General features: G+C 36.2%; 3 protein-coding genes across 7 annotated transcripts in view; 2 read left to right on the top strand and 1 right to left on the bottom strand.

Moving 5' to 3' along the window:
• Positions 1-76,669, bottom strand: part of DTWD2 (DTW motif tRNA-uridine aminocarboxypropyltransferase 2) — a 95,329-nt gene extending 18,660 nt beyond the window's left edge. Inside the window, exons 1-4 of the mRNA XM_024743380.1 lie at positions 76,368-76,669; positions 51,153-51,243; positions 46,180-46,274; positions 43,228-43,420 (exon numbers count right to left, since the gene is read on the bottom strand). Coding sequence (XP_024599148.1) covers positions 43,228-43,420; positions 46,180-46,274; positions 51,153-51,243; positions 76,368-76,585 — 597 coding nt within the window. The 5' untranslated portion in view covers positions 76,586-76,669. The remainder of the gene's footprint in view (positions 1-43,227; positions 43,421-46,179; positions 46,275-51,152; positions 51,244-76,367) is intronic.
• A 58,763-nt stretch (positions 76,670-135,432) lies between these two features.
• DMXL1 (Dmx like 1) lies at positions 135,433-263,004 on the top strand. 5 transcript variants are annotated; one of them, XM_024743337.1, is made up of 45 exons: positions 135,433-135,566; positions 148,757-148,882; positions 151,965-152,036; positions 154,857-154,935; positions 159,476-159,608; positions 164,329-164,395; positions 165,660-165,838; positions 169,977-170,166; positions 171,466-171,634; positions 174,822-175,034; positions 176,905-177,158; positions 177,266-177,950; positions 178,041-178,162; positions 180,866-180,955; positions 181,036-181,138; positions 181,279-181,398; positions 181,688-181,909; positions 184,053-185,738; positions 186,959-187,066; positions 188,189-188,358; positions 188,865-188,962; positions 189,947-190,112; positions 190,906-191,167; positions 192,299-193,392; positions 193,846-194,037; positions 196,506-196,582; positions 198,802-198,929; positions 199,447-199,695; positions 204,768-204,946; positions 209,113-209,243; positions 214,029-214,114; positions 215,520-215,721; positions 216,984-217,101; positions 220,338-220,400; positions 235,149-235,235; positions 237,793-237,914; positions 238,282-238,423; positions 241,633-241,683; positions 241,942-242,002; positions 246,074-246,201; positions 250,082-250,174; positions 252,547-252,638; positions 257,794-257,846; positions 260,187-260,404; positions 262,097-263,004. In XM_024743337.1, exons 1-45 carry the CDS (start codon positions 135,480-135,482, stop codon positions 262,319-262,321), a joined length of 9,192 nt encoding a protein of 3,063 aa, XP_024599105.1. In that variant the 5' UTR covers positions 135,433-135,479; the 3' UTR covers positions 262,322-263,004. The 5 variants fall into 5 exon arrangements, with proteins under 5 accessions (XP_024599105.1, XP_024599107.1, XP_024599106.1 ...); XM_024743339.1 differs by lacking the exon at positions 220,338-220,400; XM_024743338.1 differs by lacking the exon at positions 241,633-241,683 and having other exon boundaries at positions 262,097-262,321.
• Positions 263,005-273,219: 10,215 nt separating this feature from the next.
• The window catches only part of TNFAIP8 (TNF alpha induced protein 8), a 121,827-nt gene continuing 106,688 nt past the window's right edge, over positions 273,220-288,358 (top strand). The window contains exon 1 of the mRNA XM_024743409.1: positions 273,220-273,382. Within this exon, the coding sequence (XP_024599177.1) occupies position 273,382 (1 nt within the window). The 5' untranslated portion in view covers positions 273,220-273,381. The remainder of the gene's footprint in view (positions 273,383-288,358) is intronic.

Here is a 288,358-nt window from a genome sequence, read left to right as displayed (position 1 = left end):
ATCAAAGAGGAAATCAAAAAGTACCTAGAAACAAATGACAAGGAAAACATGATGACCAAAACCTATGGGATGCAGCAAAAGCAGATCCAAGAGGGAAGTTTATAGAAATACAATCCTAACTTAAGAAACAAGAAACATGTCAAATAAACAACCCTAACACCTAAAACAATTAGAGAAAGAACAAAAAAACCCCAAAGTTAGCAGAAGGGGAGAAATCATAAAGATCAGATCAGAAATAAATGAAAAAGAAACGAAAGAAATGACTGCTTATTGAAGCAAAGATCAATAAAACTAAAAGCTGGTTCTTTGAGAAGATAAACAAAATAGATAAACCATTAGCCAGACTTATCAAGAAAAAAAGGGAGAAAACTCAAACCAATAGAATTAGAAATGAAAAAGAAGTAACAAGTGACACTGCAGAAATAGAAAGGATCATGAGAGATTATTAGAAGCAACTATATGCCAATTAAATGGACAACTTGGAAGAAATCGACAAATTCTTAGAAATGCACAAGCTTCTGAGACTGAACCAAGAAGAAACAGAAAATATAAACAGACCAATCACAAGCAGAGAAATTGAAACTGTGATTAAAAGTCTTCCAACAAACAAAAGCCCAGGACCAGATGGCTTCACAGAATTCTATCCAACATTTAGAAAAGAGGTTAACACCCATCCTCCTCAAACTCTTCCAAAGTATAGCAGAGGGAGGAACACTCCCAAACTCATTCTATGAGGCCACCATCACCCCGATACCAAAACCAAAGATGCCACAAAGAAAGAAAACTACAGGCCAATATCACTGATAAACATAGAAGCAAAAATCCTCAACAAAATACTAGCAAACAGAATCCAACAGCACATTAAAGGATCATACACCATGATCAAGTGGGGTTTATCCCAGGAATGCAAGGATTCTTCAATATACGCAAATCAATGTGATACACCCAATTAACAAACTGAAGGGTAAAAACCATATGATAATCTCAATAAATGCAGAAAAAGCTTTTGAGAAAACTCAACACCCATTTATGATAAAAACCCTCCCAAAAGTAGGCACAGAGGGAACTTACTTCAATATAATAAAGGCCATATATGGCAAACCCCCAGTCAACACCGTCCTCAATGGTGAAAAACTGAAACCATTTTCACTAAGATCAGGAACAAGACAAGGTTGCCCACTCTCACCACTCTTATTCAACATAGTTTTGGAAGTGTTAGCCACAGCAGTCAGAGACAAAAAAGAAATAAAAGAAACCCAAATAGGAAAACAAGTAAAGCTGTCACTGTTTGCAGATGACATGATACTATATATAGAGAATCCTAAAGATGCTACCAGAAAACTACTAGAGCTAATCAATGAATTTGGTAAAGTAGCAGGATACAAAATTAATGCACAGAAATCTCTTGCATTCCCATACACTAATGATGAAAAATCTAAAAGGGAAATTTAGGAAACACTCCCATTTACCACTGCAATGCAAAGAATAAAATACCTAGGAATAAACCTTCGTAAGGAGACAAAAGACCTGTATGCAGAAAACTATAAGACGCTGATGAAAGAAATCAAAGATGATACAAACAGATGGAGAAATATCCCATGTTCTTACAATAGAAGATTAAACACTGTGAAAATGACTCTACTACCCAAAGCAATCTACAGATTCAATGCAATCCCTATCAAACTACCAATAGCATTTTTCACAGAACTAGAACAAAAAATTTCACAATTTGTATGGAAACACAAAAGACCCCGAATAGCCAAAGCAATCTTGAGGAAGAAAAATGGAGCTGGAGGAATCAGGATCCCTGACTTCAGACTATACTACAAAGCTACGGTAATCAAGACAGTATGTGGCACAAAAACAGAAATATAGATCAATGGAACAGGATAGAAAGCCCAGGTGTAAACCCATGCACATACAGTCACCTTATCTTTGACAAAAGAGGCAAGAATATACAATGGAGAAGAGACAGCCTCTTCAATAAGTGGTGCTGGGAAAACTAGACAGCTACATGTAAAAGAATGAAATTAGAACATTTCGTAACACCATACAGAAAAATAAATTCAAAATGGATTAAAGACCTAAATGTAAGGCCAGACACTATAAAACTCTTAGAGGAAGACATAGGCAGAACACTCTATGACATAAATAACAGCAAGATCCTTTTTGACCCACCTCCTAGAGATATAGAAATAAAAACAAAAGTAAACAAATGGGACCTAATGAAACTTAAAAGCTTTTGCACAACAAAGGAAACCATAAACAAGACGAAAAGACAACCTCAGAATGGGAGAAAATATTTGCAAATGAAGCAACTGACAAAGGATTAATCTCCAAAATATACAAGCAGCTCATATCAAAAAAACAAACAACCCAATCCAAAAATGGGCAGAAGACCTAAAGAGACATTTCTCCAAGAAGATATACAAATTGCCAACAAACACATGAAAGGATGCTCAACATCACTAATCATTAGAGAAATGCAAATCCAAACTACAATGAGGTATCACCTCACACCAGTCAGAATGGCCATTATCAAAAAATCTACAAACAATAAATGCTGGAGAGGGCATGGAGAAAAGGGAACCCTCTTGCACTTTGGTGTAAAGTGATACAGCCACTATGGAGAACAGTATGGAGGTTCCTTAAAAAACTAAAAGTAGAACTACCATATGACCCAGCAATCCCACTACTGGGCACATACCCTGAGAAAACTGTAATTCAAAAGAGTCATGTACCAAAATGTTCATTGCAGCTCTATTTACAATACCCCAGAGATGGAAACAACCCAAGTGTCCATCATTGGATGAATGGATAAAGAAGATGTGGCACATATATACTATGGAATATTACTCAGCCATAAAAAAACGAAATTGAGCTATTTGTAATGAGGTGGATAGATCTAGAGTCTATCATACAGAATGAAGTAAGTCAGAAAGACAAAGACAAATACTGTATGCCCTAACACATATATATGGAATCTAAAAAATAGGTTCTGAAGAACCTAGAGGCAGGACGGGAATAAAGAGGCAGATGTAGAGAATGGATTTGAGGACACGGGGAGAGGGAAGGGTAAGCTGGAACGAAGTGAGAGAGTGGCATGGACATATATACACTACCAAATGTAAAACAGATAGCTAGTGGGAAGCAGCCACGTGGCACAGGGATATCAGCTCGGTGCTTTGTGTCCACCTAGAGGGGTGCGATAGGGAGGGTGGGAAGGAAACGCAAGAGGGAGGAGAAATGGGGATGTATGTATATATATAGCTGATTCGCTTTGTTATACAGCAGAAACTAACACACCATTGTAAAGCAATTATACTCCAATAAAGATGTATTAAAAAAAAAATTCAGGGCTTCCCTGGTGGCACAGTGGTTGGGAGTCCGCCTGCTAATGCAGGAGACACGGGTTCGTGCCCCGGTCCGGGAAGATCCCACATGCCGCAGAGCGGCTGGGCCCGTGAGCCATGGCTGCCGAGCCTGCGTGTCTGGAGCCTGTGCTCCGCAACGGGAGAGACCACAACAGTGAGAGGCCCGCGTACCACAAAAAAAAAAAAAAAATTCAACACCTCTGTACATTTTTAAAAGTTTAAAAATAAATAAATAAAAGATCATCCTCATAAATAAATAAATAAACAGATAAAACATTGGCATGTTAATCCCACGCTTCTTATGGAAAGCATTAATTACAACAAAAGTATCACTATGATGATATACAATATTTAACAAATTGTGGTTTACTGTTATGTTGCTTTTCACCATCTGCTTAATGAAAGGTTCTGTACTTTAGCTTACTATTATTTTATTAAGATTCCCATCAATTCCTTAATCCATATAAAAGCTATTTGCATGTATTTAATTTATTGGCAGTATCTACAGTCTAATTCCATCTATCTGTATTAATTAGTTCTTTTTCTACTAGACAAGGTTAGCAGTCTCAGCAAGAGACACAAACACATAAGTCTTTGTAACTATTAGCATGACTTTTATTTTTTAATAACATTCTTTCCAACAACAATACTCAATTCCAAGTCAATATCCTTTCTAGACTGAATCTCTGCAAATGCCTATCTGGACATCTTGCTTCCACTTCAATCTTCTTATAAATCCTTCTATATGTATCAGCCAAGTGAATTTCTAAAAAACAAACTGATCACATTATTACTCATATTAAAATCCTTAGCTTGCCACTAGGCAAAATCCTTACCATGGTCTATAAACTACCCATTTAATGAAGAACACTCTTTCCCCACCTCCCTCACTACATAGCCAGACTAAGTACAAAAAAGTATTTACCTTTTCTTTGCCTGGCTAACTATTACTATCCTTCAGTTCTCAAATGCTAAAGAGTTCTTCATGAATTCCCAACTTCAATCAAATTGCCATTTTAAAGCACCCCCTATATGCTATTCACAGAATTTAATTTGTAATTATATACTGACCTAAGTGGCTATTTCCACACAAAGTAAGCTCCATTAAGGCATGGATTATTTTACTTACAACTTACTGTATTCTAGTGTCAATAACAGTGCCCCATAGTGGCTGGTATTCAATAAATACTGGTTGAATGAATGAACGCTGATGATAATCATTAGAAAAGAAAAAACTATAGCTATGAATTCAAACCCAGCAGTTAAATACTTAAATTTATGGTTTTCTGGTAACTTTACTGGGCAAGGAGACGTGGAAATGAGAGGTGGGGAAAGGATTTGTATAAAGACATTAGGGTTCTCTGTCTGAATTTAAACTTATGAAGTTGAGGGAATTCCCCGGGCGGTCCAGTGGTCAAGATTTGGCGTTTTCACTGCCAGGGCCTGCGTTTGATCCCTGGTCGAGGAACTAAAAACCTGCAAGCTGCGTAGCATAGGCCAAAAAAATAAATAATTAAAATAAACTTACAAAGTTGATAAACTGCTTTAGTCAATTATTAAATTTTATATAGAAAAGCTGGAAATGGGAAACAAATATTATTAGTCATAATTTACCTCTTTTGAGGGACTTCAGTAAGTTGTGTTTTATTTTTTTGTTTTTTAGGTAAGACATGGATTTATTTAGAAACACACATTCCATAGACAGAATGCAGTCCGTCTCAAAAGGCAAGAGTGGCCCCAGGGCATGGGGTCATCTCAGAAAGTGAGAGGAGCCAAGGGAGAAACACCCTCCACAGAGTTCGGGCCATCTCAGAAGGTGAGAGGCCTAGTAAGTTTATTAAGCAGGGAGAGCCCACTGACATCACACAAATCCTTTAAGAACTAGAAATTTAGCCAGTTGTTCATATTATGGGAAAAGAAATGCAATTCCTTTTAAGCTGAGAAATTTGTAAATAAATAAATAAATAAATAAAATAAAAAATTGGACTTTGTGAAGCAAATATGACCTGTTTAATGAAAATATATATATATATATGTATATATATAAGGTGCATATCAAATCCTCTTCTAGGAATTTTAAAGGGATTACCTTCTTTTATTCTATGCAATTCTAACATTGTTTTCTATAATGCAAAATCTGAAAACCTTACATCTAAATATTTTCAGCAATTTCTTTTGAGATACTGGAAAAATTCAACCAGAGCAAAACTCAGCATGTTATTGAAATCTACATCAAGAACATAAATAAGTTATCTTTTCCAAACACTATGCTTTAATTCAAAGTGACATTTTTAGAGCACCTATTTGGAGAAAAAATTCTAAAGAGAATAAATGTCATGCAATTTTTTAAATTATAAAATCATATAAGGAAAGTAAGTCACAAAAACCTTTTCTATAATTATATTTGTCTGATCACATATATATGTACATAAACACATGCATAATTATTCTACCATAAAAATGGAGATACCAAAAGCTTTTAAACTGTCAACTCAAGAATATGTATAAACTTGATACCATGGGAAGCCAGTGTTTCATGGTCAATTACATTATATCATTCATATGTTTCTAAGACATTTAACATTCTGTATAAAGTTGGAATTTTTTTAAAGATTTTCAAATAATCACAGAGACTCACTTTTAGTAACCACATCATTTCTATTTTCTTCCCTTAAAATAAAAATGTTTATAATCTTTTGCCCCAACTTCTCATAATAACATATTTACATTTAGTTACAGGTGCTAAAAGAAATTATAAAAAGATGAAGTACCACGCAGAGGATATTTGTTGAAAAACTTATAAAATAAACTTTTATTTATAATGAATGGTTTTGGAATTGTTTAATAGTATTGCATACAAGTGGATACTTAAGTACTGTAACAATGTAACATATATTAGTGGTCTTTTGACCACTCAAGCATCAGCTTTAGTTTTAAATTTAGATATACTTTATATCAGTGCAGAAAACACTGACCCAAATTTGGACTTATTAAAATTCTGGTGAAAGATAAATATGCTTATCTGAAAGTCTCAAGTGAGAGTAAATGCTGGGCTTGGTGATTTTCAAAAACAAATATCCTTAGTATTAAGTCCAACATGACAGCTTTGTAGACTAGCATATAACTCAAGGTTAACATCTCATTAGCAAAATATTAGAAAAAATTTTGAATTTGTGCTTTTACTTTCAATAGTCATCTATGTCTTTTCTAGATATTAAAATTTCATGTCAATTATAAAAGACCTATAAGATTTAGAAATGCATAATATAAAAAGTGAGAGTACCCTGTAATGTCACCACCAAGAAAAAATGACTACCATACAGTATTATTTCTTCTAACACCTTAGTTTTAATACATAATTATAAAACTTTTAATATCTACAAAAGAAAATATGCAATATTTGAGTCATGAAGAATGACTAAAACTGGCATCCCTGAATCTTTTAGTAACTATTTAAGAAATACAATAGAAATAATCAAAATGATTGACACTCTCAGGATACCCTTCCCAGTATGCTCCACACACTCACAGAAATACAGAGAAACAGACAGACAGATAGATAGATAGACAGATAGATCCATCTATACATCTAATTTCATTTAAGAATGTCCTTAGTGCAGCCACTGTGGAAAATGGTATGGAGGTTCCTCAAAAAACTAAGAACAGAATTACTGTATGATCCGGCAATTCTACTCCTGGGTATACAGCCGAAGAAAACAAAAACATTAGTTCAAAAACATACATGCACTCTGATGTTTATAGCAGCACTATTTACAATAGTCTAGATATGAATGCAACCTAAGTGCCCATCAACAGGTGAATGGATAAAGAAGATGTGAGATTATATATATATTATACACACACACACACACACACACACACACACACACACACACACACACACACGGAATACTACTCAGCCATAAAAAAGAAGGAAATTTTGCCATTTGCAATAACATGGATGGACTTGGAGGGTATTATGCTTAGTGAAGTTAAGTCAAACAGAGAGAGACAAATACTGTAGGATATTACTTATATGTGGAATCTAAAAAATAAAACAAACTAGTGAATACAACGAAAAAGAAACAGACTCACAGATAAAGAGAACAAACTAGTGGTTACCAGTGGGAAGCAGGAAGGAGAGATGGACAAGATAGGGGTATGGTAAAAGATACAAACTACTATGTATAAAATAAATAAGCTACAAGGATATATTGTACAACAAAGAGAATATAGTCAATATTTTATAATAACTATATATGGAGTATGACCTTTTAAAATTGTGACTATGATATATACCTGAAATTACATAATACTGTAAATCAACTATACCTCAGTTTAAAAAACGAAACAAAAAGAATATCCTTAGTAAAACAGTGAAAGCTCTCCTAATAAACTTGACCTCCTCCAAGATAACCACTAGTCTTAATTTTTTATTATTCTCTTAGTTTTGGGTATCCTAAATAACACATTGTTCAATTTTGCCTTTTTGAACTTTATAAAAAAGGTTTATATTCTTCTGTGACTTGTCTTTTTAACAACATTATATTTCAGGATTCATCCATCCATATTTATTCCTATAGCTGCAGTTCATCCATTTTCATTTCTGTCTTACAGTATCCCTGTATGTGAATTTGCCACAATTTACATATTCACTGAAACATCTGAGCTGTTTAGAGTTGTTTGCTATTATAGGCAAACTAATAAAAATCTGTGTGTCCTAGTACAGAAGTGCAGGTGTTTCACCAGAGTACGTATCTAGGAGTAAAACTGATATCAAAGTATTGGGTTATGCTTTCCTCATGAAATAATGGCAAACTGTGTTCCAAAGTAGTAATATTTTATACACCCTTCAGCAGCGAATAAGAGTTCCACTTGTTCCATTTCATCTCCAACGTTTGATATCATCAGACATTTTTAAATGTTTGTTAATCTGATGGGAATAAAGCGTTTCTCATTGTGGATATTTTGTATTTTTCCTTTCATCTACTTACAAAAGAAGAAATGTGGATGAGTATCTTAAATGGGACATCTTTAAAAGACCCAAAAGAAATACGTGTATATAAGAAGCTTAGAGACCTCTGAAGAAAAAACAATAAACTACCCAAAAGGAAAGAAAATAGACACAAGCTTGGTCCAGAAACAGAACTTCAGAGTTGTAAGGAAGAATTAAATCTGGGTAGCTGATTACACTGTTTCCAGAGCTCACGTAGAACACCATTTGAGTATTTTCAGCAATTGCCAATGGTGGAGGATTTACTGGTGACCATGGTCAGACCCTATGAGGCAGGAGCAGGAACCAGTGAAACAAAGGTGATTGTTACTATGAATGACCTCAATTTCAACACCAGCCTAGGATTCTGGAGGAATCTTGGTTTAGTAATTTCTACTACTCACCTGTCACACCACTGAAGGTGGGCTGACTTGTATCTCGACATCCTAAGAATCTGACATTATCTTGAACATAAGAGGTTTATGAATGTTTTTGGAAAGACATCCATGTGAAGTAGAAAAGGCATTAGATTGGGCACGAGAAGGTAAGAGTTCTAACGCTAGGGTCACCAAATACATCTTTATGACTCTGGCCAAGCCACATAACTTCTGTGAGTCTTAGTTTTCTATAATATCTGTTGTGGCTTGGTACAGATATGAGAAAGATCAAATGAACATGAGTATGGTAAATCACTCTGTAAACTGTAAAATGCTTTACAAATATAGAGTTAATAACATTTTTAATGCTGATAACGTTCAAACTTGCACATCTATGCTGTGCAATTTGTAATTTCAAAAGCCAGAAGGTTGACTAAGCTACAAGTAAAACAAAAGTTTTTAAAAATTTAAGTTACCTCAATAGTAGTCTCTACTCTGACCCTAACTAGGTGAGTGACTTTTCCAATTGGTGTGTGTGTATGAGCTTTAAGTTTTTTCTTTTCACTTAAGTAAAACCTATGTGTATGTGTTGGCTCCAATTTTTATAATATTGGGTTTTCTGCCTCTTTCTTAGTGATTTGTACTATTTTTTATATTATGTATTACAAACATCTTCTAACTGTAAAGTACATTTTTAACTCTACTAATGTCTTTTAATGACTGGACGTTCTTAAAATCAATGAAATATAATTTATCAACCTTTTACTTTATGGTTATTGCTTTTCATACTATGTTTAAGGAATACTAGACACCAAAGTCGTCTAAAAAGAAAAGTGACAATGGTACCTGCAGACACACAGGGTTGGGTATGGGCCTGTTCCCACCAGCCAGACTAGAAAATCTCATGATTCATAGGTTATTGAGCAGAGTACACAGAAAGGTCTTTCCTCTATAGTGGGGAATACGCAGCCCTAGACTGAGCACTTGAAAAGTGCTCATACAATTATACTCGCTTGCTTCCTTTTACACATCTGCCATCATCATGAGAGTATGACTGGGATAACCTACAGGAGAATGAGAAGTGGAAGAGCTTAATCATGTCGGTGACCATCCAAGAGCCAGTCTACACCAGTTATAAGAGTGAGCCCAGCCAAGACCAGCAGAGCTGCCTAGCCAACACCCACCTGACTCTGTAAGCAATAAACTTACTTTATACTACTAAGATTATGTGCTACTAAAATGCTTCTGGTTGGTTGTTACACAGAATTATTGTGGCAACATGTAATGGAAACACTGTGTAAACTTTCACTTTAATCTTAAGGGAATCACAGAGCTTTGTATATTTCAAAATGAGATCTTCTTCTGCCATCTAAAATAATAAGATATGGGCTTCCCTGGTGGCGCAGTGGTTGAGAGTCTGCCTGCCGATGCAGGGGACAAGGGTTTGTGCCCCGGTCCGGGAAGATCCCAGATGCCACGGAGTGGCTGGGCCCGTGAGCCATGGCCGCTGAGCCTGTGCATCCGGAGCCTGTGCTCCGCAATGGGAAAGGCCATAACAGTGAGAGGGCCGTGTGCCACAAATAAATAAATAAATAAATAAATAAAAATAAAATAAAATTAAATAATAAGATAGTTGAACACTTGAAAATGTACACTTAAAATGGTTATAATGGTAAATATTATGTCATATGTATTTTAACACAGTAAAAAACGGAAAGGATCTTTCCATTATATAATGCCAGGCATTAATACCAAGGATGGCATTAAATACTCATCCCCAATCTAGGCCCTATCTTACTCACTTTCTTGCCCTTTTACTGCTTGCACCTTATTTTCTAAGGATCCTGATCACCCTTACATACATGATGTTTTTTCTCTTGAGACTGTGCTCCCACTTTCCCCTTTACAGAAGGGTCCTTCCTTCTCTTTCCTGCTCTCTCTGGGTGACTCAACACATTCCTTAGGTGGGTTAACACCTCTTCTACAGGAAACATTCCATAACTTCCCCTGCCAGGACACATGATATTTCTCTTCTTCCAAAATACCTACTATCAAGTTCTTGACACACTGTACTGTAATTATATTTATGTATTTATCTCCTCCAATTCGACTGTGCAACTAGAGAAAAGAAACCTTGCTTTTTCCTCATACTTGTGTTTATGGTACCTAAGAAAGGGCCTGGCACATAAGAGGTGCTGAATATAATTTTGCTTTATAAATACATATGCAAGTAAACAAGCAGACAAGCCAACCAGTCACACTCCCCTCCCAGGGCAGAAAGGAGGAGCTTTACCTTCTAATTCCTTCTATCCCTTTTTCCTCACCACTAAGGAAAGTACCCTGGAATAAGATCTCATTAACTGAAAGAAAAGTACCTAAGGTTTATGAAGAAGACAGCAAATAGAAAAGCAGCTTCTGTACTCAGATACTTAGTGATAGTTATGAAAAAAGAAAAATTTTATACAGTAGCACAGCTCTCTGTAAGTACTCTGAATCACAAAATACTGCACAGCTCCAAATATGTTTCCTGTCTCTATAACGGGAGCTACTTTTAAAAGTAAGAAAAGGATAAGGAATCTGGTCCCCTAACAACAGTTCAGTAAATATTAAAATGCAACTTCAGGAAGGAGATTCGCTTTAAAATGAGTTAGCATGACAGCAATAGAATTTTTTTAAGTAAAACTACTAAACAAGTAAAAGAAAGGACAAACCTGTTTCCCACACTGATATTCAATGATATTCCAGAGTTTATATTTCATACGCAAATTTTTATTTGCTGTTGAAAATACCACTTTAAATAAACAAAAATGTATATAAAGTAAAAAAATTAGATTTTGATTAAGAGATTGATGAATGAACTACTGTGACTTAATTAGATTTGGCTCACTTTTTAGTAAACCTTTAGCAGGAACACTATGAGATTTTCAAAACTATAGAACAATGAAGCTAAACAAAACTCCCTAGCTGAATTAGGAAATGACTTCTCATTAATTAAAAATATGAACAAACAGAACACTCTGTAACTTCATTATTCTTCTAACTTGTTTTTCTAACCCTTAGCTTTTACTAATAATATTCCCTCATTCATGATAGGCTAGCAAAGATTAAATAAGGTAAAATGAACAAATAAATAAACAGAATAGATTCCTTCATCCTTATAGTTCTATAAACCAATGAAATAATAATCTTATCTAATTATATTATTTTCCTATCTTAGAAAAAAAATTATTACAATTGGTTGTATCTGAACTTTTAAATGTATTAAAGATAATATGTATGAGAAAATAATTCCATTTTAAAGAGAACTACTCAGAAAAACAAAATGAATATCCATATTTCCTTGAAATCTTTTTTATCATGGATCTATGTTAAAATATTATTTGAAATAAAAGCTACAAAAGGTTTCTTATCCATTTATTTTTCTGCCAATATGTCAGGTTACCATACAATATATCATTATTTTATGTACCCCCATAATTTTAATAATAAATGATTAAAGGTGATACAAAGTTAATGCACAGAAATCTCTTGCATTCCTATACACTAACGATGAAAAATCTAAAAGAGAAATTAAGGAAACACTCCCACTTACAATTGCAACAAAAAGAATAAAATCCTAGGAATAAACCTACCTAAGGAGACAAAAGACCTGTATGCAGAAAACTGTAAGACACTGATGAAAGAAATTATAGATGATACAAACAGATGGAGAGATATACCATGTTCTTGGATTGGAAGAATCAACACTGTGAAAATGACTCTACTACCCAAAGCAATCTACAAATTTAATTCAATCCCTATCAAACTACCAATGGCATTTTTCACACAACTATAACAAAAAATTTCACAATTTGTATGGTGGAGCTGGAGGAATCAGGCTCCCTGACTTCAGACTATACTACAAAGCTACAGTAATCAAGACACTATGGTACTGGCACTAAAACAGAAATATAGATCAATGGAACAGGATAGAAAGCTCAGAGATAAACCCATGCACATATGTTCACCTTATCTTTGACAAAGCAGGCAAGAATATACAATGGTAAAAAGACAGCCTCTTCAATAAGCGGTGCTGGGAAAACTGGACAGCTACATGTAAAAGAGTGAAATTAGAAAACTCCCTAACACCATACTCAAAAAAAACTCAAAATGGGTTAAAGACCTAAATGTAAGGCCAGACACTATAAAGCTCTTAGAGGAAAAAATAGGCAGAACACTCTATGACATAAATTGACAAAGTGAGAGAGTGGCATGGACATATATACACTACCAAATGTAAAACAGATAGCTAGTGGGAAGCAGCCGCATAGCACAGGGAGATCAGCTCTGTGTTTTATGACCACCTAGACGGGTGGGATAGGGAGGGTGGGAGGGAGACGGAAGAGTGAGGAGATATGGGGATATATGTATATGTATGGCTGATTCACTTTGTTATACAAGAGCAACTAACACAACAATGTAAAGCAATTATATCTCAATAAAGATGTTTTAAAAATTAATTTAAAAATGATTAAAAGTGATATAAAATAATATCCCTGAAGATGATGAGAAAAAATAAAACTGACCTAAGTAACTTTGGAAAACGGTATTTTAACTTGCTACTATTGAGCTGAAGATGAAAAGAACTGTACATAAACATAGTAGTCTTGTTGGTGTGTTTTCTTATGGGGACGGAAGTTAATAACTCTGAAACTAGTTTACATGCACTGAATTCAGGTTGAACAAATAGACAAACTATAGTAATGGAAAGGAGGTTCCTCAAGGTCGGAGAACAAATTTACAAATAAGCAAGGGAGAAAGGCTGGAATGAACCCTGTGGTGCTGGATTACAGTTGGAGACACCAGTACAAACTCATTTGCTTTAATATGTATGCAGATACAGAATAGCTAGATGTGGAAATAATTAGAGATGTATGTACACATACATTTTCTAGGGTTGTCAACTGAGAGGCCCTATCAAAGTGACACCCCAGTAGCAGCAAGCATACCTATAGCCCACAGCTTAGTTTCTAAATATAATTTTTTTTTTTTTTTTTGCGGTACGCGGGCCTCTCACTGTTGTGGCCTCTCCCATTGCGGAGCACAGGCTCCGGACACGCAGGCTCAGCGGCCATGGCTCACGGGCCCAGCCGCTCCGCGGCATGTGGGATCCTCCCGGACCAGGGCACAAACCTGTGTCCCCTGCATCGGCAGGAGGACTCTCAACCACTGCGCCACCATGGAAGCCCTCTAAATATAATTTGTCAATGGAAGGAACCAGGGATCACTGGAGAAATGGCTGAGCTGGAGAAATTTTAGGACTGGGGCAGGAAAAATAGAAGATGAGCCTGGAGTACATTATAGTGACAGAAGGTAAGGAAGTACTTGAGAGAGAGGGGAAAAAAGGCTGAAGCATGTCAGAAGGACACAGGAACCAATCTGAAAGAACTCCCAATGGCCAAAGCCGATATGGCAGCTTTATAGTTTCTATCAAAATTTGAAACATGAACACTCTTTGACACAGCCATTTTAGTTCCTGTTATGCACCAGATAAATACACATGTATACACATGTATTAGGATGTTTACTGTAGCACTGCTTATATAACAGCAAAGAGCTGGACACAAACTAAATATACGGCAGTAGGGAAATGGTTAAATAAACTACAGCACATCTATTCAATGGAATGCCATGAAGTACAGTTTTTTGGTTTGGGGTTTTTTTTTTTGTATATCTTAGGTATTGACAAAGATTTCTATAGGTGAGGCACTGTATTTTAGTGGCTGAAAGAATTCTAAAGCCAGACTAGAACTCGATTCACATCTAGACTGTTAACCACTTTTTATAACTTTAGACAAGTTCTTCTACCTTGTTGTGCTTGTAAACAATAACCTTGTATTTTACTGATTCTTAGACACGCATTTTCTCTCCACATTTCAACATCTCTAAAATCAGAATATGTCTTATAATAGAATTTTAGGTTCCTAAACTTCAGAAACAAACTGTTTTAAAAGTTCATTAACTCAAAAACACTCATCATAATCAAGTGGTAACAGTTGGGATTCTCTTCTGACTTTTTAAAAATCTCTTAAAAACACACTGCCTAATTTTCAACTGGAATGGGTTTTTTCATTAGGTTCCAGACACAACTAACTTGTTATTATTTTTCCTTGTTTCTTTTTTAAAAATACATCTCAGTTTTTTTTCCATTCCCATATTATTTCAATTCTCATATATTTGTTAGGCTTTGAGACCTCTATAAACTCACACTACTGGCAAATATCAAGTACTAAAATGCATTCAAACTTATATATGAACCAAGACCTAAACTCTCTAATTTAAGTAAGTATTTTGCTTTGGGATTTTCCTTAACAACTAAGATAAGTATGCTTTTTGGTATTTTCATATGGCTTACTGAAGCACACTGAAAATCACTTCAATCACCTTAAAATTCTGATGCTATCAGCAAAACATTACATGCAAATGATCTGATCATCCTGATTAGTAACTTTGTACAACAGAATTAATCTCACAGTTTTAATGTTTTATATCAGATTTTGAATGCATTCTAATATACATCTATTTTGGAATATACATTTTATTTCTCCAACAAAACATTTAACAAGAACACTACCTTGTATTTATCATATGTTCAAATTCACACAGAAAAAGCAAACAGTGAAGGTCTAAATACCAATCTTTAACATATCTATTAAGTGACATGAATCTTACAAGAACATGATCCAAATGCTATCTTTGCTTTCTTTTTTACCAGATTCCTATGACTCTAAATACCATGATCTAAGATTTTTTTTTTAAACCTCCATTGCTTACTTGAAAAAATGAGATTTGAGATTTTGAAAGTTCATGAATCTAAGAAATAACATGGTTTATAAGAGTATTATCAATTGAAAATATCATTTCCTTCTAATGACTACCAACATTATTTGAAACTTATTTTTCTAGAACATCAACAATTCTCTCAAAAAATAGAGGAAAATCAAACACTACTCGTCTTAGAGGGTAAAATTACTTCAAAAAATAAACAGCTGGCAAAAATGACACTTGAAAATGGTGGTGCTATGAGTTCAACAAATATTTATATTTTTGTACCTAATGAGTAGAAGAGACAGAATCGTATAGTTCAAGATAGACATCAGATTTTTGTAAATTTACAAGGGTTCTTCTTCTGTAGATACAACTTTGCAGCTATCAAATGAGAAATGAACAGGCAAAGAGAAACATGGAAACTATAATGAACATTCCCCATCTCTGTTGAACCATATATAGAATATTGCTAATAAAAATTTTCCAGAAGCACTAAAATTTAAGAGATATGTACACTTCTCACTCCATGAAGAAGTTTTTGCATGGACACTGAGTTTCATTTCTCTTGCATAAATACCCAGGAGTGGAATGACTAGACCATATGTTACGTGCATGTTTAACTTTTTAAGAAACTGACAAACTATTGTCTAAAGTGGCTGCATCATTTTACATTGCCACTAGGAGTGTATGAGAGTTTCAGTTACTCTACAGCTCTGCCAATACATGGTGTGAACAGTCTTTTTTAATTTTAGCCACTTTAATAGGTGTGTAATAGTATCTCATCGTGGTTTTATTCGTATTTCTCTAATGACTAATGATATTAAGCATCTGTTCGTGTGCATATTTGCCATTCATCTATCTTCTTTGGTAAAAGTGTTCAAAACTTTAGCCCATCCATTTTTTTAATGAGATGTTTGTTTTCTTATTACTGAAAACTGAAAGTTCTTTACATATTATGAATACAAGTCTTTTCTTCAACCTATTTTTTTTTTTTTTTCAACCTATTCTTTACAAATAATTTATCTCAGTCTGTGGCTTTTCTTTTCATTCTCTTAACAGTGACTTTTGAAAAGCAGAAGTGTTTATTCTGATGAAAGTCCAAGTCAATTTGTTCTTTTACAGATGGTGCTTTGGGTGAAATCTTGAACAAACCTAAGATAACAAAGAAAACTCCTCCCGGGGCTCTGGTCCTTCTCTCACAGGTACCTCCTTGCATTAACAGGCCTCAAATAAAAATGAGTAAGCAAAAAAAGAAAAAAGAAACAAACACAGGATCCATACAAAGCTATTACCAGAAAATTAAGGAGAAAAATGAATAGGAAAAACAAATGACAAAGGAAGAATAATTTAACATCACGCAATAAATTACAGTACATCCATACATGAGATACAAGGCAGCTAAAAATGAATAAGGAACCTCTTTACATACAGATACAGACAGGTCCTAAAATAAATTGTTAAATGAAAAAGGCAAGGAACAGAGGAGCAGGTATCTACCACGTATCTAGGAAAGGGGGGATTTAACTGTATATAAATAAAATAATCTGGAAAAATACATAAGAACTTGACATATTGGTTACGTCTGGGAAGGGGAAATGGGTACATGGGGTATAGAGGCGAGAAGAAGACTTTTCACTCTATACTCTTTCATATCTTTTAAATTTTCAGCCATGTGAATATCTCACTTTTATTAAAAACTAAATTCAAAAAAACTGAATGATACTTACGGTCTTTTCAACAATTATTTAATTATTGTGATGCAAGAAAAAGATTAAGTCATTGCTTTCTGAGACTAAAATGTATCCCTTAAAAAATACAGTTTTTCAGGAAAGAATGAAGAACTTTGCTCAGTTTTCTATTGAAACTCAAGACCCTCTAGCTTCAGAAATATATACTACATTCTGTTACTATTTGGTAATATGAAGTAAAGTACAATTTATTAACTAAGAAAAAAGTAAATGAATTAGGCAAGCCTCAGTTAGCCAACGACATTATATACATTAGAAGTAAATAATACTTAGTAGGTACACACTATGAGCCAGGAGCTATGCTAAATACTTTGCCTGTATTATCACATTTGAATGTCACAATAATCTATTAAGTAAATGCTATCATTATTTCTATTTTCCAAATGAAGAATCTAAGAGCAGAGGTAACTTGCCATGTCAAACAGCAAGTAAGTTGTGGAGCCAGGTATAAAGCGAGGCAGTCTGACATCAGGGCCTGGGCTGATACTCATTAGGCCATGAGGCCTGTCCTACACATTCCATTAAATAAGGTACAATAAAGTTCTAGGCAGATAATCTTGTATATACTCTTCAGTAATTCATATTTTATAAACTCTGAAGTTCTTAGATTTTGAATTAATTCATTTAAATTTCTGTGTATCGGACTTCACTGGTGGCACAGTGGTTAAGAATCTGCCTGCCAATTCAGGGGACATGGGTTCGAGCCCTGGTCCGGGAAGATGCTGCAGAGCAACTAAGACCGTGCACCACAATTGCTGAGCCCACACGCCTAGAGCCCGAGCTCCACAACAAGAAAAGCCACCGCAATGAGAAGCCTGCACAACCCAACGAAGAGCAGCCCCCACTCGCCTCAACTAGAGAAAGCTCATGCACAGCAAAGAAGACCCACTGAAGCCAAATATAGTGGCTGTATCAATTTACATTCCCACCAACAGTGCAAGAGGGTCCCCTTTTCTCCACACCCTCTCCAGCATTTATTGTTTCTAGATGTTTTGAAGATGGCCATTCTGACCAGTGTGAGATGATATCTCATTGTAGTTTTGATTTGCATTTCTCTAATGATTAATGATGTTGAGCATCCTTTCATGTGTTTGTTGGCAATCTGTATATCTTCTTTGGAGAAATATCTAGGTCTTCTGCCCATTTTCTGATTGGGTTTTTTGGTTTTCTGATATTGAGCTGCATGAGCTGCTTGTAAATTTTGGAGATTAATCCTTTGTCAGATGCTTCATTTGCAAATATTTCATCCCATTCTGAGGGTTGTCTTTTGGTGTTGTTTAGGTTTCCTTTGCTGTGCAAAAGCTTTTAAGTTTCATTAGCTCCCATTTGCTTATTTTTGTTTTTATTTCCGTTTCTCTGGCATCTATATACCTTTGAAAACTGGTGGACCTTACTTTTTAGATAGAATGCAATCCTTAGGATATAAATTACAGCAAGTCACCAAAAGGCAAAATCCTAGTTTCTCAAGTTTTGTGCTTTAATTACATGAATTACCTTCTTTAATTCAGATGTCTAATGAAGGCAGAGGCAGAAAGTGTTTTTTAAAATGTATATAGTGCATTACTATTAATCAGGTAAAAGAACAGAACAAAAATACATGGAGGGCTAAGTGTGAAATTTTGCAGGGTGACATTCTAACATATTTATATAACAATTTTATCAAAAATGAGATTTCATTAGTAACCTCTAGATGCAATAAAAGAGATATTTTAGTATGTCTTCTTTGTTCTGACTAAATTTGGCTACATTTTTCCATTTGTATTCAGGTTGTTTCCCGAATCTATAAGAATTCTCCTGATTCTTTTTTTAAAAATTATTTTCATTATTAGTATATCAAAGTATTAGAAGGTCAAGTATTTTTTAGCCATCTGTTCCAAGTACAGCATCCACATCACTTCATAAACAGAGGCAGTTTTACCGACCATGCCCTGTAAGTGAGGCACATAATCATACCAGCTGCCCAACTAGTCCAAGCATGCCTGCTATGCAAACAGCTCTTCTTTCTCTGAAATAATTATGTCCACTGGGCCAATTTAATGCCATGCTTCTCCAGCATTCCCTCTGCCAACTGTGACAGCTGTTGCAAGAAAGTCTACAGTGCATCCACTGCCACTCACATCCCACCCTAAACTGGGTGCAAAACATCTCTGAATAATGTACTCCTCTGAAAGAATGCAGTCAATTAGAGGCTTAAACGCCGTCAGTATCATAATATGGCTCACAAGAAGTTACAGTAATTAATATATACAAACACGAATTCATTTCACATTACTACTTTCACATATCACAACCCAGTAAGATCCATTGGATCAAACCATTAATATTTAATAAATAAAATGCATTACAAACCTTATAACAGTCATTGAAGTGACCAGGATAACCAAGAAATTACTACTGATTGAATTAAGACCAAACAGCTCTTATCTTAAACTTCTCTTAACCTCAAGCATCCAGAAGACACTCACAAACTGTTATGCAAGCAAGACAATAAATAATCTAGCTCAATGTTGTCTAATAAAAATATATTGCAACATACGTATGTAATTTTAAATTTTCTAATAGCTGCACTTTTAGAACGAAAGGGAAAAGGTGAAATTAATTCTAATAATATATTTTATTTAACCAAAAAGATCAAAAATAAAATATTTTAACTATAATCACTATAAAAGTTATTAAGAGATTTTATATTCTTTTCTTAAAACCAAGTCCTTGAAATCCACTGTATATTTTATATATACATAACATCTTAATTAAGGGGCTAAATATCAAACATAAATTTTTAATCTGTATTTAGATTTCATCAGAGTTTAAAAAGTAGTTCATGTATCTAAGTTGTTTGAAATATACTTCAGTTTTCCAATAACACATTCATGTACCACATAAACACATGCCTTCAATATTTTCATACACATTGACAAAATTGGTTCATCTTTTTTTAATTTTTTATATCTTTATTGGAGTATAATTGTGTTACAATGTTGTGTTAGTTTCTGCTGTACAACAAAGTGAATCAGCTATATGTATACATATATCCCCATATCCCCTCCCTCTTGAGCCTCCCTCCTATCCTCCCTATCCCACCCCTCTAGGTCACCACGAAGCACCTAGCTGATCTCCCTGTGCTATGCAACAGCTTCACACTATCCATGCATTTTACATTTGGTAGTGTATATATATCAATGCTACTCTCTCACTTCGCCCCAGCTTCCGCTTCACCCCCGCCGTGTCCTCAAGTCCGTTTTCTATGTCTACGTCTTTATTCTGCTCCTGCCACTAGGTTCATCAGTACCGCTTTTTTAGATTCCATATATGTGCATTAGCATACGGTATTTGTGTTTCTCTTTCTGACTTACTTCACTCTGTATGACAGACTCTGGGTCCATTTACCTCCTTACAAATAACTCAGTTTTGTTCCTTTGTATTGCTGATTAATATTCCATTGTATATATGTGCCACATCTTTATTCACTCATCTGTCTATGGACATTTAGGTTGCTTCCATGTCCTGGCTATTGTAAATAGTGCTTCAATGAACGTTGTGGTAAATGTCTCTTTTTGAATTATGGTTTTCTCACGGTATATGGCCAGTAGTGGGATTGCTGGGTCATACGGTAGTTCTAATTTTAGTTTTTTTAAGGAAACTCCACATTGTTCTCCATAGTGGCTGTATTAATTTAAATTCCCACCAACAGTGCAAGAGGGTTCCCTTTTCTCCACACCCTCTCCAGTATTTACTGTTTGTAGATTTTTTCATGACGGCCATTCTGACTGGTGTGAGGTGATACCTCACTGTAGTTTTGGTTTGCATTTATCTAATGATTAGTGATGCTGAGCACCCTTTCATGCGTTTGTTGGCAATCTGTATAGTTTCTTTGGAGAAATATCTATTTATTCTTCTGCCCATTTTTGGATTGGGTTGTTTGTTTTTTTGATATTGAGCTGCATGAGCTGCTTGTATATTTTGGAGATTAATCCTTTGTCAGTTGCTTCATTTGCAAATATTTTCTCCCATTCTGAGGGCTGCTTTTCGTCTTCTATATGGTTTCCTTTCCTGTGCAAAAGCTTTTAAGTTTCATTAGGTCCCATTTGCTTATTTTTGTTTTTATTTTCATTTTTCTAGGAGGTGGGTCAAAAATGATCTTGCTATGATGTACGCCATACAGTGTTCTGCCTATGTTTTCCTCCAAGAGTTTTATAGTGTCTGGCCTTACATTTAGGTCTTTAATCCATTTGGAGTTGATTTTTGTGTATGGTGTTAAGGAGTGTTCTAATTTTATTCTTTTACATGTAGCTGTCCAGTTTTCCCAGCACCACTTATTGAAGAGGCTGTCTTTTCTCCACTGTATATTCTTGCCTCCTTTATCAAAGATAAAGTGACCATATGTGTGTGGGTTTATCTCTGGGCTTTCTATCCTGTTCCACTGATCTATATTTCTATTTTTGTGCCAGTACCATACTGTCTTGATTACTGTAGCTTTGTAGTATAGTCTGAAGTCAGGGAGCCTGATTCCTCCAGCTCCATTTTTCTTTCTCAAGATTGTTTTGGCTATTCGGGGTCTTTTGTGTCTCCATACAAATTGTGAAAATTTTTGTTCTAGTTCTGTGAAAAATGCCAGTGGTAGTTTGATAGGGATTGCACTGAATCTGTAGATTGCTTTGGGTAGTAGAGTCATTTTCACAATGTTGATTCTTCCAATCCAAGAACATGGTATATCTCTCCATCTATTTGTATAATCTTTAATTTCTTTCATCAGTGTCTTATAGATTTCTGCATACAGGTCTTTGTCTCCTTAGGTAGGCTGATTCCTAGGTATTTTATTCTTTTTGTTGCAATGGTAAATGGGAGTGTGTCCTTAATTTCTCTTTCTGATTTTTCATCATTAGCGTGTACAAATGCAAGGGATTTCTGTGCATTAATTTTGTATCCTGCTACTTTACCAGATTCATTTATTAGCTATAGTAGTTAGCTATAGTAGTTTTCTGGTAGAAAACTACTGGTTTTCTGGTAGAATCTTTAGGATCCTCTATGTATAGTATCATGTCACCTGCAAACAGTGACAGCTTCACTTCTTTTTCAATTTGGATTCCTTTTATTTCTTTTTCGTCTCTGATTGCTGTGGCTAAAACTTCCAAAACTATGTTGAATAATAGTGGTGAGAGTGGGCAACCTTGTCTTGTTCCTGATCTTAGTGGAAATGCTTCAGTATTTCACCACTGATAACGATGTTGGCTGCTACTCCAGCTTTCTTTTGGTTTCCATTTACATGGAATATCTCTTTCCATCCTCACTTTCAGTCTGTATGTGTCCCTAGGTCTGAAGTGGGTCTCTTGTAGAGAACATATATACATATCTTGTTTTTGTATCCATTCAGCCAGTCCATGTTTTTTGGTTGGAGCACTTAATCCATTTACATTTAAGGTAATCATTGATATGTATGTTCCTATTACCATTTTCTTAATTGTTTGGGGCTTTTTATTGGAGGTCTCTCCTTCCTTTGTGTTTCCTGCCTAGAGAAGTTCCGTTAGCATTTGTTGTAGAGCTTGTTTGGTGGTGCTGAATTCTCTTAGCTTTTGCTTATCTGTAAAGGTTTTAATTTCTTTGTCATATCTGAATGAGATCCTTGCTGGGTAATCTTGGTTGTAGGTTTTTCCCTTTCATAACTTTAAATATGTCCTGCCACTCCCTTCTGGCTTGCAGAGTTTCTGCTGAAAGATCAGCTGTTAACCTTATGGGGATTCCCTTGTGTGTTATTTGTTGCTTTTCCCTTGCTGCTTTTAATATTTTTTCTTTAATTTTTAATAGTTTGATTAATATGTGTCTTGGCATGTTTCTCCTTGGATTTAACCTACATGGGACTCTCTGCACTTCCTGGAATTGATTTACTATTTTTTCCCATATTAGGGAAGTTTTCAACTATAATCTCTTCAAATATTTTCTCAGTCCCTTTCTTTCTCTCTTCTTCTTCTGGGACCCCTATAGTTCCAATGTTGGTGCATTTAATATTGTCCCAGAGGTCTTGAGACTGTCCTCAGTTCTTTCCATTCTTTTTTCTTTGTTCTGCTCTGTGGTAGTTATTTCCACTATTTTATCTTCCAGGTCACTTATCCGTTCTTCCGCCTCAGTTATTCTGCTATTGATCCCTTCTAGAGAATTTTTAATTTCATTTATTGTGTTGTTCATCAGTTTGTTTGCTCTTTAGTTCTTCTAGGTCCTTTTAAATGTTTCTTGTATTTTCTCCATTCTATTTCCAATATTTTGTATCATCTTTACTATCATTATTCTGAATTATTTTTCAGGAAAATTGCCTATTTCCTCTTCATTTGTTAGGTCTGGCGGGTTTTTGCCTTACTCCTTCATCTGCTGTGTGTTTCTCTGTCTTCTCATTTTGCTTAACTTACTGTGTTTGGGGTCTCCTTTTTGCAGGCTGCAGGTTCGTAGTTCACATTACTTTTGGTGTCTGCCCCCAGTGGCTAAGGTTGGTTCAGTGGGTTGTGTAGGCTTCCTGGTGGAGGGGACTGGTGCCTGTGTTCTGGTGCGTGGGGCTGAATCTTGTCTTTCTGGTGGGCAGGGCCACGTCTGGTGGTGTGTTTTGGGGTGTCTGTAAACTTAGGTGGAGCTGGGTCTTAGTGTTGAGACAGAGATCTCTGGGAGAGCTCTCGCCAATTGATATTACATGGGGCCAGGAGGTCGCTGGTGGTCCAATGTCCTGAACTCGCCTCTCCCACCTCAGAGGCTCAAGCCTGACACCAGGCCAGAGCACCAAGAGCCTGTCATCCAAACGGCTCAGATGAAAAGGGAGAAAAGAAGAAAATAAATAAAATAAAATAAAATTTTAAAAATAATAAATTTTTTTAAAATTATTAAAATTTAAAAAAATTAATAATAAAAAAATAGGAGAGCAACCAAACCAATAAACAAATCCACCAATGATAACAGGCACTAAAAACTATACTAAGAAAAACTTCAAAATCAGAAACAAATCAGTCACAGACAACAAACCCCAAGTCTACAGTTGCTCCCAAAGTCCACTGCCTCAATTTGGGGATGATTCATTGTCTATTCAGGTATTCCACAGATGCAGGCTACATCAAGTTGACTGTGGGGATTTAATCCACTGCTCCTGAGGCTGCATGAAGCTCCTGGGCTTCAGCTTTGGTTTTGGCCCCACTGCTGGGTGTAGGTCGCCCTCAGGCATCTATTCCCACCCAGACAGGATGGGGTTAAAGCAGCGGCTGATTAGGGGGCTCTGGCTCACCTATGCCAGGGGGAGGAAGGAGTACAGGTAGCTATAATTGGATTGCAGAGTGCGTCTGTGGTGGCAGAGACCCGTGTGACATTGCAACAGCCTGAGGCACGCCGTGTGTTCTCCCGGAGAGGTTGTCCCTGGATCATGGGACCCTGGCAGTGGCTTACCCAAAGCCACCTTCTTCCTACATTTGAGCTTACCAAATTATTTTTTACCCAAAGTATTAATTGGACTGTGTCTCTTTTATCACATGACTCATATAAACTAAATAAAAGTACATGCAAGTTTTCAAATTTTGAATCAACTGATCTTTGCTATTGTGGGAAAGATCTTACATCCTATGAGCTACTATACAGTGCCTTAAGTGAAAATCTTATATTTTTTGTATTCTCCTAAGTTTTTAACAAAATTTCCACAACATAATCATCTTTTTTACCACCTCACCATCTAAAAATGACTTACATGTGATCACATAAGTTTTTAAAAACCTAAGAAATCTATTAAAAACCTACTGCCAATAATAAGCAAATTTTAAAAGGTCTCTGAAAAACAAGGTCAATATACAAAACTGAACTGTATTCCAATATATTACAACAAACAATTAGAAAATTAAATCAACAAAATACAATGTCAATATAATAGCATCAAAAAACATGAAACACTTAGAGATAGATTTAACAAAATATGTGCTAGACCTAAATGCTGAAAGCCACAAATTTGTTAAAACAAATTAAGGAAGAAAAATTAATAGAAAGATATACCATGTTCACGTTTATGGACTGACAGACTCAATTGTGTTAAGATGTCAATTTTCTCAAAACTGATCTAAAGATTTAAGGTAATCCAAATCAAAATTACAGCAGGCATTTTGGCAGAAACTGACAAGAAGATTCTAAAATTTACATGAAAATGCAAATGACTGAGAATTAGCCAAATCAATTTTTAAAAAGAACAAAATTGAATGACTTTATAATACCAGACTTCAAGGTGGTCTATAAAGAAAGCTACAGTATTCAGGACAGAGTATTATCACTATAAGGAAAGGCACAGATCAATGGAACTGAATATAGCATCCAGAAATTGATCTACTCATACATATTCAATTGATTTTTTTAAAGATATTAAAGTAATTCAATGAAAAAAAAGATAACTTTTTCAATAAATGGTGGATAGTCACTGGGAAAAAAATAAACCTCAACCCTTAAGTCACACTTACCAAAATTAACTCAAAATTGACCACCATAAAAGCAAAACTACAAATGGGGCTTCCCTAGTGGCTCAGTGGTTAAGAATCTGCCTGCCAAAGCAGGGCACACAGGTTCGAGCCCTGGTCCGGGAAGATCCCACATGCCGCAGAGCAACTAAGCCCATGCGCCACAACTACTGAGCCTGTGCTCTAGAGTTCACGAGCCACAACTGCTGAAGCCTGTGTGCCTAGAGCCCATGCTCCGCAACAAGAGAGGCCACCGCAGTTAAGAAGCCCGCACACCGCAACGAAGAGTAGCCCCTGCTCACTGCAACTAGAGAAAACCCACACACAGCAACAAAGATCCATTGCAGCCAAAAATAAAATAAATATATTTTTTAAAAAGCTACAAATGTTCTAGAAGAAAGCATAAAAGAAATAGTTGTGATTTGGAGGGAGGTAATTTCTTAGGATATGAAAAACATGAAACATAAAAGAAAAAAATTATAAGTTGGACTTCATTAAAATTATAAACTTCTGCTCTCTGAAAGGCATTATTTAGAAAATGAAGAGATAAACCACAAAGTGGAAGAAAATCCACTGCATATATCTGACAGTATACTGATATCCAGAATATTTACAACTCATTCATAAAAAGATAACTTAATAATAAGAAGATACATAAATGGTCAACAGTCAAACTAAAACCATAGTTACATACCACTAGTCATCCATTAGAGTGGCTAAAACTAAAAACACAGGCTATACCAAATGTTATAAAGGATGTGAAGCAACTGGCTCTCAAACGCTATTGGTGGGAATATAAAATGATATATATTTAGAAAACAGTTTGATAGCTTCCTATAATGTAAAACATACACTTACTGGCAATTTCACTCCCAGATATCTACCCAAGAGAAATGAAAATATATGTCCATACAAAAACCTGTATAAGAATTTTCACAGCAGTTTTATTAATAGTAAAGACTGGAAAGGACTCAAATATCTATCAATAGGTAAACAGATAAACAATTACCCATACAATGAAATACCACTGAGTAAAAAAAATGAATAAATTATGCACATGCTTACATGGATGACTCTCAAGAGCATTTTGCTAATCAAAAGACATCAGACATAAAACAGTACATACTATATGATTACATTTATTTAAAATTCCAAAAGGCAGGGGGTGGGGAATCTATTGAGACAGAAATCATATCAGTGATTGTCTGGGGCTGGGATGAAGGATGGAGAAATTGAGCACAAAAAGGACAAGGAACCTCTAAGGGATGATGGAAACATTCTACATCTTGATTGTTGTGGTGGTTACATGATTATGCATTTGTCAAAAATCATCAACTGTATATTTTAAATAAATTCATTTTACTTCCTATAAATTATACCTCAGTAAAGTTAGTTTTTTAAAACTATAATGAGATACCATTTCTCACCTATCCAATTGACAAAATTCAAAAGCCTGACAACAAATTTGTTGAAAAGGCTGTTCAGAAGCAGGCACTCTCAAACATTACTGATAGGTACGTGAAATGAGAGAAAATAGTTGGAAAGGAATTTGATAATATTTATAAAACTACATAAGTATTTACCCTCTGATCTACCAATCCCATGTTGAGGAATTTACCCCAAAGAAGCACCTACACAATCATGAAACAACATATATACAACATTATTTGTCAGAGTAAACACTGGAAATAATCTAAATGCCTTTCTATGGAAACTGGTTGAATAAAGTATAGTTCATCTATTTAAAGGATATAAGGAGTACAGGTACTATAAACAAAAGAATAAGGAAGATCTCTATAAACTGATATGGAGTGATTTCAACGATAATGGTGTTAAGTTAAAAAACATGCAAAAGAATATGTATAGTAAGAGAGTTTTGTGTAAAAAACATAGAAATGAGACTATGAATATATGTATGTATCTGCTTGCTTCTTGAAAAATGCTATAAGAATAAACAAGTTAGTAAAAGTTATTACCCATGGAGAATATGTGGAAACGAGGAAGAAGGGATATGAAAAAGAGTGAGACTTCTGAGTATAGTTTTTATACAGTTTTCATTTTTGTAGATGTAACTAAATTACAGATCTTGATATAGGAAGACTCTCTTGAATTATATGGGTGGGTCCAATCTAATCACATGAGCCTCTAAAATCAGAGAACCTTTCCCAGCTGGTCAGAGAGATAGGACTGAAGGGAAAAAAAGAAGAAGAAGAAGAAGAAAAAAAGGATGCATGAGAGGATCTCAACCTGCTATTGCTGGATTTGAACATGGATGATGAGTACCACTAACCAAGGAAGGTGGACAGCCTCCAGAAGCTAGGAACAGTGTTTGGCCAACAGCCATCAAAAAATCAGGGATCTCAGACATATAAGCACAGGAATGGAATCCTTCCAACAACCCAAAGGAGCAGGAAACAGATTTTCCCCAAGGTCCTCCAGAAAGCAACACAGGAGAAAAAAACATAGTAGATCAACACCTTGATTTTAGTCCAGGAACTGTACCAGACTTCTGATCTTCAGAACTATAAAATAATAAATTTGTGTTGTTGTAAGCCACTAAATTCATGGTAATTTGTTAGGGCAGCAAAAGAAAACTGACAGAGGTTTCAAAAGTATGTACTTGCACTAATGTCTTTCTTCTAGTCTTCACCATCTAGCACCTGGACTATAAGTCGTTCTGTCACCAATCCTACTCTCTTTTAATGCACTCCTGCACTCTGTCAGAAGAGTGACCTTTCTAAAATGTAAATCTGATTGGAAAAGGTCATTTCACTTTTTCTACCCATCCTCACTTGGGATTCAATACAATCCCACTCCCACTTATTTTATATTGGAAAATAAAAAACAGATGCTAAAAGGTATACAGAAATGCAAAGGAAATCCGAAACAATTTTCACAAAAAAAAATTTAAAAAAGGAAAAGAATAGAGTTGGTTGGCTTACATTATGTGATTTTAAGACTTACCACAAAGCTACAATAATCAAGGCAGAATGGTATTGACATTAAAGATAAACACATACATAAGTGGAACAGAAACAGAACCATAGATGGTCAAGGTATTTTCAACAAATGAATCACAGTAATTCATTAGAGGAATGACAAATCTTACCCACAAAAGGTACTGGAACAACTACATAGCCATATCTTTTTAATGAAATTTTACTTTCTTCACACCACACACAAAAAATTAACTTAAATCAAAAATATCAGCTAAAAATGTATCACTCAAATAAAAATATATGACTTCTAAAAGAAAAAGTAGGAGAAAATCTTTGTAACCTGTGGGTAGACAAATATTTCTTAGGATATAAAATATACAAACCATTTTAAAAAAAAACTGATAAACTGGACTTGATTGAAATTAAAAGCTTCTGCTCTTCAAAATCAACATTAAGAAATGCAAAGGCAAAACATAGATCAGAACAAAATATCTGCTACACATATGTCTGAGAAAGAACTATTCTGCAGAATATATTTAAAACTCCTGTAATTCAATAATAAAGCAATCAATCCCCCCAAAATAGGAAAGGACACTTCACTAAATAAAAAATATGATGATCAACTAAAAACATGCAAAGATGCTCAACATCATTAATCACCAGGAAAATGCAAATCAAAACCACAATGAGATACCACTACTCTGCCCTTAGATTAGCTAAAATTGAAAACACTAACAAGTGTTGGCAAGAATGTGGAACAACTGAAACTCTCGTACAATGCTGATGAGGAAGTAAAATGGTATAACCACTTTGGATAACTGGCCATTCCTTATAAAGTTAAACAAAAGACACAGGAATTCCACTCCTAGGTATTTACTGAAGAGAAATAAAAGCATGCAACACAAAAAGACTTGTAAAAGATCATTCAAAGCAGCTTTATGCAGCCTTTTTGCTTCCTCAGAAACATAATATACTATCAAACATCCTTTCTTTCTGTGATACACTTGACCTCTCCCTCTCAACTAAATCCTTCCCACTGTTTTTTAATTATACTTAAGTCTCCCCTACTTGAAACATATAATAAATGAAAACATCTTCCACCAACTTCACAATTCCCTTGTTTCTACCTCACTTCTCTTCTTACCAAACTACTTAAGATAGTTTTCTATACCAACTGGATCCATTTCTTCACCTCTACCTGCCACTTAAGCCTGACTGCCTGGTTTCCATCCTATCACTCCACTGTAACACTCTGACTAAAATAAACAATAACCGTCATGTCACTAAAACTAATGGATACTTCTCAGTACTCATCTTAACTGATCTCTCAGGAGCATTCAACTTTGCTAACACTCTTCTTCCTTTGTTCTCAAGACACCACATTCCTTTAGTTTTCTTTCTACCCATCTGGCTACACATTCCTTGTCTCCTTTGTGGTTTCAACCTTCTCTCCTGGTTATTAAATACTCAAGTTCCTCAAGGTCCAATCTTAAATACTTGTTTTTAACTCCATATTCTCATTCTAGATAATATCCATAACCTGGTTTCACTTGCCACCTAAGTGGAAATGACTCACAAATGTATATACCTCAGTCTTTAACCACTCCTGTAAACTTTAGATTGAAAATTATTACTTTAAAGGGATTCTAAATTCTCAAGTTCATTTTACTGGGAATAGTTCAGAAGATAGATATATATACGAAAACATGGTAAGTGCAGAGATTCAATATCTAATTAATAGTTTAGGATTATCCTAAGGAAGTAGTGTACCCTGATGGAAAAAACCTGGAAGTCTCTACTATTTCAACTTCAATATATATATGCTGGTGAGAAAAAGTAAGAAAGTAGATATGAGTGAGTCCACACTGTAGGGCTGCCCCCCCAAAGAGAGTGACCAACAGTGCAAACATCCATATCTTTAGTGACACTGAAATGGTGGTCAAATAGCCAAAAGCACTCTAACTTGTGAGTGAGACAAGGTCGGAAGAGTCAGGTGGATGGTACCACCATGATCCTATCTTTGGAACAACATTCCAGTCAGTGGGTGGAGCTTCTGTGGTCCAGTTTCTAGGAGCAAGAACTAGGGAGGTGGGGATTTAAGGCAGAGTTCAGTCCCACTGGGGGAAATGGAAGGATAAGTCAGAAACCAAGGCTGAAATTCAATCACCTAACTGAGCACTCTAAGTGCACTAAAGCAGAGGGGAGACTCACTGTGATCATGAGTGTCCCGGGTTCACCTCAGGTATTCAAATATCAATCTCAGAACAGCCCTGATGCAAGTGGACTGCATAATATCCTGCCTGCCTTGATCAACATTAACAACAACAATCATCTAAACACCGGGACTCAGGACGGTAGTGTGGTGCCCCTAAAACTGAACAGATGCCCATGAGCAGTGGGATTTGGAGTCATAAGATCTCCATTCTCTAGTTCTTCTATTTTCAAACTTAAAAAATCACTCTAAGCCTCAGGTTTCTCATCTATGAAGTGGGATAATTAACAATACTATTCAAATCCACAGGAAGATGGAGAAGAAAGGAAATGACCAAAATGCTAACTATGATTATTTATGGGTAGTAGGATTTCAAGCAATTTTTATTTTCCTCTTTGAAATTTCCTGCTCAATGTAGAAAAATTTCAAAATAAGTACAAGGAGGATAATGCAAAACCTCTTGTGTCCCTAGTACCCAGAGTTTTGAGCTTCCTTCTAAGTCTATCATTCTAATTTAGAGATCGTTTTTATTTGAATCTCAAAAACAGAAAAAAATAGTATTGTAAATAATTGGAGTAAGCTATGAAAAGAGACAACTTCTTAAAATGAGATCCACATAATATTCACAAATATGAACTATTACAATCCATGGCATATACAGAATGCCAAATTAACTGCTACTATAAAACATTATGATTCAATTTTTAAAAAATACTTACTCAAACCATCTAACAATTTGCTTAAAGAATGAAATTATATAATGCATGTTAAAATTTTCTAACATGCAATATTATCCAGAGATGTCATTTATTGTTAATACCAAAAAATAAACATGATTGTTGAATACAAATAAATTAGGATTGAATAACATTCACTCAGGAGTCCTGAAGGAACTCAAATGTGAAGTTATCAAACTATGAGCCAAAATTTGTAAAAGCCGCTGAAAGATTTCAAGAATTTTTCATGTTATTCATTTAAAAAAAGGCTCCAAGGGCTCTCAAGGAACTACAAACCAGTGAGTAAAAAATAAGTACTTCTAATCACAGGTTTGAAAATTTTCCACTTAAGTAAGAATAATCTCTAGCCATAAAAAGTAATAATATTTTCTGCAAAGGGAATTCATGCCTCCATGGTTCTTCTGGAGGAAAAAAATATATATATGGTGCATCTCAGCCTATCATATTGCATATAGGTCAGATTTTTCATTTTCAAATGAAAAAATGAACCTGGAAATGGTTAAGATAAAAATAACTAGAATAGTCACTCTCTGAAGAGGATATAATAAAAACATTCTCTTCTTAGAAATATGAAAGCCAAAAGAAGATGTTACATGTTAATAAAATCACAAAGAGTACAGATAACATGAACACAGAATTATTCAGCAGAACAAAAAGATATCCCGTAACACTCAAAGGGAAGGTAGTTTGGGGAAAACAAAAGGAATTAATAACCACACATGACAAAATATGTGGTAATACAGGGAATTCAGAACTCCAATTATTCCAGCTAAAAATAATAATATAAGCTATTATTTCAGCAGTATAAAATAAATAAATGATCAGTCTATTCAGGATAGTCTGATTCTTAATTGGCATTTTAGGGCTGTAATACAGGAGAGGCCATATGTAGGCAGTCCAGTCAACAGTCCCAGCTGAGCACAGCCTTCCATCCATCGCTGCCAAAGTGCCAGATTCATGGAGAAAGCTCTTGGACCCACCAGACCAAACCAACTATTAGATGAACATCACCAAGTGACCTCTGTCAACAAGTCAAACTGAATTCTTGACCAACAAAATCATGAGATACAATAATATGGCTGTTTTAAGATACTACGTTTTGCAGAATTTTGTTATGCAGTTTGTCATGGGTTCCCAAGACTACTCACAGGTCTAGTGATTCACTAGGACTCACAGAACTCAGCATCTAGTTCAACGTATGACTAAGACTTATTACAGCAAAAGAACACAAAGCAAAATTACCAAAGGGAAAAGACACATGTCCAAATGAAATCAGGCTCAAGCTTCCAAGAGTCCTCTCCCAGTGAGGTTGAAGAGGATGCACTTAAATCCTCCAGCATTAAACTGTGACAACCTGTGTTAAGTGCTGCCTACCAGAGAAGCTCATTAGAGACACAGGGCCCAAGGTCTTCACTGGAGATTAGTTACATAGACACCCTCTGCCTGGCACGCACCAAAATTTCAGACTCCTACAGAAAAGCAAGTATTCATTATACACCACATTGTCTGTACAACAGTGAGCCACTCATCCTTTAGGGAAAGTTTATATCTGTGCAGCAAACTGTTTACCATTCACATTCTCAGATGCCAAAGGCCATTCTTGCAAGAATGTTTCTAAGGGGCTTCCCTGGTGGCGCAGCGGTTGGGAGTCCGCCTGCCGACGCAGGGGACGCGGGTTTGTGCCCCAGTCCAGGAGGATCCCGCGTGCCGCGGAGCAGCTGGGCCCGTGAGCCATGACCGCCAAGCCTGCACGTCCGGAGCCTGTGATCCGCGGCGGGAAGGGCCACAACAGTGAGAGGCCCGTGTACCCCAAAAAAAAAAAAAGAATGTTTCTAAGGATAGCAGTCTCAAATCTGCTGTGTTAATTGCTTTCTGCACATGTAAAAATAGACAACTGGAACAACAGCCACACTTTACTATCAAAAACAATGTATTAGGCTGTACAAACCACTGACCAGACTGGCCTAAAATGTCATATCTTCTGTTCCTGTGAAAACACTAAATTAAAAGTAGTTAAAAGGAATCTGTGTAAAACAAAATGCACTAAATGATATTCTTTTAAAATATGCATCATGGCAAATAAACTCAAAGTAAAATTACTATTTGAAAACTGATTTTTAATCTTAGTCTTTTATACTGGTACATTTGAAGTCTCCTAAAAGTTGACCTTGATAAAAATTTATTCTGAAGGATACACATTACATCATTTGAAAAGTAATAATGTAAAGGTCAGTTGATACTGGGTAAAAACAATGAATTCCTGATCAGTAAAGGATCAGAAGGTAAATGATCAGCTTTATTGAGAAATAATTGACATACATCACTGTATAAGTTTAACGTACACAATATGATGATTTGATCTACATATATTGTGAAACAATTACCACAATAGGTTCAGCTAGCATCCATCTTCTTCTATACATACAATAAAAAGAAAAGGAGAAAAGAAAAAAGTAAAAGAATTTTCCCCTTGTGGTGAGAACTCTTAGGACTGACTTACTCTCTTAACAACTTTCCTGTATATCATACAGCAGTGTTAGCTATACTCATCATGTTATACATTATCTCCCTAGTACTTATATCTTATAACTGAAAGTTTGTACCTTTTGACCACCTTCCTCCCATTCCCCCTCCCCCCACCCCTTCACCTCTGGTAACCACAGTCTGATCTCTTTTTCTGAGTTTGCATGTCTGTTTGGTTTTGAAGTATAATTGACCTACAACACTATGTTAGTTCTTGTTTCACAACATAGTGATATTTTTCTATACATTTCAAAATGATCACCGTAAGTCTAGTTACAATATGTCACCATGCAAAGATATTACACAGTTATTAACTGTATTCCCCACACCATATATTTCATACCTGTGACTCATTTATTCTACAGCTGAAAGTTTGTACCTCCCTATTCTGCTATACACTTATCTCCCATAGACATTCTCTTTTCTCAGCTTCCTGTCTATTCAGACGTGGAATGTTGCCCCTCTCCTAAAATTTATCTGGGGTAGTTCACACAAAGCATTCACACACACAAAGCATTCACATACACACTTCACTCACACAAAGTATTCTTCTGTGTATAAAAGAAACTCTAAAGAATGTCTGGGTACATGAAGTTGTGGGGCAGGGGGAAGGTTGTAACAAGGTGAACTATTTAAAATTGAATCTTGAAAACACTGTTCTTTCTCCACACACTCCCAGGTCTTCTCTTTTGCCATATTCTCTCTCTCTTTCTCCCTCCCTCCCTCCCTCTCTCTTTGTCTCTCTCTCTCTCTCACTCTCTCTCACCCACCAACCACCCCTTCCCTCCTTTCCTCCCTCTCTCTCTCTCTCTCTCACTTTCGCTGCAAGTCCACTTCTTCTGTTCTCCCCTGTTTTCTTCTCTTTTGGCCCTCACGTGCCATGACTTCCAAATTCAGAAGTGATTTAGGTATGTCTTTGGTTCACTGCCTCTTTATATATCTCATTATCTCTAAGGAATTTTTCTAAACACAGATAAAAACCTTAATGTAGGCCAAATAAAAAATAAACAAGAATATTTTATTCCTACACAAATGTGTCTAAAAAATGGTGCCACACTTATATTCTGGACCTTACTTTTTTTTGTACTTGACGTAATATCGTGGATGCTTTTCTATATCAGTACAGTACGTAAGTATGATAATCCATTTAACCATTCCTTGTACTGAATATTTAGGATGTCATTCCTATATTGAACTTGTAAAGATTTTTAGATTCCTAAAAGTGAATTTGGGGTTGAAAGGTATGTACATTTTAAATCCTGAAAGAGAGGGCACAAAGCAAAAGCAAGAAGACCTACAATCCTGCAGCCTGTGGAACAAAAACCACATTCACAGAAAGATAGACAAAAAGAAAAGGCAGAGGACTATGTACCAGACAAAGGAATGAGATAAAACCCCAGAAAAACAATTAAATAGAGTGGAGATAGGAAACTTTCCAGAAAAAGAATTCAGAATAATGATAGTGAAGATGATCCAGTACCTCAGAAAAAGAATGGAGGCAAAGATGGAGAAGATGCAAGAAATGTTTAACAAACACCTAGAAGAAGTAAAGAACAAACAAACACAGATGAACAATACAATAACCGAAATGAAAAATACACTAGAAGGAATCAATAGCAGAATAACTGTGGCAGAAAAACAGGTAAGTGTCCTGGAAGACAGAAGAGTGGAATTCACTGCTGCAGAACAGAATAAAGAAAAAAGAATGAAAAGAAATGAAGACAGCCTAAGAGACCTTTGGAACAACATTAAACGCACCAACATTCACATCATAGGGGTCCCAGAAGGAGAAGAGAGAAAGGGCCCAAGAAAATATTTGAAGAGATAATAGCTGAAAATTTCACTAACATGGAAAGGAAATAGCCACCCAAGTCCAGGAAGTGCAGAGTCTCAGGTAGGATAAACCCAAGGAGACACACGCCGAGACACATAGTAATCAAACTGAAAACAATTAAACACAAAGAAAAATTATTAAAAGCAACAAGGAAAAAATGACAAATAACATACATGGGAACTCACATAAGGTTAACAGCCGATTTCTCAGCAGAAATTCTATAAGCCAAAAAGGAGTGTCATGATATGTTTAAAGTGATGAAAGGCAAGAAACTGCAACCAAGATTACTCTATCCAGCAAGGATCTCATTCAGATTCAACAGAGAAATCAAAAGCTTCACAGACAAGCAAAAGCTAAGAGAATTCACCACCACCAAACCAGTACTACAACAAATGCTAAAGGAACTTCTCTAAGTGGGAAACACAAGAGAAGAAAAAGACCTACAAAAACAAAACAATTAAGAAAATGGTAATAGGAACATACATATTGAAAATTACCTTAAATGTGAATGGATTAAATGCTGAAACCAAAAGACACAGGCTCGCTGAATGGATACAAAAACAAGACCCGGATATATGCTGTCTACAAGAGACCCACTTCAGACCTAGGGACACATACAGACTGAAAATGAACGGATGGAAATAGATATTCCATGCAAATGGAAATCGAAAGAAAGCTGGAGTAAGACCTTAAAGAATGTTACAAGAGACATGGAAGGACACTACATAATGATCAAGGGATCAATCCAAGAAGATATAACAATTCTAAACATATATGCACCCAACACAGGAGAACCTCAACACATAAGGCAAATAGCTAACAGCTATAAAAGAGGAAATCAACAGTAACACAATAAAAGTGGGGGACTTTAACACCTCACTTACAGCAATGGACAGATCATCCAGACAGAAAATTAATAAGGAAACACAAGTTTTAAAAATGACACAATAGACCAGATAGATTTACTTGATATTTATAGGACACTACATCCAAAAACAACAGATTACACTTTCTTCTCAAGTGCACAGGGAACATTCTCCACGATAAATCACATCTTGGGTCACAAATCAAGCCTCAGTAAATTAAAGAAAACTGAAATCATAACAAGCACCTTTTCCAACCACAGCGCTATAAGATTAGAAATCAATTACAGGGAAAAAAACGTAAAAAATACAAACACGTGGAGGCTAAACAATATGTTACTAAATAACTAAGAGATCACTGAAGAAATCAAAGATGAAACCAAAAAATAACTAGAGACAAATGACAACGAAAACACAATGATCCAAAACCTATGGGATGCAGCAAAAGCAGTTCTAAGAGGGAAGTTTATAGTAATACAATCCTACCTCCAGAAACAAAAAAAAATCTCAAATAAACAACCTAACCTTACACCCAAAGGAACTAGAGAAAAAGAACAAACAAAACCCAAAATCAATAGAAAGTATCATAAAGATCAGAGCAGTAATAAATGAAATAGAAACAAAGAAATCAAGAGCAAAGATCTGTAAAACTAAAAGCTGGTTATTTCAGATGATAAACAAAATTGATAAATCTTTAGCCAGACTCATCAAGAAAAAGAGGGAGATGACTCAAATCAATAAAATCAGAAATGAAAATGGAGAAGTTACAATGGACACCACAGAAATACAAAGCATCATAACAGACTACTACAAGCAACTCTATGCCAATAAAATGGACAACCTGAAGAAATGGACAAATTCTTAGAAAGGTACAATCTCCCAAAGACTGAACCAGGAAGAAATAGAAAATATGAACAGCCCATTCACAAGAAATGAAATTGAAATTGTGATTAACAATCTTCCAACAAACAAAAGCCCAGGACCAGATGGCTTCACAGGTGAATTCTATGAAACATTTAGAGAAGAGCTAACACCCATCCTTCTCAAACTCTTCCAAAACATTGCAGAGGAAGGAACACTCCCAAACTCATTCTATTAGGTCACCATCACCCTGATACCAAAATCAGACAAAGATATCACCAAAAAAGGAAATTACACACCAATATCATTCATAAATACAGATGCAAAAATCCTCAACAAAATACTAGTAAACAGAATCCAACAGCACAGTAAAAGGATCATACACTATTATCAAATGGGGTTTATCCCAGGAATGTAAGGATTCTTCAATTTATGCAAATGAATCAATGTGATAAACCATATTAACAAATTGAAGGAGAAAAATCATATGATCGTCTCAGTAGATGCAGAAAAACTTTTTGACAAAATTCAACACCCATTTATGAAAAAACCCTCCACAAAATAGGGATAGAGGGAACTTCCCTTAACATAATAAAGGCCACGTATGACAAACCCACAGCCAACATCATTCTCAGTGGTAAAAAACTGAAACCATTTCCTCTAAGATCAGGAACAAGAAAAGGCTGTCCACTCTCACCACTATCATTCAACATAGTTTTGGAAGTTTTAGCCACAGCAATCAGAGAAGAAAAAGAAATAAAAGGAATCCAAATTGGAAAAGAAGAAATAAAACTGTCACTGTTTGCAGATGACATGATACTATACATACAGAATCCTAAAGATTCTACCAGAAAACTACTACAGCTAATCAATGAATTTGGTAAAGTAGCAGGATACAAAATTAATGCACAGAAATCTCTGGCATTCCTATACACTAATGATGAAAAATCTGAAAAAAAAAATTAAGGAAACACTCCCATTTACCACTGCAACAAAAAGAATAAAATACCTAGGAATAAACCTACCTTAAGGAGACAAAAGACCTGTATGCAGAAAACTATAAGACAATGATGAAAGAAATTAAAGAGGATACAAACAGATGGAGAGATATACCATGCTTTCGGATTGGAAGAACCAACATTATGAAAATGACTTTACTACCCAAAGCAATCTACAGATTCAATGTAATGCCTATCAAACTACCAATGGTATTTTTACAGAACTAGAACAAAAAGTTTCACAATTTGTGTGGAAACACAAAAGACCCTGAGTACCCAAAGCAATCTTGAGAAAGAAAAAAGGAGCTGGAGGAATCAGGCTCCCTGACTTCAGACTATACTACAAAGCTACAGTAATCAAGACAGTATGGTACTGGCACAAAAACAGAAACACAGACCAGTGGAACAGGATAGAAAGCCCAGAGATAAACCCACATACAAATGGTCACCTTATCTTTGATAAAGGAGACACGAATATACAACGGAGAATATACAGCCTCTTCAATAAATGGTGCTGGCAAAACTGGCCAGCTACATGTAAAAGAATGAAATTAGAACACTCCCTAACACCATACACAAAAATCAACTCCAAATGGATTAAAGACCTAAATGTAAGGCCAGACACTATAAAACTCTTAGAGGAAAACATAGGCAGTACACTCTATGACAATTATCACAGCAAGACCCTTTTTCAAACACTTCCCAGAAAAATGGAAATAAAAACAAAAACAAACAAATGGGACCTAATGAACCTTAAAAGCTTTTGCACAGCAAAGGAAAACATAAATAAGATGAAAAGACAACCCTCAGAATGGGAGAAAATATTTGCAAATGAAGCAACTGACAAAGGATTAATCTCGAAAATTTACAAGCAGTTCATGCAGCTCAACAGCAAAAAAACAAACAACCCAATCCAAACATGGGCCGAAGACCTAAACAGACATTTCTCCAAAGAAGATATACAGATTGCCAACAAACACATGAAAGGATGCTCAACATCACTAATCATTAGAGAAATGCAAATCAAAACTACAATGAGGTATCACCTCACACCAGTCAGAATGGCCATCATCAAAAATTCTACAAACAATAAATGCTGGAGAAGGTGTGGAGAAAAGGGAACCCTCTTGCACTGTTGGTGGGAATGTAAAGCAATACTGCCACTATGGAGAACAGTATGGAGGTTCCTTAAAAAACTAAAAATAGAACTACCAAATGACCCAGCAATCCCACTACTGGGCATATACCCTGAGAAGACCATAATTCAAAAAGAGTCATGTATCACAATGTTCATTGCAACTCTATTTTCAATAGCCAGGACATGGAATCAGCCTAAGTGTCCACCGACAGAAGAATCGATAAAGAAGATGTGGCGGGGCTTCCCTGGTGGCGCAGTGGTTGAGAGTCCGCCTGCTGATGCAGGGGACACAGGTTCGTGCCCCGGTCCGGGAAGATCCCACATGCCGCGGAGCGGCTGGGCCCGTGAGCCATGGCCGCTGAGCCTGCGCATCTGGAGCCTGTGGTCCGCAACGGGAGAGGCCACAACAGTGAAGGGCCCACATACCGCAAAAAAAAAAAAAGAAGATGATGTGGCATATATATACAATAGAATATTACTCCACCATGAAAATAAATGAAATTGAGTTGTTTGTAGCAAGGTGGATGGACCTAGAGACTGTCATACAGAGTGAAGTAAGTCAGAAAGAGAAAAATAAATACCATATGCTATCATATATATATGGAATCACATATATATGGAATCTAAAAAAACAAAAAAAGGGTTCTGAAGAACCTAGAGGCAGGACAGGAATAAGGATGCAGATGTAGCGAATGGACTTGAGAACACGGCGAGTGGGAAGGGTAAGCTGGGACAAAGTGAGAGAGTGGCATGGACATATATACACTACCAAATGTAAAATAGCTAGTGGGAAGCAACCACATAGTACAGGGAGATCAGCTCGGTGCTTTGTGACCACCTAGACGGGTGGGATAGGGAGGATGGGAGGGAGACACAAGAGGTAGGAGATATGGGAAAATATGTATATGTATAGCTGGTTCACTTTGCTATAAAGCAGAAACTAACACAGCACTGTAAAGCAATTATACTCTAATAAAATGTTAAAAAAAATACATAACACAAAAACTATTGAAAATGTAGGAAAAAAAGGGGCTTCCCTGGTGGTGCAGTAGTTAAGAATCTGCTTGCCAATGCAGGGGACATGGGTTCAAGCCCTGGTCCGGGAAGATCCCACATGCCGTGGAGCAACTAAGTCCGGGGACCACAACTACTGAGCTTGCGCTCTACAGCCCACGAGCCACAACTACTGAGCCTGCTTGCCACAACTACTGAAGCCCCTATGCCTAGAGTCCGCACTCTGCAACAAGAGAAGCCACTGCAATGAGAAGCCTGCACACTGCAACAAAGAGTACCCCCCGCTCACCGCAATTAGAGAAAGCCCGTGTGCAGCAACGAAGACCCAACACAGCCAAACATAAATAAAATAAATTTAAAAAGAAGAAAATGTAGGAATAACTTCATTAAAAACACACAAATAGAAGCTTTCCATATACCTTTTTCAATATAAAATAGCCTGGGCATGCCAAAAATAATAGCATAAAGTAAAACCACAATAACAAACTAAAAAAATGTAAACACTTTCATTGCTAAATAGAGAAGGTAAATTTTTTATATTCATAGAACATGCACAAAAATTTGCCATGTACTTACCCTGATAAAACTCATAAAATTATTCACAATATTGTTGGCAATGTTATTTTATCATGATCCAACAAAATAAGACATAAAAATAAAAATAGCTACAAAAATGTTATAACACTTGAGAATTAAGAACTCTGATAATCCATGGGTAGAAAGAAATCAAAACAAATTACAAATTATATCAATGGTATAGATACAAAAACACATCAATCCAAAACTATAGGATACAATGACAATTATACTAAGAAGAAACATTACAGTCTTCTTTCCCTTTATTATTAAAGAAAAAACTCACTAATCTTAATAAAGAAACATAGTACTTATAGCACAAATCTTACAATCAGAAAAAATAATTTAGCTGAAAAAGGTAAAATAAATTGATCAAGCTAAAAGTTCAAATTGATGAAGTAAGAATAAAGTTTAATAGCCATTAAAGCAATCTAAAGGCTAATACTTCTAAAAGCTCAATAAACAAGGAAATCCCTCTTGAGTCTGTTCATGGGGGAAAAAAGTGTGTGTGTGTGTGTGTGTGTGTGTGTGTGTATGATTAGAAAAAAAAAAGGGAAACATCCAGAAGAAATTAAAATAAGTACTTAAGAATATATAGGTATATGGCAAATAACCTGTTAACCCAAGGGAAAGGAATAATTCCCTAGAAAAGATAAACTATTAAAAAATGAAGCAAATAGAAGTAGAAAGCTTGAATAATTTTCATGAAAGAGTTTGAAAGAAGGGTTTTAAAGTTACCATTTTAAAGAGACCAGTATCAGGTGGCTTCACCATAGAGCTCCATGTAATTTTTAAGGAGCAAAACTATTTTTTTTTTCTTCATTCACAATTTTTATTTCTTGCAGTGAACTTTTTATATCTTCAAAGTCAATTTGTCTTTAAAAAAATTAATACTTCTTATTCATGGTACAATCCATCCCCCCTCCCCCAAGGAAAACAAATTCAGGGACGGAATCATTTGGGAGAAGTTGAAATAGGTACTATAGGTTCGTGACAAAGGCTTCCCAGCCCACCGTCTTGTACATATACAACAAAATGGCAGCACCTCAAGTTCACCTAAATGAAGTTAGGTTAACTATTATTTAAACTATTCCAAGCCACAGAAAAATATTAAAATCTCTCCTATTTATTTGGTGAAGTTACCATTATCTTAGTACCCAAATATTATAATAAAAGTACATAAGATATATAAATTATAATTTAAAGCCATTAAATAAAATATAAGCTTCTGTAATATAGCAAGGTAGTACAATATGACCCAGTAGAGTTCATTCTAATAATACAAAACAGTCCCACATTAGGAAATGTATCATCATCAATTACATCAACAAATTGAAGGATAAACCATATGATTATAATCATGAATGACAAAAAAAAATATTTCATAAAAACTCAAGTCATGCCTAATAAGAACAAAGTAATTTAGTATTCCAAAAATATTTAAACATAACACTTCTTAACAAAAACATTAATACACATAGAAATAAATAATCCTTACACTGCTCTGATTAAATGTCTGAGAAACTTTTAATACAGCTAAATGCCTAAACTATGGTGAAATCTGATGGTAGGAACTGACAAAGAAGGACAAATTTGAAATTTTCTGCTTACATATAAAACATACACACAAGCATATACATACCTCTGTACATACATTCGCATATCTAAACACCATCAAATTCATATATAAACGCATATGTGTGTCCTCTCACAGAAAACATATACATGTATAACTATACATTTGTATTTACTCTATGTTAAAATACTAGTTTACCTGTTTAGGCAGTCGGAACAAGGAATTCTTGTAGAAAATGTCCTTAGCCTGGCTCCATGTACCATCGATGATGATGATTGTGGAAGGATAAATAGGAGAATCTAATATAAATTCTTCCAAATTAGCAGCTTCAGCCCCTGGATATAATATTAATGTATCAGACTTCCGACAAACAGTTGAAAGTTCAGGATCTCTAAAAGTTTAAAATAAAAGTCTTTATTAGCCTGGTGGGGGGGTGGAGTTTTATTATTCTTATTGAACTTCATTCAAAAATACATGTCAAAGCATTTTGTCACTAGAGATATAATAAAGAATGACACAGCCTCTGTCTGCAAGCAACAAAACAAACTTGAGGGGGAAGGAGACAAGTTAAAAGTCAATTAAAGACAATAAATGGTATAATCTTCAAACTATAATAATAAGTAGCATCTACAAAAATATACAGCCAATATCAGCTCTAACAACGTCCTTTTAGATTGGTATCAAGGTAAAGATAGGGGCTTTTGCCACTCATAATACACATTGTACTGAAGGTCCCAGTTACTACAATAAGGCAAGAAAAAGAAATAAAAGGCATAAACATCAGAAAGGAAGAAATATAAATGACCCTATCTGCAAATAATCCTACTTACATTGAAAGTTCTAGGGAATCTACAAAACAATTTCTACAACTAACAAATAAATTTAGAAAGTCATAGTATACAGGGTTAATATACAAAGGCCAACTGTTTTCTTATATACTAGTGGCAAAAAACTGAAAGTAAGTATTTTTAAATTCCATTTACAAAGGATACTAAAAGTAATAAGTCTCTTAATCATTCCCCCATGGTTACATCACATACTCTAACAAAAAACTAAATCAATCATTCAGGACTTCCCTGGTGGTGCAGTGGTTAAGAATCCACCTGCCACTGCAGGGGACATGGGTTCGAGCCCTGGTCAGGGAAGATCCCACATGCTGTGGAGAACTAAGCCCATGTGCCACAACTACTGAGCCTGCGCTCTAGAGCCCGCGAGCCACAACTACTGAGCCCACGTGCCACAACTACTGAAGCCCTCACGCCTAGAGCCTATGCTCCACAACAAGAGAAGCCACTGCAGTGAGAAGCCTGCGCACCTCAACAAAGAGTAGCCCCCACTCGCCACAACTAGAGAAAGCCCGCACGCAGCAACAAAGACCCAATGCAGCCAAAAATAAATAAATAAATAAAATAAATTTATAAAAATAAATCAATCATTCAATTACCAGATTAATATTAAATCAATAATCTTAATCAGCTTTAGTTTAAAATCCATACGTGAATAATAATTTACTGAGTAAGCACTATATTTGGTACCATCAAAAATACTGAGCTTAGGGCTTCCCTGGTGGCGCAGTGGTTGAGAGTCCGCCTGCCAATGCAGGGGACACGGGTTCGTGCCCCAGTCGGGGAAGATCCCACATGCCGTGGAGCAGCTAGGCCCGTGAGCCATGGCCACTGAGCCTGCACGTCCGGAGCCTGTGCTCCACAACGGGAGAGGCCACAGCAGTGAGAGGCCCGAGTACCGCAAAAAAATAAATAAATAAATAAAAATTTAAAAAAAATTAATACTGAGCTTAATATCATAGGCTCAAAATGGGATAGGCTATTTAGAAAAATATCAAGTTTCTCATCCCCACACACATCTGTGGAAGGGTTAGATAGCCAAATGTCAGGGATGACCCAGATAGCTGCCACTTCTACCACCATAGATGCTCACCATTTTTGCAATAAAATAACCAAGATCCAAGCTGGCAGATTATATACCCACATCTATCCAAGAATTATAGAGAAACTATCATTATAAAGAGCCTCTGTGTGAAAGAAGTGTCACAGTGTAAATTATCTGGTTGCTCCCCATGTGAAGGGCTCTGGATGGTGCTTCCACTCCCAACAAAACGGCAGAATCTGCAACAGCAGCACCAAGCCCAGAGCAAAGCTCACCTCTGGAGGACAAGGCAATGCAAACTGTGCAAAAGAAAAATCTATATGAGAAAAGAATGCCTAACCAATAGTTTCAGAGCAAGGAAAAAAATGATTTTATAAGGTTCTAACATGATGTTTTCATAATATAAAGCTAAAATAATAAAGGAAGGAAAAAGTTTGGTCAATTCCTTGGGCTTGGTGATGCCACTAGTCTTACTTAGCATTTTCATAAGTGAACTGAAAAAGAAATCTAAAAATATATTTAACTGTGTAGATAGGATCAAAGTAATTTGTGAAGGCTCTGAATAGGTAGAAAAGCAACAAATATGCTTCAAAGGTAAGAAACAACTTGTAGAAAAATTTCAATATACATACAGTATATTATATATATTTATAATAATGGGTTCTGTAATACAGTGTAAAATAAGATCCAAGAATATTACAGAACTGTCTGTGAAGATATCAACTAACAAACTGCTGCACATACTGGGCCTCATCAAAAAAAAATATTTTAAACACAACAAGAGAAGGCATTCTATCATTTTTTTAAAAATATGGATGTGCCTATAACTGGAACACTAAATATAGTTCTAGTCACTGTACCTTAGGAAAGCCTTCATGGGCTAGAAATGAATATATGTTTATATAAATGTATATCATATATAATTGTAAAAGAAAAAGAAAGAAAAACATTAACTAAATCTAATACAAGTACACTAACATCCTGAAATAAAATATCTTAACAAAATGAAATAAACAGGAAATATACATGCCTTTTAGGCTCAACATATATACCATGGAATTTAGATAATACTATAATTTGTTTATTCCATTTTGTTCTGTTTTTATGTTTTGCTTATCTTGTATTATTTTGAGAGAGAAGGCAGAAATTAAATTTTTTAACCATTTCCAATGTACCATGTTCTAGGTCTAATAGGTAACTTGAAGGAAACCATTTTTAAAGTAAAAATAGAATTCATTTAAATTGCCCTAAAAATTAATTTACCTTTCCTCACTGAAGCGACGACCAATCTTGACTTTACACTTATCTTGGGGGAGACATGCTACTAGCAGAGGAACTGTCCGCAACACCTTGTTTTCCTGTAATTAAAAAATTAATTAAAATGTAGATTCTAATTAGATAAACACGCTTTTAAAACTTTTTGATGAACATCTGATTCACAGCATTATGTATAATTTTCACAAGTCTTTTACTACAGGCCACAGTTTAATAAAAAGAGGTACAATTTCTCTGACTTATCAGTATTAAATATAATATAAGTGTATATTTTTATTCTATTTGGGTGTATTTACATGTTTACTGATCAAAAAGGATAACATTATTCTAAATAATAAAGATTATGAAAAATGTAAATTTGTGTTTAACTAAATTGAATTCATTTATTCTGACAAACTTTTTATTTCACTAGTAATTACATTTTGTAGTATGTCAACTTGAAGATAACTGCCTAGATATTTATGCCCCAAAAGCAAGGAAGTGCTCAAAAAAAAAACAATAGGGCATATCAAAGGGACACAGAAGCCAATCTTAAAGAGCACCCAATGGAACAACTTGAGCAACAAAATAACAGTATTTGGATTATAACCCAAAGTATAAAATAAATACAGAGTCTAGACTAATATAAATAAATGATTGAATAAATAAATGGGAGAGAAGCGACAAATCTTCCTCATAGAAGAATTCCAAGTAATAAACATAAACTCTCCCCTCTCCAGGAGGTGGAGTTTAATCTCTCCCTCCTACTTGAGTGTGGGCTGGATTTATGGATTATGGTATGGAAAGAGAAAAAAATTATAACTTTAGTGTGAAAAAAGCTGGTGACCATTTCTGTAAATTGCATTAACTATCATCATAGATAATGTTCACCATAAATCAGTGGGTTTTTTTACAACGTCCTAACTTCCAACACTAAAAACCACCTTTCTGGTTGCCACAAGAATTCCATTCTTAATCCTTAGTAAAGTCAGGTGCTTAGCTATTCTGCTTTAGCCTCATACTTTTCTTGGCTATTTTGGTCTATAGTGCTCAGTCACTGCCTGGCTCTTCTCCACTGGCCCATTTCGGAATGTCATGCTTGATCAAATAAGTGACAGAGGCCCTCTCTAATCAGTTTACTTACATAGAGCCCAATGTTAGCTTTACCAGTTTATATAATCCTGCATATACATATCCTCACAGTGAATAACTTGTGTCTATAAAAAAGACAATGTACTAAAGGAATATCAAATATTACTTACTTTCCTTTAGGAATATCAGTTATTTAGTAAATTAATATACAAAATAATAAAGTTATATATGAATTTATAAAAGTAATTAAAAATAAATTTATAATTACATTATTTATGTTTAAACAGAAACCAAAAGTATTGTAGTAACAGTATTCAACAACCACAAACAGACACATAGATATACCCTCAGGGACATTTTTGTGTTTACCTCTTTCGCCCCTGGGTCTTGGAAGTATTGATTAAAATAGCATGTAAAAGGTAAATTTACAGATGCTGAGAGTGGTTAAACTGATCTACCTAATATAAAGTTCAAAAAGGAAACAGAAGAGTCAGAATTTGCTGCGATTTTAACTAAAAAGAACATGTAGCAGGCTGGCACTCTGAGGAAGCCTGAAAACAAGTTGGAGCAGCTCCTATGATGAATGGGACTAGCAGGAGATAGGTGAGAGGGAAGTTTCAGGACATTTTCCAGCATCTCATACTGTTTTCCTCCCTCCTTACCATCACTATTGAGACTTCGACACATAATTAAATCACTTTCCAAACTTTTGTCAAAGTAACAAATGTAAAATAGTCAAATTAAATGGTGCCTAAAGATTTGTAATGTTCCCAGATACATTCCCCAATACTACTTCCTAGAAGCAATCACTTTAACTCTTCTATCTATTTCTTCCAGTAGTTATGTCCATATTTCTATATATGTCTTGCTATTTCTTATCAATTTTAGATATTATCTACAAACTACCATTTATTATCATAATAGCTAACTTTTACGTATATAATTCTAAGTGCATTTTATATATTATTCATTTACTATGCACCACAAACAAGTAATGAAGTATATTTTTTATTATGTCCATTTCACTAATGACAAAACTGAAGCACAGAGAGGTTAATTATCTTGCCCAGGGTTACAGAGTTTACAGAGCTGTTAAGGATTTAAACTCCTGAGCCTTACTCTTAACTACAGCATTCTATAACTACAGCCTCTCGTAATAAATGAAAATTTAGCTTTCTTACAACACTCCTTACCCTTACATCTTCTAATATTTTTAGTTAAATCAATAAACAGTATTACATCATTAATGCCTACATATACGTAGTTCACAAAACGCCAAACAATTTAACACGTTTCTTTCTTGTAAAGTATTTTTGTTATTCTTGAGATAACTGTTTTGTTTTTATCCTTAAGTAATTTTCTATATGCATGAAACAGAAGAGTCAGAATTTGCTGCGATTTTAACTAAAAAGAACATGTAGCAGGCTGGCACTCTGAGGAAGCCTGAAAACAAGTTGGAGCAGCTCCTATGATGAATGGGACTAGCAGGAGATAGGTGAGAGGGAAGTTTCAGGACATTTTCCAGCATCTCATACTGTTTTCCTCCCTCCTTACCATCACTATTGAGACTTCGACACATAATTAAATCACTTTCCAAACTTTTGTCAAAGTAACAAATGTAAAATAGTCAAATTAAATGGTGCCTAAAGATTTGTAATGTTCCCAGATACATTCCCCAATACTACTTCCTAGAAGCAATCACTTTAACTCTTCTATCTATTTCTTCCAGTAGTTATGTCCATATTTCTATATATGTCTTGCTATTTCTTATCAATTTTAGATATTATCTACAAACTACCATTTATTATCATAATAGCTAACTTTTACGTATATAATTCTAAGTGCATTTTATATATTATTCATTTACTATGCACCACAAACAAGTAATGAAGTATATTTTTTATTATGTCCATTTCACTAATGACAAAACTGAAGCACAGAGAGGTTAATTATCTTGCCCAGGGTTACAGAGTTTACAGAGCTGTTAAGGATTTAAACTCCTGAGCCTTACTCTTAACTACAGCATTCTATAACTACAGCCTCTCGTAATAAATGAAAATTTAGCTTTCTTACAACACTCCTTACCCTTACATCTTCTAATATTTTTAGTTAAATCAATAAACAGTATTACATCATTAATGCCTACATATACGTAGTTCACAAAACGCCAAGCAATTTAACACATTTCTTTCTTGTATTTTTGTTATTCTTGAGATAACTGTTTTGTTTTTAACCTTAAGTAATTTTCTATATGCATATACCTACTCTTTGAAATGCTCCATCATATCACCTCCATTTCATCCACTCCATCAAGTCTTCTTTTCTCAAAGCCCCCTCCTAGAGCCTATCCAAATGGTTTTCAATCATTTTTTAGGGGAAGTCATCAAATTGGCCTATTCTTTTATTGAAAACAGTATGCTGAGATTAAGCACAAGGCAGCCAAGTATGACTGACTTAGATTAAGATTGTAAAGTTCCTTGGAACTTTAAGGAAAAACAATATGTATGTACTTGTACATACATAAAATACATTTATAGCACACACAATTATGGATGAATCATCTAAACTGTGAATTAACTATGAAGGAAGGAAGGAAGGGAAGGAGGGAGAGAAGGAGGAGAAAGTGGGGGAGGGGGTGTGGAGGACAAGAGAGGAATGAAGAAAAAAAGGAACAAATAAGAGATATGAAAACATTAAAACTGCCACAAATCTATGAAAACACCTACATTTTAAAAGCCATCTTATGTCTGGAACCATACAACAATGAAAAGGCCCCATACTATGTATATGGCAAAATGAAAACAGCACTCGACATCAAAAGTCAAGTTTTAGCCACAACTGTTATGGCCAGTAAGCTATCATTTTATGTAAATTTGAGCTTCACCGTGTTGTATGTTTAAATGCAGTAAAATAATGCTAGTGATTAAAGTGTCACAATCCTGACAAAAGCATGTTGTTAACACTGAAAAAAAAAAAGGCTGCCCAACAAATGAAATATTTAACAATTTGCAATAAAAAATAATTGCTTCATGATTTGGAAAAGGAAAGTGACAGATTAATATACTTTAATGTCTTTGTTAAAGTCTTAAAGTGGTATACACCTCAGAAATTTAAGAAAAAATTATTCCTCCTTCAAAAGCCTGGAAGAGTTTTAACTTCAGTTTACAGTAAACCCATTTTTGTACCATGCATCAACTAGTCTGGTATTGATGATAATTTCTGGTTTTCTATGATCTCCTTCGCTCCTCTCTTCATTACTGCAGTTAATCAAGAGTTACTAACATACATACACACTAGCACATGCATAATTCTCACCAACATATGAAATTATTAACTAAAAAGTCTTTCTATACAACACATACACATATTTTTATATATTTATTTTTATATACACATGTAAAACATACATATTTGTCTATTCATTTAAAGAAGTAAAAAATTTATTTTACGTATTCATTTTATAACACTAAAATGCTGAGCATTATTTCTGCCCTAACAAGAAAAGACATCAAAGGATACAAGCTATGACCAAAATTTAAAAAGCAATAATTTCTTAGCTCTCTACTCACAAAATCTTTTCTTCCTCTATACAAAATTGTTGGAGTTCTAAACTTCTATATATTCAATTTTCATTATACAATTCAGTAATGTACTTTCTATGAAATAACACCATTTTATGAAATAACACATTTTTTGTCTGTCTATAAAGCATATGATACTATACTATCATATAATATATAAAAGAAACTATTTTTTTCCCAAAGAGAGCATTTATCATCAATTTATTTTCAAAAATGCTGAAGAGCTGAAAGGGATGAGTATGTTCATCTGTATGCTTCCTCTTGTATCCTAATATTCTATCTGAAATTGTGTATTTTATAACATCTTACCTCTGCTGGATGCTGAATTATGTACAAGTGGGTAGAGATGTGTAGAGGATGCACTGGTAGAAACGGACACAAACACACTTTCTGAGGTCGGCTAAAGGGCAGAAAAAAAATGAAAACCTGTATGTTTAAAATAAAATTATATACCAATAACCTAAAATTTGAACATAATCTCACTTCATTATATAGATTTGCTAAAGCTGCATTCTTTAAAATGATACCAAGAATGAATTTAATCAATCATATTTTCAATATGAGAATTTGAAAAAAGACTCAAGTAAATTTTTTACCATCCATATAGATCAAAGTACCTCAAAAAATCTTTTTTTTTTTTTACCTCAAAAAATCTTGCCTTAATTATCTTCAATGGAAGAATACTCATAAGTCACCACCATGCTCTTTTTATTCATGAAGAAACACTTCTAATAATTTGCATTCCAAATCAAGAACAGATCTCATGTCAAAGAGAAACCTGGCAATTGATCTAAATCATCTGAAGTTGGAGGGAACAAAATGATGATAAAATATTAGAATATAATTACCACCTAGAAGAGAGTTCTAATCAAACTTAGCCATCAGTCAACATGGAGAGCTTACTAATTGTGAGAAGAAACCCAAACGGGCCACCAAAGTATTTTTGGCTAGAATTATATCCACAGAACGCCAGTCTATCCATTTGTTTTCCCTTTTGTTATTGTTTACTTTGTTGTTTTTGTTTTACTTACTTTTTAGTGCTTTACTATTGTTTCAAAAATACTTATTACAAAATTCAGATGGAATAAAAGGGTATACTTCCCATCTCAGTCCTCCAGCCTGGTGCATTCTCTTCCCTAAGGACAACCAGTGATTAGTTTCTTGTGTGTCCTTCCAAAGGTATTGAAGGAATATACATGGATAGTTTACCATTATATCCTATATTTAATATGTGTGTTTATAATATGAAATTCAACAAACGGCCAGACACAGTATATGATGGAAGTAAATTTTCACAATGGATCACTACTATAGGCAGATGTTACATGCCATTACAATAGTACACAAGTGAATGTTATATTAAAGAAAATTCCCAACAGCATACTTACTACTAGAAAACTGATCACGATCAACTGTTTCCTCAATTTTACTTATGTTGAGTTATAGCCTAAGGTAAGAAATACTTACATTAATAAAACACAGTGTGAGTAAATTGGTTCAATTATATCTACCACCTCATTCTGCAAGAAACTGTCAAACCTTTGCTCCTGCTGAAGAAATCATCTAGATAATATCTTACACAAAGGTAGAAATGTATTGTACAACATGACCCCACTTGCCCTCTCCACCAATGAACCCAGAGTGGATGATTAACCAAAGGAAAATCAATATACTTGTTTTCCAGTGATGTCTGAAATGATTCCGTGTGACTACTCAGTCCTACAATGGGTTCCTTCTCAGGAATGTGAGCAGATTTATAGGAATGGAGAGTCTTTCAGCGGTCCCAAGAAGACCACTTAAACATAAGTAAACACAGGAGCAGTGACTGATGGAACTACGTATACTGACAAACAGATCAAGGGCTGCAATTAGAAAGGATTTCCCATTCAATAGGAGGAGGAAGAGAATTAGATACATTAGAATTCTAAAAGTTTAAGTTTCTGATTTTTTTTATAAAGATTTTTTTGATGTGGACCATTTTTTTTAAAGTCTTTATTGAATTTGTTACAACACTGCTTCTGCTTTATGTTCTGGTCCCTTGGCCCCAAGGCACATGGGATCTTAGCTCCCCAACCAGGGATTGAACCCACAACCCCTGCATTGGAAGGCAAAGTCTCAACCACTGGACTGTCAGGGAAGTCCCTAAGTTTCTGATATTTTTATATGAAACTCTGCATATGACTGCAATGCATGATCAGATGTCAGTAAAATTCTTTTATAAAATGTAATTTAAGATCAGATGAAGCCATTTTTTAAAAATCAGAATTTAACTGGATATCAACTTACATATTTATAAATTATATGATTCTAAGAATATGAAAGAATGCAAAAATGTCATATGTCTTATGCAGGAAGCATCTACATATCAGCAGGGCCAAAGAACTGCAAAATCCAACAAGTAAACAAGCTGAGTGAAAGCTGTAGATTTCTGTGGGTAACAGAAAACTAGGCAAAATAAACACTTAAAATAACAGCTTTAGCTCATGACATATATAGTAATTATAAAAGTCCTTAGTATGACAGGATAGTGCAAAGAACTGCTTTAGCTATTGATAGCTCTGGGTTTCATGTCTGACCAAAACCTCTGTTCATAGGGGGAAAAAAAGTTACCTGAGATAGTAATTTCTTTACTGGAAGGACATGTTTGATCTTTAGGAAGATTTAGAATTAAGTAGTAATTTCTTTACTGGAAGGACACGTTTGATCTTTAGGAAGATTTAGAATTAAATAGTTTGGAGAGTTCTGCTTCCAGGATAACAGGGAAAGTTGCTTCAGAGACCCACACTCCAGTGAAACAAGCAAAACTGACAAATACTGTTTTATAAAACCACCATTTAAAGTCTCTGGAGGGACTTCCCTGGTGGACAAGTGGTAAAGAAGCCGCCTTCCAATGCAGGGGACGCGGGTTCAATCCCTGGTCAGGGAACTAAGATCCCACATGCCACGGGGCAACTAAGCCCGCATGCCACAACTACTGAGCTCGTGCGCCTCAACTAGAGGGCCTGTGCGCCACAAACCACAGAGCCCACGCACTCTGGAACCCGCGTGCCACAAATAGAGAAGAGAAAACCCACACGCCACAACTAGAGAGAAGCCCACACACCACAACAAGAGAGAAACCCGCACGCCACAAACAAAAGATTCCACGTGCCTCAACGAAGTTCCCACGTGCTGCAACTAAGACCCAACACAGCCAAAATTAAATAAAATAAACAAATAAATAAATCTTTTTTAAAAAAACTTAAAACAATAAAGTCTCTGGAAATTGTCCTAAAGGCATATTCAAATGAAGAAACATTATTCAAGAAAATCTGTGAAAACTTGGTATTGGGATAGTTTGTGGCATTTGAGCCATAACCCATTTACTACCTTGCCCCAGTTTAGGTTGACAGAAACTCCACTCCAGGTAAATGTGGCCAAGAGCTTCCTCTCAGCTTTCAATCAAGACTTACCATATGTCACAGAGAAAGGTAGACCATCAGCATCTCTCATCCTTCCAACTCCAAATTGAAGAAAATAAATTCCTGGTGAGTGTGGCCAACAGAGCAGTCTCCCTTCCTCCACCCAGCCTCCACTTAAAAAACAGAAGCTTTACCACAGTGCAGTAGGCTGAAAATGCTGGGACCCCAACTGTTCTCACCCCAGTTCACTCGTAGGACAGAAGTTCGACACCAGAAGCAGTAAGTCAGAGGCTACTGACTAGCCCTGTACCCAGAACAGTGACTCAGAGAATCCACCTTGGAGGAGAGGCAGACTATAAGAGAGCTCTGAAGCTCTCCCCAAAGTAACTGACTTTATTTGAAACGGAGTGTGAGAAGTTCAAGCCTAAGGGTGCTCTCAAAAACAATAACTCTTCTTAATTAAGAGCAACAGCTAAATCATAGGCCAGCTAGTTCATCAGAAAGAACAATGGAAAGAGACAGCTAAGAAGAACACACATGCAGTCAGAAAAAAAACTCAGAGTGGCCTCAAAAACTACCCCTCTCCAAATTTAACTGGATCAGACTGCTGAGCAATTTATTCTCCAGGGCACTGTATCGAAATGATAAAATGATCAACTGATAATTAGTGGAGCCTAATGGACAGGATGCAATACCAAAAGAAGAAGGCAGCTTAAAAGAAAGATGTTGTAAAGAGACACTCAAAGATAATCTACTAAAATCATTGTAATACTGGTGGTGTTTGCACAACTTTGCTAATATTACAGAAAACCTCTAAATTATACACTTTAGTAGGATAAATGCCATGGTCTGTGAATCGTATCTTAATAAAGCTGGTTTTTTAAAAAATATAAAAATGCAATGAAAAAAGAACGTTCAACCTAATTAGTAAGAAAGAGGCATTTTACCACTATTTGACATGTCATGTTAAGGTGAGTTTCCTTCTCTACAATGTAAGCTACCTAAGAGCCAAGGACTTGACCTACTTTTTTCACTTTTATATCCCAGCACCTAGCATAGTAAGCTATCAATAAATACTGTTGAATACATGAGGGAATACCTTTGCATTCCCTCTTACCTCGACCTTGAAATTCCTTTCTCCTCCTACACAATTTCTTATCCTATCCTTTCATTTTCTTACATATCAAATACTGATCACTCCTTCACTTCCTCTCTACTACTAAAGCAATTAGTTTGTATTATAAATGAAATTCAGAGTCTCAGATCTTCCTTTGACATTTTTGTTGTTTCGTTTCCTTTTGGCCACAACGTCCAGCTTGCAGGATCTTAGTCCCCCAACCAGGGATCAAACCTGGGCCCTGGCAGTGAAAGCTCCAAGTCCTAACCACTGGACCACTAGGGAATTCCCTCAGATCTTCCTTTGTTATCATTTGTGATCTTTCTGGTAAGCAATACCATATAGAGAGAAAAAATATTTACTGAAGAAAATATTTACTTAAAAAAAAACAGCTAAGCACTTTATGTACAAACACTGTTAACTGTGATTTAAGCTAAACCTAATTGTTTTGGTTTATGCTTTAACATGCTCATAAAATATCACTACCCATTTATTTTAAAGCATGTCCCCTTTATTAACCCCCTTATTAATTAATTAAGAATTTTGCTTATTTGTTATTAACAGCAATTTTTCTCATACTTTCCTACTCCACAATTGTCTGCATGTACTACGCTGGTGACTAGCTATCCAAATGTTAAACCATCTCTTACCAAACTAGTGAATAAGTGCAGAGAAATTGCTCTCCTCAATTTAAAATCTTTTTCCAAAAGAATAAAATACCTAGGAATAAACTTAACTAAGGAGGTGAAAGATCTGTATATTGAAAACTACAAGACATTAATGAAAGGAAATGCAGAACACACAAATAAATGGAAAGATATTCTGTACTCATGGATTGGAAGAATTAACATTTTTTAAATGTCCATACTACCCAAAGCAATCTACAGATTCAATGCAAACCCTATCAAAATTCCAACAACATTTTTCACAGGAATAGGACCAAAATTCCTTAAATTTGTATGGAACCATTAAACCAAACAGCCAAAGCAATCTTGAGAAAGACAAATAAAGCTAGAGGCATCGTGCGCCTTGATTTCAAACTATACTAACAAAGCCCTAGTATTTAAACAGTGTTATACTGACATAGAAACATAGATCAACAGGACAGAACACAGAGCCTAGAAATAAACCCATGCATGTATGGTCAATTAATTAACAACAAAGGAGCCAAGAATATACAATGGGGAAAGGACAGTCTCTTCTAAATGGTGTTAGGAAGGTTGGACATACAGATGAATGAAAATGGACTACTATCTTATATCATACACAAAAATCAATTCAAAATGGTTTAAAGACTTGAGTGTAAGGCTGGAAACCATAAAACTCCTAGAAGAAAATATAGGCAGTAAGCTCCTTGACTTAGGTCTTGGTAATGATTTTTTTAATCTGACACCAAAAGCAAAAGCAAAAGCAGAAATAAACAAGTGGGACTACATCAAACTAAAAAGCTTCTGCACAGAAACAGAAACTATCAACAAAATGAAATGACAACCAACACACTGGGAGAAAATATTTGAAAATCATATATCTCATAAGGGGATATAAAGAACACATACAACTCAAGAGTAAAAAAAAAAACAATCCAATTGAAAAATGGGCATAAAATCTGAACAGACATTTTTCTAAAGAAGATATACAGATGGCCAACGGGTACATGTAAAGATGCTCTACATCATTAATCATCAGGGAAATGCAAACCAAAACCACAATGAGATATCACCTCACATCTGTTAGAATGGCTACTGTCAAGGAGAATAGCAATAAATGCTGGAAAAGGTGTGGAGATAAGGGAACCCTCCTACACTGTTGGTGCAAATATAAATAATTGGTGCAGCCACTATGGAAAACAGTATGGAGATTCCTTAAAAAAATAAAAATAGAACCACTATATGATCCAGCAATTCCCCTTCTGGATATTTATCTAAAGAAAATGAAAACACTAAATCAAAAAGATATCTGCACTACCATGTTGAGTGCAGAATTATTTATAATAGCCAAGATATGGAAACAAGGTGTCCATCAGTAGGTGAATGGATAAAGAAATTGTGATATACATGCAATGGAATATTATTCAGCCATAAAAAAAGAATGAAATCTTGCCATTTGTGACAACATGGATGGACCTCCAGGGCATTATGCTAAGTGAAATAAGTCAGACAGAGAAAGATTAATACCATATGATCTCTCTTTATATATGGAATCTTTAAAAAAAAAATAACAAAACAAAAAAACCTAAGCTCATAGATACAGAGAAAAGATTGGTGGCTGCCAGAGGCAGGGGATGGAAGGGGGAGAAATGGATGAACTGTTTTTGTATTTTTTAGTTTAAAAAAATTGAACAAAAAAGTAAGTAAAATTTTTAAATAAAAAATGTTTCCAAAGGAAAAAAAAAATCTCCCTACATTCAAACTTAATCCTTGAAGGCTTAAATATTTCAAGTCAATAATGGATTAAATAATTTGTAAATTCAACAAAATTTTATTCAAACATTTACTGTACATCTTAACTATGTACCAGACATTAGGCACTTGGGACAATAAAAGAGAGAAAGATTACTGCCCTCACTGAATGTGTATGTTTTCACTGTGCCAGAAAAAAATTTTTTAAAAGTTCCTTGCTTCCTATGAACTATTATGGATGATAGGAAAAAAACAGATCAGATAACTACACATCGAACCTTATTATTTATCATTATTTATAAATAATGAACATTCATCTTAAAATAAAAATCAAACTACTTTTACAATTTATATAGATCTAAGGAAGAAAAATTAATATCTGAATAAATATCAACAGGTAAATTGGGTATAGGTTTAGGGAATAACGATTAAGGTATGTCACTGACAATATCATTGTCTTGCTATGTGATCCTGACTGTGTCAGAGGTTTTCAATTTCCTTCTTCATAGAACTAGTAATAAGATACCAAGAAAGTTCTGGTGAATAACTACTGAATCACAGGCAAATGTAATAAAAATGTAATTTTTCAACTAACTTATAACAGAATGACCAAAGTAAGAGCTGAGATTTTTTTTCCCTCTTCAACACTTACAACACATTGAAAATGTATTGTAAATACTGTTCTCTATCACTGGGGTTTATCTTCCTTAAAATCTATACAACAAATTAATGTTCATTATATTCTTAACATATAAATGGAATTTTCAAATAATTTCCCTGAACAAATTTTACGAAATAAGCTTTTTCTTCTTTTCTCAATAAGGTTGTAGAAATAAATACGTAGGCTTCCTGTCAGACTAGGACTGACTGGCTTCTGAAATGAATGCTGTAAAACAGGGGTAATCTGTCACTCTGGGTGTGCTATCTTTGACAGCCTGCAGGGAAATAAAATTATATCTGACATATGACTAGAGATGCTAAAACCTACAAAAACATCTTCCAAAAGTTTAATTAATATTTGAAAGTTTAATTAATTTCTAACATAATATTCACTGAAAGCTATTTTTCTCATAGTACTAATAAGGCATACTTTAAAGATTAGTGAATACGGGACTTCCCTGGTGGCGCAGTAGATAAGAATCCGCCTGCCAATGCAGGAGACACAGCTTTGATCCCTGGTCGGGGAAGATCCCACATGCCGCGGAGCAACTAAGCCCATGCGCCACAACTACTGAGCCTGTGCTCTAGAGCCCACATGCCACAACTACTGAGCCCACGTGCTGCAACTGCTGAAGCCCACGCGTCTAGAGCCCGTGCTCCACAATAAGAGAAGCCACCGCAAAGATAAACCCACACAATGCAACAAAGAGTAGACACCACTTGCCACAACTAGAGAAAGCCCGCACGCAGCAACAAAGACCCAACATAGCCAAAGATAAATAAAATTAAATCTTAAAGAAAAAAAAGATCAGTGAATAGATTTACAAGAATCACTATCTTTAAAAGAATTTCTTTTACCCACTAAACAAAAGCAAATGTAGAACCCAGAAAGATAACGCACCTCAAGTTTTCCAACACTCAACAAAAAATTTTTAGTCCCATAGACTGAAAAAGCAAAGAACAAAGAGTTTCATCACTTTTCAATAGATCAGTTGAATAGATACACTGCATTACACATAAAAATGGCAACAACTTTCTAATTTTAAAACAGACTTTGAAAAACGAAATGCCACAGTGCCCTCTACTGTCACTTTAAAGAAACTTAATCTGTAAAATAAACTCTAGGTTTTACATTTTTGAAACTATATCCAATATAATCAATGAAAGAAGAAACAGCTTTTCATTATTAATATAATATTATAATAAAATTTCATCTCATAAAGAGAAGCAATCTCAACCATGTCTGATTGCTTCAAGTGTAAAAGAAATGATATTCTCATAACCCCTTAAATCTGTTTTTTATCACTGCATTATTTTATTTTATAAATGCCTTCAGGAGTAGAGGAACAATAGACTTAGAAAAAAAATCACTGTTATAGGAGAGGAAGTAACTCTCTAAAGATAATAAATATCTTTAAATGAGACACATTGACCTAGGCATGCTTAGAAGAGTGGTGTCCAAAGTGAGTTAAGTAAAATAGCCCAATGAGGTGCAAAAAGATAGTATCAATATTATCACTTCTATTTATAATTAAACAACTAATATTTAGTACATAGAATAACACTCCCTCTGTGAGATGGTATAGCACATGGTAATGTGTCAGGATACGCAGTATCCTAATAGAAAAGGAGGAGTTTCATAACATGAAGTGTTAACAGCACCCACGAAGAAACTATATATACCCACGAAGAGTCTATACTGAAGGAATTCTAATTACATAATCACAAATAAATAAGTATATGGCAGAGCTGTTCCTTTCTTACTGTTACTTCAAACTCTTCATTAGAGTTAATAAATCTAATCAGATGACAATAACTTTAAAAAGTAGAAATTATAAAGATGATTTGAACTATGAAATCACATCTTACTATCAGTAAGTTACTATCATAAACCTTACTGTAAGTATATATTATGTCTCAAAAATACTAAATAATAAGACTAGGACCCCATCACAATTAGCAAAACATTTTTAAATAGTTTATTTCACCATTATCTCTTCCCTTTTATCTATGTTTTTTTATGGTTTAAGAGGCAAGTCATACATTAGTATATGATAAATGTATATTATCATAGATAAATATGTACACCTATTAGAATTACATCCTAAATATTTTAACCAACTGTGGTATGTATTCAAAATAATTTAGAGATCACTGGCCTAGAGATAAGCTTGTTCCTACTACAAGATCTATAACTAAGAAAAATTTTAGTAAGTGTTATTATATTAAAGAAGCCTTCAGGGCTTCCCTGGTGGCGCAGTGGTTGAGAGTCTGCCTGCCGATGCAGGGGACATGGGTTCGTGCCCCGGTCCGGGAAGATCCCACGTGCCGCGGAGCGGGTGGGCCCGTAAGCCATGGCCGCTGAGCCTGCGCGTCCAGAGCCTGTGCTCCGCAATGGGAGAGGCCACAACAATGAGAGGCCCGTGTACCACAAAAAAAAAAAAAAAAAGCCTTCAGAGGAGCCAGATGCTTGGAAAAGCCTTGTGTCCAGAGAGATGACTATATACAGCATCTATATAAAGCCCCTACTAGAGATGCAATGACAAAGTGACAGATCAACTGAGAATCTCGTCATAAAGTAATCATCTATAGTCAGTTATCCTATTATTTACTTTGTCTTCTTATATCGAAATAAAACAAATACAAAAAAATAAACATCTTTCTTAATAGCAAGTTAAGTAAATCACTCTTTGCTCTACAAACTCTTATTTTATACCTTCATAATTTGTCTTAAATATTTATTACATAGATATGTTTTCCCTCACATTCAATTCACTATGAATTCTAGAGGAAACAATTTCTAATTGTTTTTCTATGACCCAAGCTGTGCCTTTACTGGATAATGAATTAAAAATGATTGAATGAACAAAGACTACCCACATGATTCATCAAATTAAGCCTCCAGATCCATGTGCAGCAGAATTCTATGCTCCTTAGCCATTGGTCAACTAAAGGGGACAGCATGAATGGCCATCCTGACAAGCAAGGAGTCAGAGGTTAAATTGTCCCAAGGACCAGCTATACCTCAGTAGAGATATTTTACAAAGAATAGCATAGAATGAAGGGACCGTGTTACTAGAAAACATCTTCATTTTCTTTATTCTTTCTCCTCCTTTCCCTTGCCTAAAAGCTGTCTATATTTTAAAATGCAGATTTGGAATACCTGAGTTATTAAGGAAATATTCCTCCTAAATTTATAAAAAGGTCCATTTCTTCAAAAGAGCAAAAGAGAATTGAGAATTTTCTTTGATATAAGAGAGAAAAATATATAAGGTTTAAGATAGGGTTACTTTACTACATAAGAGAACACAAGAATGCTATGAATAAGCCACCGATTTTGATGTCCCTAAAGAAAGTATTTTTCATCAATGGAATATTTATTTGTAGCTGGAAAGTTGAGTATTTTAAAAGCCCTAGGATTATAAACTCTCCATCATGAGGCAATTTAATTATGGTGACCTGCAACATTAACACACACAAAGTTGTTTACTTGCCCTTAATCTCTGAATCTAGAAAAACTACCCAAACAGGGAAGAAGATGACTACAAAATAAACCAATTTTGTAAATAATAATAATGATAATTCATGGAGGAGAAAAAGAATGAGGGAGGAGGGAGAAAAAGAGGGGAAGGAAGAGGAGGAAAGAGAAAAAGATAAGAGATGAGAACAAGGAGGAAAGGGAAAGAGGAAGAATTTAACAACTGCACAATTTTGTGCAAATGTGCATATGCTATAGGCACTATGCTAAATACTTTACCTTCATTTAATTCTTACAAAACCTGTCAAACAAAGGTAGTATTATTGCTGTAATTTACAGATGAAGAAACCAAGGCTATGAAAGGCTAAATAACTTTCTCAAGAGAAAACAGAGCTGGGGCTAGAACCCAGTTCTAATTCCAAAGTGTATGCCCTTAATCAATACATTTTGTTGATTCCATATAAGCATTTAATGTCAATAAAAAGTCTTAACATAACTCTGTAGAGCTTCCCTAGGTCCCAGAAGGCCTAGCACTAAAATTAAAATATTTGATGATAAATAAACCTAACAGGCTGAAAGAGACAAGGAAGAAGAAAAAGTCAAAGTCAAAGAAAGGTCAAAGAAAGAACATTCCATCCAAAAGCAGGAGAATACACATTCTTTTCAAGTGCATATGGAACATTCTCCAGGATAAATCACATGCTAGGCCACAAAACAAGTCTCTACAAATTTAAGATGACTGAAACAATATCAAGCATCTTTTCTAAACACAAAGGTATGAGACTAAAAATCAAGTACAATAAAAAAAATTTGCAAAAAACACAAACACATAGAAACTTAATATGCTACCAATGTGTCACTGAAGAAATCAAAGAGAAAAGCAAAAACTATCTGGAGACATATGAAAATGGAAACACAACAATTCAAATCTATGGGAAACAGCAAAAACAGTTCTAAAAGGAAGGTTTATAGCAATACAAGCCTACTTCAGGGAATAAGAAAAATCTCAAAAAATCAATCTAGCCTTACATCTAAAGGAAGTAGAAAAAGAACAACAAACAAAACCCAAAGTTAGATTCAGGAGAAGATGGTGGAAGAGTAGGATGCAGAGATCATCTTCCTCCCCACAGATACATCAGAAATACATCTACACATGGAACTGAGAAATCAGAACACCCACTGAATGCTGGCAGAAGACCTCAGACCTCCCAAAAGGCAAGAAACTCCCCACGTACCTGGATAGGGCAAAAGAAAAAAGAAAAAACAGAGACAAAAGAATAGGGACGGGATCTGCACTAGTGGGAGGGAGGTGTGAAGGAAGAAAGGTTTCCACACAGTAGGAGGCCCCTTCGCGGGCAAAGACTGTGGGTGGCAGAGGGGGGAAGCTTCAGAGCCACGGAGGAGAGCACAGCAACAGGGGTGCAGAGGGCAAAGCTGAGAGATTCCCGCACAGAGGATCGGTGCCAACAAGCACTCACCAGCCCAAGGGCCTTGTCGACTCACCTGCCAGGACGGGCGGGGGCTGGGAGCTGAGGCTTAGGCTCTGGAGTTTAGATCCCAGGGAGAGGACTGGGGTTGGCGGCATGAACTCAGCCTGAAGGAGTTAGTGCGCCACGGCTAGCCAGGAGGGAGTCCGGGGAAAAGTCTGGAGCTGCCGAAGAGACAAGAGACCTTTCCTTGCCTCTTTGTTTCCCGGTGTGCGAGGAGAGGGGATTAAGAGCCCTGCTTAAAGGAGCTCCAGAGATGGGTGCAAGCCCAAGCTATCAGCGCGGACCCCAGAGACGGGCATGAGACGCTAAGGCTGCTGCTGCAGCTACCTGTGTGCAAGCACAGGTCACTATCCACACCCCTCTTCCAGGGAGCCTGTGCAGTCCGCCACTGCCAGGGTCCCGGGATCCAGGGACAACTTCCCCGGGAGAACACACAGCATGCCTCAGGCTGGTGCAACACCACGCTGGCCTCTGCCGCCGCAGGCTCACCCCACATCCGTACCCCTCCCTCCCCCCGGCCTGAGTGAGCCAGAGCCCCCGAATCAGCGGCTCCTTTAACCCCGTTCTGTCTGAGCGAAGAACAGACGCCCTCTGGTGACCTACACGTGGAGGCGGGGCCAGATTCAAAGCTGAACCCTGGGAGCTATGCGAACAAAGAAGAGAAAGGGAAATTTCTCCCAGAAGCCTCAAAAGCAGCGGATTAAAGCTCCACAATCAACTTGATGTACCCTGCATCTGTGGAATACCTGAATAGACAACGAATCATCCCAAATTGAGGAGGAGGACTTTGGGAGCAAGATAGATTATATTTTCCCCTTTTCCTCTTTTTGTGAGTGTGTATGGTTATGCTTCTGTGTGAGATTTTGTCTGTATAGCTTTGCTTTCACCATGTGTCCGAGGGTTCTGTCCATCCGTTTTTTTGTTTGTTTTGTTTTGTTGTTCACTATTCAAAACTTTTTTCTTAATAATTATTTTTTATTTTAATAACTTTATTTTATTTTAGCTTACTTTTTTTTTATCCTCTTTCTTTCTTTCTATTTATTCTCCCTTTTATCCTGAGCTGTGTGGAGGACAGTCTCTCGGTACTCCAGCCAGGAGTCAGAGTTGTGCCAATGAGGTGGGACAGCCAGCTTCAACACTGGTCCACAAGAGACCTCCCAGCTCCACGTAATATCAAACAGTGAAAATCTCCCAGAGATCTCTGTCTCAACACCAACAACCAGCTTCACTCAATGAGCAAGCTACAGTGCTGCACACCCTATGCCAAACAACTAGCAAGACAGGAACACGACCCCACCCATTAGCACAGAGGCTGCCTAAAACCATAAAAAGGCCCCAGACACCCCAAAACACACCACCAGACGTGGACCTGCCCACCAGAAAGACAAGATCCAGCCTCATCCACCAGAACACAGGCACTAGTCCCCTCCACCAGGAAACCTACACAACCCACTGAACCAACCTTAGCCACTGGGGACAGACACCAAAAACAACGGGAACTACGAACATGCAGCCTGTGAAAAGGAGACCCCAAACACAGTAAGCTAAGCAAAATGAAAAGACAGAAAAACACACAGCAGATGAAGGAGCAAGGTAAAAACCCACCAGACCTAACAAATGAAGAGGAAATAGGCAGTCTACCTGAAAAAAAATTCAGAATAATGATAGTAAAGATGATCCAAAATCTTGGAAATAGAATAGAGAAAATGCAAGAAACATTTAACAAGGACATAGAAGAACTAAAGAGGAAACAAGCAATGATGAACAACATAATAAATGAAATTAAAAATACTCTAGAAGGGATCACTAGCAGAATAACTGAGGCAGAAGAACGGATAAGTGACCTGGAAGATAAAATAGTGGAAATAACTACTGCAGAGCAGAATAAAGAAAAAAAAATGAAAAGAACTGAGGACAGTCTCAGAGACCTCTGGGACAGCATTAAACACAACAAAATCTGAATTATAAGGGGCCCAGAAGAAGAAGAGAAAAAGAAAGGGACTGAGAAAATATTTGAAGAGATTATAGTTGAAAACTTCCCTAATATGGGAAAGGAAATAGTTAATCAAGTCCAGGAAGCACAGAGGGTCCCATACAGGATAAATCCAAGGAGAAACACGCCAAGACACATATTAATCAAACTATCAAAACTTAAATACAAAGAAAACATATTAAAAGCAGCAAGGGAAAAACAACAAATAACACACAAGGGAATCCCCATAAGGTTAACAGCTGATCTTTCAGCAGAAACTCTGCAAGCCAGAAGGGAGGCATTTCATTTTGCTTATCTTACTGTGTTTGGGGTCTCCTTTTCGCAGGCTGCAGGTTCGCAGTTCCTGTTGTTTTTGGTATCTGTCCCCTGATCAGGAACAAGACAAGGCTGCCCACTCTCACCACTCTTACTCAACATAGTTTTGGAAGTTTAGCCACAGCGATCAGAGAAGAAAATAAAATAAAAGGAATCCAAATCAGAAAACAAGAAGTAAAGCTGTCACTGTTTGCAGATGATATGATTCTATACATAGAGAATCCTAAAGATGCTACCAGAAAACTACTAGAGTTAATCAATGAATCTGGTAAAGTAGCAGGATACAAAATTAATGCACAGAAATCTCTGGCATTCCTATACACTAATGATGAAAAATCTGAAAGTGAAATCAAGAAAACACTCCCATTTACCATTGCAACAAAAAGAATAAAGTATCTAGGAATAAACCTACCTAAGGAGACAAAAGACCTGTATGCAGAAAATTATAAGACATTGATGAAAGAAATTAAAGATGATACAAATAGATGGAGTGAGATACCATGTTCTTGGATTGGAAGAATCAACATTGTGAAAATGACTCTACTACCCAAAGCAATCTACAGATTCAATGTAATCCCTATCAAACTACCACTGGCATTTTTCACAGAACTAAAACAATAAATTTCACAATTTGTATGGAAACACAAAAGACCCCGAATAGCCAAAGCAATCTTGAGAAGGAAAAATGGAGCTGTCACCCAGGTTATTATAGTAAAAACATTATTGTAGTCATAGATGGAAGGAAAAAGTTAGTGCACTTACCCTGAGGATCAGAGAGATGTATTACTGGCAGCGCCCATCATATTTAACTCATCAGTCTGAGCTGTGTATATCCAAGTGGAGATGACAATACCAAAAACTCAATTAGTAGGTTCAATTTTAGCTGCCATGCTAGATTTATCAGGGGCATGAAAGAAATATTAAGATAGCAGAAAGGGTTCTGTGGTCGAGGCAATGTGGATGGATATATAGAAAAATATTTGACAATCTTTTTATCTCCTGTAAATGCCAGAGAGTATCTATCACAGAAGAGGCACTATTCAACCAAGTAGGCAGAATGACTCAGCCAGTTTGCATCAACCGACCTCAGTAAACAGCTACACTGATGCTGTCATGATGGGCACCTGAACAGAATGACCATAAGTAAGGAGGAAGGCCACGTATGAGCGCTACAAGTGAGGTGGATGGACCTAGAATCTATCATACAGAGTGAAGTAAGTCAGAAAGAGAAAAACAAATACCGTATGCTAACACATATAAATGGAATCTAAGAAAAAAGAAAAAAAAGGTCATGAAGAACTGAGGGGTAAGACGGGAATAAAGTCACAGACCTACTAGAGCATAGACTTGAGGATATGGGGAGGGGGAAGGGTAAGCTGTGACAAAGTGAGAGAGTGGCATGGACATATATACACTACCAAAAGTAAAATACATAGCTAGTGGGAAGTAGCCGCATAGCACAGCAAGATCCTTACTTATGATAATTGCTGCATTTTTTCAGTGATTTCTTTCTTTGAGGGTTTGTATTAAAGATTCAATTTCAAGTACATTAAGGGTGATATATATGCTTTGTTAACTACTCAGATAACTGTGTACCTTCAATATTGTGGAAATTGGAACTCCTGTGCATTGCTGAGGGGAATGTAAAATGGTTGCAGCTGCTATGGAAAACAGTCTGGCAATTCCTCAAAAAGTTAAACACAGAACTACCATATGACCCAGCAATTCCACTCCTAGGTATATATCCAAAAGAATTAAAAGCAGGAACTAGAATAAATATTTGTATACCAACGTTCATGGCAACACTATTCACAATACCCAAAAAAATGGAAACAAACCAAGTGTCCATCAACAAAAGAATGGATAATAGATAAATTAAGATGGCATATACATACAATTCAGCCATAAAAATGAAATTCTGATATATGCTATAACATGGATGGACCTTGAAAGCATTATTCTTAGTGAAATGTCAGACAGAGAACAAATATTGTGTGATTATACAAAGTATCTAGAATAGGTAGATTCATAGAAACAGAAAGGAGAATAGAGATTACCAGGGGCTGGGGGGAGGAGGGGATGAGAAGATATTATTTAATGGGTACAGAGTTTATACTGGGGATGATGAAAATTTTCTGGGTATAGATAGTAGTGATAGTTACAGAACATTATGAATGTATTTAATGTCACTGAATTGTACACTTATAAATGGTTCAAATGATAAATATGTTATATACATATTAACCTGATTTTTTTTTTAATTGACCTGCCAAATAACAGATTTACATAAACAAGTAGATCATACACATCTCTTTTTTTTAAGATTTTTTTTTTACAGCTGTTTTAGATTCACAGCAAAACTGATGGGAAGCTACAGAGATTTTCTATATACCCCCTGCCCAAAGACATGCATAGCCTCCCCATTATCAATATCTCCCATCAGAGTGGTACATTTGTTACAAATGATGAACCTACAATGACATTTTGCATAGACTTTTAAAAATAATTTTTAACTCTCTATTGAGTCTCTGTTGAGTCACAGTCATTACATTTTTTTTCCTTTAATTCTTTGAACCTAGTATAAGAGTTGCTTTGAAGTATTTTTCTACTATATCCAAAATCTGGATCCACTCAAAGACAGTTTCTATTTGCTGTTGTTTTCCCTGTATGTGAGTCACACTTTCCTGTTTCTTTGCATGTCTAGTAAGCTTTGGTTAAAAACTAGACATTTTAGACAATGTAGTGTAGAAACTCTGGATTCTATTTAATTCTTCTGGATGCTGTTCTTTGGAAACTTGCCTGGACTTAACCTGCAGACTCCCTCCTCTTGTAGTGTGCAGTCACTGGTATGTCTGTTCAGTTTTCTTTTCTTTTTTTTATTCTTATTTTTATTTATTCCTAGGGGTCACACCTGTGAGATCAGACACATTTCTATCAGGTCAGTCTCTCTAACTCTTCGCAAGGTCAGGAGAATCATTCCATACCTTTCCGTTTTTTTCCTTGATTAATCCTGGAACACTTCTACTTACTTCACTTCACTGCTCCCTTTTTCCCCACAAATTTTCCACTAGGCTTCCAGTAGACAAAAAACAAGAAACAAGCAAACTAAAAACTCAGCAGAGAAAAAAAAAAAATCCTATCAATCAATAATACCTTCAAATTTGCCTTTCTAATTGAAATGTGAAGAGCCACCAAGAGAAATGAGAAGCTGACCATAGGCAGGTAAAGGATTCAGGAGGTAAAAGGTGGACCTTAAAAAAGACAATAATTAAAATTGCCCATCCCAAAATAATTAAAAATAGCCATGGACAAAGGAAAAGGAAAAGAATCTATGGATTAGAAGAAGGCAAAGGAACACCTCACTGGAAGTATGTATTATATGCAATAGGAAAACAAAGAAAGTCATACTGTTCATTTTAGTATAATTCATTATTACGTGATGCAGTAATGAAAATATGAAAGTTAAAGCAGCTCTGCCTCTACTACTCACCTAACCTTACGAATATATCAAAAAGAATAACTATTTAAATCAAAAAGTTGTCGTATATAGTAAATAAAAACATACATGTAAGAAAGCACTTTGTAACCTGTGAAGTCTTTTAAAATAATGCCAAATTTATTTAGATACAGAGAACAAACAGGTTGTTGCCAGAGGGGAGGTGGGTGAGAGGATAAGTGAAAAAGGTGAGGGAAATACAAGATGTACACACTTCCAGTTACAAAATAAATGTTACCTGTATGAAATGTACAGTGTGAGGAATACAGTCAATAATTATGTAATATCTTTGTATAGTGACAATGGTAACTAGACTTATCATGGTGATCATTTTCTAATGTATAGAAGTATCAAATCATTATGTTGTACACCAAGAACTAACATAGTGCTAAAGGTCAATTATACTTCAAGAAACAAACTTAAAGAAAAAGCTCAGATTTGTAGTTACCAGAGGCGAGGAGTGGTGAGAGCAGGAGAATTGGATGAAGGTGGTCAAAAGGTACAAACTTCTAGTTGTAAGATAAATATCAGGGATATAATGTACAACATAATATAATTAATACTGCTGTACATTATAAATGAAAGTTGTTAATCAAGTAAATCTTGGGACTTCCCTGGTAGTCTAGTGGTTAGGATCCGGCACTTTCACTGCCGTGGCCCAGGTTCAATCCCCAGTCCGGGAACTGAGATCCCACAAGCCACGCAGAGTGGCCTAAATAAATAAATAAAGTAAATCCTAAGAGTTCTCATCACAAGGAAATTTTTTTTTCTTTTTCTTTTATTTTTTATCTACATAAGATGATAGATGTTCAATAAACAATCATTTCATGGTGCATGTAAGTTAAATCATTATATTGTACGTCTTATACAGTGCTGTATGTCAATTATATCTCAATAAAACTGGAAGAAAAAAATAAAATACATTACATATTTTACAAAATAAATGAAAAAGACAAATTTTAGACTAGACTATTAAGGAATATATTCTCTCACTACATAAGCACTATCAGAGTTATGAATTATTAATTTGGGGCAAATGTAAACATACTTAAAAAATTAATGTGCTTTGATATTCTTTGAAGAAAACTTCTATCTATTAGAGGGTAATAATAATGTTCTTATTTTTCTTGGGGAAAATAAATCAAACATTTAGAAAGCTCTAAAGTAGTTTCTTAAAATTGGTCACTCCTCTTTGGAGACTTAATTAAGAAAAAATTCCCTCTTGAGATATATCATCTTTGCTCAACTTTGAACATATGATTAGTTTCCCACATATCTTAGGAACGAACTAGTTCAAAGAATAAACATATTTTCTGTATTAACAAGAAAGAACAAATTAACTTAGTTAATGCACAAAGAATTAAATTTGCAGACTATCAAAATTTTTACCCTAAAAATTACCATCAATAATCTAGTTTATTTTAAATTTACCAAAACAGTTGGTTTTCTAAGTGTTGATACCAATTCAACAATCTTAATTATTGTAAACTAATTGCTTGGGAATTACCATTTTTCACTTCTACCTACAAAACCTGCAGACTGATTTACCCTCCTGCTCAGGCTGACCAGCCCACAATGACGTACGTGAGACCCAGATCAAAAAGCTACAGTTGGTTTTCTAAGTGTTGATACCAATTCAACAATCTTAATTATTGTAAACTAATTGCTTGGGAATTACCATTTTTCACTTCTACCTACAAAACCTGCAGACTGATTTACCCTCCTGCTCAGGCTGACCAGCCCACAATGACGTACATGAGACCCAGATCAAAAAGCAAATGCCTATGAGAGGCAGGCAGTTAATCATAGTTGAATTAAGCAGGAATGACTGGGAACAATGATGACCTGGACAGATCACACCCAATCTAAAGGCACAACCAATACTCCGCTCAGCCAACTATTTTGCTCAGGCAGTTGGCCCCCAAGCTGCTAGATCTTCCCATTCTCACAGAAAACAGAAATCTGGATTTTGATATAAAACATCTTCATTTTTAACTATTAGCAACTGGTAATTTAAAACTGGTAAAAATATAGTTTTAAACAAAACATCTGTGGGGCTGCCAGTTTGTGGCTCCTGTATTCTTCTTAAACACCTGCAACCTTCCCTGCTTCGCTTTCTCATTATTTTATCCCCATCACCTTCTTCTCCAGAATAACCAAGCCTAAAGAATACAGAAAAGGTTAAGACATGGAATAAAGAAGCTAGACGTTGTTAAAGGGTACAAAGTTGGAACTAGAAGGGGAACAAATGCTGGAGATCTAATGCACAGCATTGTGATATAGTCAACAATACTGTCTAATATACTTCAAGGTTGCTAAGAGACTTCATCTTAAGTCTTCTCAGCACAAAAAAAGAAATGATAATTAGGTGACAACAGCTAACCACTACCAGTGATAACCATACTGCAATACATAAATGTATCAAATCAACAGGATGTATACCTTAAACTTATACAAAATTATACAACAAATATCTCTTAATTTTTAAAAAAAGGAGCTAAAGAATACCAAAGCTCAGGAATCCTGTTACTAAGCTTGAAGTAAACATACTTCAGCTTAAAAAGTATGAAAATCAGAGCTACTCCTGCAGCCTTAGTGGCTGCACTTCAACTAGTGACTACATCCACTCGGCAAACAAAATCATAAGGCTTCTTCAGCAAGCGTGGAGCGTAGAGCAAAGCCAAGCATTTGCAAGAGCTTGGAAACCAAGTGGACTGGAGCTGGAGACCCAACTCTGCTACTTGATTGTTACCTCTACCTTCTTATCATTTAAAAGCTAATGATATCATCAATTCTAGAATGCTGTTATGAGAAATAAATAAAATATTACACATAAAGCACCTAGGCTTGGTGAATAACCTGCAGATGACCAGTGCTTAATAAACGGGTGCTAAATATATTGATGTGGCTTATTATAATCCTTACAACTTTGTACTTTCGTAAGAAGAAATCACTGGAGAGAGAAAAATTTCTGTCTCAGGGCCTGTGTCAGTTTGTGTACATGTTCTCCCTGCTGTCTTTCTCCCTCAGACAAATTAAAAAATACTCTGTATTTAGACATTATTCCATTATTCTTATGATCAATGAATTTCAAGTGGTTTCTAACTCTTGTCCTCAGGCAGGAATATAAACAGAAGATATAAAAAAAAAATTAAGATGTCTGGCATTTTACTGGAATAAGGCCCTAACTCTTCCCAGTCAAGCCTTTTACCATTGTATCACCATTCAGTTTGCATTTTTCTTAATATATAAAACAGAGTACAAATTGTGATAAAAGCCACCTACAGAAGTCAAGTTGTAACCTCCATTCAAATATAAAAATACTTCAGTAGCTGTTTTGTTGGGTTCTAGTGCTTTAGGCTCAAACTCCCTAACACAGTTTATTTGGCCCTTCCCAGTGCAACCACCATTAATCGTGGTATAATCGTCTCTCCTTCCTTTCTGCCAAGCTCTCCAAATACACTGTACTCTATACAATGTACTCCTGTACATGCTGTTCCTTCTAACAGGGACACACTTTTTATAAAATCTGTATCTTGCAATAACAAGTTAGTTTGGGATCTTTTAAAGAATATTTCATTAATGTTTAAGATATGTTGTATTTCTAACGAGCAAGATTCTGCTGAGAAGTTAAATTGAGTTTGCACTCCCTGAACAAAACCAATCTCCAGAACTCCTTAGGCTGTGACAATTATAGTAATGTGTTTAGAGAAATGAATAGTGTTTTAAATAAATGGCCAAATAATTGTGACTTACTGATCACTCAAATCTAAGAATGCATTTTAATTTTAAAAACTATTATAAGCATAAATGTAAACAAGTTCACTCAGGGAACTAATGAAAACCCTAACCGCCTAATAAAATAAAATATAAAGAGCTATAAATATTATACTGATAACACCTAAATATTCTCCATAATTCTAGAACTGCACTCTAACCAATTAAAACAAACAAAATGCACAGCATGCCAAGGGAAAGAGTCTGTAAAAGGTAGAAAATTTCACTAGAAAAAACAAAGTGCAGAAATGTCAGAATGAATTATAATGCTAAAGGGTTAACTAAATGAAACTGAAAACAAGCTAAAATCCAGCAAGTCATGTTTATTTTTTAAACAGTAGATCAGGTTAGAGGGTAGAGAGGGATGAAAAGGCAGAGCCAAGAGGATTTTTAGGGCAGTGAAAACACTCTGTATGCTATCAATACTATAATAGTAGATATATGTTATTACAAATTTGTCCAAACTCAAAATATGTATAACACCAAGGGTGAACCCTAATGTAAACCATGGACTTTAAGTGATAATAATGTGTCAATGGAGTCCATCAATTGTAACAAACGTACCACTCTGGTAGGGGATGTTGATAACTGGGAAGCTATGTATGTGTAGGGGCAGAGAGTATATGGGAAATCTCTGTACCTTCCTCTCAATTTTGCTGTCAATCTAAAAGTGCTCTAGGGCTTCCCTAGTGGCGCAGTGGTTCAGAATCCGCCTGCCGGGCTTCCCTGGTGGCGCAGTGGTTGAGAGTCCGCCTGCCGATGCGGGGGACACGGGTTTGTGCCCCGGTCCGGGAAGATCCCACACGCTGCGGAGCGGCTGGGCCCGTGAGTCCACAACTACTGAGCCTCCCCTCTAGACCCCGGGAGCCACAACTACTGAAGCCCGTGTGCCTAGAGCCCATGCTCCGCAACAAGAGAAGACACCACAATGAGAAGCCTGCACACCACAACTAGAGAAAGTAGGGCACAGCAACAAAGACCCAATGCAGCCAAAAATAAATAAATAAAATAAATAAATTTTTTAAAAAATAAATAAAATAAAAGTGCTCTAAAAAATAAAGTCTATTAATGGGGCAGAGAGGAGGAGATAAGAAAAATTATAAATCTTTGCTAGCCATAGAAGACTAATTTTTAAACTATTATAACTAGCAGTTCTGAGTAGACTAAAAACTACATGATAAAGTTAGCATAATTTAGCTCTGGATTTGTATTTGAAATACTTTTCTTTCCACCTCCTAGTGAGAGCCCTTCGAAGCATTTTTTTTTTCTTGGGGGGCTGTGTTGAGTCTTCGTTGCTGTGCGCAGGCTTTCTCTAGTTGCGCGAGCGGGGGCTACTATTCGTTGCAGTGCACGGGCTTCTCATTGCGGTGGCTTCTCTTGTTGCGGAGCACGGCCTCTAGGCGCATGGGCTTACAGTAGCTGTGGCTCGCGGGCACTAGAGCACAGGCTCAGTAGTTGTCGGGCACGGCTTAGTTGCTCCGCAGCATGTGGGATCTTCCTGGACCGGGGCTCGAACCAGTGTCCCCTGCATTGGCAGGCAGATTCTCAACCACTGCGTCACCAGGGAAGCCCCGAAGCATTCTTAAGTGCTATCTCCTAACAACTTTAGACAACTTATTTAAATAAATTGTATTCACACACCCCGTCTGTTCCAACACACAGTCTCTTTTAGACACAAATTATTCACCCTCGTCAAAGGTCTAGTGAGTATCTACTGCACATAGTACATTCAGAAAATATAAAAAGATCCTTACACTCAAGATCCTTCCTCTGAGGTCTTACAATTCAGCTCTGGGAAAAGGTCAAAATGGCCCTGGTAAGAGACTCCAAGTATGCAAATGCTAAAGACAATCAACCAGCCGGTTCTTCTGTTCCCCTTCTTCGAACACTTCTCTCTTGGCTGAATCCTTCTTATCTTTCAAGTCTCAATATAAAGGCTATCTCTTCACAAATCTTTCCTGACACCATCCTGCTATTTTCTGTGGCAGAATCCCACTTCTTTCATTGCTGTTCTTTTTTTTTCCAATCTGTAATTACATATTTAGTTGCTTGTTTACTGGTTTATCATCTGCATCCAATAACGAACTGAACACTCTATGTGGACAAAGACTCCACCGTATTACCAGGAATTAGCAAAGCACTCAGTACTCAATGATTAAATGCGTACATCTGGTGCTCAGGAGAAAGGTCTGAGCTAGAGAGACTGGAGTAGAGGTGATAACTTAGCCATGAAAACTGGTAAGATCACCTGTGAGAAGTGTGTGGGGTTAGAAGAGAACCTAGAACCTAGACCTTGAGGTAGTCCAACATTTAGAGTTTTAATAGAATAGGCAAAGAAGACTAGGATACAGAAGTCAGATAAATCAAAGCGAAACCAAAGAGACAGTGTTTCAAGGAGTGAGTATTTCAACTGCAGAATTCTGCCAAGAGGTCCAGTAAAAAGTGAACAGAAAAGGATCCATTAGATTTCACCTCATTAAGGTTAATGGTGACTTTAGTGAGAGCCATTTCAGAGCACCTAGAATCTGAGGACAAATTACAGAGTGATTCCCAGGTGAGGAAGTAGAGACACTATCTAATTAATTGTTAAAAGTGTGAAAGACAACACAGAGGTAGTAACCAAGAGAAATGATCCTGAACACCCAAGAGGTAAATATAATAGTATATCTGTATAGCATGAGATTCAAACAAGCAGGGAAAGCAATCCTCACAATCCTGAAAGTACACCAGCATAATTCAAACGGTCAAATAATGTTAATTGTTGGTGTTGCTAGTTTAATAAATTGTCTCCCCATTAGACTATAAGTGACCCAGTGAGCGCAGAGATAACGTATGTTTTATCCATGCCTAGGTTTCTAGGAACCTAGAACAGTGCCTGCCACACAGTAGGTGCTCAATAAATATTTCTAAGTGAATTCATAATTCTGAATACAATGTCAACTACTGGAATAGCCACCTTGATTGTCTCCTCTGATCCATTTTTTTTTCTTTTTTCTTACTGTGAGATGACTATGTCACGTAAGCATAAACGTGTTTTCACAAATATTACTGTCATTACGCCTTACTTCCCCTACCAGACACTCAAGCTTCTTGACAGCGGAACTTCTGTCTGCTCATCCCATGACCCGCTCAGTGTCTTGCAGGAAGAAGTAAGGCTAAATAATCCTGAACCTGGAGAAATGGCTTCTTACGAAAGAGCTGTGACAGGTATTTCACAGTGATTCCAAGGTCAACCAGTGGACCCTGCCGCCCCAAGCGCGGAGAGGCCAGAACCAGCGCTCCCCTGGCCTGGAACCTCAGCTGCCGCCTCCCCGGCAGAGGGCGCGGCAGCCACCGCGATACACATCCCCCTCCAAGTCGGCCGCCAGCCTCAGTCCCCGCCCCCGCCCGGCGGTCACCTGCAGCGGCTGCACTCGGGCCTCCGCTCAGCCGGCTCCACTGGCAGTTCCCACAGGCCGTCCGCACTAGCCCCGTCCGCCTCCGCGTCCAAGGCAGTCGCCGCCAGGGCTGAGCCGCCCTCCCGCCGCTCCTCCTCGTCCGGCTTCTGAGACCTAGAGGCCCCGGGTAGCCGCGCGACGGGGTCCCTGGGTGTTCGCGCCTCTTTCTGCAGCTCCATGGCAAGCGCTCAGGTCCGACCGTCACATTGAAGCCCCGCTGCCGCAAGGGGGCGCCACAAGCTGGAGAAACCAGCCTCCGCCGCCCGGCGCCACGCACGCACGCCACGTACGGGGGGCGGGTCTACGAAGCCCAGGCTGGAGACCCCGCCCCGCAGCGGACAAGGAATGAACCCATTGGTCTGTGCCCTGTGGGCCAGTTTACCTAGAAGCCGGAAGGGAAGTGTGGATTCTCCTGGGGAGCAGATGAGGTTAGGAAAGCTTCTCGGGGAGAAGTAAAGGAATCTCCTCTGAAAACACCTCAGGTGGCAAACTTGAATGTACTTTCCTTGTTTTCACCCCTTTAAAAGTGAAAATATAATGAAATTCTGCGTTTTCCCCCTTAGGATGGCAGTTTAAGAATTAGCTGCGTGACCGCGTGCAGTAACAAAGACCCAATGCAGCCAAAAATTAATGAATTAATTAATTAATGTAAAAAAATTTTTAATAAAAATTTTAAAAAAGAATTAGCTGGGTGAGTGCGCACAGCGGTCTCAGCATCTGATGTACTTGATCAGCTTGTGTACTTGTTTCAGGCCTACAAAGGAGAGGTTGTACCGATTGAAAGTTGAATTCACGGCTGGTCTGTTTCAGCGGCTTTCTTGCTCTAGAAGGGCAGGGACCTGTGTCCTGTGTCTTGTACTTGGTATTTCTACTCGTCACCAAGCATACTGTTTTACGCTAGACACTAAACATTTGTTGAAATGCGGTTTTTAAATTGTCCGAGGCCACTAAGATCAAAGTAAGAGAGCTGAGATTTCATGTATGAGGGGAAAAATAAGCCACAGAAAAATAACTACCTTGCCCAACTTTTTACAGCTCTGGAAAACAGCAATATAGCCCGCAGTTTTTTAAAAGCCAGAATGAACTTTACGTTAGAATGAAAGTGGCACTACTTCTTGCCCTATATCGGTGCTGATTGTTTTCATTTAATACTTTGTTACTTCTACCAACATTCATCGTTTTAAACAAAAATATTAAGTTTTTACCAGTCATATGAGCTAAGTTTTGCAATCATAATTATCTTGATTCTAGAGCTATGAAAGTTTAAATAAAAAACAAAGTAGATTTATCACTAACAGTAATAGAGAAGTATTGTATTTCTTAAAGTGTTTATCTCACTATTAAGTTTTTAGTCATCTTAAAATCAAGCCTGTAGGGCTTCCCTGGTGGCGCAGTGGTTGAGAGTACGCCTGCCGATGCGGGGGACACGGGTTCGTGCCCAGGTCCGGGAAGATCCCACATGCCACGGAGCGGCTAGGCCAGTGAGCCATGGCCGCTGAGCCTGCGCGTCCGGAACCTGTGCTCCGCAATGGGAGAGGCCACAACAGTGAGAGGCCCGCGTTCCGCAAAAACAAACAAACAAAAACAAAAAGTTCAAACCAGAGATTCCTTATAAAAGTTCAAGCAATACAGATTTAAAGGATCCTATATGGTTAGTCACTACTCTTGCTAGACTTATACAAATAATCAGGTCAAGTTTATTAAATCTAGACTTACTTTGCAAACAAATTAGTCTTAATTCGGCTATCTTTGTTAACAATTAGGGTGAGATTTTAGAGAGAATAGTTACGTTTCAATTAAATTATAATACATACTTGTAGATATTAGATTTTTTTGCTATTAACTTTCCTTGAGGTTTTGTAATTTACCTAAAAACTAGACTGAATTTTTTTGTTTTCTCCAATATCTGGCTACGACTCTCTAAACTAACTTTTCCAATTTCTTCCCATCCATTTGACTTGGAATCACTGAGACTTAAAACTTTTCCTGAAGCCCTGCAAACTGAAGCTAAATGACTTGATATAAACTTCAGAGAAATTGCCACAACAGCTTATATTTAAATAATCCTTGTGCCTGTTACTGTATGTCACTCAGAAAGTTTACCTGAACACCCAATGACATCATCAGAGACGTTTCAAACTGCAAAAGATGCTTGGACACTGATATCTAGAAATCCTCTTGACTGACTGCCCCCTGGGCTAAAAAACTGGTTTATAATCTGCTCCAATTCTTAACCTATGTTTTTCTTTTGTTTCCATAGAAGTTCCTCTTATTAAATACCCGATTCCTTGCACCATAGACCTGGCTTTGGGAGCCCAGATGCATTACTGAAATGAGATACAACTGTTTAAATGACCTGTTCTCAGAACTAAGAAACTGGTTCAATGAAATGGAGGACTCTGCTAACCTGTTCTCTCTCTCCACCATCACCAGCTCAGCTTTGACTATGTGAAACTTCCAGGGAAGTTTCAGAGGAGGGAACTGTTGGAGCCCAGGGTAGGTTGTGCAAAGTGTACCTCAAGGGCATATTGATTATTTTGAATTAAAATTACTTAAGAAACAGCCAACACAAGAGGGACACTCTGACCTTCCTGTCTCTCTGAAAGCAGGAAATCAGTGTTTCATGTGAAAGGTGCACCCCTGCATCTGGAGGTAGAAGGACACCCTTGTTGTCAAAGATAAGGAATTCCAGCCTAGAAGCCTAAACAAACATTGTTACTTCTTTAATTTACTACCTCAAGCCAAAACTCTGTTTAGATTCTTCACTAATAGGGCATTCAAAACCTACACTTCATTGTCCTGCCAATTCCTCACAAAGTCACCTAACAAGTATAAAAAATGCCTGCTTTGGCCACTTCCCATGTCTAATTTCTATGAGACCTCCATGCACGTGAATTAAAATTGTTTCTTTTTCTCTGTTAATCTGTCTGTGTCAATTATATTATTAGTCCAGCCACAAAAATTCAAGAGGGGTAGAGGGGGAAATATCCCCCTCCCCAACTGGTTCTTTTTGGCTGGGCCTGAGAATTAAATCGACATAAGACAGATCAAAAGGAGAAAAGAATACAAATTTTTTTAATGCAAGCTTTTTGTCACACGAGACCCTTCATAAGGAATAAGATCCAAAGATATTATGACACCAACTTGTTTTTATATTAGGTTGAACGAAGAGGCAGTCGTGGAAAAGTGACTCAACTATGTGGGCAAGCTAAAGGAAGATAGGAATTATTTTAACAAAGTCTGTTTGGATGATAGCATTCTCTTGATCTTAACTTCCTGTCCTTGATGATTAGAATGTACCTTCCTTCTGGTATAGGGAGGATACCTTTCACATAGGAATTTCACTTCCTGCTTTTAGGGAAAAAAAAGTAAAGTCAGAGTGGTTTTCTTCTATCTGCAGTTTTTCACATGGCTTTAACTCAAAGGAGTCAATATGCCAGAGAGGCATATATTTGGGGAAGCATGTTCTGAACTCATCCCCTTCCTCTATCTTCAAAGCCAGTAATGGCAGGTTTTGAGTCCCTTTCGTGATTTGACTCTCTCCTGCCTCTTCTTCCGTAGTCACATCTCTCTGACTCACTCTCTGCCTTCCTTTTCCACTTCCTTTTCCACCTAGATAATCCAGGATAATCTCCCTATTTTAAAGTCAACTGATTAACTGCTTGATTCTATCTCCAACCTTAATTCCCTTTTGCTGTGTAAAGTAACATAGTCTCAGGCATAACACCAAGGAGTGCAGAACTTGAGGGCCAAAATCTTACCTTCCATATCTGCACAACTAAATCTACGGATGCAATTCATACAAACTTCACATGGAAAAGAAAAAGGAAAAACATATACCCAAAGTATTACTGATACTTACACCAAGGTACTGGGATTAGAAGTCTCTGTGTGAGTGTGATTTTCCTCTATCTTACAAATGTTCTGCACAATGACCATGTAAACCACATTTTTAGAAAGAAGAATTCAGAACATTAACAACTAGATATCAGAATATTAAATGGTATGATTAATGGCAAGTAGTATAAAGTGGAAGATGGTTTCTATTAATTCCATTCCTTGTTTTCCTTAGGCTACCTTTCCTTAAGACTGTATTTTTGGGTCTTTTTTATGTGAATTAGTAGTGAGTCTAGTGATTCTTTTATTTAATGCAAGTTCCCTAAGTACATGTGTCATGATTATTTTGACATAAATTGTTCTTAAGTGACCCAGTTGATGATAGGGAGGTGATTGCGTTTCCCTCACCCCCAAGTCACTGGACCCTTTGGTTTTCCTCAAGGATCTACTCTAATTTTTGTATTTCCTGACTGTGCAGTTATGCTTTCATATTTTCTAAAAATTCTAGGTTTAATTAACTTGGAAATATATTATCCCTTATCTACACATACAACTTGGATCCTCTGCTCACAGGATTTTTTTTTTTAAAGCATCTTGTTTGCTTAGATTTGTTTGTTTTACCAATTAGTTTTGGAGACACTCATTTTTTTTTTTTTTGCGGTACACGGGCCTCTCACTGTTGTGGCCTCTCCCATCGCGGAGCACAGGCTCCGGACACGCAGGTCCAGCGGCCATGGCTCACGGGCCCAGCCGCTCCGCGGCACGTGGGATCTTCCAGGACCGGGGCACGAACCCGCGTCCCCTGCATCGGCAGGCGGACTCCCAACCACTGCGCCACCAGGGAAGCCCGAGACACTCATTTTTACATTTTGAATTAAATATCCCTGCGTAGAGTTAAATAATTAAAATTTATAAATCCAATTCAGATGACTGGCAAATTTTTTAACTTAACTATTTTTATGGCCAAGAATTACCTCTATTATTAGAAACAACTGAGTTTTAGAGCAGGAAGGGAATGTGAAGATCATCTAACACCGTGCTTTTTCAGCCTGTCTTACATGGGAATCAGAGGAAGAGCCCCACCCAAAGCCAATTAAATCAGAGCCTGGAGAGAAAGAGGGAACCCCAGGCATCAGTATTCTCCTTGCAGCTTGAGTTGAAAACCACTGATCCTAAGATCCAGCTTTTTTTTACAGATGAGGAAGCTGAGGCCCAAAGAGGGGAAATGGCCAGGTAGAAAGTTTAAAACTCCTGACTTCTAACCTAGTGAGTTAGAAGTCAGGAGTTTTAAGGTCCCCTGACCTTGTTGTTCTCAATCTTTGCGGTGTCAGGGAGCAGAATTCGCCACCCTAAAATGTCTCTTTAGCATGCAGATGATTTCAAGCTGAAAAAATGATCAAGGCCCAAGACTCAGGAAGAAACTTTGATTTTCCCCCTAACTGCCTAAAAGAATGTAGGTAGATGACCTGTTCCAGTTACAGATAACTAGGAGACAGGAAAGTCTGTTTGCTAGAATTCCTCTGTGTCCCATTGACTGCATGGCCCAGCAAACATTTGTCTGCCAAACATTTGTTTTTCTACCTAGAAGTCAATTTCCTTCTCCCCTTAGAAACCCCAAACCGCCACCTCCAACACGCTCCATTATGTTCAGATGAAAATGGTACTTAAGGTGAGGGTTTCAGCCATTTTGGCAAGTTACTCAGTTTTCCTGAGTCTCTCGTGTATACATGTTATTAAACTTTTGTTCGATTTTTCTCCTGTTAATGTGCTTGTGTCAATTCTTAGACCAGCCTGAAGAACCTGGAGGGTAGAGGAAAATCTCTTCCTCCCAGACAGGGATACTTAGAACCCTCTTTAGAACATTCATAATTACTTGATAAAGCCCAAAGTTCTACCTCCAGCCTAATGAAGCAGAATCGGTCACTCCCTAGGTAGTTCAGATGAGCACCAAAGTTGAGAATCATTGCATCTTACCTAAAGTGGTGATTTTTCTCATAGGAAAAGAACAGAACATAATCATAATTTCTCTCCTCTATCTTTTAAAATTGTCAGTCTATGCTTTTGTTGGCAGATATATATATATATATTTTTTTAATATACTACAATCCTATTTAAGGGGACATTTTCACCACAACAATAATTTGTTACCACTGTTGAGGAGGGAGAAACTTTCTCTACCCCTCTTGAGTTCTTGTGACTGGACTAATAATAAAATTGACACAAGATAGGTTAACAGGAGAAAAACAACAATTTTAATTAATGCGCATGGAGGTCTCATTGAAACAGGATCTAGGTAGTGACCAAAGCATACAGCTTTTATACTTTTGAGACGAAGAAACAATAAATTTGTGAGGAATTAAGAGGACAAATAAACCTGGGCTTTGGGTGCTTAATTAGTGAAGAACTTAAAGAGTTTGTCTTTGGGGTAGTAAATTAAAGTAGTAACAATGTTTGTTTATATAGGCTTCTCCACCCTAAATTCCCTATCTCTGGTGATAAGCGTGTCCTTCTACCTCCAGATGCAGGGAATGCACCTTCCATATGAGAAATTTATTTTCTGCTTTCAGGGACACCCTGAAATGACATCCTGTATGTTAAACAGTCTCTCTAAGGGGATAAAAAAAATCTCAACCTTGAAATTCCTTGAGGAAAAACACCTCCTGATAGCTTTGAGCTGCAGGGCATCTTGATCTAACAAGTCATCTGTTGGCAATACCTCATTTGAGCCAATAACTAAAAGGCATATGCCCCAACCCTAGTTCTCCTTTTAATTCTCTTTGTGTTTTGAATTGAAGTATAGAGGGAAATATGAACTTTGCTCAAAAGCAACCTGGCAATTATGTTCTGCTCTTCATCCTCAAATATCCTTGAGGGAAAATGTTGCAAAAGTAATTACTAAATAACTTTTAGTTTTCAAAGTTGAAGTTCCAAAACCAGAATATAGAGTCACAATCCTTGAGCAGAGAGAGGGGACAGGTTTTGTTCATCTTCCTTACTCAAAGCAACAACCCTGTATGTGAGAGCCTATAGCAACCTGCTAGGACCTTAAACTCAAGACCTGTGCCTTTCATCACCCTATTCTTGATGTAGTGAGCCCATCCATTAACAAGGAGCTTCAAAATGGTGCTAGAATTCATCCTGAGGTGAAAATGAGAAAGGAAGGGGGCAGGGCACAACCTTTAAAAGAATGACATAGCCAGAGGATAGGACATAGCTGGTTAGAATCAAATTGGTCTAAGATGGCGGACAAGCTGACTTCCACTAGACCTTGAGCCTCATTTTACGCTTATTTTAATACATTAGCATATGCTAAATGACACATCCACAGGCACCATGACAGTTCCGAGGCTGACCATAAAAGGCAGTAAAGTAGGCAGTGGCCCAATTCCTGGAAATCCCCACCGCTTCCCCAAAATAGTTGGAATAATCCTCTCACTCATTAGCCTATGAAATTACCCAGCCCTATAGAAACTGACTACCCTGTACCCTGGTGCCTCTCTTGCCTTCTAGGATGACCCACACTCTGTGGAGTATGTTTCTCCCATGGCTTCTCTCACCTTCCAAGATGGCCCACACTCTGTCTATGGAGTGTGTATCTCCCTGAATAAACCTTTCACTTTACTATGGCTCACTCTTGAATTCTTTCCTGCGAGAAGCCAAGAACCCACACTTGGCAGCTGACTCACCTGAGACCTGGGAAGTGACCATCCTCTCCAGCCCCACTTTCTTTCCTGCAACAAAAAATGGAAACACAGGGTCTTCCCGGGGCTTCCCTGGTGGCGCAGTGGTTGAGAGTCTGCCTGCCGATGCAGGGGACACGGGTTTGTGCCCCAGTCTGGGAAGATCCCACGTGCCGCGGAGCGGCTAGGCTCGTGAGCCATAGCCGCTGAGCCTGCGCGTCCGGAGCCTGTGCTCCGCCATGGGAGAGGCCACAACAGTGAGAGGTCTGCGTACCGCAAAAAAAAAAACACATGGAAACACAAATCATCATCATGGAATTATGGAATTCTAGAACCGCTGGGCTCCTCAGAGATGACCTTCTATAATCTATTTATTTTATAGCTAAGAAAACTGAGGACCACACATTTTAAGTTACTAATGAAAGACCTGACAGCAAGGCAGTACTAGATAGAGCCGAGTCCTTACTTCCTTTCATGTGTTTTCTTAAAGGTACTGTAGGGGAACAAAATTTGCCACCCCAAGATGTCTCTTTGGCATGTGGATTATTTCCAAGCTGAAAACAATGAAAACCCAAAAGAATTAGGAAGAAATTTTGACGTTTCCCTTAACTGCCTAAAGAATGCAGAGGACCTATTCCAAGAAGGAAACTACCACTGTAGATAACTATAGTGTGAACTAGGTGTAGTAGACAGGGAGGAACCTAGCAAAGTCGACTTATTAAAATTCCTCCTGTGCTATCATCAGAAGACCACAAATAACAAATGCTGGAGAGGGTGTGGAGAAAAGGGAACCTTTTTACACTGTTGGTGGGAATGTAAATTGGGGCAGCTACCATGGAAAACAGTCTGGAGTTTCCTCAAAAAACTAAAAATAGAACTACCATATGATCCAGCAATTTCACTCCTGGGTATATATCCGAATAAAAGGAAAACATCAATTCAAAAAGATACATGCACACCAATGCTCATAGCAGCATTATTTACAATTGCCAAAATATGCAAGCAACCTAAGTGACCGTCAACAGATGAATGAATAAAGAAGATGTGGTACACACACACACACAAACTGCTCTCTGTGTTGCACTGTCTCTGCCTGGCCCAGCAAACCTTTGGGGGATTAGTGATGGGAGTAACTGAGTGATAATGCTGTCATCAATTGAGATAGGGAAGACTGGGGTGATGAACGTGTTTGGGGCAGATGGGTATCAAAACAGGGTGCCAAGAATGCTGTTTTGTCCATGCCATGTTTCAAGTACCAACATTGAAATTAATATAGAAATATCAAGTATGCAGCTGGATATTGGAATCTGGACTATGAGGGAGAAGACAGGGATAGAAACATTAAATATGCTTTTTTCCTTCCAGTTTTATTGAGATATAATTGACTTACAGCACTGTGTAAGTTTAAGGTATAATGATTTCACTTACATCATGAAATGATTATCACAGTAAGTTTAGTGAACATTCATCATCTCATATAGATATAAAATTAAAGAAACAGAAAAAATTATTTTCTTGTGATGAGAACTCAAGATTTATTCTCAACAACTTTCATATGTAACATACAGCAGTGTTAATTATATTCATCATGTTACTAAATGTGCTTTTGATTTAAAAAAAAAAGATTCAGCTATACCCTAGAAATACCAGGGGTTTGTCTGATTTGAGACGGTACGGCAAATAAAACAAGCCATCACTGTACTATATGTCGCTTTTACTATAGCCAGCTCCATAGATCTTTTCCAATCCCTTTGATTATATTATATATTTTCAAGAGGCCTGGAACGTGAAGGTGACCATTGATGCTTCTATATCTGTTTTTAGTTTATTGTTCGGGAGTAGAGCTGGTAGTGAAAGGAATGGAGAACACATGAACAGGGAAAAATCTGGTATTTCTCAAAACAAATGTAAATCACTGAAATAGCATATATAAGACTTAACAAAACTAGAATTCTAAAATAAATATCTTTTGAATTTCATTATAATACTAAGCTCAAAATTTCTGCAAAGATGAATGTGCTATAGCCTTGCCACTGACATACCCCTTTGAACAGTTCAAATAGAGCAGCATTATATTGAATTCCATGCTGAAGCAGATGATACTATAGCAAAGCCCTGGTGTTATTTCTGAAATTATAACTTACATTTACATAGCACTTTACAATTTATAAAGTCTCTTTACCAATGTTATTTCATTTTGCTTTTCCCTACAGCCTTACAAAGTAAATAAGATGTTTACTTTTATTTTTATTTGCCAGATAAGGAAAAATGCCAGCCTCTGAAAATGAAATGGTTTGTCTAAATTAAAATGGCTATTTTAAATTTATTTATTTATTTATTTATTTATTTTTGGCTGCGTTGGATCTTCGCTGCTGCACACAGGCTTTCTCTAGTTGCCATGAGCGGGGGCTACTCATCGTTGAAGTGGGAGGGCTTCTCATTGTGGTGGCTTCTCTTGCTGCAGAGCACGGGCTCTAGGCGTGCGGGCTTCAGTAGTTGTGGCACGTGGGCTCAGTAATTGTGGCACATGGGCTTAGCTGTTCCGCAGCATGTGGGATCTTCCCAGACCAGGGATCGAAAAAATAGCTATTTTAAGTGACAAGACTGTGTTTAGAAACCAGATCTTCTAACTCTGAGGCTGTTTCTTTCTGTGATACCATAAAACTTCTTTAATTTTTTCCACACTGTTAAGTGGATATTTATTAATCGTTTCCCCAATTTCATAATAAACAAAATTGAGATAACTTAGAGTGAAATGAATGTCTTTACACCATGAAATTATATCGGAAAGAGCTAAGATTAGAACCTACATTTTCTAAGTTGCTGTTTCTTAACTAATCCATTAAACATTCACTGATGATTCAGCTAGAGATGTTTACCACTGTAAATCATTTCTACTACATAAATACCTTGAGCTAAAACCTATGAGCAAAATATGCCTGGCAATAATTCAATTTCTTACCACTTTTACTACATTTTTTTCAAGTTTTCAGAGATAATTCACGTTTTTAAAACTCTCTTGAAGGAGGAAGTTTAAAAATCACAAAATTGCTGAAGCAGTTGTGGCTGTGACCAAAAAAAAAAAAAAGAGGAAGTTTAAGAAAAAATGTACAAATAAATGTTAGAATATCAGGTGTTAGGATGCTTGAGTGGACTCATTGTGGCAGTCACATATGGGAAATCTGACGTTTTACATGTTCCATTTTGAGACCTGTTATACACAAAGCCCCTATTCAATGAAAATCACATTATATGGGCATATCATGGATGATTTTTTGTAGTTTATTTTAGAAAAGATGTGAGTACCGTTTAAGACTAGCCCAGAAAATCGTAAGTTGAATTTTTCTCCTCTAAGTATCATGTTTCTCTTCTAAAATATCTCTCCTTTTTTGTACAAAATCATTGTCAAATAATAGCTTTTGAATACAAACTCCAGAATTAGAACTCAATACGGTAACATCTTAGATGACAAGAATTAATTTTGGTCTGGGACATATGGTTATATTCACAATGACTTGTTACTTGCCCTGGAAGTACTCCTATACTAAAAACACATACATTGACCCACACCTGTTACATAAAACAGGCCAATAGTTGAAGACCAAAAAAATTCATATTTTTCTATACATATATTTAGCAAAACCAAAATTATTCTAAGACAATATAATCCGATGATGTGAAACATCAGTGGTGTATATAATCCAAAATAGTCCATAATTTCCAAAAAGGAATTTAGGACATGCATTTTAGTAAGACATGGATATTTGACATCCTGAGAATTCACAACTCCTTAAAGAGATTAGCTTGTATTATGAATACTGAAGATCTAACTAGACAGGAGCTAGGGTTTCTTAAAATTTTTTCAGCTGCACAGCCTGCAGGATCTTAGTTTCCCAGTTCCCCAGCCAGAGATCGAACCCATTCCCCCTGCAGTGGAAGCGTGGAGTTTTAACCACTGGACCACCAGGGAAGTCCTAGGAACGAGGTTTTATATTCTGGCTCTTAACTACAATATTTTCAAACTAAAAATCATGAGGAATTACCTAAAATGGTCTGAAATCAGTGCTGCTCTAGGTAACCCGTGAAGGCTAACCAACACGCTTCTAGCTCTTAACCCAGTTTCCTGCCCCCATATCCCAAAGTCCTCTTCCCAAAGACAGAAACTGTTGATTCCCTGCCTGGCCCCATGCTTTGCAAACAGTGCTGTCTTTCCTTCAGTGGGACAGTTCAAAAGTTCTTTTTTATTATGCTTTTCTGTATTTTCTAAATTCTCTATATAAGCAAGTTTAAAAATCAGTTTTTAAGAAGCAATAAAAATATTTTTAAGGGATTTAAGGATTATGAGTTCAATATGCAAGTGATTCAGTAATAAGTGATACCTGGTCTTGCCCTTTGTTACATCCTAGTTCTGATTCCCAATAATGATCACCATTCTCAGACCCTAGGCCTTCCTGGTTGGGAGCTCTATTTCCTTCCCTCCACTATCACAGAGGGCTTAGAGACCTTCACTGAGACTGCCTCTTGCCACTCTCATTCCTGAAACCCATTAACTGCTGGCTTATTTCCCTCTTACTGCTTGCTATAACATCACTTTCAGGTCACTCCTTTTACATCTGGTTAAGCCTTCCTGATGGTGACCACTTCTCTGGCTCACCACTATTATCTGTTGTCGTATCTCCTAGAGATTCACCAAAAATAGTGGCAGAACAAGGACTTAAATCATGGTCTTTTGTTTTTAGAATCCGGGTAGAAGTTGGAGAGCTAACCCTGGTTGAGTGAAAACAACAGCCAGATCCAATGGCTATGGCAAGCTCAGAACTGTTTCACGACTTATTTGGGATTTCAGGTGTTCAAATGGCAGATGATAGTCAAATAGATAAATGCCAGCATTCTGGTTCCAAGTGATGGAATCACTCATAACATCCTAGACACAGCTAAGAGCTTGAGGAGGAAGACGTCTCCAACTGGGAGAGAAAGGGCACCTCACTGACTGACAAAGGAAGTCAGGAAACCATTTCCATTAAACTCATTGGTTGAATTAAAGGGCAGCCTCATAAATAACTGTACTCTCTATTCTTCACCACAAAGGTTCTTTACGATAGAATTTTCCGTATAGACAAATATAGAAGATCAAAGGACATTTCTACTTTAAGACGGTTGAATCTGTCCTAATAATTTTTTTTTTTTTTTTTTTGGGGTACGCAGGCCTCTCACTACTGTGGCTTCTCCCGTTGCGGAGCACAGGCTCCGGACGCGCAGGCTCAGCAGCCATGGCTCACAGGCCCAGCCACTCCGCGGCATGTGGGATCCTCCCGGACCGGGGCACAAACCCGTGTCCCCTGCATCGGCAGGCAGACTCTCAACCACTGTGCCACCAGGGAAGCCCTGTCCCACTAATTTATAATATCATTTTTGTTAGTAAAATGAAGTAGACTGTATGTAAGGAGTCCTACTGTGAATATTTTTGTGAATAACTACCCCACGATTTTTTTAACTTTCCAATTAACTTTTTAACTATAATTAATTTTAATACAGGTTTCCTTATAGTGTGTTTACAGTTTTCTCTATTATATTTTCATTTTATCTCTATAGTAACTTTAGAGTAAAAGACTTGCATTTTTCTTTATTCTCTAAAAGGTTGAGAGATGTTTTGTTATATCATGTGATAAACTGTTCTTATTAAGTAAGTACTGGTCTGAGAATGCACCTGTGTTTATTCCTTTCTATTCTAAAACTGAACCAGAGATGACAGGCAAAAAATAAGAGGCTTTCTTTTTTTAATGAAGCTTTTTTTTTTTTTTTAATAAGTAGCTCATTGATGAAGTGATATTACCTCCTTTCTGTCTGAGATCAAAATCAGGGCTTCAGAGAACAAATTGGTGGTTACCAGTGGGGAAAGAGAAGATGGGAGGGGCAATCAATATAGGGGTAGGGGATTAATTATTACAAACTATTCTGTGTAAAATAAGCTACAAGGATATATTGTACAACAGAGGGAATATAGCCAATATTTTATAATAACTATAAATGGAGTATAACCTTTAAAAATTGTGAATCACGGTATTGTACACCTGTAACTTATATAATGTTGTACATCAACGATACTTCGATAAAACAATTTCTAAATCGGGCTTCAGTGTTCATTTACTCTTACATTTGCTCCTTGGAGGCATGGATCTGCGGATCAGATGACATATTGCTAAAGTACATGATTCACGGAAGTCATTTAAAGATAGAACATTCACCTTGTAAATAGATTTATTTTTTCTCTCTCTTCCTTTTATTTCCTTCCTTCTTCCTTCTTTGCTTCCTTCCTTTTTCCCCCTCTTTCCTTTAGCCTATAAATTAACCCTTAAATAAACCTAATGTTAATAATAAAATTATATTTTATGATAAAAGTAAGAACTGAGAATTTAAATATAAATATGAGAAAGTAACATTTTTCTTAATGATATTTTACAATATTTTACTTTCTGCATACAATTTACTATATTATTAATATAATATGTGCTTTGAACCTGTATATTGGTAGTTTTTGCGAGACCATTTCTTGGTACTTGGGTCAGTGGGTAGGTGGGTGCAGTGTGTCTTAGATTTAGCTTCGCCAAAGCATAGCCTGAAACCGGGATTTGAGTGCAGTTATTTTACCTTGGAGGCGAATCTCAGAAGCAGCAGTAGAGGAATGGGGAAGTGAGACAGGGAAAGGAAAAAGGAGCAGCAAAAATTATTATTATTATTAAGCAGATTACAGCTGTGGGCAACTGAGACTCAATCCTTCTGGATAACTCTGGCAGATAGGTAGAAATTGCTATTGAGTCATACCACCAAGAGCTAGGGCTCTCCCTGAGGGAGCAATAAGATATAAAGATGGAATGAGGGAAGATAAGAAAGATCAGGTGACATTTGATTGGAACTATTAGTATTAGTAGAAACTCAATTTTTAGAAAGCATATATAGGTGTGTGTGTATATATATATATATATATATATATGAGCACACACACGCAGAGTGATGGCATATCTAGTGGGAGAGTGTGGTTTTGTCTGTGGGTTGACTGAACATTTTAAAGGAAAGGACCCATACCTGAGGGAGCTAAGACAGGTGGTAGTGACCTGAAATGATGTGAGAAATTCCCAAAGGGGAAACCCAGAGGGAAAGAGTTTTCTCTTTCTTTTTGGACAATATCCTTGTGGATCTCTTCTCTGCTATAAACTGGACATATTTTGCATCTTATTCAATAGGAAACTTGCCTAAGTCACTTTTCCCTTAATCAGTTCAAGAAAGCAGAATAACATTTACCATAAAATAAGCTTTTCTTCATTTCTATAAAATAAACATAAGGGACTAAGTATGCAAACTCAATATTTGATAAATAAGAGGGTTGTAGAAGTAAGAGTAGCAGCATTAAGTAGAAGATTTGACGCTTTGTTTAAAAAACAGTGAGGTCAGCTGATTCATAGTGGCAGATAAGGTAATTCTTTTGGATCTTTTTGCTGAGGACAGCTATACCTCTGCAATAAATATAAAACATCTGCTCATGGACATCAGTGAGCTAAGAAGTCAATAAAGAGGTACTGGGTCCAGATGCAGGCTAGGACACAACTACAGAAAATGAACCTGATATTTGGGAACACTTCTATTCTGGGTATGTATATCAGTTACTGAAAGAAGTTACTAAGAGTCTGAATATATTGATGTTCATAAATATATACTTGCTCTCCTTTCTCCTCTTATCTTCCTTAAAATACATTAAAATTACATAAATTAATAATTATAACAATGTATCATTGGGTCTTTTGACATTTATAGATATATAGGTGAAATATGTATAACAATAATAACACAAAAACGGGGAAGGGGAATAAATCTATAAAGGAGTAATGTTTCTACATCTCACTGAAATTAAGTTAGTATACTTCTGAAGCTGATTAATGCTGATAAATAAAGAGGTATATGGTAAGCCCTAGAGTAATCACTCATGAAACAACCACCAAAATAGTGGAAAAAATCATTAATGAAGTTAAAATGCTACATTACAAAATATTCACTTAATGAAAAGAAAGAAATAAGGAGAAATAGAAGAACAAAACAGCATGATATATAGAAAACAAAAAATCAAATGGCAGATGTAAATCCAACTATACCAATAATGGCATAAATGTGAATGGACTAAATCTAATCAAAGCTAGAGTGTCAAACTGGATTTTTAAAAAAAACAAGATCCAGTTACATGATGACTACAGGAGATACATTCAAATATACAAAGAAGATTGAAAGTAAAAGGATAGCAAAAGCTAAATCATTTAAACATTTTCTCCTATGTTCAAAGCGATTCCCAAAACCCATCCCAGGTTCCTGAAAAAACTTTGGAACAGGGACTTCCCTGGTGGCACAGTGGTTGGGAATCTGCCTGGCAATTCAAGGGACACGGGTTTGAGCCCCGGTGTAGGAGGATCCCACATGCTGCAGAGCAGCTAAGCCCAGTGCACCACAACTACTGAGCCCACGCACTGCAACTACTGAAGCCCGTGAGCCTAGAGCCTGTGCTCCGCAACAAGAGAAGCCACCACAATGAGAAGCCCGCACACTACAACGAAGAGTAGCCCCCGCTCACCACAACTAGAGGAAGCCTGTGCACAGCAATGAAGACCCAACACAGTCAAAAAGTAAATACATAAATAAATAAATAAGTAAAAAAATTTTTTTTAATTTGAAACAAATACCTTTTGCCTATGGAAATTCTGATCATTTTTCAAAGTTCAGTTCAAGTTCATCCTCCTCTGTAAAGACTTTCCTGACCATTCCCAGAGCCTTCTCCCACATTGATGAATATCTCCAGTCAATATTGTTTATACCATTTTTAGTAAAGAGTATTTCCAATGAATAAATTAGTATCTAAAAACAAACAAAATTATATTCCTTAATTTTTCCTGGGGCTCTGCCCAGATCTCAGATCACTCTTTGCTGGTTCTGTACACCAGCCCCCCTTCCCCTTCCACAATGCTTTCAACTGACCAGCACTTGCAGCACCTTTACCTCAATTTATACTACTGGGACTTAAGTGACTTCCTCTTTTTGAATACAAATTGAAAAATTATTTCTTTGGGGACATATAACAAGGCCTATTAAGCTTTATAAATATCATACTAGTTTATTCTGAGTAGTTCACTACCTCAATTTATTGTAAGTACTTAAGGTAAACTTAGTAGTATTATGTCTATGAGTATATATATGTGATTTGAGATTTTTTTGTCTTGGTAAGAAAAAATGATCAGACAATGCAGTAGATACTTCAGTGCATCACCCAGATCTCCCCTTCAGGACCAAGGCACTCATTTTCCCAATTGCCAGCGTGAGCCCTTACTGGGAATCGTCCTCAGCTGAACAGACCTGCCTTGCTCAAGGTTAGACACCCTTCTTAGGTGTCCATGTGGGGATAAAAAGGCCCAGGCCCCAAACTCAGTTGAGCACAACTCAGAAGAACCATCCCAGACCCATTTTTCCGTAATTTCCATAGGAGACCTCTGTTGCAACTACACTGAAGTTCACCTTTTCTCACTGCCCAATCCTGCTCCAGTGTTTTTCCCAAGAGCATTCCTGATAGATCTCTTAAATGCAAATCTTTGTCTCAGAGTCTCCCAAAGAACTGTCCTAAAACAAAGTCATGCTTGGCATATGTATCAGTTTCCTAGGGCTGCCATAACAAAGTACCATAAACTGAGTGCCTGAAACAACAGAAATTTATGATCTCACAGTTATGGAGCTAGAAGTCTGAGATCAAGGCATTGGCAGGGCCGTGCTCCCTCTTAAAGCACTAGGGAAAGGTCTGTTCCAGGTCTTTCTCCTAGCTTCCAGTGGTTCTTAGTGGCAGCGTAACTCCAGTCTTCGCCTGGCATTCTCTCTGTGTCTCCATCTCTATGTCCAAATTTCCCCATTTTATAAGGCCACAGTCATAATGGATTAGCGGTCACCCTAATGAGTTCATCTTAACTTGATCATCTGTAAAGACCCTATTTCCAAATAAAAGCATGTTCACAGATACTAGGGGTTAAGATTTCAACACTTTTGGGGGAAAATAAAATTCAACCTATAGCAGCATATTACAAGAATCAACATACAAAACATCCTCTTTATTTCAAAGGGCCTTTTTTAAAATTTAAATATATTTAATTATGTACTTATTTTTGGCTGCATTGGGTCTTCGTTGCTGTGCAGGCTTTCTCTAGTTGTGGAGATAGGGGGCTACTCTTCGTTGCAGTGCAAGGGCTTCTCATTGTGGTGGCTTCTCTTGTGGAACAGGGACTCTAGGCTGAAGGCTTCAGTAGTTGTGGCGTGTGGGCTCAGTAGTTGTGGCTCATGGGCTCTGGAGCGCAGGCTCCATAGTTGTGGCGCACGGGCTTAGTTGCTCTGCAGCGTGTGGGATCTTCCCGGACCAGGGCTCAAACCCGTGTCCCTTGCATTGGCAGGCGGATTCTCAACCACTATGCCACCAGGGAAGTCCCCCAAAGGGCCTTTTAAAAACACAAAACATAAAAACTTACATAGCCTAGGCAGTTTCATCCTCATCGGCCTGGGACTGAGAGTCACAGTGCAACAACAGTACTTCTCTGACTTGGCTCAAACAACTTTGCAAGAGCTCCAGCTCCTCAAGGTGTTCCCAGACTGTTTTGAGGTCCTCAGAGGGTGACTTTTTTTGTACTCTGTGGACTACTCTGTTTTTTCATATGCACAATAGTATCCATTATTTTTCTGAACTACTGCTTCACCTGATTGAGACCATGTAATCTGCCCTTGCTGATACCCAAAGCTCCTGACACTTTTCTCCTCAAAGTCACCACTGTTAGTGGATATTGAATCCATTCTTGTTTGCACAAACGACACGGTCTTAATAAATGCAGCTTTATAATAAGTCTTATGTGATAGGGCAAGTGCTTTCAGCACAACCTGCTTCTTCTCTTTTTTCCACTTCTTCCTCAGGAATGTCTTGGCTGATCTTGGACCTTTGCTCTTCTTTATTATATACATGTTAGAGTCAGCTTGTCAGTTACAAGGAAAAAGGTTATATTGAGGTTCAGATTAGAATGTCATTGAATCTATTGACTTTTTCATGTATTGCATCTTCCTGCCACATGGGAAATTACCTTGATGCAATGGTGGCCACTAAGTATACTCCATGGCAAGCTATCCCTGACCTCATAGGGCAGAAGGGCTCAAGGCTAAATTAAAATGCTCAAATCACATGGGTTGTTAAACCACTTTAACACACAGTGAGAAACAGGAGAAAGAGAGGAGTAAGTTAATACACTTAGGATAGGATCCAAGCTGGGTGGAAGGGCCACAGTACCTGGCTCCATTTCTCTCTCCACCACATGAGCCTTACTCACTGATGGTGTGGTTACAAGGCCCAGTGTTGAGGTCTGAGCAAAGCAGCCCAGACGTTAGGTGCCTTGGACCAATGATACATAATTGCCCTATTGGGGAGACTCAGGGCCAAATACACTTGGTCACAGCTGTGGTTTTCAATTAGCCCATTGAACAATCTTGAGTTTTATTTGTGTTTACTGGGTAGAGAATACATGGGGCCAGAATGGATATCAAAAATGGAAGTTGAATTAAGACCTCATGAATATTGAGTGCTTTCATATGCTATGCATACTTACTGTATCCTAAATATTAAGTGCCTCTTGCATATTTAGTATATCATGAATATTTAGGTATTTAGTGATTCATGAGAATTAAGTATGTCCTGGTCCTTCCACCCTTTACTATTTAACATACACGTGCACTACATACTAGCTTCTTATTTATACTTAACACATCTAAAGAATTTTATTAATCTCATTTGTTTTCTTTTCTTTTGTAGCAGGATTTAATATTCTCAAACAATACAATACACTATCCAAGAACATTGTACATTTTATTTGGTTTAATTTATTTAAATCTCCTTCAGTATCTTTCAGTGGTTTTTTTTCCTGCTCCTTAAAGGACTTATACAACATTTTTAAATGATTTATTCCCAAGTACCTTATATCTTTTGTAGATATTATAAAGGATCTTATAAATCTTTAATGACACCTTTAGTGACACTCTCTAACCCTATTCAGGCAAAGCATTAGAGTTGAAAGAGCATGATCTTTAGAGTCAGATAAAACCATGTTCTCTGCTTACTAGCTATGTGATCCTGGGCTTCTCAACCTCTTGGAAGGTCAATTTCCTCATTTATAAAATAATGATAAAAATACCTAACCCACAGACTTATTGTAAATTTTGAGATATTTTGTCATGTGGAGCTGTCCTGTGCATTGTAGGATGTTTAGCAGCATCCCTAACCTTTATCCACTGATACCAACAGCATACATCACCCACCGACCCCACCCCCCTTTTTAAAAAAATGAGAAAATATGTATAACATACACAGAACTGGTAAGTTCTCAAACATTGGTAGTTATTATTAATGAGCCATTCTGAGCATCTGGATAACCGAGTTTTTATATTTTACAAACCTAGAATCTCTTAATCAGATTTGACAAATATATTTCCAATATATGTTAAATATCTGCTTTCAAACAAAATACAGAACTAAACCGAACATTTGGTTGATCACTTGGAATCATCATTATGAATTATTATAATTTCAATAAAGGGGGAAGAAATATACACTTGAATGCCTGCAGTGTTATAGGCAATTTATGTCCATCATAAGATTTAATCCTCATAATAGCTCTTAGAAGCAGGCACTGTTATCCCTGTCTTATAAAGAAGGAAGCTGAATTGCAGAGAAATTAATTTCACTCATGCTAAATCACTGCTAAGTGACCGGGCCTGTCTGATTTCGAAGTCCATGTCCTATTTGCCACTCCAGACAGCCACATAATAAATCTGTCAAAATGAATAATGCATGGGAGGCTATTTGTCCTTAAATAGCCCAGATCACTGTATATTTGAGTTTGTGTGTCTTGTTTTGCTCTGCCATGGACTTGTGCAGCAGAACCTGTTGATTCTGCAGGCCATCTTCTCTACAGCCATCCTTCTCTATAGCCTACACCCCGGATTTGTTCCTTGCTAAGAGAACCCCTGCTTCCTCAGGTCTAGGGTAGCCTTTAGATTTAAGGCAGACTAGACCCCTCCCCAGTGATCTTGTTTGGTGCCAATTATTGTCATTCCATTCCCCTTGCCAACAATTGGTTTAAGCATAGGCACGTGAAGTAACTTTGGCCAATGAGACATGACAGGAAGCCTACTAGGGGGTGTCCAGCAGAAGTTTCTCCTGGCTGATAATAATAGGCCCATGGAAGAATGTGAGTCCTCTTCTTCAACTTGATGACATATCATCTTATATCATCTTGTGATCATACGGGGACATGCCTCAGAGCAAGAACAAACATGCCAAAGATGACAGAGTGCAAAACAGAAAAAGCCTGAGCCTTTAATGATATCATAGAAATTAATACACTGTATATTTCAACAAGGTACAGCCTGGGTATGCAGCTGGTGTTTTTTGTTTAGTTTTGAACGTGTAGTGTGCCGAACATCAGGTAATACCTCCCTTCTTACATGCCTTCTTTCTAATAGATGAAAAACATTTGAAAAATAAAAATCAAAGTTAAGAAGGTAACAAAATGATTGCCCTGCACCCTTCTCTTTGTTTTTGCTCTGTAAAGTTATTTAGGAAATAGTCCTATCTCAAGACTATTCTAGACTTAAGAATGTTAGGGCTGGCTGCTTCACTACTATGGGAAAAACAGCAAGAAATGAGGTAAGATGTCAGGTGTTCGTTATTGTGCCAATTTTGTAGAACACTGAAAAAACATTCCCTTGTCCTTAAAGGAGAGTGTCACACAGGAGGCAGATGGCAAAAATATTTATCATGCCTCTAAATCTCTCCTGCAGTTCTGCCTATGTGGTACATCAGAGGTACCATAAAGATCAAGTCCAGTGGCCAACCTGTCTTAAGCATTTTAGGTGCAGGATAACTTTATCACTACTGGTCATATTATTTTTGCTTTTCTTTTTCGCCTTCTCTTGGGGACTTAAAGCATTATTTTGTCTAAAAGTATATTAATATGAGACAGTGTGAGAGCTTTTGGCCTAGCTATAATAGTTTGGGGTCTACTCATGGGTAACACAGAAGGACCTGTCCATTCTTACGTTCTGTTTATCTGTGCCTTATATGTTAGCATAGATACTCAACAAATTATGGTATGAGTGAATAAATGGATGCTAGTATAAAATAAATGTAAACAAATTTTGATTAATGTATTCATTCATTCTCCTTGCTATTGTAAAGTTTATTATACAGTCATGACAAAGTAAATAGATAATTATAACAAAGAATTATAGATATTACGCTAGAGGTATACACCGGGTACTGTGAAAGAACAGAAGCATGGCTTTTTCAAGATGTGTATTTCAAGCAGAGGGAACAGCATATTCAAAGGGACAGAGAATTGTACATTGTCTGTTGTGGCTGTAGCGAAGAGCTAATGATGGCCTGCTCACACCTGTCCTTCCAACATTATTCCCAGAACCACTATCTTGGTTATGTCAATCTTTGTGCCTTTCAAGCCCGCATTAGGCAATTTAGCTCTGGGAGCAAAATCAGAAAGATCATGAGGTAGAAAGAGGATAGATGGGTAATAATGAGCCGTAAGTGAGCCGAAATGTTGACTTAATCTGTGGGGTAAAGAACATATATGGGTAGAAAAAAGACTATGTGAAGCAGTTGGTAATTGGAGGAGAAGCAAATAGATACCTTGAAACAAATTCAAAGAATGTAGTAGAGATATATTAAGAGGGGAGCCCATAATTGTTCTAAACTTCAATTCCTGTGGTATCACTATTTTTCTTATTGATAACTACCACCTTAAGAAAGTTAGTCTGAATGAGTTTCTCTGTTCTTTACAACTCAGAGTGCCTAATGAAAACCACCCCCTGTTGGTTCTTTCTGTTTCTGTTAACTAGGATTCTTCCTTCATTTTCCTATTTTCCCATAAATATGTCACTTTCATCCCTGCCTGTCTTCCATCTTTTATGTCATTTACCTTAGATGAATTCCCTTTTCTTCCCTCTAACTAGTCGTTCAGCTGACATTTTGAGCCTAAACAAAGTGCCAGCCACTTTGCTAGATGCTGGGGCTACAGAGATGACTCACACGCGGTCCTTACCTTCATAGTTGGAAACAACGTAAATGCCAAAAGAGATATGTTTAAAGTAATTATGGTATGCCTGACAAAACACACCACTCAACAGCCCTTATAATCATTCTAAGAAGAACATTTAGTGACTTGGAGAAATTCACAAAATCTAATGGTAGACAAACGCAGGTCAGGGTAATAGTAGAGAATATAGGCCACCAGCTTTGTTTTAGGCTTTGTAGTCAGATAAACCTACATTCTAGAGTTGGCTCAAATACTTTCTTTTTTTTTGGCTGAGTTGGGTCTTCGTTGCTGCACACGGGCTTTCTCTAGTTGCAGCGAGCAGGAGCTACTCTTCATTGCAGTGCTCAGGATTCTCACTGCGGTGGCTTCCCTTATTGTGCAGCACGGGCTCTAGGCATGCAGGCTCAGTAGTTGTGGCACAAAGGTCCTTGAGTGCAGGGTGTTCAGTAGTTGTGGCATGAGGGCTCAGTAGTTGTGGCTCATGGGCTCAGTAATTGTGGCTCATGGGCTCTAGAGCACAGGCTCAGTAGTTGTGGTGCACGGGCTTAGTTGCTCTGTGGCATGTGGGATCTTCCTGGACCAGGGATCGAACCTATGTCCCCTGCATTGGCAGGAGGATTCTTAACCACTGCACCACCAAGGAAGTCTCTCAAATACTTTCTAAATGTATGACCTTGAACATGTTACTAAACCTTTCTGAGCTTCAGTTTCCTTATCTATAAAATGGGGATAATTAATAGTACATATTTTAATAAGGGTCTGGTGATGATTAAATGAGATAATATATGTAAAGTACTTAGCCTGGTGCCAGCTCATAGTAAGTGTTCAATAAACTCTACCCACTATTAGTATATCATAGTATACTGAAAAATATATATACATTAAATACATACATAGAAACTGGAAGGAAATATTGTAAAATGTGAATATTGATATTGTATCTGAGTGATATGACTACAGATGATTTTTGTTTTCTCCTTTATACTTTTATGTGTTTTCTACATTTTCTACAATGGCAATATTTTACCTTATAATAAGAAAAAAGTTATTTGAAACAATTATTAATGTTCTTTAAAACATGTTAAATATTTTCTAATTTGATATTTTTAAACAAGTCAAATGTTACAAGTTTTTAATTAGTAAAGTTAGAATTAGATTCTATTATAGCTTAAATTGTGATATTATTCTAAATAATATGATTTTATGTATCCTAAGTCTATTTTGCAACTTAAGAAACACCAGAAGTTAATGAAGAACACTGAACTTCCCTTAGAAAAAATATATATCAAACATGTGCTTATATAGAAAGCTCTGCTTTAAGTGAACCGTTTTAGATTTAAATTTGCTGAAATTATAGTGTGTATGTATCACCATAGCAGCAGAAGCTGACTTAGCAAAATAAAATAAAACAAGATAAAATAAAAATGAAATGAAACCAATGTTGTAAACACTGTACATGAAGAGTCAGGAGAAAAAAATATTGCTAGTCCCTTGGGCTATTGATATAACTACACCAGTGCCTATACTGAGGAATCACATGCTAACTATTCAAAACTGAAACACGGACTCAAAGGTAACAAGACACAGGCTCAGAAAATGTGGAATACCTAAACTATCCATGAATCTGAAGTCATCACACTTACTGATTTCTTCTTTTTCTTTTTAATTTTTAGCTGTGATGTGCAGTTTGCGGGATATTAGTTCCTCAACCAGGGATTGAACCCAGGCCTACGACAGTGAAAGCACCGAGTCCTAACCACTGGACCACCAGGAAATTCCCACACACTTCCTAGTTTCAAACTATATTTTAAAGTTATAGTAATCAAAACAGTATGGTATTAGCATAAAAACAGATATATAGATCAATGGAGCAGAATGCAAAAGAATGAAACTGGACCACTATCTTTCCGTATACATAAAAATCAACTCAAGATGGATTAAAGACTTGAATGTAAGGCCAGAAACCATAAAACTCCTGGAAGAAAATACAGGCAGTGAGCAGTGAGCTCCTTGATATTGGTCTTGACAATGATTTTTTTTCCTTTGGATTTGACACCAAAAGCAAAGGCAACAAAAACTAAAACAAATAAGTGAGACTACATCAAACTAAAAAGCTTCTGCACAGCAAAGAAAACCATCAACAGAATGAAAAGGCAACCTTCAAAATGGGAGAAAATATTTCAAATCATACATCTCATAAGGGGTTAATATCCAAAATATATAAAGAACTCATACATCTCCTGGACAAAAAGCATATAATTTGATTAAAAAATAGAAGAACTGAATAGACATTTTTCTAAAGAGGACATATATATAGCCAACAGGTATATGAAAACGTACTTAACATCACTAGTCATCAGGGAAATGCAAATCAAAACCACAATGAGTTATCACCTCACATCTGTTAGAATGGCTATCATCAAAAAGACAAGCAATAAGGGTGGTGAGGATGTAGAGAAAAGGGAACCCTCATACACTGTTGGTGGGAATGTCAGTTCGTGTAGCCACTATGGAAAACAGTATGGAGGTTCCACCAAAAATTAAAAATAGAACTATCGGGCTTCCCTTGTGGCGCAGTGGTTGAGAGTCCGCCTGCCGATGCAAGGGACGCGTGTCCGTGCCCTGGTCCGGGAAGATCCTACATGCCGCGGAGCGCCTGGGCCCATGAGCCATGGCGGCTGAGCCTGCGTGTCCGGAGCCTGTGCTCCGCAACGGGGGAGGCCACAGCAGTGAGAGGCCCGTGTACCACACACACACAAAAAAAGAACTATCATATGATCCAGCAATCCCACTTCTGGGTATAATTCAAAGGAAGCGAAAACCAGATATCAAAGAGATATCTGAACTCCATGTTCATTGCAGCATTATTCACAATAGCCAAGAAAGGGAAACAATCTTCAGCATTATTCACAATAGCCAAGAAAGGGAAACAATTCTAAGTGTCTGTCAATGGGTGAGTGGATAAAGAAGATGTGATATGTATATATACGATGGAATATTATTCAGCCATATTAAAGAAGGAAATCCTGCAATATGCACCAGCATGGATGAAACTTGAGGTCATTAAGCTAAGTCAAATAAACCAGAGAAAGACAAATACTGCATGATATTACTTATATGTGGAAGCTAAAATAAAATGTCAAACTCATAGAAATAAAGAGAAGAAAGGTGCTTGCCAGGGGCTTGGGTGGGGATGGGGGGTGGAATAAGGAGAGGTTAGTAAAATGAGTAAGGTATGAGGATATAATGTAAAACATGGTGACGATACTTGATAACACTGTATTGTATAACTGAAATTGCTAAGAGAGTAGAACTTAAATGTTCTTACAAAAAAAAAGAAAAGATAAATATGTGAGGTGATGGATGTGTTAATTAGCTAGATGGGGGAAATCCTTTCACAATATGTGTGTATATCCAATCACCACAATGTACACTTTAGGTTAAAAAAAACACCTAAATATGAATTTTATAATTCATTGACTTTTCCCATTATTAAATGATACAGGAAACTGCCTTAAAGATTTATACATTTTAAAAAAAATGACTACTATATGTTATTTTTCAAAAGGGCAAATGTTATAGGAAATGAGTACAAAAAAATAAGAAACAGAAAGTGGAGGTGGTTTACAATGGTTTTAATTTTGCTGCTTGCTTTCACCCAGAAAGAAAAACCTGCAGAGAGCTTTAAATACTATGCATGTGCTGATGATTCCGAAATTTACAACTCCTGAAAAATTCTTCTCTTCTCTTCATCCCGCACGTCCTCTTGCTTGCTCTTCAACTCCCAACCTGAATGTCAATTTCCAGAGCTCCTTTTCCTGACCAAGACTAGGTCCATTTCCTCCAAGAGAGGAGCTTTTAATCCTTATGACTTTGACCCACAGTAAGAAATATATTTCATATACTGATCTGGTGCACACATAGGGAAATATTCACTCCTGAATATCTCTGTGTGCCAGTTACTATAAAGCATGAGAGATACAAAGTGAATAAGACTGTTAAAAACTCTTGTCCTGACAGAGCTTACATTCTGGTGTTCCTGCTTCTGCCTTTACCTCCCTTAAAGCTATTTTGAATCTAGCAGCCAGAGTAATGCTATTAAAACATAAGTCAGATCATGTTACTCTGTTGCTCAACATCATCCAATGGCTTCCCATCTCACGCAGAGTCAAAACCAAAGGCCCTTCTATGAACTACAAGGCCTTACATGCTCCAGAAACCCCACTTGCCCTTTTCCCTCATAGCCTGCTATGTCTCCCATTCACTTCCCTTTACTCACTTTGGCCTTGCTTTTCTTCAAACTCAGACAGGCCAGGCAAGATCAGTGCCTTTGCACTAGCTATTGCTTCTGCCTGGGATGTTCCTCCTCCAAATATCCATATGACTTACTCCCCCAGTTCTTTGAGGTCTTTACCCAAAAGGCACCTTCCCATGGAAGTCTTCCTTGGCTACTGTTCCTAAAATTTCAACCCATACCCCTGACATTTTATATACCCCTCCTTGCCTTTTGTTTTTCAGTTTTATCACCTTCTAATATATTCTATATCTTACTAATTTATCTTATTATCTATCTTTCTCCTAGAAAGCACGCTCCCTATTGTTCTGGATTTTTGTCTGTTTATTCACTGACTATATAAACTGAAATTTAAAAATTCACAAAATAATACTTACCTTATTAGGTGTGATTTACTCTGATATTTTCTGTTATTCCTTTTATTAAAAATACTGGTCTTAAGCCACTAGATTGGTTTCATGATCCACAGTTTATATTATACTGCCTTCATGTATGGTCTCATAGTGTCGTGTGTTTTTGTTTCATAGCATATCTCCCTCTGTCTCTCTCTGTCTCTCTCTCACTACTAGTCCCTGCCATACTGTGAGTCCTATGAGGGTCAGGGCTGTCTTACTCAGTACTATATTTCTAGCACCTAGCATAGTACTGTAACAACTCCAAATCAGGTAAAAGCAGAAAGGGAGCAGAAACTGTAAGCAGAAGTTAGCCACCAGGCAGATAATGAGCAGAAGCAAAGAGGGAAGTAGAAACTATGACCCATGAGAGAGAGACAGAGCTGTTTTAAGTCCATAAGTATCTTTTTAGCAAACTTCTTTACCCTCTTTCTTAATTAGAGTGAGTTTTTTATCTTTTAAAAATAATGCTACATAAATAGCAGATGAATGAAACACCTTGATCAGTCAGAGCAAACAATCCAAACACTTTAATAAAATAAATACCAATAGTTTCTAAATTTCAGATGGGTGTTAATGGATAAATGGAAGAATTACTTTAAAGCCTGGAGATGAGAAAGGCAGGAGAGTATGTTTGCTTCAATCAGCCCCCCCCATGTCCTTTTACCCACTAGCCAACTTCCTTCTTTGCTCTGCTGCATGGCTGTGCCACACAGGAAGAGCTCCTGGCTGACCCCTTGCCCAGAAGAAGGACAGATGTTCTAGATTGTATAAGGAAGATGCTTTCAAAGATAAAGAGAACTTACAGGAGTAATCTTTCTCTGGGTGTCTTTTCTTCCTAGAGGTTTAGGTGAAACAGGCCTGATCCCCACCCAGGAAAATGTCTAGGTTAAGAATTCAGGCTTGCTCAAATTTACATTCTCTGTCTTACTCTTTTTCATTCTAGCACATTTCATTACTCCAGACTTCATTTTACACAAGAGTCTTGAAAGCTGAGTTTCAGCTTTCACCAACTTTCACCATTTAGATGGTCCAGTTAAACTCACTAGATTCGATGTTGGAGAAAGGAGATAAAAATCCCAGATTGAAATAGTGTTCCTATGGCTGTGCTGTTTTTGGTTTTACACACACACACACACACACACACACACACACACTTTTTTTCGGAGTGGTGTTTGTTTGGAGATACATACATATGAATTTCCTTGGCAGTGAAGATTTAACCCTGAAGCTAACAAAGTTTAAGCTTCAGTGCTTCTCATTTTGGGGCCCTTCTAAGAAACAAATCTAATTTTGTCTATTTTTTTTAAAAGGGCCTCCAGAAATGGATAATTTTCATGCCCTATTAAAATCTGGATCTTCCTGTGCCTTCAGGAACATTACTGGTAGTATAGTCTGATTAAGGGTAGAGTTGTGTGTTTTAGGAACTCAGGTCTGCTCAGTAGTCCTGGCTCTCATGAGCCCTGACAGCTGTGTGGCATGTTGAGGAGTTGCTGCTGTGACATTAAAAGAAAGGGAAAAATGGGACTTCCCTGGTGGTACGGTGGTTAAGACTCCATGCTCCCAATGCAGTAGGCCCAGGTTTGATTCCCTCATTAGGGAACTAGATCCCACATGCATGTCGCAACTAAGAGTTCACATGCCACAACTAAGGAGCCCGCCTGCTGCAACTAAGACCTGGTGCAACCAAATAAATAAATAAATATATTTTTTAAATCTTTTTAATTTAAAAAAAAATAAAAGAAAGGAAAAAATATGGAACAATTTTTGGTTTCTTCTTAGCCACTGAGGTGGGTAAATCAGGGTTCATAGGAAAGTACAGAGATGAGAGACCATAGCTTAGCAAATGAGTATAGAAAGAAGTGCCAATAGCACAAGTAAATTCTGAATAAAAAGTATATAATACTTTATAATCTTTATTTGCCTTGTGATTAAAACAGATCTTTAGTTAATCTTGGTTTGAAATGTTCAAGATAAACTGGAATTCTGGACAAAGAGGTATGAGATAAAACTGAACATTCACGTAGTTTTCAAGATCATTGTTATAAAAGATAACATGAGAAACATTTTAAAAAAGTGGCGATGACACCTGCCTTGAAACAAATGAATAGAAACTATATGTGTCATTTTCAGGTTGAAGATTTTAAGAGTAAGTGTATAATTTATCATGCTCTCTTTTCTCTTATTCAGCAACCAGTGATGTCTAGATGGTGGAGGTTATGTTAAGCTGTGTATCTGAAAGAGGAAAATATGGAGCAGAGCTGTAACTAAATTATAATAACCACATGTCACACAAACAATAAGTGAACCTGGGGTTGTTTATTACAGCAATACATCCTAACCTGTTCTAACTAAATTTTGAATGTTTAAAAGGTCTATTTCCGGGCTTCCCTGGTGACACAGTGGTGGAGCCCCCCCCTGCCGATGCAGGGGACACGGGTTCGTGCCCCGGTCCGGGAGGATCCCACATGCCACGGAGCAGCTGGGCCCTTGAGCCATGGCCGCTGAGCCTGCGCGTCCAGAGCCTGTGCTCACAACGGGAGAGGCCACAGCGGTGAGAGGCCCGCATACCAAAAAAAAAAAAAAAAGGTCTATTTCCTTTAAACCACTTCAAATTATTTCTAACTGATGTATGTATGATGTGGTTAAAAAAAAGGTAGACGTATTCCACCATTCACTATCTGAAAATATTGAAAATCAGAAAAGAAACCCGGGTAGGATACAATACGTTTTGCTTTAATCCTCAGCCTTCTATTCCATCGCTATAGGTAAATTTAACAAATTATTTTACTTTGTCCCTTTCTTTGTAAAATAAAAGATGTCTACCAAAAAAAAAAAAAACACAAAAAAGTAAAGGTGATTCTGGAGAGAGGAGGAAAATATCTTTCATACCTCCTTCCCTATTAACCATGAGACAAAGGAAATATCCCCAAAGGATATGGGGCCTACACAGGAGACTTGATGGAGAGAGAGTACCATTCTAATAGGCCCTTAGGAATCAAACAGGATTGTCACCTCAAATCCACTATATTTAACTGCTCCATAGGGTAGAAAATTGATTGGGATGAATTTTTGACTCAGAGAGAATCAGAACTAAGAGGACTCTTAGAAAAAGAAACTTTAATCCTCTTTGTTGTATAAATATTTTCTTTAAAAGATCATTTGCCTAAAGTCACAGAACTAAGACTGAACCCCAGCACTTGTAATTCTTAGACCAATGCACTTTGTAGGACATCTTATTGCTTCTCCATTTCAGAAAATCAAAATCCATGTGCATTAATTCTACTTGCCTGAAGTTTTGTTTTTTTTTGTTTTTTTGTTTTTTTTTTTGCGGTACGCGGGCCTCTCACTGTTGCGGAGCACAGGCTCCGGACGCGCAGGCTCAGCCGCTCCGCGGTATGTGGGATCTTCCCAGACCGGGGCACGAACCCGTGTCCCCAGCATCGGCAGGCAGACTCTCAACCACTGTGCCACCAGGGAAGCCCCTTGCCTGAAGTTTTTTACTTCCAAATTAGAAATCAATTTCTTTTGCCTGAGGAGAACAATCTCTTATTTCTTTTAGGAGCATTAAATGTGGCTGGTTGATGCTTTCACGTGACATTTGATTTAGTTATAATAAAAGTATAAAGAGAAATACTAATTATTACTATAATTAAAATTGCCAAAAATTCCACAAGAGAGATAAAGTATTTTAAAATCTTCAGCATCTATATAACATGTTTTACTTTTTAGATGTTTATGGTGTTTATATACAACTTATCTGCTCAGGCAAATGCAGGCTATCATACCGTTCTTCTACTCATTCTAAAATATAACCTACTTTTTAAAAATTACTTTTGGGGGAATTCCCTGAAATAATATCCATGATATCATAAGCCTGAGGTGCTATTTATATTTTTATATATTCAAATATTTTAAAAATATTAATCTGTGTACTACCTAAAAGCACCTCATTGGGGGAAACACTTGTATAGTTCATGGAAAGAGCACTGAATTTGGAACAGAAAAAAACAGGGCTTCAAAATTCAGTTCTGATTTTTTTTCTGTTAAATACCTTTACCACTCTGAGCCTCTCTCCTAATATGTAAAATGAAAGAAGATACCCATTCTGTTTTCCTTCCTGGGTTATTGTGAAGTTTAAATTGCATAATGGCCATAACACTTTGAACTGTGAAAAACATGTAGAAGATAAGAAGAATTTTATATAGGAAAATACATAATAAATATAAAACAGTAATACATAGGACGATAATAAAGTCAACTAGTTTTATGCTTACTATATTTAAATAGTTACTTTTTAATCTGCAAGACTATACCTTTCTTTATGAAAGCAAAAATTGGGGTATAATATAGGGTTGCTATCTATCCCATCAACAAAAAAACTGAGGGGGTGGGAAATCCTTGCCTTTTTCAGGAACAGAACCACTCTGTTCATTAGTTTGGTTTTAGCCACTGCAATCCCATCGTCTCTGAGGGCCATCTGCAGGGAACGGCCCAGAAGAAGGCAGAGCAGTGTGTGACACTAACAATGCACAGATATCGACATGAGTGATCAGTGCAGAGCCAATATAAGCCATGTTTTTTTAATCAGTCAGTAAAACTTAAAGAGTGGATTCTTACACTCTCTTGTTACGAGGAGTCAGCTGGAGAACTGCTCTCAGGCTTCATTCAGGGTCACCTAGAGACACAGCAGCCTCTAGGAATCACTGATATCTGAACATCGAACATCAAAGGGACTTTTACAGGCCACATTCAGCCTTCTGAAGTCATGTTAGGTATTCTCGAGAAAATAGAACATATCTAGGCTAGCATGTGTCATAAGGCTTCATATTTATCTCTGGCGTGCCTTAGCCTGAATACTAAGGTTCAAGCAAATGTGTCAGCACTATGCTATATACTTTTGCTTGTGTTAATACATTTAATATCTATTAATCTTGCCATTTGTGGAACTCTAATGTTAACTAATGTTATCTAACTCTAATGTTATGAACGTGCCTTATAGCCTAACAAATGTTCGGATTTACCCACGTGGTTATAAACAAATTATTCAGCTTCCTTAGGTAAAATTCCAGTTATCTGTGATGGTTGGACATATGACTGTTTTACATATGACATTTAAACTGTTAATTTCTTTTAAATTAGAATATAATAAACAGTATTAAACTTGTACTTAATACATTTAAATCTTTTTATCTTAATCATCACTATAAATTCTATTATAATTGTAATGCTGTATTATGGCTATAAAATTATAGAAAACAAAATTGAATTCATATTAATCTCATGATTATTTCTTGTAATCTTAAATGCAGAAAAAATAGTTATTTGGATTCTCTGACAGTTTGGCTGAGAGATAAATAAGAATTTATTATAATTGTCAATTTTCCTAATTAGCAAGAAATTAGAATATAATTTTTTTAAGTTGTCAGCTATGCCCAGATAGGACCAGATCATCTCGTAGTGCCAGAAAGTAAGGAAATGCTAAAAGAAACAAACAAAAAACAATGAGGTAGTGTATCAAAGCAACAATGGAGCCAGTTGAAAGAACTCCTAAGGGCAAAAAGCTGGAACAATTTGAGCCACAAAATAAAGTAGCGTGGGATTATAAACCAACATATAAAGTAAAAATCCATGAGTATGTACTAATATAAAAAATGACTGAATAAATAAATAAATGGGGGAGAAGAGGCTAATCTCCCATTCAAAAGAATTAAGAAATAATTTATGTAGATACTTTACCCTGAAGGATAGAGACCATAACTCCTGACTTACAGAGTTAAGGAAACTCCGAAAGTGTTGTCTGTGAATAGTGTCTTCCTTCCATAGAGTACAGTATGGGAAGGTGGGAAAAAGAATGAGAAACACTACATCAGCCAGCCAACATCAACAGTGATAAACCAAGTAGACATATAGTAGTAGCCTTAACATGATGTGGTGAAAATGGCACTTCACCTCTGTGGTATTCTCCCAAAAACACATAGTCCCAGTCTAATAATGAAGTAAAAATCAGACAAATCCCAATAGAGGAACATCTTACAAACTACTTGACTCGTAGTCCTCAAAACTTTCAAAGTCATCAAAAATTAGGAAATGTCTGAGAAAGTGTCACAGCCAAGAGGAGCCTAAGGATATAATGACTAAATGTAATGTGGTATCTTAATGGGATCTGAGACAGAAGCAGGGCACTGGGTACAACTAAGAAATCTGAGTAAACCACGGACTTTAGTTAATAATAATGTATCAATATCAGTTCATTAATTATAGCACGTGTACCATAATAATGTAAAATGTTGAAAATAGGGGAAACTAGGTATGAGATATATGGTAACTCTCTAAACTATCTTCTCAATTTTTCTGTAAATCTAAAACTGTTCTAAAAAATGAAGCCTATTGTAAAAAGAAAAGTTTTCAGTTATTCTAATAAAAGCATATCATTTATATATTACATCGTACTTTTTGCTTAATGGTAAGAGTATTAGGAGAATTACATTTTTTAATCTTAAAAAAATTAAGATAGGTTTAATTCTACTTAACCAAAGTGTAATAAGCAACTGATTTAATTAATTTAATTTATGGTAGGCTCTGAATATTGTGTGGATTTTTAAACTTAGTTAGGAAAACTTTTACATTAAATCCAGTACTGAATGTTTGCTTCTTTCAATTTATTTTATTTAACCTAATGACAGAAGCATAGAGAAGCTATAAAACTTCTAATGAGATATTTCATTTGGAGGGGAGGTGGGGTTTTTTTTTCCCCACATAAATAAGTTATCCCAGAATTGATCTCCAACAAAACTAAAACCTCTGTTTCAAGTTTTATAAAACTATATTTAAAAATAAGACTCTCTAACGTTGTAATTTGCCACCACCTTTTATATGTGCATTCAAGCATTTCACAGCACCTTATGGTACATTTATAGTGACATTTCCTAAATGAGAGAAGCAGATGAGTCAAATGACTTATACCAGACTCTCCATGAGTCAGAGGTGGAACTGTTCCATTGAGTCATTAACTGTCAGTCCTAAAGTAATTTTCAGGATAATTATTTAAACAACAACCATCTGAAATCAAAGTAAGGAAATAAAATAAAAGCCATTTTCCTACTAGTTTTCAACAATAGGTTGTATGAGAACAAATTTGGGGGATTCAAATATCTAAAGATACCACTAAACTGAAATACAAAGACAGTGTTCTCACTTTTTAAAAAAATTTATATTAATATCTGTTGCATTTATGCTAACGTTAGGGACAAATACCCTAAGCCACTTAGAGCTTAAATCCTACTCTAAGACCCTTTTTTTCTATTATTGTGCCTATATAGGAAGTACCTTAGACAAGTCAATAGCTGTCTATTAATTCTGTCATTACTCTCTCAGTATCCTAGCTTCTGAGGTAACCACCTTATAAGTAATGTAACAAACAATGTTGTATCAGAAAACATAATTCTGAAATTTTTGAATGCCATAAACCAAGAGTATCTGACCTCAGGGTTTTCACTGCTCCTTCCTTTAGTGATGAAGATTCTTATGAGCATATATACCAGAAATAAAACATCAATGTTTTGTATACAATTCTGAATTCTTATTAAAATTAGTTCTCACTTAGACCTCAAAATAGTCTGGGCCCAAGTAAGCTTCTATTCAACCTACCATGTGCAAGCCTGTGCGTGTAAGAAACTGTATTTCAGGTAAAATCCATTTAAAGCTGTACGTTTTTTAAAATGAGTATTAAGCAGAAAAATACTCAACCTGAAGCACACTGGGAAAAATGATATTAACACAGATGATCCAGTAATTCTGGAACTGCTTGACATTGTCACAGGAGTCTCTAACCTTGTTGGTGGAAGCCTTGAGGGCAAGGAGAATTGTTGTGTCAAGCAAACAGCAGACTCTAAACAAATTCCTGGTTGCCTAGTTACAGTACTTGATGATGAAAAAATTAAAACACTATTCCTATCAGTTAGTACATGTTCTGTTAGTATAAATTTATGGTGACATAACTAATAAAATGCTGGGACCTTACCCAAAGTGTGTATATAGTTTTGTATAATATAAGGCCTTGTTGAATCCTAGCGAAGTAGGAATAACACCAAGAAATACCCCAAAGCCCCCATTAGAAAGTCATCTTATCATGAACTCATAGGATGTACGCTGAGGAGAATACTTTGCCTTATGGCTTCATTATAACACTCTTCCCAGGGCCCCAAATTGAGGACTCCTTTATGGGTGGGACCATGCACCTTCCCTCACAATCACCTCATAAATAATTTCCTCTAGTGGAGCCCAACACAGACTTGTGTCATCAAGGAAAGTCCAATTTCACTAAATATCTGTTTAACTCAAGTTTCTGTTTAATGAACCAATTCCCATATCCAAGCAAATAACCCATTAATAGTAAGGCAGGGGATATAGTTCAATAAATTGCATTGAATGGAAAGCTCCATATAGAAATGTTGTTCCCAAGCATAGGTATATCCAACCTGACTATTTTAGAATTAAGTCTTTATGCTGTAACTGATTTTACATGTTGGAACTTTGATGGCCTACCGAAGAGAGGAGAAGGACAGGGAAGTGAGGCAAACATGGAGAAACCCACTGGGGCAGCTTTAAAAAAGTGCAAAACTCAAATGCTGTCAGGATTGAGGAGGTAGGCTAAGGACAAATTTACTGCTAAAAACACGCAGAAAGAGGTAGAAATAAAACAGGGGCACTTCGGTATTGGATTTGAAACCTAACTTGATATTCTCCCACATGATGAGATTCAATAACAACAACAAAGAATTCTCTAATATGAAAGTTGTCCGTGTAACTGACAGACAAACCCAAGAAAAGACATTAGTTTACTATTTTTTTTTTAAAGATCCATCTAGACTCTGTAACACTTGGTTTTCTTTAAAACATTCTTTAAATTAACCCCAGCAATTGTGACATTCTACCAAGTTCATCAAGTGGGAGTTCAATTAAACTGAATGTTTTCATTTTGTGAATCAATTTATAGCAAATGGCCAGCAGGGAGAAACGACTACTTGATGTTTAGAAGCTGAACTTGATGTTTAGGTGCTTAGGTTAAATGAGATGTGTCAAAAATCAGTACGACAATATGTCTGGAAGAGTACCCAAAACACAGTGGTTGGGCTTCCCTGGTGGCGCAGTGGTTGAGAGTCCGCCTGCCAATGCAGGGGACACGGGTTCGTGCCCCAGTCCGGGAGGATCCCACATGCCGCAGAGCAGCTGGGCCCGTAAGCCATGGCCGCTGAGCCTGTGCTCCGCAGCGGGAGAGGCCACAGCAATGAGAGGCCCGCGTACCACAAGAAAAAAAAACCAAAACACAGTGGTTACCTCCAGGAACTGGGTGGCTGGGAGACGAGGGCAAGAGAGAGACATCTCACTATATACCCTTTTGTATCTTTTAAATTTTAAATCATGTGACTGTACTATCTATTCAAAGAAGGAAATACAATATTTTAAAAGTTAAATTAATGTTTCCCTTAAAATATTAAGACCAATCACAACATAATCTCTTAGGAAAATTGTATTCTTGAAACAGTAAAATATACAGCAAATGCCATTCTATCCCTCAGGTTAATGAGCTGTGCTATCTTGCAATCATAAAGAATGCACTCAATCAAGTGTCTTCTGGTGTCAAAGAGCAGTACTCCTAAAAGCTATTTAAACAATTGTATGTGTCGTTATACATTATTTAATATACCTTTAGGGCAAAAAATACATGTGATTCCAAACTAATACTATTAGCTCCTACAGATAAAAGAGAAAGTTAGAGTATAGAGGGAAAACAATGTTAGGTTTCTTTTTCTTTTTTCATCTCGGAAGCTTTTACTGATCCCAGGGCTGACAGAAACATAAATCAAACTTTGAAGAAGGAGGATGGACAAGACCATAAATGATAGACCTGTGAATTATTCAGTGTAGATTATTTTAAATCCTATAATAAAAATATTTCTAATTAGCTATATTATTACTGCTGATGGGTATTAAAATTACTGAATCCATTCATGACAACAAAGAAAAGCCCTTGGAATTACTTCTCTTTAAGGCTAGAATCATCAAGAAATTGGAGAGAGACAGAAAAGAGCAGCCAACAGAATGTTATACAGAAGATGGGAGAGCATAATGACAATAGTGTTTTCCTAGATCCACTTCACTGACTCTAGCTCTATACTTGTACCCCTTCCTTCCTTCCCTCCCTCTTTTCCCCCTTCCCTCCTTTCCTCCTTCCTCCCAACAAGACATTATCCCAGGCAACAGGAATTCTAAGAGGTATCTCTTCGATTTGTACACAAACAATCACATATAGCGAATAAATGACAAATGCCATAAACAGAGCTATGAACATACAGGAAGGTGCAGATTCTGGTGTATTCTGACCTGGCCACATTCTAGTGCCATGAGTCCCAGTGTTGCCACAACAACATTTTTGCAAATGAAGATAAAGTTTGGATTAAGAGTTGTGATAAGGGAAAGAGAATTTAATAAACCTACTGAAATGAATGGTACACTCAATGAATAGGTACACTCAATTCTGCTTCCTCTTGGCAATTACAGGCAAATATATTTTTGCTGAAAGTTTTTGTTAATTTATTATTACAATTTTTTAAAAAGTGTTTATTTAAATGATCAATGGCAGTGCTTTGAATATATGAGAGCAACTCATAATGTAAAACTACAATTTTGCATTAGAATGCATTTGAGCAAGAGTGGAGGTAAAGGTTTACCTTTCTTGTGACGTTTTGCTGGAGCTAATGGTAAGAATAATTTTAGTCTGTTAGGACAGTAATGAGCTTTAAACAGAGTAAACTGGATGAGGGAAAATGGTAACTAAAATTTTGCCAGAGTTAGTCCACAGAGAAGGTAATCCAAACTTCAATATACATGCAAGGCATTTAAATCCAAGGAAATACTGTCTGATTCTTTTCCTATTACTCTTTAAAAATGTTTCTCCAAACTCTTCATACATGCTTTTCAGCTAATGCCAACTGGCTATGGCTTCTTTTAGCTGCTTCTAACAGATTCAGTTCAAGACTAGATTAGATACTGCAAGGCTTAGTGATGGCATAAACAATCTCCCTCAGCTAAACTGACCTGAAATAGTAAGGTAAAAAAAGCAAAAAAGACTGAGATGCGAGGTTCATAGAGGAAAGGAAAACATTCAGTGTACTCAGAGGGCATTCATTTAACAGTATTTATATACGTGTCTACTGTGGCCCAGACATAGGATTGTTCTCAAATTGTTTCTATATGTCTAAATCTACAATGAGAAGCCCCACTTCTGAACACATTTAAATTTGTGATAATCATGGTTAAAACTAGGAATATCAGAAGGGGCTTATATGCATTATTATTTTACTTAAAACAGCAATAACCACCACGAACATTTATTATAAATCACATATTAAGTATTTACTGTTTGTCCAAACTATGCTAATCTCTTTACTTTCATTTTCTCATCTAAACCTCACAACAACTCTGTGAAGAAGGTACTATTTTTAACCATTTTACAGATGGGAAAATCAAGGTAACTGACACCCAGTAAGTGTCATGACTGACTTAAAAGCCCACACACATCCTCTGTGCTATATTAACTTGGAATTTTAGCAATTTTCGCAATGAGGAGAAAAGAACTGGTGTTATTTATGTCACTACGAAGTGATTCACATCGGTATCTTGATAGCAACTGCTCATATAAATTATTTCAATTTAAGCCAACTTCATCCTCTAATTTTACCTTTTAGGTGATCAACATTCCAGGTAGGCATACAGTTTTGGCTGTAAAAACTAATTTGCCAATGTTAATAGAGTCTTTAGTATGGTCCAGGTGCTGGCCTGAGGTAGGTGTTATTTTTGTCAACCCTACTAAAGCCCTAAGGGGTTTAGTTTATACTGCTAGTGAGCATGAGAGCTGGGATTCAGACACAGGCAGTGTGACTCAAAGGCTCCATGTCACTGCTCTATACAGCCCTTCAATTAAAACAGGCTAATGAGCCAATAATGATAATGAATCTTGTGCCTTGAGATGTGAGGGTCAGAGCAGAGTGCCTTAGGGGGCCCAGGAGTTCCATCATTTTATAGCATAACATTTCCTCCTTTGGAGCTAAATATTAAGTCAGAATTAGGCATCGGAGAGGAGAGGAATGGCCATAGCTATTCAAGTGGCCTAGGGGCCCACTGTATCAGCTCCCACTTAGGACCACCCACTTCCTAAAAGAGCAGCTGGTAAGGTGCACTGAGGGCTTGTTATTTACAGTTTGGGAATAAACATGAAAATCTTCAGAAAAGATAAATGTCTGATTGCCTGTCATTTACAGAATATCTGCTCCTCCTGTCTTACTGAGTCCATAACCTTAGGTGGGTTCAATGCTCTATGCCTGCTCATCTTTGAAATGTCTTATTAACGCCTGAGTGGAAGGCACACTACTAATACCGAATATTAATTATACTTTTCTTCAGGATTATAAACATAACTACAGATTTTAATGAGGTGGCATAAATTATTAACATTTATTTAGGGCTTTAACTTTTCACAATCTTATTTAGAAGGCACAATTTGCAATGTCATTTCCATGTCTTAGTTGCAGAAACAAAGGAACACTTTGGCAAAGTGACTTGCTTAAAGTTATGCAGCATACTGACAGTGGATATTCCTAGCCTGGATAGCTCTTTGACCAAAAGTTCTTACGCCATTGGTGATATAATAACAGTAGCCAAATGTAACCAGCACTTAACATGTACCAGATGCTGTGCTGAGCACTCGAAGCACATAATCCAATTCTTACAACAACCCCATGAGGAGGTTATTATTATTCCTATTTTACAGATGAGAAAATGGAGTCTCAGAGAGGTCAAATCATTTACCCAAGGTTGCACGCTCATTAAGTGGCAAAGAATCAGGATCCAAACTCTAGTCTCTCTGACTCCTAAGACTTCCCTCTAAACCCTGCAGAATAAGAGTACATGTGTAAAATATTTCCCTTATCTAAAATGTTTTAAAAAGTGAGAGGATGGGAGGAAGGGTTGCACATCTGGGCCATGAAGAAGGAAGTATGGTTATTAGCTTAACCCTCGAAACCTAAGGTTCAAAAAAAAGAAAACAAAGGTATGACATGTTCCTGATGTCATACAAAGGTATGAAAACAAAGGTATGACATGTTCCTGATGTCATACATCAGAAAACAAAGGTATGACATGTTCCTGATGTCATACATGTTCCTAATCTATCATTAGGTTTTACTCTGCTTATGTTCTAAATAAAAACCTACTGGGTTAAGGGCATTGAACTGTAGTTCAGCGGATTTAACTGTAATACTCCTCTCCGTGTACAATGTTTACTAACAATGTCACATAGCAATAATAATCAGGAAACCATTAAGTGACAGCATGTAATGTTGGTTTTAGGTTGTAAAAGGATACTACAAAAATAGGAAATGATACTTGTGGGTACACATATACAGCTATATGCACATACACAGACACACAAATGTATATTTGTTATTCAGGTATAAGAATATTGGCCAAGTCTAAAAGTTGCTTTGTGCACTTGAATATCAGAATATGACTGCTTTTCAAATTGAATAACATCTGGTTAAAAGTAGGTACATTTGCACAAATTTATGCTTGTCCAGAATGAGGTTTTAAAAATCTGCAGCAACTAGATTGTGGTAGGAGAAGGTATATATTGAACACGTGGCATGATTCTTTTCTGAAAGCTAAGTCTTAGGGCAGTTAAAAATATAAGTAGGACTATTCATCAGGATCAAGATATATTTATAATAGTAAAAGCAGAAACTTTCAGGTTAAACACCCAATTTATTAATCAAGAATTATGCTTTTACCAAATTACTTCCTTTCCTTTCAATTGCTTTATTCGAGGCAGGGATCGGGGTACCCACATTTCCCACGATAAACTGATCTCTTATTTCGGTCAACCAATTTTTCTAGCCACCTAAAATGCAAGTCCTTGTGTAATAGGGAAGAGGCAAATCTGACTACATGTCGGATCTGTTTCTCTTACTTTAACTTTCGCTTCCCGTTACTTTTGATCACTACAAGGATACTGTGTATACACCATGGTCTGCCTCAGGGAACCCTGCCCCTCCCTGAATGTTAAACCAGAGTGCCTTTGTTCAGGGAAACATCCTGACCCTGTCCACCTGTGGATGGCTGCAAGAAAGAAGAAATTAACACATACCCTCCCGGAGGCTGGCCATTCCAGGCGATATTTGCAAATCTTATGCCCTTTTTACTTTACTTCCTCCTCTCCTCCCCTTCTCTGTTTTATAAAAGAAACTGGTATCCAAACCCCGATAAGATGGTTTTTCGGAGACACTAGTCTACCATCTTCTCAGTCTGCCAGCTTTCCGAATAAAGTCGTACTCCTTGCCTCAACACCTCGTCTCCGATTTACTGGCCTGTCATGTGGCGAGCAGAACGAGCTTGGACTCGGTAACGAAGGAATGTAGCAGGATTTAAAGTATATATTATAACAATGATCAGAAATATGTAACAGAAAATGTGATAGGATTTCACAGGAGGTAAGTTTATTTACGAAGAACTGTGGTGTGTTTTCAGTGAGAATCAAAGATTTTACAGTATGGAGGAACATCAGATTTAAAGGGAGTCCCCCTAACAACGTGTTGATGTTACTACTAGATTAGTTGTTGTGACTACTGTCGTTAGACAAAGCACAGTGGGAAGCTGATTATAAATCACAAAAGGCCCGTTCATGTTTAGGTTTCAAAAGAAGAGGTTTCCTTACCAAAGACTTAGTTCCTAAAGCCGCTTTTAACAGACGCTATTCAAAGACGTCATTATTTCAGAAGGGTTGAGAATCCACTTTCTGAAAAAGTCAGAGCCATCTAGGATTCTTCGTAATTGTCTTTGTTACTGGCCTGGCAAAGTTTTGAACAGCCTATAGTCTGTCAGAAAGAAAGGGTTTATCTCCTCCAGATATATTATGTCCTAGCTAAAGAACTTTGATAAAATTATAAATTCTCTTTGGGAAACTTATGGCCTTTCTGAGCTAAAACAGTAAGTAGAGAGAATCAGTCTTAGGACTTAGATCATCTTTAGAACACAACAAAAGGTCATCCACATTTTATTTACATGTAGAATCCCTGAGAAATTTATAGTCTATGAAGTTGTGGTTGTGGAATTGTGAAAAGCAAGAGTGTACCTCTGAAATTCTAAGCATAACTGTCCAGGATAATTACTGATTTTCCCAGGAAAAGGTAAACAAACATTAACTATTTGATTAACTAGAGGAAAATGTCAAGTGGTGGAATTTCCTGGGAGAATCATCAACTCATCAATAGAAGGTATCGAACAACAGTTTACATCCCAAGACTTGCCCCCAAAGCCTCACCTTGCTGTGTCTACTAATTCTAAACTATAACATCCATGTAATTCATATAATGATCCATATGCAATCCTAATCAACACTCCTCTCCGCCTAAAGTTAAAAGATCTGCCTTGAACCAAACTTCAAAATCTCAATAAATATCCCAACTTTGTCCTCTCTCTGAGACACATTAAGACACTTTTGTGGTAGTGTTCTCTCTTACTGCAGTAAACAATAAACTCAGCTTTGTCGTATCCACAGACTGTTTAGCTGATGTGGGGGAACGAGCATTTGACCGTCCCTGGAGATTAGGGATTATGTTTTATGTCTATTTTTGTTTTTTACAATGCCTAATGAAACTTAATATACGCAGTAAACACTTTAAAATGTTGCAACTTAATATTTGCTGAATAAATGAATGACTGCAATATTTTTGAATTCTTGAATGTTAGGCAAGTTGGCAAGGCTCTTTCTGAGAGGAGGTAGTTCTCATGAGTGGTGGTACCACCTCTCTAGGGAGATTTTGGGTTAGGATTGCCAGATTAAGCATTTAAAAATACAGGGAGGGGGCTTCCCTGGTGGCGCAGTGGTTAGGAGTCCGCCTGCCGATGCAGGGGACACGGGTTCGAGTCCTGGTCCAGGATGATCCCACATGCCATGGAGCAGCTAAGCCCGAGCACCACAGCTACTGAGCCTGTGCTCTAGAGCCCGAGAGCCACAACTACTGAGCCCATGAGCCACAACTACTGAAGCCCATGCACCTAGAGCCCATGCTCCACAGCAAAGAGAAGCCACGTCAATGAGAAGCCCGAGCACTGCAATGAAGTAGCCCCCGCTCACGACAACTAGAGAAAGCCCACAAGCAGCACGAAGACTCAACACAGCCAAAAATAAAGTAAATAAAATAAATAAATTTTTAAAAATAAATAAATAAATAAAAATTAAAAAAATAAAAATACAGGGAGCTGGAGCACAGAGGATTTTTATGGCAATGAAACTACTCTGTAAGATGTATGTACTACTCAATACATGTCATCATACATTTGTCCAAACCCATAAAATGTACAACACCAAGAGTGAATGGTAATGTAAACTATGTTCTTGAGGTGATAATGGTGTGTCAGTGGAGATGCATCAGTTGTAGGAAATGTAACTTTCTAGTAGGAGACGTTGATAATGGGGGAGGCTATGTATGTGCAGGGGACAGGTGTATATGGGAAATCTCTGTACTTTCCTCTTAATTTTGCTGTGTACCTAAAATTGCTCTACAAGAAAAAAATCTATTAAAAAATACAGGAAGCCCAGTTAAATTTCAATTTCAGACAAAGAATAAAGTATTTTTAGTATAAGTGTATCCCATATAATATTTGGAACATACTTACATAAAAATTATTCTGAAATGATATGAAATCCAAATGTTATCTGACAATCCTATTTAGGATATGTACAGGGTATATTTGGTTGACATGTTGTGAGATGGGGGTCAGTGGGGTGTGTGAGCCCTGTTGGCAGAGGCCAGGAACACTTAATGTCCTAAAATTATGGGACAGTTCCATGCAACAAAAAACTGTCCCACCAAAAATGCCAATAGCACCATTTGTGAAAACTGGCAGACTTGCTGGGTAGGAAAAAAACTTTTCCTCTACCCTCTTCTGTATACTAATTGGGGGCCTGCACATTAAAGTGACAAAAGACAAAAGACTAACAGGAGAAAAACAGTTTATTTGTATGCATAAGGGAACTAACAAAAGAAGTAGCTAGCTCATTAAGTCGTTGAAGTTAGAGGTTTATATACCTGACTCAGTAAGAGAAAAGGAGAGAGGAGAAAAGACTTCTTTGGGAAGAATTACAAGTTTATTTAAGAGAGACAAATGGGTTTTAGGAGAACAAAGGAGAGATAGAAGTTTGTGATAATGTTTTTCTAAGCAGGTACCAGTGGTCTTTCCTCTTAAAGGTTATAAATCTCACCAGAGAGGGGATTTATGATAGATTTACTCTTGGCTTCCTTCCTGGGAGTAAAAGCTGCCAGAAGAGGGAATTTATGGCAACCTCATTACCCAAAAGTTTCTGCTTTTAATAAAGGAAGCTCCAAGGCAGCTTCTTTCTTCATCTGTTGAATCTCAAATGTCTTTAGCTTAAAATAATCTTTATACCAACTCTGGGGGTCTGAGTGGGTCCCCATAGACTCTTCTGTTTGGGCCGTGCCGCGAGGCATGCGGGATCTCAGTTCCTTGACCAGAGATGGAACCCGCCCCCTGCAGTAGAAGCTTGGAGTCCCAACCACTGGACCGCCAGGGAAGTCCCTTCCATAGGCTCTTATTTGTGAATTTTCTTTCTTCTTTAATGTCTTTTGTGTACAATCTTTGGAAAGAATATTCTTAATTATGAGCAGAATTTGTTAATAACTTTTCCTATTTATCTTTAGAGGAAGTCAGCTGTGATACACTTGAAAAGACAGAAATTGAAGCCTACGGTTTGAATGTGTCTAAATAACTTCTTTTCTATACTATAGACTCTCCTAATAGTGCATAGGGTACTCTTTTTAATCAGTCCTGTAGTTCCTTTTTTAAAAGCAAAAATCCAAGGGTCAATGTACTCACAGTTAGAATTATGAACAATTTCTTCATTCATTAATAACACTGAAAAACCAGTGTGGTTCTTTTTCTCAATTTATATAATAAAAGGGTACTGTCAACTGAAAAATACTGCACAACCTAAAAGGAGTTTTTGCCAAAAAAAAAAATAATAAGGTAGTTGGAACACGAAGAGATTACTGCTAATTAAAGAAAATCAGACATCTCAAATTAATGAATTCAGCACTTTTCTATATATGGGAAGATGCAAGAGTCTGGGCTTATTGAAATTGTTCCTTTGATATGCACCTTAACTATCTAGGGCCAGTATCCTGCTTTTCTCCATCCTGAATCCCCTCAGGGTGCACAGTCGGGGACAGCTGCAGTGGCTGATGGCTAGATGGCCTCAACATCTTTGTTAACTGATATGGCAGGCCCTCAGCCACAGTACAATGAATATTCTTTGAGTTGGGAAGTTACTTATTAGTAGCACTCCTTCATAACATAAGACATGGTCACAGTCTGAATGAAAAACAGTTGTTTTGTTTTTCTAAGTTTTTGAGTTTTACAGGGATCCAAGGTCTGAAAAATTAAGTTACACTTTCCCAAATATCAGCACTTTTTTAGTGTTTTACTTAAAACCTCATTGAGAAGTACAGAGATGCTTAATGTGACCCAATTCAAAACTGAATGAAAAGAAAAACAAATACCATAATTAGGAGTAGTTGTTAGAAACACTTTCAGCTAACTTATTTGGGATAGAAACATCCATGCCTTTCATTCCCTTAGGTATATATCTGGGGGTCATACAGGAGAATTCCAGGAAAAGTTAGCTGCTACTACAAGAAATCTGTAGTTCTCCCAAACTGACTGGAATCCAAAACACAAATCTACCTTAAACAGTTTTATTTTCATAAAATATTTTCATATGCTCATGTTTTGGTTTTTGAAGTTTTGTTTGCTGTTCAAGTCTGAGATTTTTCTTGTCTTAGTCCTCAGTTTTTGAGTTTTATCTCAGTTTAAATGAAATCTGCTCATATTGGAAGTTCCTCAAGCAAATATTTTCTGGTTGTATTATACTTTTTCCCAGTGAATAATGTAGCAGACCATTTGGTAGCCTACCTAAAAGCCATTTCCAGTCCCCTCCTTTCTTGTACTTCTTTATCTAAGGCTAAAAAGCCAGTTATTCATTCACTTCCCAGCCTCCCTTGAAGCTAGGTGTTTGCAATGTGACCCAATTTTGGCCATGGAAATACAATAGGAAGTTTGCTTGGTAACTTCCCAGAAAGATTTTCCTCGCTGGTAAAAGAAAAGTAGAAAGTGAGGACAATGCCTCTTTCCTTCCCCATCCTTCCTGCTTTGTTTTCTGGCGAGGAAAAATCTGGAGCTGCTATAGTCAACGTGTGCCCATCAGGAGAAATCCCACATTTTGTTGCTGTACCATCCTGGAACTATTTTTATTGTATGACATACTTATATGCCTTTATTATTTAAGCCACCACTGGCTGCCTAGTCTGTTATGTACAGCCTAAAACAGACTATATAAATATTATTTATGTATTAGAATATTTACTATATCTGTCATGTTTACATTTGTTGATTAGGAAACATATGGTTATGTTCCATTTGTTCCTCCCCTGGAATGACTGCCAGAAAGTTGAAAAGGTTCTGTGGAAACCTTTGGAGCAATCCAATATTTCAATGAGAAAGGAAGAGGGGGACATATAGACAATTGCAATTGCTCTATATAGAAACATCATTAAAGGGATCCGTAACTAGGAACTGCCATATTAATATGAATATGCCTTCTAAAACTCAATGATTTTCTAATCCTATCCCATCTCTTACATGCACTCCTTTTTTAAATAGCTTTATTGAGACACAATTCACATATTATAAAATTCATACTCCCTCTTTGGAAAGGATTAGCATCCCACTTTGCAGAAAAGATGAAGACTATCAAGTTGAACATTCCTTGCCCCACCTCTATCCTCTCTAACCAAAGGTCTCTATTTCTACACTTACCATTGACAATTCCAACCCCTCCACCCTGGATTCCTTATATCCTTGGTTTTTAACTCCATCAAGAATGTTTAATGTCTTTACATTTATGTAAGGAGGTAGCTCTTAGATGGGCCTTTCCAAAGGAGACATAAGCAATAGGGTGTGACACAAATGGGGTTAGCTAAGCAGTGTGGTCAGACAGCAAGAGGCCTGGGCAGGGCAAGACTGCTGACTAGACTGACACAGCAGGGCTTGGCAAGTTTAGGAGACTCAGCAGGCTTTAAGGCTTCTTCAAAAGGTAGCAATCAAGGTCAGAGAAGCAAACTAATTAGACCCTTCAGGACAGTGCTCCAGAGCCAGTGCTACAAAGAACTTGTTCTCTGACTGAAGCCTAGGAAACCATTGCCCTTTTGTCAGTTGTAGTCTAAGTATTCTCCAGTCAGCATCTTTCCCTGTCAGAGCTTTCTAGATATTGGGGAAAACTAAAACAAAAATTAAAAAGATTTTAAAAAGAAGTATAGGGGAAAGGAAAGAAGGAAGGAAAGAAAAAGGAAGGAAGGCAAGGAAAAAAAAGAAGATACTGTCTTCATCTATTCAAGAGCTCTCAGTGTCCAAGTCAGATTCAAGGCTTGGCTGAAGGACTGAGTCCCTCATGGTGGGCTAATTCTTCCAAGCCTTGTAATTTTCTTCATAGTTTTCCTTTCTGTTCCTGCCTTGAGAAAAGGACAATAAGTACAAAGGCAAAGACAATTTATAGATATTGCTGCCAGTTGATGCCTCCTTATGTCCTTCTTATGCATTTAGAAGGTCACCAGTGATCTAAAATCCTAAATCCAATGCCAATGCTCTCTTCCTAGACTTTATTTTCACAATCTGAGAAGCATACTGTTTTTCAAGCAACATGCTTCTTAAAGTCCCTGCTACGATGCCTCTCCCATGTGCCTGACTACATTAGAGGAGCTGACTCCTGATTACTACTATTGGGTAGTCACCAAGCTTTAGTTTTTGGTTCTTCATTCCTTGCTTTCTTTACCTTCTCTCCTTAGAAACCACCTTTCTTCCTAAGGGTCAACTCCTGATACTTTTAATGTCTCTTTCTTGGTTTTATATTACTAGCTCTGTAATCATTCCTGAGCTCCAATCGCATTTCTCCAACTATCTTCCACCATGGATGTCCCATGATTACTTCAAATTCAAACACTGAAATTAGTCTTAGTCTTGCCTACCTAAAATGGCTTGTCCTGCTATAGTCTCCTTATTTTTCACACATTAGCAAAACGCCAGTCATCTAATACTGTCAATGAGCAGCCTGTCTCCATTCCTACTCTTCTATGAGAAAATTTCAAAATCTTATCTCCCTTCTTTTCCAAGATAAAAACTTTCTAGGAAGAATATTAAGCAAACAAATGTACCATGTTAGACACCATACGCCATTATCAATGAGAGAAATTTAGAAACAGGTAAAAAATAACATCGTATATATTTTTAAATTTCATTTTTGAAAATCACAACGAGGATTTTTTTTTCAGAAATAAATACTGTTAAAGTGACCTTTTCATGTATAGCAAAAGGGCATTTCTTTTATCTACTTCTGGCTCTTAAGATTCAGAAAGAAAAAAGTCCTATTTACTAAAAATCCATTATTGGTTCAGATAGATGTGCTTTAACTGAAGCACTGTTTACAACCTGGAACTCTCTCTGTGGATGCTTTTGATCCAGAAACTATAATCAAAAGCCTCTGCACTGAGCATATGGCAATGTACTTCTAGAACACAGGAAAATTGTGGCCATCTGAATTCCTGGCAATTTCAGCTACAGAAAAGAGTTTTTTTAAGAAAGCTGCTTACTGAATTTCCCTCTTAAAAAGGTTCTCTTTTTCTTTCCTCTGTTGTATGGAAAGGAAAAATCAGCAGGTAAAGTCAGAATAAGTAATTTATTCATTTTTCAACTCTGTTTTCTTTTACTTGCTCAGAGCTCTATTATACGTTTTCTGTGGAATTAATTTTCTACCTGGTGTCTATACTTTTATTTTTTTAAATCCTACAGGCAGGAATTGAACCAAGTTATGTTGAATTATGTAAAAAGCACTTTTCAGGAATGGTATTCTTGCCTTTCTCCCATAGCTAATGCTGTTCTCTCTGCTACTTCACATGCTAATATTTCCCAGATTCAGGAAAATTGGAACTCTCGTGCTGGTTGGACTGTAAGTTACCATGTATTAGCCTTGTGATCCAAAGTGACAGAAACAGAATTAAAACTCAGACTAATTTAAGGGGTGGGGGAAGCAGGTGGGGAAGATTTTGGTCTTACATAATTGGGTAAGATGGGCACTACACAGGACTGGGCCAAGGGTTCAAGTGAGATTGTCATGACATCTTCTTATTCCCAATCAAAAATGAACTTTACTTTTCTCTCTTTGTTCTTTCCTAAAACACTCAGACATCACTCTATGTTCAGAGATGGTGGTCCTTTCTTTCAAAAATGTAACTGTTCCCTGCCAGCTACAGCAGAGAAATCCCAGAGAAGGGTTCTGATTGACCCAGGGGTCCACCCCTGAGTCAATCACTGTGGCCAGGGAACCTAAAATGAGCAGTATAGCCTAGAGGTTAATAGCATGTACTCTGATGGAATTTTGTAGATTTATGTTATCTCCTTTTAATGTACTTTCTGATACTTGCCAGGCTCATAATCCCATTTTCATGGGAAGTCCCACTGCCATTTCCCCAGTTCAGTGTAGGGTCCTGGAGCCAAAGCGTTGACCAGTGAGAGGCAGCCCAGGTTCTGGCTGTTCACTGCTCTTTTCATCCATCCCTATATAACAGCTATTTCCACTTCCTTAGGTAATAGAGGAAAAAAATAAGGATATACTCTCAGTTCACTTCTCCCTAAATTTGGGATTATTTGTGAGAATTCTAATGATTTGATTGTAACTTTCAAGGATTGCTTCTGGTAAATACAAGTAGAGCCACACTAAGCTTCAGCAAAATCTTCCACTTGTACATTGGTTGTAATTTTTTCTGGTTTATCTCTGTTCCTTTCCTAACGTAGCTATTACTAAAAAAATTTTGCTGGTAAAAAATAATAGTAATAACTTATATTGGGACTTCCCTGGTGGCGCAGTGTTTAGGAATCTGCTTGCCAACGCAGGGGACATGGGTTCGAGCCCTGATCCAGGAAGATCCCACATGCCCTGGAGCAACTAAGACTGTGCGCCACAACTGCTGAGCCTGTGCTCTAGAGCCTGCGAGCCACAACTACTGAGCCCATGTGCCACAATTACTGAAGCCCATGCTCCTAGAGCCCATGGTCTGCAACGGGAGAAGCCACCGCAATGAGAAGCCCATGCACTGCAACGAAGAGTAGCCCCCGCTCGCTGCAACTAGAGAAAGCCCATGTGCAGCAATGAAGACCCAACACAGCCAAAAATAAATAAATAAATAAATAATACATATATATATATATATATATATACTTTTATTTATATCTACTTATTTATATATATAAGTTATATATATATGTTATATATATAATTTATAGAGAGTGTTACTTAATTAGATATTGGTGGACAGAGTGTGTGACTCAACTTCACTCCCCCATCTTCATGCAGAATTAGCCTCAGCTTATATTGTACAATTAAAGGAGCCACTCAAGTGACTCTCACCTAGACATAGATTGCTTCAAGTGTACTTGCTATGTTGTCCTAGGCAGAAAAGAGGCTGGCAGTTTCTTTTATTGGAAAATTTTGTGTCCTGCCTCATCAGTTATTCTATAATACATACATGAATGAGTGCAAGCATAGCTCTGATAAGCTTTTTTTATAATCTAATTGGGTAAAAAACCTTTTTCCCCTGGCACACATCTTCTGTTTTCTTTGCTTTCAGAATATATGTCTTTTGTAATTATTCCTTCCCATGTTTGAGAAACATTCCCCAAATTTCTGTTCATTCATTTACCTCCCTATCTTGTCTTACTGTTTCAGCTAGGAGGAAGTGGAAGGCTCTGATCATTTACCGAATCATAGTCCCCCTTCTTTTTTTTTTTTTAAGACAATTTTTTTAGAGAAGTTTTAGGTTCGCAACAAAATTAAGAGGCAGAAGCAGAGATTTCCCAAATACCCCTGCCCTCACACATGCATAGCCTCCTCATTATCAACATCCCTAACCAGAGTGGTACATTTGTTACAACTGATGAACCTACACTGACACAGCATAATCACCAAAATTCTTGGTTTGGACAAATGTAGAATGACATGTACCCATTTTGACAGTACAGAGTATTTTCAACACGGTTTTAAAAAGACTCCGTGTTCTATCTAGTCATCCCTTACCGCCAACCCCTGGCAATGACTGATCTCTTTACTGTCTCCATAGTTTTGCTTCTTTCAGAATGTCGTATAGTTGGAAATCATACAGTATGTAGTCTTTTCAGGTTGACTTCTTTCACTTAATAATATGCATTTAAGGTTCCTCCATGACTCATCATGGTTTAACAACTCATTTCTTTTCAGCACTGAATGATATTCCATAGTCTTGATGTACCACAGTTTATTTACCTGTTAACCTACTCAAAGACAGAGTGTTTACTTCTAAGTTTTGGCAAGTGTAAACAAAGCTGTTATAAACATCAGTGTGCAGGTTTTTGTATGGAAATAGTTTTTAACTACTTTGGGTAAATTCTGAGGGGCATGATTGCTGGATTGTATGGTAAGAGTACATTTAGTTTTGTAAGAAACTGCCAAACTATCTTCCAATGTGACCATACAGTTTTGTGTTCTCAGCAGCAATGCATGAGAGTTCCTGTTGCTCCACATCCTCTACAGCATTTGGTATTGCCAGTGTTCCAGATTTTGGCCATTCTAATACATATGTAGTAGTATCTCATTGTTGTTTTATTCTGCATTCCCTCATGACATATGATGTGGAGCGTTTTTCATATGCTTATTTGACATCTATATATCTTCTTTGGTGAGGTGTCTTTTAAGGTCTTTGGCCCATTTTTCAATCAGGCTGTTTGTTTTCTTATTGTTGAGTTTTAAGAGTTCTTTGTGTATTTGTGATAACAATCGTTTATTAGAAGTATCTTTTGCAAATATTTTTTTCCCAGTGTGTGATTTGTCTTCTCATTCTTCTGACATTGTCTTTCACAGACCAGAAGTTTTTTATTTTACTGAAATTTCGCTTATCCATCATTTCTTTCATGGATCATGCCTTTGGTATTGTATCTAAGAAGTCGTCATCAATCCAAAGGTCATCTAGGTTTCTCTTATGTCATCTGCTAGGAGTTTTATAGTTTTGTGTTTCAATTTTGGGTCTGTGATCCACTTTGAGTTAGATTTTGTGAAGGGTGTAAGGTCTGTGTCTAGACTAATTTTTTTGCACATAGTTGTCCAGTTTTTCCAGAATCCCCTTTTTTTTTTTTTTTCGGTACGTGGGCCTCTCACTGTTGTGGTCTCTCCCATTGCGGAGCACAGGCTCCGGACGCGCAGGCTCAGCGGCCATGGCTCACGGACACAGCTGCTCCGCGGCATGTGGGATCTTCCCAGATCGGGGCACGAACCCTGCATCGGCAGGTGGACTCTCAACTACTGCGCCACCAGGGAAGCCCTCCAGCACCATCTTTGCTCCATTGTATTGCCTTTGCTCCTTTGTCAAAGATCAGTTGACTATAGATCACAGTCTATTTCTGCATTCTCTGTTCTGTTCCAGTGATCTATTTGTCTATTCTTTCCCCAAAATCACACAGTCTTGATTACTGTAGCTGTACAGTAAGTCTTGAAATCAGATAGCATCAGTCCTTCAGATTTGTTTTTCTCCTTCAATATTGTTTTGGCTATTCTGGGTATTTTGCCTCCCATAAAAATTTAGAGTCAATTTGTCAACATCCACAGAATAACTTGCCGGGATTTTGATTAGAATAATCCCTCCACTTCATTACTCTCCCAAAGCCCAATGCTCTCAAGTTGCTACCGGCTAAACAAAACTGCCTGCTGCTGTCTTCCACATGGCCTCTCCTTTGCCTTTCAAAATTACATCTCTTGACTTCTGCTTCCCCCTTAATGAAAACTCCAGTAGGTGTTAGAAGACCCGCAATCTGATGCATGTGACTTATCTATCGGTAGTTCCAAACATTCCAAGAAGTACTTGCCTTTAACCAAGTGAATACCTATAATTGTCTGTGTATCAGGGAGTTTTCTGGTTGGAGATGTTTATTTTACCATTTAGTAAAAGCTGTCCTTTATAGTCTGGGCGTGGGTCAAGGTAAGGAGGTGAGCTTTCCTTCCATCTTGTGGAAGGAGGAGAAAACTGTTTTGGGAAGATGGTTCTTTTTACCAGCTGATCACTGAAGACTCAACTTAAAGAAGTCCTGTCTCTTCTTATCTTGCCAGCTAGGGAGTAAATAGTAGGCCCTGACTGAATCCACTTTGGGATTCAAGGGGCTTTGGAGAACACTTAAAGGGCCTTTGCAGCCCAAGAGATCTGAGTTCAAATCTTTGGGTGGCAATATGACCTTGGCCAAGTTATTTAATTTCTTTGAGTTTAGGTTTCTTCATTTGTAAAACAGAGATATTACCCTTAGAGTGTTGTTGAGATTTAAATGAGATAAATAAAATACCTATTACAGTGCAGATCGGGTGTTTAATAAACACTAGCTCTTATAAATAATTGCCCTTTAATTGTTTATGGGTGGAAAATCCTCCAGTTGAGCAAGTGAGGGTGAGCCAATAGTATTTAATGGCCAATAGTATTTAATCTTCAAATATTAGAGGTATTGGAATTAATTTTTCTATAGTAACAGTATTATAAATAATGGCTAGGCTCCTATACCATTGCTCAAATATCTATTTAACCTATAATATTGCTGATGGAGTTTTCTATAGTAAGGTTGCTGTTGGCAATACAGGCAGGTTTCTGGGGCAGTCAATATCTTCGATGCTCAGAGATCCTCATTATTTTTGTGAGATAATGAGTTCAGAATGCTTACATGCAATTCCAGCAACATAGTCCTCCTGATTCAGCCTTTGTTATAGGATTAGGAACTCTTTTCTTCTGACCTCCCTCATCTGTTGGGTGTTGGCTGTGGGGATGGAAGCCCCTCTTGGTGGGTCCCTTGGCACAGGCCCTAGGAGGAAAGGGATTTATATTAATGAGTTTAGGATGGCAGGGAGGAGGGTAATGACAGGGATGTCAGTAAATAAGCTAGTGAGAAAGAGGCTTGATTACTTCTCCATCTGAGCTGACTTCCTATATGCTCCTCCCCCCACCAAAAAAAAAAAAATCTCAGAGTTTAGCCTGTTTGCTTTTCCTTACACTCTAACCACCCCTCAAGTCTGATAAAAGTCCCCTTTCCCTTTAAGACCAGCACTGAAGAGAGCATATCTTTGTCCTGCCAGTCCCCCAAACCACAGTATTTTGGTTTTCTAAGAGATTTTGCTGCTAGCAATAAGGCAAAATAAGGCAAAATTTTATTTTTAAAAAATTATTTAAAAAAAGACTTCCTTTTTCAGACCCATCCTTCCTCCTTTATTTCTTAGAAATAAAGCTGAAGAATAAAACTAAAGAAACTGCAGGGAAAAAAAGAATAAAAGAAACTAAAGGGAAAAACCACAAAGGCACATAGCCTTTGAGCATTCAAAGGACAGAATAACAAAATTCAATTACAGATCAGGGAATAGTTAGATTCAAGAATTCCCCTGGACTTTTTGTGTTAGGAGGTGGACTTGTGGCCTTTGGGCAGAGGGGACAGGGAAGGGAGGATGAAAGGCATAATTTACCTCCATCTCTTCCATTTCCTTATCTTACTAATTTTGCTACAAGGTCAGAGTTATGCTCAAGTTGCATAAGAAGTCAGGACTGGATTTAGGATTGAATAGAACCTTGTTAAGGGGGAGGTGAGTGACATTACAGGGTGATCTATGAAGAGCAGCAGTTTGAAAGTAAAGGGATTGTCTATGGCCACTTCTCCAAGGTAGTTCTTCAGGGACTCTTTTTATATATATGTAAGTCAGGTCCTGTCTATATTCAGGGTTCAACTATTAGTGAGGATCTACTCTGTGCTATGATAAATATTGGGGAATCAGGGATACAATAGATGTATTTAAAGATGCTTATATAATCATCAACATGAAATGTTTTACTAATTAAGCTGAGTGGTCATGCAGTACAACAACCAGTCTGCACAGCAAAAGCTATTTCATAGATCATAGAGCAGTAGAGGATTCTTCCTATAAATTAGGGGTCGGCAAACTTTTTCTCTAATGGGCCAAACAGTAAATATTTTGCTTTGCAGGATATATAGTCTCTGTTGAAACTACTCAGCTCTGCAGTTGTAGTGTGAAAGTAGCCATAGACAATATCTAAATGTCTATGCATTGCTGTGTTCCAATAAATTTTACTAATGGACATGGGAATTTCATATAATTTTCATATATCATGAGATATTTTTCTTCTACTGATTTTTTCCAACCATTTAAAAATGTAAAAAACATTCTCAGCTCAAGGACTATATAAAACCAGACAGCAGGCCATAGTTGTAGTGGAATAAATAGATATAGTAAAAGGATTTAGTTGTTTCATTGAAACAGTTCATCTGCTAAACTTCAAAGATAGGTTGTTGAATGGGCATTTTTTTCTGAATAAGAGTAAAAGGAATGTCCTCACTTTTCATTAGTTGTTGTAGTGTAGTCCCATAGTTTTGGATACAGACTGGGATGGCCTCAGAACATTTGTGGCATCTCAAACATCACTGGAAAATTTGATTTGGACTGAGGTTTGACACTATATGGAAAACTTTAGAAAGAATAAGTATATATCAAAAGGTTAGATTTAATTTAATAATAATAATGAGTAGCTAACATCTATTGAATTCTGACTATGTGCTAAACACTGTGCTCATTTAATCTTCATGATAATTGTATGAAAAAAGTCTATTACTATCCCCACTTTACAGATAAGGAAAGTAAAGCACGAAGAGATTAAGCAACTTGTCTAAATGGCTGATTAGGCCAGGAGTCAAACTCTTGTTTATTTCAAGGATGAAGGAATTTAATAAAAACTAACAGATGTTTGTATGGAAATATGTTAATATAAATGTTTCAGACATTACATGAAATTTCTAAAAATCTTATATGTTCTGGTATAAGTCATAATTCTAGTTGTTACTTTAAAATATATATCTCAGAAATAATTAAATTTCCTTGCCAATTGCATTATTATGTACTTTCATCAAATCTTTAACCGTGGTCATTTTTAAGTCTTTTGTCATTTACAGACAGTTCTGGGTGTACTCTGATGCTTTTGCAAAAATGTTCCCATAAAAGGGTTTCATCTTCAAGGAATTCATGGAAAAGACTCTGACAAGTACAGGTTTCTGGTAATTGACTATACTGCTGAACTGAATGAATAAGCATTTTCAGAACTCTAATGGAAAACTGATGAATTCATAAAAGTGCTAACAAAAGATCAAGATGAAAAAAAAATTAATTACATGGGACTGAGTGAACTGATGAGGATGATTATAAGTTTTGTGACTTTCTGTTTGAATAATAAAAAAAACTAACATGTTTATCAGGAATAAAAATGCCAAGTAAAATGTGTTGATAATCAGGTTAAACTTGTTAATTTTACAGATGATGAAAACAAAGTTTACAAGACATTTTCCATGGTCACACAGCAAATGACAGATCAGGAGTAGATCTCAGATTTTCTAACTACTAGGTCCCTTAGTTTCTTTTATTCTGCTAAACAGTATGCCCTTCAAAATCAAAAGATAGGCAGAATAGAATGAGTAAACATGTTAAACTTTGGGCTATACACAGAATTTATGTGGAATATAGAAAAACCTTGATTTAAGATCTAAAATATAAAATTAACTTAAAGTCATTTAAAATAAAATCTGAATTAATAATTAAAACACAAACTAAACTGTATGTTAGACCTCAATAAAATAGGTTTGTTTTTTTTTAAGACAAGTTATGTTTTAAATCCCTTATTTTTATGAGGAGACTGGGATAAATAATGGAATTCATTTACATCTTTCAAATTAAAAAAAGGGAGATGGCTCTTAAATTTATTTTTTTTAAAGTTTTTATTATAGTTGATTTACAATGTTGCATTAGTTTCTGCTGTACAGCAAGGTATATCTGTTATACATATATCCACTAATTTTGAGATTCTTTTCTTAAACTTATTTTTTAAGTAACTTTTTTTTATTGCTAAACGAAGTATATGTACACTGCAAAAAACTTAGGGAAAGCAAAAGGAAATAAAATTACCAGTACTCCTCCTACCCAAGTAATAGTGTGAACTTTTTGGGGGGTTGTTTGTTTTGCTTTCTGTTTTTTGTTTTTTTACCACAAGAAAAGGATATAAAATCAAAATCAGTTCACCAATTTTTAAAAAAAAACTACTTTTTTTTTTTTTTTTTTGGTGGGGAGTTCCTATTTACATTCACTCATTTAACATTTTCTGAACACCTAGGTTGGAAAGCGCACTGCGCTAGACACTTGGGATACAGGACAGTTTGTCCCTAAGAGGGTACCTGGGAGGAGACATAAAGAGATGTTTATCAATAATAATACAAAACTTGTCTTAAAATACAATTAGAGTTGAATCTCACAGTTGAGACTGTGACACTAAACATTCTGGAATTCTTAGGTTTTTCCAAAACAGCTCAACGCAGGGCTGGTGCAGTACTGTTATCAGCACTACTTCAAAACGAATGTTAAGTTAAACACTGGCGAAAACCCTTCATTTTAGTACTTGTCAAATGTTTAAACCTTTCAAAATTTTCCTTTTTAGCAAACTGTTAACGCGCGTCCAGCCGAGGTAACCATTGCGCGGGGACAGAGACACTGCAGGGTTCACATTCACTTGGAGTATTCGCGGGACGCCTAGGGGAGCGGTGCTTCTTGGGACTTGTAGTCTCTACCAGGACCGAAGACACCGCAACTGCATTTATAATGCACTTCTCCCTTTTAAACTTTCTGGCCCAACAGTCAGATTAAGCCCCAACCTAAAGCATAATTTGACAACCCTTACCTCTTCCAAGGCTCTTTATGTTTTTACTAGGTTCCTTACGTTCAACATTCAAACGCTCATCGTCCCTCACAAGCCTCAAAGAGATTGGTCTGTCCTCAGCAGTGGGCGGAGCCTTAGGTGGACTGGATCTCTGGATTGGCCAACATCTCACTCTAAGAGGCGTTTTCCACTTGCCGTTCTGCACACTGTGGTAAAAAAGTAAATCGTTTACTGCAGTGTTCCTTTTCGCCGCGAGAATCTCGCGATATTTCCGCCAAAGGGACCTAGCGACGCGTAGAGAGCCGCCGAGGCCAGTGGGGGTGGCCGGCACCGGAGCAGGGAAAAGCCAGGTTAGGGGGCAGAGGACTAGCGGGTGCTGCTTGCGCCATTCGGGTTCGGTCCGGGCCAGCCACCCAGAACCCAGAGGAAGTGCTGTGGACGGCGTGTCCCTCCTGGCCGGTGAGTCGGCCCGGGGTCGCGGCCGCTGGGTCAACACCGAGTTTCACCTGGGCCCGCGCGGGTTGTGACAGGTGCGCGGAAGAGCGCGGCGCTCCGCCCGCTCGCCGGTCCGCCCCCTCCGGGCCTCGCCCGCGCGGGCTCGGGATGAGCTGCGGGCCGCAGCTGAGCGGCTCCCGCTCCTGGCGCCTGTCGCTGCCGCCGTCTCCTTTCAAGAGCAGCCGCCGCCCGTGAGGGAAAGAGGGAGGGAAGCGGCCGCTGACCCCGGGCATGAGCCGGACGCGACATCCGTTGCTGGATTAAGGCGCCGACATGAACCTGCACCAGGTGCTGACCGGGGCTGTGAACCCCGGCGACCACTGCTTCTCCGTGGGCAGCGTCGGCGACCAGCGCTTCACGGTGAGTGAGGGAGGCTCCCGCGTCGCCCGTGGCGAGTCCGCGCCCCTGAGTCAGCCGGGCTCGGCCCAGAGTGACGGGCAGAGGCCGAGAAAGCCTCGTTGCCCTAGCGGGGCGTCCCCTACGGAGGTCCCAGCTCCTTAGGGCCGGCGTACCTGGCCTTTGAGAACGAAGGAGGCAGTAACGCTTCGGTCATTGAGTTACTTAATGTACAGAGGCTAAACTCGGAAGTTAGAATGTTTTGTAGGATTTTTAAAGTTTTTAATCTGACGTCCTTGGGCTGGGGAGGTTTACTGAAATCGTTTATCCGAGAATCGTTGGTGTGTAATGTGTATGTGGGCTTTTTATTGCCCCACTCCATAGGCTCTAATTGTCAAGTTGAGGAATAGTTGGGATTAGTTTCATTTCTTCCTCTAAGTTTAGGTCAAGTGTCTTTGTAGTTGAAAAGAATGGGTGTCTTAAAAACAGGTAGCTGTCAACAACTAGCGCTGAGCGAAAACAGTGCTTTTCACTTATTTTTCTTTAAATTCACTGGGAATAACTTTGGAAAGAAAAAACTATTTTTCGTAAATGGTTCACTCCTGCTATCCTTTGAATTCCATATGTAACAGTTTAGTAGTCCTGGGAGGCTTATATTTATTTTAGATTGTTCACATTAATTACTAAAAGTTGCATTACTGTTTCTCAGTAAAATTCCTCTTTGGTGTGTAGTGGTAATTCCAGGTTAAAGTTTAAATGAAAGTGTCTTGTTTTTCATTTGTTTTCCCCAGATAGTGAAAGGAAGAGGGCCCCAAACTTTTGCTGTTTATCAGTATATTGACATTTTCTGCCTTAACTATAGTGGGTTTTTTTTTAAAGAATTAAGTATGGTTTTTATAATAATTTCAAGCTATAAGTCAGTATTGCACATGATAGCCTATATCTGAATATATGTATAGTGCTCATGATTTTTGCTACAACTTGAATAGCTATCTCTTAGTTGTGATTAAAACTTAATTTTGCATAAAAAAGTGAAACAAAATAAACATCTTAGTAGATGCCCTAGGTTTTTTTCTCAAACGATTTTGACTTTTTTTTATCAGTCGGAATAAATAATAGGAAAAAAAAGTAGTCATTATTTAACATGGTGTAGGCATTTAATACCTGAATTGTGCTTTTAGATCTGTGCCAACCAAGTACTTTGCTTTCGAATAGAGTCTGTACCTACCCTGTAGAGTGACCCATACACACCTTAACTTGCACTTGACACTAGCAGTTGTAGAGATACTAATTCTAAATGTTGACCTCGCTTCAATGCTCAAGAGGAGGGTGAACTCTGAGGGTCTCAGTGGGCAACCATAGTCTCCCTGCAATTGAACATTGCTCACTGCTCTTGCTATTTAGAAAATAAAGATCATCCTAAGAAGATTTTGCTAGTGGGAGATTATAGGATGGTAACATTACATTCTCTGTCATCTCCTAAAATTATATGAGTGCTTCCTCCAATGTAAATTCTAACAACTTTTTATGAGAAGGCATTCAGAATCTATGTAAGCAGTGATATGAACTTCAAAGCATATACAATATGATGGCCTGTTTATACACCTAGATGATCCTTCTAAGTGTATATAAAATCTTGGTGAATGCTTCTGTTATGTTAAAGGAGAAATGAGTTAATGTACCAAAGATAAGACTATCCTACGCCATCATGTAGCTTGTTGCACAGTTCTACTGAATTTTAAAGTCTGTTTCCATAGACCAGGCTTTAATCATCTCCCACCAAGCCTACTGCAGATTTCTTCCAGATCTCAGGAATCAGTCCAGTAAATAAGGTAAAAATAAACATTTTTTTGTTATTTAGTATAAAGAGATCCCAGGTCTCTATAATTTTGGTGATAGTTTATTAACAATCATCTTTTTTCCTTTGCAGCTAATCCATCCCTGACTCTCTAACATTAAATTGATATTCCGTTATAAACCAAGTTTCTTGCCCTCAGTCTACTGGACACTATATACATCTTAAATTTATCTCTCTTGAAATTACTGTCTTTGCTAAAATGTAGAATCTGTTGTTTACTCCTTGAATTTTGTTTTTAACCTCTTTTGATTTTGGCTTCTTTTTCTTTTCATAGAAAGAGAGCAAGCATTAATGGTAGATGGTATGTGCAGAGTAAAAAACTCTCTCCAAATTCCAGTTTTACTTGAGCTAGGGACATGAAATCTTCCTCTTGCAGGTCCACTTGAAGAATTACTTTGTTTGTCCTGTTACATTATGCCTTCTCTAAAGACAGACTTTACATTCGTAATTCATCTCTTTGCATGTTTGCAGATAACTTATTCTTGTTTTGAAAGATTACAAGAGATGAGATCTCGTTTTTTGAATACAGTCTGACAGGTTTTAAATTGAAATGAAATTGAGTGCCATTTCTCATGGATTCTTGATTTTAAAATATGAAATTATTAATATAGTTAGTATATGTAAGTATTAGATACTTTTTTACTACTTAAACTGGCATCAAACAATTTTGACTTTTCTCTTAGTAAGAAAGCTTCTAGTAGGCAGTGACCTTTTCTCTTATACTTTCAAAGCACTTTATTTGCACTTTCATTATATTAGTGACCTGTCTTGCCTTGTGTATGTCTTCCACAGTTTCATTGTGAGTGCCTGGAACAGCGATTGAAGTACTGGTGTCACCTAATAGTAGAGTCATTATCTGAATTTGATTTCCAACCTAGTCCTTATAGTTAGTTATGTATCCGTGGGCAAGTTCTTTTACATTCTTTGAATTTCTTTTTTTCTTATCTGTAAAGTGGGGCTAAAGAAGAACTTATTCATAGGGCTGTTACATGAAAAAGTGCTAAGTTCATTGCTTAGTACCTGTAAAACCCTTAAAAATGTCAGTTATTATAAAGGCTAAGCTCATTATAATGCATAGCACATAAAAAGTGCTTAATAAATACTGGTTGAATTGATGGCTAATAGATAAAGAAGCCTTACCTATGTAATTAAAAATTGTGTTTTTTTAAAAATATTTTTAATAATTTAGATTTGAGTCCAAATAAAATACTTCAATTAAAATTTAAAAATTTTTTTCCAAAGTCATTTGTTACGCATTTTGCCATAAATATCAGGTGATTAACCAGGAGAGATTTCAGATATCCGAAGCAAAAATTCTTTAATTTTTCTTTATTTACATGAATTTTTCTCTCCTTTTCCCTTGTTAATTTCATACTGTCTTTAGAGTGAAAGTATATGAGCAACCTGGTCCTAATCTGTTGACAACTTTTGTTTTTAGAATAAAAATTTTATTTGTAAAAGACAAATAATAAGTTAAAAACAGGCATAGTTAGTTAGAATCTGGATTTTCTAATGTTTCTGTGCATGCAATAGATTATCCATACTTAGTGTTGAAATTGTGTTTTTACTGAAATGGAAAGGGAGATAATTTCCAAGAGACAGATTGTGTTAATATTTAGGACTTGCTGTCTCTAGTTTGGAATTTAAATGCCTTTGTTATTCGAGGGATAGCAAACATGTAATAACTCCAGACTCCCTTTTGTATTAGACAACTCTGTGTTCCCAGCCAAGGGGACCCAGATTAGAAGTCAAAAGACTGACTGCAGCTATCTGGGTGTTGGTAGAGAAATGGAGGCTGAATTAGCATTCTCCTTCTTTCTGTAATAGTAGTTTAACTTTTTGTTTTGTTCACTGTAGGGAAACTTTTATAGGAGGTTCTTATTTTGGAGAAGCATGTTAATGTTTGTGGATGGAGAGATACAGGAGGGGAAAGTTTGATACTGTTTGTATCTGGAGAAAGAATGATTTTTGTGGTGCTCATATGCTATTACGAGTACAAATTGGACTTCTTTTTACATATTTAGCCTATTTAAAAATTTTATGTTTTAAATAGTATTAAGGTTCCTTTAAAATTATTGAAGTAATACGAATTCTTAATGTTGTGTTTAAAAAAATGAGAATAATGTTAATTACAACATGCCAAACATAACTCATTTAACCAGGAAGTATACCAGGAAGAAATTCTTTGGGATATTTACCTGGTGTGGTTGGTTAAAACAAAACAGTGAAAACAGGAAATCTAAGTACAGAAATCACAGGATTTCCAAATTAGAATGCTGACTGTTGCAGCCTTGGGTAATTTTTGAATATTGGAGAAGGTTGTCTGCCAAATTTAAAGTTAAAAATCATGTTTCAATTGTATGCTTGAAAGCACACATATGAACTCAGTTCTGTCTTTGCACCTTGTTTAGTCTCAAAGTTAGTAAACCCAATATTATGTATGCCTAATAAAAGGATTTTCGTTTCTCAATTTAATTTTCGTTGCTTAGTAATAGGTTATTCTGATTACAGATCTTTTGACAGAAGCAGCTAGTGTACCAATTACAATATATACATATTAATTTTGAAGCTTAGGTAGTGTGGCAATTTATTTGATGAACCAGTGCTGTTCTTTTTGTTTTGATAGTAATAGGACACCTTGAAATGAATTTTTCAGAACAATTTATTTTGGAAAAAATCTATAAAACTAGTTTTAGATTTTGGTTTAGACTGTTATATATAGTATTACATGTTAGGTTTTTATTTAAAACCAGGGAGATGGGTTATTTTTATTTAAGAATTTAGTAAAAATGGATTATTTTAAAATCACACACAGCCCATTTTATTTATTTTTTCTTCTTTATTTTGTTTATGTGTGAATTACATTGATTGACTTTTAAAATTGAAGTACAGTTGATTCATAATACTGTGTTGGTTTCAGGTGTCCAGAAAAGTGATTTGGAGATTGTGTGTGTGTGTGTGTGTGTGTATACACACACATATATATGATTATGTTCTATTATAGGTTATTACAAGAATATTGTCCCCTGTATTATACAGTAAATCCTGTTGCTTATCTGTTTTATGTATAGTAGTTTGTTAATTCCATACTCCTAATTTATCACTTGCCCCCCTCCCTTTTCCCTTTGGTAACCATAAGCTTGTTTTCTATGTGAGTCTGTTTCTGTTTTATATATGGATTCATTTGTATTATTTTTTAGATTACACATATAAGTAATATCATACAATATTTGTCTTTCTCTCTATGACTTCACTTAATATGATATTCTCTAGGTCCATTCATGTCACTGCAAATGGCAATATTTCATTCTTTTTTATGTCTGAGTAATAGTCCTTTGTATATATGTACCACATCATTATCCGTTCATCTGTTGATGGACACTTAGGTTGCTTCCATGTCTTGGCTGTTGTAAATAGTGCTGCTATGAACTTTGCGTGCAGAGCCCATTTTGAATTAAAGTTTGTTTTCGTGTATTTCCATGCTTATTAACTCATCATGTTGTATAAACTCTAGAGATTGAATTAATTTTAATAATATATTAAAAATATCCATAAGAAGATATGTTTATTTCAAGTGATTTTTGCATGATATCCAGTTTGGATTTTCTGTACAGATTCATCTCTCTATTTTTCCCCCCAAGCTCTATTGACATACAGTTTACATGAAAATTGTGTAAGTTTAAGGTGTGCAGTGTGATGATTTGATACACATATATAGTGTGAAATCTTTACCACAATAAGGTTAGTTAACATATCCTTTAACTCACATAATTACCATTTTGTTGTTGTTATGATGAGAACATTAAAGCTTTATTCTAATAGCAACTTGCAACTGTACAATACAATATTGTTAACTATAGTCACCATGCCGTACATTAGATCCCTGGAACTTATTCATCTTATAACTGAAAGTTTGTATCCTTTGACCAACATCTCCCATTTCCCCCATCCATAGCCCCTGGCAACCACCATTCTATTCTATTAGTACAATGTTCCTATTAGTACAATGTTTTTAGATTCCACATATAAGTGGAATACATTATTTGTCTTTCTCTGTCTGACTTAGCATAATGCCTGCAAGGTTGTCACAAGTGGCAGAATTTTCTTCTTTTTTATGACTGAATAATATTCTTTTGTGTGTGTGTCTGTGTGTGTGTGTGTGTGTGTGTGTAAAACATATTTTCTTTATCCATTCATTCACTGATGGACACTTAGGTTGTTTCCATATCTTGGCTATTGTGAACAATGCTGAAATGAATATGGGAGTGCAGATATCTCTTACAGAGATTTCATCATCTTTGGATATAATCCTAGAAGTTGGATTGGTGGAATATATGGTAGTTCTGCTTTTAATTTTTTCAGGACTCTTCCATACTGTTTTTTACAGTGGCTGTGCCAATCTACATTCACACCAAGAGTGCACAAAGATTCCCTTTCTTCGCATCTTCACCAACACTTTCATCTTTTTGTTGATAGCATCCTAATGGATATGAAGTGATATCTCATCCAGTTTTGATTGGCATTTCCCTGATGAGTAGTGATGTTGAACATCTCTTCATGTACCTGTTGGCCATTTGTACATCTTCTTTGGAAAAATGTCTGAGTCTTCTACCCAATTTTTTTTTTTTTTTTTGCGGTACGCAGGCCTCTCACTGTTGTGGCCTCTCCCGTTGCGGAGCACAGGCTCCGAATGCGCAGGCTCAGTAGCTATGGCTCACGGGCCTAGCCGCTCCACGGCATGTGGGATCTTCCCGGACCGGGGCACGAACCCATGTCCCCTGCATCGGCAGGCAGACTCTCAACCACTGCACCACCAGGGAAGCCCTAGATATTAACTTTTTATCAGATAAGATTTGCAAATATTTTCTCCCATTTTTAGGTGGCCTTTTCATTTTGTTGGTGGTTTCTTTTGCTGTGCAGAAGCTTTTCAGTTTAATGTAGTCTTACTTATTTATTACTGCTTTTGTTGCTTGTGCTTTTGGTGTCCAAAAAATCATCACTAATTGTCAAGGGCCTTTTCCCCTATGTTTTCTTCTAGGAGTTTTGTGGTTTCAGGTTTTAGGTTTAAGTTTTTAATCCATTTTTGAGTTGATTTCTGCGTGTAATGTAAGATAAGGGTCCGATTTTATTCTTTTGTATGTGGATGTACAGTTTTCCCAGCATCAATTTATGGAAGAAACTGTCTTTTCTCTGTTGTATATTCTTGGCACTTTTGTCAAAGATTAGTTGACCATATATGTGTGGGTTATGTCTGGGCTCATGATTCTGTTCCTTTGGCCTATGTGTCTGTTTTTATGCCAATACCATACTGTTTTGATTTTTATAGCTTTGCAACATAGTTTGAAATAAGGAAATGTGATGGTTCCAGCTTAGTTTTTCTTTAAGATTGCTTTGGCTATTTGGGGTCTTCTGTGGTTCCATGTGAATTTTAGGATTTTTTTTTTCCCTATGTGAAAAATGCCACTGGAATTTTGATAGATTACATTGAATCTATAGATGGTTTTGTGTCATATGGACATTTCAACAATATTAATTCTTCCAGTCCAAGAACAGAAGATGTCTTTTCATTTATTTGTGTTGTCAGCTTCTTTAATCAATGTCTTACAGTTTTCTGTGTACAAGACTTTTCACCTTGGTTGCATTTACTCTTAAGGATTTTATTCTTTTTGATGCTATTGTAAATTGGATTTTCTTAATTTCTTTTTTGGATAGTTTATTGTTAGCATATAGAAATGCAGTTGATTTTTGTATGTTGATTTTGTATTCTGCAGTTTTGCTGAGTTCATTTCTTAGTTCTAACAGTTTTTTGGTGGAATCTTTAGCGTTTCTATATGTAATATCTTGTCTTCTGCAAACAGACAATTTTACATCTTCCCTTCTGATTCGAATGCCTTTTATTTCTTTTTCTTGCCTAATTGCTCTGGCTAGGACTTCCAATATTATGTTGAATAGAATCGGTGGGAGTGTGTGCATCCTTGTCTTTTTCCTGATCTTAGAGGAAAGCTTTTAGCTTTTTATCATTGAGTATATTAGCTATAAGTTTGTCATATATGGCCTTTATGGAACCATCCTTGCATCCCAGGGGTAAATTCCACTTGATTATGGTATAAGATCTTTTTAATGTGCTCTTGAAATCAGTTTGCTAGTATTTTGTTCAAGATTTTTGCATCTATGTTCATCAGGGAAATTGGCCTGTAATTTTCTTTTCTTATAGTGCCTTGTGTAGCTTTGGTATAACGGTAATGTTGACCTTGTTAAATGGCCTCTTCAGTTTTTTGGAAGGGTTTAAGAAGGATTGGTGTTAATTATTCTTTAAATGTTTGGTAGAATTCACTGGTAAAGCCAACTGGTCCTGGGCTTTTATTTGTTGGGAAGCTTTGATTACCTTATCAATTAGTGTATTATATTTTCTCAGTTTTCTAAAAGAGTAAATATTGATAGTGATAACCCACCCAAACTAAAGCTCTTGGGGAGGGAGCAGCTAGGGTGGTTATCCTCAGTATTTTCTTAAGTGTACAAAGGATTACTGAAACCAGAGAGTTTGAGAACCATTGCTTTATAGTATTCCATTGTATGATTATACTGCAGTTTTTTTTTAAAAACTTTTTATTTTACATTGGAGTACAGTTGATTAACAATGTTGTGTTAGTTTCAGGTGTACAACAAAGTGATTCAGTTATAAGTATCTATTCTTTTTCAAATTGTTCTCCCAATTAGGTTGTTACAGAATATTGAGCAGAGTTCCCTGTGCTATACAGTAGGTCCTTGGTGGCTGTCCATTTAAAATATATATACTACAGTTTATTTATGCATTCTATTATATGTTTGAGTTGGTTCTACTTTGGAGCTTTTATGAATCGCTATGAATGTTCTTGTACATGACTCTTAGTGTACATATAGACACATTTCTTTTGGGTGTAAACTTAGAGGTAGAATTGCTGGATCATTGAGTGTGCCTGTGTTTAGCTTTCCAAAGTAGTGGAACCATTTTATTTTACATTCGTATCAGCAGTTATGGGAATTCTGGTTGCTTTACATCCAAAGAAGTCATTTTTAATTATAGGAAGAAATTAGGGGACAGTTATTAAATTCACATCATGTTTATTTATAAGGCATTGTATGGCAGCATAGCAGCAGGAGTAAGAGCATGTTCTTTCCCATTAGTTATAACTTGCTTTCAGTCTCATTTGTGTCTGATACTAGCTCTGAGACTTGAGCCAATTACTCAATCTAAGTTTGAGTTTCCTTATCAGTAAAATGGATTGATTATAGTAAATATCTCACAGGATTTGTTGTGAGGATTAAATGGGATACCAGTGAAAAGCACTTAGCATTTGGCCCTGTTAAGAAGAAAAAATAGGCTCAGATGACTACAGTGAATGAAAGATAGAGGAAAGCACAAAAAAGTGCCCCCCTCCCCGCCCCCATCTCTTTTTCTGGCTGTTTATTTGTATCCTTTATCACACTGGTAAGCATAAGTGTTTCCCTGAGTTCTTTGCACTGTTTTAGCAAATAAATTCAAGGGGGAAGAGGTCATGGGAACCTTTGACTGGGACAGAAGTTGTGGGTAATCTGAGGACCTACTACTTGTGATTAGCATCTGAAGTGGAGGGCAGTCTCAGTTAAGGCTGAGCCCTTAACTTGTGGGATCTGATGCTATCTCCAGGCAGATAGTGTCAGGACTGAGTTAAATTGTAGGATACTCAGTTGGTGTCACATAATTGCTTGCTTGGTGTGGTTAAAACCCCTCCACATCTGTTGTCAGAAGTGTTGTGAATGTGGTAATAATGTGAGAGCAAAGGAGAAACACGGGAGGAAGACTAGTTTTTTCCTTCTCACTCTCCAAGGCTGCAAACATATAGTCAAATTCCGTGTTCATAAGTTACTTAGTTCCTTCCTGCCTTCTTTCTTTCAGTGTAGATATAGTATTTGTTTGAAATGTACTTAGTTCCTTTGTTTCACCTCCCCCCCATTCTGACTGATTTAAATCAATTTTTTGAATATGTATGATGTTAACGTGTTTCAAAAGTCATAACTAGTGTCCACTGGTAGATGAATGGATAAAGGGGTGTGTGTGTGTGTGTGTGTGTGTGTGTGTGTGTGTGTGTGTGTGTATACATGTATACACACACAGTAGAGTATTACTCAGCCATAAAAAAAGAATGGAATCTTGCCGTTTGTGACAATATGTGTGGACCTGGAGGGTATTATGCTAAGTGAAGTAAGTCAGACAAAGACAAATACCATATGATTTCACTTATGTGTGGAATCTAAAAAACAAAACAAATGAACAGACAGCAGAACAGTAACAGACTCATAGATACAGAGGACAAATGTGGTTGCCAGAGCAGAGGGAAGGGGGAGGTGGGAGTGATAAGTGAAATAGGTAAGGGAGATTAAGAAATAGAAACTTCCAGTTACAAAATAAATGAGTCATGGGCATTAAATGTACAGCATGGGGAATATAGTCAATAATACTGTAATACCTTTGTATGGTGACACATAATAACTAGACTTAATGGTGATCACTTTATAATGTATGGAAATGTAGAATCACGGTGTTGTGCACCTGGAACTAACAGAGTGCTGTAGGTCAGTTATACTTCAATTTTAAAAAGAAGTCGTAAGTGTATAAAAAGTTATACTCAGAAGTGTTATTCTTTGCTTCCACTTCATCTTCTCCCCTTTTGTAGGTATCCAACTTCATTTTCCCCTAGTTTTATTCTCCCTTTGTTCCTTTTTGTAGCAAGCCAGGTACATGTGTTTTATTTTCCTTTTTCCTTACACACAAAAAATTGCCATATATGCTCTTTTCTACTTTTTTTCACTTTATAAAATCCCCTAGAAATCACTCCAAGTGAGTTCATAGATTTGTTCCTCATTCTTTTTATAGCTGCTTAATACTCCATCGTGGCTATGTACCACAGTTTATTCAACCAGTATTCTGTGCACAGCAGGATTTTTAAGGAGATGTTTACACATTCTTGAAAATGATTAAGAAATGGAACAAAACACAAATAGAGTTTGAGTCTTTAATGCATTTTATATTTAATTATACAGTCAAATAAACTATAAAAATTAAAATTCTGTAGTCAAGAAAACCAGGAGGTTTTTTTATTATAAGCCCCAAGGATAATAGTCAACTGATGAAGTGTGAACTGCAGTTCGTTATATTTGTTTTTTCCCCATTTACCAGTTTATTGCCATCCATTAGTTATAACTCTGAAAGAAGAAAGTGAGGACTAAATGACAGAGATATTCCAGATGAATATCAATAATTTTTATTCAATTTAAAGTTTACCAAAACTAGGGATAGATAGCTTTGCACCTTCTAGTGCCGTCACTAAGGAAAAATTAACTGACAGGCAGTGATAGTATAATAGCAGCAGCAAAAGAACAAGGGTAATCCAGAACTGGATAAGTCTTTGAATGATCAAGGTTCATTTGTATTATAAGTTGGCATCTTTCTATAGGGATAGATGTTTATTTCTGAGGTAACTTTGCCTTTATCAAGTTTATAAATGTTTAATACTTGTTGAATTAAACAGTAATTTTGTGAGGTACTTCAGGATTCATGTAGACTTAATTCAGGAAAACTTAGAGTCCTGATTGACAAAAATAGGTGCAACACAATATCTGTAAGTAGATATATAATTGCAGGTAAACAAAAAGAAGGCAAAGTTATGAACACATTTTAAAATATATATATTCTAGTTAATGGAAACTGAAAAAATTTTGTTTAGTGAGGAGGAAATCTACATTGTAAACATTCTAAATTTAATACAGTATTTTGGTAAACAGTGACAATCAGTATTTTATCAAAATTTAATATTCAGGAGAAAATCAGTTTCTAAAATATTAAGATATTTTAGAGTATTGTTAATGACATTTTTCATAAATTAGTTTTTGGAATTTATTCTGGCTGTTAGTCTTGTGACAAGCCTTATGATCCTATTGTGGATATTTACACCTAGGTGAGCAGACCATCATGAGGTTTTTTGTTTGTTTACTGAGCCAGTTTTTTCCACTGTGTGGCACTAGTAGAAACAGACTTGATTTCCCTTAATTCCTTTTAGGAAAATTCCAGACAAGCATGCTTAACTAGGGAAGTTCCTGTTCTGACATCAAAATAGCACTAGATCAAAAATCAAGAGATTAGAGTTCTCAAGCCCACTCTGCCACTAAGAAGTTGTCAGCCAATTTAGGCCTCATTTTCTTGTTGGTAATGTGAGCAAATTTATTTGTGTGTTCTTTCAAGTCCCTTTTCTAATATTTTTTGGTAGCTTGTACAGAACCATTTTGGCTTTGGTAGGAATTATGGTCATGAAGTATATATTAAGTATAATATTTTTTACATTAAGTAAGGTGTATGTATATGTGCAAAAGTGATGAGAAAGTAGAGAATTACTAAAATTTTAAGAACTTAGGATGGAAAGCAGTTTGTGATAGATATTTTATTTTCAGAATTATGCTGCATGTAAATTCTAGGACGACAGCCACGTACTCTTAAATGGAAGAAAGTCCTGTGATCTAAGAGCAGAGAACAAGATAAACTTGAACCCTACCTTTTCGTCTTGGACCTTAACTTGTAGTAATGGAAATGGATAACAAGCAAGATATTTACAAATCGTGGTATATTGCTATGAAGAAGAAAAAGAGTAGTGTGATGGAAAGTAATTAGGGGAGGGGGGAAGAATATTGATCAATATGAGTATATTCAGGAACTGAGACATGAATGTTGAAAAGAAGCTAGTTAGACAAAGACCAGGCAGTTAGAAGGAAGGTAAACCACCTTGAGATGAAAAAAGATTGTTATGCCCAAGAAACAGAAAGAAGGGCAATGTAAGGGCAGGATCCAATTGAGGGAATGAAAGAGTAACTTGAGATGGATTTGGGGAATTAGGGCAATCATTTAGGGCATTGACATTGGTAAGAAGTTGAGATTTTATTCCAAGTGCGATGAGGAAACTATTGAAGGGAAAATTACTTGGTGTAATAAACATTTTTAAAAGATCACTCTTGTCTGTGTGTGGGAAGAAATTAGAGGGAAGCAAGAATGGAAGCAGAGTATAAACAATAATGCAGGAGAGAGATTATGGTAGTTTAGATAAGGGCAGTAGCATTCAGTGGAGATGGAAAAAGTGAAAGGAATTGGTATATATTTTGCAGAAAGGACTGACTGATGGGACTATATATGGGAGGTAAGGGGAATATTCTCAAATAATAAAGATTTTTTAAAATATTTAAAATTAGTCTGTTAAAACAATATTTAACGCCAGTGTTCTACATGATAAATATTTTCTTGACAATTTTATCATTTTTATTTTACTTTGTTCATTTTTTTGTTTGTTTTTAGGCTTATGCCTCTGGATGTGACGTTGTTATACTGGGAAGTGATTTTGAAAGACTGCAAATAATCCCAGGAGCTAAACATGGAAATATTCAAGTAGGATGTGTAGATTGTTCAATGCAACAAGGCAAGGTTTGTAATCTTGTGGTGATATGAGATTTGTTTTGAATATGGTTTTTGTAAGTATAGTCTCTGAAGTATCTATTTCCTATTGAATTAGAGACTTGCTGTGTTTCCAAGACAATGTAGCTACAGATTTCTTTGGCTCTCTAAGATGCACTCTAGAGAACAAAATTCCTGACTCAGATGTATCTTAGAGATTGTCAGGAATTCTGTTCTCATATAATCTTGAAATATAGCATAGTTTTCTCCATGAATTGACAAACAAATGTAATATTACCTGTAGAATAGGTGTAAAGCTTACTTATTTAAAAATTGATTGGATTGAGGGAAAGGAATGACAATAAACTTCAGTCTATTTAGAAATAAACCCTGAAAAGAAATTGTTGTTAGAGTCCTTTTTTGTCTGTAAACAGGTAGTTATCTCCTTGTAACTTCTAGATAAACTTTGTACAAAAATGAACATAAATTGATAATTTTTTAAATAATTTATTCCAAGTCTATAAGAAAAATGAAAAATTTAATTTGAACTTCTGTTTACACATGGAAAGTATAAAGTTACCTTGAAAGTAAAAAAGCAGCAAAAACAAAAGAAACAGGGCATGGGCTTCCCTGGTGGCGCAGTGGTTGAGAGTCCGCCTGCCAATGCAGGGGACGCTGGTTCGTGCCTCAGTCCGGGAAGATTCCACATGCCGCGCGGAGCGGCTGAGCCTGTGAGCCATGGCTGCTGAGCCTGCGCATCTGGAGCCTGTGCTCCGCAACGGGAGAGGCCACAACAGTGAAAGGCCCGCGTACCGCAAAAAAAAACAAACAAACAAACAAAAAAAGAAACAGAGCATATGATTTAACATCAGGTTAAATACAGTTGTGTATAGTACCAGAGTTGGGAGACTTATAACTTACAGGCAGTATAGTGTATAGCTTAATATAGCACCATATAGGCATAGATGACCAGGCCTAGGTACAGTTGCAGCTAGACTAGGCTGAACTTTGCAAATTTAATTTTTTTGGTAGATACTTAATTCATGTATATTGTTTGTGATTCTACCAGAACATTTTGTGTGAGAAATCAAAATGGGCCCAACCTTATTTTTTTTAATGTAATCATTCCTAATAAGGCTGCCATTCTGAAAAGTTACTTCTTGGGACCTAGTTTAAAGATACTCGTAACAAAGGAGTTTCAACTCTTGTAGTCTTTGCCTACTTTTTGGACTACTGTTCTTTTTGTTATTCCCGTGTTCCTTCCTTTCAGTAGAGTTACAGGTATCTCATCTGTCTTTCTTTTGTTCATGCCTTTCATTCTCACTGTACTACGAAAGTGATTTTTATTATGGAATGCTAAAAATCCTTGAGACTTTTTCCCCTTTCTCTTCATGTTTGTTTGATCTCGTAGCTCTGTAGTTCTGTAATCTTGATTGTATATAAAAACTTACTTATACCATTTAGATTCACATAGGGCTTGTTAATGTTGGAAATCTAATTTTAGAAATTTTCAATATGAGTTATCTTTTAATCTATATTACATGAAATCCAGGTTAGAATGAAGAGGTCATTTGGTTTTATAATTATTCTAATAAAGGGTAAATTTCCTTTGTTTCACAGATAACAGTATACTCAAATGATTCCTTAAGGTATCAAGATGAAAATTTGTAGATTTTGGTACTTGGGATTTCTGTTTACCTTTTAGAAGGAAATGCTTCTTGATACCATAGGCATCAATATTTTATCATTACTGTTTTTTTATTTGTAGTACTACCAGATTAATTTTCCTAAGAAAATTCATCTGCATTTGACTTTTTATTCATTTGCTTAAAACCATTCTTAGTTTCCCATGAACTTAGAAAAGTTCAAATTGTTCACCTTGGTTTGAGACCTTATTTAACCCACTCACACTTGCCTTTTTGGCCTCATGTCCATTATTTCTCTCTTCTACCTGGGCTGGTGCTCAGTCACCTCCCAACATACTTTACCTCTTTTAATATTTACACTCGTGGGGACTTCCCTGGTAGTCCAGTGGTTAAGACTCCACACACCCAATGCAGGGGCCCCAGGTGCAATCCCTGGTCAGGGAACTAGATCCTGCATGCGGCAACGAAGATTTCACGTGCCGCAACTACGACCCGGAGCAGCCAAATAAATAAGTATTAAAAAAAAAGATGTACACTTGTGTTCATACTATGCCCTATTTCTAAAATTGAACACTCACTGCAGTTTGAAATTCTATCCACATTTAAAGGCGCAAACTAAATACTCCCAGGTGAAGTCAGTGCAGATGATTTCTACCTTCTAAGATCTCCTCAGAACACTTTAAAATATCCATTGAAAGTTTTTTTTCCATAAGTATGTTACATCCTCATTTCTTACTGTCTTCACTAGATTATATGTTCTTATTTTTATCCCTGATCATTCAATCTATATATCTGTCTGATTTCTGATGTTTTAATATTCTTCATTTGTGACTCAGTCAAGCTATAGTAGTAGCTACCTTATAAAACAGAGCCAGCAAGAGTTATGCTTCATTGATTTAAGAGTAAATATTTGAAAGGTACTCAAATAAAATAGAATATTGAAAAAATATACTCCTTAGAGAGTTTACAAAGGAATAGATCTAAGTTTTACTTCTAAAAAGTTAAATATACACTGACAGAATTCTGAACTTTGAAGACAGATAACCTAAAAACTTGATTTTTAAGTCACGTCAAATTCCATACTTGACAAGGAATACATCAATACATTTTCTTCTGTGAGGAAGGGAATTAACATTTACTATGCATCTTATATAGATAATTCTTTACCAGATGCTTTACAAATGTTATTTTAACCCTCAAAATAATCCTATTAGGAAGATAGTATTATATATACTGTAAATATAGATAGAAACTAGGGTTCAGAGAGCTTAACTTGCTGGTACACAGTGACAGCACTGGAATTCTGATCCAGATATGGTAGTCCCCAAAATTGACATTCTCAAGTATTGGTGAAAGAAATTTTGTGTTGGGTATTTTTTAAGTTATACTGTTAATTTCTTTTGTCCTTTTGATTCATAAGTAAGTTAACATATCCATATGTTTTCTTTCTTTTTTCTTTTTAAAAGATTGCAGCATCCTATGGAAATGTTGTATCTGTTTTTGAACCAGTTAACCTACCGAAGCAAAAGAAAAATTTGGTCAGTAATTCATCTTTTTCTCTTAGAAATGAAAATGTGTTGTGTATTAAAAGATACCATTTTTAAGAGTACAAAATTAGAGTGATCACATAAATCAGTACAAATTATACACTGTAATTAAAGACATGTTAAATGCTACTTCCTTATTAAAGATGTATGTTTCATTGAAGTAGAATTAAACTAAATTGTGCATATGAATTATCTTGAAATGCTTTTCGTTTTTTCCATCTATCATTTTTTTCTTTTATTAAGTATTTGAAGAGTCAACAACTTGAAACTTGTCAGTTACTTTATTGCTAGTGGCAAACATCATTGTCCAGTCATATGTGGCACTTGTTCTTTGTTTCTGTGATCTACTTTTAGGTAGTTTTTCTGCTTTATATATTTTGTTCTTAAAGTGACATGTTTTAATTGCAAAGTCTTAACCTACCCCCTGAACTTACTTTCTTGCACTTATTATATCATGTAATAATTGTTAGCGGGTCAGTGAATTTTTTTTTAATAAAGAAACTATATTCAGAAATAGTTCCTGAGAGTTGGTTAAAACTTTATAATTTATAAATATTGAGGTTATGTAGTAGATTTCTTGGGTGTTTAGATGCTCTTAAAGATAACAGTCAGAACAGGCTGTTTTATCCATTTCTACTGAAGGTTAAGCTAGTGATTTGAACCATGTGGAAGAAGATCAGCATGGTGTGGTCTAAAGAGCATTGTAGTAGGAGTCATAGGACTGGTTTATTTCTCTGCTGCTCTGTAGCTATTGAAACTAAGCAGGTCAACCTTAAGAGGCTCTTCGCTCAATTCCGAAATTGGTTAATGTTTGTTTATTTTTGATGTCAAAGACTGTGGAAATGTGTTAAATGTAAAGAATTAAACAGTGTGTCAACAATAGATTTACCTTATATATCTTTTAATAGCTTTCATTTCATTTTCACTTAGCTCGTTAGTATCTTACAAATTCCCTTTGACTTAGTTGGGCAGCTGTTATTTCTTTTTCATAAATAAGGCAACAGAGACCCCAAAATAAGTGACTTGAGCAATGAAACAGCTATTGAGCCCCAGAACTAAGAGAGAAACTAGTTGTCTTGATTCCTGGGTGTGAGCATTCTTTTTCCTTACCTTGTGTTAATGAAAAATATTTTCTCTGGGTTAATTGATATCCATTTTAAAATTTCATGGAAGGAGAGTCCACAGTTATCTCCTCATTTCTATTTGTGTTTATATATTACCTAATGAATCCAGTGTTAGAGGCTCTCACACCCTTATGAGTTAGTAACTGATAGCACTAAAAACAAATTTTAAAGGTGGTTGCTCCATCCAAAACACTGTATTTCAAATAATACTCAATAAGTATTTGTTGAATGAAATAGCTGACTTTAAAAAAAAAATCAGTTTGTTATGTTAAAATGCTTTTATTGATAAGGGTAGAATTGAGAATTTCAGGTTTTGCCCATTTTCTCTTGTACTAATTATAATTGTTTAATATAATAGTGTAAAAAATTCAATAAGAAGAGGCTTGTTTATTGGTAGGCAGCACTGACTTTGCAGAGAGGGTGAAAAAAAAGCCTGATGAATAAAGGGAAAACTGGATCAAATGGAAAAATCATAAACTTGGAAGATGCACAAAATCTTGAATTCCAGGATATAGTCTCAGAGAATCCTTAGAGCCTCATAAAAAATATTATATTCTTTTATTTGAACATTCTGGAATATTCTTTTAAGATGGTGGTTCTTCACAAGAGGTACACTTCAGAATCACTAGTTGATATGTGTGTCCATATCCTGCCCTGAGGAATTCTAAATGTGTAGGTGTGGGATTGTGCCTGTGTGCTTGTACATCTATATCTAGAGGGAGTTCTGATGTGTGCTGTGATTGAGAGCCATTCCTGCAGGATAGTGTTTCATAAAAGCATATTCTGCAGGCCACCTGTATCAGAATCACCTGGAGATGTTGGTTTTAAGTACAGATTTCCTGTGCCCAGTTCTGGACCTTTTGAATCTGAACCTTTGGGCATGGGTCTTGAGCATTTGAATTTTTAATAAACATCTTAGGGTGTTTTCATACTAAAGTATGGGAACGACTACATTAAGATAGTGTTTATGGATCTCAATGTATTAGAGGTTAGAGAAGTCAACTTAGTAGGCCACAACCTGAATTTAAAAGAAAATGAAATATAATACAAAATGTTAAGAGTGCATCACATGTATTAAGGGTGAACTTAGATTGCATTTATGTGTGTTTATATGTGTGTTTGTTCTGGGTTATAGTGCAACATGTGTTTCTTACTGGTTTGCAGGTTAAAAAAGTTTGAAAAATATTGCTTTAAGGAATGAAAAGCCCTTAAATTATGTAATGTAAGGGAAGTGTTAACATCTCTTATTCTGAATTTTCACACATAACTGTATGCCCTCAGGTGAAGATGAAACTTTATAGAGGAGGAATCCTCAAATAGCAGACACAGACATATTTAAAATTAAACCTTTGTAACTATAATAATAATAAAGTAATAATTATAACTTTAAAAGGCTGAGGTTAATATATATGTTGTCCTAGTTGGCAGATACTTATTGGTTGTTTAAATATACTAACGACAGGCTTTTGGACTTCTAGGAATGGATGTTCTCTCACTGATCTCCTCCATCACATATTCCTTATTTTTCTTGACAAGCTGAACATTTTATTCTCTTTAAGTATGACTACATGGTCAATTATACCTAAAAAAAATGAGTACATGTATTGTTAAAAATAATTAGTGTCAGTATATACATTTGACAAAAAAGATGCCAATAATTATTGACTAAATGACTTTTTAATTTTAGGAATTATATAGTCAGTGGCAGAAAAGTGGCCAATTTTTTCTGGACTCAATAGCACACAATATAACTTGGGATCCTGCAGGTAAGAATACAAGAATAATTAACTGAAGTGAAATAACACTTGTCTAGGCTATTGCTTTTTTTTCTTACTTTCATGTATTTCAGTTCTGCTTTGTGTGAAATGGTGGGGAACACAAAAGTAAATAAAACAGGTTGTGCTATGTTAGAGCTTATACTGAAGTGAGGAAAATATGCACCATAATAGTGTCCAGCTATTGTAGGAATACCTGTTGTTTTGGGAAGGAGACACTAATTCTTTGTGGGGAATCAAAGTTCCATTGCAGAGGAGCCTTTTGCCATGAGAGTAGATAGATTTTGACAACGAAGGTGGGGATAGGTTGAGGAAGGAAAAAAGAAGTGAATTCTAAGAAGAGATAATGTGTATATGTATCAGTTATCTATTTCTGCATTAAAAAATCATCCTAAAGTCATTTTTACCAATTTACCAGAGTGAGCAAAGAGGAACAAAGAAAGAAAGCATAAGATATATTCTAGTAATGGTTAGTACTTCATTGAGGCTGGAGTGAGTCTGGTGATGAGATAAGAGAGTACGGCATATATGGAAAGCCTTTACAGTCATGTGAAGAATTAAAGAATTTTAATTTAATTCCTTTTAATTGTATAAAATGTATAGGTTTTTGAAAATGGCTAGTGACAGGCTAAGATTTATGGTTTTGCCAGATTTTTCTGGTAGCAGTAACTTAGAATGATCAGACACAAGACGAACAGGAAGATAAATACTGTATTATCTATAATTACCTTTGGAAAGTATGCATTCACAGTAGTTTGAAAGAGAAATAAGAACTTGTTTCAGTGCCTTTATCATAGTAGGTGCTCAATTAATATGGCGTGACTAATGAAAGGAATACATGGATATGAAATGCATTTAGGTAGTCGAATTGACATTACCTGACAACTGGATTTCACATTATTCTGAGGGTATCTTTGATCACAAGAAGAGTGATATGTAGGAGTTAGAGATAGTGGAACATAAGTTTTATTTGGATGTATGGAATTTGAGATGCTTGCATATCCTATAGCAGTATTCATTAGATCGTTAGAAATTTGAATCTAAATTTATGAAAGAAGTTATCTTTGGAGCATAGAACTAGAAGTCATCAGTTAAGATAGATAAGATAAATTTTAATATAGTAGATAAAATGGCTGAGAAAAAATGTTAATTTAGAATATGAAGTTCAGAACCTTGGGAAATTATTTTAGAAGGTAAAAGAGATTATCTTAGATTAAATAAAAATCACGTAATGTTTTAAGATGTTTTTTCTCATGAGATTGATGCTTACTAGCTGGTAGCCTACAGGTATATTTTATGCATACAGTGAAAAGAGTAAAAATTTGTCCTGGGTTCAAATTTGGTATTTAGTACAGCACTTTGAATATAACTCTACTCTGGATAGGGTCGCTGATGTCCAGTTTATGCCTGTTTCCTCATAAGATTATTAGCAGTGTCACCTTTACTTTCACAAGTGTTCCTATTTGGATGATAAATTATATGGTTACTCTATGATAGCACTACAATTTATTGTAATTATTTGTTTACCTTTTTTTTATTAGGCAAGGGCTTAGATTCTATTTTATTCAGTATTTTATTTATCTTTAGGGGTCCATCATATATTAAGCTCTCAATAAATGTTTACATATGTGACTACAAGTTTTGTGATATGAGCAGATTACTTAACATATCAAGAATGGTTAACTCACTTTAAATTAAGGTAATATCTATTTCACAAGATAGTTTTTTAATGATCAGCTATGGTAGTATATATGAAAGTACTTGGTACTTTCTGTAAAAAGGTATTTATGTAGGTACTTACCTATAAAAATATTGTTAGCAAGTGAACTGGCTACTTGAAGTCTCATGAATAACTGTAATAAAAACATTTATTATTTGAATTGAGTGATATTTCTTTAGTAATGACATAGTAGTTGCCTGGAATTTTTGTACCTGCAGTCTGTGAGTACTAATTCTTTAGAAGGTAGTATTGATATTGTTATTGATATTGACAGTATTTTAGTTCCTCTAAAATCATCATTACAGAGTAGTATTAGAAGATAACTATTTATTTTCTTAACATATCTAGTAGTGACTTGCCAGTGTTTCATGACCATTATCTTTTAAATCATGATTTATTTAAAATTCACATAAAAGTTTATCATTTTTCTTTTTATAATCAAAAAGTTTAAAATTTAAGTGGTTTGGTTGAGAAATGGGTTATTACTGTAATATATATTGGGGAGCTATTATTACTTTTGTAAATGAACTTTGTAATTATTTATATAAACAGATTTAGAATATATTAAGTGAAATACTAGTATTTTGGTTTTGATGAATATTTACTTATTAGTATATGCCAGGTATTGGGATATAAAGAATATTTTTCAGATGGTGCTAGTAAACTGACTATAGTGCCTTTGTGTTGTCTCCAAACGCACTATTGCATCTTGCTTAAATCATAAGACTTACTATTTTAGACTTAATGCTTTTTTTCCCCTACTTTGATATCTATACTTCTGTCTTTCCGTTCAAATCAATGTATTATGCCATACCTTACCTACTTTTGTTTCATTCCATAACTGGGATGAATTATTTTGTATTCTATATTAATTTCCTAATCCTTCATGGGTTACCTTAGTTTCACCTTTAGTTTATGTTAAAGAAAACTTGTCAAAACTGAACTTATAGATACAGAGAACAGATTGGTAGTTGTCAGAGGCAGTGGGCTGGAGTAGGGTGGGGTGGGATTGGGGAGAGTAGATGAAATAGGTGAAGGTACAAACTTTCAGTTACGAAATAAATAAATCCTGGGATGTAATGTATGACATAGTGACTATGCTTAATAATTCTGTATTGTGTATTTGAAAGTTGCTAAGAGAAAGTAGATCTAAAGTTCTCATCATAAGAAAAAACATTGTAACCATGTGTGGTGATGAATGTTAAGGAGACATATTGTGGTGGTCATTTCACACTGTATACAAATATTGAATCATTATGTTGTAACCTGAAACTAATACAATGATACGTGTCAGTTACATCTCAGTAAAAAAAAGAAAACATATGTATGTTGCTAAGCTAAACAGTGGAATGATAACCATATTTAAATGGAATGTCTCATTAGTATCAATACTTTCTGGGCTGTTTTTATCTGTCTATAGGACTTTCCACCTAGTTGCTATTATTTATTGAGCTTCTGCTAAGTGCCTAGCCTGTGCTAGATATATAATACATATTATAGCTAATTCTTACAACAGCTCTACACAAACTTCTAATTTTATAGGTGAGAAAATTGGGACTCAGAGGTTGCCCAACTCGATCAAATTCACATAGCTAATTGAGTAACTTATTTGGGATTTAGACACAAGGATTTCTGATCTAAAGTCAGTGTTTTGCCACAGACTCACTTTTTAAATAAAGTGATCTTTCCAGAGCGATAGAATGCCTTATTTATTGTCAGCTTTTTGGCCAAAATTGTACTGCCTTTATTTTCTTTGATAGCACAATCTTCCACTCAATTCCCCAAGTCATAAAGTTGGAATCTGTCCTTGAAACCTCTTGTATCTGTTTTTTACTTGGTGTCATGCCATGAAAATTCTGTTCTTATTTTTGAAATGGCTTTTAAATCCATGCTTATTACTTTAATATTTGATTCAGATCCTCATGATTTCCCATCTGTATTTATTATAGTCATTTAACCAGATTTCCCAGCATCTTACATTTTTCCTAATCTTGCCTATCTCTAGAGTTATAAAGAATCATAATTTACCCTTCTTTGTTTACTGGAGTTTTTGAAAGTATGGTGAAAATTATGGATTATCTCTCTAGAAAAATGCACAAAGTATACCTATAACTTTTGCATGTATGTCATTGGAAGGAGGTTTATGGGCATCTTACGTCCATCTGTTGACAGCCCCTCCCAGTTGAGACCCCTTGTTCTAAAATACAGATACACTTATGTAAACTACACCCCCCCTAAATAAAACCTTTAACTTCCAGCTACCTATAACAAACTCTGAACTCTTTATGAACCTCAAAAATGCTTCACAATATGATCCCTTTTTTCCAAACAGTTCTTTTTCTAGGTCTACTACGTACCTTATCCCTTAACTATAATGAGATTATGAGGCATTCTCTGGAATATATTTGAACTTGCATGTTTTCATGCTTCTGTTCATAATATTTCTCTACTGGAATGTGAACCCATCATGAAAAAGGACAGTCTTTCATTTCTTATTGTATTGCCAGTGCCTAGCACAGTGCCTGTTACAAAGAAGATGCTCATTAAATGTTTGTTGGATGAGAGATGATAAGATCTGTTCCCTTTTTTGTCTTAAGTTTCTTCAACAAAGTTAAAATATAGCCTTACTCCCCCATACCCCAAATCTCTTTGTTATTTGACTTTTTAAAAAAGTTGTATTATCTTTATAGTATTATATAAAACTCTTGAGCATGTACTTAACTCACTAATTAAATACCTAAATAGTAATTGGTGAATGATATATATATATATATATATGTTATTATTTTTTTTGATATATATATATTTTAGGCAATCGTCTTTTAACTGGTTCTAGCTGTTTGCAACTGTGGTCCAGTGCTAACTTGGAGAAATCAGCTGAAGATGAAAATCCAGATAAAACAGATCTTAACTTTGGGGATTGGAGATGCATTTGGCATTGCAAGTAAGCAATTAATTAGGGGATTAAACCAATAAACCTGTTCCATGTGGTCTTATATTATAAATGCATTTTAGTTGGTGTAAAACCATACTAACATAAAAAGTATTGATTTTGACATGCCTTTTCTTATATACAGAAGATTCACCATTTCCCATGTTCTGCAGACCCTTTTTTACTTTTTTAAAATTGTTGAATAAAACAACTAGGAAGAAACATAGAAATGTGTTAGGCCTATATGAAGATAGTTAAATAAGAACTTGCTAAATTATACAAAAGGAGAAGGAGACACCTGTCATGATTTTGAATGGAAGTTTTCCTATTGTGAAGAAGTATATTTTTCCCAGACTAATCTGTATGTTGAACATCATCCTTACCAAAATCTCATTGGAATTTCTACTTTTGAGCATAGTTCATATTTTATTTAAAAGGACAAATATGGGAAAATCAGGAAAATCCTGAAAGAAGAAAAGAATGAAGATATACAGTATAGTAAAATGAATTCTAAAGCTACAACTGGTCAAGCAGTTTGTTGTTGATACAGGAACAGATAGATTAGGGTCCAGGGTTAGACCCAATTATACTTGGAGATTCAGTATATAAGGTGGCATTTTACATCAGTGGGGCAACTTGCTAGCTCTGTGGAGGAGAAAATGACGTTAGAATCTCTTTCATACTTGGCACCAAAATAAATTTCAAAGAAAGAAGAAGCAATATCTATACAATGAAAAAATTTTAGAAGAAAATATCGGTGAATTGTCATAGTTTAATACTACCATGTCCAGTATGATAGCCTCATTTCACTTGAGCCCTTGAAATATGGCTAGACTTAACTGAGATGCCCTAAAAGTATAAAATGAACACTAGATTTCAAAAACTTTGCACAAAGAAAAAAATGTAAAACTCTTATTAAATTTTAATTGATTACACATTAAAATGATAATATTTTTGATATATTGGATTAAATAAAATATACTTAATTTCACCTGTTTCCTTTTACTTTTTTAAATGTCACTACTAGGAAATTAAAAATTACATATTGGGCTAACATTTATCATTTGTGTTCTATCACTGTTGGATGAGAAGTGCTATTTTAGAGTTATGGAAAAAATTTCTAAGTATGACACCAAAATTAGAAACTGAAAGGAAAGAAAAGGAAAAAATTAATAGTTTTGTGTATCAATAAAAAATTTCTGTAAAGCAAAAAGACCATAAGGAAAAGAACCAAAAACTTGTTGGGAAATAATGTGCAATTTTGGGTTAATGCCTTTTTTAAAAGGAGGTCTTAAAAATTAACTAGAAAATAACATATCTCAAAAGTAAACAAAAATGGACAATGAAGAGAAAATTTTTTTGAGAAAAATTTTAAACAGTAGTACATATGAGTAATGAGCATATTAAGAGTTGATTGACTTCACTCAAAACCATAAAGAAGAGAATGAATAATACCTATTACGAGTGAGCGGAGAAAAGGTATTCTTATATACTCTTAATAAGGGCATACAATTGGTATCATCTTTCTAGAGATCAATTTGGAAGTATGAATCAACAGGCTTAATTTTTCTTATGCTCTTCAGATAGCAAGTCCAAGTTTCTTTCATTCATTCAACAAATATTTGTTGAGTGCTTATCATGTTCCAGACAGTGGTAAAAGCGCTTAGAATATAGCTGTGAACACATAGGGGGAGATAGACAATACACCAGTAAATCAGTATGACAGGATGTTAGGAATGGCATTCTTCCTGAGTCAGTTTTACATATTTTTAAAAATTTTATTTTATTTTTTAAAATTTTGGCTGTGTTGGGTCTTCGTTGCTGCATGCGAGCTTTCTCTAATTATGGCGAGCGGGGGCTACTCTTCGTTGCAGTGCGCTGGCTTCTCATTGTGGTGGCTTCTCTTGTTGCGGAGCACGGGCTCTAGGCGCACGGGCTTCAGTAGTTGTGGCTCACAGGTTCAGCAGTTGTGGTGCACGGGCTTAGTTGCACGTGGGATCCTCCCAGACCAGGGCTCGAACCCGTGTCCCCTGCACTGGCAGGCGGATTCTTAACTACTGCGCCACCCGGGAAGTCCCCTGAGTCAGTTTCATGTGAAGCAGTAATAGGGTATAAATCAGATACTAAAGTCAGAGTAAGGCAGACCTCCTATATGTATAGAACATAGAAAGGAGATTTCAAAGGAGCTGGTTCTGTGTTTTTTTGCACCCCCTCAGCCAGATCATGGGTGTTAAAAAGGGTTTACATGTAGAGAGGAAATAAGATTTTGCAAAGATAGTTCTTTAGAAAGAGCTAATGGGGGAGAGAAGAACAAAGAAGTGCTACAGTGCCTTCACTGCAGATCTAGTAAGGGGATTCCTTGGGTTGAACTGAGAATTTGAAATGTATTTCTTGCGTTTGGGAGAGGGGAAGGATATTAAGTTAAATCATAATCAGTTATACAGTGGGAACTTGGACTAGACATACTAATTGTTTATTTGAGGTGGTTTGTTATTTAAGTAAGCAATAAAGCCTTGGACTAGAAACTATGCCAGTTTTATTTTAGAATCAACTGAAGATTACACTAACTGGAATACATTTCAAAGTTGGGTTTGATCATACATTTGTGGTGCATTTAGAACACTGCTTATACCTGTTAGATGAGGACCAGTAGGTACGATAGAGAATAATTAAGTAGGGTAGGGGGAAGAAGAGTAGAGGTGACATTTGAGTATAGACCTGAAGGAAGTGAGTGAGTAAGCTATGTGTGTGTATCTTCTGGTGAAGAACGTTGTAGGAGGAGGGAACTAGTGCAAGGCTCTGAGGTAAAAGTGTATGTTACCTTGTGGCTGGAGTAAAGTGAACAAAGTAAGGAGTAATAGGGGAGTCAGGAGTCAGCTTATAGGTTATTGTGAGGCTTTTGCCTTTTATTTTGAGTGAGTTGGGAAGGCCTTGGGGGTTTTAAGCAGAGGGTGTGTTGAGATCTAGTGGATTGGCCAAAAAGTTCGTTCGGTTAGTGAATACGTTCAATAAAGTTCTTCGGGAAAATGGAAAATGTCTCTTATTTTTACTTAAAACCAAACAAACTTTCTGGCCAACCCAGTCATTCTCTTTTAAAAGAACTGCTTTAGCTACTGTTTTAAGAAAAGACTGTAGGGGCAACAAGGTCACAATCATGCAGACCAGACTTTTAATTATTTGTTTTAAAGATGTCCTTAGGATTAACCAGATGCATAAAAATGTGTGTACAAAAATGTTCATTGTACTACTTAATGTTCATGACATATTTTAAAATAAATATTACAAAGCAGATTGTAAATATGGCATCAGTTTCCATCTCCTTCCCCACACCCTTCCACAGAAAGTAGATGGAGAGGGAATATGGAAGAGGTCTGGAAGTCAGTGTATTAAAATGTTAACAGTGATTTTGCATGGGAATGAGTGTTGTGGTATTGGTGAAGCTATGGATGATTTTATTTTCTTCCTTTCACCCATTTGTATCAATATTTTCTGTTATGTATTTGTAACATTTAAAATCAGGGAAGGGACTTCCCTGGTGGTCCAGTGGTTAAGACTCTGCGCTCCCAATGCAGGGCAGCTGGGTTCGATCCCTGGTCGGGGAACTAGATCCCGCATGCCGCTATTAGGAGCCCGCATGCCGCAACTAAAAGATTCCGAGTGCCACAACTAAAGATCCTGCACACAGCAACGAAGATCCTGTGTGCCGCAGTAAGACCCGGCACAGCCAAACAAACAAATAAGCAAACAAATATTTTTTAGAAATCAGGGGAAAAAAGTTATTTTTATTTGGAATGAAATGTGACAAAATATCTCTTTGGCCTGCTTTACAAATAAATTTAGGATGAATCTATCTAAGCATGAACTTGGGTAAAGAAAAGGAAAGCAATCATAGTGAGAAGTGTCTTGAGATTAGTATATACAGGTAGCCAGAAGGGAAGGTGATGAAGGGAAATGAGCCGAAGCTCCTTGGAGAAGAAAAGACAACTATGTACCAAGTATGTTGGTGAACTTGGAAGGCCGAATCCATGATAGTTGCAAGTCTCCCATTAACCCATACATAATCTTTAATTATGCAAATGCTGCCTTAAGGCAGAATTCGTTTTAAAATACTGATTTACTGTCCTTGTAAATGTATGTTGGAATATAAGTATCTATGGCTCCGGAAATTAGGTTTCCAGATTAAAAAATGAAACCTTTCTTTCTCACATCCTAAGGGAATGAGACCTATGGCTCTTTTGTCTTAAGCTTTGAAGACTGACAAGTCAGGGCTTCCCTGGTGGCGCAGTGGTTGAGAGTCTGCCTGCCGATGCAGGGGACACGGGTTCGTGCCCCAGTCCGGGAAGATCCCACGTGCCGCGGAGCGGCTGGGCCCGGGAGCTATGGCCGCTGAGCCTGCTCGTCCGGAGCCTGTGCTCCACAACGGGAGAGGCCACAACAGTGAGAGGCCCGCGTACCCCAAAAAAAAAAAAAAAAAAAAAAGACTGACAAGTCATTCCTTACATGATTCTTATGCATGGATATTTTTACATAAAAAATAATTTTTATATTTAATATTACATTTTCTATTTTTTAATTTATTTTATATCAGATATACTTAAAAGTGAGTGTAAAACTTGTTTTATCACAAAATTTTCTATTTGAAGCAAATTGCTGAATATAGTTTAGAGAAGTAATGTTGCATTCTCTTATTTATTTTTCCTTGAAAATTATTTCTTGTCTGTTTAATTTACAGAACTGCTTCCCAAGTTCATTTAATGAAGTTTTCACCAGATGGAGAATTTTTTGCCACTGCTGGGAAGGTAATTTGTAAAAATACTATTGTCAAGTTGTGTTTATGGTATAGTTTGAAATGTCAAAAAAAATTAGCTGGCTTCATTAAGTTGAAAACATTTTCTGTTAAAAATGTTAAGTAGCAAAAATTGGCTAAATATTGTGTTAAAGGCAGTATGGTATAATTGAAACAACATAGATCAAAGGTAGATCTGGGTATAAATTTGCCATTTACCAACTGTTTGATCTTGGGTAAGTAGTTACTCTCTTTGAGCCTTGGTTTTCTCATGTATAAACTGAGAATGATAGTACCCACCTCATAGGTCGTTGATCATCAGATTAGTTTAGACAGTGTATGTAAAGTGACTGGCACAGAGTCATGGATGAAGTATACTGTCAATAATCAACTATAACTACTATTTATGTTATCTTTTAGCTGACAGCTATATTAGGCTGTATTTACAGACTTTCTAGAAGGACATTTGTAACTTTTCTTTGTTATTACCTGTTTATTTCAGAATAATGTATTCCCTTGAAATTATTTTATTTTTAATCATTGGTTCACAGAGCACTTTACATACAACTAATAGTCTGACGTTATTGTTCCCATGGCTCAAAACCTGCAGACTAAGAATATGAGATATACCTTAAACCCTCAGTGAGGTTTTTTTAGGATAAAAGTAGAGCTGTTTAATCTAATTGACTTTACAGTCAGCTTTGGGAATGCAATTAATAGCTTAAGAACAGAACCTGGTACATGCTAGTCTCTCTTGTTCTTGCTTTCCTTCTCAAATTTGGAGATGCAATTTTGATTGTGCTTAGAATATTTTACATAGTAGTAGTTGCTAACTAGTTATCATCAACATTTTCTTTGAACATTCACATGGTAATTTATAAAAACTGTGTTTTCAAAAATCACCAGTCTTTTGAAGTCTGCTAATGGTAATGCTTTCTTATTTGGTATTTGGCTAAGTGGGCACGTGAAGCCCTAACTTCATCTTTAGGTCTTTCCTAAATGACTTTATTTTCCATACCAAATGATAACTGGCATTTTCCTTGAACCAACCCTTGCAAAATACACACATCCACACACATTAATTCTTAAAGAAGAGTTAAGGAATGCTAGTAGAAAAGTATCAGAATCAGAGATTTTCTTCCTAATTTCTCCATGCCCAACTCCTCTTCACATCCCTAAGTTCCTTTAATTGGGGAGAAAAATCTTACTTTTGGTATTTGACTTAACCTTTAATTTAATTCTGATCTGGATGTTTTTTGTTTTTTTTTTCCCCTTAGGATGACTGTCTTTTAAAGGTATGGTATAATGTAGAAAACTGGCGGACATCTGTTACCTCTCCAGATAAAAGTTCAGAAAAACAATCCCAAGGAGAAATTGACTTTTCTTTTGTATATCTGGCCCATCCTCGAGCTGTAAATGGATTTTCCTGGCGTAAAACAAGCAAATATATGCCTAGGTCAGTGGATTAGTCATTTTTCCCATGTATTAAGAGAACATCATCTTTGTGACTTTAACTGCTTTTCTCACTTTGAGAATCATTCCTTTAGGATTTTTGCCTATGAAGATTCAAGTAATACTAGATCGTTCTTGGACTGCAAACCTCTGGCCACCGGTCAGCTATGGTTGACGCTTAAGAGGAGAGCCATATGAAAGGATAATTTACCTCTAGATCAGATATCTTTAAGTGACAGAGTTGTGCATCGTTTTCTTCTCTATGTTATGTATCCATTTCTTTCATCTCTTAATCATTCTTCAAATTGCCATTTGCATCAACTTTTTCACATTTCACTCCCTTATCTTGTCCCTTCTATATCTCCTCTGGTTTCCCTTTTTTTTAATTAAAAAAATTTATTAAAATTTTTTTTTAATTAAAAAAATTTTTTTTTAAAATTAATAAAATTTATTGAGAACATATACCATAAGGCCTCAAATATTTCTTTAACTGCACCCAGCATCTTTGAGGAGAAGTGCATGGGTTAATACATTATAATGCCGTAAACTAGGTATTAGTTTAACCTACACATGCATGCACAGACACACCTGTTAGTACTTTTTTTTTTCCTGTAGTCCTTGCAAGACTTGATAATCCTGTTGAATTTTTGCCTATATTTAGTAAGTTACAGAGCTATTGTATTACTTACGTATAGGTAGAAATCCTTTTTGTTCCACATGGCCATTTTCAATTTGGCCACACTATGGATCAGTACAGGTTTTCCCTTATCTTTTTGTCATCTGAGATGTCTTAAGCTGATCCATGGTAGCATACCTAGATCATTTGTTGACTTTAGTTTTGCTCTTCTGAGCCAGCAGCGTATACCTAGATATTTAAAAAATTATTTTAGACATTTTTTAGAGCAGTTTCAGATTCACAGCAAAGCTGAAGGGAAGGTACAGAGATTTCTCACATAATCCTGTCCCCCACATATGCACAGCCTCCCCCATTATCAACATCCTCCACCAGAGTGGTACATTTGTTACAGTTGATGCTTATTTCAACACATTATTTTCACTTAAAGTTCATAGTTTACTTTGTGGTTCACTCTTGGTGTTGTACATTCGATGGGTTTGGATAAGTGTATAATGGCATATATCCATCATTGTTATACCTAGACTTTTTTGAGCTATTTTGGAGTGCAGTAGTTACCATTCTTCCTACCTCAGTCCTACAGTGTAACAAAGCATAGGAGTAGGGCACTGTAGGTACAGTGATGGTTCTTTTGTTAGAAGTATGTTTCACAGTTTTTGGGCTAAGGGAGAGTGGTGTGGGCAATCTGTATTGTTAGCAAAAGCACCTTTACTCCAGCTTCACTTTAAGAACTGTTGCTCTAGTACCTCTGAGATCATTGCCCACATGTATAAAAACGTGTTTAGAATAGAATGAGCTATGACAAATGTAAAGTAAAAATAGCTGTCATCACAAACTGTTAACCTTTTAGAACTATCAGAAGATTACATTATTTCGGAGGCTGATTTCTTCTTCTATTCCAGGTATTTTCATATGCAGCCAGTTAGACCACCAGAATACTAAAAATGAGGCTTGTGAAATATTTTATCTTTTGAGAGAGGACAGTCACCTCTACTCCTGACCTAGTTCACTTAGTGTTGGCGAAAGTGATCACAGTGGATACAGAGGCAGTACCTTAAACTGGGGCATTACGAATGCCCAGTGACAGCAAAAAGGCATATTAAGGGTTTTTTTTTGCCCTGCTTATTTTATCTCTTATCAACTAAATTCTGCAACATAGGGAACTGATACAGAGCTAGACTTTTCTGTTAGTTATGGCATCTTTTCAAGGTTTCCAGAATTTCATTTTTGGATCCATTTCATTAAAGAACCAGCTAATCTCCCTTAGTTCTTTTAGTTTTCATTTTTGTTTCACCAGCTGCCTGCATATATATAGTGGGAAGGCTGACCCTTTCTCATGAGGATGAAAGAGATCCCATCAAAGACCATTATCCATTCTGATATGGAATCTTAAAATTAAGATGCTTAACCAGATGGTAATACTTTATACAAAGGGCCTGCTGGCTTGAGAGAGAAGAATGGGGAAGTGTTTGTAATGAGCATGTACTTCTTTACAAGTTAAAAATTGGTGTATGTAGGACAGGTTAGGAGGTCTGGTTATATCCCCCTAAAACGTCCAAAAGTTGGTTCTACATAACTAGTTTCAAAAGCATCTTAGCCTTTTGTTGCATTAACATAGGGCAGCTAAATAAAATAAAATAAAATAAAAAAAAGGACAGCTGTTGCAGACACTTACCCATCACATGGTTGCCCATATAAGGTCATTCATTTATATATATATATATATATATATATAAATGAATGACCTTATATGGGCAACCATGTGTGGTTGGGAGGGAGAGTGCTATACCTGAATATGATATGCTTATTGGAGAGAGAATAAGATACCGTGATGAAGTGAGGAAGGGGGAGGTATTGCCTGAGCAATGCCTCAAATACATCTGGATATTTCTTCTATGCCATATTACCTGCCAGCTGTTTGTAAGGCGTGGCATTATTTGTAAGGCATGGTATCCTGAAGAGAGTCATCTGGGATCGAAATCCTGTCCATGCTTCTGAGTTTTGCAACTTTTTAGCTTGCTTTGTTGGTCTTGCCTAAGTTCTGTACCTCTCCTGATTGCTGTCTGTTCAGGCCTTTAGTCTCCTATCTTCTGCTCTTTCTTTATAAGCCTTCCCATTCTGCCATTTACGGATTGGCACTATGAACCTTGAACTTCCATATTGCCTTTTTGTATTTTCTTCTGTTTCTGTTTATTTTTAATCTCATTGCTACTGCTTGTGTGTATTTAAATGTACTAGAGAGAAACTAAGGGAAGGAGGGGAGGAAAAGGTCAGAGGGAGATAGAGGGAAAAAGAGGGAGAAAAATGAAGGAGGAAGAGGAGGGAGAGGCATAAGGCTGGGGAAAGGAAGGAGAAACAGAGGGTTTGGAAAGGTAAGAAGAAGGAGGGGCCCCTAGGAAGGGGGTAGTGGTGAGAGGTAGGAGAGGTGGAAAGGGAGGGTGGGTTGGAGAACGTGAGAAGCAGAGAATTATAGGAGAAAGCAGAGGGAGAGAAGCCCAGAGAGTAGATGGAAAGGGGAGAAAGTAGGGGAGTATACACAGAGGGGGAGGGGAAGGGAGGGAGGTGTTAAAACAGAGGAGTGAATCTGAAGGAGAGAGCTACCAAGACAAAGCAAGCTGTTCTCCCTTTTCTTCCCCTTTGCTATTGTTCTTAAATCAAGTAGGTATGTTTGTTTTAAAAAGTGACTACTACGGAATATTTTAATTTTTTTCTTTAACTTACTGGGTTACTGGATAGAAACCTTCTACTGATTGTTCTCTTTTAATCTGATATGTTTGAATAAGTGTCTGTTATAGCATATTGCAACTTTTTTTTTTTTTAATTTCCTGGGTTATCCAGTAGAAAGGTAGTCTTTGTTAATAGGGTTTCAGCCTTTGAGCTCTTGATGCTTATCGGATTTATTAACATATATGTAATTGTTTTGTTATTATTTTGTGGGGTGGCAAGACAGTAAATTCACTGAAAGTCAAAAATGACTAATGAAGGAGGTGGCTAAAAAATCATGAATTTTTCTATTGCACTTGACTGCTTTTGTCATGTTAGGCAAGGAAAGAGTAAGTGTACTGGTTACTTTAGCTTATTAGTGACAAGTGCATGTACCTTTACAGGAAGTAAAAATGAAGCATTGTGAAATAATTCAAATAAACATCCACTGAATAAATCAGAAAATTTTAATAGAAGAAGTCAGGTTTTTTCCTTGTTTATTAACTGAGCAAGTATGGTATGATTTCAGTTTTTGTTCTTTAGATGTAAGAAGAATCTTAGACTACTGAAACAGGAACTACTGAGTTCCAGGCAGAAAAGAATAGGTTAGCAAGCATTTGCTGTGATGAAATCAAATACCCAACTCAGTTGTAATGGCTTTGACTAAATACACTACATAAATGTATATTGACATTTTCTTCATTGATACCTTAGTTGTGTGCATTTAAATAATTATAGAAACATTGTAGAATGTGATACTGTGGGAAATTTATACTTTTGCCTCTAAAATCTTTTTATTCCTTAGGGCTTCTGTATGTAATGTACTGTTGACTTGCTGCAAAGATAACATATGTCGTCTTTGGGTAGAGACATTTTTACCAAATGATTGTTTGCTCTATGGAGGTGACTGCAGCCATTGGACTGAACCAATTAATTTAACAAATAACTTCAAGAGAAATGCTTCCAGTAAAGAACGAGTTCAAAATGCTTTAGATGTGAGTGTTTTTGTTAGATGTTATTTCCTACAAGTTTTAAAATCTTTCGTACATGGCCTTTTTGGTAACATTCATCTTAATTAATATTCAAAGTCATGGATAGTTATGAAAAAACATATATGTCTTAGGAAAACAGTTCTGAGAAGATTTTCGGGTGCTTTTGGGTTCAACAAGTTTTCTTAAGGATTTTGTCTAGCATAAAACTGCCTATAATTACAAAGTTAACCTTAGGTTAACTGATGATAACAAAAGGATGATTATACTTGACTTAGCTAAAATAACGTAAATTAAGTTCTGAGAATGCAAAGATTTGACTGTAAAAATAATTTATTTTTCTTTCCTTAGAGGTTGGGGTGTTCGTCCTGTCATAATTACAGGAATGATTAGAGTAGTTTATCAGATTCTGTTCTACATTTGTTATCTTCCAAATCTCCAAGAACTTGAATTATTTACCTTACTAATTACTATAGTATGGAAAGTAAAAGCCAGTTTTTGGTGTTGGGGGTAATTCAACATAGACTAGTTAACACAGATTCTTATTATTATTTTCTTAATATTGAAAACAAGAAAGTGGCCTAAAAATGATTTATCTTTGAATGTTTTGTATGAATATGGAACCACTATTTCTCAAATTTAGATAGTATTCTAGTGACACAGAATATAATTAAGTATATATTGTGTAGAGACTCAACCACTGATAGAATGGTTATGTGTAATAATAGTTGAAAGAAGTCCTTGACTAGGAATCTGAAGACCTTTGTTTCACTTTTAGATGACCTTATGTTCTCTATAAACTATTTTATCATATGAAAGATGAGAATAACAATATTTGCATTGTCTGCATTATGGGTCAAATGAGATGATCTCTGTGAAAGTGCTTTGCAAACTATGAAATGTCATCCTAATGTATCATGGTAGTTTTATTCAGTGCTTTGTGGTCATAGGAAGTAAACTGAGGCTACAAAGAGAACAGTATGCATAGGGACATCATTTTCCACACACACATTGTAAACTTTTTTAGGTTTAGGTAGTTAATTCTCAGAAAAATATTAAATAAAAATTTAAAGTATTGTGTGATGGTTAAAAGAAGAGTCAAGCAGTTTAAGTTCCAGGCTTATTCCAGGTTTCAATTTTGCTGTACAAAAATACTGCAAGATATTTGTACATATAAACTTATCTGAAATAGGATATATGTACTATCTAACAATCATTATGTAACCTATGCATATATGCTTATGACAATACAGGCATTAGTTTTACTTTGTTTTGCATTGTTGGACTTTGTTTTTATTCTCACAGGTAAATCTGAAACATTTTCGTAGAGGTCGGAGGAGATCACTTGCACTTGTAGCACATACTGGATACCTGCCACATCAGCAAGATCCTCATCACGTTCACAGGAACACTCCACTGCATGCCAATGCACTTTGCCACTTTCATATTGCAGCCAGCATCAACCCAGCCACGGGTAATAAAGCACTGTTCAGAAAATGTTTTTCAAATTGAGTAGATTGATTTTTATAACCAATAAGTTATACTTTTACTTTTTTAATAAGTAAAAAATTGTAGGTGACTTTCTTAGCTAACTTTTCGTTATGGCCAGCTCACTGATTATAGAAAAAGAAGTTTTTATTTACTTGTTTGCTTCTTAAGTCTGTGATTTGGTCTGTAATTTTAGATCTTGATAAGTCACTGAGATTCTGTATTAGTTTATTCAAACGTTGAGATTTGAGCTAATACATAACAAAGAGGTTAACACCTCAGAGTAGTATTTTATAATTATTGTATAGTTGTTCAAACGAAACCAATGTGTTTCGTATTTGATCTTTGGAGCCATTTCAGAAATAGGGTAGAAATATGTAGAAATTATAACTGGAAGAATTAAGAAACTTATCACTGTAGTCAAATAAGTACTATGAAACAGACTGAAAGATCTAGAATACCTGGGTTTATCTATGAATTTGAAGACTGAAGTGTTTATCATTTTAGTAAATATTTTCTGTGAGTTTAAAAACCAAGTGGTCACAGTTGGGGGCATTTAAAGTGGAACCTTAGAATATTACTGGGAAAAAAGTTAAAAATAATATTTTCACATGATAAATGCCATCTGTACAGGAAGTGTAAAGTAAAATCCTCCTTTTACCTCTATTCCAGCGTAGTCTTCCTTCCCAGAAGATAACCACTGTTGATGACGTTTTATGTATTTTGAGATATTCTTAAACATAAATTAAGCATAACCTATTTCCATATAACACACTGGATTGCATTCTTCAAGAAACATAGCAATAAATACAGTCCATTAGTTACTTGAATTAAAGTGAGAAGTACTTTGATAAGTTAAAAAGTGCTGAGATACCTGTGGTAGGAATAAAGAGTATTTGCTGATTTTTAAAATTTTATATGGTTAACAACAGTCCCAGCTCTAAAAGAATCCAAAATCCATGAGCCATGAAAATGTAAATGGGAGAATATTGAATTATTTTTATTAAAAAATTGTTTTAATACCTTATCAAAAAATGTACATTGTCAGCGCTTATAGTATCCAGAGGCAACTCTAGGTCATTGGAATAATTTTGAAAGTCTTTGCTGAGTAAAGGACAATATTTTGAGAATAAAGAAAGCTTGAATTCTCACTTTAATGGAAAAGGCTGAGGTATTATGAAAAAAATAAACCCTAAGTTCCTGTGTAACATCTCCCTGACTACCTTCCAATAAGGAAAACTCTAAAACCTTTCTTTAGATTGTAGGTCCCTAAGAAAAATTCATACATGTAGGGCAAATCAAAGCAAAATAATAATATTAGGAGCTATATTAGATCTTGTGAAAACTCCTTTCCCTAAATTAGGTCTGTTAGAATGACTTTCCTGCAAGGCCCAACTCAGATATGGCTTCACTTATTTGTCCATCAATGGAAAATGATACAGGAGAGGAGTTCATAATAGCGTGTTCTCTTAGTTCTAGTTCTTACATGCTTTCCATGAAGATTTCTCATAAAAAATGACTTTATCAGATTCTTTGGGTGAGGTCAGGAGGCAAAGGAAATGTGAATATCTTTTCAGCCGGAATGCTTCTGCTAAAAGTCAGCTTAAGCCCCTAATTTCGTGTACTTTACAGCTAGGCCTGTGATCTACTTTAGGCATTGCTTATCTCTTCTGAGTTGATTGTAAGTTGAAAATCAGAAAATCCTACCCATTTAGTTTTCTTGGGGACACTCTTTCAAACCCTAACACTATTGTGTATCTACCTAGGAACAGTGGGATTGGCAGTTCAGCCCCTCAAGGGTTTTATTGGGTGTTTAGTCTGTGCCAGTATAGGAACTGGAGATAGTGGTAGGAACTGGAGATACAGTAGTGATCAAAACAGTGTGGTCTTTGCTCTTAGGAAGCATATAACTAGGTAGGAGATAGATAAATATTAATCAAATAATTATACTAATGAATATATAATAATAAACAGAGCACTTGGATTAGATAACATCCATCAACTCTTAGAACCCAACGCCAATAAGAAGGGACAGAAAAAAGATTCTTTTTTTTAACATCTTTATTGGAGTATAATTGCTTTACAATGGTATGTTAGTTTCTGCTTTATAACAAAGTGAATCAGCTATACATATACATATGTCCCCGTATCTCCTCTCTCTTGCGTCTCCCTCCCTCCCACCAGGAAAAAGATTCTTCTATCCTTCTTTTACCATTCGTCCCCTATAATACTGTTCCTATGGGTGTCCATCAATAGACGGTATTTGAACAAATACTTAAAATTGTTTATATTTCCTTTTAAAAAAAATCAGTAGATTTGCTCTGGAGAAAATTATTTACCTTCTCTGAATCCATTCCAGCCTATAATGTTCAGCAGACACCAGCATGATCTAGATTTGGATTTTATTTAATAATGATAGACAAATTTTTCTTTACCTCTATTAAGTTAGGATTGTCATTTTTCACAATTTACTCTGAATTTGTACTTCAGTATACTTAGCAATGATTTCAAAAGTAATACCAAGGAACAATTTTTTGTAGCTGAGTTGGCTTGTCTTGAATGCTTGAGGAATGCTTGAGGAATATAAGGGAACCTCAGTTTCATACTTTCTAACTTCAATCTTGATGCTAATAAATAAGCAGTATCTATCTTAGAATTAGATAGGTAGGTCATGAAAAAAGTTAATATGAGGGTCTGTTAAGTAAAAGAAAGTTGTTGCTGTTGAGATAAACATATCACTGGTTCCTTTGACAACTTAATGATGGCATTTTTAATGGTAGATCAGGTTAAAATATATTTCTAACCAAAGTTTCTATACAAATTAAGAAGACTACCCTATTAACATGTCTGCAAATTATAGACATATTTCTTAATGAGAATATTTTTTTAAATTATAGAAAAAAATGTATATGTATGTATATATAAGTTACGGTATATAATGTAGAATTTTATTTCCTTTACAGTAAATGTATTAAATTTACCATGTAAGTCTGTTTTCATTAATAATAATTGTGTGAACCATTATACTGTGAGTCTTATTTATAGATTAAATAAAATGTATGGCAGAGGTTTAAAGATAAATGTAACAGTAAATAATAAAAATAAGAGACATGGATGTTTTATATGCTAGCATAATAGAAATTTTAATATTTTTTTGTTGTTGTTCTTTATAGACATTCCACTTCTTCCTTCTATTACGTCTCTGAGTCTAAGTGAAAATGAAGAGAAGAGTGGACCTTTTGTGGTACACTGGCTAAACAATAAAGAATTGCATTTTTCTTTGTCCATGGAAGTCTTTTTACAACAACTTAGAAAAAGTTTTGAGCAACCATCTTCTGAGATGAGTGTAGAAGACTCTAATCAGGCAGATGTAAAATCTGATGAAGGTAAAGCTTTAAGAAGGATAAAAATTATAAAGTTTTATTTAAAATAGCAAAGATTTTTATATTATGGTAACACCAGCTACTGTTAGAAATAACCTTCAAATTGCAGTGGCTTAATACAAATTTGGACTAGCTCATTTAATAATCCAATATAGATGTTCCTGTTCCAGGTGGCTTCTTTCCTGATGATGATATAGGGACTTAGACTTCTCCATACTTATGCTTCTGTCAGCCACTAGGGTCTTGCTACTTAGAGGACTATCTGCAGACTAGCAGCATTGTCATTATTAGGAATGTACAATCTCAGGCTCCACCTGGAGCTACAAGAATCTGTAATTTAATGAAATTCCCAGATGAGTTATATGTATATTAAAGTTTGAGAAGCAGTACACTAGGGCCTTAAGGTTTGCATTCAGCCTCAGTCAAGTAGAGAGAGAAATCAAAAATGTTTTTGTTCTTTGTTTTAATTACAAGATTGCACGTTCCCCTTTAAAAAAAATTTAAATTAAACAATACAGGCATGTATAAAGTTTCCATATTGTTAAGTTTGATGAGTGTCCTTCCAGATTTATTCTTTTCTATGCTCACACAAATATATGCATAAAGGTAGTTTTTTTAAAGAGTTGTACTTTGGGAGTTCATTTTTCAATGAAAATAGTGTGCTGCAGCTTGCTTTTTAAATTCAGTAACGGGCACTTTTCTTTCTCATTTTTAACAGCTCCTGAGTCAAGAGACTCAAGAGAAAACTTAAGCATTTTTTCTGATGATAGCCATTTAAATTGATTTAAATTGTTTTTCACTATATACTGATAATGGTAGAGTAACACATCTCTTCATCTTTGTGTCAATTTTTCTGTAAGGTAGATTCCTAGATGGGGAATTAGCATAGTGTATAAGCATTTTTAAATTTCAGTAAGTTCTGTCAGATTACCCTCTAGTAATGTTTTACCAGTATATGTTCCCTCTAAGTATATGCAGATATCCTTTTTTCACATCCTTGCCAACACTGGATCTTTTTATTATTTTTTGGCTGTTGATATGGACAAAATGGTGTCTTGTTTTACTTTGAATTTTCTTGAGTTAAATTGAGCAGAATTATGTTAACCCTTCTGTGGTTTGCCTCTTCGTGCCTTTTGCCTAATTTTCTGTTGAGTTATTTTTCTTGTTCTTAATGATTTTATGTCTTGACTAATTTTTAAAATCTGGTAAACAAGCTAACATTTTTTGATAGTCTCTTAAGAAAGGCTTTGTATTCCTAACCAGGAATACGGGCTTGGATGTAGAGGTCAGAATATACATATTTATTTGTATTAATAAGTTGGCATGTGTTGAAGGAAATCTGGAAATTAGGCACTATAAAATGTATTTCTTTAAAATAGTTTCTTTAAGGTGTCATATCAGTTATAAATGCTTACATCTAGAGGATGGCTAGTGTGGTTGACTTAGGTTTTATGAATCTGACATTATGAAGAAAGTACAAATTACATTCCAATAATATATTTTAAAAATTCAGCCTAATTTCAACTCCCTCATGTTAACATGAGCAAAACTAGGGTCCAGAGAAGTACTGTGTCTTACTTCTAAGTAGTTACTTGTGGTACATCTGGGTTTGGAAACCAGTTTACCTACTTTCCAGTCTAGTATTAGTCCTTCTACTAATAAGCCACTGAATCAGCCTTATAGGCCTTCTGAGTACTGAGTTAACTCCGTGGCCTTATATTCCTGGAGCAAAGTTATTTTTTAAAGGGAACCCCATTTCTTGTTTATATGAAAACTTATGTTTTTCATTTTGAATGCATTTGTAAAGATATTTCTTAATTTTTAGTAGTAGCTTGATTGTATTTACTTGGTTCATGAACCCTTTTGCTTATAGAGATCGATGATGGTATTGATGATCTGAAAGTAAATCTTGAAAAGAAGGAATTGGGCAGTGATAAATTGGTACCAAATTCAAGTTCTGTACCATTACCATCAGCTGCCATTGATCATCAGATTGAAGTACTTCTGTCTGAATGGAGTAAAAATGCAGACATGCTATTCAGTATTCATCCCATGGATGGTTCTTTGCTGGTTTGGCATGTGGATTGGCTGGATGAATACCAGCCTGGTATGTTTCGTCAAGTACAGGTATTATTTTTATGATCTCTGGAGAGCTACTTGTTAAATGTGGGTACTGTTTTGTAAAACCTCTTTATATAATTTCATGAATTCTAATGCTACTTTCTTACTTCTAGGTGTCCTTTGTTTCCAGAATTCCTGTAGCTTTCCCCACAGGTGATGCAAACTCTCTCTGTAAAAGCATAGTGATGTATGCCTGTACCAAGAATGTTGACTTGGCTATTCAGCAAGGGAAACAAAAAACTTCCAGCCTGACACGTTCCACATCAATGCTTATATCTTCTGGTCATAGTAAATCAACTAATAGTTTAAAATTAAGCATTTTTACCCCTAATGTTATGATGATTTCAAAGCATGCTGATGGCTCCCTGAATCAATGGCTTGTCAGTTTTGCCGAGGAATCTGCCTTTTCTACAGTTCTCAGTATTTCCCACAAATCCAGATATTGTGGTCATCGCTTTCATCTTAATGATTTAGCTTGTCACTCAGTATTACCATTATTGCTGACAACGTCACACCATAACGCATTAAGGACACCAGATGTTGATAACCAAAAGGAACCTTATGGTGCTGTGAATATTGAAGAATGTTCTTTGGCACAACAGAATAAAAGCACTATTGATATGGCCTTTCAGGATCCCAATGCAGTTTACAGTGAGCTTATTCTTTGGAGAGTTGATCCAGTTGGGCCATTGTCTTTTTCTGGAGGTGTTTCTGAGCTTGCCCGGATTAATTCTCTTCATGTTTCTGCATTTTCCAATGTGGCATGGCTGCCCACTCTTATACCCAGTTATTGTCTAGGTAAGGATTCTGATTTTTATTTAAGAACTTGAGATTTTCTGACATTATTGCTTAAGGATTAAATTTCAAATGTTTTTAAAATACATCTAGGTGCATACTGCAACTCTCCTAGTGCATGCTTTGTAGCAAGTGATGGACAATATCTGAGATTATATGAAGCAGTTATTGATGCCAAGAAACTTCTATATGAGCTTTCCAATCCTGACATTTCTGTAAGTAAATGGCTTTTGAAGCTAAGAATATAATGTTTTTAGATACTTTATACTTATTGGGCATGTTCTAGAATTGTGACATATAATTTGTAATAAAATGTATATTTTTTAGTAATTTGTTTCACATTTTACTCTTACAGTGATTCTAACCTCCTTTAAAAAGAAACCATATCTTTCATTCATTCCAAAAGTAGAGTCTAGTGTCCTACAATATGTGTTTCTGTTGTACTTTTTTTTTTTTTTTTTTTTTTTTTTTTTTTTTTGCCGTATGCGGACCTCTCACTGCTGTGGCCTCCCCCGCTGCGGAGCCCAGGCTCCAGACACGCAGGACCAGCGGCCTTGGCTCACGGGCCCAGCCGCTCCGCAGCATGCGGGATCCTCCCAGACCGGGGCATGAACCCGCGTCCCCTGCATCGGCAGGTGGACTCCCAACCACGCGCCACCAGGGAAGCCCACTGTTGTACTTCTTTGCTCAGAGATAAATGGGGACTACTGACAGTATATGGAATTATGTTGGTTCATCTGCAGGTTATTTTCTAGGCAAGGGAAGCTGAAGTAACAGGAGTGGAATTTTAATCTTAACCAAGAGGAAGGAGCTTTCAGCTTGGTTGCACTACAGGCAGGAGTTTTTTCAACACCATTGCAAAGCTTTTGTCTTACGACAGAGGGCACTTGTTCCTGTGCCCAACTAATAGCAACCCACCATCTGCATTGTCTCAGTACCTCCAAAAGCCAGTATTTCCATTCTTTTGGTTTTTAAATATGCCCTGAGGTAACTTTCAGCCATATTGAGCTTCCTGTTTAAGAGAGTCAAACTGTCCTCTCAACCATCAATTAATGTCTTTGTTAATGCTCTGGTTACAGAATTGCATAGGTGTCAGTGGTCTGCTCCCATCTTGATTTTTCCCTGTTATTTTTATTGCATGGTTTTACAGAACACAAAGTTTTTCAAAACATATATAGTGTTAAATTAGAAACGTATATTTCTCGAGGGCCTTCTATTTTTCAGGAATTGTTTTAAGTGCTGGAAATTTAGATGTGAGCAAAACAGACAAAAATCTAAGCTTACATTCTAGTGAAAGAATATAGAAAAAAGGTAAAAATATATTAATAAATACTTTGGAGAGAAACAATGTTGCAAAAGTAGTATGGAGTGCCAAGTAAAGTGCTGGTCAGGGAAAACCTCACAGAAGTGGTGCCATTTGAGTAAAGACCTGAAGGAGATAAAAGAGCTACCTATATCGATATGTAGAGGGAAGAGTATTTCAGGAAGAGCCAGTGTAAAGATCCTGAGGCCAGAGCATGTTTGGTATGTAAGGAACATCAAGGAGACCATTGTGGCTGGTGCAGAATAAGTGAGGTGGAGAGTAGTCAAAAATAAAATCAGAAAGTGAGCCTGGCCAGATTGTATTGAGAGTAACTTTGACTTTTACTCTGAATGACATAAAAACTAGTGAAGAGAATGACAGTGATATGATCTGACTTAGGCTTTAAAAGGATCACTCTGGTTGTTATATAGATTAGACATGGGAAGCAGAAGTGTTATCAGAGAGAACAATTCAGGAAGCTATTACAGTAGTCTAGGAAAGAATCAAAGGGGTTTAGAGTGGTAGGAAATGGTGGTGATAAAGATGCTAAGAATTGGTCAAATCTGGATGTGTTTTGAACATTGAATAGTAAGGATTGGACTGGATATGGGGTTTGTGTGACAAAAAGAAGATGACTCCCAAGGTTTGCCTTGAGATGAGAAGTATAAATAGCAGTTTTTGGGGTTTTTTTTTTTTTTTTGGCCACGCTGCCTGCCATGTGAGATCTTAGTTCCCTGACCAGGGATTGAAGCTGTGTTCCCTGCATTGGAAGTGTGGAGTCTTAACCATTGGACTGCCAGGGAAGTCCCTAAACAGCAGATTTTGAGGAGCAGGGAGATTCAAGAGCCGGGCTTTAGACATGTTAATTTTGAAATGCCTGTTTGATATCCAAGAGATCTAGTAAGCTAGTCTCTGGAGCTTTGAGGGAGGCCTGGTCTGAAGATAGAAAATAAGTAGTTGTCAGAATATAAAGTTGTGGAGCTGAGTGAGATCACTGAGGGAGAGACTATAGCTGGAAAGTAGAAATGATAGGAGGATTGAACCCTGGGGCATTCCATTGCTAAAAGTGAGGTGAGCGTGGTGTATAATGGAAGCCAAAATGAAGAAAATTATTTCCAGGAGGAAGGAGTAATCAACAGAATCAAATGCTGCTGATGGATCCAGTATGATGAACATTGAATTTAACAATGTGTGCTTGACTAGAGCAGTCAGGAGATAAGTGGCTCAAGAAATCAGCATATGTAAATAGTATGTTAACTTGTTTCTTTAGCTTTCTTTGTCAAAATTAATGCTTAAAAAACCTTGATTCTTAGAACATTTTCATGAGATTGAAGTCAGTCTTTCACACTTATAAATATAAAATACTTTTTTTCCCCTTAACAATTACCAAGCATTGCTTTTGGTTTTCTCTGCACCAGCTGAGCTGTAACTCTCTTCATTCCTGTGTAATTGCTTTGTAAAATCGTAAAATGTTTATAATGAAAAGGACTTGTGAATTTATTTAGTCTCACCTGAACTTATTTATTATTTGTCTGTTATGCCTGAAATTTTATGTCATTTGTTACTATTCTTTTTAATTGTTTAATAAAGGAGATATCCATTTTTTCAAAAACAGAAATATGTTGGTGAAGTGTTTAACATCGTAAGTCAACAGTCAACAGCCAGGCCAGGATGCATTATTGCATTAGATCCCATTACCAAACTTGTAAGTATTATTTTTCTGGCCACTTAGCATTAGGTAAATAATATGTATGTCAACTTACATTGGTATTTATTTACATTCAGCAAGGCAGAAAAACCCAGCTGCTTCATGTTTTTCAAGAAGACTTCATTTTGAATAACCTTGAGAAGAAAAGACTAGGAAAAGACAGAATATTATCTGATGCAGGTAAAGAAGAATTTTTCATGAAATGAGAAATAAAATGTAGAGTATGTTAGGCAAAGATAAATTGATATAATATTTATATAATATATAAAGTTATCTCAGCTTTCCATGTTAGTAGTGAAATACACCATTTATACCAACAGGCAGCTCACCTAATGAATTTTCGGAAAAATTCTACCTAATTGTAATAGAGTGCACCCAAGACAACCGTTCATTGTTACACATGTGGAATTTGCATTTGAAGTCCATTCCCGTCTCATTGGGTGAGTTTTTTTTTTTTTTTAAACTTTAAGTAGGCTTAGGTTAACAAATTATATATGGTTAGATAGTTCAGTGGTTATTTTTTAAAGCTGTTTTTATTGAGAGAGGATAATTATAGTTTATTCTGTTAATTAAGAAAAAACAATTTTCTGATTTTCTTGCCGTAAAGAATCATATTAATATGTTAACTTTTTTGTCTTTTATAAGGTAGTTTTGGATTATAAAATGTAGCAATTGTAATGTTTATAGGGTTTCTCTCCCAGTTTTTGGTTCTTTTTTTATGTTTTATAGATGAAAAAGTAGATACAAAAATATCTGAAGCAGTTTGGCAGCCAGAAGAACATTATTCTTCTTCTCCAGAGAAGATCTTATCCCCTTTTTCACAGAAGTATCAGGCTTGCAGAGCAAATCTCCAGAGTACCAGCAAGTTGACTCTGTCTTCAGAAATGGTTTATAGCCAAGAGTTGCATTTGCCAGAAGGAGTTGAGATAATAAGTGTTAAGCCATCAGCAGGTTTGTAAATTTTGTAAAAGGAGACTAATCAAACTTCATAATGCATGAGTATTTACTGTGTATTTAAAAATAGGTGCAACTCCCACTTTTAAAATCTACACAGAAACAGAAATAGAAAGAATATCTTTAAGTACCCTAAATTAAAAATTTTAATTTCTCATTACGTTTTCAGATGACTCTGGCATTTGTCAGCCAGTTGTGGTCTTAAATATTGATTTCCAAAACAAATTTTTATTATCCTTTTGTGAAGACAAAGCGAAAGTTTCCAGGGCAGAGATAATAATGGGGTGGCACCTTATTTGCCAACTTTGGTAATGCTGGTATTGGCTGCCTGGAGCTCTGTGCTGTGAAGGATTCTAAGTGTGTAGTTCCTGATATATATATTTGTCATCCTTATCCTTAGGGCAGTGGTTCTCCAAATGTGGTCCCCAGACCAAAAGCATCAGCATTGTTTGGGAAGTTGTTAGAAATAATAATTCTTGGGCCACACCCTAGACTTACTAAGTCACCAGCTGTGAGGTGGGACCCAGCAGTCTTGTTTTGACAAGCCTTCCAGGTGATTCCAGTGTACAAAAAAGATCAAAGTATCAACGGTATCATGAAAGCCAAGACAAAAATCCATCTTTTTATCACCTAGTTCTTTCATTTTCATAGTCACAGTGTGGGTTTTTGGTCTTCTTGTCTATCACTTTTGACTAATTACTTTGAATGCTTTTCAGTTTGCCACATTATCAGGTACTTAATCTTTTCTAATGGTGAAGTTAGCAGGAGTATTAACAGTGTCCTGATAACTTTTACATTCTGGGTTTTTTTTGTATATTTTAATAAAAGAGGCATCAATGCAAGGCAAGTTAAAGTTTGAAATAGAATGACTTTTGTATTGACACAGTTTTAAGAGCTGTTATCCTTAGCCAGAACAGTATAATCTTCACTACTGAATTCTATTAAAAAAACTATATGGCAGATCTAAGAGAAACTGAAGATGTTTCTAAAAATAATCCTTGGCACAAGTTGAGTTTGAAAGAAAAGAGAAGTCCTAGGGCAAAGGAAAAAATTTGTTTTGTTTGGCAAAAACAGTAGCATGTGATAACAGCTTTTTTTCCTAGTCTTGAGAATTTTTTTTTAACTAAGACTTTTGGGAAGGGTAAGCTCTTTATTCTCTGTTCAGTTCAGAGAAACTAATAGACAGTGTTAATTGTGTCCTTATGCAGTACTGCTAAGTCCTTGAGGACTTAAAGAAAAACTTACGTTGAAATATGCTTTTAAAATATAATAAATGTTCTGTATAACACTTCTGTATTACGATTAGCAGTTTATGTTTAATAGTCTAGGATAGGGATTGGCAAACTATGGGTCACCTACCTTTTTGTAAGTAAGTTTGATTGGAAGGTAGCCACACCTAATTTGTTTACTTTTGTGTATGGCTGCTTTGTTCTACACTGGTGGAGTTGAGTAGCTGCAACCGGGACTCTGTGGCTAGCAAAGCCTAGTTGTTACTCTTTGGCCCTTTAAGAAAAAGTTTGTCAACCCCTGATTTAGGAAATTAAGAGTATGTAATTACATTAAGGCCAAACAAACATATGTCCCACGTAGGAATCTTCTCAGCGTCATTTATATTAAATACACTTCAATCATGGAGGACTCTTTTAGTACTTAGGTAAGCATGAGCCATTCACAAAATTGTATTAAAAAAATATTATAGAGAAGTAGCCAGTGAATATTGACAAATTTTTAAAAATGTATTGATATCTTTAAAGTGAGATTTATAATAATATATAATGCTAACAAAGAGTTGTGAAAAGAATGCTGGATTGAAAACCAGGACTAGAATTTAGGTTTTCTAATTCTGCCTTAGTCTAGCTGTTTGATTTAGGCATAAGATACTTACACATTTAGTCAAGAGTCCTTACTTATAAATTATTACGGAGTTCTCTTTCAGCTCTAGGTTTTGGTAATAATGTCCTTTTTATGTACCTTTTTGACGTCATTAAAAGCGTCTTACTGATCTTGCTGATCCTTAAGCTAAATATTGATTGTCATGTTGTTAACACTAGTTCATGCAAAAGACTAAAACCTTTAGTACAAGAAAACAGATTTATTTAACCAAATTTCACATTTTGTTACTGGATTATTTTTGTTTTAGGACATCTGAGTTCTTCTTCCATATATCCCATATGCAGTGCTCCTTATTTATTGGCAACTTCATGCTCAGATGAGAAAGTAAGATTCTGGAGATGTAGAGTAACAGCTGAAGAATCTGCCACTTCAAAGAATGGAGAAATGGATCTTATATACATTTGGGAAGAATGGCCGTTACTTATTGAAGATGGACTGCAGAGCAATAGTAGTATAACTGTACCTGGTAGGCCTATAGAAGTCAGCTGTGCACACACAAATCGTTTAGCAGTAGCATATAAGCAGCCTACGTCTAATAGTAGATGTTCTCAGGACTTTGTGATGCATGTAAGTATTTTTGAATGTGAGTCTACAGGAGGTTCATGCTGGGTCCTTGAACAGACAGTTCATTTAGATGAGTTAAATACAGTGTTGGATTCTGGCATTAGTATTGATAGCAATTTAGTGGCCTATAATAAACAAGAGGTATATTTATCCAGTAAAGAGAGTGTCACATCAAACACAAAGCGTTTAGTTCACTTAGATTGGATGTCTAGAGAAGATGGTTCTCATATTCTTACTGTAGGAATTGGATCAAAACTTTTTATGTATGGACCCCTGGCTGGCAAGGTACAAGAACAGGCGGGTAAGGAAAGCCTGGCATTTCCTCTCTGGGAAGGTACTAAAGTTGTGCCTCTTTCTAAATTTGTACTGTTACGAAGTATGGACTTGGTTTCTTCTGTAGAAGGCTCTCCACCTTTTCCTGTTTCTTTATCATGGGTCCGGGATGGCATCCTGGTGGTAGGAATGGATTGTGAAATGCATGTATATTCCCAATGGCAGCCATCTTCTAAACAAGAACCTGTTACAACAGATTCATACAATGGGAGCACTCCATCTATAATAAGTTTAATAAAACAGAGTAACTCATCAAGTTCTGGATTACATCCTCCAAAGAAAACCCTGACTCGATCCATGACCAGTCTTGCACAGAAAATCTGTGGAAAGAAAACTGCACTTGATCCTTCTGTGGGTATGGAAGATTCAGGTCTTTTTGAAGCAGCTCATGTTCTTTCCCCAACTTTACCTCAGTACCATCCTTTGCAGCTTTTGGAACTCATGGATCTTGGCAAAGTTCGGAGAGCAAAGGCCATCTTGTCACATCTTGTCAAGTGCATTGCTGGGGAAGTTGTGGCTCTGAATGAAGCTGAATCTAATCATGAGCGCCGCTTTAGGTCTCTCACCATCAGTGCTAGTGGAAGTACTACTCGAGACCCGCAGGCATTCAACAAGAGTGAAAATACAGATTACACAGAAATCGATTCTGTCCCTCCACTTCCTTTATATGCCTTACTTGCAGCAGATGATGATAGCTATTACTCATCCTTGGAGAAATCTAGTAATCAGAGTACCTTAAATAACTCAAACCAGTTGTCAAAAGAAAGTTATGATGAGCTTTTTCAGATGTCAGCTTTAATGACTGATAGTCATGTGTTAAAGACAGATGAAGAAAATACAAAGCCCAGGGTTATTGACCTTTCACAATACAGTCCAACTTACTTTGGTCCTGAGCACGCTCAGGTTCTTTCTGGCCACTTACTTCATTCTAGTTTACCAGGACTCAGCCGGATGGAGCAGATGTCTTTGATGGCTTTAGCAGATACAATTGCAACTACCAGCACTGAAATTGGAGAAAGCAGAGACAGAAGCCAAGGTAAAATTAAATTGGGTATAGGATTAGAGGAAAAATTGATGGTAATATTTTTACTTATTTTTTTCACAGAAAATAATCTTAGATAATTTCTGTAAAAATGACAGCCATGAAGGTTTTTAAAATCATCATTGTTGCCTTCACAGTAGTTTTAACTTGAATATATATTATTTATCCCATAAATCATAGTACTCTGAGAAAGTACACAAAGATTCATTATGCCAAGTCATTTTTACCTGTCTACTTAATAAAGAATCCAACTAATTGCTTTTGAGTTTAGCAAAAGTTAACATTCTTAATAAACAATTACTTTAGAAACCCCAAAATAAAAGGTGCTTTCTCCTTTATTTGTTTTTCACATTGTAATAATTCACTGTTAATTTGGGTTTTTTAATATTGAGGTTTTAAAAAAATTAACATTAAGGTATACTCCTTCCTAGAATAGCAGCAAGCGAGCCTAATAAAATTAGGTCTTTTCCTCACCCAAAGAGCATTTTTTGTTTTTAATCTCCTGAGTTATGAATAGATTTGTAGAATTCCCATCAGATTTCAAATAAGATCTGATTTAACAGTCTAGCCTTGTGCACCAGATATGTCAGTAGGATGCGCCCCTTGAAAGGAAAATGTGGGGTAAATTTAAGAAAAAAGAATAACAATAATAAAAATTAAAACTTTAAGAAAAAATAAGTTGGTCATGAATTGCGACGTGAAATATTATTAGTAGATATTATGTTTTGATGTGACTATATTACAAGTGTTTTATGTTTTTATTCATTTGAAGTAAAAATCAGGCCCCCATACCATATAGCCATTTCTTCCAGTGTTAGCAGTTATTGGAATGGGTATGTGACTTGAATCAGTATGGATAATATTACAGGGAAGGTTAAACTATTTTAAAATTGAGTCACATTTAAATTAAAATATTCATGTCAGAGGAGATTATTATTAAAAATATGTCAGAGACTCTGAGTCAATTCATTCACCTTTATTATTTTTTCAATTATTTAACTGTACAACTTTTTTCTGTAATGTATAATTATATAGGAAAAAGAAATATTAGATAATATTTAGACTGATAACTTTTGTCAGTTTCACACAATGTTTTGTCCCTGTATTTGGTGCTGTGACATACCCTGCTTGCCAGAATTATTAGCATTTACTTGTGTTTTGCTAATGAAATGGGTTTTTACAAGTAAAAATACCTTTTTTTTTCTTTTTTATAGGTGGAGAAACTCTTGATGAATGTGGCTTAAAATTTCTTTTGGCTGTTCGACTTCATACTTTTCTTACAACTTCTCTTCCAGCTTATCGAGCTCAACTCCTTCACCAAGGTGATTTTGGCAATAATCTAGTAAAAGGAAGTAAGACGAGTAGAAGAGAGGCTTAAGAACATTTAAGTTTGTTTTTGCCCAGATATGATAATGCCAACACGTTTGACACATTCTGAATTTCCTTAATTTATGTTAAAAATGTTTGTTTTCATCTCATCCTCTTTGCATAAAAATACTGGAGAGGGCTTCCCTGGTGGCGCAGTGGTTGAGAGTCTGCCTGCTGATGCAGGGGACACGGGTTCATGCCCCGGTCCGGGAAGATCCCACATGCCGTGGAGCGGCTGGGCCCGTGAGCCATGGCTGCTGAGCCTGCGCGTCCAGAGCCTGTGCTCCGCAACGGGAGAGGCCACAGCAGTGAGAAGCCCGCATACCACACACACACAAAAAAAAAAAGCTGAACGATAAACCCCACATGTGTGGGCCAGTAGGTTGAGAGACTTGCTAATGTAAATGATGCTTTATAAATATAAAAGTATCTTATTAATATAGTGATTATGGGGTAATAAAAGTTATTATGTGCTAGGTACTATCCCAGATGCTTTAACTATATTATTTCTTTTAATCCTCACAACAATGTAATGAGGTAGGTGCCATGATTATTCACATTTTGTAAATAAGAAAATTGAGGAATCAAGAGGTTAAGTAGCTTGCCCAAAGTTATATAGTTAGGGTGGAGCTAGAATTTAATTTATGCATTCTGATTCCAGAGTTTTTGCAGTCTTAAGTTCTGTTCACCAGCTGTACTGTCTCCTTGGTGCTTTTTTGATTCCATGGAATTAAATCCACACAACAAATGTTGACCAAAGGATGTCAGACATACTAGAGAATAGAAAGACTCAGCACAGTGGCATTTGCCCATAGGCGTTTTTCCTTATCTTTTTAAAAAAATATATTTTAATTATAGAAAATATATGCTCATTGTAGAAAATATTGATGTGATGATTGAGTTACTTGGAGAAGCAAGAAAAAACCCCATATTCCCTCCAACCCCAAACAGTTATAACTCTGTGAGTCTTATATAAACTTTTAGGCATTTTTATTGCAACTATGGAACACACATTTCTGATCATCATTATATAATCATTTATTTTCTTATAAACATTATTTTTGATATTTCTTCAGGCCTGTCTAGTAGTCATTTTGCCTGGGCCTTTCATTCAGTAGCAGAAGAAGAACTGCTGAACATGTTGCCAGCAATGCAGAAAGATGATCCCACATGGTCTGAACTTAGAGCTATGGGTGTGGGGTGGTGGGTCCGGAATACCCGCATCTTACGCAAATGCATAGAAAAGGTGAGTGTTTTATTTTGGTGTAAAAATGAATTAATATATATTGCATGTTTATTTACATGATATTCCATATTTCCTCTCCTGTTACTCTTTTTTTTAAGCAGTAAAATGCTTTTAAATAGTCTTTATATTTCAAAATAGCATAATTTTTAACAATTTATATTCTAATTCTTAAATTGCTAGTTGATATATTAGCATTTTTTATTGATATATACAAAATAATATATATACACATTTAGGAAAATAAAACAGTACAGAAGAGCTTGCAATGAAAAGTGTAGTCCTGTTTCCATCTCTGTAATCTTGGAGGCCACCACCATGATTACTTTTGTAATTATAAAATAAATTAATAAATTTACATATACATGCGTGTGTTCATACACATATTTTTTAGTTTATTGAACATTTAAGTAGAGAATGTGTGACAGTCTCGTATATGAAGGAAAGTATTTGTTTATTTAATTAAAAACTGTTACCGTGAAATTTTGACCAATATTTTCTAATTATAGGTAGCCAAAGCAGCCTTTTATAAAAAGAATGATCCTTTAGATGCTGCCATTTTTTATCTTGCAATGAAAAAGAAAGCTGTGATTTGGGGATTATATAGGTAGGTAAAAAAACTGCTTCAAAATGAAAGACTTTCCACAGAGTATGAAGTAAAGATTTGTTGTTCTTGTTAGTGTGATTCATGTGGATTCTTAGTTATTTTTGTATTTAAGAGATTTCATGTGAAAGAAGCCCAGGTTACAGAGCAGAAGAATCTTGATGAGGTCACATTAGCATTTTTTAGGTTTATCAGTCCAGAAAAACATTTTTTTTTGCTTATTTTAATAACTTCTTATGATGCTCCTGTAGAACAAAAACTAAACCAGAAACTTTATCTGGAGTGGGGAAGAAGATGAATTGGTGGAGCTTTGAAGATACATCTACCCTCTGCCCTATCAAGGAGCTCTTGGACCAGGCTATTCTTCCAAACCACCCTCTTCGCAAGGGCCCTGACCCCATTCTTGAGCTAGAGTCATTTAGAATTTTTCTCTTTCACTTGTTCTCAGCTAGACTTGGTGAGCGTGATCGCCATAAATAGTTCACTATTCGTTTGGGGTTCAGTTCTAGATATATCCATATGATCAGTAACCTTTGGGGGAAAATCATGGTATCAGTCAGTTGTAAGAGACTAGATCTTTTAGGATTGTTTTGCTTTGGGACAAATACCTTGGATTTTTATCATCAAAGTCATCTTCAGGTGGGCAGTTGGGCTAAAGGCAGTTGATTAAGTTTAAATGGTAAAATAGCACAGAAGTTAATGTAAATTATATATTTTGTATAGATTTAAAAATAATTTTTCACAGTGCTGTTAATGTAGTTTCTTCGTAGTTTGAAAGAATGTTTTCAATAATCTCTGAAATTTATATGGAAAAATAAATGTTTACCATAAATGTTATTTTTGCTCAGAAAAGCAGCAGATGTATAGTAATTTATGAACTGGTAAATGTTTCTTTTGAGTCTTAACTTTTAAGTGGCTAACTTCATAACAATTGGTTTTGATGTAGAAGCATTATGTTCCGAAATTTTCAAACTTTTTTCTTTATAGATCCCAAAAAGATTCCAAGATGACACAGTTTTTTGGGCACAATTTTGAGGATGAGAGATGGCGTAAAGCAGCTTTAAAGAATGCTTTTTCTTTGTTAGGAAAACAAAGATTTGAACATTCAGCAGCATTTTTTCTTTTAGCTGGTTGCCTCAGAGATGCAATTGAGGTAATGAATTTTTTAAAAAATAGCATTGTCATCCTTTTAAGCTCTTCATGGTTTCAATTTTGTTTTTTAATTTCACCTCAAGTATAGTGGAACTAACACAAGGCTTAATGCCTAAAGTAACTGGTAATATTTAATGGTGACTTTAAAATTTTGTCGTTTAGCTTGAATGATATTTATACAGAATTAAAATTAACCAGGTTGTGTTGGTTGGTAGAGATAGGTAGTTGATCTGACTCTTAAGAATATTTATGAACAGGTTAAAAAAATAAAATATTTGTCCTGTCACTTTAAACACATTCGGACGTATATTTGGCTCTGTGTTAGTTGACAAACATTAGGAAATTTTTAGCTAATTATTTCTAAGTAAACCTTACAAAAAGTTATAAATATTTAAAATATAACATTTCTGTTTCAAATTGCCCTTTTGCTCAGAGTTTCATACAAGTGATTCAAAACATCCTTTTGATTTGGAAACATTATAGTCTGCTGAGGTGGATGGGGAAGGGTAAAAGCTCAAGAATAAAACAAAGTGTGTCATTTTAGCAATTATTCAGTGGTTTTTCATTAGGCTAATTCTTTTTGCAAATATGTGTTTAGTACTACCAGATAAATTAACATAAATGTTGTCAAGTAGATTTGCTGAAGCAAGCAGCATATGTTTTGTTTATTGTCCTTGTTCACTATTTTCAGATATTAATAAAGCTTTGTGTTCATCTAGTTATTAGTGAGTTAATTGAGTTTACCTTAAAATGAAAGACACCTTATTTATAAACAATATTTCTTGTTTTTGAAGGTATGTCTTGAGAAACTGAATGACATTCAGTTGGCTTTTGTAATAGCAAGACTCTATGAGTCTGAATTTGATACATCTGCAACATATAAATCTATTTTACGTAAAAAAGTTTTGGGAATTGATTCTCCTGTCAATGAACTCAATTTGTTGAATATAAATATGCATTATGATCCTTTTCTTCGGAGTATGGCATATTGGATTTTAGAAGATTATAGTAGTGCTCTGGAAACATTAATAAAGCAACCTATCAGAGAGGATGATGGTAAGCTATACTTCTAAGATGTTAATGCTTAAGAGTTTTATTAGTGTTTGTCAGGTTCAGAGCACACTGTTGGGTGCTAAGGATAATGCATAGCAAATTGAAGACATACATGGTCTAAGACTTTATGGTTTAGTTGGGGAGACAGAGTTATGTATACAGTTTTTTATTCCCCCCCCCGCACCAGGAAGCTAAATCCTTTGAAAACCAAGGACTTTGGATTTTCTTATTGAACATAGACGTTTTCAACGTTTGAATATAAATGTTTTGAAGAAAATAGTGATAAACAGGGAAATAGAAGTGGTTGGATTTCAACTATAATTTTAAGGTTGACTAGATAGGACTGAATTGGATATTGAATATGAAGGGAATGAGAGTCAAGTTTAACTCCTGGGTTTTTAGTTTGAGCAATAGATAAGTGATAGGGGGAAGGCTAGGAGCAGAGTTTGGAGAGTGTTGCTTTAGATAGAAAAGACTTCTCAGATAAGGTGACCTTTGAGATGAGACCTAATTGAAATGAGTGAGTAATCAGTCAGTGCAGATATCTGGTTTTTAGGCCAAGGGCACAGTAAATAAAAAGGCCTTGAGGCAAGAATATGTACATGTAAATGGAAACGTAATGTAGGCCTTTGGCTATAGCATTCTAGATTTACAGGGTGAAATTGCTATTAGAAATAGAGATGTGCACGTTATCACATATAGATGGTATTTAAAGCCATGGGACTGTAGGATTTAACTCAAGGAGTGTAGATAGAAAGGAGGTCAAGTACTGAACTCTAGGACACTCAGCATTTAAAAGTAGAGAAGATGAGGAGGATCTAACAAAGCAGACTGACTGAGATGAAGTGTCCAGGAAAGTAGGAGAAAAAGAACTAAGAGTGTGTAACTGGATGTTTTAAAATGTCTTAGATTGTTACCTGAAGAGATGTGAAATCAGCATAATCTTTGTTTTCCTACTATGTTAGAACGCTTTCATTACAACTGTGTTCTTGTCTATTCAGTGCTATGTATTAGTTTGGTCTCTTAAATTTTTCTTAGAAGACCAGGTAGATAAAGGTGCCATGGTAGAGAAAAAGGGCTACAGTACAACCCTTGAAGAATTTTTCTTGGCTCATAAAACGAATTTACTTTCAGATCAAGTCATGATGTCAGCCTGCAATCCTGCTGTTTTTAATTTCTACAATTATCTAAGGACACATCCTCTTTTGCTGAGACGTCATTTTGGATCATCTGATGCGTTTTCCACACACATGAGTTTAACAGGAAAAAGTGGACTGGCAGGAACAATTAATTTAAGTGAAAGAAGATTATTTTTTACTACTGCCAGTGCTCATTTAAAAGCTGGCTGCCCTATGTTGGCTTTGGAAGTATTATCAAAGATGCCAAAAGTCATCAAAAAAACGAAACCTTTTTGTAGAACATCTAGTTTTCTGGATACTAGTAAAGTCTGTTCTCCTTCTTCTCCATTCAAATTGGATGCAAGGGAAGATAAGTCTTCTGCTATTGATTGGTCACAGTCACTGATGAATGGTTTTGGATCTTCTTCAGAGGGTTCCTCAGAGAAGCAGTCAAATTCCACTCTTTCTTTTGACTGGAGCCAACCAAGTATTGTATTTCAGGATGACTCTTTAGAATTAAAATGGGACAGTGATAACGATGAAGAAAATGAGGATCTCCCTGTTTCAATGAAAGAACTAAAACCTTTACAGAGAAAAGTAGGGAAAAAAATAGATGAAACAAGTTCTAAGTACACAGACTCTCTCAGCACACTAGATGAACATGACATTTTAAATCCATCAGAAGATATCATTGCAGTTCAGTTAAAATTTAGAGCATGTTTAAAGATTCTCACGGTAGAACTTCGTACTTTATCTACTGGATATGAAATAGATGGTGGAAAATTGCGATACCAGCTGTACCACTGGCTTGAAAAAGAGGTGATAGCCCTTCAGAGAACTTGTGACTATTGTTCAGATCCTGAAGAATTACAGTCTGCATTTGGTGAAAATGGAGATGCATTTGGATTAAATGAAGATGCTGAAGATTTGCTTCATCAAACAAAAGTGAAACAACTGAGAGAAAATTTTCAGGAAAAAAGACAGTGGCTTTTGAAATATCAGTCACTCTTGAGGATGTTTCTTAGTTACTGCATACTGCATGGATCCCATGGTGGGGGTCTTGCATCTGTGAGAATGGAATTGATTTTGCTTTTACAAGAATCTCAGCAGGTATGTAACTTACATGATAACCAGTCAAAATATTACTTATATGAAAAACAGTTTTTGAGATTGCTTTTTTAGTTTTAAAATGTTAAAATTGTTGATTTTCTTAATTATGGTTGCTTTAAGGAATTCTGCTTTTTGTGTGGTGCTTCATATTATGGATTTCTAGAGTTGTGAATGCATTGTGGTTTAAGGACAGTTTGATATCAGACCCTGTGATCTGCTTAATTCGTATTAAACATTCTTATACGAATGCCTTGTGAGATGATGATACGAGCATACTGTCCCATCAGTTTTCATTTATAATTGGTGGAAGGTTGATCGTCCCTTCTAACTCTGTAAAAGTTTGTTATGCTTTTAATTTTTAATTGTTCTGAAGTTTTTCAAAGAGACCCTGAATTACTTAATGGATTATAACTATAAATAGTTGATTAACCTTTTTTCCCTTTGTTTTTTAAGGAAACAGCAGAACCAATATTTCCTAGCCCTCTTTCAGAACAAACCTCAGTACCTCTCCTCTTTGCTTGTACAGCCAGTGCCAAAACAGTAGTTGCCAATCCGTTATTGCACCTTAGTAATCTAACACATGATATTCTGCATGCCATAATAAACTTTGATTCACCACCCCATCCTGATATCCAAAGCAATAAAGTAAGTATGCTTGGTTTCAGACATTTAATTTACCTATATACTATGATAAAACTAAAAGATAAGTGTTAAGGCTTTTTATAAACAATTTTAAACATCATCCTATGCATAGTGATTGTTTCATTGCCAAGTTTATATTGGTTTTGATCAAAGAAAACTTTTGGTTGTAGGCCAAGTTCATCTTACTTGTATTACTTATACCCAATAGGGTACTTCAGTTTTTAAGTTTTACTTTGTCTTATTTAACAGCATCATTTTGGTAAGCGTAATAGTGTGTATGCACATTTATGAGTAAATCTTCAGCAGTACACTTAGCCAAAAAGCTGGGGTTTTTTTAGAGACAGAAACTTAATATTATGTAAAAGTACTAGTATCTCTTTGTTTTTCCTCATAGTCTGCATTTGATTCTCTCCCCCACCTCACAGGCTGTGATATCATGCCATCCATTTTCTTTTTGTCTAGTGGTAGCCTCTCCTACAGTTTTACCTTCCTGGATAACCTTAACCCTTATAAATTAATTTTGTCACTTTTTTTCCTATACTGCTCAGTAGAATAAATGCCCACATTGCATATTATACAATTAGGAATTTAATTTTGTTTAGATTGTGCTGATTTTAACCAAACTTCATTCCATATTCAACTTTAATAATAAGCAAATAATAAGCATAACCCTGACGTATCAGGTTTTGCTGCTTAAGAGCCACCCTGAAACATTAATAGCTTAAAATAGCCATGATTTATTTTGCTCATGATTCTGTGGGCCAACTGGACTGATAGCTAGATACCTTCATTTGTCTTTGGTCAGCAGGCAGGTTGACTGGATTCTGGATGACCTAGGATGGCCTTATTTACATTTCTGGTGGTTGGCAGACTTGTTTGCAAGGCTGACAGGAAACTTTGGGATGACCAAAGACTTTGGGATGTGTCTCATCCTCCAGTAGGCAAGCCTAGAGTATTAGCCTGGGTTCTCTAAAGAAATAGAGCCAGTAGGATGTGTGCGTGTGTTTTTATAGAAGGAGCCTTGTTGTAAGCAGTTGGCTCACTTAATTATGGAGGCCGAGAAGTCTCAGGATCTTCAGTTGGCGAGTTGGAGACCCAGGAAAACAGATTGTGTAGGTCCAGTCTAAGTACAAAGGCCTGAGAACCAGGATAGGTAATAGTGTAAGTTCCAGTCCAAATTCCAGCAGGCCTGAGACCCAAGAAGAGCCAGTGTTTCAGTTCTAGTCCCAAGGTAGGAAAAGACCAGTGTCCCAGCTTAGTGCAGCCAGGCAGAAGTTCCCTCATACTCAGCTTTTTTGTTCTATTCAGGTCTTCGATTGATTGGATAAGGCCCGCTCACAATCGGGAGGGCAATCGTCTTTACTCAGTCTACCAATTCAAATATTAACCTCATCCAAATTTACCCTAACAGACACATCCATAATAACGTTTGACCAAACGTCTGGGCACCCCTTGGCCCAGTTAAATGTACACATAAAATTAACCATTTCACCTGGATTATTTCATATAGTGGTTCCAGGGGTTTAAAGAGCAAAAGTAGAATTTGCAAGGCCTTTAGAGAACTCGGTTCAGAAATAACACATCACTTCTGCCGTGTCCTCTTGCACAAAGCAAGTCCCAGCCCAAATTCAGTAAGTGGCGAAATAGACTCTACCTTTTGATTGGAGAAGCTAGAAAATATTATCATTTTTGTAGTCTGTTGTATGTGGTCCTCGCTGTCTTCATTCATATGATGTCCTTGATTTTAATTCGTATCACATGTCTATTGATCATTGAAGGAAAAATAGCAGTTAGATTTTAATATGCACAAAGAGTATCATACCTTATAATTAGATCAAGAACCTGGTCTTTTAATAGTCTAGCCTCCTTTCTTACCTAGATTAAGCTTCTCCCTCATCTTCAGATCTACTTCTGTTACTTCTCTTGTCATGCCATGTTTGGAGCCCTGTCTTCCTCAGTACACGTATTTGCCTTTCAGTTGCTGTCTTTCATACCTTCTTTCTTTAAAATGTCACTCTCTTCAAATTGTTTTCTGTAGTAACTCGACTGTGTGATAGCATATTCTTCAGTGATCTGTTCATAAGTGAACTGTCATTTACCAGGCTGGACTTCATATTTTGGTTGAAGAAGGAGCAGTTTAAGTCTTGGAGGGCTTGCTTTTAATGCATGGCTCATTGCACTACTGAATAAGCTAACATCTGTACTCATTTGCCCTTAAAACAAATTAGGTAGTAGGTGTCTGTTTTATAATTTCTGCCAAAGTCCTCAGGTTTTGTGTGTTTGTTTGTGTGTGTGTTTTTAATTTGTTTGTCACAAGACCTTTCAGACAGAAATGAGTATTAGGGAGAAAAAGGAAATAGTTTATAAGGGCAAAATCGTTTTTTCATCTTTTTAAAAATGCTGATTATATTAGGTCTTGAAAAAAAGCTACATTTTTCAAAGTTATAACTCTGTTGTTTTTTTTTTTCCAGGTATATGTAATGCATACTTTAGCAGCTTCACTTTCTGCTTGTATTTATCAGTGCCTTTGTGGTAGTCATAACTACAGGTAAATATCTTGTGAAATTTAAGAATGTTTGCAGTAACTGATGAGGTTTGAGAATTTGTATGCTCTTGCTCTAGAAATCCTGTGTACTGCAGTCCACCTTAAATAATGCAAAAAGCATATGGCTGAAGTGTTGAGTCCTTTTTTTTCATCTTTGAAATTTTAGCATATATCTTTATGGCAAATGCATCTCAAGTAAACTCTTCACAATATAACTTATTTAGCAGCCTTTTATTGATCACTGTCTAATGCTGGACATTGTGATATACGCTGGAATAAGATCTCCTTCCTTAAGGTCACTAGTTAGAGACAAACATGTGAAATGATAAATGATACGTAACATGACATCATACTTAAATGATATGTCCTATAAGATGATAGGTAGTAAAATCTCAGGGAGCACAGAGGAGGGAGTGACTGACTTGGAACTGAGAAAATTTTTACAGAGTAGTTGATGTTTATGATTTTTCTCTTTATGTCCTAAGGTTTCACTTAGGACATAAAGATAATAAAGCCTAAATAATTTAAAGCCTAGATAATTTATCTAGGCTTTCAAAACATGTTGTTTGACAGTGTGGGGGTCTATATCTTTCTTTAGTTCTTTGAAATTCCCTTACTCTAGTTCTTCGAATATTTTATCTTCTCTCTTCTCTTTCCTTATATGAGACAGATATTGGAACTTGTGGGTCCCTCTTATTTTTCTTTTAGCTTTCCTCTCAAATGATCCCTTTCATTATTTCTTTATTTATTTTTTGCTTCATTTCAGGAGAAATCCTAGCTTCATTTTCCAGACACTAATTCATTCTTCAGCAATGTCCTATCTTTTATTTAGCCTATTTGAGTTTGTTTTAGAAATTCTATTTTCAATTTTAATATCTCTTTATTTATTTTAATAGCCACTTAAAAAAAATAACTTACTGTCTTTTTTTTAGTTTTATTTTTTTTTAACATCTCTGAGTATAAACCACTTTCCTTGATGTTCTGGTAAGTCTTTGCTTCCTCAGGTGTAGGTATGTCGCTGAGTTTGTTTTCTCTTACGTGATGTCAGCATTCCTTTGTGTTGATTTTTGATTATCTGTTTATCTTATGTGTTTGAATTCTCCCAGGGGTCACCTCAGCTTACTACTCTGGTTATGTATTCCCATAGTAGCTTCAACTTGATTTCTTTGACCTTGGTCCTCCAAAAGTTCACTTTCTTATTACTGAGTATGGCTTTGTTTTCATCAACATATTTTTATCTTTCTTATCATTTCCATAGGCTTACTTTAGCAGGGGAGATTTTTGGTTTTTGTTACTCTTCCATCTTGAAAATGGAAAGTAAAGCAAGAGAAGCTATTTCCATATGTATCAAACTGTTAGAACTAAGACAACTTGCCAGTTAGAACAGATCTAAACAAATAAGTGTGCTATTTTTAAATATTATATTCATTTACTTAACATATGATATAGGAACTACTGACAGGGTTTAACAAATTTTTCGTACCATTTTTCTATCGTATTTATTTCATAGTTTGTGTCAAGCTGTAATTTATTTTGTCCATTGATCAGTTTATTTAGTTTTAGCTTAAAGTGCCATTTAATTAGAGAAGCTTACCCTGAATTCCCAAACTGTGTGATATCACTCCTCCCATTTGCTTTCATATCACTGTATGCATAGGTTTTGTCTTTAAAAACAGTATGATAAAATTATTTGTGTCTGATTCCCCCACCAGACTATAAATCACATGAGGACGGAAACCATGTGTTTCATTAAACACCTGTTATCTGGTGCATATACCTGATATAACCTACCCTAGTGTAGGGTAGAATAGCCATTAAATATCAAATTGAACCTAAACTGACTTTTTCAACTCAGTAACCTTGTTTTAAATTTTGATATATAAGCTTGCTACTTGTGGTCAATAATGATTTAGTTTTTTCATTTGTACATATTTTATGTCTTACAGTAAATATATTTAAAAGCTATCATATCTGTTTTAATTCAGAAAATATAAAGGACACTTTGTTTTATTATAATACTAGACTATAAAGCACAGTACTTAGGTGTAAAGCTGTATAACTAATACACAAAATTTTGTATTTAAGGTACCCTAGATGATCTAAAACATGGAAGTATTACGTGTGAAATTCATTTTAGATCATTGTATGTTATTATTGTTTTATTATATCGTTGTTATTGTAGGTAATTATAGATTGTTATTATTTAAATTTTTTTTTCTTAGTTCATTTCAAACAAATCAGTTTACTGGAATGGTGTATCAGACAGTACTGCTTCCCCATCGACATTCTTTGAAAACAGGAAGCTTAGATGAAGCCATAACTCCCAATACATCACCAGCTCAGTGGCCAGGTATAAATAATTTATATATGTGTGAGTGTTTTTCTTAGCCTTATTGAATTTAATCAGATGAGGAAAAAGTAGGTTTGGCTTGGGTTTGCTGTATGATAATCATTGTTGTTAACTATTGTTAGAATTGATACCAGTTTATTATTCACCACTTATTACAAATTATCCAGTTATGTAATGTTAGTTTTTCCTTTATCATCATACTAAAATAACTCAAATATTTTGTTATATCACTTTTTATAATTTTGCTTTTGTCGTAATAGAAAAACATTTGTTATGGCAATGAAATTTTATCTATCAGATTTGAATCAGATTACAGATTTCCAGCGTTTGTCTAAATTGAACAAGTAGCTCAACATTTATGCATTAACTGCAATAACCTCTACTAGTCTATGAATCTATGGCAGAAAATATTTTAATCCTGATGCTGTAACTTTTTTCAAAAATTAGGAAATGTTGATTATTTATTAATTTATTGTCAATGATAGCTAATGGTAGCTATGTTTGTTGTTTCTCCTAGGAATAACTTCTCTAATCCGACTTTTGAATTCTTCTGGGGAGGAAGCCCAGTCAGGGCTTACAGTCTTGCTCTGTGAGATTCTCACAGCAGTGTATCTTAGTCTCTTCATCCATGGCTTGGCAACACATTCTAGTAACGAACTATTTCGGATTGTGGCCCACCCTCTAAATGAAAAAATGTGGTCTGCTGTATTTGGTGGAGGTGCACATGTTCCCAGCAAAGAACAGACACGCTCAAAAGCTTTACCTGGTTAGTTTTTAAACTATTTTATTTTATTTTTTAAGGCTACAGCTTTATTTTTTCATCTGAATGATAACTTTGTTAAATGTAATTACATTTTAATTCATTCACAGAAAGTTCTGTTACAGACCATTTTCTTAAAGCATGAACAAATAGTTTTGTGGTAAATATGCAGTATAAAGTTTCTGGTGTAATTATCAGACTTTAAGATACTCATGCACCAGTGATTAGAACTATCTAATGTAATTTAAAGTCTTTTACTATTGAAATTTTCATTTGTTTTGAAATATACTGTAACATTGGTTTTTGTTCTATCCCAAATCAGATCTCTCTTCTTTCTTTGGCAGGAAGGTACTTTGCTATGCCTAGCCCCCACCAGGTAGTGGTATTCTCCATGGAATGTGTGGGCTTTTCCAAAGCTCTTTCAGCCATCAGTTCTCATAGCCCTCCCAGTCTTGCAGGCAAGATATTAGCTTTAGAAATAGGCTTTTACAGTTCAGCTTGCTTTGTGTTGTTTTGGAGGGGTTGGGGTACAGTGGGCCAGTTTTATTTTGTTTGGCACTTAGCAAACTGAAAATTTTCCATTAATCAAGTCATATTTTTGATTTAAAACAATGATTAGCATTTTAGAAAACCATCCCTGCTTTTTTATTATGCTTTAAGTTCTTCATTTTGATGTTTTCTATTCCTTAGACTTTAACATATTTTTAAATGTGTAGAAATAAAGAAACGTCAGTGCTAATCATGATAAATCAGACTGTGGCTTGAAATGACTGGAAAAACATTTCAAATAAGGCTGCTTTATGTTCTGCATATTATGATTCCAGCCATTAGGGTTTTGGATTTCTAAGTGTTCATAATATCATGCAAAGTAAGTATTTTAAACAATTGTATTACCTTTTCTTAACTTTCTAATGTTGTAACTATAGGTACTGTATTTATTTAAAGATTGAAACAAGCCTTTGACCTGAAAAGAATCTTCATGATGCTTTCTGCCTTTAAGTTTTTTTATTAGCCCATATGTGATAATCTTGGCTTTAAAATTTTTAACAATATTTTAAATTTTGTAACATCTCCTTTCTAATTTTTAAAGAGTAATTTCCTGTCCTTTATTTTTTATATGGATAAAAATAGAAAAGACTAACTTATGAAACTCATGTTGGAATATATACTTAACTTCAGGTATTTGAATTCATTTTAGAAAAAATTTCAAAGTCTGAGAGGGAGTACGATTTATAGGTCTACTGAGATTAAAGACTGTGATCTTGTTATTACAACATGTTATAAAGGGATAAATTCTTGAAATAGAATGTCCACATACTTGTAAAAAATTAAAAATATATTTTTACTAACCAGTCAGCAAGCCTCAACTTAAACAATTCCTGGAGCATTTCTGAGCACAGATACATAAACAACCTTACTCAAAGTTCAGGTTGTTCTTTGTTTAACCACTCAGATATAGCTGTTTGTAGTTACAAATATCATATAATCAACTCTATCTCACCACTTACTGAATCCGAAATAATCAAAGTGAAAAAAATTATCTGCATCTGTATGTTTAACCTCTTGCGTTGGGACATGGTAGCCAAATAATACAGGATACTTAAAAAATGAGGTTTACTTAGTGATGGGGCTGGATATAGCCACATATAGATTATGTGATGCTTATCTGTCTATAAGAACCCAGAAACAATTCTGAATGCAATCAATCATGGATGTAACTGAAGGAGCATGTACAGAAAACATAAATGACATGATTCATCAGTTTGCTAACCAGAAAAAAGAGTACGCTCATTTAATGATGAAACCAAAGGTCTGCTATTTCTAAAGCTGATTTAGTTTGTGAAGGAACAAGTAGAAAAAGAAAAAAATAGAAAAACAGAATAAAGGGAAGAAGTGAAGATACTAAGTAGTAAAGGCAGTAATAGTAATTAGAAGTAGCAGTCCTGTGAGACAGATAAACTGACAGTTGGAGAGACAAAATCTGAGAACAGAAAATCAACCAAGACAAAGGGACAAGCAGGGGTGGCTTTCAGTATAAGGCAGAGTTCTGAAATCTCAGTTTTTGAAGGCATTATTATGTTGTTCTGAAAGCACACCAACTAAAGCAGCACAGCAGCTTGATAAATTTTAGGTTGTAAGTAAGCAGCCCTGTATGTTCGAATTACTGTTGAATGTAATCATGATGTCTTAAGAGTGTAATTAAATTAGATAATATTCAGTATACATTGTTGACCAAGGGAATAAAATGATGTGTTTTAGAAAAGTTGATCTGAATTCAGCCAAAATTGTTATATATATTGATATATTTTTAGTTTCTAGTGTTTAAATATGGCCAAATGAAAACTGACAGGTCTAGAATACTTCATTTTCCTGACAACCTATTCATCTATTCAGTGTCAATGTATTGTATATTGAAGATGAAATACATGCTTAGAACCCTTAAAAATCTGTTTTTAAAAAGTGTTTTCATAAACTTAGTACTATGAGAAGATTTTAAAAGTTACCATTTGTTTTCCTTGTTCTGGTATAAATTCTGATTTAAATTTTCTTTGCAATAATGGTCTTACGAACTAAATTCTTTTTCTTTCTACATGTCTATTATATACTTAATGTACTTTTAGTGACATAAAATTTAAATATGACTTAAGCTTTGTAATATAAGAAAATGGTAGATGATTTTTATTAGACTTTAACTCAGCAGGTCAGAGTTCTTAACAAAAATGTTAAGGTACATAAATCAGTATTTTATTTTTTAATCAAATTTACTTTGTGATTCCTACATATGTTAATGAAGGATTTATTTTTTCTAATTAATTAAAACTATAGCGTGGGTGAATGTTCATGGAGTTCTGAATTATTCTATTATGGTTAAGTTTTAAAGGAGACAATCATAAGCAATAGCAGTTTTTGAAAAACTACTTTTTTTTCTGTTAACAGTGAGAAATCCATACTTTTGCTTTTTATTGCATATTGTAAAGCAAAACAAAATATTTTAAGAATTTTTGTTGTGTTTCATAATAATGTTTGCAGGTATAAGAATTGTCGTTATTCCTGTGCATACCTTAGTTTTTCTTTACCTACATTCTAACTTCTTGATGCCCCTTAATTCATAAGCTCTATCTATATCCAAGTTCCTTTTCATTTCTCCCTAATGCTGATTTTTTTCTTTTATTGCTAGTAAAGTAGCCATTTACTACCTTAATAATGGAACAGTAGAATCAGTTTGTATCCAAGGAGTGACACAGTTCTTGATATTTTATTATTAGCTTTTTTCAGAAACAAATGGTTAAGCACCCAGCAGCTACACAGTTTCTCTTGGTGCCCCTCAGCTTCATGACCACTCGAACCCAACATGATATAAGCATAAAGTTGTCTTAGGTCTTGCTGCAATTTGAGGGAAAAGAGGAGGGAGCATCTACCCTAATGATAAGCTTCAAATCATTTCTTGTTTGCTAGGAGGTATCACTAAGGTCTTTTCATTTGTAGCATTTCAGGTAATATAACATTCGGTACTGTGAACCTGTTTGCCGTTTTTCCCCTGTTGTCCTTGTGCATCAGAAATGTTTCAATAAGAAGTTTTATACTTCTGGAATTGAGTCTGTAATTTTAAATGTTTCCCCTCAGTGTGGTTAATTTCTTGTTTTCATGTCAATTATCTGGGTTCACACACTGTACTTGCAAATGTTTTTCTCTCTTAAAAATTTTTTTTATGTTTTGCTTTAAAAACTCTGCTTTTTTATGACATAGCAAGCTTGGTAAAATCTGTGAATTTAGCACTGTAAGTTTTATTTTTCCCTAAATGTCTGTGTTCACATCACATGCCTTCTAATAATCTAAAAACAAAACAAGGAGAATAGTAATATTTGTCAAGTGATAAATTTATTTTAAAGCATAGCATTAATTTTTTTGACAGATTAAAAAATACCCTTATATTCTAAATTTTTTACTCAATGAGAATTTGGTAAAACCACTGTTTAAGTTTTAGAATGTATATAAATGTATGCAACAGATATATTAGAAACATGATTGTTGATTATCAGTTGCTTATAAGATCAGAGAGAAAAAATTACACATTGAATATGATGGTTCTTTTTAAAGTCATTTGAATGATTACATACCACTTTTTAGCAATCCCTTTGTATACTAATTTTATTCATCTTTATTTCATTTTTTCTGAAGTAACTAAATTATTCTGTTAGACTCATCTTGGCTGTAGCTTGATATAATGCATGAGCATGCTGTTTATGCAAGCTAAGTAGCTTCAAGCAATAAAACAAAATTGTATTAAAACACAAATACTTGCATTCCTTTGGAAGGTAAGTGACTTCTTGCTGTAACCATTAAAGAAGAATATTGGTGTGCCTTAGTATGGGGTTGTTTACCTATCTATTAGACCATGACTATGTCCAGGAGATCCTTGATTTTCTATTGGTGATTTGCATCTAATGACTTAGTATTGATTAAAGATTTGTATAACTTGTTTTTCTTTGCTAATGCCCTTAATACTCTAAGGTAAAATACTTAGAGAATATTGACTGTTAAATGTTTAGAAGTTAAAACAATAAAGATTGCATTTTCTCCCTCTTCTTTGTTGTTCCACTGAGTAGAAAATTCTACCTCCAAGCCATTTCTAAAAGTCTGAATCAGTTTAGTAGGTAGTTTTGGTGTTTGAATTTTTTAATATTTTCAGTGAAAAATTAGTAGTAGTTTTTTAGTAGATAAAAGGCCAAGTGATTACTGAAGAATCTCATAACTGAGTTGTTGCCTTTAATTACCACTGACATCCCATGGTATTCTTCCCCCCGCCCCATGATATTTTTAAAAAACAAAATAGAAAGATGTAGATAATTTAGATAACATTCAGAGAGTAAGGGACAAGATGAGATAAAAACAAAGATCACTATACAAGATGATTTTTGTCTCACTTCCTCCACTATTTTCTTACCTTACTATCATAATAATCTCAGTTTTGTGTATGTACTTACTTGTAGTTAACCTTAGGTCTTACGTAAAAATAGGTGAAATCAGAACAATGAAAATTGTCCTTATTTTATAATACTTTATTTTGTTCTTGTTAGTTTCTTCACTAGTGGAAGAAGGAGAGAAACAGAACAAACGTTTTAGGCCATCAAAAATGTCTTACAGAGAATCTGCCTCAGTGACCTCTTCCTCACCACCAGTAAGCCAGGAATCACTGATAGTTAAAGAGAAGTTCATTCCACCTGAGCTCAGTATCTGGGACTATTTCATTGCCAAGGTAATACAAGTGTTATCCAGATGATTATTTGTGTAGTTAAACAGAAATGAAACTGTTTAAAATAAGTGTAATTGTTGGTGTTTCCAAATATTTTTCCACACTGGTTTAGAAAATTTTCATTTTATCAGGGTACATTATCACAAAATATACCCTAAAATATTTTGGACATATTTCAACCAGGTTTTAAGGCAGTTCTTTTATAAATTATGATCTTTGCATTTTAAACAAAGCAACGTTCTTAGTAAGATGAAAAGATAAATTGGTTATTAGCACCTTAATGCTTGATAGTAATTAAGGAATCAAGACTGCCAGAAGTCAAAGTGCCATCCATACTCTAATTCCTTTTCTATACTCCAGGCAGTCCTGCATTGTCCTGATATACACAGATTTCAGTTTTTAGTTAAATAACATCAGTCCCTCAACAACACTGTTCAATTTTAAAGTTACCACAATTTATTAAATATGAGTAATTGCATAAAGTACAAACTTTCCTGCTAGCTATTCAGTCCACAAATCATGATCAGTGACCAATCACAACAGTTCTTTCAAAGTCTGTCAGTGATTGGTCATTTAGTACCTGTTATTCAGTATTCAGTTCATACACAGACAGAAAGGCATGTGGTTGTCTTGCCTCCTTATCTCCCATAATAAACTCAAGTGACATTTTACAAAACTGGCTGATCAGAAGAGGGAATTGGCTAACACAGATAAAAGTGCAACTGAAAAATGAAAAGTGATAGTACTGGAAGTGAAATTCAAATCAAATATAAGTAAAGTTATAGAAGAAATAGCTAACTTTGGGAATACTGACATTGCTGTCATTTGATACATTTTATATGTACAGCCAGAGGCAATTAGTAAAGGCCAGCTTATCAACATAAATGAGGAAAGTGTGGCAAAAGGATGAAGATGTCCCAGAGATAGTGAAATTGGCAAAAAACTTCACATTAAAAGAACTCTGGGTAATATTTCACAACATTGAAAGTGCAAAGAGTAAAAAGTTGGACGCTGATACAAACTTAGAAAGGAGTATGGCGATTTGCTAACGATTAGAAAAGAAGCTTGCTTTGATTCCTGAGTTAGAAGAAGGCCAGCACTGTTCAAAGTAACTCTTGATAAATTTCTTACAAAGAAATAAAACACTTTAATTCTCACTGTTTCTAATTACAGTATACTAAATAAGTATTGTTTTTACTATTTTTTTTCATTTTCCTATACATTTATAGCTGACTGTAAAAGTTTTTAATGTTCTGACAAATTTTTAAATGGTCACAGAACATTTGTAATTTTTGCATGCTTCAGGGTAAAGAAGGGCATTTATATCACCTTGTTTCACATTGCCTTTTGCAGTCATTGATTCATTCAACAGATGTTTATTATGTACTCTGTTTATATTGGAATATCTTTATTTCATCTTCATTTTTAAAGCATAGTTTTACTTTTGCTGGGTATATGATTCTTGATTAGCAAGGCCTTCTTTAGTTGTCTTGTTCCTGGATCTGGTTAAATTTCTGGCTGGTCTGCCCTTGTTCCAATCTGTATCTCAGCCTCAGGCTAGTTGAAATGTTAACCTTCCCTAATTGTTTGCTGCTGAGAACTCTTGTTTTTGACAATGCTGCTGGGCATGGAATTCGTTGTTGTTGTTGTTTTTTTAATTGAAGTATAGTTGATTTACAATGTGTTAATTTCTACTGTACAGCAAAGTGATTCAAGTATTCATTTATATACATTATTTTTCATATGGTTTATCACATGATATTGAATATAGATTGAGGACCTTGTTGTTTATCCATTCTCTGTATAGTAGTTTGCATCCCCTAATCCCAAAGTCCCAATCCCTACCTCACCTCCCTCTTGGCAACCACAAGTCTGTTCTCTACGTCTGTGAGTCTGTTTCTGTTTCGTAGATAAGTTCATTTATGCCATATTTTAGATTCCACATTTAAGTGATATTATGTGGTATTTATCTTTCTGTTTCTGACCGACTTCACTTCTTTTTTTTTTTTTTGTGCATGTATCTTTTCGAATTATAGTTTTCTCTGGATTTATGGGCATGGAGTTCTTATTAAAGTCAGCCCCCTCTGGCCAGGCCACAGAGTTCTTTGTCCTCACAGGCTGCTGTCCCTGATAGGACAAATGGGCCACAGAGGGCAGAGGTTGGGTTAGGAGTACCCCCTGGCCAAAATGCCAGATGCTCACTTTTTACCAGAGATTCAGTAGTTTTTCTTGAATAAATACTTCTCTATGTGTTGTATGTATTTGATTAGTTTCCAGTATCTTTAAATGGTTGTTTTTGACAACTTTTTCCAGTTTCATTACTGCTTTTTGGGAAGAGGACTTACCAAACTCCTCGCTCAGCTTTTCCAGAATCTCTGCCCTCCCTGCTATGTTTCTTTATTGGGCTTCTTTGGACCCAAGATTTTATAAGTTTTCTTTTCAAATTTCCCACATCTCTTCTTTCATCCTCACTCTTAACTGATGACATCATCTTATGTCATTAAAAAAAAAATAGAACCAGACAAAAGTCTTTCATCATTCTCTTGTTCTCTCTTGTTATTATCAAGGAAGCATCCTTCCTATCAAAGATTCATTGCTATTCTGAATCCTATCCTTGCTTTTCTTCTCTACCCTTCTCTCTTCACTACTGGCTCTTCCCTTCAGAGCAGAAATGTGCTCTGCTGTCTCCCATTCCAAATCCTGCTTTGATCCCAAAACTTTTTTGAACTATTATCCCATTTCTCTGCTTCCCATCCTCCTTCAACTTTTCAAAACTATAAACACATTATCTTTCTATTACTATAGGTCCCGTTCATATTTACCCATTGTATGACTTGTGACACTACCACCCCACTAAACCTGCTGTTGTTGAGATTCAGGTGGTATCCATGTTATCAAGTATAGGAAACTTCTTTGTCATCATCTTATTTGACTTCTTAGCAGTATTCAACCCATGTGACTATTTCCTCCTTTTTGAATTACTTTTCTCTCTTGTTGTATTGATGCCAGTCTCTTCTAGTTTATTTCCTAACCTTACTATTTATTCCTTCATAGTCTTCTTTCTTCTTCCTTTTCTGCCTGACCTGTGAATCTTGATCTTCTTCAAGATTTAGGTTTCAGATATTTATTTTCTTTAGTACTTCCCATGTCACAACCAAAGTCCTCCCATTTTAGTAAACGGCATCTTCATCCTTATAGTTGCTCAAGCCAGAAACCCAGAAACCGTCTTTTCCTTCTCTTTCCCTTGCTCTCCAAATTGATCAGTAAATCTGTGTTTTCCCCCAAATATACCATGAATGTGTTATTTATCTCCATCTCCATCACACACCTGTATCCAGACTGCCAACTCTTGCCTTAGCTACTGATGTCTCCATTTCTTCTCTTGACATTTGACTTTTCTCTCATAAGGCTATGGTCATAGTAACATTCCTAAAGTATAAATCTCAATACCTATCCTCTACTTAAAACTCATCAGTGACATTCCATTACACTCTTTACTGTGTTGTACAAAAACCCTACCTGATCTGTCATCTGCTGTTCTCTTCAACTTTTCTCCCAACACAACCCTCTTGCTTTAGTAGGCTTCAGCCAAACTTCTTTTTTTTTTTCCATACCAAACTCTTTTACCTTATTAAAGCCTTTTTACATACTATATCTACTACCTAAAATGCTTTTCTTCCGTCTTGTTAAATGGCTTCTTGTCCTTTAGGTCTCACTTAAATGACACTTTTCAAAGAGGCCTTTCATGATCAGCTTATCTCAACTCTTGTTAATATTCTTGATCCCAATGCTATTTTCTTCTTTATAACATAGCTAAATACAATTTATATTTAGTTTTCTATTATTTGCCTGTTTTTTTCCCCCACTAAAATATAAGAGCTGTGAGGACAGTGACTATATATATGTCTTAAAATTTCTTACATTGAGTATACTTTTCACACATAGTGGATACTTAATAAATTTTTGTTGATTGGATGAATAAATAAGGGAATTGTGTAAAGTGATGTTGAAGGCATAGAATGTCAAAAAAGAAGCAACCAAGTACTGGTTACTTTGTTTTCTTATAACAAAGTACCCCAAAATGGGATAAATTGCTAATATTAGACTGTATAATTGAATGTGTTAAATCAGATAGTTGGATGATAAATTCTGTAACTCTTTTATTTTAGCCTTTTCTACCTGCTTCTCAAAGTAGAGCAGAATATGATTCAGAGGAGAGTCTGGAAAGTGATGACGAAGATGAAGATGTTTTAGCTTCAGATTTCCATCTCCAAGAGCATTCTAATTCAAATTCATATAGGTATGGAATATTTAATTTTAAGCTTCTTTTAAAAAATTCATTATGTAATTTTGAAAATAATACATGAAATTAATAGCTTGGTGAATTATATTATAACCGAGATCTCTTTAGCTGAAATTGTTAAATTCCCTTCCTTAACAATAATTCCACAGTTAATTTTTGATTACCCTTGAATGGACAATCTGTACTTTTTTTCAGCTCTCATAAATCTTGCTGTCATATCATTCCTTGCCCTTTGCTCCCTACAATAAACAAACTGCATTGTTTTAGCCTAAAAGATCTAATATCTTTTCAGTACACTAGTACTCAAAGATGTCAGTGATTTCTGTCTTAAAAATGGCATATGTGGAACACATATAAAAATCATAAATATTCAAATACCCTCAAAGCTCCAATGCTACATTATTATCCTTACATGTATAAGTGATAGTATGATATGTTGTTTATATCTGAAAGGTGTATATATTTTATTATGACATGGTATGTTAATTGTGTGATAGAAAAATATAACTTTTCCAAAAGAAACAAGTAAGTATATTAGGGAAAATGAAGTACTTCTTTTTCGAAAAGAAAAGTTTTTATGAGATTTTTTAAAAATTAATTTTTATTGGAGTATAGTGGATTTACAGTGTTATGTTAGTTTCTGCTGTACAGCAAAGGGAATCAGTTATACATATACATATATCCACTCTTTTAGATTCTTTCCCATATAGGTCATTACAGAGTATTGAGTAGAGTTCCCTGTGCTATACAGTAGGTTCTTATTAGTTATCTGTTTTATATATAGTAGTATATATATGTCAATCTCAGTCTCCCAATTTATCCCTCCCCCGCTTTATCCTTTTTTACCTTGGTAACCATAAGTTTGTTTTCTACATCTGTGACTTTATTTCTGTTTTGTAAATAAGTCCATTTGTACTATTGTTTTAGATTCCACATATAAGCGATATCATATAATATTTGTCTTTCTCTGTCTGACTTACTTCACTCAGTATGACAATCTCTAGGTCCATCCATGTCGGTGCAAATGGCATTATTTCATTCTTTTTTGTGGCTGAGTAATATTCCATTGTATATATGTACCACATCTTCTTTATCCATTCCTCTGTCAGTGGACATTTAGGTTGCTTCCATGTCCTGGCTATTGTAAATAGTGCTGCAATGAACGTTGGGGTGCATGTATCTTTTCAAATGATAGTTTTCTCCATATATATGCCCAGGAGTGGGATTGCTGGATCATGGTATAGTAGCTCTATTTTTAGTTTTTTAAAGAACCTTCATACTGTTTGCCATAGTGACTGTACCAATTTACCAATCTACATTCCCTCCAACAGAGTACGAGGGTTCCCTTTTCTCCCCAGCCTCTCCAGCATTTATTGTTTGTAGATATTTTGATGATGGCTCTTCTGACCAGTGTGAAGTGATTCCTCCTTGTAGTTTTGATTTGCATTTCTCTAATAATTAGCAGTGTCGAGCATCTTTTCATGTGCTTTTTCGCCATCTGTATGTCTTCTTTGGAGAAATGTCAATTTAGATTTTCCACCCAGTTTTTGATTGGGTTGTTTGTTTTTTTGATATTGAGCTGCATGAGCTGTTTGATATTTTAGAGATTAATCCCTTGTTGGCCACTTAGTTTGCAAGTATTTTCTTCCATTCTGAGGGTTGTCTTTTTGTTTTGTTTACGGTTTCCTTTGCTGTGCAAAAGCTTTTAAGTTTAATGAGGTCCCATTTGTTTATTTTTGGTTTTATTTTCACTACTCTTGGCAATCAGTCAAAAAAGATCTTGCTGCAATTTATATCAGAGAGTGTTCTGCCTTTGTTTTCCTCTAAGAGTTTTATAGTATCCTGTCTTACATTTAGGTCTTTAATCCATTTTGAGTTTATTTTTGTGTATGGTGTTTGAGAATGTTCTAATTTCATTCTTTTACATATAGCTGTCCAGTTTTCTTAGCACCATTTATTGAAGAGACTGTCTTTTCTCCATTGTATATTCTTGCCTCCTTGATCGTAGATTAGGTGACCATAGATGGGTGGGTTTATCTCTGGGCTTTCTATCCTGTTCCATTGATCTGTATGTCTGTCTTTGTGCCAGTAGAGTACTTTTTTGATTACGGTAGCTTTGTAGTATAGTCTGAACTCAGGGAGTGTGATTCCTCCAGCTCCATCTTTCTCTCTCAGGATTGCTTTGGCTATTGGAGGTCTTTTGTGTTTCCATACAAATTGTAAAATTTCTGTTCTAGTTCTGTGAAAAATGCTATTGGTAATTTGATAGGGATTGCACTGATTCTGTAGATTACTTTGGGTAGTGTAGTCATTTTGACAATATTGATTCTTCCAATCCAAAAACATGGTATATCTCTCCATCTGTTTGTGTCATCTTTGATTTCTTTCATCAGTATCTTATAGTTTTCTGAGTACAGGTCTTTTGCCTCCTTAGGTAGGTTTATTCCTAGGTATTCTATTCTTTTGATGAGATGGTAAATGAGATTGTTTCCTTAATTTCTCTTTCTGATCTTTCATTGTTAGTGTATAGGAATGCAAGTGCTTTCTGTGTATTAATTTTGTATTCTGCAACTTTACCAAATTCATTGACAAGCTCTAGTAGTTTTCTGTTAACATCTTTAGGATTCTCTGTGTGTAGTATCATGTCATGTGCAAATAGTGACAGTTTTACTTCTTCTTTTCCAATTTGGATTCCTTTTATTTCTTTTTCTTCTCTGATTGCTGTAGCTAGGACTTCCAAAACTATGTTGAATAAAAGTGACAAGAGTGGACATCCTTGTCTTATTCCTGATGTTAGAGGAAATGCTTTCAGCATTTCACCATTGAGTATGATGTTAGCTGTAGGTTTGTCATATATGGCCTTTATTATGTTGAGGTATGTTATCTATACCCACTTTTCTGGAGAGTTTTTATCATAAGTGGGTGTTGAATTTTGTCAAAAGCTTTTTCTGCGTCTATTGAGATGATCATATGGTTTTTATTTTTTAGTTTGTTAATGTGGTGTATTACATTGATTGATTTGCGTATATTGAAGTATCCTTGCGTATACTGAAGTATCCTTGCATCCCTGGGATAAATCCCACTTGTTCATGGTGTATGATCCTTTTAATGTGTTGTTGGATTTGATTTGCTAGTATTTTGTTGAGGATTTTTGTGTCTATGTTCATCACTGATATTGGCCTGTAATTTTCCTTTATTGTGATGTCTTTGTCTGGTGTTGGTATCAACATGAGATTTTTATTTGCTGGTTTCCTGTGTTAACCTGATTTTGTTTTTTTGAATATATGGAATATTTACATGGCTCAAAAGTCAGTCTGTGTAACTCAACAACAAAATAACTCAATTAAAAAATGGGCAAATAAGTTGAACAGACATTTTTCAAAATAAGCACATGAAAAGATTCTCACTATCACAGATTATTGAGGAAATGCAAATAAAAACCACAATGAGAGCTCCCCTCACACCCATTAGATTGGCTATTATCAAAAAAAGAAAATTACAATGTTGGCAAGGGTGTGGAGAGATTGAAACCCTTGTGCACTGTTGGTAGGAATGTGAACTGGTGCAACCACTGTGGAAAACAGTAGGACAGTTCCTCAAAAATTAAAAGTAGAATTACCATATGACCCAGCAGTTTCCCTTCTGGATATATACCACAAGAAATTGAAAGCAGGTGTTGAACTGGTAGTAGTACACTCATGCTCATAATAGCACTATTCATAATAGCCAAGGGATAATTGCAACTCAGGTGTCTGTCAGCAGATTAAATGCAATAAAGAATGTGGTAGATACATAGGGTAGAATATTATTCAGCCTTTAAAAGGATGGAAATTCTGACACATGCTACAATATGGATGAATCTTGAGGACATTTTGCTAGGTAAGATAAACCAGGCACAAAAAGACAAATGCTTGTATAATTCCACTTATGTAAGATACCTAGAATAGTCAAATTCATAGAGACAGAAAGTAGAATGCTGGTTGCCAGGGCCTAGGAGACAGGGAAAATGGGGAGTTATTGTTAAATGGTTATAGAGTTTCAGTTTTTCAAGACGAAAAGAATTCTGGAAATGGATGGTGGTAGTGGCTGCACAATATGAATGTACTTAATGTCACTGAACTGTACACTTAAAGGTAGTTAAGATGTCATGTGTATTTTACCACAATTTAGAGTAGTAAAAAATCAGTACTCTAAGAAATAAATTTTTTGCTTGAAAAAAAATGCCAAAGTATCTTTTTTTAATTAAAAAAAGGAAATCTGTATAAAAATATAAAATCTGAAGTCTCGTATCCCTTCCACTTGAGTCCTCCTCTATACCCTCTACAGATACTTATTTTTATTAGTTTCTGGTTTATCCTTCTGTTTTCAAAAATACGGGTGTGTGTGTGTCTCTGTGTGTGTGTAAAATTTATTTCCGCTGCTTTCTTACACAGAAGGTAGCAGGTAGCATACTATAGATAATGTTTATAACTTGCTTTTTATTTATTAATACATGCTGGGGTTCACTCCATATTAACATTTAAACATCCTTTTGGCTACCCTAAAACATTCGATGATTCAGAGCTAGTTATTCAACCATTACAATTACTCTGATGGGTAATTTCTACTATTCTGCTGTTGTAGATAATGCTGACATGAGTAACTACATGCATGTATTGTCTTGTTTTTGTGGAGGTATATCTTCAGGGTAGATTCCTGGTAGTGAATTGTTGGATAAAGAGTGTGTAGTCTTCTCAATCCCTAAGTAAATTTTTAACAGATCTACTGTTGCTTTATTTTTAGTTGGTCATTGATGCGTTTGGCAATGGTGCAGTTGGTGCTCAGCAATTTGAAGACTTTCTATCCCTTTGCAGGTCATGATCTTGCAGGTAATAAATAGCTTAACATAAACTTATATTGCCATTGCTTTTGATGGACTTATTTTGTATTTTTTTCAAGTAGTGGAGTAAACGTTTAGTAAGTTCCTATGGGTCTATCATATTGTTAGGTGCTTTTAGGAGGACAGGGTCCAAGAAAGCAGGGAATCTGAAGCTGATGTGATTGACTGTATTGAGACTGTTTATAGGTCTAGCCAAGGTGTTGAAGATTTAATAGTTGTAGACACGTAGGAAACTAAACAAAAGCAAAAATTTAGTAATTATTAACTCTGAGGGAGAAAAAGGTTGTACAGGAAAGAAAGGGGCATGATAGTATACCAAGTAGTTCAGCTGTGATCTCTATTAACATATATATAAAACAAAGTAGACACTAAATTATCAATCTAACCAAAAATTATTATGGACTGTATTGGAATGATGGAGAGAGGGGAAGTTTATTCTCGTATTTCATAGTAGTAAATCAGTAGATCATTTCTAAATTAGAAAAAAATCATAAGCATATTATTTAGATTTTTGAAGGTAAACAGCAGAAATAGCTAAAAGTTGAAAGGGGGATCAGGATTCAGGAGTATGGAAGTGTAGAACTGGAAAGTGCTGACTTTTGTAATAAGTATTATTTCACTTTTTTTACCTTGTATATTATTTTACTTTTCAAAAGAAGTCTAGCTATGTGCTGTACATAAATTGGGCTGATACAAAGGCTTAAAGCAATTAATTTTCCTCCCAAACATATTTTTATAATATTCAGGTCCATTTTTTGTGCGAAGTTAAAGTCAAAAGCAGTGATTGCTATAGCAATTATTTATTTATTTATTTTATTTATTTTTGGCTGTGTTGGGTCCTTGCTGCTGTGCCCGCCTTTCTCTAGTTGCGGTAAGCGGGGGGCTACTCTTCGTTGCAGTGAGCGGGCCTCTCACTGCAGTGGCTTCTCCTGTTGCAGAGCATGGGCTCCAGGCGCACGGGCCTCAGCAGTTGGGGCTCACAGGCTCTAGAGCGCAGGCTCAGTAGTTGCGGCACACGGGCTTAGTTGCTCCACAGCATGTGGGATCTTCCTGGACCGAGGCTCAAACCCATGTCCCCTGCATTGGTAGGCGGATTCTTAACCACTATGGCAGTTACTTAAATCACAAGTCACAAATGTTATTCCAAGTTCTAGTAGTAAAGGTATGATGTAATTTTGACCTAGATTGCCCTTTTATTCTGTTGTCCTAGGCCACTAATTATGTTGAAATGCTATACAGATTTATGACATTCTTTTCAATCCTCTGGATTTCTGTGCCCACCTCTCTTTCACATCGCCTCTGCCAAAATGTGTGTTTATATCTTATTCTCTACATTGAATATAGCATTTTACTGCAGAAGATAAATGTGGGTCAATTTTATTTTCTCTTTATAGAGCTTCCAGTTAGTTCACCACTTTGTCATGCCGTTCTAAAAACTCTTCAATGTTGGGAACAAGTTCTTCTCCGACGACTTGAAATCCATGGGGGGCCACCTCAAAACTATATTGCAAGTCATACCTCTGAAGAGAGTGTGTCTGCAGGTCCTGCAATTCTCCGCCACAAAGCTTTGCTGGAACCTACAAACACTCCTTTCAAGTAGGGTTTCATATGAATACTGTTCTAATATGAGTTTTATTAAATCAGGATGTCATCAGGTGGTATTTAAAGAAAAAATATTTTAGTACTTCAATATTTAATTTGCTGTTTTAGGCTCATATCTGTGTCTTTGTGTGATGCATATTGTAGTCCGGATGTTAGCAAACATTTCTTGCAAAGGTTCATATAGTAAATATTTTAGCCTTTACTGGCCCTACAATCCTTTTTGCAGCTATTCAACTCTGCTATTGTAGAGTAAAAGCAACCATAGACAGTAAATGAATGGGCATGGCTATGATCCAATAAACTTTTTTTTTATATTTATTTTATATTGGAGTGTAGTTGATTAACAGTGATGTGTTAGTTACAGGTGTACAGGAAAGTGATTCAGTTATACCCATGTAAGTATCCATTCTTTTTTGAATGCTTTTCCCATTTAGGCTATTACATTGTATTGAGACAAGTTCCCTGTGCTATACAGTAGGTCCTTGTTGCTTATCTATTCTAAATATAGTAATGTCAATAAACTTTATTTTTGAATATGAAAGGTAGGCTGGATTTGAGCCATGGGCCAGTGTTTTCTGACACCTACGTTGGAGCAGAGCTATTTGGAATAGCTAGTTAGCAAACTGTTTTACTGTACATGAGGAGATAAAGCATTTGCACCAAGAGGTAAATCAATTCATTGCTTGCTTCGTTAGGAAAGTCTTACTACAAAAAAATGTTAACTGAACTAAACAGTGTACTTAGTGGCTTAGTGACATAGTTGATTTACATTCTTTCATGGGCTCTTACCTCACTGCACATCAGTAACAGAGTTCATGGTCCAGTATGTGTTCACAAACAACACTTTGAGTAGTTTTGCTTCTAGATCTTTTGTAGGAAGCATACCTCTTTTGTTAGATCTTATGTTCTTAGGTTAAAGGTCATCAAACTGCAGCCTGCGGGGCCAAATCCACTCTCCTTCTGCATTGTAAATAAAGTTTTGTGGATTACAGCCACACCCTTTCATTTTAGTATTACCTATGGTTGCTTTCCCACTTCAGCGGTGAAGTTAAGTAGTTGGGGGAGAGACCATATAGCCCACAAAGCCTGAAATATTTACTATCTCTTAAGAAAAAGTTTGCTGATTGCTACCCTAGATGATGTGGTCTGATTCTAGTTAATTTAGTATTATAAACATTCATATAGCACCAAGGAAATATAGTCAGATTAACCAGAAATCTCTGAAGTGTATGATGAAACATATTGTCTCTCTGTAGATCTAAACACCATCTGTCACTGTCTGTGAAGAGACTTTGGCAGTACTTGGTGAAGCAGGAAGAAATTCAAGAAACCTTTATCAGAAATATATTCACAAAGAAAAGGTGTCTAAATGAGGTCTGTATAAATTAAAACTTGTTTGCTATTTTATTATTAAAGTCTTTTGTATTTTTAACTATAAAGAATAAGTTGCATTTTACAGACTTTTAAAAAACTCATTGTTTATGTCATAAACATGTATTATGTAGTTAATACATAGAAAAAGAGAGGGTCAGTATTTTCCTAACCAATTTAATTTAAAGTAACTAATTCAGATGTATTTGGGACTTTTATTTCCCAAAAAGATACTGTTTGACTTAAGATTTTTTGTCTTGTTTCCTGGTTTTGAGTTGTCATGATTACCATTTTAAGAGGCAAAGTGGAAATTTCCCATCATTTTCATGTGATAAAGTTTATCTTATAAGTTTCATTGAAACTATGTTTGTATACTGCAAACATTTCTAATATGTACATTTTCCTTTTTTTGTATTGATTATACTTCTTAGTAAAATTTTGCAGACTGAAATTAATTTATAATTATACTGTAGTTGGTTGATTATACCTTGATGTTATTATCGTAAAGATTATTTTTCTCATTTAGTTCAGTGCTACTAGTAAGTCCAGTTTGATGATACGGGGAACCTGTACTGGAATATAAATTAACATATTGCCTCTTTCTTTGAAATAGTTTTGCTATTAAAAAGTTTTGGATAAATTAAACAGTGGACTTAGTGATGCAGTTAATTCCTTATCTTCTCATGGATCAGTAACAAAGAGTTCAAGACTGGCGGCTGGTTTGTGGATCACACTTTGAGAAGCACTGAACTAATCTAAAAGCAAGCTTTGCAGTTGTTGAAGTGGGAGGAGAAAAGGAAGATATTTCAGTTGGAAAAATAAGGAAATAGAACGGCTTCTTAATAGACAAGTTAGCAAAAAGCAAGATGGCATCTAACCTTATTGAAAAAGGAAAATTACATATATCTCATTGTCTCTCAGTTTAAGAACTAATTTGTAAGAGGCAACTGCATGTGTTGTTATTTACTATTTGCCTGATTGTGTAAATATATTTGAATAGCCAAGTCAGGAAACAAAATATATAGTGTTCTTGCTAATAACTTAGAAGACTTCTGACATGTGTACCTTAGTATATAACATTGAAATGTAGGCAAACAATAGATACAATTAGATATAATACAAATTAATGTATTTCTTTTTAACCTTATGTCAGATATATCTTAAATATTTAGTGTATGAATTCCCTTTAAAACAGTTTAAGAAATTTTTTTGATAAATAAAATTAAAAATGAATGTGCTAAAAAAAATGAATGTGCTAGATAAGAGTGTCAGAGTAACTATAATATGTTTACTGCTGAGGTAATGTTTCTTATTTTAAATATACCTTTGCCTAAAATAATTTATTACAAGTTAAAGCATCCTGATAATGGTATATGAAGCACTGCTGCATTCTGTGTAAATAGCATGTTTACTCTGCTTGTTATTACTTCTTTGATTTCTTTGATGTACCGTGTAATATGAACATGCAAATATGGCATAGTAATTTCAAGTACAAAATCATTTTTTAAAAACCGTTGCCATATTTGATTAATATAGTTATGAAGATAAAAACATTTCTCCACTGCTGATATATTTAGTGCATTTGGGAAATGAAATCATTCTCAAAACAAACAAAACAGAAAACTAGTTTACCACTGGATTGTCTAGTTGAATCAGGAAATAGAGTCATTAAGGAAATAGAGGAGCATAACCAAGCCAGAATGCATATGGAGGGATAATGGATAAATGAGTACAACTATTCCTGTTAAATTCCTCTGCTGTTTTATTCTTAGTTTTCTTAGGAGTTTCATGATATCTTAAGAAAATTTTAGTTATTTTTCTATTGTAATTATTTTAATCAGAAGCATGAATATGAATGTTGCACTGAATGTTTTATAGCTATCATTAAGCTAAATATTTTCTCCGATTTTAGTTTTTTTTAGTCTCCAAAATGAATATGATATACCTTACAGTACTTTGATTAGCAGAATTTAACTTATTTAAAACCTGGCATGATTAATGGTAGTTATTAGAAATTGATTGTTACTACTTTGTTGTTTTATTCTTGATGATGATGGTGACATTTTGATAAAGGAAATATGAAAAGAAAAATTTTATATAGTAAAACATAGATTAGATGGAATTAAATAAAATATTAACTTTATAGAGTTGGTACAAAGTTATTTAATCTTTACTGGAAAGTTGACTAGCCTTTTTGTGGTATTAACAAAATTACCTTCCATCTCTCTGCTTTATAAAATGATGATTATACTTAAATAGTTGAGCCCAAGTCACTGACTTTTCAGATGGTTAGGAGATATTAATAGATGTGTGACAGGCCTTGAATTTTCAGTGGGAGATGTTGGAGAGTATTTTGAGAGTGCTGTTTTATTTATTCCTTTACATGTTCGGAAATGAAATTTTCTTCATCTGACATTAAAATCCTGGTGTATCCTCAGTTCTTTTCTTTTCGTATATAATGTAGTTTGCTGGCACATGCATTTTTAAAATAGAAGTTCTTTCCTGTTTGTGCTTATTTGGAAGTAAAGTATAGATAGCTGCAAATAGACTATATCTGAATCATAACCAACAACAAAAAAAATGCTTGGCAGCTGTCATTTTTATCCCCAGTTCCTTTTTCTGTTTTTTTTTTTTCCATTTTCTGAGAACTAAAGATCTTGAACCATCTCTTTCTTTAACAAGTGCTAATATCCCCTTTTAAAAATGATATGTGTCTCCAAGCATTTTATTGACTGTTTCTGGCTAAATCAAGAGAAGGAGAGAATTAGAAACCTAGGAATCAAAAATTTTCTAATCAAGAGGTCTTCCTTGAGGAATGAGGTATCATAATGGAGACAAGACTTAATAGTGTGTAAGAGAACAATTTGACTTTAATTTTCAGTTGATAGTACTCTGGCACTAGTAGCCCTGAAATTTGTAGTATAAAGTACTTTGGGCTCAATCTTGCTTTAATGTCAACGTTTCAAGTGAGTTAAGTGGGTAAAAATTTCTTAAGAAATAGTATAAAATATATAGTGATAGTTAAGGAGTTCCGACAGATTAAGTTTTCCCCAACCCCAATCATGCATCCCCACACATGCTTCTTTTAAAATATATGAAATTAAAAAAATAATAACTCAGTCCAGTGTTGTTTTTTAGTAAATTTAGTTAAAAATAAAATTTAAAAAAATATCCCCAGTATTTTGCATGTTACATCTCATCCTTACTCTTTGTCATGTGGTTATTCTTTCTTGATGAAGTCATTAGAGGACAGCTGTGAAACCATCAAAAATTCTATGATGGAGGAGCCAAACATCAATAAGGTACAAAATATCATTCAACTGAAATTAGAAATTGCATTCTTTAACAAGAAAAACAAAGTGTTTGCATTTTAGTTTTGGACTGGACTTTGTTTCTAATGGAATTAAATTACTGTTCCCTCAAATTATTCTTTTTTTAACAAGTTAAATATTGCAATCATAAAAATTGTTTCTGTTTTGTTATTAAGACAATGCAGTTTTAAAGGGAGTTGAATGTATCCTGTTTTGGCTGCAGATTTTTCTGAGTAAATAAAACTAAGGTTCTTAATAAAATATAATTACAGTAGGTATTACAGAAGTATAGTAGTATTGTTCTGTTTCTGCAAGTATCACTTTTGAAGATAAAATTCTCTCCTATGATGTAAATTACTTGAAATATATCAAATACGATTATGTAGCCTTTGTTTTACTGGTATCAGTAGCATATAGCACATTGCCTTATGCATAGTAAGTACTCAGTACTTGAGAATAAGAGCAGAAAGGATGAGAATTTGTACAATCATAAAATAACTCCCAGATGTTCTGTGATCAAACATTCAAATACAACTTTTAGTAGGTTGGTATTTAATTTATATGTTTCATATTCTTATTTTAAGACAATCTCAACAGAGTAATTTTTAGGGGAATGATTTCTCAAAATATTTTTTTAAGGCTACTAATTTCCACTTCTTTTTCTTTCCCAAAGGATTCTACGCAATTAATTTAAAAAGACTGATTTGATATAAAGTTTATATTGTAACTAAAACTTTGGCAAAGTAAATATATGCCGTCCATACTTAACTTTGGAAAGTTCTAATGGCCTTCAGAAGTTTTGAGGAAATGTAATTCAGGCTTTTTATCAGTTAACAATATTCTTTGCCTGGGTACTCATTAATTATTATAGTCTATACATTAGCATGAATTCTTATCCTAAGACTTTTCTTTTGACAGATTTTATAAAATGTTAATAATCAGAATGTTGTATTTCTGTAGTCATCACACTGTATCAAAAGGCAGTCATTCTGTTTGGTTAACGTCATAACAGTTTTTGGCCAGAATTTTCCAAGCCATCTGCTACAGTTTTATTTTAAACAGGTTTGTTAGGTATACCTGACTTAAAGTAACTGCACATATTTATTAAAGTGTAGAGTTTGGTCAACTTTGACATATGTATACATTGGTGAAGCCATCATCACAATCAAGATAATGAATATATCCATCAACCTCAAAACTTTAATTCCTTCCTTGCTTCTCCCTTCCTAACTTTGCCCTCTTTCTCTCAGACAACTACCAATTTGCTTCCTGACATTACTGATTAGTTTGCATTTTCTTGAATTTTATGTAAATAGAATCATACAATGTCTTTTTTTCTCTGTCCTTTCTCTTAGCATAATTATTTTGAGATTCTTCCATATTGTATATTTCAGTAGTTCATTCATTTTTATCACTGAATTATATTCATTTTATGGCTATACCACAGTTTGTTTGTCCATTTACCTGTTGATGAACACTAGCGCTGTTACCATTTTGGGGCTATTTCAAATAAGACTACTTATCATATTCATGCACAAGTTTCTTTGTATGGGCATATGCTTTCATTTCTCTTGTGTAGATGCCTGGGAATGGAACGACTGAATCATAGTGTAGGTGTATGGTTAACTTTTTAAGGAACTGCTTCAGTATTTTCTATTGTACCATTTTACATTCTCAGCGACAGTATATGAAATCAGTTGCTTAACATTCTCACCAACACTTAGTATGGTCAGCCTTTTTATTTTAGCCATTCTAGTAGATGTGTACTGGTAGTTTGTTATGGATTTAATTTGCATTAAGCATCTTAATCATGTGCTTATTTGCCATTTGTGTAACTTTTTGGTTGAAGTGTCTTTTCAGATGTTGTGTATGTTTTTATAGGGTTGTATGTTTTCTTAGTTGAGTTTCAACAGTTCCTTATGTATTTTAAATACAAATCAGATATGTGATTTTAAAATATTTCCTCTTAGTTAGATGATTTCTTGTCTTTTCATTCTCTTTACAAGTTCTTTTAAACTGCAGAAGTTCTTTTTCTTTTTTTTTTTTTTTTTTTTTTTTTTTGCGGTACGGAGGCCTCTCGCTGTTGTGGCCTCTCCCCGTTGCGGAGCTCAGGCTCCGGACGCGCAGGCTCAGCGGCCATGGCTCACGGGCCCAGCCGCTCTGCGGCATGTGGGAATCCTCCCGGACTAGGACACGAACCCGTGTCCCCTGCATCGGCAGGCGGACTCTCAACCACTGCACCACCAGGGAAACCCCAGAAGTTCTTAATTGATACATTGGAGCTCATCAAAATTTGTTCTGTGTATGGATTTTCTTTCTATAAGAATTTTGCCTAACCTAACGTCACAAAGATTTTCTCCTGCTTTGTTGATGTTCTATAGTCATAGTTAGACCTATGACCCAGTTTCAGTTAATTTTTTAATACGGTGTGAAGTATGTATTGTAGTTACTTTTATTTTTAAATCTGTGTATCAGTTGTCCCACCACTTTGATTATCCTTTCCTCCACTGCATTGCTTTTCTCTCTTAAAAAGTCAATTGAGGGGCTTCCCTGGTGGTGCAGTGGGTAAGAATCCGCCTGCCAATGCAGGGGACACGGGTTCGAGCCCTGGTCCGGGAAGATCCCACATGCCGCGGAGCAACTAAGCCCGTGTGCCACAACTACTGAGCCTGTGCTCTAGAGCCCGCGCTCTAGAGCCCGCGAGCCACAATTACTGAGCCCAAGTGCTGCAACTACTGAAGCCCGCGTGCCTAGAGCCCGTGCTCTGCAACAAGAGAAGCCACTGCAATGAGAAACCCACGCACCGCAACGAAGACCCAATGCAGCCAAAAAAAAAAAAAGTCAATTGACATATATCTGGAAGTTTATTTCTGGACTCTATTTTGGACCATTGATCTATTTATTTATCTTTATGCTAATACCCTACTATCTTACTGCACTAACTAGAACTTCCAGTCTAGTATTGAATAGAAATGGTGAAAACAGACATTTTTATCTTGTTCCTGATCTTGGGGGGGGGGGAGCATGCAGTCTTTTGTCATCACGTATGATGTTATCTGTAAGGTTTTTTTAGAGGCCCTTCATAAGACTGAAGAAGTTTCTTTCTTCAGGTTGTTGGGAGTTTTTAATCAGGCATGGATGTTAGAATTTGTCAAATGCTTTTTTCTTTTCTCCTGTTGAGATGATCATATGGTTTTTCTGGTTTGAGTCTGTTAATATGGCTAAGTAGATTGATGGCTTTGTTTGATGTTAAATCAAGTTTGCATTCCCAGGGTAAGAACCATATGGTCATGATGTGGTATATTTTTTATATATTATTAGATTTGATTTGTTAAAATTTTTGTTAAGAATTTTTGTACCTATGTTTATGAAAGATACTGGTTTTTAGTTTCTTTTAATGTTTTTGGGTTTTTTGTTTTATCTTTGTTTTTTTTCGTGTGTGTGTGTGTTTTAACAAATGCTGGCCTCACAGAGTGAGTTGGAAAATGTTCTCTCCTTTTTAGTTGTTTGGAAGAATTTGTGTAGAATCAGTATTATTTCTTCTTTAAGTGTTTGGTAGAATTCACCAGAGAAATTATCTGGCCCTGGAGTTTTTAAGTCTACAACTTCAGTTTCTTTCTTTAACAGATATAGAGCAGTTCAGGTTTTCAGTTTCTTCTTGAGTGAGCTTTTGGTAGTCCATACCTTTCAAGAAATTTGCTTCATTTCCGTTGTCATATTTATTGATGTGAAGTTATGCATAATATTCCCTTATCCTTTTAATACACAGTAGAATCTGTGGTGTTATTACCTCTCATTTCTCTGCTATGATCTTGAAAACAAAATTATTTCTTAATATTTATATTCCCTAATATTTTGGGTATTGGTGTCATTTTATATTCATCTGACTGCTTCCCATTTCTTTCTAGTATGCCTTTGATAGTCTTTAGATCTCATCTTCATGTTTGTTTTATTATATCATTAGAGTAGTGCTGAAGTACTCCAGGCATACAGCTTTATATTGTAGAAAGTCTTAGTAACTGAAAACAACTAATGAGACCTGGAGTACAGCTTTTCTATAGACCTGTTCTGTGACACTGAGCTCATTCCACCCTTGAAGTCTTATTTACTAAATGAGAGTTGATAGTTTTAAACATGCTGTTGCTTTAATTGAAATAGTAGTAGAATCCTGGAGTTAGTCTGTTAGTACTATTCCCTTCTTCACTCCTAAGGGAAGCTTTGTGGAACCCAGACACTATTCAGATCAGTTTCCACATAAGATTTCCTTTTTTAAAAATTTTGGTAAAATATATGTATAAAATTTATCAGTTTAATCATTTTGAGTATACAGTTCAGTGACATTAAGTACATTCACATGGTTTTGCAACCATCACTACCATCCGTCCCCAGAGCTTCTTCATCTCCCTAAACTGAAACTCTTTACCCATTAAACAGTAGTTCTCCATTTCTGCCACTCCTCCCCCCAGCCCCTGCCAATTACCATTTTACGTTCTGTCTATGAATTTTACTTCCCTAGATACCTATATAAGTGGAATCGTACAATATTTGTACTTTTGTGACTGGCTTATTTCATTGAGTGTAACACCTTCAAGGTTCATCCATTTTGTAGCATGTTTCAGAATTTCCTTTCTTTTCAAGGTTAAATAATATTCCATTATGTATATATAGCATTTCGTTTATCCATTCAGCTATTAATGGACATTGGGGTTGTATCAATCTTCTGACTGTTGTGGGTAGTACTGTTGTGAACGTTGGTATACAAATATCTGTTCCAGTCTCTGCTTTCAATTCTTTGTGTATTTACCTTGAAGTGGAATTGCTGGATCGTATGGTAATTCTTTACTTTTTTTTTTTTTTTGAATTTTATTTTATTTTTTTACAGCAGGTTCTTATTAGTCATCAGTTTTATACACATCAGTGTATACGTGTCAACCACAATTGTCCTGTTTACTTCTTTTATCTGTTTAATCTCATAAAAACTCTTTTAGCATTCATATTTGGATTTTTTCCCCTCATTTATCCAGCCCAATCACATTTTATAAGCATGACTTGAAACCTTATATTAAGATGACCTTTAAGACCGTATTTATTGTGATTTTGTTTAACATCTTTATTGAAGTATAATTGCTCTACAATGGTGTGTTAGTTTCTGCCTTACAACAAAGTGAATCAGCTATACACACACACATATCCCGACATCTCCCCCTTCCTGTGTCTCCCTCCATCCCACCCTCCCCATCACACCCCCCAGGCGGCCACAGAGCACTGAGCTGATCTCCCTGTGCTATGCGGCTGCTTCCCACTAGCTATCTGTTTTACATTTGGTAGTGTATAGATGTCAATGCCACTCTCTCACTTTGTGCCAGCTTACCCTTACCCAACCCTGTATCCTCAAGTTCATTCTCTAGTAGGTCTGCGTCTTTATTCCCATCTTGCCCCTAGGTTCTTCATGACGATTTTCTGTTTGTTTGTTTTAGATTCCATATATATGTGTTAGTATACGGTATTTGTTTTTCTCTTTCTGACTTCACTCTGTACGACAGACTCGAGATCCATCCACCTCACTACAAATAACTCAATTTCGTTTCCTTTTATGGCTGAGTAATATTCCATTGTATATATGTGTCACACCTTTATCCATTCATCTGTTGATGAACACTTAGCTTGCTTCCGTGTCCTGGCTATTGTAAATAGAGCTGCAGTGAACATGGTGGTACAAGAATCTTTTTGAATTATAGTTTTCTCAGAGTATATGCCCAGTAGTGGGATTGCTGGGTCATATGGTAGTTCTATTTGTAGTTTTTTAAGGAACCTCCATACTGTTCTCCATAGTGGCTGTGTCAGTTTACATTCCCACCAAGAGTGCAAGAGGGTTCCCTTTTCTCCACACCCTCTCCAACATTTATTGTTTTGAGAATTCTTGATGATGGCCATTCTGACCGGTGTGAGATGATATCTCATTGTAGTTTTGATTTGCGTTTCTCTAATGATTAATGATGTTGAGCATCCTTTCATGTGTTTGTTGGCAATCTGTATGTTCTTTGGAGAAATGTCTATTTAGGTCTTCTGCCCATTTTTGGATTGGGTTGTTTGTTTTTTTAATATTGAGCTGCATGAGCTGCTTGTAAATTTTGGAGATTAATCCTTTATCAGCTGCTTCATTTGCAAATATTTTCTCCCATTCTGATGGTTGTCTTTTCATCATGTTTATGGTTTCCTTTGCTGAGCAAAAGCTTTGAATTTTCATTAGGGCCCATTTGTTTATTTTTGTTTTTATTTTCATTTCTCTAGGAGGTGGGTCGAAAAGGATCTTGCTATGATTTATGTCATAGAGTGTTCTGCCTATGTTTTCCTCCAAGAGTTTGATAGTGTCTGGCCTTACGTTTTGCTCTTTAATCCATTTGGAGTTGATTTTTGTGTGTGGTTTTAGGGAGTGTTCTAATTTTATTCTTTTACATGTAGCTGTCCAGTTTTCCCAGCACCACTTATTGAAGAGGCTGTCTTTTCCCCACTGTATATTCTTGCCTCCTTTATCAAAGATAAGGTGAACATATGTGTGTGGGTTTATCTCTGGGCTTTCTATCCTGTTCCATTGATCTATATTTCTGCTTTTGTGCCAGTACCATAGTGTCTTGATTACTGTAGCTTTGTAGTATAGTCTGAAGTCCATGGAGCCTGATTCCTTCAGCTCTGCTTTTCTTTCTCAATATTGCTTTGCCTATTTGGGGTCTTTTGTGTTTCCATACAAATTGTGAAATTTTTTGTTCTAGTTACGTGAAAAATGCTAGTGGCAGTTTGATAGGGATTGCACTGAATCTTCAGATTGCTTTGCGTAATATAGTCATTTTCACAATGTTGATTCTTCCAATCTGAGAACATGGTATATCTCTCCACCTGTTTCTCTCATCTTTAATTTCTTTCATCAGTGTCTTATAATTTTCTGCATACAGGTCTTTTGTCTCCTTAGGTATCTTTTGTTTGTTGGAAGATTTTTAATCACATTTTCACTTTCAGTGCTTGTGATTGGTCTGTTCATATTTTGTATTTCTTCCTGTTTCAGTCTCGGAGCGTTGAGCATTTCTAAGAATTTGTCCATTTCTTCCGAGTTGTACATTTTCTTGGCATATAGTTGCTTGTATTAATCTCTTATGATCCATTGATCTTTATGATTTCTTTCCTTCTGCTAACTTTGGGGTTTTTCTGTTCTTCTTTCTCTAATTCCTTTAGGTGTGAGGTTAGGTTGTTTATTTGAGATGTTTATTGTTTCTTAATGTAGGATTGTATTGCTATAAACTTCCCTCTTAAAACTGCTTTTGCTGCATCTAGGTAATTATCGATATGTATGTTCCTATTCCCATTTTCTTAATTGTTTTGGGTTTGTTATTGTAGGTCTTTTCCTTCTCTTTTGTTTCCTGCCTAGAGAAGTTCCTTTAGCATTTGTTGTACAGCTGGTTTGGTAGTGCTGAATTCTCTCAGCTTTTGCTTATCTGTAAAGGTTTTAATTTCTCTATCAAATCTGAATGAGATCCTTGCTGGGTAGAGTAATCATGGTTGTAGGTTTTTCCCCTTCATCACTTTAAATATGTCCTGCCACTCCCTTCTGGCTTGCAGAGTTTCTTCTGAAAGATCAGCTGTTAACATTATGGGGATTCCCTTGTGTGTTATTTGTTGTTTTTCCCTTGCTGCTTTTAATATTTTTCCTTTGTATTTAATTTTTTATAGGTTGATTAATATGTGTCTTGTGTTTCTCCTTGGATTTGTGCTGTATGAGACTCACTGTGCTTCCTGGACTTGATTAACTATTGCCTTTCCCGTATTAGGGAAGTTTTCAATTATAATGTCTTCAAATATTTTCTCAGTCCCTTTCTTTTTCTCTTCTTCTTCTGGGACCCCTATAATTTGAATGTTGGTGCGTTTAATGTTGTCCCAGAGGTCTCTCAGACTGTCCTCAATTCTTTTCATTCTTTTTTCTTTATTCTGCTCTGCAGTAAGTAGTTATTTCCACTCTTTTATCTTCCAGCTCACTTATCCGTTCTTCTGCCTCAGTTATTCTGCTATTGATCCCTTCCTGAGAATTTTTAATATCATTTATTGTGTTGTTCATCACTGTTTGTTTGCTCTTTAGTTCTTCTAGGTCGTTGTTAAACGTTTCTTGTATTTTCTCCATTCTATTTCCAAGATTTTGTATCATCTTTACTATCATTATTCTGAATTCTTTTTGTGGTAGAATTTCTATTTCCTCTTCATTTGTTAGGTCTGGTGGGTTTTTACCTTGCTCCTTCATCTGCTGTGTGTTTCTCTGTCTTCTCATTTTGCTTAGCTTACTGTGTTTGGCGTCTCCTTTTCGCAGGCTGCAGGTTCGTATTTCCCGTTGTTTTTGGTGTCTGCCCCCAGTGGCTAAGGTTGGTTCAGTGGGTTGTTTAGGCTTCCTGGTGGAGGGGGGTAATGCCTGTGTTCTGGTGGATGAGGCTGGATCTTGTCTTTCTAGTGGACAGGTCCACGTCGGTTGGTGTGTTTTGGGGTGTCTGTCACCACATTATGATTTTAAGCAGCCTCTCTGGTAATGGGTTGTGTTGTGTTCCTGTCTTGCTAGTTGTTTGGCATAGCGTGTCCAGCACTGTAGCTTACTGGTCGTTGAGTGGAGCTGGGTCTTGGCGTTGAGATGGAGATCTCTGGGAGATTTTTGCCATTTGATAATACATGGAGCTGGGAGGTCTCTTGTGGACCAGTGTCCTGAACTTGGCTCTCCCACCTCAGAGGCACAGCCCTGACGCCTGGCTGGAGCACCTAGAGCCTGTCATCCACACGGCTCAGAATTAAAGTGAGAAAAAAAAAGGAAAAAAAGAAAAGAAGAAGCGAAAACAATGTGTATAAAATACAAAATAATTATTAAAAATATTTTTTTAAGGAATTAAAAAGAGGGAAAGAAAGAGAGCAACGAACCCAAAAAAACAAATCCACTAATGATAAAAAGCGCTAAGAACTATACTAAAAAAAAAAAAGTACCAGTCGAAACCGAGGACAAATGGTAAAAGCAAAGCTATACAGACAAAATCACATACAGAAGCATGCACATAAACTCTCACCAAAAGAGAAAAAGGGGGGGAAAATCCTTGCTTCCAAAGTCCATCTCCTCAATTTGGGATGATTCGTTGTCTATTCAGGTGTTCCACAGATGCAGGGCACATCACGTTGATTGTGGAGATTTAATGCACTGCTCCTGAGGCTGCTGGGAGAAATTTCCCTTTCTCTTCTTTGTTCACACAGCTCCTGGGGTTCAGCTTTGGATTTGGCCCCACCTCTGTGTGTAGGTCGCCTAAGGGCATCTGTTCTTCGCTCAGACAGGACGGTGTTAAAAGAGCAGCTGAGGGCTTCCCTGGTGGCTCAGTGGTTGAGAGTCTGCCTGCCGATGCAGGGGACACGGGTTCGTGCCCCGGTCCGGGAGGATCCCACATGCTGCGGAGTGGCTGGGCCTGTGAGCCATGGCCGCTGAGCCTGCACATCCGGAGCCTGTGCTCCACGACGGGAGAGGCCAAAACAGTGAGAGGCCCGCGTACCACAAAACAACAACAACAACAACAACAAAAGAAGAGCAGCTTATTCGGGGGCTCTGCTTCACTCAGGCCGGGGCAGGGGGTGGAAATGGTACGGAGTGCGGGGAGAGCCTGCAGCGGCAGAGGCTGGCATGACGTTGCAGCAGCCTGAGGCACACCGTGTGTTCTCCTGGGGAAGTTGTCCTTGGATCAGGGGACCCTGGCAGTGGTAAGCTGCACAGGCTCTCAGGAGGGGAGGTGTGGATAGTAAACTGCTTGCACACAGGCTTCTTGATGGCTGCAGCATCGGCCTTAGTGTCCCATGCCCGTCTCTGGGGTCCGCGCTGATAGCCACGGCTCGCGCCCATCTCTGCAGTTTCTTTAAGCGGAGCTCTTAATCCCGTCTCCTCGCACACCAGGAAACAAAGAAGCAAGAAAAGTCTCTTGTCTCTTCGGCATCTCCAGACTTTTTCCCGGACTCCCTCTCGGCTAGCTGTGGCACACTAGTCCCTCCAGGCTGTGTTCACGCAGTCAACCCCAGTCCTCTCCCTGGGATCTGACCTCCGAAGCCCGAGCCTCAGGTCCCATCCCCTATTGGTTCTGGCGGGTGAGCAGACAAGCCTGTCGGGCTGGTGAGTGCTGGTTGGCACGGATCCTCTGTGCGAGAAACCCTCCGCACCCCTGTTGCTGCGCTCTCCTCCGGGGCTCCGAAGCTTATCCCCTCCGCGGCTCCGAAGCTTATCCCCTCCGCAGCCCGCAGTCTCTGCCCACGAAGGGGCTTCCTAGTGTGTGGAAATCTTTGCTCCTTCACAGCTCCCTCCCACTGGTGCAGGTCCCGTCCCTATCCTTTTGTCTCTGTTTGTTCTTTTTTCTTTTGCCCTACCCAGGTACGTGGGGAGTTTCTTGCCTTTTGGGAGGTCTGAGGTCTTCTGCTAGCATTCAGTAGGTGTTCTGTAGGAGTTGTTCCACATGTAGATGTATTTCTGATGTATTTGTGGGAAGGAAGGTGATGTCCACGTCTTACTCCTCTGCCATCTTGAAGTTCCTCTCCCCATTGTGATGTTTTTTACTCTTGATTTTATGTCATATGACTTTCAATGTTTGTAGCACATGTGAGTTATGTATTTTTATTTGCCTGTATCATGTCCCCAGTTCCTTTCTTTCCCAGCTTAGATTCCATGGTCCATCATTGTGATCAGTCCCTTGCAAACCTCAACCTTTTTGCCCTGTTCTCTCTACACTGTACTTGCCTTGAAAATTCCCAAACCTGTTTAAAGCTAGCTCTCTGTCCACTCTGTGTCTGCACCCAAATAGCTGAACATGGATGAAGAAAAAGCACAAACCATGGGGGCTTACCTTATTTAAAATTTATAGTCACAATCCCCAATTAAAGTATTCCACCATCATAATTGTTTCTTCATTCTCTTTTCCATTCTCCCCACTTTTTCCCTCTTACCTCAAACTTACAATATTTCTTTACTACTTTCTATGAATGACCTTATTTTGCTGTCAAAATAAGTACAGTTATCAGTGATTTAGCCCACAATATTGTCCCACCACCAAATCTAACTTCTGCTCTATGTACAGATGTTTTGTTTTGCCGTCTCTCACAGTAGATGTCACTGTCACTCTTTTATCCAAAGCCAGATCTTCCACCTGTGCACTGATCCTGTCTGCTCTTACCTCCCCAAGGACTTTACTTCAGTATTTATTCCTCATCTCACCTCCATGATAAACTTTTACCTCTCTTAAATTCTCCTCAACATAAGCAAATATATTTTATTCTCTTACTTTAAAATGAAAACCAAAAGATCTACCTTTGAGAATCTATTGCCTGATTTCTCTAAACCTTTACCTAGTAAAATTCAATTACAGAGTTTCCTGTAAAGTCATTCAAGAAGACTTAAAGAGTAGTATTGCAAATACCAAGTAGGAACTACCCAGCTTCAGAAATAAAACATTATCAACTCAGTTGAATGCCCGTGTGAACCTTCCCCAGTGGACTTCCTTTCCTGTTCACAAGATGTCACATGTTTCTCTAACCAGTTAAGTATTATCTCCAGCCCTCTCCACTGAGATTGTCCTAGTGTATTACTGACTACACTAGTTTCAGTAGTCAATTCTCTGTGTTTTTAAATTCAACTTTTCAGTATTCTTTGGTAGTGTTGATCCCTGCTACTTTTATGAAACTCTTATTTCACTTGGTTCCTATAACATCATCTTTGATTATTAAGTTCATAGTTGGAGAATGTTTCTTGTTCTTTCAGTTTATTCAGTGTCAGTATTTATCTTTCCCAGTGCTGTTTCCCACTCCTGAAATGACCAGTCTTTTTTTTCCTATCTTTGGAATGTTGGATGTTGCAGAACTTAGTTCTCTAACCTTTCTCTTTCCATCTTTACTTTCTCTTTGGGTTATCTGATGACTTAAATATCATCCATTGGCTGATAATTTTTTTTTTTTACATCTTTATTGGAGTACAGTTGCCCTACCATGGTGTGCTATTAGGTCCCATTTGTTTATTTTTGTTTTTATTTCCATTTCTCTGGGAGGTGGGTCAAAAAGGATCTTGCTGTGATTTATGTCATAGAGTGTTCTGCCTATGTTTTCCTCTAAGAGTTTGATAGATTCTGGCCTTACATTTAGGTCTTTAATCCATTTTGAGCTTATTTTTGTGTATGGTGTTAGGGAGTGATCTAATCTCATACTTTTACAGGTACCTGTCCAGTTTTCCCAGCACCACTTATTGAAGAGGCTGTCCTTTCTCCACTGTACATTCCTGCCTCCTTTATCAAAGATAAGGTGACCATATGTGTGTGGGTTTATCTCTGGGCTTTCTATCCTGTTCCATTGATCTATATTTCTGTTTTTGTGCCAGTACCATAGTGTCTTGATTACTGTAGCTTTGTAGTATAGTCTGAAGTCAGGGAGCCTGATTCCTCCAGCTCCGTTTTTCGTTCTCAAGATTGCTTTGGCTATCCAGTGTCTTTTGTGTTTCCATACAAATTATAATTCTTAATTCTCTCCAGCCCCGCTCATTTCATGAAGTCCAGACTTGCATATATAATCTATTAGTTACCTCCCCCTCAATGTCAAAACATAGAATTTTCTATCTTCCCCTAATCCCAACCTAAACCTATTCTTTCCTTCACTTTTGTCTCAGTATCATTTTTTGAGAACGGTCTGAAAACTGGGAGTCACCCTTACTTCCTCTCTTTTACTCACTACTGTAGTCTCAGCCCACTGGCAAAATTTATCCTAATGCTAACCACTTAATCAGTACCACCATTCCTACTCCTCTAATCAGATACACCGCTGCCTCTTATTTCAGCTACTGCAGTTGCTTCTTAACTAGTTTCCTGGCAGCCAGTCTCACACCCCTTATGTTTTGTCCCACAACATCCAGAATTATCAAAACCCTCCAATGGTTTTCTAACCTTAAAATAAAATCTGAATTCTTTATTATGGCTTTTAAGGCCCCGTGCAAGCTAAACTCTGCCTACTTCTCCAAATTCATCTCCTGCAACTTATGATTGTTCTCAAAATTGAATATGCATAAACTCTTGATGCCAAACACCATTCCTTCTACGCCACCCCACCCCCTTTAATTGATTCTCATGCAGGTCTTCTTGGGACCGCACTATTGAGAAACAATGTTTTAGTAAATCTAGATAATGAAAGGACAGGAATGTATTCCCACAGTGAAGAAGCGTTTATGAAGTTCATGCTTTCCTCTCTGTGAGTGTAAAGTTTGAAGAAGTGCTGCCGGTGAAACTGAAAATTTCCACCCACCTATTCATTACCAGCAAATAGCATATCCCTCTATTCCATGGAAATATCATTTGTCTTTATTTCCAATTTCTTCAAAACCCAGTAGTGGACACTTAGTGTACTTTAGATACCAGGCAGATAGGTGTTTAAGTTGGGATTTTGGTCATGAAATTACAGAATTTGACTTAGACATTCTTACTGGATGATGGACCTCAACCAGAACTAAGACTTTATTTAGAAAAGATGTTGACTCTCAAATCAACCAAAATGCTGGTACGAGCAGTGAAATTCTTTCATGTTTGTTATCCAGTTGCATTTAAGATTAGAGTATATTTGACATCTTTACATCCAGTGACTATGAGTTTTGATTGCAAATGGTTATTTTGGTTTGATTATGTCTCTTTCAACTTTGCAAATGAACTGTCATCTTAGTTGCCATTTTTAAAAATATTGCTCACCCTACTCAGTTCTGTGGTCAAACAATGGATGGGGATTGGTGATATTTTATCTAAATTTTCCAGGAAGTAAATTTGTTTTCTGATTTCAAATTAATAACTTCACTGCACAATGAGTTGTGAAACAATTTATAATAATTCATTTTAAAGGTTGAAGGTTAGAGAGGATAAAATAAAATGAAACAAAATAGTACATTAAGTAACATCTCCAACTCTTAGCAATTGCCTCTTCATTTTACCTCTGTTTATTTTAGTAAATGTTGATTTTATACGATACTCTCTTCTGAGTTGAAAGGTGTATATGCCTTCTGTGGGGTAAGCAAAAGGTCAAATAATATTTCCCTTATCCAAAGTATATTGAATTATGGTTTATTCAGCTATTAAAATGATTACTGACTTGGGCAAATTACTATGCCTTTCCGGATTTCAGGGTCCTTTAATAAATTAAAAGTTATTTTAGACAAAGAGTAAAATATATTCAGCTGGCTGTGTCCTACTTGTTCTTCTGTAGGCCATGAGCTAAGAATGGTTTTTATATTTTTGAAAGGTTGTTTTAAAAAAGAATATGCAACATAATTCTTTACTGGTCTGCAAAACCTAAGATATTTACCTTCTGACCTTTTAATGTTAAAATATTTAAAATATCAAAGGATTATAATACTACGAAACGCGGTAAACTTATCTTAACATTAATAATTAGAATGTCTTAAAGTTAACTTATTGCAGCTTAAGAACATAAGCAGTTAATGAAGTTGTATATCAATGATCTTTTTATATGTGAAAAAGCAAATTTGAAAAGATGTAAATTCCTCTTGCCAAATTTTGTTTTAGAAGTAAGTAACATGTAAAATAGTACCTTTGGATTTGAAATATCTGAAAAGTTTCTTAATTTATGCAAGTATTAAATGAAAGACTGACATATATTATGTTTTTTCATTTACTAAAATCACTGTATTTTTGTATTTTCTTTCCCTCCATTTAGGTAGAAGCAGATTCGGGATATCCTGGAGGTAAAGCAAGAATTATTCATAAGGAATCTGATATAATTACTGCCTTTGCTGTTAATAAAGTAAGTACATAGACATTTTTCTTTTCTTTGATTAAGTATTCATAGTTGGAGAATGTCTCCTGTTCTGTCAGTTTATTCAGTAGCAGTGTTTCCCTTTCCCAGAGCTACTTTCTACTCCTTAAATTGCAATGTGAGTACATTTTTTATTTTATAAAATGATTATATTGTTTGATAATTTATTTGATCTTGGATATATAGCAGATAAAATGTTTTATTACTACACATAGAGAGGTCTCAAGTATTTATATATGCAGTTGCCTTTAGAATTTATTTATTTTATTTTTATTTTTTGGCATGGGGGATCTTAGTTCCCCAACCAGGGATCGAACCCATGCCCCTTGCAGTGGAAGCACAGAATATTAACCACTGGGCTGTCAGGGAAGTCCCCTGCCTTTAGAATTTATACAACACATGCAGCTAATCCAAAGAAAATGTTTCCTGTTTTCTTTATATGAGTATGTTGAATGTGATTCTTCGTATAGATCAAAATTAAGCTTATATGTGACTCACAGAAATTCTCCCTGTTTGACTTTCAGCTATAATAGCTGCCCAACTAGAGTGTTTTCTTTGTATTCCTTAGCTTTCTTACTCAATATCCTCCTTAGAGGTGTCTATAAGCTACTTACAGAAGAGGTAGCCTTCGGTACAGTGGTTCAAGGTTGAAATTTATCTTAGTCATCTTCCCCTCCTATCTTCCCTAATTGCCTTACTGCAAAATGTATAGGGACTTCTAGTTGATTCTTCATCTTCCTATGCTATGTCTGTCTTTTTTTTTTGCCCTCACCGTGCGGCTTGTGGGATCTTAGTTCCCTGACCAGGGATTGAACCCACACCCTCAGCAGTGAAAGCACAGAGTCTTACCCACTGGACCACTGGGGAATTCCCTATGTCTGTCTTTTCTTTGATTTCACCTAGATAGATCCTTTGTCATTCTGTCCTCATCTTTCCCTGTGTTCTTCGTCTCATATTCCTCATAGACTCTCCCTAACAGTGACTAGTTCTGTCCATAGCAGGCAAGTTTGGGATTAGCCCCTTAGCCAGGCAGTTCTCATGATGTTATATCTATGTAATATGATATATACATATTACACAATACAAATATAAATTATAATCTACACTCAACAAGTCACTTCCTTCCCCTGAAGAAAATAAGATTTTAATATTTTGTGCTATAAAACAGACTAGCTTTTTTCTCTTACTTGGATATATTATATAAGTAAATAGTAATGAACAGTCATATACAAAGTCTCCTGTTGACTCTGTAAGAGTGTACTTGTTTAATTTTTATTTCTTCAAATATATTGTTTTTACATCTTTCTAAATTTGTAGCTAAGAAATATCCTTTGCTTTAAATTGCAGTAATTTAAAATGCTGATGAGATTGAACTTTTCCCCATTTGTTTAGTTGTGAATTATCTGTGTCAGGAAGGATCTGAGATTTTCCTCTGTATTCAATGGAACAAGTTAACTTTCACAGTTTATTGGATACTGTTAGAAGACACAAGACCAGAGACAAAGGACAATTTATTACTAATAGCAAAAACTAGAATGTTAGCATTTTTGCTCTGGTTCCCTGAGGTACAGTTCCCACAAAGTGACAGCAAGAAGGCCAGTGATACCCAAATCTTTTCTAATGTACATTAAGCTTATCTGCCTTTTGATCTGGAGGGAGAGACTATAGCTATATATAGACATCCTGGCAATAATACTGTGAAACAAAGGCAGTCATTGACTAACTCACAAGACATGCAAAAGTGGAGAGTCCCATGGAGAATTACCTTCCAACAGTCTAGTTAATATCCTTTCCCCACATATCTCTGGGGTCTCCGTTTTTTCTTATTAGTTTGTATTTAGCATTTTACATAATGGAAATACTAATCCTGTTTTCTTTTTGCTGTCAATATCTTTTCATTTTCTGTTTTAGAGATACATGTTTTAAATTTGTAGATGTTTAAATTTTTCTATCATTTAGTCTGACCAACTTTTCATTTATGATTTTTTCTGACATACTTCCCTCACTCTTCTTCACCTCTTCTTTGTGACCCTTTCCCAAATTCTGTTTGTCTTGCCTAAGATTGAAAGGCTTTAGGTGAAAGTGATACCATCTTATTTGAATAATTCACCATTATTTCTTTAGTTTGGAGTTCCTTATCTCCCTTACCTTTCCTTACCTGCCAGGGCCCCTATATTGTTCAACATCTCACTCCACATTTCTGAACTGTGCAAACCTTAAGGAGATTGTACCATTCTAGTAGACTAGAGAGACAGTGCTGGGAGAAGAAATGAAGTGGCATGTGCATTTCCATTTATAGCTGACTTTCTGTTGAATGCTCTGGAATTCTTAGAATATAAACATATCTCCAAGCTCAAGCTGATGATATTTCACTCAAAGTTATTTATTAAAATTAATTTAAAATATTTATTTGTGAAAATACTATTTATTCTGTACCTTAAAGTTATCATTTCTAGAGGCTGTTTTGTAGTCTCCATTTTCAAAAGTAGCGCATATACATGTTACGCATTTTTATTTAAACAGTACTGTATGATTTATTTTTCAGGCGAATAGAAACTGCATAGCAATTGCTTCAAGCCATGATGTTCAAGAACTAGATGTTTCTGGAATTCTGGCTACACAGATCTATACTTGGGTAGATGATGATATAGAAATGGAAACCAAAGGGTACCCTTATACTTTGTTTTTATTTGGTGACATTGCAGTACAAATAATGAAATCCACAGAACTATACCTTTCAAATGATTTTTTAAAGGAATAGTCCTAGACTGTAAGCAAAGTGGAAATTGATATGCTAAAGAGTAAAGAAGGGGTGGCTGGAGCTTTAAAGAAGGGAATCGAGGGATAGAAGAGAATAGGTGAAGGGATCTGAAATTGTTCACATACGAAATTATTGTCTGTAAGTTGAGAGTTAAGAGCTGAAGAAAATTAATTTTAAAGGGAAATACAAAGTCATATGTTAGAGCTTTCAGGTATAACAGAAGAAATGAAGAACTGATGGGTTGCTTTCATTCTGGCTGATATTCCTTTGTAGGTCAGAAGATTTCTTGGTTATACATGCTCGTGATGATTTAACAGCTGTGCAGGGTACAACCCCATACACACATAGCAATCCTGGTACTCCAATTAACATGCCATGGCTTGGTAGTACACAGACTGGCAGAGGAGCATCAGTGGTATGTAAAGTTAAAAATATTTGTGTATAAATGTCCTGTTTTTCTCTCTAACTTAATAGATAAAAGATGATGTAAATTTTTTTGTGTGTGTGGTATGGGGGCCTCTCACTGTTGTGGCCTCTCCCGTTGCGGAGCACAGGCTCCGGATGCGCAGGCTCAGTGGCCATGGCTCATGGGCCTAGCCACTCTGTGGCATGTGGGATCTTCCCGGACCGGGGCACGAACCTGTGTCCCCTGCATTGGCAGGTGGACTCAACCACTGCGCCACCAGGGAAGCCCTAAATATTTTTTTTTAATTCTTAATTTTTTAAATAAGTCATACTTGTTGGAAATTATAAATTTTGATTCGAAGAATAATATGTTTTCATTTGAAAAGGATAACAAAAATTATTTTAAATAAATAATTGAAAATACAAAGAGCTATATTTTAAGTAATAATTATTTGGAACCAAATTAGGCCTCAGCAAACTACGGCCTATGGGTCAAATCCTGCCTACTACCTGTTGTATCGACAACATGCTAAGAATGGTGTTTGCATTTTTCAGCTGTTGAAAAAAAAAGAAGAATGGTATTCTGTGACACATGAAAATTATATGAAATTCAGATTTTATTGTCTATAAATAAACTTTTATTGGAACATAGCCACACTCATTTTTTTAATATTTTGTTTATGGATGCTTTCACATTACAGTGGTAGGATTGAGTATCTGAGCAGAGACTATATGCCCATAGAGTCCAAAACATTTATTATCTAATTCTTTACGAAAAAGGTTTGCCAACCCCTAGTCTAGATAATATTTTTAAATGGTTATCAACTAATAACTGTTAGTTGATGCTGAGACAAATAAATTTTTCTTTTTTTGAACAAATAAAAATGATATAAATTTTTTTTAATTTAAGCAAAATATAATATGCAGATGAACTGAAACAGAATTTTTCTGTAGTAATGGAGGATCTTCTTGAGCCCTGATTACCTAAGATGTGATCCATGTTTATACCCACATGAGATTCCTTTGTTGACACTTAGGGTATAGGAATTGATACACAGAACCAAAGAAACCCAGCACCAGCAGTTCTTTCCATGGCTTTCTAGGTGGTAGGTGGTTTTTGTAAGGGTAATTATTTAAATAAAGGCTCAGTCATCTTTAATAATACCTGATAATATTTTATACTTAATGCAGTTCTTTTATCACTCATATAACCTTATTATTGTTTGAGATATCTGTTGTAGCTATTGTAATTACTCCTACTTACCATTCTTTAGATGAAGCTTGAGATCCAGAAAGGTCAAGGAATTTAACTCAGGTCACTATCTCAAATTTGTGGTAGCGCTTGTGTTAAAGCCCTCCATTCCCCTTCACTCATTGATTGCAGGTAGGAGTGTTTTAAGTATTAAGAATTTGAAAAGCAATCTAGTGATTATTCAAAAGAAAAGAGTTGGTCATTAATAGTTAAATTTTTTCCAATGGACAGATACATTAAAATTCATTTGTAAAACCTACTGATATTATTATCTTTTAAAGAACTTAAAGAGACTATACAAAATATACAAAAAGAAATAATAAGCACTTTTTCCAACTCCATTTTCAGAGAATATGATACAATTCTTCCTGTAACGGCTTTCTTTCTGGTCTCTCTGCTTCTAAACTGCTCCCTCTGTTTTATACACAGCAGGCAGAGTTGCTTTTTTCTAAAAGATCATTCAGGTTATCACTCCCATGCTTAAAACTTTAAGATTACCCAGTACAGCTTTAAATCAAGTCCTTAACATGGCCTCTAAGGCCCTATGTGATTTAAACTCTGCCAGCCTCTGCAGCAGCATCTCCCTTGTTTGCACACCTGATTCTCTTTGCTCTGGTCACACTGGCCTTCTTTCTGTCACTTGAGCACATCAAGCTCAGAGCCTTTACCTTGTTTTCTGCTTGAAATACTCTTCTTTTGTTTACCGTTCAGATCTCAACTCAAATTCTCAAGAGATTTCCCTTGCTTCCTTAGCAAAGGTATCTGCTCCTCCCTACACTACTGCCAGTCACACTGTTACCTCATTTGATCATCATATTATCCCATTTTATCATCTCATCATCAGTTTGGAAATTATCTATTCATTATTTGGTTGTCTTTTTTTATACCCTCTGCAATGCAAGCTCTTTGAGAGATTATGTTATGCTTGCCTTATATATTGATGATCTCTAAGTAGAATAGATCTCTAAGTAGAACATTTAGTAGGTGCTCAGAAAATATTTGTTTATTCTCCAGAGTATTATAATATGGAAATTTACCTTTGTTATTCCTCTTAGGACTGAATTTTCTTCCTATTTAAATGTTAGAAGGACATCTTTTTTATTTGGGGTCATTGTGGTTTGTAAACATAAGTATTGGGATTATCCCACTCCATCCTCAGGAAAAAGACACCAATATTATAAGGTGGTCCTTTTTATATGGATCTTCTAAAATAATTAATGATTTCTTTCCCTTATAATATTCTACATATGCTTTCAGAAACTTATTTAACTTTTTTTTATTTTTTTACTCATGATTTTCCTTTGATGCTCTTACCAGAAAAAAAATGATAATTAAAAGAAAGAACAGGAATCTTTAGACTTTTTCTAAATTAAGAGGGGCAAGGGATTTAAACATGAAGTTTACTAAACAGAAGTAACATTCAGAAGGTTGTTTTTTGTGTGTAGAGAATTTGATCAAATATTTTCTTAATCCTATTATTTTATTAAATTATGAATGCTAATGAAAATGAATACTAGTTATGACCAATTTCTGCTGTTTTGGAGTATAACTGCAGCTATATATATCTTTCAGTGTTTCTATCCCTCACTGATTCTGCTGGCCTAGTTCCTTCCCTCCCTCCCAAATCCCCACTTTACTTACAGCTTTAGGCTAATTGAACAATTTAAAATCCAAAAGAACAGTAACAACAAAATATACATGAACTGGTGCTACAAACTTAGGATAACCTATAACTATAGTTACAGTTATAAGTAGGAAATAGTCTATAAATTAAAATTATCCCTTTAATTTCACATATTTAGTTTACTCTTATTTGACAGGCTATGTAAATCATTCAAAGCATAATTTTAAAATGGGTAAATAAATAGTTCCAAACTATCAGTTAAAAATTTATACAGTTTTCTGTTTACCTCTTTTTTTTTTTTTTCACATGCTTCTGCCTGTCTTTTTAACCTTATACTATTCAGGATTGTTCCAATAAATTTAATGGGATAAGAAAAGAATTGGCAAGAAAGGAGGTAAGACTAAATTCTTGAGGTGAATTTGTTCTTAGATACTAGGTAATGATGCAGAAAATGTATGTACACTTAAATGTTAGAGAGCTGAGCTATTAAATTTCATTTCTGTTACCATGTTTAGTATTTTTAGCACCCATTACTATAGTTATGGAATCATGTAAAAATAAATAAATGTTATTTGAATCTCCTGTCACAATTAAAATTTTTAATACTACTTTTTATTGTAACTGTAAAAGAATGATTTTTCTTTGTTAACAGATGATTAAGAAAGCCATTAATAATGTCAGAAGAATGACTTCTCATCCATCTCTTCCTTACTGTAAGTTGATAATAATTAGCCATTATTTTAAGGAATTTAAAGGAAACTTTTAGTTTCAATTGAAAGATAGTCAGCACTTTATTTTTTTTTGTAGGGAATGTTTGCTAGCAAGTAAAATCACTTCAAAATTGGGTAAAAATAGAAAAAGTGATTTTCCTGATTAATAGAGAAAGGCTAACTTAACATGTAAATTTTTAGCATTTTGACTAAATATTTCTGTTATCACATTTTATTTTTGAACATTTCTGGACTCTGCACAATGTTAAATTGTAGTTGATAATTATTGTTTTAATAATTGGATCACTCCCTTTTTTATTACATAGAACAGAACCATATCTGGGTCACTTGTAGACTCCTCATAATCAGTTTGTATTTTATTAATATTTTGTCAGTTTGTCTTTTATCAGATACACTAATAGTAAGTATAGGAAATGGTTATTACTACATTCTTACATTCTAAGGCAGGATATATTTATTTTTAGTTAATCTTCCTAGGAATCTCAAAAGTTTTTCTTCCTTTAACAAAGATTTAATGGGGAATTTATTGAAAGTATTGAAGCAGAGAAAAAATAATAGAGACAACTTTAACTGGTGGGTTGGAATCAGTATTCATATTGGCATGTGTGTATTCCAGGTTTTTTTTAAATATAATTTTTAAGTAGTGCCCTTCATCAAATTGTCCTACTACACAGTAACAAAAATAGTGAAAATAGTGCATGTTAATTAAAAGGTACTCATGTCCTTCCAATTTAATAACCTATAAAAAAATTGTACCACCTTTTTTATGAGAGATGTTTTGATAAAATAGGAGTGGCAAAAGCAGTGTTCTTTTCTACCTAATTATAATAAGTGCTATAAGCATCTATTATCAAAGTTATATACCAATGTTTAATAAAAGGGTTGAAGAGAACCATATATTTAAGATGAAGAGGGTAACTTCTGTTACTTATGCTAGAGGTATAAAATAATATTGAAAATTAGCCTGTTTCCACTACATCAAATTTATTCAACACTAGAAGTATATGTTTTCTATCCACAAGTCTAATGTAAAGTAAGAACTAAAAACAATCATGAAGCATATAGAGGAAGGAGTCAAAGATGTTTTATTTACAAAGCTTAAATAATATTAATCCTGCAGCAAGAAAATTTGGCATTGTTTAAAATCTATTCTTACTCTATACAATAGAGTTTAGAAGTTTCCTGAAATATTGAAGGGATTTTATTATTTCTGTCCCAAAGCATGTATCATGACAGGTGACTAGTTTATAAATAGGCTCTACCTCAAGCCCATAAATTTAAATAAAATAATCCCTAGCTTCAAAGGCAATTAATGGACTTATTTTCAGAGTTATTAGGTAATATCATGTAACTTCTGTCTTGCAGTAAGTACTTTCTCTGTTCAGAGAAGAACTACTGTAACTGGCAGATAAGAGACTTGAAAAATTAAATGCTAATTAAATTAATCACTGAAATTTTTTTACAGTATATTTTTTCATGTCATGAACAAGTCTCACAGATAGTAATTTAGTTCAACAATAGGCTCCTTTCATGTACTGGAAATGTTTTGAAATAAGTTTTTAAAAAATTTTACTCTGAATTACAGATACCTCAAAATAGTTCCTTCCTTCCTTTGGAATAGATTTTTTAAAAATCTTAGTCATTGTAAACCAAAACTTTTGGACTTCTACTCCAGGGAAGTTTTTTAGAAGTTAATCTAATAGGTTGAACTGAAATAGAAATGTAAGTCTTAAAAGGAAAGCCTTATTTCAAAAACAAAAAATGAATATATTAAGATTTTTAAGGTTGCATTTAACTCTTTCCTTACATGTATATGATGTAACAGACTTTACTTACTAATAAGGAATATTTGCTCAGACAACCTGGTTATAGGAACGTTTGTGGGTTTTTTTGTTTGTTTGTTTTTGTTTTTTAAAGAATTAATTTTTGGCCACATTGGGTCTTCGTTGCTGCGCACAGGCTTTCTCTAGTTGTGACAAGCGGGGGCTACTCTTCGTTGCGGTGCACGGGCTTCTCATTGCAGTGGCTTCTCTTGTTGCAGAGCACAGGCTCTAGGCACGTGGGCTTCAGTAGTTGTGTTGCACGGCTCAGTAGTTGCGGCACGCGGTCTCTAGAGTGCAGGCTCAGTAGCTGTGGTGCGTGGGCTTAGTTGCTCTGTGGCATGTGGGATCTTCCCAGACCAGGGATCGAACCTGTGTCCCCTGCATTGGCAGGCAGATTCTTATCCACTGTGCCACCAGTGAAGTCATGGAACCTTCATTTTTTTAAGTTTTAGTTTATAAGGTTTTAAGAGTGTTTCATTTTACATGTGAGCTACTAATAATTAGGGATTTTTTTCAAATAAATTAAATAAAACCATAAATAGTAGAAAAATTTGAGTGGTTTTTAAATGCATCTAGCCCAATTTATTTTTTTTTGATTAAGCTAGGCAAGACTATAGAGGAGAGGGAGGATAGAATTAACATCCCTAGTCTCAAGAAATTCTACCCACCCATCCCAGCCCAGTGTTAAAACATGTCAAAACAGTTGAAGCTCCTTTTTTTTAAATACTTGGATATGAATGAGGGAAAATTGACTAATGTATGACCAGCAATGTGCTAGATACTTTACTTTTACATACATTAATATAATTTCTCACTACCTCTGTACCACATTAATACTGATAACTATTCTTAATGTAGATTTGGCCCTATATGTTAGGTATATTTCTGAATGATTTATATGAATTATCTCATTTACTTCTCAGAACTGTCCAGTGACTTATATATCATTAATGATATATATCACTATTATAGTGACTTATATACCTTTTACTAGAAGGAAGTAGGCTCAGGGAGATTAAGTAAGTTTCCTAGTAACACACAATTAGTAAATGGTAAAGTAAAGAATTTAATAATTACTTAGTTTGTTCATATTCCTTAATGAAACAGATAACATATATTTGAGATATCAGATCAGTCACAATAACTATTAGAAATGATTTTTTTTAGCATGACTTTCAAGACCTTGTACAATCTTTTTTTCAGAGAAAAATGCATAAATTTAAACATCAGTAGTATGACTGATAAGAATTGGCTGTTAAAAATCCCAAGATTTTATACTACTGAACTGAATGAATAAGCATTTTCGGAACTCTAATGGAAAACTGATGAATTCATAAAAGTGCTAACAAAAGATCAAGATGAAAAAAAAATTAATTACATGGGACTGAGTGAACTGATGAGGATGATTATAATTTTTGTGACTTTCTGTTTGAATAAAAAAAAAAACCCACAAGGACTCAGAAGCAAAAAATATACAAATCAATTTTCAGAATCAAAAAATATACAAATCAATATACAAAGTAAAGGAGCTGTTACCGTGCAGGATTACTGGACTGAATGTCAATATTATATGACATAGTATGAGTGTGTTTCGTGTTTGGTAATTGCAGTCATTGTTGCTTTTGTTGTGGTCATCCATTTACAATGCTTGGTGTCAGTTTATTTATCTTTTGTAAAAATAAAATACAGTGTGTGTGTGTGTGTGTGTGTGTGTGTGTGTGTGTGAAAAAAAAAAACCCAAGTTTTTTTTTTTTTAAATACAGTTGACTTATTAAAGTGTTGTGTTCATCTCAGGTGTACAACATACTGATTCAGTATTTTTATACATTACAAAATGATCACCATGATAAGTCTAGTTACCATCTGTCACCATACAAAGTTAAGTAACTCCAAGAATTTGATTCTTTATCATAAACGTTATCTACTAAAGGCTGTTAAAACGTAACTGAGATAATTTCAAAAGGAAATACAGTTTATAGAGGTCTGATTTAATTGCTTCTGTTGTTTTGTGTGAGGATATGTTCTGTCAGATGAAAGAACACCATGTAATCATCTGTTTTTAAGATTGAGAGTATTCAAGTGAAATTTCATACAAAGGTAAATTCATGTGAATTGACTATGATTCATTTCTTAGGTATTTCTTCCGTAAAGATTTTCACATTGGATTAAAAGATAAATTTGCCAAAGATTCCTGAAATAAATTTGCAATTTTTTCCCTCTTATAATGCAGATCTGACAGGAGCTCAAGATGGAAGTGTGAGAATGTTCGAATGGGGCCATTCTCAACAAATAACCTGTTTCCGATCTGGTGGCAATTCAAGAGTTACAAGAATGAGATTTAACTATCAAGGAAATAAGGTAGTATATAAAAATGTAAATAGGGAAAATGGTTTGATTTCGTTAAAGGTTTATGAATATTACTCATTTGGGTTTCTGAAGAGAACAGCTCAGTGAGCTAATGGTGAAGTATTAATTCATCTTACATGAATTCTTTTTAAAGAAATTCCTCTCAAAACTTAAATTCACTTGGTTCTTCCTGGAAAGACATTATATACATTTCCATTAAAATTCTCTTATATGATGCTTAAGGACCAAATGATTATAGGACCATCTTATATTACACATTTTTTATTAAATACATCTGCTTACTTTACCCTCTGGGACCTACTCAAAGTATGGTCAAGTACCAAGTAGTAAGTAACATCTGGGAGTTGATTAGAAATGCAGGTTATTGACTCTAGTCCAGACCTATCAAATCACCATCTGCATTTTAGCCAGATACTCTTGTGATTTGTACACAACATTAAAGTTTTGAGAAGCACTGCTCTAGAACAGGGTGTTAACAGACTATGGCCTAGCCACCTGTTTTGTAAATAAAGTTATATTGGAACACAGCTAACCCATTCATTATTTGTTTTCTATGATTGTTTTCCCAGTACTGCAACAGAGTTCAGGAGAACAAAGACTGTAGCTGGCAAGCCTAAAATATTTACTATATAGGCCTTTTAATAAAAGTTTGCCAACCTGGCTCTTACCAGCTTCACCTCCCGTAATCCTCCTTTCCTCAAACTGCCTCTCTCTGCTCCTCCTATCTTACTAGCACTTTAAACAACTACTGAAGGGGAAATTGGCCTGCTCTTTGTCTTCAGGGCCATGCTTCACTAAAAACATTCACACAGGCCCTAGCTGATGGTTCATCTTGCCTTTGGTTTTCCCTCAACCTCCAAACCTTCCACCCTCCTTACGTGTTACTTGTGTCATGGTGTGCTGCAACCTTTTTGCCTACCACATTTATCAGATGGCTCTTATCATTTCACAGAAGTCAGTGATAATTTTTCATGTAGTTATGAAACAAAATTGAGAGCTTATAATTTCTTAATACCAATTAGCAACATTCTTTGCTCCTTAATGGGAAATTAAGGGGATTTAATCTAAAAGCCTTTAGAATTCTACTGTACTTCCAGCTGTATAACCTATCCATACCACTTAACGTGCTCATATTTTTCTACTTTGGTTTGTCAATGTTACATTGTTCCTAACTAATCTCTGTACTTCGACCCTGTCTCTCTAATGCATTCTTCATGTTGTCAACAAAGTTATATAACAAATAGCATAGGGAATTCCCTGGTGGTTCAGTGGTTAAGATTCACGTGCTTTCAGTGCCAAGGGCGCGGGTTTGATCCCTGCTTCGGGAACTAAGATTCCACAAGCTGTGCGGTGTAGCCATAAAAGAAAAAAGAACAAATAACATAATTATATAACTACACTATAGGTGAGATCATATTGTCCTTTTCAAGAACCTGCAGCCTCCTCATTTTATCCAAAAGCCCATATTCTTTAGTGTGGCATTCAAGTCCTTCTACACTCAGAGTTATTTTATAGATTTTACACTCACTACAACCTTCTATATAGGCTATTTTAAGTCACAACAAACTTCCTTATTGTCTTCCCAAGTCTCTTTGACAGGCAGTCAGCTTACTGTTGATTCACCTTAGCCATGATGGTGCCCAAGAGCATGACACCTAAGCGTGCTATCTCCCTTAGTAGGGAAGCCTACTGGAGTAATTGGAACAGATACCTCATACTACAGTATATCACAGTAATGCTGATCATTTTGTCAAAAGTCATTGGACATTGCAGAAAAACCAAGAGGCTAAAAGGGAGCATTTAGCAGAAAAAAATGACCTGTGAGGAATAATTCCTTGGATTTAGGAAGATCCTACATTGTAAAACAAGAACGGGATTTTATGAACCAAAGGCAGTAGAACAGTAAAGAATTTTTAGAAGTTAAAAACATATGATTCCCCAAAATTAGGAGTAGAGGAACTACTGATTACAAGGGCTAAATAGCAGAATGGAAGTATTTGAAAATCAGGTTTGTGACTGGGAGGTACAAATTGGGAATTTATTCCATGGTGAAAATAATCCAAGAAGTAAATAGAGACTAGACCCAGGATTTATAAAAGAAATTTAAAAGATATATCAGAAGAAGAAAAAAGGTGATGGAAGAGAAACATTATATTAAAAGGAATAATAAAATAAAAATTTCCCCAAAGCAAAACATGGAATTTTAGAAAAAGAAGCGCCTACCAAGTACTAAGCAGAAGTATTGAGAAATGGCACATGCCTAGACACAGCCTGATTATTTGATTTTTGTTTTTTTTAACTGAAGGATAAAGAGAGCTTCTAGAAAGGAGTAGGGGTAAAAATGATTGCTTACAACCTCTCTACCCCCCTATCTAAAATTAATGGCATTGGCCTCCTCAAAAATAGAGGTTACAAATAGACAATAGAACAGTATTCACAGAATTCTGATGGATAAGGAATGGGGTTGATGTCTATCCAAACTGTCATTTATATTTGGTGGCAAAATAAACACATTTTTAAGTATGCAGAGAATAAGCACATTCCATATACCCTTTCTGAAGAACGTACCTAAACCTACTCTAGAAAACATAGGATAAACCACAGAAAGGATAAACATCAGAAAAATATCTGTAACAAAAATAGTAAACAATGGATTAATATTCCTACTATTAGTCCTATCAGTCAGTTTTGTAAGAAGACAATGAAAAAGAAGACAAAGAATGAACAATTTACCAAAAAAACAAAAAACAAAACCCTATGCATGGCCAATAACCCTCACTAATAACTGAAGAAATGCACATTAAAATGAGACTTTATTTCTGATAATCAACAAATATAATTTTGTAGTACGCAGTGTTGACTAATGTGTAAGAAAAATGGGTGTGTAAATTGATATTACCACTTAGGATTTAATTTTGGCTTCACCTACCAATTTTAAATGATGCCCTTTGACAGAGCTTTTTCTTTTCTAGATGTCTGTCCTATATAAATACTCAGAGGTGTATATGCAAGAATGTTCAAAACAGTACTTTTTATTATAGGAAAAATTGGAAATTCTATAAGGAAAAGCTTTAAAAAGTTACAATGCAACTATATAGTGTAATACTGCACAGCACAAGAATGAGGTAGATTTATAGATACCAATGTGAAAAAATGGCTATAATGAGTAAAAAATGTAACTGTAGAACTGTATATTATCGTCATAATTTTTAAAAAACCTTGTATCCTTGTATGTATGAATGTTTGAATATTCATAGAACAAATCTGAAAGGGAACACTATCAAATTGTTAATAGTTGTTATATCTGTAGATGGGAGAGGGCAGGAGTCCGAATTAGACATTTATTTTAAGATCTGTATCATATACTCCCTTACTGGATTATTTTGTCATCTTTCCAGTCAAAATGCTCTGAGTTTCCATAGTGGAATTATTTTACTGTGATAAACTGTTTCATTTTCTGCTGTTGTTTACATGTTTTTCTTGTTGTATATCTCTGGAAGTCCTTACTTTGTCTTTTTTAAGATGAACAGTTTTTTTATCTTATATACGCTAAAACTTTGTCACATGGCTTAATGTGTAAATCCAGTATTCTATTTTTGGAGTATTTACAGAGAATATACAGACTGTGCTGTCGGTTAGTATAATAAATTGAGTGTCTGATGTTAGTTTCCTTTATATCCACCCTGGAATTTTTTACAGCAATAGCTAAATGTTTTTCTGGACTAGATCCATGCATAGGTGAAGTGAAAAGTCAAGCAACTTATCAGTCAAATGTTTAAGAGTTAAAATATGAGATTCACAGTGAGGGTAAGGGTAAATAATGTGCTTTTTTATTTGTATTAAATACTTTTAAATATTTTTTTTCTCTAAGTTTGGAATAGTTGATGCTGATGGATATTTAAGTTTGTATCAAACAAACTGGAAATGTTGTCCAGTTACTGGAAGTATGCCTAAGCCATACCTGGTAAGCCAAGAATTCCTACCTTTAAAATTTTTTGAATTTTTATTTTAAACCAAGAATATATACTTGCAAGAAATATCAAAGCCAAAATATAAAATCTGTCTAGTCCTGTGTATTCAATCACTTTACTATAAGTTTCTGTCCTTGTATTGTGTTGAAAATCACACTGTGAGGTATAAAAATCCTTAGTCTCTGGTAACTTGGAGAATAAACCTGTATGAAAGTACCTGTTTCTGATGGCAAGGGGAGATCAGATGTGTGGTTACTCAGAGGCAGGGGTGGAGAGGGGAAATTGGATGGAGGCAGTCAGAAGGTACAAACTTCCAGGTAAAAGGTAAGTAAGTACTGGGTATGTAATGTACAACATGATTAACATAATTAACACGGCTACATGTTATATATGAAAGTTGTTAAGAGAGTAAATTCTAAGCATTTTCAGAATAAGGAAAAATATTTTTTCTTTCATTTTATATCTATGCGAGGTGATGGATGTTACTAAACTTATTTCATGATGTATGTAAGCCAGAACATTATGCTGTACTCCTTATTTAAACTTATGCAGTGCTGCATGTTAATCATTTCTCAAAACTGAAAGGAAGAAAAAAAAAAGAAAACATAAGAAAAGTAAAAAAATCTCACCAGAAAATGTAAATAAATAATAAAGCTCGTGGATTAGTCACTCGATAAAGACCAAAGTAGTAAAATTAATTAAAAATGCAATGATTAGTCAAGGGATAAATAAAATAAAAAGATGTTAAAAAAAAAAAGAAACCTATATAGAACCAACATGGTAACTCTGGAGACCCATGAGTTACTCAAGCCCTTTTCTAGCCTCACTAAATGGCAGTGGCTATGATACCTAAAAAGAATGATCAACAGACCAGTGCATTTGGTTGTTTTTCTGCAGTTATTATCCCTTATGAACAAAGTAGAAAGGGTATCCTATAGCTGGTGCTATTTTCTTGCCCATCTCTTAAAAAAAAAAAAAGATGCATCTCTATTCAGGACCACACAGGTTCAGTGAACCTTCTGCAGCTTCATAGAACACTGAATTTATATTTGATGGATTCTTTAGTGAAGCCCTTTATAAGACTAAGTAATATCTATCAAGAAAAAAATTAAGAATATGGGTTAAAATTCCAGTAATTCATCCAAGGTTAAATGCTAGAATAAAGTACTGGTCTAAGTGAAAGCAAGCAAGGGAGTGTTGGTGAGGGTACCTTGAAAGAATATTTATTTTTCCTCATATTTTCATTCAGGCAGCAGATTAAATGTACAGGTGGGCCTTGAACAACACAGGGGTTAGGGACACTGGACACCTCACCCCCCCAAGTTGAAAATCTGCATATAACTTTGCAGTCACTCCTCCATATCCATGGTCCTGCATCCACAGATTCAACTAACCTTGGATCATGTAGTACTGTAGTATGTATTTATTGAAAAAAATCTGTGTATCAGTGGACCCATGCAGTTCAAACCTGTGTCGTTCAAGGGTCAACTGTACAGGTTTATGTTTCTTAGGGGACTGCCTTTGTTTTAAAACTTCTAAAAAGACAAATTGGATTAAAAATGAACATTATTTGCTTTTGGGAATTAAAGTAGATTTTATTTTAAAGACATATCATCTAGCCCAGCTGCAGTGGTGGTTGGGGGCAATGGGGAAGTGACTCACAGGAAAACTTTTTCATATGATGATTTTGACATATTATAAATTTTATTTTTTATTGAAGAGAAACATCTGAACAGACATAACTTGGAAGCCTTTATAACTGACTAAACCTCTTATAGTAGTTTGTTATTGTTTGATGGAATATTGAGAAACATTGTAAATTTTCTAATTTGTTGACTATTAGTAATATGTTTTTATTCACATATTTGAAAAAGTATTTGAAAGCTTAAATATTTCTGAAAATAAATAATTCAGTCTGAGATCATCTAAAATGCTAGTTTTTGTTTTCTGAGACAAAAATTTTCACAAGTATTCTAAGAAAAATGTTTGAACTTAACTTCTTTTGTTTCCCTTTGAACTTTTGTTTGAACAAAAGCGGAGGCCATAAAAGGTCATAACGTATGCATCTTATTTAAATGGTTCAGGGAAAGTTGTGTGTGTGTGTGTGTGTGTGTGTGTGTGTGTGTGTGTGAAAGAGAAGAAAAGGCAAAACAAATGTGCCAAAATGGTAAACATTGGTGAATCGGGGTAAAGGGTATATGAGAGTTCTCTATTACTCTTGCAACTTTTCTAAAATCTGTGGGGGAAAGAACACAAGGATTTAAGTAAGCCACAAATTACATGATCGTTTTTTGATTAATACATCTACCTGCTTATAAAATTGTTTGTGACAGCAATAAACATGTGTTGTTTATAACCATTCCAGACTTGGCAGTGTCATAACAAAACAGCCAATGATTTTGTCTTCGTTAGTTCCTCCTCTCTGATAGCTACAGCTGGTCTTTCAACTGACAATAGGTAAGAGATTATAACTGAAATTGAAGTCTGTGTATGTATAGCTAAGCTTTATTTTTTAATTGCTTAATGTCCTTATATCTCAGTAATGTCATAATTACACCTTTAAATATTTTTATTTAAAGAGACTTGTTTCTTAGAGCTTTTTTAGTGTTTTAATTGTAAAGCTAAGGAAATTCTGGTGACATTAAAGACAAAGTCCATTCCTTCTGGATTTTTAGTATTCTAACGTTAAGACTTTAGTATAGGATAAAAGAATTTGATTGTTGGTAGAGTTTTTCTCCATATTATTTGCTATGTGTTAAGAAAGCTTGAGGCCAAAAAAAAAAAAAGAATATTATTTATTGGCCGTGCTACTTAGTTAAACTCTTGCCACAGCTTTATTATATCGCATTATCAATGTTTCACAGTAAGAACACAAGAAGCTGAGTTGTATAATAACTAGTAAGTGACAGCCCATCCCCATCTCCCCAAATAGCTTAAATATGCAAAAAAAAGTCTCCTCCCTCCATGTCCAGGCACACTTTTTACTTCCCTCCTACACCTGAGTTCTGTGATTAAGGCCTTCTGAGGTTGCTGAGCTTTTGTGTTTGTCCTGAGGCCTCACTTTACACTCAAAGTGGGAATTTTAGGAATATGGAGTTTTCAGCCCATTTTTCATAGAAATTCTTATACACATCTGTGCCTCCTTTGTAACTCACAGAATGGAGTAGAAGCTGCTCCCTTTTGTAGTAGGAATAAGTTTTCTCTGTACTCAAGAAAATTCGGTGTGTCCTGCTACTTATGTATGTGAGTCGAACTATTAGATTAGAAAATCAGTGAATACAAGAAGTGGTTTCCATATTCAGACTTCATATAGTACTCCTTGTAATTACATGTTAATCTAAAGTTATTCAGTTTGGGAAGCTATTAGTTTTTTAAATTTTTGTCTAAAAATTAATCATACATAAATATATTGGTTACTTGTATTCGATGCTTTATAAATTTAAGAACTTTCTGTGTGAGCAAGGTTCAAGCGAGCTATAATGAGACATATTGCTTTTTTTCATTGAAGTATACTTGATTTACAACATTATATTAGTTACAGGTATACAGCATGGTGATTCAGTATTTTTGCAGATTATACTTCATTATAGGTTATTACAAGATAATTGTTACAATTCCCTATGCTATACAGTATATCCTTGTTGCTTATCTATTTTATATATAGTAGTTTTTATCTATTAATTCCATATTCCTAATATGTCACTCACCCGTCTTCCCCTCTTTGGTAACCACAAGTTTGTTTCTATATCTGTGAGTCTATTTCTGTTTTGTATATACAGTCATTTGTCTCTGTTTTTAGATTCCACATGTAAGTTATATTATATAGTATTTGTCTTTTTCTGTCTGATTTATTTCACTTAGCATGATATTCTCTAGGTCCATCTACATTGCTGCAAATGGCAGTATTTCATTCTTTTTTATGGCTGAGTAGTATTTTTGTGTGTGTGTGTGTGTGTGTGTGTGTGTGTGTGTGTGTGTGTGTCACATCTTAATCCAGTCATCTGTTGATGGGCACTTGGGTTGCTTCCATGTCTTGGCTATTGTAAATAGTGCTGCTGTGAACATTTGGATGCATGTATCTTTTTAAATTAGTATTTTCATTTTTTCCAGATATGTACCCAAGGAGTAGAATTGCTGGATCATATGGTAGTTCTATTTTTAGTTTTTTGAGGAACCTCCATACTGTTTTCCACAGTGGTTGCACCAATCTACATTTCCACCAACAGTGTACAAGGGTTCCATTTTCTCTACACTTGTCTCCAGCATTTATTGTTTGTAGATTTTTTTGATGATGGCCATTCTGACTGGTGTGAGGTGATAACTCATTGTTGTTTTGATTTGCATTTCTCTAATAATGAGTGATGTTGAGAATCTTTTCATGTGCCTGTTGGGCATCTGTATGTCTTCCTTGGGAAATTGTCTATTCAGATCTTCTGCCCATTTTTTTATTGAGTTTTTTTTTATATTGAGTTGTATGAACTGTATGTATATTTTAGGTTTTAACCGCTTGTCAATCATCATTTGCAAATATTTTCTCCCATTCAGTAGGTTGTCTTTTCGTTTTGTTGATGATTTCCTTTGCTGTGCAAAAGCTTTATGTTTAATTAGGTCCCATTTGTTTATTTCTGCTTTTATTTCTTTTGCCTTAGGAGACTGATCTAAGAAAATATTGCTACAATTTTTGTCAGAGTGTATTGCCTATGTTCTCTTCTAGGAGGTTTATGGTTTTCCATTCTTACATTTAGGTCTTTAAACCATTTTGAGTTTATTTTTGTATATGGTGAACAGAAATGTTCTAATCTCATTATTTTATATGTGGCTGTCCAGTTTTTCCACCACCACTTGTTGAAGAGTCTGTCTTTTCTCCATTGTATATTCTTGCCATCTTTGTCATAGATTAACTGACCATAAATGCTTGGGTTTATTTCTGGGGTCTCTGTTCTGTTCCATTGATCTATGTGTCTGTTCTTGTGGCAGTACCACACTGTTTTGATTACTGTAGCTATGTAGTATAGTCTGAAGTCAGGGAGTGTGATTCTTCCAGCTCTATTCTTTTTTCTCAACATTGCTTTGGCAATTCAGGGTCTTTTGTGATTCCGTGTGAGTTTTAGGATTATTTTGTTCTAGTTCTGTGAAAAATGCCATGGGTATTTTGATGGCGATTGCATTAAATCTGTAGATTGCTTTGAGTAGTGTGGCCAATTTAACAATATTAATCTTCCAGTCTGACAGCACAAGATACCTTTCCATTTCTTTGTATTATCTTCAGTTTCCTTAATCAGTGTTTTATATTTCAGAGTATAGGTCTTTCACCTCCTTGGTTAAGTTTATTCCTAGGTATTTATTCTCATTGATGTGATCTTAAACAGGTTGTGTTTTACTTTCTTTTTCTCATATTTCATTATTAGTGTATAAAAATGCAGATTTTTAAAATATTGATCTTGTATCCTGCACCCTTGCTGAATTCATTTATTAGTTCTAAATTTGGGGGGTGAAGACTTCAGGGTTTTCTATCCAAAGTATCATGTCATCTGCAAATAGTGACAGTTTTACTTCTTCCCTTCCAATTTGTTTTTTTTTTAATTAAAAAAAAATTATTTGTTTACTTTGGCTTCACCGAGTCTTAGCTGCAGCATGCGGGATCTTTATTTGCGGCATGTGGACTTCTTAGTTGCGTCATGCAGACTTCTTAGTTGTGGCATGCGGGATCTTTATTTGCGGCATGTGGACTTCTTAGTTGCGGCATGTGGACTCTTAGTTGCGGCATGTGTGCACTATCTAGTTCCCTGACCAGAGATCAAACCCAGGCCCCCTACATTGAGAACATGGAGTCTTACCCACTGGACCAACAGGGAAGTCCCCTTCTCTTCCAATTTGGATACCTTTTATTTCTTTTTCTTGTCTGATTGCTGTGGCTAGGACTTCCAGTACCATGTTGAATAAAGTGGAGAGAGTGGACATCCTTGTCTTGTTTCTGAATTTAGTGGGCAGGCTTTCAGCTTTTCACTGTTGAGTATGATGTTGGCTGTGGATTTGTCTTAAATGACCTTCATTATGTTGAGGAATGTTCTCTCTATACACACTTTGATGAAAGTTTTTATCATGAATGGACATCTCAGTAGACAGTTTTTTTGTGTATTTTGAGATGATCATATGATTTTTATCTTTCCTTTTGTTAATGTGATGTATTACATTTATTGATTTGCAAATGTTGAACTATCCTTGTGACCCCAGAATAAATCCAACTTGATCATGGTGTATGATGCTTTTTATGTATTGTTGGATTCAGTTTGCTAATATATTTTGTTGAGGAGTTTTGTATTTGTAGTTATCAAAGATATTGGCCTGTAATTTTCTTTTTTTGTAGTGTCTTTGTTTGGTTTTGGTATCAGGGTAATGGTGGCCTTGTAGAATGAATTTGGGAGTGTTCCCTCCTCTTCAGTTTTTTTGGAATGGTTTAAGAAGGATAAGTGTTTGTTCTTCATATGTTTCGTAGAATTCCCCTGTCTGGTCCTGGACTTTTGTTTCCTGACAGTTGGGTTTTGATGGTTTTTTTTTTCCCTTACAGATTCATTTTCGTTTCTAGTGATCAGTCTGTTCAAACTTTCTGTTTCTTCTTGACTCGTTCTTGGCAGGCTGTATGTTTCTAGAAAATTGTCCATTTCTCCTAGGTTGTCCAATTTGTTGGCATATAACTGTTAATAGTATTATAGTTCTTTGTATCTCTTTCGTATCGGTTGTTATTTCTCCTCTTTCACTTTTTATTTTGTTTATTTGGGTCTTCTCTCTTCTTCTTGATGCGCTGGATAAAGGTTTGTCAATTTTGTTTTCTTTTCAAAAAATCAGCTCTTGCTTTCATTGATTGTTTTTGTTGTTTTTTTTTAAATCTCTATTTTGTTTATTTCCTCTCTGATCTTAATTATTTTCTTCCTTCTGCTGACTTTGGGCTTTGTTTGTTCTTTTTCTAATTCTTTTAGGTGGTAAGTGGTAGGCTGTGTTGTTTATTTGAGAAGGCCTGTATTGCTATGAACTTCTCTCTTAGAATTGCTTTTGCTTCATCCCATAGATTTTGGGTTGTTGTGTTTCCATTTACAATTGTCTCAAGATCTTTTTTGACTTCCTCTTTGATTTTGTCATTGACCCATTGGTTTTTTAGTAGCATGTTGTTTAGTCTCCACGTGTTTGGGGTTTTTTTCCATTCTTCTTTCTGGAGTTAATTTTTAGCTTCATACTATTGTGGTCAGAAAAAAATGCTTGATACAATTTCTATGCTCTTAAATTTGTTGAGGCTTATTTTGTGACCTAGTATGTAATATGTTCTGGAGAACATTCCATGTGTGCTTGAAAAGAATGTGCATTCTGCTGTTTTGGGGTGTAATATTCTGTACATATCATTTAAGTTCAGCTGGTCTATTGTGTCACTTAACACCACTATTACCTTTCTCTCTGGATGATCTGTTCATTGATGTTGGGGGGGGTGTTAAAATCCCCTGCTATTACTGTATTATTGTCTATTTCTCCCTTTATGTCTATTAGTATTTGCTTTATATATTTAGGTGCTCCTGTATTGGGTGCATATATGTCATTCAATAATCTTTTTTTTTTTTTCCAGAAACATATGTTTGTGGGACACTCTTGTAGCACCTGCCAACAGTTTAGTCCATGGTAAGTTTTGAAAGCATTTTATGAATCACAAACTAATAAAGTAAAAGTGATTTTTAAATGGATTTTTTTTTTTTAATGACACACTTAGTAGCCTGTGAGGTTTATTTTTGACCATGGTGGCAAAGTTTAAAAGAAGAAAAAATGCTGTATATGTACTTAACTCTTCACCGTACTTTAATGAAGGACAGTGGAACATAGATAATATAAAAATCATTTGTTTTTGCTTTGAATCTGATAGCACAGGTCCGAACATCAGTTACAGTATTATATCCCCTCACACCACTCTTACTCAACTTTGTACTTGAAGTTCTAAATAAAGCAATAAGACAAGAAAAGGAAGTAAAAGTTATCCATATTGGAAGGGAAGAAATAAAACTGTTTATGCACAGATTACATGATGGTGTAGAAAATCCCAAAGAATACAGAAAAAAAACTGCTGGAACTGATGTGTAAGCACAGTAATGTCACAGGATACCAGGTCATTATACTAAAATTAGTTGCATTCCTTTATCAACAATGAACAATTGGAATTTGAAATTAAAAAAAAATATTACCATTTAAAATAGCACCCAAAATAATGAAATACTGAAGCATAAATTGAAATATGTATAGCATCTGTTGGGAAAAGCTACAAAAAAAGTAAAAGAAAAAAAGATCTAAATAAATTTTCATCATGTTCACAGATTGTAAAACTTGATATTGTTAGGATGTTACTTCCTCACAACTTTATAGATTCAGTGGAATTCTAATTAAACCCCCAGCAATCTGTTTTGTATATATCAACAAACTGGTTCTAAAGTTTATGTAGAGAGGCAAGAGACCTAGAATAATGCATACTGAATAAAAACAAACTTGGAGAACTCACATTACCTGATTTCAGGACTCACTATAAAGCTACAGTAATCAAGCCATTGTGGTACTGGCTGAAGAAGAGACACAGATTAGAGAGCCCAGAAATAGACCCACACATAAATAGTAGACTCATTGCTAATAATGGCACAAAGATAATTCAGTGGAAACAGATAGTCTTTCAACAAAAAGTGCTAATAACAATTGGGTGCTTATATGTGGAATAATGAACATAGGTACAAACCTTACCCCTTTCACAAAAATTTACTCAAAATGACTCATGTAAAACATGTAAAAAGAAAACTGTAATACTTCTAGAAGGAAATATAGGAGAAAATCTTGGTGACCTCGGGTTTGGTAATGAGATTTAGATACAACACCAAAAGCACAATCTATTAAAGAAATGATATATTCAAGATTTTTTAAAATTACCGTTTTTCTCAATAGCAAATAAGCATATAAAAGATGCTCAACATCAGTAGTCATCAGGGAAATGCAAACTAAATTCACCATAATTTATCATACTACTTTGTATACTGAAATGGCAAAAATTAAAGGTTCTAGACTACCAAGTGTTGGTGAGGATATGGAGAAACTGGAACCCTCATGATTTGCTGATAAAAGTATAAAACAGTACAACTGCTTTGGAAAACTGTTTAGCAATTTCTTAGTGAAGTTAAACATGCATGTAGCGTGACCCAGCAGTATATAGTTTTACATATGTATCCAAGAAAAATGAAAACACATGTCCACAAATAGACTGGTATTAGGAATGTTCTTAGCAGCTTTATTTATAGTAGCCAAAAACTGGAAACAACACAAATGTCCAACAGGATAACGTGGTATATTTATGTAATAGAATACTATTCAGAATTTAAAAGCATGACCTACTGATACGTGAGACACATCTAAAATGTTATGTTAAAGAAAAAGAAGCAGGCACAAAAGAATATATACTATAAAATTCCATTTATGTGAAGTTCAAGAATTGGCGAAACCAATTGGATAGAAATCAGGATAGCGATTGCCTTTGAGGGAGAGGCATGAGGGAACTTTCTGGGATGATGAAAACAGCTGTGTTAAAAGCCGTATTTGGTACAGGGCTAATTTTGCCCCTCTATTGAGGCAGTACCCTTCTCAGTACTCTATACGATGCCTTGTGAATTATGAGGGTTTTTTCCCAGTATGGCTGGTGGAAATAGGAACCCAGATCAACTTGGGTTCCCCTTTCTTATGCCATGGCCAGAAAATACTCTATAGGCAATAAGCTGGGGCAGTTATGTTGGTCACCCAGTTTGTTTCCCATTTTGCAAAGATCATTCTTCATTACTTAGTGACCGGTGTCTCAAACCATTGTTTCCTATATATCATTTGATATTTTAATTGTTTTAGGCAGGATGGCAAATCTAATCTATCATTCTACCTTGGCTGGCCAAAAGCCAGAAGTCTGTTTCTTATACTATTAAATAGTTTTTACTTTTTTTTTTCCAGCTTTTACTTGTCATGATAGCGGAGCCACTGTTTTAGCATATGCTCCAAAACATCAGCTACTAATATCAGGTGGCAGAAAAGGCTATACATGTGTTTTTGACCTTCGGCAACGACAGCAGAGGCAGCTTTTCCAGAGCCATGATTCTCCTGTTAAAGCCATTGCTATTGATCCAACTGAAGAGTACTTTGTTACAGGATCTGCTGAGGGCAACATAAAGGTAAATACAGTAATGCCACAATATCTATTACAATATGAAAAGAAATCTTTAGAAACCTTAGATCTTTAATCATATTGATGACACCAGTCTCTTTAAATAATAGAAATATTAATTCCTTTGTAGTCAACAAGGTTAATTGCTATTTAATAAATCTTTTAATGAATGAAATAAAATAATATTTAACTTGAAAAATGCCTGTTTTTCAGTTGTTTTCAAATATGCTTAACTAATGCACGCGAAAGAACTGGATTTTCCATGGATATGAACATATTTCAGACATTAGAATTAGTCTTGACTCCATATTCAGAGTTACTGAATTCAGTTTCAGGGGCTGTGAGATATACTGACATTTTCCCTTATCCCAAATTTCTCCCCATTTTGTCATTCATAGTATCAGCATCCAACAACTCAGTGCCTGATTCAAGAATTCTGATGTACCTGGATAAGCTCTACCTGTAACAGTCCTTCTCAAACTCCACTGTGCTTCAAACTTAGAAGTTTGAATGTTAAGCAGCTTGTTAAAAATGTTAAGCACCTTGTTAAAAATGCATCCCACTCCAGAAATACTGTTATTAGGTCCTATCCCAAAAATACCCATTTGGTAAGTCCAAGGCTCAGGAATGTGCATTTTTGGAACACAGAAATAGTGGTTTTGATGGCAGGTTCTCTGGCTACACTCAGAAGGATCTGCAGGGATAAGACTAGTCCCTACGTTACTCTAGTGGTCAGCAACCCACTGGAGGAGTCTAGTTTCTTAGAATCCATTAATTTAAGTGCTACTGAGTACTTAGTACAGGTAAGTTGGACTGCTTTGTTAGAACTTCCATATTGTTTTCATAATTCTCAGCCAGAAGAAATTGAAGAATTTCAAAAAGGTTTTTCTTAAATATATACACCAGCTTCCATACAGAATTCTTTTTTTTTTCCAGTTTGAAGCTAGTTTCTTATTTAAACTGCCCTCAGTTTAGAATAAGTCATACTATATTTTAGATTAGTTATTTAGATTAGTTTGTACTTTCATTCTGAGGTTTATTATTTAATTAAGTTATAAGATTTCATAGTATACCAGGTAGTATTCAGGACTTACAATTTAACAATCATGTCTAGAGTAATATGAATTAATGAATTTCTTAGGGAAAAGAAAGAAATATTTTTTTTAAATGTGATGTCAAAACATCAGAAAGTTGTAATAATTCATCTTGCAGCTGGAATATAGTTTTGACTGGTCTGAAGGCCTCTAGGTGTTTGGTATTTTTCTCTTTCCAGCGGTTCTGATCCCCTGGTGGGTACTGTATATTATGGGGAAAGAATTACCCCACTATACAACTACACAACAGAAACTTCGCTGAGAGATAGGAAATCTTGATTGTAGTTCCTATAACATTACAAGTTTCTGTTGCATTGTACACCTAACCTCCTTGTACCTAAGTTTTCTCGTCTCCAACGAAGGGTTTAAAGTACCTCCTCTCTTACTGGATTGATTTTTGAAGAATGTGATAATATCAAAGAGCTTTGGAAAATTGTAACACCATATACAGAATCAAAATGTTATGACTGTAAGCCTACACAGATTTTTCTCCATTTTTGTTTTAGAAATTCCTTATTTGTGCAGGAAAACAGACGTGAATCTTTTGTTTGGATTTTTATGGTAATCGTCAACCCCAATTTTTATTTTGTTCTTATATATTTCAGATTTGGAGTCTCTCTACCTTTAGTCTTCTCCACACTTTTATCAATGAACATGCTCGGCAATCCATTTTCAGAAATATTGGAACTGGAGTGATGCAAATTGAGACAGGGCCTGCAAATCACATTTTTTCATGTGGAGCTGATGGAACAATGAAAATGAGAATACTGCCAGATCAGTTTAGCCCATTAAATGAAGTGTTGAAAAATGATGTGAAATTCATGCTGTAACATTTTAACGATAAGATGTATAATTTATTACCTATTCCATGAAGTGGCCAACACATATGATGTACAGTGATCAGTCTCTATGCCACAGATAAGCTAATGCTTTCTTGTTTTCATATTTATTTTATGGAGCTTTGCCCTTGATGCACTGATGCCTTAAAAATTAATAAGGTCATTCAAAATTAGACTACATTGCCTAAAGTAGAATGTATAAGTAATGCTGTAATAATACATATTTATAGTGTAGTGAGTATATCATAGTGTTAAAGGAGTTTTGTTTTCTTGTTGTTGATAAATTCTTCTGCAGATATCTCTGCATGAATTTGTTTCACAGTAAAAATACCCTTTATGTAAAGGCAGTTGCACATCAGTCATCACTTAATTCACCACACTCTCACTGCCTTTTTCAAACTTACACATCTCACACTCCTCTCTTAATTAATGATAGATTGATATTTGGGTAAGAATCAAAAAATAGTGAACATCTCCATTAACACTGTCTTTGGGACTTTAGTGACAGGTGAGCCAAATGCCTCGTTACATAAAGTTTTCATCAGTTTCCCCTCTGGACCCCAAGTTGTGTGTGTGTGGTCGTGTATATATATGTAATGTATCTTATACATCTTATTTGAACTTTGTGTGTGTGTGTGTATATGTGTATATATGTGTGTGTGTGTGTATATATATATATATATATATATATATATATGAAAAATATGCCATCACAACCACTGCCACCAGAATAACAACTTTTTCTGCAACTTTTTTCACCTTTTTTTTTTTTTTAATTTTTGAATTCCCATCCTAATTTTCAAATAAATTTCAGGAAAACTTCCAAGATTATTATTTTAAAGATTACATTGAGTCAGATAAGACTTAGCAGGCAATAATGATTCTGTGTTGGCATATATGAGATACTTAAGCTTATAAATTTGTCAAAGGATTTCTAGGCACCATACATTTTACTTAAATTTTATTTTATTTTATTTCTTAGTTTTTAGGTGCTTTTAGTCTCAAAGTTCTGAAAACCTTATAGCAGTGTTTTTAGAAACAAATGTGAAAACAGTCAAATTAAATAGATAGTATTTACAAATGTAAAATACCTGCCAGATCTACCATTAAAAGATAATAAACTAAGCCTTATATTTTATTATTTTTTGCCAAAATATATTATTTTATTATAAAATATGACCAAAATATTAAAAATGCACAATGCTTTTAACTTAAATGTGCTAACCCTATTTCTGTCTGTTTTGTGCTATACCTTTTCTGATTCAGAATTATAGAAAACTTGATAATACTTGATTTTAACCAAGAAGACTGGAGGCAGATGGGACTAAGAGTTTAAGGGACAATTATATACTATTTAGCTTAAATATATTTTAATAGGAATATTAAGAGAACATTTTTATGTAACAAAATATGGAAAGCTATTATCTTGGAAACTAAAGAGTCAAATGAAGCAAAGAAATGAAGGGCTGGTAAAATGAATTTTGTAATATCCTCAGGATACTTTTAAAAGTATATTGTTAAAAGATTTTGTAAATTGTATTCATAATTTTAAATGTGTTGAGCAAGTTGCAGTGAAGACACTGTTATTATGTAGAGAGTTGATGTGCTCATAATAACCTGTACTATAAATTGTGCAATAACGATATGTGACTATTTTGCCATGGAGAAATCTGTGACAACATTGCAAACAATACTATTGTTTGATGTAGTTAATATTAAGTTATTCCTCAGTAATTTCTTCATGAATCAAGATTCAAAAGGCTTTAAACACTTTCAGTGAGATAGAAAATGTATTATTATGCTTACTAGGAAAAAGACATTGTGGATGAAGAATTAAGCATTTTAATTGAGGGTTTATATGAATAATAAATTATGTAAGCCCATATGTATTTACATCCAGAGTCATAATATTTTAAATAAACAATCATGCAGTAACTATTTTTAGCATGCTATTGTTTTAAGTAGTATTTATGCCACTTTAGTTGACTTGAGTGTATGTGAAATTTTAAATTGGAGAACTTCTGTATTGTATTTGGTTAATGTAGGAAGAATTGCATAATTTTCCCAGATACCCTGTTCTTCCTTCTCTATAGTCTTTAACTTAATGAATAAGCATTATTTAAAAAAGGTGAGAATAAAAGTAGTTGGAATGTATGTTTAAGTATAAAATGGTATACATATATGTAAAATTTCATCCACACTAATGAAGTGGATACATCAAAATACATTTTTTAAATTGTGTGCTTTCTGAGAATGAGGCTTTGTAATGATGGAAGAATTCACAACATTGTGAGTCTCATTTTCTAAAATGTAGGATTTTTCTTACGTAGAATCATGGGACAGCCAATTCCATCCTCCTTTCTTGCTCTCTCTGTCTTGCCCCAATTCATTTCTTCTCTTTAAAAAATTTTTTCAAAACCGTGGAGGAATTTCTCAAAATGGTCTCAACAATTGGAACAAAATACAGAGATATACCTACTTAAAGAAAATCCTTATACAACCTTAGAGTGGTGATGATCTTTTTATAACAGTGTTGGAAACCCAGAGAGACATATTTACTAAACAAAGAGTTTAAATGTCATATTGCAAAAGACCACAGTCCAAAGAACAGGTAGATGAGAAGAAATATGTGTATAGGAATAGGAAAAATGTTAACGACCCTAATACAAAGAGAATTTTAGAATGATAAGTGATGGAGAAATCACACAATTCACAGAACAGGACATGGAAAAGTCAGCAAGCACAAAGTGTGTTCATCCTCACTAATAGTTAAAGGAATGCTTTAAAAAAAAGAAATGTGTTACCACTGTTCATCCATCAAGTTAGTATAAAGTCAAAACACAGTGACATCAGTTTGGTGAAGATGCAAGGAAGTGGGCACAGTGAAACATTGCTGGCAGGACTAAACTGCTTCAAAGTTACCTAGATACATATTAAAATTGAAAAACATACTTTCACTGAGCAATCTTTTGAGAGATTATCCTTTAAGATAAAAACACCTATGCATAAAAATATACGTATACGGATGTTTATTGAGACATCTGGTGGAGCAAGAAAACTGGAAATCTAAATGTTAATTAGTGGGTAAATTTTGGCATAAATTTTGGTACATCCATACAATGCAGTATTCTCAATGGTAAAAGAATGTTAGATTTGTATCTGTTCATCTGAAAAGAGGTTGGTGAGATAAAATTTCGAAGTAAAAGGTGTTATATCCCTTATTGTTTCAGGTTTTTTCAATCTTTAGTTTTAGTATATATGTAGGAACATAGAAATATGTATGGAAGAATACATACAAAGCAAAACTTTAACATGGGAGAAGGGAAGAAGGAGGTAATACTTTTCTAAACTCCTTTAAACCCCACTTGGTAACATGATACCCGAGATGGTTGTGTACGTGTTGGTGAAGAAAAGCTGTATTTTCATACCAAGAAGGACAACAACTTTGGCAACTGCTCTGTTGAGTGAAGTGATCTTGTGTCGGAATATTCCTCTTTGAATTGTTGAGATATTTTTGATGCTTGATATTACTTAAGTAGAAAGGTTAAGATGTTACCCTTCAGGGTACTTGGAAAAAGTTGAACATAGATTAGTTAAATGTACCTGTCAGTGTTAGATATGTGTATGGCTTTTGCTACAGTTATTTTCAAAGCTAAATCTGTTTTGAGTTTTTTAGGACTTTTCTTCCCCTTCTGCTTACTTGGTTGTCTCCTGTATGTCTGTGGCCTATAAGTCAGGGAGCTAACACAGAGTTGCAGTGTGACATTATTTCACAAGTCTCCTTGGAACAAGAAAAATTTCTTAATGTTCTCCCACTGCAAATACAGATAGGTAATAGAAACAATTTGGTGGTACAACCCATTTCTTTCCACAGTGAAAATGCCTTACTTCTGTATGCCCTTTGTAACAGAATCTGAGCAGTGCAGTGTATCAGTCCAGGATATGTGTTTTAAAAGTTTTAAAATCTATTCCTCCCACATGTAAAACACTCCCCCAGAAAAACTCCAATGTTTTCATCCTATTACTGCATCAGGGTTTGGCTTTTGAACCCCAGGGTCCTGATGTCTAAATCAGGTTCAGGTGTATATGTGGCTCCTTAAATGAGTTTCCTTAAGTACAGTACTCAGTTTAAAGATCCATGAACTAATGAGACAAGTTATGTGCCTCCCACATGTGAAATGTAACAGTGGTGAGACAGAGGCGATAGCTATCTCCCATTCTAAAAGAGGAAAAGTAAGTCACATGGTAGGTCCTGGTCCAGAGGGATTCTGGAATTTAGCTGGGTACATGTCACCAGTTCCTTGAGTACTCCTGTTCCCTGCAAGTAATTCTCTACAGCTCTTGGCTCCACCTTCTGGGCTGCTTTTTTCTATCCTTAAGTTACTCTTTTTCCATAAAAGTGGCCCAGTGTTTTTAACGGAAGTTTTCTCAGCCTGTTTTCCTGGATAGAGAAGTTTGAGCATTCAAAGACCTCTTTGCATTTTATACTGTCCTGTCCCCTATGCTTCAGTCTAGTAAAATTGCTTTTTAAAACGTTGTGGGGGGTTCCCTGGTGGCGCAGTGGTTGAGAGTCTGCCTGCCGATGCAGGGGACATGGGTTCATGCCCCGGTCCGGGAAGATCCCACATGCCGCGGAGCAGCTAGGCCCGTGAGCCATGGCTGCTGAGCCTGCGCATCCAGAGCCTGTGCTCCGCAACGGGAGAGGCCACAACAGTGAGAGGCCCACGTACCGCAAAATAACAAAAAAAAAAAACGGTTGTGGGTTTCTTGTATATTAAATTATAATCCACTCATTAGACAAAAGCCACACCCGTATTTTATTTCTCTACCTTGGGCCCCCTGTGAGGTTGCTGTGGTATATACCACCTTAAGATGCTTAGAAATCTTAGTGTCTCACAAAAACGGTATACATGGTGCACCCAAAAATCTTTCTGAGATCTTAACAAAAGGACTTAACCATAACCTTGGCTGTGTCTTTATTCTGAGACCATTTGCAATCCACCACAATACTGAATACACTTTTTTAAAATCCATGTGGCCATTTTTATGTAGAGAGAGAGAGATGAACAGACCCATGTACACACACAGAGAGAGGAAGCACAGGTACATGGAAATAACTAGCACACCAACTCTTTACTCTGAAGACTGATAATGAGAGGGAAAGAAGTGAGGCTATTGAAAGAGGACAGCGTGGAAGTCAGAACCCACTAGGGGAGGGTGCTGTGCTTCGAGTATTCCAGGACTAAGGTGGGAGCCTTTTTTGTTTAAAATCATGTAATGCCTTGCCAACGTGGGCTAGCATTTCATGGCTGTAAGCACAGAAGAGAACTCTTGATAGAGCCAGGAATTTAGACCCATATGTATAGAAAAAGCCTTTCAGAGTAGAATTATGCAGCTAAGGACAAAAAAATAGACTATAGTATTGGGGATAGGCTCAAGTAAGATTTGAGATGGTCAAAAAGGAGAAAACAGTTCAGGTGAGGAAGAACCCACATAGATGAAGAATCCAGTGGTGCAATCACAGAAAAATAAGGGTTCTGGGTAGGGGCATCACTATATTTTCTATAGAGGAATGGCTTAAGGGGTGAAAACCTGGAAATATGCAAAGAGCTTGGTTTCATGTAGAGGGTGGCTGATCGAATTGGCTAAGAATGTGGATGAAGTTACCTTTAATGCAGGCAACAGTTCTAGAAAACTTTCTTAGGAAGAGGTGTATTTTAGTAACATAGGTAAGTAATTCTGAATAAAAAAGTGAAAAATGCTCTATGATGAAGGTATAATCACTAGTGGTGTATAATAGTTAGGAGTAGGGGTTGAGGTATATGGAAGTAATAGGAAAAGATCACTGACCCCCAAATCTTGATTTTTGTTCTATCCCCAAGTTTCTAGTTTGCATGACATTGAACAATTCTCCTACCCTACCCAGTATGCACCTTGACTTTTGTTAGGAAATATGTACTCTTTACCATACCCATATTGTTACTCTAAGAACAAGATTACATGTTATGGTAAAGCTCTGAAAAGAAATGGGACTGGGAATAGAGTTGAAGCAGTAGACAATCAGATAGTGACCTTAGAGAATGGTGAAGTTATAGCCATGTTTTGAATCAGGCATGTTCATTGATATAGTCCCATTAAAATGTAGTTAAAGCACAAAGGCCATGTAGATATTTCTGTGGGCTGTGTTCAAGGTGCACATCCTTGCTTCAGTGATTTTAGTGCCAGAAAATGTTAGACTATCTTCTCTCTCCATGATGCCTGGAGTGCCCTTCTGCCGGGCAAGCTTGAGTTCATCCTTTTCAACTTGGTTGGATGGAACCTCCTTTGTGAAATCCTCTCCATTCCCCCAAGGAGTGTGAGTCACTTCCATTCTCCTCCCAGAGTATTTATGCATAGATTTTTATTGTACATTTCACGGTGCCATGTAGTTATTTCCTTACACTCAAAAAGAGGAGGCTGACACTGAGTAAGCAGAGAAGAGGCTTGAAGCAAAAGAAGAGTACAAGAGGAAGCTGGGTCAGAAGATTTTTTCAACTTTAAGCTGTCTGATGTTAGTTCCTATACCTTCGACTGGGCAGAAGTAAAAATAGAAGGTATGCACAGAGGTATTTTTGGCATGCAGCTCTCATTACAGCTCTCTCCACTTCATGTGATTTATAGGGTTTGGGGTTTTTTTGGGGGGTGGGGTTTGGTCTGAAAGGATTCAATTAATCCAGAGACAGCTGCAATTATTTTAAAATATAATTAGCCATTGAATAATGGATTAGTTATTAGGAGCTTCCTAGATTCTATGTTTTTTACAACTCCGAACTGGAAGTATGCAAGTGCTAGTTTGAAAGTGAAATGATCCAAGTATCTTTTGGCCCAAGTAAGATAGGAAAGGTAATTATCTTACTAATTTCTAAATATTATCACTCTGTGTAGTAAGGTGGAATCCAATATCTTTATTAGAAGAAAGACTGGTTGTTCTTTGATGACAATGATGCAAGTTGCCTGGGATTGTAGAGGCCCCTTACCAGGCCTCCTAAAGTAAGCTCTGAGGCAATGCCCACTCTGAGTCATTTCAGCTATCAGCTCCTATAGACACTCAGGTCTAGATGGCCCTAGTAAAGAGGGTTGCAGTGAGAGAAGGTGGTAGGATTCGTGGAGATTTTTAAATTTTATCATTTTAACATTTTAGCATTTTTAAATATTTTATGGGGGAAGCATAGAAATTGAGAGGTCCAAGATAGAAAAGAAGGGGTATTCAACAGAATGTGGCCCCTGTAGATAGAAGGGAGGGCTCCTTGGGGACCCAGAGAACTGGTGGATGGGTTTGCTCTGATCCACTGGGGTGAGAGAAAGGAAGTCAATGTGACTGTTGATATAGATGGCATTTTTGGTAACTGGGGTAGGAAGTAGAGAAAATTCTCTATTGATGATCTATATATTTCCTTTGGGGCTTCCCTGGTGGCACAGTGGTTAAGAATCCGCCTGCCAATGCAAGGGACATGGGTTCGAGTGCTGGTCCGGGAAGATCCCACATGCCGCAGAGCAAGTAAGCCAGTGTGCCACAACTACTGAAGCCCACGTGCCACAACTACTGAAGCCCGTGCACCTAGAGTCCGTGCTCCGCAACAAGAGAAGCCATCGCAATAAGAAGCCCACGCACCACAACAAAGAGTAGGCCCCGCGCACCGCAACTAGAGAAAGCCTGTGCACAGCAATGAAGACCCAACACAGCCATAAATAAATTAATTAATTAAATTTTTTTAAAAGTTCACTATTTTATTTGAAATAGGAGGTGAGATTATATATCAAGAGCAGGAGGGGTTAGGGGTGCAAAAGATGTCTTGAGGAAAGGGATAAAGATGGAACACACTTCTCCTTTCCATCCATGATGCAGGAGAAAATCCTCATGAATCTGCAGAGCATCAGGTTTTACACTTTTTGGTGCTTCTTAAGTAGAGCTTATGAATAATGTGGATGGCTAAAAATATTTGCCAGGTAGTAGAAGGAAAGGACAATGTAGTAAAGCAATAGGAGGCACTAGCAGTGAGTGACTAAGGTATTGGCTCTTGGGGTTAGGCTGTGTAGGAAAGGAAGCCAACTGGGAGAAATGCAAGTCTGCATGAGGTAAAAAAAAGAGTGTGAGGACCAAGGATGAAAGGCTGCAGTAGGGGTGTAGAATGATGGAGATAAAGATGAAAGAATCTTTTTCTATAAAGGTAGAAATATCTCTGGAGATTGCTGCTCCAGGGTGCAGCTTGAGACAAGGGAGACTGAAATGAAGCAATGGTGAAAGTTACTGGGGTTGAGGTTACAGACACCATGACATCCTGGCTGACTCTCCCAGCAGTCACACAGATGGGGCTCCTATCTCACACAGTAGAAGAAGCCATGTTTCATTAAGGCTTTGTGCTTTGTCCAAAGTATCCAGCTTACACAGAGCAGACCCATTATTAGGACTCTCAGTTCGTGGTGACAAATATCGCTGCCCATGGGCTTTCAGGGATCATTTCTAATGATTTTGAGGAGTAGGGGAGGCCTGGGAGTGTACAAACCTTTTTAATTACTTTATTACTCCCTGCACTGCGTGGCACTACCAAAGACTGAGCCTGGCAATCCAGAAACCCCATAAAGCAGCCTAGATTATTTTCTTTCCCTTAACCCTCACATCTCATTAGTCTCCAGGGCCTGTGTTAAGCCTTGAATCCATCTTCTTTCCATCCACTTAGTTTAAGCATTCAGCATCTGTAATTATTTCCTATTACTGCCACAACAAATTAACAGCAATTTAGGGGTTTAAAACAACATACATTTATTATTTTACAGTTCTACAGGTCAGAAGTCCAGTATGGGTCTCACCAGGATAAACTCAAAGTGTCAGTAGACCTGAGTTCCTTTCTGGAGTCTCCAAGGGAGGATCCATTTCCTTATGGTGGTAGAACTGAGATTCCCATTTTGTTGTTGTTGTTGTTGACTGAGGTCCATTCCCAGCTTCTAGAGACCACCCACCCTCCTTGGCTTCTGACCCAGGTCAAGCCCTTCTCATGCTTTGAATCTCTGACTCATTCTTCCACTTTAGGGGAAGCATATGATTAGATTAGATCCACCCAAATGATCCAGGATAATCTCCCCATCTCATTATCTTTAACCTTAATCACATCTGCCAAGTCCCTTTTGCCATGTAAGGTAACATATTCACAGGTTCTGGGGATTCTGGTGTGAACATCTTTCCTGGAGTTCTTATTCTGCCTACCACTGTATCACAACCTGACTTATTTCAATAACTCCATAAATCAAGTTTCCTGGCTCTGGTATTCTCTATGCTGTTTTCAGATTAACCTTTCTAGAACATTTGACATGTCTCCCATGCTTAAAATCCTTCTGACTTTCTCCAAAACAAGGGTCAAATTAGTGTTCTTCAGCTCCTATTGGAAGAACGCGCTTAGATTTGGTCCTTTTCTATTGTTTTAGCTTCATTCCAATCTCCACTTCTTCCCTAACCCTTCTGAATGCTTGAAAAATGTTTACTGTGTCCTTTCTCCACCTATAGGTGCTGTGAAGCTCCCATTTCTTCTTCCAAATTGAGCTTAGACATCACCTCCTTCAGAAAAATCTTCCTGACACTCCCCTCCCCATAGCTATAACCACAGGACAGTGTCTTAAACATCTCTAAGAGATGTTTACGTCTTCTGTATACATCTTCTGTATATTCCTATTTTGGGCATTAAACCCAAATGTGTTGTGATTTTAGTCTATTTCACCTAACAAGTGTTTACTTTCCTGTGTCCCAACCACGCTCTGCCACTTCCTAAATGTGTAACTTTGGGTAGGGTATTTTACTTCACTTATGCCTCCCTTTCCCTTTGTAAAACTTAAAGTAGCTACAGGAGCTACATTTATAAGTTGTTGTGAGGATTATAAGTGACCTGCATATATTAAGTTTTGCTAGTATTATTCATATTCCCAGCCCTCTGCACAGAACTACCATATAGTAGGTGCTTAATGGAGGACGGATTCATCACACTCCTACCAAGGTCCAGCACCTTCGCCCTTGAAAATGGCTACCCCGGGTCAGGGCTCTTCACCAGAAGGAAGGCCCAGATTCGGTCCCATTCCAATGAATAGCCAGCCTTCGGCTCCGTGGGCAGGGGCAGTCACTGAAGTCCACGGGGGTGCCTCAGACCAGTCTGGCTTCCCAGGAGCCAATGAGCCTTTTAACTTTGAGAGGGAGCCCTGCACCCCCCGCGAATGGAAACTAGGAATCGCTAGCGCGTCAGGTATCGCCAGGTAGACTTGAGGCCAGTAGAGGCTGAAACACACACACACACACAACGTTAAGAGCAGGCGGGATTTAGGGGCTTATACGGAAAATGATGATGAGGATGATAACGGCAACAGATAACAGATGATAAAATTCATGCGTACTTGTTAGGTGCCAGGCATGAGCTCACTTAACCGATTCAACTCACTACGAGGTTGGTATCTCATTTTCACAGTTGAAGAAACTGAGAGACCCGAAAGGTAACGTCTTCCTTGCATATCTCCCAAGCCTGTCCTGGCTCCTCGCGCCCAAAAATCTTGCCTTGCAGCTCAAGTCCAGCTCCCAGGTAGCTGTCCAGCTCTCCTCCGCGGTCTCCGGAGCTCTGGCCACTCCTGACCCCCAACGCCAGGCCCAGTCTGCCCAGTCACGGCCGCTGGGGTTCTCCTCCCCTCCCCGCCCTGGACCGCTAGATCCTCCTCTACCTTGCCTCCCCGGCTGCTCCGCTCCTCCTCCTCCGCACGCTCCGCCCCCGACCTCCCGGCTCCTCCTCCTTGGCCGGCTCCGCCCCCAGCCTCCTAACTCCACCTTTCGTCCCGCCCCCGTCTCCTTAGCTCCTCCTCCTATCCCCGCCCCTCGTTTCTTTTGCCTTGCCCCTGGCTCCCTTTCTCCCGCCGTCTCTGGCCCGCGCTCTGCTCGTGAGTCCGCGGGGCCCCGCGAGCGTTCAAGAGTCTAGGCAGCTCCGCGCCGTCAGATCGCCCAGCTCGCCTCTTGGCGTCCCGGCGCCACCGGGCCCCCTCTTCCGAGTAAGTGCCTCCTGGGCGCGCCGGTTCCGCACACACCCTCGCAGGGCTTCCCCGGCTGCTGGGCTGTGGGCTGCTCCTGAGGGCGCGCTTTCAGCTCGCCGAGAGTCTCTGGAGTGGGTGGGAGTGGGTGGGAGTGCGTGTGAGCGAGTGTGTGTGTTTGTGCGTGTGTGTGCAGACGCGCACAGCTCCGAAATCTCCGCAGAGTTTTACTCAGTTCCTGCAGCGCAGAGACAACCTGAGACCTCCAGCTCGGGGCCCTTACCGATTTGGGCTGACCCCTTAACTTCCACCTCCTGCACTGAGCCCCATCCCTATTCCTTGCTTCCTTCTGCAGACGCGGCCCCCACTACGTGTCACGCCCTCCTGGTAACAGCTCCTGCTGTCGAAAGGACTGGCCCGGTTATCAGGATGCCCCAGATTGCAGACCGAGATGCTAGCCTGAGATTGTAATCCAACCCTGCATTGTAAAATGGGCAGGGACTAGAGTTTTGCCTTGAGATCGTTCGGTGGAGACTTCCTTTGAGGAAGAAAGTTTGTGTGTGTGTTTGTGTGTCCGTCCGTGTCTTTGCGCGCCCTCTCGACTCTCAGCCTTCAAAACCTGATGCAAGAACACTTGATGAGCGCCCTCGGACCCAGGGTGGCTGATAGGCATGTTCAAGACCACTCTGACCAACCGGGTTTGGGCGCCTAAAAGATGTTTATTGATTCAGTGACACCCTATTGCTAAAGCCAACTGATAAAACACAGCCCTAGGTAGGAAGAGCAGTACCCTGAGAGAATCATGGGAGGAGGGAGACAGTAGTTGAGTGCTCAGTGTTGAAACAAAGAAATACTTAAGACTGATAATTCCATCCTTGCATAAATTATTTTTATTGGTGGTCAATACTATCTCAATGTAGGGTGTATTTCTGCCCTAAAAAGCAGATTTAATTGCTAGCAGTACAGTACTTTAATCCATCAATAAAACGATTCCCTGGTTGCTGAGGTCCCTGAATTCTTCTGTATCTCAGTTTATTCTTGCTATCTTCTTGCTGTGAAAGTAGAGATACCCATAAAATTTCCCCACCTTCTTGATAAGAATTCATTTAGGAGATGCTGGTAGGGAAATGACCTGTTGAGTAGAAATTATTCATTGAGGCATAAGGGAGACAAAACTATGTGGTTAAAGGAAATAACCAGAACAGAGCAAGCTTTAAGTTGCCATTGTGAAAGTTAGAGCTGATATGAAAGTTAGAGCTGATAAATCACTTTAAGTGCCGCTTATCACAGCAGATATTTTTATCCTGGTTTGAATCTTGTGTTACACAAAATTGTTTCCACAGTGTTTTAACTAAGGAAACATTATGCTTTGAAATGTAAACATATGACTCCATCTGTCTTTAAGGAAAGAAATAATTATCACACTTAATTAAACACCTGGAAACATTTATTGCCACCTTCTAATTAGATCTGTCATGGGGAGTTGTCAGCAAGTTATTGTTAATATTCTAGCTGGTAACACAATTGGCTTTTTCGTAGATTTTTGGGGCGGGGGATGCCAGTTCTCCTTCATATACATTACTTGTCTCTGCCACTTCTTGCTCAGCTTTTGAGTTTTTAACCTGTAATTTGAGTAAATAAAGTTTAGGGAAGTGGACTACCATTTACCTCCCTGTAAAATATGAATACCTTAGGTATTGAATGTTTGGTATTAAGGTCTTTGCATTAACAGATGTAGGTCTTCTAAGCCATTATATCCATCTAGATTATCTGCTAATTTAAGAATCATTAATAAATTATTGAATATAAGAAAGTTCCTGCCAAATTGTAGTGATCCTGCACAGATGCTCCTTTAAATTTTTTTTCTTTAAGAGAGACTTGAATCTGTAGTGCCTTTCGTTCTAATGTGTTTAAATTCAATGAGGAAAGGGGTGGCATGAGCTGGAAAATCTGCTTATCTTTGTTGCCTCTTAATTTTCTGTTTCTTACTATATTGTTGGATATAGTCTTCATCTGTGTAGTGAGTGTTGCAGACAGGCTGTTCTGGGAGTCCAACAGAATGGCAGAAACTGAGGGTGAGCATACAAACTGCAAGTGCCAGGAACAGAGTATTTTATGAGGACTGTTCTCTGCAATTTTTTATTCTGTTGAAATTGGAGGAAAGGGTGTGTGGAGAGAAATGATTGCATCCAAACAGTACTCATTAGGAAATGCAGTTTGCGGGAGGAGGGGATTTCTAGGTGGTTTACGACTTGGGGAGCTTCAGGTAGCTGATCCTTGAAGCTGAGGCTGCCACAGTGCCGGGCACTCGCGAGACCTCATAGTTAATTGATTCAGTTAATCCTTGTCTGCTTGGATCAGCCCCTTGGAATGAACACATTTCCTTCTTGGAGATTTCTTTCGTCCTCAATCAGAATTGAGCTTTGCTTCCACACCATGCAGAAGAGTCCATTCTCCACCCCCTCCATTCTTGCCTGGTACAAATTGAGGGCTTGACCATGGGATGACCTCCAGGAGGCAGAGGAGGGTGGGTGATAACAAATAAAGGCCACCTGTTTTCTCACGGAGGGAGAAGGGAGTGTTAGCGCAACCCCAGTACCATGGGCACTGACTCGGGCACTGGGGACATGCACAGGGGCCCACCTGGACAAAAATGGGACAGTTTTCCTCAGTTTGGCATTCACAGAGATAATCAGCTCTGCTGCAGAGTTTAAGAGAAGGCACCGTGTGGTGCCAGATAAACTTTGATCACCTCAACTCTCCTCACGCTGCCCACATCCTGCATTTAATACCAAATGCACAGAGTAAGCATTCAACAAACACCGAAAAGGAGCTTTTAACACCCCAACCTTCATGTTTCCCTGTGAGAAGCAGTTTACTTCCTGCTCCCCCATCTCTGGTTTTGATGACTTTGGCCCTGGGGTCTGAGCCAACTGCAGTTTCTAGACTTTTGTACCTCAGTGGGGCTTCCCAGTAGCTAAAAACAGATGGTTCATTGAGTGTAAAAAAAAAAAAAAAAAAAAAAATCAGTGAACCTTGTTGCAAAATGTAAACGAGGTCAAGTAGTAACCAGTGAACGTCAGTTCGCATTCTATATTTTGGCCTTAAGAAAAGGAAGTGAGCTACAGTAGGAGGTAGATAATTCTAGAATGTGAGAGGCACCATTTGGCCCATGAGTCTTAGACTACAACGGTGGCCGTTATACAAGTTGGGAGGCGCATCCCCTCTGTCCAGCTTGCAGGGGCACCATTCATTCACGCAGCGGGCATTTATTGAGCTCCTACCGTGTACGTGGTACTGTGCAGCCCTCTCATGTTCGCACCAAGGCCTGGGATCCAAGAGGACCGGTGACTTGCACGAAAATGTTTGCTGGTAAGAACGAGTCCCTGAAGATAAATTGATAATGGCAAAGATGGGTTCAGAATTCTTCTGAGTTTCACAAAGGAAAGTAAAGGCAATTCCTTAGAACAGTAGATGAATCATTTTCAAAATATTTATTTCTCAATAATAAGAAGTTGGAATAAGTGTCTTTCATCTGATGTCTGTTTCAAATCACCAGTGGTATAACTGCAATAAACGTGATTCCATAAGATTTGGTTTTCTTGGCCTTGCATGTCAAGCATGGAAGTTACCTGAGAAATTTGTTTTAAAATGTCACATGCTCCAAAATAATCAAATAACATCCACCCATCCTTTTAGGGATAGGTTGCTTTTTCTCTAGAAGAAAGTGTTTATGGTTCAGAACCAAGGTAGCAAAGATGCAGAGCCAGCTGCAAAGCTGGATGGACGTCAGCAAGTTTGTTTTCCCAGGATTGTGGAGGTTTTTTTGGCCGCCCATGCGGATTGTGGGATCTTAGTTCCCCAACCAGGGATGGAACCCGGGCCCTCCGCTGTGAAAGCTCAGAGTCCTAACCACTGGACTGCCAGGGAACTCCCGGATTGTGCTTTTTCATATAGAACAAGAGGGGTGATTGACCAACATGATGATATTTCACTCAGGGTGACCAGGGGCTAGGCATGCAACCACCTTCCCCACCAAAAAGAAACAAAAAATGGCTGGGAGGTCACAGGAATGGGCCTCCCCTGGAACAACCCAAGCTGACTTATAAGCACATTGGGGTTTGTTTCTTTAATAACAGAGAATGGAATTAAGTCCAAAATTCCACTTGTTGTCATTTCCTTAAACATTGGGAATGAAGATGACTTTTAGTTTAGTCAAAAAGTGGTTGGGTCACGTGACACTGTTGGAATCAGCTGTTCATATCTCAGCCACCACTAGCTGTGTGACTTGGGATAAGCTACTTCAGCTCTCTGAGCCTATTGCTTTACCTAAAAAGTGGGGATGGTATTTCTATCATAGGATTGTTGTGTGGATTAAGGCAGGATGTTCCTCTCCTGGTGTCCAATGTGCAGAAGCAAGTGGTCTACTTTGTTGGATTGGCCAAATTGCTCTCATTTCAAGACGATGGTGTTTGTACTGGGCCATAGTGGAGCAGAGAGGGAGAGTGGTGACTGTTACCACATGTGCTTTTAGCATGAACTTTCCTTTTTTTGCCTCTGACGATGCCAGAGAAGCCCAGAGAAGGGGGTGCATGTAGCGCAATTTCAGTTATTCCCAGCTGCAGGGTCACGTGATTATATAGGGAAATCTTGCTGCTGCCGCCGCTGCTGCAACTGCCAAAGAGAATGAGCCAGAGCAGGGCATCTGGGTTTTATGTGTCTGAGCAGAAGAGCCATGGCATCCAGTAAACCCTCCCTATGCATGAGAGACACTTTTAAAAGGCCCGTTACAGTTCATTTGTGAGCAGTGGGTTGGCCTTTAGCCTATGGAGGCCCTTATTTAAAACAGGTAATGGATATGAAACCAGGTTTTCCAAGCCAGACAGGAAGCTATGTCTCAGCTGCCGTTGGTGTTGCAAAGGGACTCGGGCTGGCATGTCTTCAAGAGAAGTTGTGAGAGTTCCGAGGGGCAGAGGGCAGGGACATTATCTTCAAGGTTGTCCACTGGGGCAAGCTCTTCTGGGAACACAGCACTCTGCAGGGCACACAGGACACTCATGAATATTTGAAAGGAGCCAAAAAGGAAGAACCAGCCCACCTGGCCAATACCCTCTCTAAGCCTGGCTCTTATTCCTTCAAGCCAAATTCATTTAGTTCAAGCCTTCTCCACTCACAGCTGTTATTTTATTTATTTCAAAAAATGAGTTCCTTATGACTGTCAACCAAAGTGAGGGAGACAGAGGTTGTGGTGTGTCCTGGTGGAGTCCCACTGTCCTCATCCTTTCCCATCTCGGCCTCTTGAGTTGTGCTCAGGCTCTCACATACATGTAGATGCAACATGTTCTACAGAACACGTTGGAGTACGGAGTTCTACGGAAATGCCACGTCTTCTGAGAAAAACTGCAGGTACAATGTTGGCCAGAGGTTGCAAAGTTCAAAACAATCTTTGATGACTCAGACCTTTAAGAAAGAAGTCCAATACCTGATTCCACCCCTCTGTGATTGGGAAACAACTCCCTTTTTCTCCCTTTCTTCTCTCTTTAAAAAGATGAGGTAGTTTTCTGGGAAGTGGCTGGTGTTTGATTCAATACTATCACCGCCCTGGAAGGGCAGAGCAGTCTAGACTTAATGATGGAATTCTTTCTTCCTTGGTGCAGAGATAGGCCCCCCGGTGACTCACAGAGTGTACCTGGGAGAGGTGATGAGCTCAGCCCTCCCTCCCCGAGCATCCGGTGATGGTCTCTGTGTTGCACATCCTTAGCCATTTTGCTCCTTTGCTTTTATGGCCTGGAACACCTGAAGGTTCTTGAAAGAACGGCCGCTCTTTTTGCCAAGAAGAGAGACTCTGTGTCGATAAGGAGGCTCCCGGGTTCCTGCCCTGTGGTTTGAGAATGCAATTATCTGGGCAGCCACAGAGGTGATCTCCCAAATGAAATTTTGAACTTGTCCAACGTGCTATATTTTAGGGCTCATCTGGGGCCATAGTTCACCTACTGTGGCATCTCCAAGGCCGGGCCAGGGAATCTGCCTTTCTAACAATTCTCTCCCCGCGCCCCCATGCCCACCCCTGGTGACTGATGCACAGTGAACTGAAAACCCCTAGCCTGGGAGATCAGTTGTAATGTCTCGTTCTGTAAAGATTATTCAGGCAGTATCTGTAGGTGTCTCCCCACCTCCTTTTTTTCTTTGGCAGTGGAAAAGTGCAAATCTCTTGAAAGTACAGAGTGACTTTAAAGTTTAAAGAAGATTAACATGAACGCGCACAAAATGAACACCTGTGTACCCATCCTAGGAAATAACAAAGTGGTTTTTCAAGTAGGTCCTCACTGGGTTAAAAAATGTTGACCAACAACCAGGTCAAGAACAAAAAATAACAACCAAAACCAGTAGTGACATCCCACACATAGATCAGGAATTGAAAGCCACGAAGCAGAGACACCAGGGAGTCTGCTCAGTGTTCATTTGTTCACAACCTAGATTTCGAATCACTGGCAATGCTGACCTCATCCTTTAGTGTGCTGCTGACTTGAGGACACCTCACGTCGCTTTGTAGATCACTGACATGGGATGGGCGCCCTTTTTCTAGGAGTGGCAACTGTTGGGAGGAGCCCCAGACCCAAGACTCTTGAGTTGCCAAGTAGCCTGTTTTCCCTTCCCTGGGTCTACTCCCCTGTCCTGAGGTCCTGGCACCTCCAGGAAGCTATCCTGTTCTGAGAGTGCCGTGCCCCTCTCATGTTGAAATGGTGGGTGATAGGAAAATGGACAATAGACTGCTTTCTTTGAAGCTGTCTTGCTGTAACTTCCTCCCCCTCCCCCTCCTCCCCCTTTGTCCTCTACTTCCTCTTCCTTCTCTTCCTTTTTTTTTTTTTTTGCATTTTGAGTTGTGTAAGTACTTGAGACTTTCTTCCCTACTTCTGAATTCTGGTCAGTTTTCAATTTCTCATTCTAATAGGGGCCTTGAAAATTATTGAATAATAATGGTCTGCTACTGATGATACATAGTCCTAATTTTAGTAGAACCACTATTTTTTCCCTCTAGGTTGAAATATTTGACTAGGGACCCACAAGTATAAAAATGGACTGATTTGAGTCTTGCCTCAGCCTTCCTCTCTAGCCAGCAATCCTCCAGGTTTGCTGCTCCTGAGTCCAGCGCACGAGGGGCCTTGTAGCCTCACAATTTGGGAAAAGGGGCAGGTGGAGGAGGTTGGGAAGTGACTTGCAGAGACAAACCACAGGCCAGAGAATGAATCACCACAGTCTTCCTGGTGCATACCTGGTCTCTGAGTTCCCTACAAGCATGTCCACCCCAAATTTTACCCTTCAGTCAGTCTTTTCTGTTTCCTTTCATGGTTGCCCTAGTATTTGTATATTCGTGATAACAGATAGTATACCAGATCACTGTAACAGTTTGCTAGGGCTGCCATAACAACATTCTACAGACTGGGTGGCTTAAACAATAGAAATTTATTTCTCACAGTTCTGGAGGCTGGAAGGCCAAGATCAAGGTGTTGACAGGTATGGTTTCTCCTGAGGCTTCTCTCCTAGGTTTGCAGATGGTCACCTTCTCATTTTTTCCTCACATAGTCTTTTCTCTGTGTGCATGCATCTGTGGTATCTCTCTCTCTTTCTTTTTATGAGGACAGCAGTCATATTAGATTAGGGCCCCACCCTTTTGACCTCATTTAACTTTAATTATCTTTTAAAAGGCCCTATCTCTAGTCACACTGGGGATTAGGGCTTCAGCCTAAGAATTTGAGGGGGAGGGGGCAGAATTCTATCTATAACAATCTCTTTTGTAAAGGTATTACGGGGAATTCCCTGACAGTCCAGTAGTAGGACTGGGCACTTTCACTGTGGTGGCCTGATTCAGGAACTAAGATTCCAAAAGCCGAGCAGCGCAGCCATAAAAAAGGGCAGGAGTATTACAAATAATACCCTTTGTGTTATTATCATATGGTTTACGTCTACATATATAATCTTCAAAAATCATGGTTATTATTTTTTACTTTAAACAATGATCTTTTGAAGAAATTAGAACATGAGAAAAAGTTTTTTATATTTATCCACTTACTTGAGGCTCTTCATTCTTTAGTGTAGATCCGTTTCCATCAGGTATTTTTTAATCCTTCAGCCTGAAGAACTTCCTTTAATATTACTTGTAGCCCAGAGCTGCTGGCAACAAATTCTCTCAGCCTCCTTTGTACATGTGCCCCTCATGTCTGTGTGTCCAAATCTCTTCTTATAAGGGTACCAGTCAGATTGCATTAGGGCACATCAGAAGAACCTCACTGTAGTTGAATCACCTTTTTAAAGACCCTATCTCCAAATACAGTCCCATTTTGAGTTACTGGAGGTGAGGACTCCAACATATGAATTCTCTTAGTGGGGGGGACACAATTCAGCCCATAACAGTTAGGATGCTTTAGGCTGCAGGTAAGAGAATGCCCAGCTACCAGTGGTTTGAACAGTAAAGACATTAAATTATCTTACGTGAAGGGAGTCTGGGGTTGATCCAATCCAGAGTTGAATCAGTGCCTCAAACAGTATCATCAGGGACCAGGTTCTTTCCATCCTTCTCTTCTCCCATCCTTAATATGTTACCTTATTTTTTCTGCAGACTTGCCACCTCGTAGACAGAAAATAGTTTCTTCTGCGGTGGGTATCACAGGCTTCTCCAAACTCATTCAAAGACAGGAGGAGCTTGTGGATGTGGGGAGAGGGGTGGGCAGAGAGAGCAGCAATAAATCTGTTCTCTTTTAATGTCCATCTCTTTTCTTTTCTTTTTTTTTTAACATCTTTATTGGAGTATAAATGCTTTACAATGATGTGTTAGTTTCTGCTTTATAACAAAGTGAATCAGCTATACATATACATATATCCCCATATCTCCTCCCTCTTGCATCTCCCTCCCACCCTCCCTATCCCACCCCTCTAGGTGGTCACAAAGCACCAAGCTGATCTCCCTGTGCTATGCAGCTGCTTCCCACTAGCTATCTGTTTTACATTAGGTAGTGTATATATTTCCATGCCACTCTCTCACTTTGTCACAGCTTACCCTTCCCCCTCCCTGTCCATCTCTTTTCATCAGAGGATAAATCTTTCCTGAAGCCTCCTCAGGCCTCACTGACCACAACTGAGTCACAGCTGCAAGGGAAGCTGTGAAAATAAGTAATGGACATTAAGGGAAAACTTCTACTTTGGGATGTTGGCTGTACCAATGGGAACAAGGGAAAGAGGCATGATTATTGGACAGATAAATAATATCTGCACCAGCCCCAGGCTCCCATGCTCTAGAAGCTGTCTAGCTGAGCCATCACTATTACTGATAATAATAATCTCAGGTTTTATTGGAATTAAAATTATCTGCCGATGCTGAGTAGTTGGGAGAAAAACAAAGATGTGGAAGGTGTTAACCACATATATAAACTTAATTACTACCAGTAGTGACTTTTTAATGTTGTGGGTTTCTAAAAATAGCAGTATTTACTTTGGAGACAGCATGCTGCATTGAAACCCAGAAGATGTTCATCAAATAGAGAGTTCTTTATCTTTATGGAAATGTTTACACCCCCAATAACAGTAATCATGACAAACACTTTTTGAGTACTTATGATGGGCCGGGCACTGTGCTAAATGCTTTATACACATTATTAAATTCATCTTCCTAACAGATCTGTGAGAAAGGTATTGTTGTTAATCTGCATTTGCAGATGAAGAACTGAGGCTTGGGGAGGTTAAATAACCTGCCATAGATGCCAGGCTGAGCTGGGAGTCACACCCTGGCAGCTCAGCTTCATCCCATACCTGTGCTTTGAACTGCTACAGGATATTACCCCTCAACAAAGCTGCTAAAAACTCCCTCATTTTCTGTAAGCTCTCAAAAGCTGTTATCTTTCCAACCAGTCAGAGTCTACCTCATAGTTGATGTCTCATTTTATTGTTCATATTTTAAGATTGAGATATAATTGACATTCTGGTGTTTTTAGTAGTAGAAAGAAGAACCTTGAGAGTGTGCCCAGCTGACACCGACTCACCTGGTGACCTTCAACAAGCCACCACAGTCTCCTCTGAGAGGTTCAGATTAAGACTGAGTCTGCGGGGCCACATCCAGGCACTTAGGGTCTGTTGTTCACAGACCGTTGCCCTCTGCAGATTGTACTAAAAGTCCTGTTTATTTCAGACGTGATTCACAAATGTATTTCAAAGTAAGGATGTGGAAGTTCAAGATGAATGGAGCTGTACTTCCCAAATTGAGAAGATCACATTTATATCCTTTTTCATACTGGGAAGAAGTTGGACAATTTTAATAACCCAGAGGAATGTGTCTTTCATTACTGGCTTGTACAGAAGAGTGCCAATCTGAGTGATGGCAAATTTGTCCTCAGGTTATAGAATCTTGTGTGAGGCAAATTTAGTAAAAGCTGGGAAAACTTCCTGATGGTCATTGTGCAGAGACTGCACCCTGCAGAATGCTTGGGCAGCTGGGAATTGGCTTTAGCAGAAGCAGGGCTAGGTGTGCTTCTCATCTGGTGACTCTAATAACAGGGACGCAGTGGAGATGCTGTTCCAAAATGCAGTGCAGACATTGGGAGCCTGTGTTTCTTCTCTTAGTCCTGAATTCATGTTGCTAAAGTTGTAATAACATCTTGCGTGTGGTATTTTTTTGCGGTACGCAGGCCTTTCACTGCTGTGGCCTGTCCCGTTGCGGAGCACAGGCTCCGGATGTGCAGGCTCAGCGGCCATGGCTCACGGGCCCAGCCGCTCCGTGGCATGTGGGATCCTCCCGGACCGGGGCATGAACCCGTGTCCCCTGCATCGGCAGGCAGACTCTCAACCACTGGGCCACCAGGGAAGCTCCTGTTCATTTGTTTTTTAATCGACTATTGCTAATAACGAGTCTGGAGCTGAGTATGGGAGTAAGGGGTGTAAGTCTCTTGTCTAATTCTGGGAACTCAAAGCTGCCCTAGGTTGGTATGCTGAATGCTACAACTCTGAGTCAAGTGATTAATCTTATGTCTGTGAGAAATCAACACACAACAGCTCTTTGCAATTCCAGTTAGGCATCCTAGAGGTCATTTTGAATTAAGAACACCTTTGAGATATTTTGGAGTACATGATTTGCTATAAGCTTTTAAAAATGATTTGAAGTGTTATAAGGCAAATTTTCATTAAAACAGTATAGATGAAATCATTTCCTGTCACCATGAGCAGTTCATTGAAACAGAAGTCCTTCATAAGATACTGGCTCCCAGCTGATTGGCTGCTTGGCCCCTTCCCCTCCTCTATTGCCTTGCTGGGTTTTCCATCAGTTGGCTCTTATTGTGCTGACTCGCCTAGATTCCTTTTCTTTTTTTAACTTAGTGACATTTTTTAAATTTAATAATTGAAAATCCATTCAATGTTTCTGGTCAGAAAAGTCCACATTGTAAAGACTGCAATTAAAATTGTGGTTCCATGCAATTTAGATGAAGACTCCAATTGGATTTTTAATTTGAAAACTAGCAGATACTATTTTAAAGCACATCTGGAAACACATATTCTTTTTTTTTTTAAACATCTTTATTGGAGTATAATTGCTTTACAATGGTGTGTTAGTTTCTGCTTTATAACAAAGTGAATCAGTTATACATACACATATGTTCCCATATCTCTTCCCTCTTGCGTCTCCCTCCCTCCCACCCTCCCTATCCCACCGCTCTAGGTGGACACAAAGCACCGAGCTGATCTACCTGTGCTACGCGGCTGCTTCCCACTAGCTATCTATTTTACGTTTGGTAGTGTATATATGTCCATGCCACTCTCTCACTTTGTCCCAGCTTACCCTTCCCCCTCCCCATATCCTCAAGTCAATTCTCTAGTAGGTCTGTGTCTTTATTCCCGATTCTTTTTTTTATAACTTAAAAAAAAAAAGAAAATGTTACTTTATTGCTTTTTCTTAATTGAAGTATAGTTGATTTATACTATTATATTAGTTTCAGATGTACAACATAGTGATTCAATATTTTTATAGATTATATTTCATTTAAAGTTATTATAAAATATTAGCTATATTCCCTGTGCTGTATGATATATCCTTGTAGCTTATTTATTTTGTACATAGTAGGTTGTACCTCTTAACACCCTCCCTTCGTCTTGCCCCTCCCCCTTCCCTCTCCCCAGTGGTAACCACTAGTTTGTTCTCTATATCTGTGAGTCTATGTTTTGTTATATTCATTTGTGTTATTAGATTCCACATGTAAGTGATAACGTACAATATTTGTCTTTCTCTGTCTGACTTATTTCACTAAGCATAATACCCTCCAGTTCATCCATGTTGTTGCAAATGGTAAAATTTCTTTTTTTATGGCTAATATACCACTTCTTTATCAATTGGTCTGTCCATGAGCCCTTAGGTTGCTTCCATGTCTTGGCTACTGTAAATGATGCTGCTGTTAACATTGGGGTGCTTGTATCGTTTTGGATTAATGTTTTCAATTTCTTTGGATATATGCCCAGGAGTGGAATTGCTGCATCATATGGTAGTTCTATTTTTAGTTTTTTGAGGAACCTCCATAACTGTTTTCCATAGTGGCTGCACCAACTTACATTCCCATAACAGTGCACGAGGGTTTCCTTTTCGCTGCATTCTTGCCAACATTTGGTATTTGTGGTCTCTTTGAGGATGGCCATTCTGACAGGTGTGAGGTGATATCTCATTGTGGTTTTGATTTGCATTTCTCTGATGATTAGTGATATCGAGCATCTTTTCATGTGCCTATTGGCCATCCATGTGTCTCCTTTGGACAAATGTCTATTCAGGTCTTCTGCCCATTTTTTTATTGGGTTGTTTGGTTTTTTGATATTGAGTTATATGAGCAGTTTGCATATTTGGATATTAACCCTTTATAGGTCACATCATTTGCAAATATTTTCTCCCATTCAGTAGGTTGTCTTTTCGTTTTGCAGATGGTTTCCTTTGCTGTGTAAAAGCTTTTAAGTTTAATTAGACCCCATTTGTTTATTTTTTTGCTTTTGTTTCATTTGCCTTAGGAGACAGATCCAAAAAAATATTGCTTCGATTTATGTCAAAGAGTACCTGTGTTTTCTTCTAGGAGTTTTATGGTTTCCACTCTTACGTCCTTTACAAATTTGAGTTTATTTTTTTATATGATGTGAGAAAATGTTAGATTTTCTTGACACTTTTCTTCAAACTTTTTTATTGTAAAATAAAACACAAATAACAACAACAAAAAAACACACATATAACAAATGCACACCTTAGTGAATTATTATAAGGCAAACACTCTTATAACCATCACTCAGGTCAAGAAACAGAACTTTGCTAGCTACCCCAAAAGTGCCTTCACATACCCTCCCTAATCACATTACCCTTCCTTACTCCAAAAGTAAATGCCATCCTGACCTTTATAGTAATCACTTCCTTGCATCCCTTTATGGTTTTATCACCCAGGTGAGCAGCCTGATACACTGTAGTTTAGTCTTACCCATTTAAAAAAAAACTTGTATCTTTTAAGTCTCTTTTAATCTATGGATTTCCTTAACATCCTCCCTCATTTTAATTATTTAAAAGAATAGTTTTTTTGGGGGGGGGCTGTTTGATCTGTAGAGTTTCCACAGTCTTATTAACAAGAAAGATGCACGCCCCCCCACCCAGGTACATTTCAAGTTGTTCCTTTGCCCTCTATTTCCTGCATCTGGGTCCAGAGGATTGATCAGACTCAGGTTTGATCCCTTTGGCCAGATTACAGGTGCTATTGTATCCTTTCATTGGAAGGCACACAACGTCTGTTTTTTCTACTCTTTTTTTTGCCTTTAGAAGCTGTTGATCCTCAATGTCTAGACCTATTAATTCATCGGAGATTGCAGAATAGTGATATTCTAATTCTACCATTTTGCTTTACTTTATTAGCTAGAATAATTTTATAAAGGTAGACTTCCCTTCAATCTGTTATTTGATTACACAGTGGTACAGGTCACATAGAAAAAACAAGGTAAACGCTCAGTTCTTTCCTTTGATTTACCCAGTTTTCGAGAATTGGTTTCCTGTCATTCTCAGAAGGTGACCAATGGTTTTTTTAAATTGGTATGATCATGAATTAAATATACTTAATAAGACTCAGATCGTCCCATCTTTGACCAGTGGGAGCTTCTTCATGTTGGCTCCTAGGTCCTTCTGACATGACCTTAGCTTCTGTGTTATCTGGTGTGTTAAGGTGATCCAGGCCTGTCTTGTACATTTTCTGCCTAGACCTGGATTCAACCATTTCTTCAAGAATCCCTGGTTTATTTTAATGAGAATGGTGTCTCAGGACCATAACCCAGGCACTAGAGATGTGCATTCACTGCAGTAGTCGTTGTTTCTAGGCTGTTTCATTGGTCAGAGCTGAGAAAATACACACTCACTCACACACACACACACACACACACATTTACATACAAACATATGTACACATATAAAGATAAAATACTTTGTGAGTTCATGTTGATATTTCCAAGTCAAATTCGAGACTACGGGGTTTTGTTTAACTTCTTCTATGTTACGTTTATATTTCCTTTCTTTCGTACTTAGAATCTTTGCTTTTTAGTCCCAAGGGAGATAGAATATCTTTTAATTACCCATTGATTACCCTGTATTACACATACACCAGTCTCCAAGTAATCAGCTATGATTAATGAAAACAATAAAAATAATTTATTTGGCATATGCCCTACTCATTCTTCCCCAATTTTTTTTAATGGCTGTACTATATCTGCATTGTCAGATCATATAGCCATTATATACTAAAATATCTCCCATTCAATGCACATTTAGTCTTATTTCTACAGGTAACTATATATGTCATGCTTATCATCAGTCCTCATATCACTGTCTCTACAAATTTTGATTGAAGCTGTTTCTCTAGTGGATTCCTTAGGTAGGGCTTATGGGAATAGTATTCCCTAATTCCTTTTTTCCCCCTTATTTATTTATTTATTTTTGGCTGCGTTGGGTCTTCG

The sequence above is a fragment of the Neophocaena asiaeorientalis genome, unplaced genomic scaffold (genome assembly GCF_003031525.2).
Source record: "Neophocaena asiaeorientalis asiaeorientalis breed wild unplaced genomic scaffold, Neophocaena_asiaeorientalis_V1.1 scaffold26, whole genome shotgun sequence".
In the NCBI taxonomy this organism is placed as follows: domain Eukaryota; kingdom Metazoa; phylum Chordata; class Mammalia; order Artiodactyla; family Phocoenidae; genus Neophocaena; species Neophocaena asiaeorientalis.
Note: the sequence above shows the minus strand (reverse complement) of the source record. Positions and strands in the feature narration are given on the sequence as shown.

Excerpts from the sequence above, each read along its gene's own strand:
- DMXL1 (XM_024743337.1), top strand. The coding sequence starts at position 135,480 with ATGAACCTGCACCAGGTGCTGACCGGGGCTGTGAACCCCGGCGACCAC. Across the intron at positions 178,163-180,865 it reads TTTCCAATCCTGACATTTCT|AAATATGTTGGTGAAGTGTT; the intron begins GTAAGTAAATGG and ends TTTCAAAAACAG. Across the intron at positions 181,399-181,687 it reads GTCCATTCCCGTCTCATTGG|ATGAAAAAGTAGATACAAAA; the intron begins GTGAGTTTTTTT and ends TATGTTTTATAG.